Source organism: Eublepharis macularius, chromosome 7 (assembly GCF_028583425.1).
Source record: "Eublepharis macularius isolate TG4126 chromosome 7, MPM_Emac_v1.0, whole genome shotgun sequence".
Lineage (NCBI taxonomy): Eukaryota > Metazoa > Chordata > Lepidosauria > Squamata > Eublepharidae > Eublepharis > Eublepharis macularius.
Genome location: NC_072796.1, coordinates 105,169,695 through 105,458,052, shown reverse-complemented (window position 1 = coordinate 105,458,052; position 288,358 = coordinate 105,169,695). Strand labels below are relative to the sequence as shown.

Here is a 288,358-nt window from a genome sequence, read left to right as displayed (position 1 = left end):
TAACTTGCTCTATGAAGGGCTTCCTTTGGGTCTGGTCCAGAAATTGCAACAGGTGCGCTTTCTTACGGGTATGCAGTATAAGTCGCATATAACATCTGTTTTGTGTCAGCTGTAGTTCCAGATTAGGTTCAAGGTTTTGGTTTTAATCTATAAAGCCCTTAGCGGACTGGGACCAGCACATCTGCAGGACTGCCTCTCACCATATGTTCCCTGGAGGGTGATTTTGGTCGGTTGATAAAGAACTGCTGGTGGTCCCTGGCCACAAGGATGCTCAACTCACCTCTGTCTTTGGAAATTAGGGCCCAGCGGGATTTGTTATCTTACTGCTGGGCAGGTAAAACAGAGACGTTCCGCCAGGCATATGGCTGAGGTTCAGGCATGGGCGAACTCCTCTGCCGGTGTCCTGTTGAGGGAGAGATTGTATCCCCCTTCCCCCTGGTTCTCTGCTGACTCACCTAATGCTGTTTATCATCTTCTACCCCATGGGATGTACTGGATTTGGTTCAGCAACATGGGCTGCCATGTAGAATTGTTTTCTTGTACTGAATTTTATGTTTTAATGTGCTTTTAATGTGGCTTTATTACATGATGTTATCTGCTCTAAGTCCGCCCTGCAGGGATAGTGGATTATAAATTTAATAAATAATATTAAAATAACAGTTTTTTGCACATCTCTGGGGGTGTGGGGCTGAAAGCTAATCTCACCTAGTGACTCATATGCCAGTAATTTTCCAGCTCCCAGATGGAACCTGGCAGCCATTTCCTGTCTTGCCAGGCAGCATTTCTGTGTTTAAAACACATGAGGAGAGGAGCTTATGATATTGCCATATTCATAAGCTTCTTAATAACCTGAGGGCAGGTCTGACTACTAAATGCACCTCTTTTTTCCCCTTTGGATTTAACTTCCCCTTAGCATAACCAGATATTGGTTCAACAAAGCTACTGCCCTATCTGATTAAGTTAATGTGTTTCATCCAAGAGTGAGTGAACTTAGTGGACAACACAGGTTCCAATATCTTATCCAAAATGGTTACCAACAGGATGATAATTTGCATAATCTTTTGGGTCTATATTTTTTTAAAGAAGAGAATTGCTTTTGGGGGGCAAACTTAATGAAGAGTTCACTGTCTTGTAGATACAAGTCACCCTCTATCCACCAGTAATCAGCCTTCAGAGACTGAGGGCCAAGCTACAAGTGACGAATGACACTTGAACGGCAAGTGGATTGAGTGGAGTTCAAGTGAACAGGGAGAAATACACTTGCCGTTCAAGTGTCATTCATCACTTGTAGCTTGGCCCTCAGTGGCCAAGTTAGGTGAACTTCTCCAAGTACCTTGACAACATCCTTGGGTTGCAGCAACTGATACTGATCCAAGCAACTGTGACAGTCTGGAACTTTGGTAACATCTGGTATTTGTATTGTATCAACTTTGCTGTCAAGTTTGGAGCAGATGTGAGTTATTTTATCTATAAAGTACTTAGCAGCATTTCACAGTAGTTTGTAGAGAGTTCAACACAGCTGGCTCCCAGGCCCGTTCCCAATAAAGTCTTCACCCCTCTAACCAGTTACACAGGATGGCTCTGAGCAGATGCAATGAAAGCAAAGAAGTGTAATTTGTTCACTGCTGTCACTACCATAGAGAAGGTTCCCTTTAGAGTCCTAACTTGTGTTTGGTGGCAACATTTCTCTTTGAGACTTCTCTTACCATCATTCTAGCCATTGTTCCTGCCACTTCATGGGCCGCGGCTCCTTGGAAAACTAAGGGGACTAATTGGTTCTGTTCAGCAGAAGAAGACATTTAGGTCCAGTTACTTGCAGATCTGGACTAATCTCCACATTCCAAAGATCCACCAGGGCACTGACAGAATTGCCCAGAATGTGATCTAGATGTCCCACTTCATGGCAACTTGGAAACCATTTGAATCCAATTACATTTGGAATAGAGTTGCCAACTCTGGCCTGGGAAATTCCTAAAGATTTGAGGGCAGTGTTGGTGGAGGGGAGAATTTGGTGATGAATTTCTCCTAGCATCTATGGTATACCAAAGAGTTAGCCCTCTGAATCTGCCATTTTCTCCAAGGGAGCTGAGCTCTATAGTCTGAAGATCAGTTGTAATTTCAGAAGGACTTCAGGCCCCACCTGGAGCTTGGCAGCCCAACTCTGGGGTCAGAATACCTAACCATTAACTAAGGCAAAGTAACAGTAACTATAAGTGGAAAGGAGAAAGAAGAAAAAAAGGAGGAGCAGAACTGATGAAAAAAGAAAATGAAGAAAGAAAATCAAAATGGGAGGGATGCATGGAAGTAGGAATTCTGGTCCTATGGCTGCATTTTGTGTGTTGACTTGAAATAAGTAGACAAATATTTGGCTGAGCTACATAAGACTGTCCAGTATCCTTGAGAACTCAGGAAGGATATGTTCCTTCAAGCATGGCTACTTCTAGCAAGTAATGGTCACCTTCCCCTCAGCACTGAGATTTTGCACTGGGAAAAGCTGCCTCTGTGTATCACCTATCTCTTGCATATGTTTTAAACAGGCCTTTCCATTGCAGAATATTGTCTTGACATGATCAGTGGGTTGTAATACTTTTAAATAGTGCTCCTTGCAAAGGCAAGACAATTTAAGATCAACAATAAATTTAAAAACGATGGCCCAGATGAGAGCCAGTTTGGTGTGGTGGTTAAGAGAGCGGGACTCTAATCTTGAGAGACGGGTTTGATTCCCCACTCCTCCACTTGAATCCAGCTAGGTGACCTTGGGCTAGTCATGGCTCTCTGGAGCTCTCTCAGCCCCACCCACCTCACAGGGTGTTTTGTTGTGGGGATAATAAAGACATACTTTGTAAACCGCTCTGAGTGGGCATTAAGTTGTCCTGAAGGGCGGTATATAAATTGAATGTTGTTGTTGTTGTTATTATTATTGTTGTTGTTGTTGTTATTATTACTAGCTGCTCTTGGGAGATAATCTAGGCCACATACTAGGGTTACTAACCTCCAGATGGGACCTGGAGATCTTCCAGAATTACGTTTAATATCCAGACTTCGAAGATCAGTTTCCCTGGAGGAAATGGCTACTTTAGAGGGTGCACTGTATGCCATTATACCCCACGGAGATCCCCTCCCTCTCCAAACCCCATCCTTCCCAAGCTACATCCTCAGATCTCCAGGAATTTCCCATCTTACAGTTGTCAACCCTGCCATAGACTACCATCTCTCATCTTGACCCACTCGAGCTAGCATAAGTGAACCAGCTTGAATAAATGACAATGGCACATGGGGGAATAAAAATAATAAAAGTAAGTATTTTCCTGAACCATTTAGTTAATCGAGATTGGAAAACAGCATATAAAGATGGAATTGGCATGAGGCCTTGACAGAGATGGATCTTGACTCGCCAGGCTGCTGTGGGCCTATTAATTAAATGGTAGAAGAGTTTCCCATGAATGCTAGTAAAAACACTGCAGCCACTTCCAAAGCAACAGGGAAATAAACGCTATGGGCACTGAAATGCTTTTAGCGAGCACATGTGAAAGTACTTATCAAGAGGAAATGAAAATGTATCATTTGATGCCATTCTCGATGCCTCATTTGTGTCTTTGCTGGCAATTTGATGTCAGAAACTCACACAATTGCAAAGAAGGTTATGGTAATGGCAAAACAGCAAGGGCCTGATACATGCCAGAACATCTGTGCTGCATGTGTTTAAGCAGCACAGTTGGAGGGAAACGAGAAAGCCAAAAATGCTTGCATCATAGATCTTGGGGAGAGAACCTCAGACCCACTTGCAGTATTGTGTTCATTTGATAACATATAGAGAGTAAGCATCATTTGTGAAACAATGTACTTTGACTAACCTTTACTTGTTGTGGAAAAATCTATTTGTAGGTTTGGACTGTATCAAAATCTTTACCACAGATTTGAAAAGTGTCTCTTAACTAAGGATAGGTAGTAGGGAGTGGAGTTTCCAGTCCCTTGGTGGGGGTGGGGGATCCCCTGCTCTCAGCCTCCTCCCTCTGCCACCACTCACCTGGCCAGCGGGGGGAAAGGTGCGAGAACAGGCTTCCCGGGATGCACTCCCGTCATGGCATGATGACATCAATCCCAGGAGTGACATCATCATGCAGGCCCCAGGAGTGCTTCCAGGCTTCGAGCCAGGCCGATTCAGCCTGTTTAGGGGCCCTGGAGCACTCCCATGGCTTGCACGATGATGTTACTCCCAGAAGTGACATCTTCATGCTGTAGCAGGAGTGTTGTGCATTTTGTGCACATGCAAGGACCTCCAAGAGGTTAGTGCTGTGTTCCCCCCTCCCACCAGGAGGGTAAGGGGACCTGGAAACCATAGCAGAGAGGGGAAGCAAAATGCTTTCTAAGCCACACCCACTCTGGGTCTTGAGTCATGCAAATGCCTCACCTGGCTGAACACAAAGAAGTGTCCCAGACATTCTGCTAAAAGCTGACTCTTTCAAGTGTGTGTGTGTGCGCGCGCGCGCGCGGGCAGTGGGCAGCTGTTTGGAGGACTAAAATGCAGAGGGAATTTTTCCTGTGGCTTCATGAAAAGCCTCTCTGACCTGTCCAGTGGGTGGGCAAAGGCAAATAATAAAATAATAACATGCTTTGTAAACCACTCTGAGTGGATGTTAAGTTGTCCTGAAGGGTGGTATATAAATCGAATGTTGTTATTATTATTATCCTGGCCCAGGCGGGAGGATCTCTTTGGCTGATTTTATCTAGAACCTGAGGGGCTCAGGACTGGCTCCTTGCAGGTGGCCATTGGCCATGTGAAGACTGGAGTCCAGAACCAGTAAGCTGGAATCTTTTATTAGAGAGCCCTGCTGCAACAGAAAACCTACCTAGGGACGTGTCTGGAGGGAGAGACTGAGGAATTGCATTTTTTCACATTTCTTTGGGTATCCATTGCTGTAATCTTTTCCCAAATGCTGGTATCTGTTCTCTGTACCACATGGGCCTCCACTGCTCAACCAAGCTATTTAAAATGGGTGCCACAGGAAAGGTATGGTCTGTTGGCAATTTACTCATCTCCTAGTGTTGCACTAGTGTAGCAAGCAGTCCCTGTGGTAACCAGATGCTGGGTAGCAGGAGACTGGGCACAAGACAGCCTTAGACAGCAAGCCAATGCAAGGGAGCAGGGAGTCTTGGTCCTTCCCATGGGCAATTCTCACAAAGGCCCAGTGGTGGCAGTCGGTAGAAGAGAGAAGGAGCAAAAGTCCCTCTGAAGGTTGAGAATGCACCGGGTGGGTGGTATGTACCAGGTGGAGACTTGGACTGCCATTGGTTAATCCCCAAACACACAGAGGGCAAGAAGGGGCACTGTTCACAGGTCAGTGGGACTGTTCAGCCTCACCGCTATATTGTATCATTTTGCAATCATTGTTTATTTAAGCCTGTTATTACTGCATAATTAATCACGTGCAATTTGTTTTATTCACCTCTTGCTTCTTTTTTAGATCCATTTCATGTATTACTGGAACATTATGCTTCCCTGTAGCTGACCTAGAGCTGCCAGGTCCCTCAGTGGGGGCGAGGGTCCCTCGCTCCCACCCTCTGTCCCTCGCCACCACTCACCTGGCCAGAGGGAGGAAAAAGTGGGGGAACAGACTTCCTGGGCATGTCCCCGATGTGGCACAATGACGTCACTCCTTGGGAGCATGACAGGAGAAGAAAAAGGTGTCAGGTCCCCACCCTTCCACTGGGAGGGTAAGGGGATCTGGCAACCGTAAGCTGATGCCTGCACTGATCCAGTAACATTTGAATAACATGGCTTCTGCTGGATGCAACCCAACTGGAAAAGAAGGAGCTTGTTGGTTTAGCCCAGGAGGGCGGAGTCAGAGTCTGGAGCTGAGCAGCCAAGGAGAAGACTGGCTACTAGAGAGCTTGATAACGTTTTATGAGCTCTTATCACCTTGAATAAGGTGACTGGAAAAATATTGTATGTGAAAACGAATGATTAAAAAGTGGGAGGGGATTTAAATTTAGTTTGGTATTATTAATAGAAGAATGCTTTTATTGCAGGGCTGTAATTCCTAAGCTGGACAGAAGCCTGGGTTCCAGTTTGTTTCTATAATCAAGAGGACTGTAGCAAGGGACTCTGGTACTCGGTGGACCCAAATGTTGGACTTTACTCAACTTGAAGTGGTGCCACTTGACTTACTTGACTTAACTCAAAGACATTATTGGCTGCAAGTTTTTGTTCTTTGGTTCACTTTTTGTCTACTGCCACTGCTCATCTGGCCTGCAGAGGAAAAGGCATGGGAACAGACCTCCCAAGTGCACTCCCAGGGCGGCACGATAACATCACTTCCTGGGAGTGATGTCATTGTACTGCCCCAAGAGTGCTGCTGTGTTTTTCAGTGGGCCAATTTGTGCCTCAAATGGGCTCATTTGAGGCCCAAATTGAACCACTGCAAAGCGCATGTGCACTCCTGCACCTGCGTGATGATGTGGCCTGGAAGTGACGTTATTGCACAGGTGCGGGAGGTACACAGAGAAGGTGAGTGCCAGGTACCTGCCCTCCCATTGGGAGGGTAAGGGGACCTGGTAACCCTAGATAAGAACCTTTAGAATTGGGCCAAAAGAAATTATCACAAAATGACTAGAACATTATTGCGAAAGAACTCAGTTCCAGAATGGGATGAGATGGGTGGTAACCATGCATGCCACTCAAAGCTCCATGGAAGAATGGTAGAATAAAAAAATACATAAAAATGAACTTACAGATATTTTTCATACACAAAGAGATAGTGCATCTTCTAGGACACATATAAGGTCTCTCCATGTGATCAGAAACCTTGAAAAACTAGGCTTCCTTATTGCAAGAACTGAGAAAAAGGACCTATGAAAAATGCTATGGTAAACCAGCCACAAATGATGGACTGGAGGGAGATCAATCAACCACCTGTTTTTACTGCAGACCCAGGACTGTGAAAAGATATGAGTCTTTGATTGCCCAGGTCACAGCAACCAAGATTCCCTTCTTATGAAAAGACCCATTGACAAGTACACTGGCAAAGGGTGATTGATATAAAGTTTGGATTTCTTTATTCTAAAGTGTTTCATCAAAGGAATGTCATGAATTGATTTCAGTTGTTTTTTACCAATGTATATCTTCATAGAGAATACACAAGTTGTCTTTCAGGTTACATACACTTTTGATGCATATGTAATAAAATGTGTAACATCTGTTCATTTGAGGCAAACTTTCAGTGGTTCCTAGCAGACCTAAGAACTACAACCAAATTCATAGATTTCTTTCAAGCTGCTATTTTTTACTGACCTGAAGTCAGTTGTAGTTTATTTCAATGTAAGGTCATGTCAGCTACAGATTAGTTTAGTTACGTAAAACACAACAGGCTAATATAAAATACAGATGCATATACAACAAACTCATCTCTGCTGCAGTGAGCTGTACATAGAGATGATGCAAACTTTATGGCAAACATGTTTGACAAGTGAACATGTGTTCAACAGCTATGATCACCCATGATCCAACTGCCTGTGGTCTGCCATCTGCCTCAAACAGCTGTCAAATGGCTTTGCAGTTGTGCAGTAGCTGTTGCAGTGGAGTTATGTTTCCTGGTGGTGGTGGTGGAAGACCATTTCCTTGCCTTGTAGAAGGCTGTCGTATCTGTGTGGTAGGCAAGATAATCCTACCAGGGTCATGGAGGTTTGAGTTAGATAATGAAATGATGCTGGGGAGGGGGGGGCTACACTTTTCAGAATGCTGTATGAAAATGTGCATGTGTGAAATAACATCAGTAATGCAAATTTAAATGAAAATCAAATGGTAATACTTAAAAAATCCTACAGTGCATATTTGTAATCTTTAGCTGACTGATTTGCTCACTGTTTATTTATATGATGGCTGTCAAGTGATATACCCAAACCAACAGTGGAAAATCACACCTAAGAGACCCAAATAAACATGCAGAGATGTAATGAATTATAGAAATTTTAAAAATATTTTAAAAATATTTTTGTTATAGAAATTTTAAAGTGACTTAGTGCATATAATACTAATAAATACATATAAATAACATAAGCTGGATCTAAAATAACAAGGAATCATAGACCCAACAAGGGACCGGTTATCAAGATGCTTGTTTCTAGAATATCACTTCATCAGGGGTCAATAGACCTTGCCACCATGCATCAAGACTGGCGCTTGGATTCCCTCTTGCGTCAGTCAGGTGCACCTCCTGAACTGGTCGTGCGTAACATGGTAACCATGTTGTGCCTGGTAACAAGTGTCTTGATAACCAGTCCCTAGTTGGGTCTATGGTTCCTTGGTGGTTTTGATCCAGCTTTCTTCATCTGCATAAGATAAAACAACATTTACTCTTTGATAAGAATTACTGTGAATAATTACCGTCATTGTCTAGGGATTCCTTCAAGACTGCTTCGGGATCTTCTCACCTCCACACAAGAGAGCTCTGTGACAACCTTTCAAAAGTTGTGATATTTTGTTACTTGGCCAGTTGCCTTCTAAATATTTTATTGTATATCCAGGCATATCATAGCGAAGTTGTAATGAATTTTATTTTGTATAAGATTGTAACTTATGTATTTATGTGTATTTATTAGTATTATATGCACTAAGTCACTTTAAAATTTCTATAACAAAAATATTTTAAAAATATTTAAAATTTCTATAATTCATTATATCTCTGCATATTTATTAGGGTCCTTTAGGTGTGGTTTTCCACTGTTGGTTTGGTTGCCAGTTCTAAGGGAGCTTCTGTTTGTTTCTTTGTCAAGTGATGTACAATCCCAGGAGTGAAATCATCATGCAGGCCCCAGGAGTGCTCCCAGGCTTCAAGCCAGGCCGATTCAGCCCACTTGGTCTCTTGGAGGTGGAGGTGAGGTGAGGTATGACTCCCATTGAACTGAGAATGCTCATACCTGAAACACTGCTGATTGCACAGTTTTGTACTGTACTGTCTGAATACTTGAAAAGTAATGATCAAACAGGTCTGAATTGTTGGCAAATAGACAAAACTGTTTGACGAAACATCAACTCCTTGTTCATGATGACTGATAAACAGATCATAAGCCAAACTGGTGGGGTATTCAAGCATCCCTCATTGTAAACATAAACTGAAAAAATAAAGATAAAAGTCCTGTAAAAATCAAGAACTTTTAATGTACAGAACACTATATCGGCTCTCAAATGACACATCTTGTTTTCTTCTCTGTATTTTCCTTATTCAGGTGAAGGCGTTTCCACTAAATTACAAGTGCTTATTAATTAACACAGTTTCCCCCTCATTCCCCCAAATCATCCATTTTGTTGCAATCCAGCATGCATCACTGTTCCTTCTACACCGGTGAACTAAGTTGTATTAATTCTCTTTAGCTCACACTAAATAATTGTTTGTATGTGTGCATGTGTGCATTTTTAAAGCCAAAATCTGCTTGATCAGCGGTGAGTCAGCAGGCTAGAAGGTCCGATAAAGACAGAACATTGGATCAGTTTCCCGCTGTCCAGTCTACAGTTCAAAAATCAACTCCTCCCCCAAAACTTTTCAGTCACAACTAGGGGTGTGCAAGCCAAAAAATTTCGGCTAAAGCCGAAAGCCGAAAGCCGAAAGAAGAATCTCTTTCGAATAAGCCGAAAGCCGAAACGGCCAGCCTTTTCGGCTTTCGGCTTTGTTTCGGCTTTGTTTCGGCTTTCGGCTTTTTCAATGGGAAAATGCCTCCGTCTTCCCGGACGTCTGGGGGAGGCATTTTCCCACCGAATCAGCCCAAAATTGGTGGGGACCTTCCTCTAACCCCTCTCTAAAAACCCCCCAAGATACAGACCGATTGGACTTTGGGGGGCCACGTTATGGCCCCCCAAAGCAGGTCCCCCTATCCTCCCATAAGAAAGCGAAGGAGCAGCATATTGTTAGCATGCTGCTGCTCATCTTCTTCATTATTTCCTATGGGGAAAAAATGAAGAGGCAGGCTTCCTTTGCCAGGGGTGGCATTTTGTATGCAAAATGCCCCCTTACCCTCAGGGGCCCTTCTCCCACCCTTCCTCCCACCCCCCACCAAGGCTCAGACTGCTCCCACTTGGGGGGGGGGCATTTCATGGCCTCCCCAAGTAGGTGCTCTAATCTCTACCACTGACAGCTGGGGGAGGCTTGTCTTGCCAGGGGTGGCATTTTGCATGCAAAATGCCCCCCAACCCTCTGGGGCCCTTCTCCCACCCTTCCTCCCACCCCCCACCAAGGCTCAGACTGCTCCCACTTGGGGGGGGCATTTCATGGCCTCCCCAAGTAGGTGCTCTTTTCTCTACCACTGACAGCTGGGGGAGGCTTGTCTTGCCAGGGGTGGCATTTTGCATGCAAAATGCCCCCCAGCCCTCAGGGGCCCTTCTCCCACCCCTCCTCCCACCCCCCACCAAGGCTCAGCCTGCTCCCACTTGGGGGGGGCATTTCATGGCCTCCCCAAGTAGGTCCTCTCAGCCCCTAAAGTCCACCCCTTACAGCCCCACACAAACCCAATTCCCCCCCCAGCTGCCACACAGACCCAAATCCCCACATTAGCCCCTCACAGACCCAAATCCACCCCCACCTGCCCCACACCCATAACCCCAGGAACAGGCTGGCAAAGGCCAGCCCTCTCCCTTTGTTCCCTATGCTGGGAACTTCTAAACTCTCTTTCCCTGGGCAATTCTGCACAGCCCAGGGGTGCCACAATGGTGGGCACACTTCTGAGTGCCAGCTGGTCCCTGTGAAAGAGCACCTGAACCACAGACACCCTCCCTCAAATTCCCCCACCACCTACAGAGATGGCTGGCCAGCCAGCCCCATTGTTCCCTATGATGGGAACCAACTGCACAACAAAGAATAAAACACGAACAACACAAAATAAAGTTTTTTAAAAATTATTTTCTCCCTTTTAAAGTACAAGTAGGCAAAGCATTATGACACATTACACCAGCAGTCCCCCACACAGAAAAATTAACACAACTCACTTAACATCAGAGAATCACAAAACATGATTCCTGTCAAAAACACTTTATTTCTTGAACAGCTTTAGGTTACACAGCAGGGGGGCACACCAAAGGGCATGGCAGCAGTATCTTACACAAAAATAACACAACTCACTTAACATCAGAGAATCACAAAAGCACAATTCCTGTCAAAAACACTTTATTTCTTGAACAGCTTTAGGATACACAGCAGGGGGGCGCACCAAAGGGCATGGCAGCAGTATCTTACACAAAAATAACACAACTCACTTAACATCAGAGAATCACCCCAAAATATTGCTGTCAAAAGCACTTTATTTCCTTAACTGCTTTAGGTTACACAGTAGGAAGGCACAACAGGGCATGAAAGCAGTGTACTACATAAAAATAACACAACTCACTTCACATCAGAGAATCACACAAACACAACTGCTGTCAAAAACGGTGAAGTGGGTTGTATTATTTTGTGTAGTACACTTCTATCAGGCCCTTTGGTGTGCTCCCCTGCTGTGTATCCTAAAGCTGTTCAAGAAATAAAGTGTTTTTGACAGGAATTGTGCTTTTGTGATTCTCTGATGTTAAGTGAGTTGTGTTATTTTTGTGTAAGATACTGCTGCCATGCCCTTTGGTGTGCCCCCCTGCTGTGTAACCTAAAGCTGTTCAAGAAATAAAGTGTTTTTGACAGGAATCGTGTTTTGTGATTCTCTGATGTTAAGGGAGTTGTGTTAATTTTTCTGTGTGGGGGACTGCTGGTGTAATGTGTCATAATGCTTTGCCTACTTGTACTTTGAAAGGGAGAAAATAATTTTTAAAAAACTTTATTTTGTGTTGTTCGTGTTTTATTCTTTGTTGTGCAGTTGGTTCCCATCATAGGGAACAATGGGGCTGGCTGGCCAGCCATCTCTGTAGGTGGTGGTGGAATTTGAGGGAGGGTGTCTGTGGTTCAGGTGCTCTTTCACAGGGACCAGCTGGCACTCAGAAGTGTGCCCACCATTGTGGCACCCCTGGGCTGTGCAGAATTGCCCAGGGAAAGAGAGTTTAGAAGTTCCCAGCATAGGGAACAAAGGGAGAGGGCTGGCCTTTGCCAGCCTGTTCCTGGGGTTATGGGTGTGGGGCAGGTGGGGGTGGATTTGGGTCTGTGAGGGGCTAATGTGGGGATTTGGGTCTGTGTGTGGCAGCTGGGGGGGGAATTGGGTTTGTGTGGGGCTGTAAGGGGTGGACTTTAGGGGCTGAGAGGACCTACTTGGGGAGACCATGAAATGCCCCCCCCCAAGTGGGAGCAGGCTGAGCCTTGGTGGGGGGTGGGAGGAAGGGTGGGAGAAGGGTCCCAGAGGGTTGGGGGGCATTTTGCATGCAAAATGCCACCCCTGGCAAGACAAGCCTCCCCCAGCTGTCAGTGGTAGAGAAAAGAGCACCTACTTGGGGAGGCCATGAAATGGCCCCCCCCAAGTGGGAGCAGTCTGAGCCTTGGTGGGGGGTGGGAGGAAGGGTGGGAGAAGGGCCCCAGAGGGTTGGGGGGCATTTTGCATGCAAAATGCCACCCCTGGCAAGACAAGCCTCCCCCAGCTGTCAGTGGTAGAGATTAGAGCACCTACTTGGGGAGGCCATGAAATGCCCCCCCCCCAAGTGGGAGCAGGCTGAGCCTTGGTGGGGGGTGGGAGGAAGGGTGGGAGAAGGGCCCCTGAGGGTAAGGGGGCATTTTGCATGCAAAATGCCACCCCTGGCAAGACAAGCCTCCCCCAGCTGTCAGTGGTAGAGAAAAGAGCACCTACTTGGGGAGGCCATGAAATGCCCCCCCCCAAGTGGGAGCAGTCTGAGCCTTGGTGGGGGGTGGGAGGAAGGGTGGGAGAAGGGCCCCAGAGGGTTGGGGGGCATTTTGCATGCAAAATGCCACCCCTGGCAAGACAAGCCTCCCCCAGCTGTCAGTGGTAGAGATTAGAGCACCTACTTGGGGAGGCCATGAAATGCCCCCCCCAAGTGGGAGCAGGCTGAGCCTTGGTGGGGGGTGGGAGGAAGGGTGGGAGAAGGGCCCCTGAGGGTAAGGGGGCATTTTGCATGCAAAATGCCACCCCTGGCAAGACAAGCCTCCCCCAGCTGTCAGTGGTAGAGAAAAGAGCACCTACTTGGGGAGGCCATGAAATGGCCCCCCCAAGTGGGAGCAGTCTGAGCCTTGGTGGGGGGTGGGAGGAAGGGTGGGAGAAGGGCCCCAGAGGGTTGGGGGGCATTTTGCATGCAAAATGCCACCCCTGGCAAGACAAGCCTCCCCCAGCTGTCAGTGGTAGAGATTAGAGCACCTACTTGGGGAGGCGATGAAATGGCCCCCCCAAGTGGGAGCAGTCTGAGCCTTGGTGGGGGGTGGGAAGAGGGGTGGGAGAAGGGTCCCTGAGGGTAAGGGGGCATTTTGCATGCAAAATGCCACCCCTGGCAAAGGAAGGCTGCTTCTTCATTTTTTCCCCATAGGAAATAATGAAGAAGATGAGCAGCAGCATGCTAACAATATGCTGCTCCTTCGCTTTCTTATGGGAGGATAGGGGGACCTGCTTTGGGGGGCCATAACATGGCCCCCCAAAGTCCAATCGGTCTGAAACTTGGGGGTTTTTTAGAGAGGGGTTAGAGGAAGGTCCCCACCAATTTTGGGCTGATTCGGTGGGAAAATGCCTCCCCCAGACGTCCGGGAAGACGGAGGCATTTTCCCTTTGAAAAGCCGAAAGATAGCCGAAAGAAGCTGAAACGTTTCAGCTTTTTTTCTTTCGGCTAAGCCGAAACGTTTCGGCTTTCTCTGAAACGTTTCGGCTAACCCAAAAGAAGCCGAAACACTTTTGTTTCGGCTTTCTTTCGGCATTCAGAAAGCCGAAATGCACATCCCTAGTCACAACAGAAAAAGAGACAAGGACCTCATTTCTCTGTATGGGTGAAAAACCACCTCAGGAAGTGTGAATTTTAAGCTGAAAGTTACTATGGACAAATAATTAAGCAGACTACTACTGGCTAATATTTTATTTTTAATATGCATTCTGTCATTAGGCACATTGATAAGACAACTTGGCACTAGCATCCACTGTTTTATTCTGTTACTTCAGATACAACTGTGCCTTTAAAGAGTTTGGTGGGGATTTATATATTGGCTGCAGTGAAGTCAAGGCTGAGTGCCTAAGGCTTTTATAAGGCCACTCAGTGAATTAATGGATGAGGCAGGATTTGAAGAAAAGACCTCCTGACTCGCACCTCACCCTGTAATACATTGTGCTATACAGGGTGTGAGACATGGCAGCTTGGCAGGATTGCTCTAAATTCAAAGTCCAGTGTTCAGATTGTGGAAAGAACCAAATCAGGCATGAGAGAAAATCCGTATCAGCTATAAATTCAGCCTCTATATCGATACATTGAAGAACAAAAAATAAACAGCGGGGCTGCTGTGATGCCACCAATGAGGACAGCCCTTTTGTTTGAAAATCCTGATTATTTAAGGCACATGAGGAAAAAATAAACTGATTCCACAACTGTAAAAATGCAGAGGGAGAGCAGACATGTGGAAGAGCCATACCCAAACTGAGTCCTATGCTTATGGATCAACTGCTAAGAAAATCAGGAATAAGTAGAGTTTGGGGGAAAGCCTTATGTTTCACATGTCTTTGTGCTGAAAGCAGATCCTGATGTTTTGAGTGTTGGCTAAGACCTTCCTAACAGCAGGTCTGATCAACTTTAAAGCTTTAATCAGTTCACGTTAGATGAATATTTGTGTTAAGTATAATGAAGAGGAGGCCATGCAGAAGATTCATAACCAACAGAAACATGATTGTAACTACAAGGATCCATCAGGAGAAAACCTTGAACTGAACTGGCTGCTACCAAGGAGCAAAACTGAACTGGAACTGGAAAGTGAAAGGCTAAGAGGCCGAATGCTTGCCCTTCCTGGTATGGTATGTCAGGAAAGTCAATACACTGCAATTTGCTTCATGGCAAACTATTAACATCAAGAAAAATGTAGACATTTGCAATACTATCACGTTTATTTAGAATCCTTCACTACCACTGTTGCCCTGAACATTGTCACTTTCAGCCATCAATGAGAGGCAAAGCTGGTAAACAATTTTTTGATTGAAACTAAAGCATTGCATTAAATCTGTGAATAGAAGCAACTGACCTGGCAAGAGAAAACTATTTTCCCTTCAAAGAGGCTTTCTACATTGCATGCCAAGTCATGCCATTTGGGTTGCTTAAAAGAGGAAATTGAAATGGAGCAACTCAATTTCTATTAGGAAAAAAATCCTCAAGGTAAATGCATTGCTTTTTGCTACAAAAGCAAGCTTGTTAGGTTGATGCACAAGCAGCAAAGGTTTCAAGTACCCATTTGCTCAGAGTGCGTTTTAGCATTTGACGATGGATTTCCTTCTCAAGTCTCCAGTTTTTCAGAGGTATATATCTTTGTGATACATTTAGTGAAGATCAAAGCTGAAAGGAACTGAAATGATTCCATCTGGTGGTGTTTGTGTTACTATGATAAGATTTTTACAGCAGAACTGAAAAGCTTATTCTGTCCAGTTAGTATTTAAGTAATCTGACAGCTGATTCAGTTTTTGCCATTGACCACGGTAAAATGTATGTGGATTTTTTACTGGCATATACCTCCCCCCCGCCCGCGCACAATCCAATATACACATCTAAAAGCATGAATTCTTTTTCTTTTTGGAATGAATAGGCAGAAACTGCCATTTGAAACTCTTATCTGAGCTAGAAATGTTTGGTTCTCTTTTGTGTGTTATATACTGTCAAGCTGCTTCTGACTTAGGGCAGCCTTATGAATGAAAGACCTCCAAAACTTCCTATCATTAACAGCCTTGTTCAGATCTTGCAAACTGGAGGATGTGGCTTTCTTAATTGAGTCAAGTCATCTCTTTTGGATGCTGTTTATTCTTTTATTGTATTTTACCCCACTTTTCAGCCAACATTTCAGTCCCAAAGTGTCTGATGCAAGCGATATCGATATCCATTGCAATGTCTTGAAAGATACTCAGGCAGGGATTATCCTTAGATCCAGGATGAGGATATGAGACTTAAACTGATAGGCTGGAGAAGGGCTTATTAATGGCCCATTTGTACCAAGTACTTACTTTACCTTTTTGGAGCAGGTTATCCTAACTACCAGACAGCTTTCTGGTTGACTAGCAACGGCCCCCCCTCCCCAGGTCACACCTCAGTGCTCCAGCATTGCTGTGCTGCATTTCTCATAGCCTTCTCAGTGAAAAACTAGCCAAGAAGGTTCCAACCTCATCACCACTCCCCATGCTGGTCAGAATTAGAGTTCAAGGGCCCCATCCCAAGAGAGAACCTTCACCAATTCCAACTGGTTGGTACATTATAAGAAATTGATTGTGGCAAAGCTCCTTTTATTCATGGATGTTTCAAGGCCTTATGTTTCCCCTCTAAACCCCACCTGGTTCCTTCCACAAACCCTAGTTAGGGCATGATAAGCCAATTACATGCTCCTACTGGGTAGCTTCTGCATTGTTTAGTATGTCAGATTATATTGATTAAGTTGTGTTTCAACATTGTTTCAGCTCTGTATCAGAATTTTGCTTGTTTTCAGATTTCTGAAATATGTAACCTATGGTATTATTATTGAATGTCCTAGCTGTTTATTGTATTGACTGACACTGTGTAATCCATCTTGAGTCCAATTGAGGAACAATTTCTACTGCAGAGAAAGTTTACGAGGGAACAAAGAGCGGTTAAGGGGAATGGATTAAGCATGCACCAACTGAAGATGCATGATGGGATATCATTCATGCGTCTTGGAGGAACGCCGAGAAAACGTGAACATGGGTTTGATGAAGGTGCTGCAAGGCTGGCGAATCTACAGGAAATCAATGTTGCATTTGCGTGTCATTCGCGTGAAATTCGTATTGTGTGGTTTGGCTCTCAGTGAGAAAGGCAGACTATAAATAAATAAATGTATGCCAGCCTAAACTTTTCAATGAAAAGATGGGATGGAATTGTGATAGTATACATTAGGAGGGTATCAAACTGAGACACAATCATTCTTAAAATCCTGTTCCTTAGATAAGATGAAATCTTCAGTGCTTTGAAATCAGGGAATGTTGCCGTTGCACATTGTGAATTTCTTAGATGCAACACATTCTTCCATGTCCAACAACAGGATATGCATTCTCTCTCTCTCTCTCTCTCTCTCTCTCTCTCTCACACACACACACACACACACACACACATACTTATACAATGTTCAAGTTCTTGCCTTGAGTGTATGGCACAGTGAAGCACAATATAGTCAAGAATGTGTATATTGCTCTGCAAATCCTTCAGAAGGTACAGGTGCATTGCTGTGGATTGTTGGACTGAATGTCCTTTTGGTCTCTTCCCATTCTATAAACCTATACTTCACAATAAAATATATATTTTCTTTGTGAAAGAGTAATTTTCCACATACCAGGAGGCTTCTCCACAAGACAACATCTCTGTTTTGAGTTCCCCACTAGCATTTTGAAATGCAACAGTCCCGAGAGGGCTCTGTCACACAGTTCTGTGGATCATATAGCTTGGCCTTAAGCATTAGCATCTATCAGTAGAAATTACAGTTCTTTCTTCTCTATCATAAATGCCAATGGTGAGACTAGTAAAAATAAGAGAGATGAAATAGTTCGGTATACATGGAGGTAAAATAAGATGGTAACTTCTGATTTTTAAGGGTAATGAACTCTTGCACTACATTCTTATCATTGCTAGCTTCATCATAAAACTTTCCTTCACACTCAGCCATTCATTGAAAGCAGCTCAGTCCTGAACCCTCAGATATTCCATTACATTCCACAAATATATTTGTCAGCAGCCAAAACCTATCAGACATATGAGAGGACCAAACCCCACAGGAGATTTTACACTTTGGTTGGAGTTGTCTCTGTTTGCTAAGCAACACATCCATTTCCTCTTCTGTGACAATATGTTTAACCTGTGTTTTTTCACAGTAGGCTTTAAAATAAGCAATTAGAAGACACAGTGTTTTCTTCTGGTTGATGTATTATGTACTAAGACACAATTGACCTTCAAGGCAGGAGGAGAAACAGGGGAAACAACAACTATTCTTAAGTCCCTAAAGCACTATGGGATAAAGTAAAGTACCAAATACTTTTTAACTATTACATTGCTTAGTGTCATGGACATGTCTTCTTAAAACAGAATACTTGTAAGTAGACTGTTATTTATTATGTATCTATAGTAAATCTGGAAAATAAGGCATGGTTTATGGATAAGGTGTGAACTTCAGAATTTATGTCCGAGATTTTTTATGGCTGTATGGTTTATGAAATTCTTATCAGTTCAAAACAATGTTTCCCCTTTCTGTCCTCATCCCTGGAGCTTATTTTTAATGGACATCTGGGTACTTGTGGAAATGCATAGATAGTAACATAAGCCTTACAAGAAAATGCACACTGTATCGGTAGGCAGCTTTCCAAGAAATTTTATGCCTACATGAATACCAAAAGCACTCAAGATTACAGGAAGAAGTACTTATTTCTTGGGGGAACAGGATTTACCAAGTCCTTAATCTAGGTCTGTAGTGAACGTATTTAATATTTTAAATACAGTTACAAACACCTAGCCTCAAAGAAGCTAGTACTTTCTGATTCATGTCACAGACATAAGTCTGATTCTTTCTACTTGCATTATCAGCTGACAGTGACTGATTGCATAAAGAAAGAAAGCAAAATCTCCCTTCCTCTATTATTTTACTCCTTTCCCAGTTCTTTGCACCATCCATGCCCAGGTGACATGTTCCAAACATCAAAACTGTTATCTGTGTAGTGACTTTCCTAAAGGTCACAGTAAATACCATTAGATGCCCCATAAGTTTGAGCCTTCACATCTCCTACTACATAACTGCACTGACCAGATTTCTTTTTTCTCCTTGAAACCCACAAACATATCAGTAGGAGAATTGTGTCAGATCCATTCCAAACATTACCTGGGCTTTTCTGTCTTTACAGGTTCCTTTACAGCAGGTGATGTTATTTCCCAGTTGAGAAGTTCCTATATGGATGTCTCTTCTCGAGTGAGAAGTTGTTTTTGCATGTATGACAAACACCTGTGTTTATTTTGCTGTTGGATTAGACTTTGCCATGGGGTGCACATCCTCTCCCTCTAAAACTTCTACTTGTGAAAGTGCCCATTGCCTCTGCAATGAAATGTATGTTAATCACATGTGATGTGATGGACATGTGATGAATGATCTCTTCTACCCATAAGTGACTACCCTGTAAGAAATCCATCTTGTGTGAAGCAGCCCTGAATTGTTATTGTTAGTGGCATACTGACAACTTTTCACAATTCACAACGACAGTCCATAGATCCAGGGATAATTCACACAAGCAACCTTTTTTAGAAGCAGACAATACACCTTGCAGTTACCTTTCTCCTTTTGTGTACTGAAGTGCTCTTGTGAAAGCTTATCAATGGGGTAAAGGTACAAATGACCATGGGACCAAGCCTTTGAATCAGTTCTCCTAATGGTAGATCCTTCCTCTAGTTCTACCAGCCTTGTTTCATTCAATAGTGGAAGGCTCCTTGCATTGGGAAAAGGCTTTGTCATTAGTACAATGAACACCTAGGACCCAATCCTATGTGCTGCAAATTAACTGAAAATAAGGCCATTTTCAGGACGTTGTTGACCTACTGATACTCTTCTCATAATAGTCTGTGTGATATCTCAGCCTCAGACTTGGATCCTGTGCATGACTTCCATGAGCATTAGGCTCTGCCACAGGGTGTGCATCTTCTCCCTCTAAAACTTCTACTTGTGAAAGCACCCATTGAAAAACACTGATATTGTGCAAACAGAACTTTTGGTGGAAGAGCTAGCAGCTTTGTAGCAGAGGATGATCTAGCATGCATGAAACCCATCCACAGGATCTTCTACCTATAGGGTCTCTTTGTATCATACCGTGCTGAACTGAAACAGTAGGAGCATTGTGTAAACATTTATTGTCCTTGACAAATGCAACCCCCTTTTATTGATTTTTGGGGAATCAAAAAGAGGAGTGAAGGTATTCATGTGGCCCCACCTCTGGCACACTCCATTTTTTTCCCTGTAGTGTTCCCCTGATATTGCAGCAATCCTGACTCCTGATCGTTGGCTGCTTCAACCCTATTTCTTTAGGTTACCTGATGATACTGCTCTGGGATGGGGAAAAAGGACTTTTTTGAAACAAAAAAATGGTACTGAAGCTACAGGTGATTGGAGCACTGAAGCAGGGTTTTTATGGGGTGGGATTTTTGCCCCCTGAAATTCACTTCTTTAGATATAGCCATTGATTCTTCTTCTTTTTTATTTTAAGAGCAAGATTTCACTTTGAAGAGAAATAAAGGCATCCTTTTGTAACTTCAGCCTTTGCAATTGTTTTATGTTATGGGAGGTGCTGTAGCAGGAAGAGAGGAAGGCTTGGGGAGACATTGCCTGCATCTCAGCATCTACAAAGTGGAATTCTGAACATCTGCAGAACCTCTCTTTCTGCCCCTCCTCTCTTAACATTGCTCTTTGATCCAAAAGGAATTGATTAGGAACTGACTCCAAATTCCTAAAAAGGGAAAAGCTGAGAAAAGAGGAATTAAGAGAATTTCTCTTAACAATCCTACACTGACATGGTGCAAAACAGATAAGATGGAAAGGGGCATTTCAGAGCCAAGAAGGGTCCTTTCTCATCAAAATCTCTCTCTCACACACACACGCGCGCACACCAATTTGGGATAGCACTAGAATCACACTACTTTTGCAGATTTGCTTGCAAAACTTGTTTTTATGGAGATCAGAAACCTTAAGCCAATATTTTCTGTTATTAAAGATTTTGCAAGCCCTCCAGATCTGTTTCTTTGCTGCTTGGTTTCCATATAAACAGAGTTGTCATTAATTGAGTGCCTTTGGGTGGTGGTTTTATACATGCACAAACCAGAGGATATTTCGGCACACCCAGCTGCAGCAAAGCTGCTTTGGCTGGGTGCCGTCCATTGCTGCCTTGCCTGGAGGGAGGGGCAGACTCCCTTCCCGGGCATACGGGGATTCTGGCTGGGGGCGGAGCCAATGCTTTCAAGCGGCTCCGCTTGCCCAGCCAGCAGTCGCTTTCTGTTTCGGGAAGGAGAAGGAGCCTTTTCCCTCTCTCCGAGGCAGCGGGCAGCGGCAGAGCGGCGAGGGACCTGCGGCGCGGAACGCTGGCGGCAGTGGAGGCTCCGGGTTGCTGAGGGGCCTTTTGTGCGCCCTTGGTGGAGCTGCTGGCTGTTGGCTCCGGCGCGGTCGTCGGGGAGCGGACCTTTCAGGCCGCTCCCAGCCTCCGTCCTCAATTTGCGGGGCCTCCTGGGTGGAGGCAGGCGAAGCTGCTGAGTGCGGCTGCGGGTTGGCGCCTGTTTGCACCCAACGGCTTCCCCGCGGCCGCAACGGATCTTGCTCCGGGGGGGGCGTTGGTTGAGCGGACCCTTTCGGGCGCTCTCTGTTGCCTCCCTTGTGGCGTGGCGCGCCTTCGTCGGCGGGGCTCATCTCGGTGGGGCCCCCTAGGCGGCGCGGTCTCCAGGCCTTGCTTGGGCTTCCTGGGGGGAGCGGGGCATTGGGCTGCTCCCTGAGTGCTCCTTTGGTGGAGTGTGCGGTCGGGTTCCACACCCGCGTGTGCGGTGGTGGCCGGGCCTAGTCTGTAGGCTTGTTCCCAGGGTTAACAACGCAGCCCCCCCTCCCACTCCATAGATTAGTGTCTGGCAGTGGTCAGGCCAGGTTTTTCCCTTGGCTGTCCCTGCCCAGCCCCCCCCCCCTCATTTTGTGCACTGGGCCCATTTCTTTTGGAGGCCATTTTGGAGTGGGTTCTGCCCGGTGGCCATTTTGGTTACTACTGCTTTCAGGATGCCTCCCAAGAAGGGCGGTGGCCCATCCAAGGGCAAACAACCTGCCAAGCGTCCTGCTAAGAGACCTCCCCCGGCCCCATTGTCATCTTCGGATGAAGAGGATGGTGTGCCCAGCAGGCAGGAGCTGCTGGACAGGCTGGCAGCTTTGGAACAAGCCCGTGCCACCACTCAACCTGGGAGCTCGGGGGTTCGGGTGCGGCGTCCTAGTAAAAAGGTTTCTGATGCTGTATTTCAGAGGGATATCTTGAAGCGCATTTCTGCCTTGGAGGAAGCAGCAGCATCCGATCGTGGTGAACCCAGCAGCAGCCAAGGGGTGGCTATGCTGCCTGAAGAAGCACAAGGGGCTGAAGCTGAGCAGGAGTCCGTTGTGGACTGTGGGCAGGTGGCCATAGCGGTTGAGCCGGCAGTGCAGGAGGGTAAGTCTGTTCAGCCTTCCCAGGCATACACCTGGCCTTGGGGGCCCTGGGGTCAGTCTACTGCCTCCGCGCCCCCCGGCTGCACTACACCGGCTACACAACATTTTGCCCCTGCTTGGCCTTCAGCAATGCCTGCATCCTGGCAGGGTGGGGCTGGGACTACTTTTGGCCAACAACAGGCGCCTGTTGCTTCTACATCCTCTGCACCCCAGACTGGGGGCTTGCCCTATGGCTTTGGATGTCAGTGGGGTTTCCCCCCTTGCGGACAATTGCCTTATGGAATGGTGCCGTACAGAGCTTTGCCATTCGGGGATACGGCTTTACCCCTCGGTGACCACTTAACTCAAGCCACCAGGGAGAAGATATTAAAAGGGGAATATGTAGATGTCTTTACCCTTCTCTTCAGGGAACTGGAGAAGAAGGATAAAGATGATCTGGATGAGAGAGACAAAGAAAAGATTAAGCGCAGGAAGGTAGACCGGAATTGGTCAAATTGGTTACCTGGGTTCCTGATCTATGCCGGGGTATTGGCCAGAGCACAGCCTTGGAGGGCCGTGTCTCTTTTTCAATATATAGACATTATTTATAAGGGATACACCGGCTTTGTTGGGGTGGCCTGGCTCCAATACGATGAGGAGTTCAGGATGCGCGCCGCCATGTATCCGGGTCTGCCGTGGGACCAGGTGCACCAGCAGCTTTGGTTGCAGGTCATGTCCCCGGCCAAACCTAATTCTGGGGACAGGTCCGACAGCGGTCATCTTATTCAGCGTTCCCAACCAGCATCCGGTTCCCGCGCCCCCGCGGGGCAGCAGGTTCAACCCCGGCTGCTCTGTTGGGATTTCACATCCAAGGGGCAGTGCAACCGTAAGGCTTGTAAGTACAGACATGAATGTCCTTCCTGCAGTGGCCCCCACCCATACTCGGCATGCCCTAAGTCCAGGCAGGGGAGTGGGGGAAAGCGCTTTGGGGGGGGTAGCAATCAGCAAGGACCTGGTAAAGGGACCCAGCCCGGTAAGGCTGAAGGTCCTTAGGCAACTGTTGCATTTGTATCCCCGGCGCGGAGATGCTGAGTACCTGCTGGCAGGGTTTGAGTTTGGTTTTCGTATTCCTTTTCAGGGCCAAAGGGGTCCTTTCATGTCAGCCAACCTTCGGTCAGTGGCTGGCATGGAAGGCGTGGTGCGGGCCAAGATTGCGAAGGAGTGCGCGGAGGGCCGGGTGCTCGGCCCTTATGACTCCCCTCCTGTCCCTTGTTTCAGGGTGTCTCCTCTGGGGGTGGTGCCTAAAAAGGCGGCCGGTGAATTCCGCCTTATACACCATCTGTCCTTCCCCAAGGGTGGTTCCGTAAACGATGCTATACCGGAGCATCTTTGTTCAGTCCGTTATACATCTTTTGACCAGGCGGTCAAGGTGGTGCGTAGGTGTGGTGTAGGTGCGGAACTGGCGAAATGCGACATCAAGTCAGCCTTTCGCCTCCTACCTGTACACCCCGGGGATTTTGAGTTGCTTGGGTTTGCGTTTGAAGGGAAATTTTATATGGATAGGGCCCTACCCATGGGTTGCTCCATATCGTGTGCGGCTTTTGAGCGCTTCAGTTCCTTTTTGGAATGGGAGTTGCGGCGCCGCATGGCCTGCCCTGATACCTGTCATTATCTTGATGATTTTTTGTTTTGTGGGCCAGCTGGTACCGGGCAATGCGCCAGGATGTTGGCTGGTTTTGTGGGCCTTGCCGAGGAACTTGGTATTCCTTTGGCACATGAGAAGACTGAGGGCCCCTCCACTGTCTTAACTTTTCTGGGCATTGAGCTGGATACAGTTCAGCAGTGTTTCCGGCTCCCTGCCGATAAGGTTGAGGACCTTAAGAGTAGAGTCGGGGATTTTCTGGGTCGGAGTAAGGTTACTCTCCTGGAATTGCAGCAATTGGTGGGGCACTTGAATTTTGCCTGCAAGGCAATTGCTCCTGGCAGGGCATTTTTGAGGCGCCTTTGTGATGCCATGGGGAATTTGCAGTCTCCTCACCACAGGTTGCGCTTGAGTAAAGGTATTCTGAGTGATCTTTGGGTCTGGCAAAAGTTTTTGCGGTCATATAATGGGGTGACGTTTTGGAGAGAGGACTTGTTGCTTGAAGCTGAGCTTCAGGTGACCTCCGATGCCTCCGGATCTTTGGGATTCGGGGTTTATTTCAGGGGCCATTGGTGTGCTGAACGCTGGCCGGCGGATTGGGCACAGCGGGGATTGTCTAAGGACTTGACATTTTTGGAATTTTTTCCTTTGCTGGTAGCAGTGTGGCTTTGGGGGCGGGAGTTGGCCAACAGCACGGTACATTTTTGGTGTGATAACCTGGCGGTGGTGCACGTGGTTAACTCCTTGTCGTCAAAGTCGCCCAGGGTGATGAGGCTGGTGCGGGCCTTTACCCTTAAATGCTTGCTGCTAAATATATTATTTAAGGCCAGACACGTTCCTGGGATGAGTAATGGGGTGGCAGACGCTTTGTCTCGCCAACAGATGGAGCGGTTCCGGCACCTGGCTCCAGAAGCCGATCGCCGGCCAGCGCGGATGCCCAAGGAGCTGTGGCAGCTTGGGAGGCAGAAGCGAGGCGGGCAATCCAGTTAGCCTTAGCCCCCAGCACACGGAAGGCCTATGACCGGGCGATCAGGCAGTTCACTGATTTTAGGAAGACGGTAGGACTCCGGGAGCTTTGGCCTGTTCCGGCCGAGCACCTGATTCACTTTTGCGTGTCGCAACGGGAGCGCTGCCTTTCTGTCCGGTCTATCAGGGGCCAGCTAGCTGCTCTTGCCTTTTTTAGCAAGGCACGCGGTCTGCGTGAAGACACTGGGGATTTCCGGTTACGTAAGATGTTAGAGGGTTGGTCCCGGGAAGCTGGCCCCTCTAGGGACCTGAGGCAGCCCATTTCCCCATCGGTGCTTAAAGGGCTGGGAGCAACCTGGGCTGAGGTTTGTGCTTCGCGTTTTGAGCAGAGGCTCTTCCATGCAGCCTCTTTGGTTGCCTTTTTTGGGGCCTTGCGGGTGAGTGAATTGGTGGTTCATTCCCGTAGGGATGCCTCTGGCAGTGCTTTGCTAGCACAGGATATTTCCTTCGTGGGTGACAAGGTATCTATACGGATCCGTAGGTCTAAAACAGACCAGGGACAGCGTGGGGCCACCCTGTTGTTGGGGCCGTGCACAGACCGTGAGCTGTGCCCGGTTCAGGCTTTGAGGGACTATGTGAGAGTCCGTGGGGAGGCACAGGGGGTCCTGTTTCGCCATAAGGATGGGACACCTCTGACCCGGTTTCAGTTTTGGGCCGTTACGGAGAAGGCCCTTGGGAAATTAGGACTGGTTGGGGTTAAGTTTGGTACCCATTCCTTTCGGATTGGGGCCGCCTCTACGGCTGCTGCTATGGGGTACAGCCAGCGGGCCATACAGAGGGTAGGCAGGTGGCGGTCGAGCGCGTTTCGCTCCTATGTCCGCCCTCTGCCTCAGTATTAATTGCCTACACTAACTGCTCTTTCCTAGGTGCGGCGTCGGTCCTGGGGAAGCGCAGTATCCTGATTTGCGGACACAGCATGGTGTTCTGGGCTGCCCATCAAGCCAGGAGAACACCGATCGGATCCCAGTTGGGGCTGAGTGCTGTGGCCACGGTCGAATGGCTGGGTCGGCGGGGCCTGCGTTGGCCTGGTTTGTTACCACTCTTGTTTAGGGGGCGGACGGGTCCGCCCCCGCATATTTTGGTCGTTCACCTCGGGGGAAATGACCTAGGTTTAGTGCAGGGAAAGGCCCTGTCACTGCAGGCAACTGATGACCTTCGTGAAATAAGCCGCCGGTGGCCGGGAGTGCTCATTTTCTGGTCCGAGATACTGCAACGCCGGGTGTGGCGGGAGGCCTTGGATCCGCGGGCCGTTGAGCGTGCTCGACGTAAGGCCAACAGAGCTATGAAGAAACCCTTGGGGGAAGGCTTGGGGATTTACTTGCCGCACCCTAGGATAAGGGCCGAGCTTGCCCACCTTTACAGGAAGGATGGTGTACATTTGTCACCAGAGGGCAACGACATTTTCCTTGATGATTTTAGGCAAGGGCTGGGGTTGGCCTTATGCCACCTGTGGGGCGCCAGGGCCTAAGCAGAGGCTTGGCCCTTGCGTTGGCAGGAGATTCTCGGGAATAGGGAGCGGGACGGTGAGCACCCAGTGGCATTTCCCCATGTGGGAACAGGGTCTGCCATCAGTGCGGTATGCTTGTGACGGCTACCAATGCACAGGCAGACGCCTGCGGGGATCCCCAGGAGCAAGCCCTTCCCTCATGCTGTACGGCTGGGGCGTTAGGAGCTTGCGGGGGGGGATCCATTCGCCTGGCTGGCCGGGTTGCAGTCATTCTCAGGATGGCCTACACCCGGGGCTTTGGGGCTCGCCCAAACAGGTCAAGGCGGAGGTCCGGCGTTGACCCCGTGGCTTGACCTGTACCGCATAGTTGGCCCTTGCCTTAGTTATAGTTATATTTACTGTTATATTAATAAACGGCCCTTTACCTCCAAGCCTGTGTCTGTCTCTTCTTTCCGGCTAAGGCAGCAATTCGGCACACCCAGCTGCAGCAAAGCTGCTTTGGCTGGGTGCCGTCCATTGCTGCCTTGCCTGGAGGGAGGGGCAGACTCCCTTCCCGGGCATACGGGGATTCTGGCTGGGGGCGGAGCCAATGCTTTCAAGCGGCTCCGCTTGCCCAGCCAGCAGTCGCTTTCTGTTTCGGCCCGCCCACCTCGCCCTGTCTCAGTGCAGGATTAGCCGGCTGCTGTTACAGAGCCAGGTAGGAATTTTTTGCCTCTTCACTATATTGGCTTTTGGTGTGGGGTTTTTTTCGCCTACCTTGCACTGATGGCTGTGGCGGAGGTTTTGGCCTGGGTGGTGCTGTGTCGGTCCCTTGGCAGGAGATTCTCGGGAATAGGGAGCGGGACGGTGAGCACCCAGTGGCATTTCCCCATGTGGGAACAGGGTCTGCCATCAGTGCGGTATGCTTGTGACGGCTACCAATGCACAGGCAGACGCCTGCGGGGATCCCCAGGAGCAAGCCCTTCCCTCATGCTGTACGGCTGGGGCGTTAGGAGCTTGCGGGGGGGGATCCATTCGCCTGGCTGGCCGGGTTGCAGTCATTCTCAGGATGGCCTACACCCGGGGCTTTGGGGCTCGCCCAAACAGGTCAAGGCGGAGGTCCGGCGTTGACCCCGTGGCTTGACCTGTACCGCATAGTTGGCCCTTGCCTTAGTTATAGTTATATTTACTGTTATATTAATAAACGGCCCTTTACCTCCAAGCCTGTGTCTGTCTCTTCTTTCCGGCTAAGGCAGCAATACTTGGACTCTTCTGTCTTTTAACAGTTTGGAGTTGGCTGGTATTTATAGCAATCTGTAATAAAATCCTCTTGGGACAAAGGAAATTGGGCCATAGGTCTTATTATTTTAATAAAACCCTCTTGGGACAAAGGTCTCTGTTGAAACTGGGCCGTAAGTCTTGCTATTGACATACCTATTACAGAATGGATCTCCTGCTGTGTCTTATTGCCTCTGATGTTCCACTGTGCTTCTCTAAAGGGAATGCAATATAATCTGTTTCACAGGATGGATTTCACATCATATCAGTTGTTTATAATGAAGCTTAGACTAGATGCATTGTGGCTGGCGTCATGGTGACTATGAAGGATTTAGGTTATCTGATGGAGCATAATCCAGTCCTATATACTTTTTTGATCTGAAAATTTTCAGTTATGCTGTATCTTGCTTCATTCCTGGGTATTTCATCTGACTGCCAAATTCCTAAGGAAGCAATTACTTTGCTTCTTGGGGATATGCATAATCTTTCTTTTGGTCTGTTTTAACCATTCCCTATGTTACTCAGACTCTTCTGTCGTTTAATAGTTTAGAATTGGCATTCTCTGTATGTGTCGAAATAGAAATGAAGATATCTGTAATCAGCAACCAGAGAAGTAAGTGTGTTCTCAGTCTTTTTAACAATCAGAAGCACAGTAACATTTTGGGCTTAAAGACATAATCATGATATTGGCTATCTGCTGGAGTAGCCCCGTAGCAATGCTCTGCATGCAAAGAGCTAGGGCATGCAGAAAAGCATTCTTGGTGTCTGATAGTCAGTTCTGGATTAGAAAACTTATTTGGGGGCAGGTCCACCATGTAAATCATGCAGAGAAATGGTTGGGGAGAGGCATGAGCCCTTGCTCCCCTCATGGTGGCATTCTGAGCCCATTTGAGCTCTCCTTTATTTTTTAAAAAGCCATTCCACACAGCTACTGAGTGGCTGCCAGGAACCCAAGTTGGGTTTGGTAAATCTTGACCCCACACATTAAAAACCTGAATATGTAGCTTGGTCTTTATCAGAAGAGAGTCATAGGACATTCATTTTAGATAGACTGAACACGTGTAGCTATGCACATAGCTTTTGCAGGTTGACAACTGATTTTATAGCATGTCAGTATGATCCTTCCTCCAGCCCGTCCCTCACGTGCCCAGGTTGAATTTCTCCAGGGGCCTACAGACATAAACCTCTTCCAGGAACATGATTAAGAAAAAAAAATCAGAACCCCAAACAACGTACTTCAACAGTACCAAAATATTCTCAGAGAACAAACTTAGTAAGACTTCACACATGGAATTAATACTTAATGAAAGCACATCACGAAGTAAAAATAACACACAAAAACATCATAGGGAATGGCAGATCTCATCCACACATCTGATTCTGAACGTGTGGCAGGCAGAATCTGTAGAAAAAGGAACCACAGAAAATAAATTTCTCATGGTTCCTTGCATCTCTTAAAATAGTCTTCACCCTGGCTTCCATTGCTTGGTCATGCTAGAATGGAACAAAGAAAGAAAAATAATCCAGGAACTGTTATTTTTTTATATATATTGATGGTTCTGATAACTTCACATCATTGTCAAACAGGGAGTTACTAGTCTGGACACATTATTTGCCATACAACTAACCAGTATGCTATTGTCTCTCCTTTTATGCTGATGGAATTAATGGGATTTGATGCCTAATAATTTCACTGAAATCCGTGGCTTTGCTGCTATGCCCTTTATTTATATTCTTATTACAGTTTCTTCTGCATTAACATGACTCACATCGATACCATTCCTTAACAGCACTGTCTAGTAGCATAAATTAATTTATTACAGCCTGCTCTACTCTCAACAAGAAATGAATCCGGAGTGTTTTATATACCATAGTGGATGAAAACATTTTTTTTCTGCTTTTCAAGTACAGTAAAAAATATGTTTGTTTAAAAATCAATGATTAGTTTTCAGGGCAGTAAGATTTCCAGCCTAGCAGGCTATAGGCAGTAAAGATTATAAGAAACTACAAAGGGGAGAAATACTATATTGAATGATAACCTATGAAATTGGATGCCATTTTAGTGGTTTAAGGGCCTGAGAAGAATCATACTGTGACCACTTCTCCCACAGACTATCCCACAACAATTGCTTTTTAGAGGTATGTTGTTGAGACTTTCATATGACTCTCTTGTACTAAGCCTTCCTTCAAGAGAGAAAGACTTCCTCCAGTGCAGAATGATTTTTTTCTGGTGGACCAAGTCTTTCACTGACTTTTTCCTGCATTGAAATAAATTCTTTCTCTGTTGGAGGAAGACTTAGTAGAAGGAAGTCATAGGATTCAACCCATAATGCCCAAAGTGGCATGTGGATTCCCCATGCTTGTGGTCTTGCTGCGTATGATATTTAATCAGACTGAGTTGAGACTGCTCTATTTCTGTTTCATTTGGTCCTGGGTAGAAAGACATCTCTCATCAGTTTTTCGGCATCCCTCCTGACAGTACTTGTTAATTTTCATTCATTTCTCTGTTTAGAAAATGCTTACGGAATTCTTGGCTGTAACTGAAAAACTACCCACATAGAACACAAACCTTTACATGGAATCCATGCTGGAAAGCCCCTGGTTGTTTTACATAACTTGCCTGCTGATTTGATAAAAGTTCTGCTTTGCTGAAAAAGGCAAATTTCAATGGACACCCCCCCCCCTAACAAAAACCCAGCAGATGTTTAATTGCTTTCCCATATGAAGCAAGGGAATTGTTTTCTGCACTTCTCTGTCAAATAGCCTATTGAAAATGATGCAGTTCAGGCATAAATTAGGGCCTTCCTGCACCACTAGTATTGAGAAGAGAGCAAAGGAAGTGATTTGTGCTTTTTGCATTCCATCACTTGATTCACATGAGGATTAAATATACTGATGGTGTGTCTGGCTTCTTCAGTGCTACATGGAAAACACTGGAACAACATAAGTTTCTGGAATATACTAACATTTTTGGTTGTGAAAGAGTTCAAAGGTTGACTCCAAGTCTGGAAAATCACATATACTATGGAACATGTAAGTAAGCACTAAGCATTACATCTCCACACATCACACCTGTTAATTCTGCCTCTAAGAGTTTACTATAAACTGCTCTCCAAGAGCACCACAATTATATGGTATTTAAATACATTTACATATTCACACCAACGAATACAAATAATAAAAACATAGAAATGACTCTGATTGAAATGTGACACAAATAGGTGACAGGATGCTACTGGTTATACTTAACGTAGCTCAACTGGGCTGATTCTCACTCGGATATCTCTGTACAAACTGTGCAACCCTTTTACCAACTCTGAAAAGTGCACGTGTTTGATTTTGTCACATCTCCTTTTAAAATAAAAGGTACCCAGAGGCTTTCCTGCTTCTATGTTAGAGACCAGCTAAGAACATGTTGAATCCTTTACAATCAACAGAAGGGTGCATTTTAGCCCTCCTGTTATTTATTCTCTATATAAATGATGTGATGGAGTTTTTGAAAATAAAATCGTTTTTTCCCATCCAGATCAGGAAATCTTCCTCTGGCTATTTCTACTTTTATGTGCTGATGACCTCTTTCCGTTATCTCAAATAAGATAGGTCTGAAAAATCTTTTAGTGGGATTCAGTAGTTATGGTCACAAAGAACTTAAAAATCAGTTACAGAAAAACAAAGATTCTTTGATTCCTACTCTTCCACAAATAACTGGACCTCAAGCAAGTTAGTGTATTTTATCACTTGGATAGAGTTTGGGACCTGGTCTCATCACTGTGTCTCAAGAAAAAACCCATAGCTGCTAAGGAAACGAATTTGATGATGAAACCAGGATCATCCTTCCATTAGGGTTTTCAAGGCAATAAACCTTGGTGCAATTTCTGGATAAGCAACTGAGAAATGAGGATGTAAACATGTTGCAGAAATACAAGATGGCCATAGTTGAACTACGACTTTGCACACATACCCCTTCAACTGGGACAAAATGAGGTCTAGAATGAATATTTAACTTACTGGGCATTCATAATGATCGATATAAAAATCAAATTAGATAAGCTCTTCAGAAGCCACCAAGTTCCATCTTGGCAAGTACAGAAGACCAATCTCAACAGATATGGAGATTCTAGAAGCCATGTAATGTCAAGCTTCCTTCCAAGTCACCACTGCCATATGGCTGTCGGAAATCGGTAGGGTAATCTCACTGTTGGGGAGATGGGACTCATTGCCCCTCTCAGCAGTACTAGAGAATGTGCCAACAGTAGTGGAGAAACAAGTGCTAGGTCTGGGGCAGTTTTGGGAGGTAGGGTGAATATCTATACTCTCCATTACAAGAGGTAGTATGCCTCCTATATCAGCTGCCCACCTCCCATGGGTGGGAGGATGCTGTAGGGATTCTATAGGCACCTGGTCAGCCACTGTGTAAAAACAGAATGCTGGACTGGGTGGTCCTTTGGCTTGATCTGGCATGGTTCTTCTTATGTTCTTATGATGCTGGTCTACAGAATGTACTTACTGTTTTAATTTTATTCTATTGTGGCATTCTAGGTATCATACAATGTCTCCTGTGGAAGTAAAAATAGAAAAGAGTCCAGTAGCACCTTTAAGACAAACCAACTTTACTGTAACATAAGCTTTCGAGAATCACAGTTCTCTTCTTCAGATGCCGATCCTGTGGAAGTGTGGGTGCTCCTTGGCCATGCTCAGCATTCCCAGAGGATGGTAGAAGGTGCAGCAACCCAAGCTGCACTGCCTTGTTCTGATGCCATGGGCAGACATGCCACTAAAAAGGTGGCTCAGCCTTCAGTGGGCAACACTTGTGACAAGTGCAAGATGAAGCATTCATGCTGGGCAGGCAGCTAAAGCAAGTAGCGACTATTCACACTGTTACTGCCTGCCTGGGGGGAGGGGGATCAATGCAAACACACGTAGCCATTGATGGCAACTGTGTATGACTGCTGATATGCTAGCTTTCCATTCCTCCTCTCAATGATACTATCAAGAGGGGAGTGAAAGCATCTATTTCCAACTGTTGATGTGTGGATTCCTTGATGTGCCTGCCATTTTCCTCTTGGGGGAAGGTCCAATTTCTCTGGTGGGAAGATGGTCCTATTGTTGGGAGAACTCTGTCCCAGTGACTTGGAAAGTTGTTAGGAATTAGCAAGAACTATTTCAGAGACTCAATTGAGAGGTGAGAGCCATAATTTTCTGAGTATGTTATTGATGTATTATCTCTCTACAATTGACTTCTTTCTGAAATTATGGATACAGGAAGAATATAGCAATCAGCAAACCTTCCCAGTTACAAAGCATGATACTTAATCAACAGGGTTAAAAGAAGAACCACAAGCAGCTCTGGTCCTCCTAATATGGAAGAATTCATCAAGAGAAGTACTGAGAATATTGCAATGCAGATGGCGCCATATGAAGTGGATTTTGACTCAGTGATAGAGTATCTGCATGCTATTCAGAGCGTCCCCCTGATTTCATCTCCTACAGCATTAAACAGCATATAATGGAGAAAGAACTTTCTCTGCCTCAGACCCAGGAACACCGTTGATTATCAGATTAGACAATAATAAATTAGGTGGGCAAAACCTCTGACTCAGTAAAGTAGCTTTATAGGTTTATTACTCTTTTTTTTAAAAAAATTTTTTTTATTGGGTTAGAACATTAATATTTTTACATTGCATTACATTCAATTTTCCCCTAATTTTTCGTTTCTAACCCCCTCCCTTTCCCCCCCTTTTATTGACTTCCAACAGCTTTCCCACCCTCTGTCCCTTTTCCCTTACTTCTATTAACTTCCTCTATCTAAAACAAATATATATTCTCCATTATATTAAGCAGTACATCTTTAACTCTTTTACTTATTATGCATCCAAACTATACTTCTTTAGATAAACAATTTATCCCATTTTCCAGTTTTGAATATTTCTATATATCATAAACCATAAAAATTTCCCACATTTAAATCAAACAATTTGATTTATTCTCTATATATTAATCATTTTTTCTTTTTATAGTATTTCTATATAACTCATCACATAGTCAGTCGTTTTAACTCTTCTATACATTCAGTTTGGTGCATATAAGTCTTATCAAGTAAAAAAAAAATATTGTTAATTACTCAATCCTCATGTTTAAACCGTTAATTATTCTCTATCAATATTCTATCAATTAACCTTTACATATCTATATATATCTCAATCAATTAATTAATCTAACTGCTTATAAGTTCACATTTCTCTTCCTCCCCCGGTAAAGTCACCCCTCTCTTTTATACTTTTATTGTACTTCAGTAGTTCTCAAACTGCCACAGTTTTCCTCCCACCTCCCACTTCTTCTCCAGATATTGTTTCAGCTTCTCCCAGTCTGTGTTAAACTGCCCTGAGTCCAGATCTCTCAGTTTTCTTGTCATCTTATCCATTTCAGCCATATACAGCAATTTGTAGATCCAATCTTCAATAGTTGGCACTTCTTGTACTTTCCATTTCTGCGCATACAAAAGTCTAGCTGCTGCAGTCATATAAAATATCAACGTCCTATGATGGGCTGGAATTCCCTCCATTCCCAAGTTTAGCAGCAGGAGTTCTGGGTTCTTATTTATTTGAAACTGTAAAATTTCACTCATTTCTCTTATTATTTCCCCCCAGAACTGCCTAGCTACCTCACACGACCACCACATATGATAGAGGGAGCCCTCATGCTTCCTACATTTCCCGCATTTATTAGAAGTGTTCAAGTTCCCTAGCGCAATCTTCTTTGGTGTCATGTACCAACGATAAATCATTTTGAAAATGTTCTCTTTAATATTAATACATGTCGTTGTCTTCATTGTAGTTTTCCACAAGTATTCCCATGCCTCCATTGTTATTTCTTTATTAAAGTTTATAGCCCATTTCACCATTTGTGTTTTAACTATCTCATCCTCGGTATACCATTTCAACAGTACTTGGTATACCTTGGATATTCTTTTCTTATCTTCTTTAAAAAGGGTCTGCTCTAGTTCCGAGTTCTCTGTTCGTATGCCCCCTTTTGCAGAGTCCGAATTGTATAAGTCTCTAATCTGTCTGTACTGGAACCAATCATAGTTAGGTGATAGTTCCTCTTGCGTCTTTATTCTAAGTTTAGATGCTTCAGTTTTGGTTATTTCTTTGTACGTTAAACATTGTTGTTCATTATCAACAGCTCTCTGATCTATCACCTCGTATGGAACCACCCACCAGGGGGTTCCTTCTTGTAGGTAAATTCTGTACTTCTTCCAGATTGTATATAAACTTCTCCTTACAAAATGATGCAGGAACATCGAGTTGACCATTACTTTGTCATGCCATAGGTATGCGTGCCATCCAAAAATTTTTTTATATCCCTCTAGGGCTAATAGTTTCTTATTCTTTAATGTCATCCACTCTTTTAACCAAACTAGGCAGATTGCATCATGATAAAGTCTCAGGTTGGGCAGTTGCATTCCGCCTCTTTCCTTTGCATCTTGTAGAACTTTTACTTTCACTCGAGGCTTCTTGCCTGCCCAAACAAAATCTGATATTTTCCTCTGCCATTTTTCAAATTGTTTAGAGTCTCTGATGATTGGTATTGTCTGTAGCAAAAACATTACTCTTGGTAACACATTCATCTTAACTGCTGCAATCCTGCCCAACCATGACAAATTCAGTCTATTCCATTTGATCAAGTCTCTCTCTATCTGAGTCCATAATTTTTCATAATTGTTCTTGAACAAATCTATATTTTTTGCAGTCAGCTCAACTCCCAAATATTTCACCTTACTAGTTACTTCACAGTCCGTTATTTCCATTAACGATTGTTGTTTCTGCTTAGTCATGTTTTTGCATAATATCTTTGACTTCTTTTTGTTAATGAAGAAACCTGCCAGGTCACCAAACTCCTTGATCTTATCTATCACTTTTGGCATGTTCTCCAATGGATCTTCTACAATTAACATTATGTCATCTGCAAATGCTCTAACCTTGTATGAATAGTCCTTTATTTTTATTCCTCGTATTTCCTCATCTTGTCGTATTTGTATCATCAGAATCTCCAATACTAAAATGAACAACAATGGAGATAACGGGCAACCTTGTCTTGTTCCTTTACTAATCATCAATTTCTTGGTCAGTTCATCATTCACTACAATTGCTGCAGTCTGGTCTCTATAAATTTCTTTAATTGCTCTGATGAATCTTTCTCCCAGTTGTAGCTTTTCCATAGTGGCAAACAAAAAATCCCAGTTTAAATTGTCAAACGCTTTTTCAGCGTCTACAAAGAAGAAACCAACCTCTTTATCACAACGCTTGTCATAATATTCAATAGCATTGATCACTGTCCTTAAATTGTCTCTTATTTGTCTGTCCGGCAAAAAGCCTGCTTGTTCTTCCTCTATGACTTCCGAGAGCCACCCCTTCAGTCTCTCCGCCAATATCTTCGCAAAAATTTTATAATCATTGTTAAGTAATGATATAGGCCTGTAATTTTTCACGTTAGTCAGATCTTGGCCCTCTTTTGGGATCAATGATATATTCGCTTCGCTCCAAGTGTCTGGAATTCTTTGATCCCTGAAAACTCCGTTCATCACCTCTTTTAGGAATGGTGCCAGTTCGTTGGCCATTGTCTTATAAAATTTAGCCGTAAGTCCATCTGGCCCTGGCGCCTTTCCTAGATTTGCGGATTGTATTGCCTTACTTATTTCCTCATCAGTTACTTCACTGTTCAACTTATTTCTCCAAGCTTCCGAGATCTCTGGAAGTTTGGTTTTCTCCAAATATGATGCTATTGATTCTTTGGTTACTTCTTTTTTATTATACAGCTTAGCATAAAATTTATAAAAGGCTCTACTAATGGTAGTCTGCTCCAGGTACGTTTTATTTTCTTCACAGATTTTATTTATTATTTTCTTTTCCCTTTTCTTCTTCAATTGCCATGCCAAATATTTCCCAGGTTTATTAGCACCCTCAAAAGCTTTTTGATTCAGTCTTTTAAGGTTCCACTCCAATTCTTTATTACTCATTGCTGTTAACTGTTCTTGAAGAATTTTGATTTCCTGATGTATTTTCTTTTTCCCTGGTCTCTTTTTTAACTGTGCTTCTTTGGCCTTTATTTTCTCCTCAATCTCTTGTCTTTTCTCCTCTTTCTTTTTCCTTGCTCTGCCATTTAAGTCCATTAGTATGCCCCTTACAACCGCCTTGTACGCGTCCCAAACTTTACTGGTTGGTACTTCTTTATTCACGTTGTATTGTATAAAAAACTTTGTCTCTCTTCTCAATATTTCCATATTCTCACTTTCCTGTAACAAGTCCTCATTTATTCTCCAGGCTTTCCTTTTTCTCCTTTTTCCAAATTTCCACATAATTGGATTGTGATCTGAGCCTACCATCGGCATTATTTCTACCTCCTTAGTCCATAACGCTAAGTCCTTTGAGGCCCAGATCATATCAATTCTTGATAATGTAAGATGCCTTGCAGAATAAAAAGTAAACTGTTTGGTTTTAGGATATTCTCTCCTCCATACGTCTTCGAGAGTCTCTTGTTGAATCAACTCAAAAAAAAGCTTTGGCAATAGTCCTCTTTTCTTTTGTGCTGTTGTAGTCTTTTTGTCTAGTTCCAAATCTGTCACTCCATTGAAGTCTCCAGCAAGAATTATCTGGTCATATACAAGATCGTCTAAATGCTTCCTTAAATCCTCAAAGAAGCTTTCCTTTGCACCGTTAGGTGCATAAAGTCCGACTACCAACACTCTCTTTAAATTCCAATTACATTCCACTGCTACAAATCTAGCTTCAACATCTCTCATAACAAATTTTGGCTGCAGCTCCTCTTTTATGTACAACACCACTCCTCTTTTTTTCGTGTTTGAGGCCGCTACAAATTCTTTGCCCAATTTTCCAGATTTTAAATATTTTACATCCTGTTTTCTAATATGGGTCTCCTGCAAACAAACAATATCACATTTTTGTTTTAGTAGCCAATGAAAAATATTTTTCCTCTTATTCGGTGAGTTTAGTCCATTTACATTCCAAGATAATACTTTACACTCCATATTCATGGTTTTGTTGGTAAGTCTTTTTCATTGTCCTTGATAAATCTCTCCATCTCCCGCTCAGATCTGATGCGTTTTTTTGCCCCTCCAAACTCAAAGGACACTCCTTCCGGTAACTCCCATCTGTATCTAATATTCATGTCCTTCAAAGTCTGAATTAGCACTCTATATTTTTTCCTGTCCAGTAACACTGATCTGGGCAGTTCCTTCATTATGATAATCGTCTTGCCATCAATCTCCAATGGATCTTGAAATTGTTTTGTCACAATCCTCTCTTTCATGTTTCTAGTTGTAAACTGCACAATCACATCCCTTGGCAGTTTCCTCTGGGTTGCAATTCTCGAGTTCACACGGTATGCCACATCTAGGATAGCCACAATTTCCTCCTCCTCCTTCCCCAGGTAATCAGCCAACACCTCAGTCATCTGTTCTTGCGCTGACTTCCCTTCCACCTCTGGCAGACCACGAAAACGAAGCTGCTTCTCCATGTGTTTAGTTTCTGCAACTGACATCCTCCCCTTCACCAGTCTCATCTCTGTTTGTTGCGTGTCTATTAAATTCTCCATCGCGTCTTCTACTGTTTTAACTCTCTGCTGCGTTCCTTGTAATTCACTACTAATCGTTTCCACGCCTTTTTTCACTTCTGACAGCTCCGACTTTACTGTCTGTGTAACTTCTTTGACCTCTTTAATAAGCTCCAATTTCGTGTCCTTAAGTTCTTTCATCATGTCTATAAGTTTTTTGTCCAAATTTTCTATTGCCGATTGCCACTCTTTTTTCGACATCGTGGGGCTTGCTTTAGCTCGCTCCCACGAATCTGCTCTCTTCCTTAGCTCCGTGGCGTATATTTAAACGTTTTCCTTTTTTTCAAATGTCCCAATCTTTGCCAAAATTAATTTTTTTGTATCCAAAATGTCGGACGTCTTTTCTCTATGGTTTCTCTATGTTATTGTAATCCAAGATGGCCTACTTCCTCTTCCGCTGAAGCCGCGACCCTTCCCCTTTCAAAAATGGCGATTCCCTACTTCCTGTCCGTCGGCAAGGGCCGCTTCCCTCCAGCCACTCTATTGTTGTTACGCACTTCCTGTCTCCCGTCTTCCCACAGCAGGTCTCGCGATGGTGTCTTTTTCCCACAGCTCCAAAACCACAGGTATTCAAAACAATAGTCCGATTCTTGCAATAACTTCTTTAAATTTAGTCTCTTTTAAAATACAACTCCTGCCGAGTCTTCACCTCCTTTTCACTAGTCTGTTGCAGTTTAAAAATCTACTTTCTTTCCTCTCTGTTTTTATCAATCTGTCCCGTTTCAAGAGATAGCGATCTTTACCTTCTCTTCAACTTTCTCGGGTTGTAATCGCTGTTTCGATCTTAAATTCTCCTCTCGACTTCCCTCCCCGATCGAAGCTTGGGTATGTAGGTCTTATGCCAGCCGAATTGGCCCCAAAACTGCCGCAGAGATTATAGCCGACCCGTCGCAAGGTGGGACCTCAAGGATCGGGGGGGAGACTCCTTGAGTAGAGCCCCCCCTCGTCCGAGATCTAACTCACCCTAGGGTCTTGAGCGTTCTTTGCCTGCTCCCCACCTGAGAGCAGTCGGCCGCGGGTTATTTTCACCCCTCCGGCCGGTTAAAACGGCAGTCCGGTCAGCTCCGCAAATGGAGCTGCGTTAGACCTCCATGAATCCCAAACCGGAAGTCTCCATAGGTTTATTACTCTTGACTCCTCTAAGACTCTTCCCTATATATATTATGGGACATTTTATATTGAGTTCAATCTATTTCAGTTGCTGTTATCAGGGTCTAGATGTAGGTTGAGAGTGAGGCTAAGAAGGTTTACAGCACAAATCTGAGTGGGGGACGAAAGTGCCCTGGGAGGTGACTAGGAGTTACGCCAATATACCCCCCCCCCGCTGGTGCAGTGGCCAAGTGCCACTCTGCCCAGGTCCTCCGCTGGTGCTCAGCTAGGGCGGCTGGGCATGGGTGTAATCATGGTGTAAATCCCGGCACCAGCGTGCAGGGGGTGGGGCGCAAGTTAGTTAACTCCCTAAGTCATTTCAGGCATGGGAATGTTCCCAGCAGAAATGAAAAGTTACACCACGAAAAATGATGGAATAGGCCATAGGCACACATTGTATGGGAAGTCAGTTGCCTCATGCTCAGCCCCACCCAAGAGCCTTGGCAGAGCATAGGATGGCAACTACAGTAGGGACCAATCTGCTCATGCTGCTGCAGTGTCTGAGCCCCCTCCCTGCACCCAATTTGCTACCTGGATACCCTACATAACCTCCGGCTGGGGTGCCCACAGCCCCAGGTAAGTAGGGAGGCAGTTGGAGGCTCTTGTTGAGAGCTCTCTGCCATGAGGACTTAGAGCATGAGGTGGGAGAGAGTGCTCATGGTAGTGGGGCAAGAGTGCACAGGCACTCTTTGTGAAATACAGGGCATGCCTTGTGCTCATGGGAGGAGAGCCACATTCAGAATGTCTAACAACTACCAACCAAGTTCCCATGCAGGTCACCCAACTCCTGAATCTGGGCTCGGCGGGAGGGTGAAGGTACACTGACAGATAAGAAGGAGCTGGAGAGGCAGCAGCCTCAGCTTTCTAGTTCATACCAGTCTCCCCTCACCTAACCCCCCCATCTGACCTCTGCAGTTGAGGCTCACTGGGAGGAGTGCAGCCCCTGCCTGTGAGCCAGCTTGGTCATGCCTGCCATCCAAGCCCTGTCCATGGAGCCATTCCTGGGCAGCCCACAATCCAATCCTGCTGCTGAGAAGGCAGCATGAGGAATGGTCCTCGTGGCTCTGACCACTGCACAAACAGGTGCAGCTCCCACTCCAGTTGAGGGAACTTGGCAACACACGGCTGGGCATCCTCTTCATTGTTGGCAGTTCAGTAAAGTCTGTGTTGAACAACTAGCACCTCCCTGCCTCTTTGCTTGCCCATGGCTGACAGCAGCCCCCACTTCCCACCCCCTCTGTGGCAGCCCCACAATACATCCTGGGGGATGGTTCCTGGGCCCAGGGCTGCCAGCAAAGCTGCGGCCCTGAGGATCCACCAGGCACCTCTGCCCCATTGGGTGGCTCAGCCCCTGTACAGAGTGGGGGTGACCATTGATCCCATGGGGGCTGCTGCCGCATGTGGCCTTCATCCCACCCACCCCATCTCACATGGGGGGAGGCAAACATGTGGGATGCAGGATCTCACCTGTGTGTGGATGGAAGGCCATCAGCCACCTCAGCACCATATGCATCTGACGAAGAGAGCTGTGGCTCTCAAAAGCTTATACTACAATAAAGTTGGTTAGTCTTAAAGGTGCTGCTGGACTCTTTACTATTTTGCTACTACAGACTAACATGGCTCACTTCTCTGGATCTCAGCGCCACAGGGGCCTGAGATGCCAGGCAAATGGCCATGGTGGCCTGGGGAGTGGGGATGATTTGCGGGAGGGGAGCAGGCCAATCCATACACTATGTGCAGATGTCTGCACGGAGGGAGCCCCTGCTGCTGGGAGGTTATTTTCTTTACAAGTGAAAGTGGAGGTCTGGACAGGTAGCTGCCTGTCATTCAGCCATTCTGACTGGAGCTGTTAACTCAAGGAGTACCAAAGAAAAAGAAGGGGGGGCTGTGGCCTCCCTGGATTGGTGCTTCCATATGGAACATGGCCTAGGGAGGTGGTGCAAGTACATGTCAATTCTCTACCAGTACTCTCATGGTTAAAAGTGTCAATTGGATTGGCCAAATAGCCCGAAGGCTGCCCAAGCTGGATAAACCACCCACTTACGACTTCCATGTCCACCATCTCTGGGGACATTTTGAGTTGTGGATAGTGGCCCTTCTACCCTGGTGCTGAGTTCCCGGTCAGGAGCTGCATGGGGAGCCAGGTGGGGGTTCGTGGCAGCCACTGGAGCAAACTTGTTGTGAGCACCTCCCCGGCAGGGCATGACTCTCACCCGGAAAGCCACCCCCATCTGCACAGAAAGGACCTTTGTGATGCAGGAAGTAACGTGACTGTACTGTATTTTAAATTGTTTTATTGTTGTTATAGTGTTGTAACCAGCCCTGAACCTAATTGTGGGGAGGGCGGGTAAAAATTAATTAAATTACATTAAGTTTGGGGAGAGGCTCACCCCCTCACACCCACATGAGCACAGATGGGTGGGGAAGGCCAGCCCTGTCTAGTAGGTCATGTGATGCCAGCATGAGAGAGTGTCACAGTACTGCAGGTGCTGTGGCATGGCCCCCTTCATGGCAAATGTCCAGCTTCCTGGGCCATGTGGGGTGGCTAAGTATCTCTGGCAGAGCTGGGGGGGGCACAGGCCCATAACTGCCCAGACAAGTGTGAGGCCTGCCATCCTGGAACCAGGGCTCCTCCCCCATGGGCAGCTTTCCTCTAGCTGGGTGCCTCAATGCAGGCACCATGAACATGGGGACATGTGGTCCCTAGATGCCTGCTCTCCGATGGGGAGGTAGAGCGGGGTATTGATGGGCAGTGGGGATCGTGGCCTGCGCATTGGCTGCACCTTTGCTTGCCACTCATGCACCTCTCATGGGTGCGGCATGGCTCTTTGGGGATGCTGGTGGGGTTGTTAGGGGAACAGCGGGGTGTGTACTCCCAGGTGAAACCTTACCACACCTTGCCAGGCTCTGCTGCTGGTGTAGCTCTCTTATGAAAGTTCTTAGGAGCAGATTCGGTTTCGTTTTCCCGGCCATGTCGGACACTCTTCTCCGCAGGTCCGGGAGGAAGCAGCCGAGCAGCCTGACCGGGTGGTTGACCTGCGAGGGTTAACCCCCAGGACTCCCAGGTAGGGGGTCAGGGTCCGGAGCGCTGTGGGAAGAGCCCCCTGAAGTCTATTCAGGGGGTAAATAGCCCATCTGCTCCTATGGAGGCCGGCAGACTTGCGCAGCACATCATGTGCTGCTGGGCCATGGAGAACGGCAACAAGCAGATTTAAGGTGAAAACCTGTAAGTAAGCGGATCCCTTCTGTTACTTTAAGCGTATGCGAAGGATTGGTGGGAGTTGAAGCTGAAGGTTCGGATATCTTCCCCTTCATTGAGGTTTGAAACTTAGTTGGCGGACTCCCCCCCCCCCGCCCTAAGATGGCGACGAAAAAGCAGAGCCCTGCTGTGGGAAAATTGGTTTCGGCTGCGTTGCAGGGGAAGGGAGAGACTCTTGAAGAGGTGGTTAAACGGTCGATCGTTGAAGCTATGGAGCCCTTTGTTGTTGTTTTTTTATAATTTTTTTATTTTTCAGTATACTACACAACACTACAATAACACTACACAAGACTATCACAAGGAAAGGAAAAGGATGAAGAGAAAGGGAAAGGGCGGGGAAAAGGGGACATAAAGGGAAGGATAAACTACATTCAACACTACACTTCAATGTTTTCCCTTCATACTGCCATAATAGAAAAAAATAGCTCAATAAAATGATGATGGGGTGGTTAATCATACAAATTACACATTTCAAATTCTAATTAAACTTTCCTCCCCCTTCTGGGTCCCGGACGCAATTCTCTCTGTGCAACCGCAGCTGCGGTGCTCTCCTCCCCCCCCCCCCCCCTCAGGCTTCTCCTTTTCTTCGTTCTTGGTACACTGGAATTCCGGGTTTTTATCCTCAAAATCCTTTAGTTGATCTTCTGATAGTATCTTATAGGCTTGATCTTTATGTCTAAACCATATTCCTTCCGGAAGTAACCATTTATACTTTATTCCATGGTCCCTCAGAAGAGCTGCGAACTTTTTGTACTTAAAACGTCTTTTCCGGACTAGAAATGGAACGTCCTTTAAAATCTTGACTTTAAGACCCATAAAGTCCAAATCCGCATTGTATGAGTTATATAGGATAGTGTCCCGAATCTTTTTAAATGAAAAGTCAATAATGATCTCGCGAGGCAACTGTCGCTTTGTTGCATAGTTTGAAGAAGCCCGACGGACCTCCAAAATGGCGCTTTTAACCTCTTCTTTAGTTGTCCTCGCGGGTGTCGCCAGTAGTTCCGAGACCAAATCCCACAGATCCTCATTTTCCTCCTCTTTCACATTTTGGAGACGCAAAGTTGTCTGCATTCGTTCCACCTGTAGCCCGATCAGCTGGTTCTCCACCAACTTCAGCTCTTTTTTCGTAGCCTTCACAAGTGACGCACTTTCCAGAGCAGACTTCTCTGCCCCCCCCGCTACTTCCTTAATGGTTTTCACTTCGCTTTCAATTGAGCCCACCCTTTGATCAGTTTCGTTCAGCTTGTCAACAAAGGGTTTTATGGCTTCCACCACCGCCCTGCGCACCAACTCTTCGAGCGACTCTCCCTTCTGTAAGGTAGCCGAGATTGACTTACCGAGAGCGGGACTTTGCTTCTTTGCTGCCATTTTTTGGGGGGGGCGCCAGCCAGATCCTGGAACTCACCGAAGGGGAAGAGCGAGTCTTCTTCAGATCAACCTCTCCTTCACAAACGCTTGTAGAACAGACGGGATTCGCTTGTTTACAGGCTTCCAACTGTTTCTTTTATTTGCCGTTTCTCGTTGCCCGGCGGCACTCAAGGCGCCGCGCACGTCTGCCGGCCTCCATAGGGACAAACGGGCAATTCCCCCCCCCCCGCATTGATTCCGGGAGGTTCTTCCCGCAGCGTCCCGGACCCTGCCTCCCTAACTGGGAGTCCTGGGGGCTAATCCTTGCAGATCAGCCGCCCGGTCAGGGTGCCCGGTCGTTTCCTCCCGGACCTGCCGAGAGGAGCGTCCGGCATGGCTGAGAAAGCAAAACCGAATCGCTATGGAGCCCTTTGTTGATAGGCTAAATGAAATCGGACAAAGGGTTGGTTCAGTTGAAAATGAAGTGAAAACCACTAAAGATGTAGCGCTCGAGGCAGAGAAATCTACTTGTGAAAATGCAACACTCATGAGAGCTACAAACAAAGAAGTAAAGCTTTTGGAGAATCAACTGATAGGACTACAAGTGGATCGTGCTCAGACGGTATTGCGTTTACAGAATGTGAAGGAGGAGGAAAGTGAATATTTAAAGGATCTGCTGTCGGAACTTTTGGCGTCATTCGCAAAGGCAACTAAAGAAGAGTTAAAAAGCGATATTCTGGAAGTCCGTCGGACATCTTCAAAATATGCAACGAAGCGTCAGCTGCCTCGCGAGATTATTATTGACTTTTCATCTAAGAAGACTCGGGACACCATTTTATATAATTCGACTAACGTGGACTTGGACTTTCTTGGCAACAAGGTTAAGATATTGAAGGACGTTCCATTTCTAGCTCGGAAAAGAAGATTCAAATACAAAAGGTTTGCAGCTCTTCTGAGAAAGCGTGATATAAAATACAAATGGTTATTTCCGGAAGGTATCTGGTTTAGATATAAAGACCAAGCCTACAAGATAATATTGGAAGTACAGCTGAAGGATTTTGTGCTTAATCATCAAGAGTTCGAGCAAGAAGAAGATCCAGAATCTGAAGGGGGGAGTGGGGAGGAGGGAGTGAGCGCAGCTATTGTAGCTGTTCAAAGAGAACTGAGACCGAGATGCAGGGGGGGGGGGGAGAAGACCTGATCCTGACTGCAGTTCGTATCTTATAAGATCTACCAATCTAATAGCATATTAGAAAGTTTAACTTTAAATAATTGTATTATGAAGGGAATTCAATACTTGTAGTGGTAGTCTGTGTTCTTATGTTGTTTTTTCCCTCCCCCCTTGTTTCTTTTTTCCTTTTTCTGTTTGTAGTTTGTAGTTTTGTAGTTTTGATGTTAGTAATTAAAATTTTAAAAAAATTTAAAAAAAGAAAAAGTTCTTAGGAGCAGATGAGCAGTGTTGCAGGTACGCTGGCATGTGGGCGCTGGTGCCACAGCAGGCCTCAGGATTGTGCTGCCCATCAGAAGTAAGCCCCATGTTATTAAATGGGACTTTTGCCCAGAAAAACATTTTTAGAATTGCAGACATGATATTCTATTGGGCTCATCAGAAGTAAATGTTTTTCTCCCTATCAGGGTAGAGGATCCTTTTTGTTATATGTTTGAACATGAACAGTATGAATCCTTTTAAAAAGAAAGATAATTTGTGTTTCGAGAGTGTTTACCTATTTGTCATTTAGTGAGAAATTGATTTTTTTTTTAGCTAATAGATGTATAATGAGTCTTTACCAGTTGCTAGTTCTGCTTACCTCACTCTTATTGCTTGTTATGGAAGTAATGTTGGGTACAGTTTATGGCTTGAATTTTCTCCCTTTTTGTAATGCTGGCAGTTTTATCTATACTTGTTATATTGATTTTATGTTAAGCTTAATAGTGAAAGCAGAATAAGCAATGACAAAGGGGACACACTGAATTATACAAGCAGGTACCTTTCTAGCTTGAAGAGAGGATTCATTTGGGATACAGACTTGGGTGTCTACCCAGTTATGCTTCTGGGTTATATATGTATAGTATATGCATAGTTAATTAATAAGTCAATCAATAATTAATTTAATTAATAATAATTAAATTAATAATAATTTGATTAATTGATAATTGTATATAGTAAACAGATACGTATCTCTGACAATTATTTTATTGTAGCAGCTGAAAAAAACCTGAGGGCCATTTAATTTTCTGGCTTTTAAAACGTTCCATATCCATCTTTCAATCACCTAAGTTGAGGACATTTGACATGCATTTGTGTTTTTACTGATTTGCATTTTTATTAAACGAAACCATCCTGGTTTACTAACCCATAACTTGTTCACTTTGCATCAACATACAGTTAAGAACTTGTTTTATTTTTCTTCTTTACTACTGTCTTTTTAAAAGACTGTGGGCCTAATTCCTTGTGTCTAGTTGTTTATGCTCTTGTCCTTGAAGCCTCTCAGAACTTGGCAAACTATTTTCAAGGTGACTAAATTATTTTGAATGTATTGTATTAATGTTTGCAACTGCTTTTTCAATTAAATAAGAATTAAATAGATTATAATGCAAGAACAAAGAAGAGCTGGACAAAGAAAAGAAGACCAAGAAGACATGATTAACAGTAACATGCTGGACTATTGAAAAAAAATAAGCAAGGGAGGAAAACAAAGCTAAAAAGCTGCTAGGACAAAAGAAGAGAAAGCAGAAGACGTGTTGTGTTGACTGAAGCCTCCCTTGTGTTCTACATGGATTTTCGATAAGTAGCAAAATGAAGACCTGCCTGATGTTCTTTCTCACCCTTCTCAAAACGAATGTGCTGGTGGATCCATTTTCCAGCTCCAGGGGTGATTCCACTGTGAAATAATACATCATTCAAAGTCATGTCCTAATAACAAAGAGAAAATTAAGTGTTAAATATTAAAATCAACTTAGAGATAAATTGATATTCAGACTGTAGTAAAAATTCAGAATACAGGCCAAACACAGGAGATCCAATCACCTCTTTCATTTCAGTATTCAAAGAACTAGAAGCTCATTTTCTACATGTATTGATTCACACCATTTTAAAGACAGACTGTAACTGACTGAAATTATTTAACACCCCCGCCCCCCAAACAGAAGTATTCAGTTTCCCATGATGAAAATTCCATTCAAGAATAGTTGATATTTCAAAATGTTAATTTCAAAGACTGAATAAGGTAGGTTTCTGATAGTGGTGCTGAGAACTTTCCCATGTAAGCTTTCTTGCGGGGTGGTGCAGGTCCAGATATAATAAAGCTGGTAGATTTGGATCAGGAACATGCACACTCATTTCTCATTTGGGGCTAATTTTCTTTACCCCAGAGGATCCAAAGAGGGGAAGGCTATTTTACACAAAAGTGAAGCGAGTGGGCGAAGGGACAAAATCCTTCCTGCTCTATTATTCTGCATGTCAGGCTGATACCAGGTGTCCGTATGATTTCTTGCATATGCATGAAGACTCATATCAATACACAAAAATGCTGCTCTTGACATCTTGTTTGGCTCTTGGTTGAATTAGCTAAAAAAATTGCCTACTTTATTTCTCTACTAGGCTATTACCAACTGTGGGAAAGGGTCACTACTCCACACTGCATTTAAAGTAAGATGTGGAACACTCATGGACCCTCATCACTGATCTTATCTGGTTTGGCACTAAATGTGCCCATCTGTCACATGTGCTACTGCAACTAATTTTAATGTCTATACATTACAATGGTACAACAGTTGCTGCTTGGCTCACTTAAAGTTGGTTAGTCTTAAAGGTGCTACTGGACTCTTCATTAACGCATCTTGTGAACTGTTTATTCTGGACTGAATCATACTCCCATTGAAGAAGCACATCAGAATGGAGCACAGTGTTGCTATCGGAATCTCAGGTGTGGCTGTACCCACAAGTCTTTTTTTCTAGCTTTGACTAGTATTTGGTATGCCACTATTTCCCTCTTGCCTTGCCTCTGGAATCTGGTGGTCCCATACTGCAGTGAAGAATGGCATTAATTTAGTATTCAGTTATTTCAAAAAACTTTTAATTGAATTGGGTTTTTTTTAGCAGGAATCATTTATTATTTTTGACTCTGTACATTTATTTTTATGAGCTATATAATGTTTGATTGCTCTTATTACTGGATTTGTTTGAGTTTTAATGTTGCTTTATTAAGCATAGAATTTAACCAATAAAGCTGATTATAGATTTGGAACCCTTCACACTTTTTTTGCAGCAAGTCCCTTTGAAGTCAATAAATTCCTCCAGAGTAAATGGGCACAAGATCAGGTTATAAATGCATCATGTGATGCCACGTTTTCAGCTGAATTTCCCCTGCTACTGGAACATTACTTGAACTCTTTCAGAAAGCCTGCATTTGGTTTTGCTTAAATGAAAAACAAAGTTTTAAGGGGCAAGTGAAATCATTTTGGCAGCATAAGTGATAATAAGTACAAGTTTTATATGCTCACAGAGATGGAAGCTGGACTCAGATGTCATTTGTTTGTGGGAAGAATACCATAAACTGGATTCTGGCAGTGACAAACTACAGTGAAAAATACATACGGCATTCACCGTATATCAACTGGACACATCAGAAAAAAGGTGTGGATATTTTATATTTCATGTGTCTGGTTTATTGCACAGCCATCTAGCATGTTCATAAAAATGGACTAATTAGGAAGTCTTTAAAAATAAATGATTATTATTTCTTGTTGTTTAGAGTACCCCTTTTAAAACTTGAAATGTATTGCTCTCCAAATGACACTCATTTTTAAAACAGCTCATGACAATGTTAAACCATCTGGCTCAGCATAGTTAAAGACCGGCTGAATCAATCCCCATACAGAGCTGGTTCAACCAAAAATTCCAATACTGGTGGCATTTGAGAGAAAGAAAAGGAGAATGTGAACATTTTCACATTTGAAGACAGTGAGATTCAAGGGCAAAACACCCACTACATACCACTGATTCCATTTTTTTCTTTTAAATAAAAGCTACATTGGAAATTTTTTAAAAAATGGACTGGATCTTCTGCTCACAGGAGGAGCGTTCCATGCTGAGAAAAATTCCTTCCGTGAGAGGAAAGGCACCTTAGAATGCTCCCACGTTCTGTCCAATCATCAGAATGAAGAAACGGCAGTCCAGAAAGGTTTGCTTAACATTTACTGAGCCTGCCATTTTTCCCACTCTGTGTCATTGCCCCAACCCTCTTCTCCCACTGCAAGTTTTCCAAGGTATGTTTGCTTCTAGCAAATGCACATTTTGAACTGGGCTGAAGGAAGAATTGCTTTGGGAGTGGCTATCTGGAGTGGGAAATGGCAAGCTGAGATAAGAATGAAGGATCTCCTTCCTCCCCCATTACTTCCCCACTTTAAATACATTCTCTTAAAACCATTTCACTTTTTTTAAAAAGGCGTCATGTTATATAATACTGTATCTTAAGCATTATTCTCCCTCTTAAATGCTTAATTCTAGGATAGTCTCTATGGTTTAAATTACATAGCCTTTTCTTTCATCATTTGAAAGAAAGGGCAGTGGGGCACTAACATTTTGCTAGGTTATAGTTAATATGAAAGATATTTTAAGCAATGATTTTTAATACTGACCAAAATTTAGAATGTTTTATTTTGCAAATGTCATGGACAGCTGGATTCCTAGAGCTACTGAAATGCTCAAATGTTAAGGAATTTGTTGTTCATCTTTTAGGCAGCATTTCCAATATTTATCATGTTAAACAAGATTATGAGGTCTAACAAGGGTACAATGGTAAAGGTGATGTTACTTCCTAGCACTGGCATCCAAAGGTTTACTGCCTTTGGATGTGCAAGTCCTTTAGTCATCTTGGCTAATAACTACAGATGGACTTATTCTTCATGAATCTGTCTAATCTCCCTTTAAAGCTATCTATGCTCGTAGCCATCAGTACATCTACTGCCAGTGAATTACAGAGTTTAAGTATCCACTGAGAGAAAAAGTGCTTCCTTTTGTCCATCATGATCTATTGCCCTATTGGATAGGAAGTCTGTCTTTCATAACAAGAAGACTCTGAGGTTGGGGAATCTTGAGATTTGTATTGATTAAACCTTAAAATCATCATGGATTCCAGTCAATCTGGAACATTTCTGTAAACAGACGATTTTTCACCAGTAGAAAGGAGCAAGAGTTCAGTTGTACCCTATAAGAGTCAAAACAGATGAGACATCTGACGCATGGAGGACACACGTCAGTTTACTCCAAGGTTCCACGGCAAGTGTAGTGAGAAAGATCCTCTGTCAGGGAGGAGAGAATCCATTTGGCTCCCTCTCATCACCTCCAGCTCCCCTTGCTCCCCTAAAAGAACTCTGCAGATGGGAACAGAGTGCGCTGGGGATGGCAAGAGGGATAAGGAGCTGTTCGCTGTTGCCAGCTCTCTCTGATCACTGCCAGCATGCTCAGCTTCCTCTCACTGTTGCCAGCACACTCCCCTTACTCTCGTAAAAGCACTCCGCAGCCAGAGGGAGCTGAGCGCACTGGCAGTGGTGAGAAGGACAAGGAGCCGATCACCACTGCCAGCTCTCTCTGACTGCCACCGGCGTAATTGGCTCCCTCTCGCTGCCACAAGCATGCTCAGCTCCCTCTGGCTGCAGAGTGCTTTTAGGGGAGCAAGGGGAGTTGGCGGCGGCGAGAGGGAACCAAGCAGACTAGATGAGACATCTGTAAAAAGAACTGAAGGTTTCTCTCCCTCTTCTCCCTGACAGAGGTTCTTTCTCACTACATTTCCCATGGAACCTTGTGGGAAACTGACGCGTGTCCTCCACACATCAGGCATCTTCTCTGTTTCGGTTCTCAGACTAACACCATTTGTGGTAGGGTATGAGCAATCATGAGCGACAGCTCACTTTTTCAGATACCTATTTGTTAGATACTTAATAAATGTTGTTAGTTTTATAGGTACTACTGGACTCTTGCTCTTTTCTATTTCTACAGACAGACTAACATGGATACCCATCTTGATTCATCTTCATTTATCACCAGTACACAATAAATTTTCTGTGTTGTGAAGACTCTTCCAAGACTCTTCATGAAAGAAGGAACAAAGATTTGTGTTCTAGTATTAAGAAGCCTAGTTTTATGCTTCTGAACAATAGCTTTAGTGTTTCTAATTTCATAGGAACATCTGTAGAACTTTAAAGGTATTCCCTGGAGGGTGCTCCATTCCCCGGAGGGCACTCCGTTCAGTGGATAAACAGCTACTGGTGGTCCCTGGCCCCAAAGATGTTCGCTTGGCCTCAACCAGGTCCAGGGCCTTTTTGGTCCTGACATCAACCTGGTAGAACCCTCTGTTGAGATCAGGGCCCAGTGGGATCTATTATCATTCCACTGGGCCTGTAAGACAGAGATGTTCCGCCAGGCATATAGTTGTGATTGAGGCACAGGTGAGCTATTCCGCCAGTCTCCTGTTGAAGGGGGGGGGGGTCGGACCCCCCTGGTTTCTGCTGACTCACTTTAAATAATTTGCCATCTCCCACTCCCATGGGATATGCTTATGTGGGCTTGATATTTGGTTTGCTGTATTGAATTTTAAATGTTATTTTTATCTTGTTAATATGGTTTTATTCTTTTAAACATGTTATCTGCTCTGAGCCCACCTGCGGGGAGATTGGACTATAAACTTAATCAAATAGATACATAAATAATTTATTTAGAAAATTTATAAGCTGCCGGTCCAGAGAGGCCTCTCTAAAAGTTCCTCCCATATAACTGAAAACAGGCACTATAATTCGGTTCAACATAATGAAAACTCAAACCAGTCTTTTTCTACAGTAGCACTCTAGATTTCAACTTTGAGATGACTTAGCTGTTTTATGATCTATTTTGGGTCTGAGGTCTATTTTATGGATATTTTTATGCTGTTCTTATGTCCCTGCCTTGTTTTTAATGTTTTGTTTTGTTTTTATATCGATAAATTCTGATGGTTTTATTTGTAAGCTGCCTCATACAGGACTCTGGAAAGGAGGCATAAAAATCTCCTAAGTAAATAAAGCAATATAAAATCTTCTGTCCCCTTGCTTCGCTGTCCCTTGAAACCAGTACACCAAGAGCAGCACCAAACAGTCTAAAGAAGCATGGCAGCAGAAGCATGTGTGACTTGCACTTCCTGTCCTGTCCCTTTTGCGCTCATATGAATTGGGAGTTTGAGTTTCTGCCACATCTCTCCATTGGGCTTGTGGACAGTCATCATATAAAAGTCTTTTGAAATGTAATATAATAAAATATGGGATGTACAAATTTAATCATTTTAAAGCTAAAAGTCCTTTGTTTTTAAAAGACTAATGAAAAACCAAAGGAAATCTCTTTCCATTTGCTGAACAAGACAAATCTTTCTGAAATGCTATTATACTTTGAAACGTTCCTGTGTAAGTCCTTTTAGTTGTATAAATATTTTATTTTATTACTGAGTTTCCTCTATTTACAGGGTAATTTGCACACACAACAAATCACTCTGCAACTGCTCTCTCCTCCCACCCACGTTGTTCTATGCATTCTTCTGCCTTGAGTCCTTCACAAAGTTCCTATCATCCTATTACCTTTGTGCTCTTCCACTCTGCTTCCAGTTCCTTTCTTATATAATCGAGCTTCAGAGTATCCTACAGAGAAACAGAACAATAGTGAATAGTTTAAATCCAAATGTTTTTTCAATTATTTAGAAGTCTTTAGTGGCCTTACTTCAAGAACTACATAATTTTATAATCCCTCGAAGACTTCATGATTTAATTTATATGCTCTTACATAAAATACCTCATTTCAAAACAACATGTCATGGAATATTATCACTGCAGGACACATTAGTGCTGAATAGCTGTTCCCTAATAAGAATAATGTTCACCTCACAAGAACGTTACTATCAAAACACAGACATATGTTTCTTGCCAAACCACCCAGCTTTTTTGAACCACTGACTCTTTCTGTCAAATAAATAAATAAATAAATAAATAAATTCTTGTGATACATGAGCCTATGCTGTGTATAAAGTGAGTGCATTAATTATAGGATTAAACTAACATTTATCCTATTAACTCTGTGTCATATCCCAAACCTAAACTACCCTTTTGGAACACCTCATGAAACCAAACAGAAAAATTCTGATTTTGACTTCCCTCAAAAGACAAAGGGATAGCTTGCTTTAACTGATGGAAGTAAGCAAGGCTGTCTCTCTGTTTATAAGGGGGCACTGGGGAGCAATTCCTGTCTTAATATATAGCATCAAGTAACAGACCTGCCTAAGTGACCAGGCCATTGACATTTAAGTCTCCAAAAGGCTTCTGGAGAGGAAGCCTCTGTAAAGTTTAACTACTCCACCCCTGGCATTCAGCTCCTGGAGTGTTCCTGGCTGGAAACAGGAATGCACATGACTTGCGTATTGTCACATACAATGTTAGGAGAGATCATTGTTGCTAGGGAACTAGCTGTGGCTGCAAGTCAAAAGTGACAAGTGAGAAAAAGTGGAAGCAAGAGAAAGCAGAAACGTGCAGCATCGATCACTTCAGAGATGACGATGTACAGCAAAAGAATCGCAGCATGCTAAATTTCTTGAGTTTTCTTGGAATAGAATTTCTTAAATAAGAATATTTGTAACAAATATCCAAAAAAATAATTTGTTCCTGTAATTTCCAGAGTGCAATCACATTATTATTGAATTTGCATATATTGGCATGTATCCTACCTTAGGCTGGAGGAAGAACAATTTAAGTTGGAGGAATGCTCCTTAGGCTGGAGGAAGGCTTCAGACTTTGTTACTAGAGTGTTAGGATACATGCCAGTATTATTAACCATTACTCAGTACACACCTTGTGAAAACTAGTTAGCAATGCAATCCTAAAAAGGATTGCAGCGTAAATCACTTATGGAAGGCAAAGAACCATGAGGAAAAAACCTATTCTATAAGTGAGAATGGGGAGGCTCTAATGACTGCACTTCGATATAGAGTAAGGCTGCTGGACTGAAGCAGTCAGTCATCCTGGCCGAGCAAAGAAAATCTGAGCCCAGAAATATATACCCCAGTGGTATTCGCCAGGATCTTGGGCACAAACAAAAGCAATTGGAATTTTGCAAGAGTCAGTCAGTTGCGAACCTGCAGACAGCTTTCTGGGCCTGAGGAATCCCTTGTGCTGAAGTTATTGAAGTTTCTTTGCCGTGTTTTTTGTTAATGCTTTACTAGTGTAGATCATAGTAAGCCATATCCCTTTCCACATATAATGGAGGGGAGGACACATAGAACAGTAGTAGCACACATGCCTTGCATATATCACCTTGTATCACCAGCTCAAGAGAAGTTAGGTAGCAGGACTGAACTGTACTTGAAACCTTGGAGGCTGGTTGCTTGATGGGAAAGCCAACAACAAACTAATTTAATTTAATTTAATTTAATTTATATTCCGCCCTCCCCACACCAGCAGACTCAGGGCAGATTACAATTCACAACTAGGCCGACCACCAAGTGTCAGGCTCAGCTTCATATAGACCCATACATTCAATTGTAATAAACATGCTGTCAAGATGAGGATGAATACCCAAGCCAGTAAAAATTTGGGAGAAGAAAAGCAGTTCAAATTGATATTCAAAATACTACAGCTTTTGGTGCATGGATATTATCCTCTGGCACAGCCACAGTCACCATTTATACGCAAAACAATTAAATATATTTTCCCTTTGTAATGAAGAACTGTATCAGACTAGCCAATATAAGCTTTGTAGAATAAATTTCTTCATTACAAACGGAAGATATATTTAAGTCAATGGATCACGAAAACATAGAATTAAAACAGTTGAAAAGATCAAAAGCGTTCATGTTTACCCCATAGCTGAGCAGCAGGAGCATGCCTCCTCTGAGCACCATGTGCATATACACACTGAATCACCGTGGAGGCGCCCTTCTTAAATGTGCCTGAAGTGATGCTTATATTTTCTCAGGAAATTGGTTGAATCCACCTGGAGGGTGTCAGTCGCATCATACGACTGGCTTCTTTGGGCTAAATTATGACAGATTGCCCATGAATTAAGAGAAAGTGTATGACCTTTAAGAGAATAATAGTCAGTATGTGCTCATTAGAAAGTTAGCACACTTTGCACACCATTTCTGCTCTCAATAAGCACATGACCTACAAGGAGCATAGATGACTCTGAATTTATTACATTCTTCACATAAATTGCTTCTTAAACCAAAAAAATTAATTATCTGATATTAATAAGCACACAGTTTTCCTCCAGCATTCATAAAACTAATGAGAAAAATTAACTGTAAGGAGGAGAATATTAATTCCAAGTAAAAAAATTATATTAATTCCATATTAAAATGATGTTAATGAAAATATATATCAAAATCCCAAAGGGAAAAATTAAAATGCCACCAGGCAGGGAAAATTAAAATGCCACCACCAGCCATTTCTAGTACTTTAAAAACAATATTTAAGATCCTAACCGTCACAAAAAAAGTGTCAATTAGAAGCAATTCAGGATCAACGGTGGAATTCTAAAAGACATAAAATGCAATACAAATCCAATACAAATAAATATATGAATAAATACAGTGGATTGGATGCAAAGTCTTATATACAAGTCTTGTATACAATAGGTCATATTTCAGTTATGAATGTCATGATCAAAGAGCTCAGTTCACAGACTGATTGCAAGTAGCAAGAATTGAAGCTGAAAATTCAACACAACATAAGAACAACATTTGATTTATATACTGCCCTTCAGGCGGTGGCCATTTGAGGAGCGGGCCTCCTCCGCCATCCTGCGGGCCCACGCAGCGGTGGAAGAGGCTAAAAATGGCCTTTCTGCCCCTCGCGGGAGGAGGAGGAGGATTCTGCAGGCCCACAGGGCAGCTGGGCAAGGTAAGTGTGGGGCTGGGGCTGAGGGTAGGGGCTGGGGCTTGGGCCATTTAAGTACTCCCCTGCCGCCTGCCAGCTGATAGTTTAAAGGGCCTTGTCACTTGCAGGCGGCAGGAAAAGTTTATATGGCCATTTCCCTGGGAAAATGGCTATTTAAACTGCCCTTTTAATACAACCCAAATGAACCAGTAGATCAGTTCATGGAAGTTCGTAGAAACGAGCTTCCATGAACCACTGGTTCGTGCATTTTTTTGGGTCGTAATTCGATTCTTGCCCATCTCTACTCTTAACCACGACACCAAACTGTTCATCTATGTCTGAACAGCCTGAATGTATTTGATTGTGAGAACAAAGACAACTATGCAAGCATAATTATATACTGGTCTGCCACATTTGTCTTTTCCTCTGTTGTTATGAGCACCCTCACAGCTACCATTTCTAACTGTTTAAAGATGCATTGTTAAATAAACAACCCCCTCTCCCATCACATTTTGAGATGCCACTTACTACTTTGGTGTCTCTCAGTGCAATCCTAAGAACATTTTCATGGAAGTCCAATTGAATAGACCTAGGTAGGATTCTGAGTAGACTACTTAGTATTATTCTTTCTCTGTCACTTCCAGTAGTGTCATTTGGTATCTGTTAATAGCTGCCAAGTGTTTAGATCTAGATCCATTTGAACATGCACATTCTCATACTGCCTCATGGGAATCGAGGTTTCTCTCTCTCTCTGTGCCATAAAATATTTTTTTCCAAAATTCTACACTAAATTGAAAATATCAGTACTGCACATAAAACAACATACAGAAAATTATCCACTGTCATTTAACTAATGCATCTATCTGCATAGGTGTAAAGAGAGGGTTAACTGATTCTGGGCTCTGCAAGTTGGTCACTTTAATGTCTATGACCCAGGTGGTACATGCCTTCTTTTCTGGTGATCAAGAAGGTCTGGTTTGCCAGATGTGCAGGTGCAAGTGGCAACACTTAAGTTACAAATGCAACTTATCTACCAAGACATGAGCTGGCCATGACCCTGCAGCATAAATGACTACTGCACAAGCCAATGTTCTTTAGGTCTGTGTTCAAGCTGAACTTCAAACAAAATGGAGGCAATACAGCAAAGTGACTCAACTTCTCCATAAATGAGAAGTACATAAGTGAGGATTTGATAAATCCGAAAGCTGACTGTATTTGCATTGAAGTTCTTAGCTCCCTGGCTGTGTAATCTTGATCCTCTTTCTATTTTGACGTTTATGCCCCTCTCTTCTCCCCAGTGGAGACCCAAAACAGTTTACAACATCATACCCCTCTCTTTCATTTTCATTCTCACAACCACTATCCTGTAAGCTAGGTTAGACAGAGCAACTGACTGGCCCAAAGTCATCCAGCAAACTTCTATGGCCAGCTACGGATTAAACCAGGATCCTAGTCTGACATGCTAACTACTATTCCAGGCTGCCTAACATAGATCCTATGCAAATTGGACAGTAAAAGCTAACATAAATTGGAAGTTGAATTGATCTTGTAAAGATCCTTAGATGACTTGACTTCTTTCTTTGCCATAAATTAATCTAGAAGCCTGCCTTACGTACAGAATAATATAATTTTTTTCTATAAAGGATTTAGCAAAAGGTTACAATCTTTCATATTCTACCGTGTTATCTCCACACTTCAAATAAATGTATCCTAATCCTAATTTATTCCATGACAGTCATTTTTTGGCACACTCTTGATAATCAATTCCCTTTCTGCACATTCAAACTAAATTTCAAAACATTACAAATCCCTTAATTACAGAGACATTTGTCCCATAGTAAAGAAGCTCGCTTCTAACTACACATGTGGAACTAACTCCAAGTCCACGTAAGGTTGGTCACAGGAAAAGAATGCAGAGTTTAAACACATGCAGACCACTCCTTTGCTCTTCTGAAACATCTGCATTTCTGGCCATGGAGACTTTTATTAAATCAGAAAAGTCCTTTTTGTTTTTAGGATGGATTCCAAAAAAACTGAAACGTATGTTATGAGATCACTGTAAGGCTTATTAATCTTTTCAGGAAAAATATACTACTAACACAGGGTACGAGTAGGATTGTTTTCAAGATTTTACTTCATAGCTATACATCCACAATGGAAAATCCTATGTGGTGTAGGAAAATTCAGATGTTAACTTTTTGAATATTTGTCTTATGCTTATGTAATATTCACTGGTAATATTTCTGTTCTAAATAAAAGTATTTGTGTTTGAAATGGCTTCAGCCCATACAATAACTCTATTCTGGTTTTTCATCTGTGATGATGATTTTACATATTCATACGAACAAACTCATACTGCAGTTGCTGAATCTGGATATGAAGTCCATATAACCAGACCCTATGTGTGTTTACTTAGAAGCAAGTCCTATTGGCTCTATTTTATTTGCTTGTGACAACACGAGCCCGGAAATCTTTGGGGTCTCATCATGCTCCCCTCCCCTCCTTCCTACCCTTAAGCATGGAGGTGGAAATGAACATGTCTTGAGTTGAAAGAAACCACAGCTTGTTGAATCAGGACAGGAGCTTTACAAAACTGCAGTCTGTCTCTTGGTTTAGAATCCCAATTTGTAAGCAAGTACTGCTTCTCAATTTATTGAGGTGTTAAATCAGACATAACAACAAACAGCAGTTCCTTTTAAACCAAGCCTTCAATCTTGGCTTTAGAAAAGTGGGCGGGAAGTGCACGAGCCTCAGGACTTCCTGGTTCATCCTCATTGTGAGGAAACCAGAATTAGTTATGATGCCTGAATTCAGCTACTGAAATGCATTAGGACTTGAAGTAAGCACAAGACCACTGCTTTTGAGGCCAATGGTAGAAGGATTACACTTAGCAGCATTGCCACCAGTCAACTATCTAGAAGGTATGAGTGGCTCCACCATTCTAATAACAACAGCAGCAAAAGTTGACATGAAAGGTCAAGGCGCAGGTTTGCAGAAAAATACAGTAAATAAAAAGACCATCAAAGCTTACTTGTAAGTGGACCTACAGTGGGTTTTAATTATACAGTGGGTTTTATATTATGTAGGTATCTAGGCCTTCATTTCTCAAATCTAGCTATTAAGGATTGTTGACAAGGCCACTTAAGTTCATCATCTTGTGTAGCAGACAACTGTTCTGTAGCCATGTTTTAACCACTATGCACGTTCTGTGGCAGCCAATTTTCTGCTTTCAGAAGAGCCAGCAAGGCAACTAACAAATTAAAACATACATAATAATTTTAAAAAGCGTTAAAAACCAACAATAACACAGAATTAAAACCAGAGCTAAATACATACAAAACCAACAATTAAAACATTGTATAGGAAAGAGGGATCACTGAAAGAATGTCAAACAAATCGAGTAAGTTTTCGCCCACTGGAATAAGATTGCAACAGAAAGGGACAAATGAGTCTGCCATGGGATAGAGTTCCAGAGTAGAGATGGGCACGAATCGAATTATGAACCTATTTGAAATGGCTGGTTCATACTTCAGGGAAAACGTGGTTCGTAGTTCTGCTCCCCCCTTCCAGGGGCATCGGTCTCTGTCTCTCTGACCCGTGCATCAGTATTTTTCAACAAGACTACTCCTCAATGCGAAGGGTGGGCACCTATCTGTTGCGTTGTTCTGCTCCCCACTTCCAGGAGAATCGGTCTCTGTCTCCCTGACCCATGCATCAATGTTTCAACAAGACCTGTTACCTGAACCTATCTATTCCCTGTACACTTGTATCCAAAACCAATGTAATTGTAAAAGTAACTGTCCACTACATTCCTCCACTCAGTCTCTCCCCCTCCCCAGACCCAGGGGAGGGCACCCATCTGCTCCACCACTGCCAATGGCTGGGTTCTGTTAGTGCTGGCAGCTCACACCAGCGGGGGGGGGGGGCTCAAGATGCCACAATTGCCTGCCACGGCAGGTTATGGGCCCCCCTTAAAGGAAAGGAATCAGTTTGCTGGACTGCCCAGCAGTTCCCTTCCGGGGGATTTGATATGTCCATCACCATCCCAGGGGAGGGCATCCTCAGTAATAGCACTGATCCATTGTGTGGCTCTGCTCTCACCATGTGAGGGGAATTGGTCACCCCTCCCCAACCCAGGCAAGGGCATCCTCAGCCGCTACCACAACCAATGGGTGAGTTTTGTTGCTGGGCTTGATTTGGAAACCCCGAACCAAAGCTTCCCCAAGCAATTTGTATTGCTTCAGGAAGCTTCGGGTCAAGGGTTTAAATGCCCCTTTCCTTGTCCCTGCAAAGCAGCAGGGAAAGGAGCATTTAAACCAGGATTGGCTGTTTGGTGGAGAAATCCCCGCCAAACAGCTGATCCAAGGGCAAAGGGAAATTGGAGTAAATAGCCGGCTTAGAGTTTTTCAAAGCTCAGAGCAGGGCTTTTCAGTGCTGCTTTGAGCTTTTAAAGTTTTCAGGCTGGCTTTTTCACCCAATGGGATAAGGGAAGAGGGAGCTCCCTCTTCCCCCCTCCCATCAGGTGAAAAAGCCAACAGCTCCTGCTGTGGTCTTCTGTATGCTCCAAATTTTTACGGAGCATACCGAAGTGGCTGAAATGCCATAATCCTGAAGCGGCTTGCTGCTTTGGGTTTAGGAGTATTTCGGATTCCTTTCGGAATCCGAAAGGGGAAAGATTCGGAAACCCGAATCTTTCCCCTGTGCACACCCCTAGTAGGGATGTGATTTCCTGAGTCCTGTTTCTTCTGAGAATTTTAAATGTACTGCATCTCAATAAGAATAACATTCTGTTTTTCAGATAGTTTGGGGTGAGTAGCTGTGTTGTAGTAGAGCAAGATTTGGGTCCAGTAACACCTTAAAGACCAGCTAGATTTCCAGGTATGAGTATTTGAGAGTCAGAGCTCCCTAAACTCTTGCTCCTGAAGGTTTGTCTTTAAGGTGCTACTAGATCTGAATTTTTTTCTGATGTCTTCATCCATTGTAAGAAAGCCAATTTTATTTTTAAAAGCTACTGGTACTGGATAGGGAGAATTTTAAAATGCCAAAATGATTAGAACTAAACTTCATCTAGCTTCAAAATTATTACTATCATTGTGTAAAAGCAATTAATAAGACTAATTATTAGCACTGAAATTTTGTTTGTATAGTAAAGCCAGGAAATAGGATGATTTTATCAGAATTTCTTTTTAGTTCTGTTTTATTTTATTCAAAAGATTTAGAATGCTTGGGAAGATATGCTAATGCCAAAGAAGGTTTAAAAGAAATGATCAAATCCATCTAAATAGTAATTAAAACAAAGGAACTCCCTCTTACCACCTTGAACAATATGCTTGTGAGTTCTCACTGTGGTGGAAAATAAATTACAGACTACTTTGACTAAGCTACTGCTCTCTGATATGAAATCCTGTATAATATTCACATTTACAATAATTGAGATCTGATATAATGACCTACATAACACTTCAGCTGTATTAAAGAAAGGATATTGACCAAGAGGAGCCTTTTTTGCTGATGCAGAGATTTCTGGTATGGTCTTCTCAAATGTGGAACATCAAAGAGAGGTATACGCCTTATATATAATGGTGCTGCACATACTGTTGTTGTTTTTTAAGTCAGGCTTCCTTTATTTCTAAGGGCCAAACTGTGCATGACTCTAGGACATCCTTGACTGTATCTCAAACATTTCCAATTTATGGTTGTTGGGGGTTTTCCGGGCTGTATTGCCGTGGTCTTGGCATTGTAGTTCCTGACGTTTCGCCAGCAGCTGTGGCTGGCATCTTCAGAGGTGTAGCACCAAAAGACAGAGATCTCTCAGTGTCACAGTGTGGAAAAGATGTAGGTCATTTGTATCTACTCAGGAGGGGTGGGGTTGAGCTGAGTCATTCTGTAAGAGTTTCCCAGGGTGTGGAATGCTAATGGCGGGAGGCTTCACTGAGTCATTCTGTAAGAGTTTCCCAGGGTGTGGAATGCTAATGGCGGGAGGCTTCACTGTATCCTGAGGCGGTTCTTTTGCATATGGATTGGTGCTTGATGTGCTAATCTTCTCTGCAGGGCTATTGTCGGGTGTGGAGTGTTTTGTTGGCCTGGTGTTTTTCAGAACTGGAGCCCATGCTCTGTTCATTCTTAAGGTTTCTTCTTTCCTGTTGAAGTTTTGCTTATGCTTGTGAATTTCAATGGCTTCCCTGTGCAGTCTGACAAAGTAGTTGGAAGTGTTGTCCAGTATTTTGGTGTCCTGGAATAAGATACTGTGCCCTGTTTGAGTTAGGCTATGTTCAGCCACTGCTGATTTTTCAGGCTGTCCAAGTCTGCAGTGTCTTTCATGTTCTTTTATTCTTGTCTGGATGCTACGCTTTGTGGTCCCGATGTAAACTTGTCCACAGCTGCAGGGTATACGGTATACTCCTGCAGAGGTGAGGGGGTCTCTGCTGGTCTCAGCAGAGACCCCCTCACCTCTGCAGGAGTATACCGTATACCCTGCAGCTGTGGACAAGTTTACATCGGGACCACAAAGCGTAGCATCCAGACAAGAATAAAAGAACATGAAAGACACTGCAGACTTGGACAGCCTGAAAAATCAGCAGTGGCTGAACATAGCCTAACTCAAACAGGGCACAGTATCTTATTCCAGGACACCAAAATACTGGACAACACTTCCAACTACTTTGTCAGACTGCACAGGGAAGCCATTGAAATTCACAAGCATAAGCAAAACTTCAACAGGAAAGAAGAAACCTTAAGAATGAACAGAGCATGGGCTCCAGTTCTGAAAAACACCAGGCCAACAAAACACTCCACACCCGACAATAGCCCTGCAGAGAAGATTAGCACATCAAGCACCAATCCATATGCAAAAGAACCGCCTCAGGATACAGTGAAGCCTCCCGCCATTAGCATTCCACACCCTGGGAAACTCTTACAGAATGACTCAGTGAAGCCTCCCGCCATTAGCATTCCACACCCTGGGAAACTCTTACAGAATGACTCAGCTCAACCCCACCCCTCCTGAGTAGATACAAATGACCTACATCTTTTCCACACTGTGACACTGAGAGATCTCTGTCTTTTGGTGCTACACCTCTGAAGATGCCAGCCACAGCTGCTGGCGAAACGTCAGGAACTACAATGCCAAGACCACGGCAATACAGCCCGGAAAACCCCCAACAACCATCGTTCTCCGGCCGTGAAAGCCTTCGACAATACATTTCCAATTTACTTTAAAGAGCAGCTGTAGGTACTCCCAATTCAGATGATAGCCATGACGCATGGATAGGGGAGAAGTTCACCCTTTGTTTCCTCCATGAAAGCTTGCAGTTGCAGTCATTCACATGTGTCTTCTATTTGGCTTATTCACATTAATTGGGGGGGGGGGTGAGCTTCAGAAGTGTCCATGCCCCGGCTTTTAGCAGCTCCCTTATCCATCCTCCTTTTTTGTCCTGCTTGGGCTTGCAGAGCTTCAGAACTGGTGAGGGGAGGAAGCATACAGCATACAACTAGTTACTCCTCTTCTCCACTAGCTCTCTCCAGTACAACCAGAAGAGAGAGAGAGAACTCAACTACCTCCTCACTGGTTTGCCCTAAGCCCCTTATATGGGTAGTGCAGCAGCCTGCACATGCTCAGTCAATTCCCCTGAAGACTCACAAGAACTGGCAGCCTCATGAGGTGGTGGTAGAGAGAGCCCTCAAGTCAAAGTTGACTTATAGTGACCCCTGTTTGGGTTTTCATGGCAAGAGACTCACAGAGGTGGTTTGCCATTGCCTGCCTCTGCAACCCTGGCCTACACCGGAGATCTCCCATCCAATTACTAACCAAGGCTGACCCTGCTTAGCTTCTGAGATCTGATGAGATCAGGCTCACCTGGGCTATCTAGGACAAGGTAGCCTCATGAGACCTCATGGGAATCCTGGACTGCACTTGCAGGCTGTTTATACCTCCCATTGCCTTAGCTGGGTGCTAAACTGCCAGCATCTGTTGGTGGTGAGTGACTGAAGTAGAGCTTTAAGAGGTCCAAACTGTATTACTATTGAAGCAGCACTCTTCTCCTTGCTGCTGTTATCCTGGTTTGGCAGCTGTTGGCTGTGGTTCAGTTGGAATTTTAAAGGGTTAATACTGTGTCCACGTTGTTCTAGCCTTTTTCCATATTGCCACTGTCCTGGTGGGCTTTTCTGTTGCTGGTACCTCAAGTTCCCAAGTGGATATTCTGTGGCTCCTGGGTAAGTCCAGGGGCAGCTCTGGCAATGGGGTTGGACCTGCTCCCAGAGAACTGCAACATATAATGTCATCCTAAGCACAGTCTATTGAAGTCAATGAGCTTAAAAGGGTGTACCTTTGTTTAGGGCAAGTTCTTTTCATTGCTTTCAAAAGGACTTAATTGTGTATTTTTTATTCTTCTGGATTGCATCCATTGCATGTTTTGTACAATCAAAGAACTGTGCCAATGTTAAATTATTAATTATTTAAACAATGCAAAGGATTAGGCACTTTAAAGCTCCTTTGATTTTTATTCGGAAAGAGTAAAAAAAAATAGAATATTCATAAGGAGAAGAACAAAGGAAGGAAAGTAATGGTTTTACCCCAATTTCACAAGGTAAGAAAGTATAAAGTGATTTTTCCCAAGGCTGCACCCAAAATCCCAAATGTTGACTGAGCTATAGTTACCCAAAGTAGTGAGCAGAGCTACACATTTCCAAGTACTTTGATCTGAATGAACTTAGACTTTGAGCTTTGGAATGAACTTTGTTTAGAATTGTACAGTCAATGTGCTTGCAGACTCTGAGTTTTACTAGACTTTGTTTAGGACTCTGGCATGGACTCTGTTAGAATTGCATCATCAACATGCTTTCAGATTCTGAGTTTCATTTTAAATTTTAAACTTCTCTGTCTCAAATCTTCATTTTCTCCATTATATTAACAGTTTAACTGGTAAAAATATTTTCATAGTTACTAGTCTGAGATATGTATGAAAACATATAAACAGCGAGTATATGGTCTAGCAATGGAAAGGTAGTAAACAAAACATTAACAACTAAATTGTAATAATGTTTCCAGGGTTTAATTTTTTAAAAAAAGTAAGATGCAATAACGGCATAATAGCCCTGACTAGCTGAACCTGGTCAGAGCTTGGAAGCTAAGTAGAATCAGCCACAGTTAATACTTGTATCGTAGACCACCAATGCTGCTATACAGGGGACCGCAATGGCAAACCATCTCTGCTCATCTCTTGTCTTGAAACTTCATGCTCCTGGGGTTGCCATGAGTTGGTTGTGACTTGACAGCACACTATTATTATTGTTATAGTCTCTCTACATGAGAGCTCTTACAAGAGGACACTCAAACGAAGGGAGATGCAATGTCTAACAAAAGACGTTTTGTTAGAGAGCTCCAAGGATTTTCGTCGGGCTCAGACTTACCTGGGCCCAGGTTGCCGCCGGCGCAGGGAAGGGCGAAGCGTGGCGGTCGCCATGTTGCGGGGCTTCCCAGCGGCCCGGGGCGACCCCCAGCCAATGGATTCAAACCCCGGCCGTCCAATCGGGGTGGCCGGGGTTGGCTGGGGGGGGCGGGGCCCAGAGCCGGACTGCGGTCTTCCCTCCGGTCCGGCCCCTCCCTATATAGCCCCGTGGCTGGCTCCGCCCCGCTTCAGTCGACGGTGGAGTTCGAACGGAGCGGAGCGAGGCGGCGGATCGCAGCGGGAACGGGCAGCCGAAGACCGAGCGGGTGCGGGTCGGAGGCGCAAGGCTGGAGCTGAGCCTTTCGCCTTGACCGAGCAAGAAGAGCAGCGGCGGCCCGACCTCGGCAGAAGATCCCGCAGCGAGAAGCGCACGCAGATCGCGAGGGCACGTGGTCGGAGCTGTGCCTCGGGCTTCGCGGAGCAGAAGCGGCAGCGGTGCGCGAAACGCCGGAGGACGTCGAGTCAAGCGGCACCTTCGGCCCGGGGGGGGTAGCAGGCAGGGGGAAGGGCGGCATGGCCCCTGCAAAGCAGACCAGGGCTTCGGGGAGGGGCACGCTTACAGCCCGGGCTAGCGGCGGGCGGGGGAGCAGAGCCCTCCACCCGCCGGGCAACGGCACGCCCCCTTCCCAGAGCACGCGGGGGAGCAGGAGCACTGCCTCCACGGGCGGCGCCGAAAAGAGCTCCTCCGCAGGCCGTGCACCCGCGAGGAGGACTCGTCGCCCTCCACTGAGGGCTGATGCTCGGCGGAATCGAGCAGCAGGGAGCGCCAGAGGCCAGCGAAGAAGGGGAGGAAGGCGCGAAGGAGAAGAAGCCGGCATCGCCGGGAGGACTCAGACAGCGGGGAAACCACAGGTGAGTCCTCCTCGTCGGAGGATGGGTCCCCAGGGGAGGAGTACTGGGAAGAAGCGTCCGGGGTCCCAGGCCTGCCAGCATGGGCCCAGCGGCGGCGGGCCAGGGGCCTTGGGGGTGAGCGGGACCCCCAGGAGGTTTGGGGCAAAGGGGAGCCCTCTCCCCGGGGCGCATCCTTCACGGATGACGAGGACCCTCCGGGCCTCCACCTGTCCCGTAGAGCGCGGGAACGTATCCTCAATGGCTATTATATGGACATATTTTCACTTTTGAAGCCAGAGGCGGAGGATGGCAGGTCTGCCCCCGTCTCCAAGCGGGACAAGAAGGCGAGTAAGCCTGCAGCCGAACGGACATTTTCCAACTGGCTGGAGGGCTTCTCTGTATACATGGGGGTGGTGCAGGTGGCGTACCCCGATAGGGGCTGGCACCTGTCCAACCATCTCAGCAATGTCCTCCGGGCTCGGGCCCTCGCTGGGGAACAGGCGGCCATAGAATACGATGAGGCCTTCCGTAAGAGGGCCTCCCACAACCCACGGGCCCGGTGGGACCTGATTAATCAGAAACTTTGGCTTTGGTTGGTGGGGCCTCACATGAGGGGCAAGGGGGAGGCGTCCCGTGGCTCGCGCTGGTCCTTTCGCCGGGACAGGTCCAGGGGCCCCTGCTGGGAGTACAACCAGGGCAAGTGCTTCCGTCCAAAGTGCCGGTTTGACCACAATTGCGACTCCTGTGGGGGGCCTCATGCCCGCCCGTCATGCCCCCGGGGAGCTGCCCCCTCCCGGCCCTTTCAGGGGGGCCGGTCCTCCGCCGCAGCTGCACGGAAGGAAGGAGGATCGGCCTCCTCTGCCCCCCAGGTCCCGGGTGGCGGCAGCTAATCCGGGTCAGGCAGCGTTGGGCCTCGCCAAAACCCCCATCCGCTTGGCAGCCCTCCTTCCCCTCCTGGCAGGCTACCCTAATAGGCAGGCCGCCACATACCTGCGCGAGGGTTTCGCGGGGGGCTTCAGGATCCCCTTCACCGGCCCCCGAGTTGCCACAACAGCCAGTAATCTAAAGTCCGCCAGAGACTTCCCGGAGGTGGTTGCGGCCAAGGTGGCCAAGGAGGTGTTGGCGGGGCGAGTGGCGGGTCCTTTCGATCGTCCCCCTCTCCCCAACCTCAGGGTTTCCCCCCTGGGGGTCGTCCCTAAGAAGACCCCCGGGGAATTTCGCCTCATCCACCATCTGTCTTATCCCAAGGGCTCATCAGTGAACGATTTGATCCCACCCGAGCTCTGTTCAGTCCGGTACGCATCATTTGACCATGCCGTCCGCCTGGTCAGGGCATGCGGGCAGGGCGCCCTCATGGCCAAGTGCGATGTGCAGTCAGCCTTCCGCTTGCTTCCGGTTCACCCAGCAGACCACTGTCTGCTGGGCTTTAAGTTCCAGGACAAGTGGTACGTCGACAAGGCTATGCCAATGGGCTGTTCAGTGGCCTGCGCGGCCTTCGAGACGTTTAGCACCTTTCTCGAGTGGGCGGCCAAGGTACGCATGGGGTCCCCATTCATCTGTCATTATTTAGATGACTTCCTGTTGATGACCCCCCCAGGCGGTTCGGCCTGTGCCGACCGCCTCAGCTCCTTCCAGTCCTTGGCCAGTGAGCTGGGGGTGCCCCTCGCGCAGGAAAAAACGGAGGGCCCCTCCTCCTGCCTCACCTACCTGGGCATAGAATTGGACTCTGTAGCCGGCAGATCCAGGCTCCCGGCGGACAAGCTAGCCCGACTGCAGGCCCTCATCGCGGCCGCCCTGCCCCGGGAAAAATGCACACTCAGGGAGCTGCAGTCCATCATCGGTCACCTGAATTTCGCGTGCAGGGTGGTCTCCCCGGGCCGGGCCTTTTGCTCCCGCCTGTCCAGGGCTTGTCGGGGGGTCTCTGCCCCTCATCATCGCATCCGGCTGAATAAAGGCATCAAGGCTGACCTCCGGGTGTGGGTGGAGTTCCTGTCGGGATTCAATGGAGTCTCCCTTTGGCAGGACCCCCTCGACCTGGGCTCGGACTTGCAGGTCCACTCCGATGCAGCAGGTAGCCTGGGGTTTGGGGTTTACTTCAGGGGGCGCTGGTGTGCGCGGCGCTGGCCCCCCACCTGGGCGGGGTCTGGTATCCTCAGGGACCTCACATTCCTAGAACTCTTTCCCATCGTTGTAGCAGTGGTCATATGGGGGTCCGCGCTGCGCGACAAGCGTGTCACTTTCTGGTGTGACAACATGGCTGCCGTGAGGGTCATCAACCGGCAGTCCTCTCGCTCTGAGCGGGTCATGCGGCTTGTTCGCCGCTTCGTGCTAACCTGTCTAGCTGCTAACATTACCTTCTCAGCACGCCATGTTGCAGGGGTGGAGAACGGCTTGGCCGACGCATTGTCTCGCTTCCAGATGGAGAGATTCTTCACGCTGGCCCCAGAGGCTCGTCGCACCCCCGACCCCTTCCCGGAGGAACTGTGGGCGATTGGAGGGACACCGTGATGCAGGGAGTACTTTGCTCAGTGGCCCCTTCCACCCTCCGAGCTTACGCGGCAGCCGCCACCCGCTTCCAGGCCTTTTTCCCGGGCGCGAGGGGCCATGGTCCCTGGCCCGCGTCTCAGGACATGGTCCTACAGTACCTGGCACACCTTAAGGGCCTGGGTCTCTCCCCCCGGTCCATGAGGCGGGACCTAGCGGCCATTTCCTTTTTCAGCAAGGCACAGGGCCTCCCCGACCCTTGCAGTGGTTTCCTTGCCCGTCGGGCCCTCGAGGGCTGGTCCAGGCTGGCCCCGCCGCCCCCTGATCCCCGGCGCCCCATTACCTTAGCCATCTTGGAACGGGTGCTTCATGCACTCCCCCGCCTTTGCTGGTCCGCGCCTGAGGTGCGCCTTTTCCGCGCCGCCTTCCTGCTCACATTTTTTGGTGCCTTCCGGGTGAGTGAGGTGGCCGCTGGGTCCAGGTCCGACACGTCGGGGCGGGCCTTGGCCGTCTCGGATGTCTCTTGCTGCCCCCGCAGGGTGACTATTCTCCTGCGGCGTTCCAAGACTGACCAGCGGGGTCGTGGGGCTTCTGTCAGGCTTTGGGCAGCCAAGGGCAGGCGCCTGTGCCCGGTTCGGGCCATCAGGGCATATCTGTCCGAACGCCCGCCCGGCCCCGGCCCCCTCTTCCTGCACGCGGACGGTTCGCTCCTCACCCGTTACCAGTTTGCCTCGGTCCTGAGGGCGTGCCTGCGGCATGCGGGTTTCCCCCCCATGCAGTTTGGCACTCACTCCTTTCGCATCGGGGCCGCCACTGTGGCCGCAGGGTTGGGGCTCCCAGCGCCGGCCATACAGGCCATCGGCCGCTGGCGCTCCAGCGCGTTTCGTTCCTATATCCGCCCCCGCGGGGCGACCCCTCGCTAATGATTGTGTGTTGCTCTGCCCAGGCAGGGGGAAGATCGCATGGTTGTGCGGCCACAGCATCGTCCACTGGGCGGGAAAATACGCGGCGGCCTCCGGCTGGGGTCAACACCTGGGTTTGGACGACCGGCTCCGGATCCGCTGGATGGGGGTTCGGGGCATGCGCTGGGATGCCCTTATTCCCATGCTGACACGCCAGGCCCAGCTCCAGGGCCCACCAGACGCCATCGTAATCCAGCTCGGCGAGAATGACATCGGCGAGCGCGAGTGCCCGGAATTGAAGCGATCACTGTGCGCGGACTTGGGCCAGTTGTTCAGGCTCTTCCCGCGGACAGCCTTTCTCTGGTCAGACCTCCTGCAGAGGCAGGTGTGGCGGGGGGCACGCTGCCCCAGGAGGGTGGACGGCATCAGGCAGAGGCTGGCCCAAGCCGTCGAGAGGTTCGTCACGGAAAAAGGGGCCTTCTTTGTCAGTCACCCGGACATTTCACATCGCTTGGACCCTCTTTTTCGCCCCGACGGGGTCCACCTCTCCAGTTGGGGTCAGGACATCTGGCTGCAAGACATCAGGGATGGCCTGTTATCTTGGCTCCGCATAGGAGCGTTGGCGGGGAGCCCCGAGGGGGGCTCCTGTGGCGGTGAGCATCGGGGCAGATCTCGTTCGGGGGGCCAGGGCCTGCGCGCCCAGGCCCTCTAAGGGGATCCCCATAAGGGATCTTGGGGGTGAGCTATGGAAGGGCCTGCCCGGCTCGGGGGCGGTCAGGAAAGCTCACTCCCAGGTGGCAGGGGAGGCCACTCAGGGGTGCACACCCAGGTGACTCCCCCGTATGCCACTCCTTGGGTCCCCCCTTCAGCATGGCTGAGGGGGGTGGGTTCCGGCTGGCAGGCGGGCCAGCCGAGGGTTCCTGGGATCTGCCCCTCATGCTGCGCCAATGCTCCTATTGTTATGCTAATAAAGTTGTGGCCTGTTTTTTACTCCAGCACTGGTTTCTGGTCTTGTTATTCCACGCTCCCCCTCCCCGCCGTCAGCATAGGTGGCAATCGTCGGGCTCAGACTTACCTGGGCCCAGGTTGCCGCCGGCGCAGGGAAGGGCGAAGCGTGGCGGTCGCCATGTTGCGGGGCTTCCCAGCGGCCCGGGGCGACCCCCAGCCAATGGATTCAAACCCCGGCCGTCCAATCGGGGTGGCCGGGGTTGGCTGGGGGGGGCGGGGCCCAGAGCCGGACTGCGGTCTTCCCTCCGGTCCGGCCCCTCCCTATATAGCCCCGTGGCTGGCTCCGCCCCGCTTCAGTCGACGGTGGAGTTCGAACACCCACCCTCCTCTCCCTGTTTTTTATGGCTTCTTTTGCTCCTTTGTCACAACTGTGGATGCGGTGAGCATCGGGGCAGATCTCGTTCGGGGGGCCAGGGCCTGCGCGCCCAGGCCCTCTAAGGGGATCCCCATAAGGGATCTTGGGGGTGAGCTATGGAAGGGCCTGCCCGGCTCGGGGGCGGTCAGGAAAGCTCACTCCCAGGTGGCAGGGGAGGCCACTCAGGGGTGCACACCCAGGTGACTCCCCCGTATGCCACTCCTTGGGTCCCCCCTTCAGCATGGCTGAGGGGGGTGGGTTCCGGCTGGCAGGCGGGCCAGCCGAGGGTTCCTGGGATCTGCCCCTCATGCTGCGCCAATGCTCCTATTGTTATGCTAATAAAGTTGTGGCCTGTTTTTTACTCCAGCACTGGTTTCTGGTCTTGTTATTCCACGCTCCCCCTCCCCGCCGTCAGCATAGGTGGCAATAAGGTTTTTGTTTTAGAGGTTATATGCTTTGAAGAGTTATAAGCATGGTTATATGCTTTGAAGAGTCCATTAAATATCAAGTATAACTGATAGACTGGATAGCTGGGAAGCTTCCCAAGTTTAAGAAGAATTGCACAGTTTACTGCCTGGAGGTTGTGCTGATCGACAGGACCTTCCGTTGCTCCAAGTTAATTAAGATAGATAAGCATGTTTCTTTAAGACTTGAAATCTGCTTAAATTCAAATTGTAATTTTTTTGTTGAGTGGGAGTAAGCTCTCTCAGCTCAGTTGGATGTCCAAATAGAAGTCATGTAAAAGTAACAGCTGAGAAAAGTGTAAAGAGGCTAGAAGAACTGTCAAATTAACCAAGTAAAAATAGCCTTGAGCGTTCCATCCCACCACTTCTATTAATGCTACTAAAAATGGGGCAGGGGCCAATTGAGTGAAAATTGGCACCAAAGACTAAAGTGGGGGCCGATTTTCACTCAATCGGCTTCAGGCGCAACCCATTACTTCCATATTGTACCCTATCAGGAAATCAGTAGGGGGGAAATGTGCTGCTTGTGCTGTATGGTTAGTAAGCATCAGAACTTGAAAAAAAATGATTTTTGCAGGGAGGTGGTTTCATTATTACAAGCATCAGGGATTTCTATTACTGTTCAGGAAAATCAAAGTAATGATTTGAATCTTTGTCTCAGAAATTCTGTTTTGCATACCCTAGCACTAGGTGTCTGAAGCTGGCACATGTTACATGTTAAGATTCCCTGGGGGTTCAACCATGTTTGAGACTGAACGCTTTCTAGAATTTACAGGAGACCTTCCAATAGAACTTGTATTTTCATATCTGTAGTCAAGGGAATCATGGTTCCTATTAATTTGATTTTTTTACTTTAGTAAAATATTTATTTTGCTAAACAATTTTATATGTGTATATATATTTTTAAAAATAACCTAGACTCTCTGGGAAGTACCAAGCTTCATATTAAATGGAGTAAAATATCCTCCACTCTCTGTTTCATAGCTTGACAAGACCTAAAACATACCCCATACAGAGCAGAATCAGCCAAATGCACAGATTTCATTACCATTTTTCAGCATGTTTAAAAATGGGTTTACTAGGTTCAGAAATGTTCTCAACAGACTCTTCGAGGTAATCAAAATACAAAACTGCAGAACATGAAACGCAGAACAGAACTGTAAGATTGTTCTGCATAATCAAGATGAGGTTGAACAGTGCTTATTAGAGAAAAATAAATATTGCTTGCTTAATTAATAAAACATTAAATATTAACTGTATTGAATTATATAGTATTTAAATGGAGCATGAATATTTGATGCTATGGAAGTCGGGCGAACTTCATAAAAATGAAGTTTAAACATTCTCAGCATCAGTGGCAAAATTATGTTGACTTTGTTTCAGCTCACTTTTGATCTTTCAAGTTAAGTGTTGGTTACTTGTCACAGATGGTAACAAGCCTTTCTGGGAAGCGATGATCTATTTCATGACTGGAATATAACGGTACCATTTCTAACTTAACAAAGTATGAAATTTCTTAATATGGATTAATTTAAGCATGTGCTTTAAAAGGCCCTGTTGAGCATACCATTTATGCAACGATAAAGTTAAGAAAAGGTCAGGCTTTGTGCTACAACATTTTTGCTATATTTTCACTGCCCTGGTTGTATCCAGGATGGACTAGCTGTTAACCTCCCACCTAGATTATTACCCCACTTAAGATTTTTTTTCATTAAAATAAGGAGAAATTTTTAGAATAGGAACATTTTTGTCTTGAAAAATATAATTGGAGGCTGGTACCCCCATCCCTTCAACATGGTAGAAATCCAGGCTCCATCCATCTGAACATCACAGTTAAATATGAAGAGCCTCTCTAGCTGAGAATAGATTTTGCATTATCAAACTTAAACAATACAGAAAAAAAATCCCAACTAGCTACTGTGAGTGTGAGCATGACAAGGTGCTTAAGAAGCTAAAAGAGATAAAAACTTCTTAACTATTTAGTTACACGTCCTTGAAATTTAAAAATACCTGTCAACTCAACATATTTCTGAAGCTATTATAAACATGAAATTGCATATAGTAGCTTGAATGCCATGATTAGCCAGATTCCAGAACTTGCCAAAATTCAGCACAGAAAGGAAACTATGGAAAGAGGTCTACAATTTTTCACGAATACTCTCCTCAGCCTGCAAAATTCTGATCCTCAAGAATAGCTTTGTGGGGCACATAAGGGATTGCTGCATAAAACAAGGTGATGGGAAAGCTCCTCTGGATGAATGAAATTCCATTCACAGTTCTGCTGTTCCCACTCATTTTGTAAAAAATTAAAAACATTTTATGTCCTCAATAACCGGGATAATATTAAATTTAAGAAGACTGATATAAAGCAAAGTAAATCAAAGTAAGCAAAGTAAATACGTAAGTACAAGTTGAGGGACGAGAGGTGCTTATCATTGGTAATTCTGAGAAATATTCAGGATTATAGTCCTTGATTTTATGTCCTTGATTTTTTTTAAGAGTGTCCTTTGGGGAGGAAAGACAGAAAATATACTTTTTCTTAATGAATGAATGAAATGATACTGTGGAACAAATGGCTATTTTGAGCTAGATTATCAGGAACACAATATCAAGGTGCAAGAAAAAATATGAAATTATACAAGAGGATGAAAAATCCAAGCTTGGATATTCAAAACATTTTTTTTAAAGAAACAGCATCTGCCTGATTTAGATCAGAGCCATTGTGTGGGAGAGGAAGATTAAACCTTCCTTCCTACAGTTATGCTGACCAAAACTACCACCCAATGCTAGTATTAGGAAGGGGAAAATACAGATATCCTCTCCCTTGCCCAATGCAGGGTGAATACCAGCTCACAGTTAGCAGTTTTTATTGACCAAAACACTCCATACCATGGCCCCCAACTAAAGTGTGGGCTTTCAAGGCTGCTATTTCCCCCTTAAAAAACATCAAGAGCCAAATAATATGCTATGCATGATGCGGGTTAGGACGTCTGATCTGACTCGCAATCACATGTATGAACTGGGAGTGCTCAGTTTGGCTCCAGAGCGCTGAGGGGGCAGGGCTTCAGCCTTCCCTCCAGTGACATTTTAGCTGGAAGAGACAGCCAATGGAGGGTGGTGCTGTTTGCTAGGACACATGGAGCCAGAGAAAGGGGTGCAAACTCCCCTGTGGCCATTTCCATCAGAGAAAATGGCACAGAAGGGAAGCCTGAAGACTCTCCTCCCTCTCAACACTCTGGAGCTGAACTGAGCAACTGAGCACTTTTAAGGTGAGTTCTCCAGTTCATATGTATGACTCTGAGCTGGGTGGGGCACTTCCAAACCAGCTTGTATCACATATAAGGTCTAGTGTGGCCCTGAGACCATCCAATCACAGATCTCCCAGTTTCTTACCTGGTTTACCTATAAGATCCAGATCAAACTTGGATCAGGTCTGATTTATGCAGTCGTGGGTTCTGGTTCCTTCTAAAGGGTCTTTGCAGTTAACACACCACTTGTGAAGACCCTTCAGAATGAACCAGAGTTTATTACCCCATGAATCAGTCCTGTTTGTGTTCCATCCTATCAGTGGGCTCTATTTTCATAGGTATTTATATACCTAGGTCCTGAAAGTGTTACATATAGTAGGAATATTGCATGATCTTGAGACTTGTTCCTTGACCTGAACCTATATGGGGGGGGGGGGTAAAAGTTAAACTGAATTTCAGGTTCTGTGTGAACCAGGAAAGAGTGCAAGAACACCTAGGAGGAAAGGAGGGTCAAATGGGGAAAAGTGAACAGTTTTCAAACCTTTGGAATTAGAAGCAGAACTGTAGCCTATTGAATCTAGAACAAGAAGCAATAGATTTACATTTCCAAAAAGCTAAATTCAATTAAACATTAGGAAAAAGATTCTAGCCATATGTAATGGAACATGCTGTTCACAAAGAATGTGGAACCACTTAGTTTGGGAGCCTTTTATCTCCTCTTTGGCTAACTAGAAGCTGACTCTGAATGCTCTGGGTGGATATAGATCTGGGTCATTAGTTTCCTCCATCATATCACCACGTTTTAGTTTTTCATGTTGTGCAAATGTTCTCAATCACATTCAAGGCATTTTAAGGCTGCCCCCCTCTCATGTTTTCTTCCCTTTCCCAACCCCCTTTTCAAAAGCTCAATATTATTATATTTGAATGCACACTACTGCGGTATCTGTATATGTTAGTTAACTGGAGATTCTACAGGCTAGACTTTTTCAACGCACTGTGCAACTTAAGGGACAGAGACTAATCAAATCCAAAGACTGTTTTTTACAGATGTTAGCCAATCTAAGACAAAACACCCAGCTGACACGTAGACCCATGAAGAAGATATTTTAAAGCATTCAGGTCTTTAATGGTGCTCCTAAGGTCCAGACATCCTCTATATAGATCTGAAAATTGTGCTCATGAATCAAAGTTTTCTTCCTATTGTAAGGTTTTCATGTCTATCCAAAATATAATTCTGGTTAATGAACTAACTGAACAGCATTATGTTTCTGTCATTGGTATTTATTAATACAGCCATTTTAATAGTATTTTGTCTATGGCTCTACATTTTGCTGGTCCTGAGACAGAAGTGTAAATTCATATTTGGCCTCCAAGAATGGTGTGTGGACACATGATAATATACCATTGAAGCTGGATGGAAAACTACCTCAGAAATGAGCAACAACCATGCTGACTGGACAATTTTAACTCTAATTCTGGCAGTGTATATTCTCTAATCATTTAGATATGACTTTACCAAAGCATGTACTCTTTGGACTACAGCCTTCCTTTGGAGAGTTCAAAAATATCTTACTTTTGTGATATTTTCAAATGATGGTCGGACAGTCTGCAGGAGCAGCATCTGTGTAACTGGATCTAAATCTGCAGAGTAAAGAAGGGTAAAAGTACCATTAAATTTGGCAGTAAATTTAAAGGAAGAATACTGTGTTGTACATTGCTGAAGTACACAGGGCCTAAAGTAATTTCTGATACATTTACACATGATTGGAGTGAAGATGAAGGCTAGAGATGGGCACAAACAGCAATACGAACAAAAAAAAAAGCCACAAACATCCCAATCTGCTGTTCGTGAACAAGCTGTTCATGAGGCCCCATTCTAAATGAACAGATGGTCGTTGCAAGCCTCGTTGGTTGCTGTTTGTCAAGTCAGACAGTCTGGCACCTGCAATCAATTCCCTTGGCAACATAGGCATGGATTGTCTGAACTCTGTCTGAACTTCTGCTGTTGCCCTGGAAACCCCAATCTAAGCCCAATTTAGCTTGATAGGCAGGTCTTCCTTTCAAGTGTGGAGCTCCAAATTTGTTACAAGAAAGCAAAGACCATGGGGGAGGGGGGGCTCCCAGCTCTGGCTAGTCTTTGCAGACAGTGGAGAGGGAAAGAGACAGCTGCTGTTGGCATTTTGAGAGAGAGACAGGGAGAGTACATTGGAGCTTGAATTATCTTTGTGTGTGGTGGAATATGGATCTACCCCTTCAGGTTCCGGGGCTGCTGCCAGGCTCTGGGGCCAAGCTATTATTTACTATTGGTACCTTTCCTGCTGCCTGCTCAAGTAAGGTTTCTGGGAGTAGTGTGGTAGGGATCTACCCCTTCAAGTTCCAGGGCTGCTGCCAGGCTCTGGGGCCATCTATTTTTATTATTGTTACCATTCCTGGTGCCTGCTCAGGTCAGGTTTCTGGGAGTGGTGCAGTAGGGGTCTTGACCAAACTTGGATAATGGCTGGAGGACAGCCTGCTGGCCCCCACGAACATCCAACCATGAACATGTTCGTGAACAGGTCATGCTCATAAGTGTTCATGTGAGTCCCTGTTCGTGGATGGCAATGAACAACAAACATCATGTTCAGGGTTTTTTCTGTTCATGCCCATCTCTAATGAAGGCTAGGACACTGACGGATGTTTGACTTTAAACAGGACAGATATCTGTCTGATGTTGCCAATGGATGTTGTTGTTGATAGATTCACTGTTGGATGTTTGTTTCCAGCCATGATGCAACTAATTATTTAGAGCAGGATGGCAAAGGTGGGGATGGCAAGATAAGCAGATAATATTAGCCTGCCTTCATGGGCTGCTATAAGAATGACTGGGATAATATGTTCATGTGAACACATGAAATACATTCTATAATTTCCAGGTGCAAGTATTACTATTCTTCTTTAAGGAAATAGAGTCCTGTTCATGTTACACACATCCTGCATGTATATTCATACATCCATTTGTATCAAAGAACCAATGACTGTTCACTTTACAAATGAAAGTGAGGACCAGTACCTGGATAAATGAGTGGTTTCAGTGACATAATTCAGCTGTACTTGCATTGAATGTCACCTGTGTTACTTGGTTTCTGTAAAAGACTATTGCTATGTAGCAAATTCTCCATTGTTATTTTCCATTGCATCTGTATAGGTGATGGTATGGCTGGTGCCCCGGCCAAAGAATATACAACAGACAGCATTGTTGGATGTAATGGGCCAACATGTATTGATTACAGCTACTGGAGCATTGGCAAGGCGTACAGCAATGGATCCACCACTGTTCGATGGTTGCTTCCCCAGCACAGCTGCTGGGCACTGTGGGAGGGCAGGTGATGTACTATCATCCCAGCATGGCTAGGTAGCCCCTGCCACCAAGGGCAAAGCCTGCAATTTTCAGCTTGTCCTCAGATCCCTAAAGGGCACACCAAAAGAGACAGGGTAAGCTGCCCAGTCTCCAAAACTCACTCTAGTGGATCCAGCCCAATGCCTCAAAACTGCCTAAAGCTGTAACAAGTCCCCCCCTCCCCAGTGCACAGGCGCCCCAAGGGAGGGAGGGAGGGAGGGAGGGAAATTGCTCTTTCTCTTCCGCTGCCATCCCGAAAAATGGCCGCAACCATGCAGGCTGCAAGAGAGGAGCCCAGCCATGGCTGCACTCCAACTCTTGCGCCCCCAGCCATGGTTCTTTGCCTCCTTTTCCCAACTTTGCCCCGGCTGCAACTTTGCCTCTTGGTAAGTCAGCAAGACTTATTTGCTGTGACTGACTAAATGTTCCCTCAGCTTCTCTCAAAGCCTTGTATTCCCACCTCACACACCATTCTGCAATAAAGTAACAGACTTCATTTAGGAAAATCTACATTTAAAAAAAAATATCCAGCTTTTCTTTCACTCGGAATGATTGCAATGTCATTTCAGACAGGACTTAGTATTCTCTGTCCAAGACAGAAAAAACAGATGACAATGCCTGTTAAGTGTTTGAACCTAAGATGATGAATAATTAACATTTATATCAGCAATGCAGAAGAAAAAAGGGGGAGGGGTGAGCAGTCATAATTATAGCCAAAGGCTTGAAGAGTAATGGGCAGAGGACACAGCTGCTACAGTTTAATAAGTCAGCAAAATAATAATACATATGGGCTTTGGGATCCAGATTGTTAATGACTTAAATGCCCATTTATGTGACATGCTTAGCATCTGGCCTTAGATAATAGAAAGAGAACTATAGGGTATTGCAGATATCTGAGAATCTTCTGGCTGTGATGCCTGTCACAGACTGGTTCCTTGGGGAAAGCAAGGGAAGTTTTTAGAAATCTTGCCCCTTTAATTAGTTTTGCTTCAAACTTTTGCACAGAATGAATACTGAATCAAAATTCTACTGAATTATAAACTTTTCTGAAATTTAAATTTTGAATTGTAAATATTTGGTGGGGGAAATTATTAAATTATTAGAAAAATAAAAAAAATGCACTGCTAATGCTTCCAGAGGCTGAAAAACAGCTTTTCACTTCAAACTCTGGTTTTGAAATTAATATTAGAACTCACCACATCTGAAACTTTAGATGGCTTGCAATGCCATATAAGTCTTAAGAACACTTACTTTTGAATTCCATTGAAAACAGTATATGGAGCTTTACATTTCTATTTATTACAATATCTTCTTTCAGTTTACAAACAAACTTCAGTAACAGAGGGCTTATGCCCTTTGCTGTTCTACTTGGGATTCCATATGATGGAAATCCACCAAGTTAATAATGGTTTTGAAGCCAGATACCTGCAAGGCTGCCTTTCCTGCTATGTCAAAAAGAGTCCAGTAGCTCCTTTAAGACTAACCAACTTTACTGTAGCATAAGCTTTCGAGAATCACAGTACTCTTTGTCATATGCATGGAGGGTCCTGCTATGCTATGCCATGACAATGTTGCTCATCTGAGCAACGCCTTCTGAAGGTGCTGCCTTCTGAAGGTGACTTGGTTAGATTGGCAACTGCCTGTTCACATGCATTCTCTGTGGTATGCCCACATTGCGCAAGAGCATGCCTGAGGATTTCAGGAAGGTTCCCACACTTCTGCCATTCTGCTTAATGTGCAAAACAGTAACATTCAGAAAGGCATTATTATGAAAGGATTAGAAATATAGCAGAATGGAGCAGTCCAAGACAGCACCTTTAAAATGGAATAGGCTTGCGGTTTACTGCAACAATTATTGTAGGTATCATCTCATTTTTACCACATTGTCTTCTGCCTTTGTAATTCCTGTTAGTACCTTAGTATACTTTGCCTTGAGCAGTTTGTTGTTGGCATCGTCTTCTAATTCAGTAACCATATACCTATTGCATTGTTCATTGGATGTTTTATGCTGTAAGTACCTTATTATACAAAGTTTAAATATGTTATTACAAAATATTATATACTTTGTAAACCGCTTTCAGTGGGCATTAAGTTGTCCTGAAGGGCGGTATATAAATCAAATGTTGTTGTTGTTATTCTGTAATCTATTTTGAGTCTCAGAAAGAATGAAATAAAAGTTATAAATAAAGTAAATGAATGAATAAACTCACTTTCTTCTGTTCCATCATTAATGTATAAACAAAGGTGCCAGAGATCTAGCATTTTTTCATGCTATAGAGTAATATATTTAAGATGACAGTAGCAGTACTATCTTAAACAGAGCTATACCCTTCTAAGTCCATTGAAGTCAATGCCTAACTCATCTTAGGATGGCACAGTAAGTGACTCACAAGTTCTACCAAAAATCAACTTATTAGAATATAGCCAAAGAGCTACATGAGCATTTTGGATTTGGGAAGTTGTTTGCAGCTAAAATGTTAATACTTCCAAAAAGCTCTCCTTCACTGCCCGCAATATGCGCTCTTGAATATTCCAGTAGTTTAATAAGGGCAGACAGTGAACTCTTTTGATAGTGGCCTTGCAATTATGGAATTCTCTCCCCACTAGAAGCTCAACAAATTGAGAGCCTGAATGTATTCTAGGAGCACTGTAGTTTGCAGAGTCTTATGTGTTGCACCAGACTGGATGAAACCACAGATCTAATTAAAGTTATAAATATCATACCCGCCTAAAGTTCTCAGCTTCACCTTGCAACAACAGGATGCATTTGCATTTATTTATTTATTTATATCCAGCTTTTCTCCCCCAATGGGAATGCAAAATGGCATAGAACATCATTCTCCCTCCTCCGTTTCCCACAACAATGATCCAGTGAGATATGCCAGGCTCACAGTGTGTGACTGGCCCAAGGTCACCCAGCAAGTTTCCATGACAGAAGTGGGAATTTGAACCTGAGTCTCCTCAGATCCAAGTCTGACACTCCATCCACTGCACCATACCAGTCCTCCCATTTCTGCTCAAACCTGCTGCCTCTACCATCTCTACTTTAAAACAAGATCTGGAAGTATCCACAGACCCGACGGATTATCTGATTGGAAGCTACAGCTTGAGCAAAACAGTTGTTTAAAAATTAGTAGTCAGGTAAAGACTTGATTGCCCAAGGTTTCTCTCTTAGGCATTTTTTAAAAAAAGCCTTCTATTCATAATTTTTTAAGATATTTTGATGAAAACTACAGAGGGATATCATGTTCCTCTGAGAACTGTAGGAAAAGACATTGGACCTCAAAGAAATGTGTTTGGCATCCTAATAGGATAGGCAGCTTCCTTCCATAATAAGCACATCCAATATTGTAGAAAACCTCTAGCAATAAGTGAGAGTCTTTGCCCGAGCCTATTCCATAGACTTGCTCCATCCATCCTGGGAGGGGGAGGGGAGTGGATTTCAAAATGACCAAATACTGGAATGCAAATGACATCTGGGTACACACTGACTGTGCTGCTCTTGTATTAAATAAACCAATAAGCTAGGTTAATCAGCCATAGGAACCCACAATTATGTCAGCTCTAACACAGATGGCTGCTTTCTGTTCATTACCATGAGCTTTGCCTCTGGTTTTTCCTCATCATTTTTTAGTTTATGTCCTACAGCAGCAGCAGTTTCACAACTGGTCAATTGCTTGAATCACTGCTTGTGCCAGAGAAGGGGAGGTGGAGGAGTCGGGGCGGGGGGGAATTCTGGATCACCATGGAAGCTCTGGCTGCATTTTGCTATACACTCAGGCTAGCATAACCAGCTGCATCCTGTCAGGGATTTTTTTTATCAGCCCAACAATCTGCCATGCTTTAAAAAATACAATGTGTGTAAAAGCAAGAAAGAAGAAATATATATAATCTCATGATGAGAACACTTCTTGGAAGAATCAGCCTTGATGTACTGAGGAGCTCCCCCCCTTCAAACCACATGGCAAATGAAGCACAGTTATAGCCAGGGGCTTCGTGCCAGAGTGATCTCTGAAGTCAATCTCTTACTTGCTCTCCCCTCTCCCAAAGTAAGAGAGATGGTTTCTTGCCATCTAGTTTTTTCCACATTTGCTCCCCCAGATCAACTTGCCTGTGTCAATTTGGGGAAAGAATTGAAAATCCTAAACCATCATTTCAAAAGGTCACCAAATAGAAGATAGAGAAAGACCTTTTAAGGAAGTCATGCAGTATTCTTTGGCATCATGTACAGTGTGCTCTTGTGCTGATCTTATGTTTTCTTAGAGGTAAATCTCACTGAGTTCAAAAATACACAGATGAGAAGATATTAACATTGCAACCCTAAAGAGCTACACCCCTCCAAGCACACTGACCCTTTTAAAAAGGTATAATTCTGCTTAAGGTTATTTTATTAGAATTTAAAAAGGGGATGCACAAGACTGAAGCTTCACTCTTCAATCTGATGTTGGAAAATTAAGCCTCTCCACTGATGAAAGATATTTTATGATTAAATAACCTGACTTTTTGGTCTTGGTAAAACAAAAGGAAGAAAGCTCCACATTACAGCAGATGACGTTGCACAAAAAATAAGCCTTCATCAAGGCAACCACCCTAGTGTAGGTGTTAGAGCTTGGCAAACTAAGGGAGAACAACTATGGAATAAGTTTCAGACCCACAGCAGCCAGGAACATTGTACTGTTCTGCATTTCCTGTTTTGTTGGCTTCCAGGTAATAGGACAGAAAGCATTTTGGAACGCTAAGTGACTCCAATTTGGAACTTTGTGATATGCTCTCAGGAGATCTTTTTCCTGGAACTGAATGTAATTCATTGTGATACTCATTAAGCCATGTGCAGTCTGTACTTAGAAGCTCACACTGGTCCTTTATCCATCAGGAAAGCAGATGTGGATCATAGCAGTGCCATCGTGATCCCCTCTACAATATGAATGGAAGACGGCTGACCTCATAATTGAAAAAAATAAATTCTACAGAAACAGAAAACACTTCTAATACCCCAACTTCTCTTGGCCAACCTGATTAAGTCTTTTTCACTCCAGTGCACTAGGGCTGGGGTGAAGGGTGGGTGGGTTTTAAAACAGTGGTCTCCAGAGGGAAAACTGCCCAGTCATGATAGGGATTTCAGTATTTAGTTAATAAGAAGTAAAAACCACTCACATCCAGGGCTTTTTTTCTGGGAAAAGAGGGGGTGGAACTCAGTGGTGTAGTGTAGGTCGCCAGCACCTGGGGCAATTCCTGGCAGGAGGTGGTGGCCTGCATGCGCGTGTGCTTCCAAGACCTTGTGATGGCATCACTTCCCAGAAGTGATGTCATTGCGCAGGGCGTGGTTGCCATCCCTCCCCCAGCACTCCTGCAATTCGGGCCCGCTCACTTCAAGAGGGAAATGAGGGAGAAACACACAGGATTCTTTGAAATAATATTAGAAGTCCAGGATCACTATAGACAGGCAGGCAATGGTCAAACCCTTCAAGTATGCACTGAAAAAATTTCAGTTTCAGTTCTAGGGGTTCTGAAGCAACTATGCATTGTTATTCTTTTTCCAGCTGGGGTGCTTCCAGGCACCAGCCTCCGAATCTTCAGGAATTTCCCAACCTGACCTGGAGCTGGCAACCCTAGCAGTCAGCCAAGGCTGGGAAGCACCATGTTGCTGGCTGCCCGCCCACTGCTGCCCCTTCCTCCAGCTCCCAGCGTTGGGACAGAGAAGCCGCTCAGCTGCCTGCCCACAGCTGCCTCCTCCTGCAGCTTCTAGTGCTACAGCAGAGTGGCTTGTTGCTCAGCCACCTGCCCACTGCCATCTCCTCCTCCGGTTCCTACAACCAATGGAGAGGCTGCTTGGAGGGCATGGCAGAGAGGCTGCTCGCCCACCCGCCCACCACTGCCTCCCTCTGCAGCTCCCAGTGCTGCAGCAGAGAGGCTTGTCTGCATGGGGTCTGCCCGGCCTTGCTGCTGCCACCACCAGGCCCCTCTCCACTCTGCTCCATCCTACCCGGTCCCTCCTCCGTGCAGCACCTGCCAGGGACAAAGTTCTCTTGCTCAGGTGGAGGACCTTCCCTGCCTCCTGGCACAGTGCCCATCCCTCATGCAGCAGAACTGATCTCTGTCTGGAGATCAGGGCGGGGCCACCAGATACATGATTATTTTTGAGAGGTGCCAGAATTCTGTTCCACCACATTCCAACTGAAAAAAATCCCTTCTCACATCTACTGACAACAGAATTTTTTTTAAAAATCCACTCGTGTACTTTTGCAACCCAGTTCTCTGCATGCTTATTCTAAAGTAAATTGCACTGAGTTCAATAGAGCTTACTCATAGATAAGAGTAGTTTGTAGCCTTACTAATTTATGTCGAACTGAACTCCAAGTCAATACGAACTGTTGCCAGTTCTGAAAGGTAGTGTTTATAAAGCCATATTTGTACTGGATCTAAACATCTCTCATGATTTGAAGCATAACAGGAGGATTTTAGTCCAATGGCACCTTGGAGACCAATAAGATTTTCAGAATGTAAGCCTTCGATAGTCAGAGCTGCCTTTTTCACACAGAATCAATTAGAATGATAACCCAAAGAGGTCAAGGGGATATTAGCGTTTAGGGGAAGCAGACTGCTTCCAACTTAAGAAAACTTTTTTTCTGTATCCTGTGCATTTATCTTCAATTCTGAGGATTTTTTTAAGTCTAAAAATATAGTGAGCACATCTGCCAGTCCTTGAAAAGAAACTAAATTGTGAGCAGTAAATACAGTGAAGATCCAGGATATAAAAAGAACAAAAATGCTAAGCTAAGTGGATTGCCGTTCACTAGACTGCAAAGGCAACTCCCACAAAAATATCCTCATTATCCACACATTCTTTCCCGATCCCCCATATACAATTTCCTTCCGTCTTCTATTCCTACCTGCCCATTGCTTCCTCCATCCCCTTGCATTCATTTCTTTTCTTCAACTGGACTTTCAAAAAATTAAACAGCACTTTGCTTTTATTTTATGGGAGTCATATTTTTTACTTAACATGTTTTATGGGTTCCTTCATAAAACTTTCTCCCTATCTTTGAGCACATACAATATCCCTATCACAGGAGCTGAAGCAGCCCAATCAAATGAAGGTGAGTTTAAACTATCTCCTAAGTGCAGTTTGTGAAGTTTTACCAAATATTAACACAGCCACCCAATATTGGGTAGGGAGGGAGCATACCTGTATGAACATGGATGGGCACCTCTAGCTGAATGAGAAACTACAGATGCTGTACATATGGCTCCTTCCCTGATGCAGCTGCTGAGATCGCATATGAATTGCCTTTTTAGAAAAGCAGCAAACAGTGATCAGCTGTCAGAGGAAGAAGATGGGTGGGGCTGCATTAAGTCCCCCTCTGTGCTTCTCTCTCTAAACAACTAGTTGGCGTGAGTGCTGTTTTTCCAAAAGTACAACATGTGCACAGCCTCTGCCTCTGAGTGACTGCGCAGTTGAGTCAGGGCCAGTTTGTCTTCCATAAAATGATGTTACGTCATATATGTGTGTATATCTGCACAACCATTCCATCATCACATTCATCCATCAAGTAACTACCATCCCCCCTTAACATTTGTTTAATGGAAATCTTTGCTACATGCTTCATGCAAGAAAAAGTAGGGAGAGGCAGACTGTAACAGCTCCATCCTAACAGAGATTTGTTCAGTCTGTATTTCTAGAATTTCATTTTAATAAAATTTCAGCTGAACTTCAAGAAGCAGAACCCAAAGAGAGAGATGAGAATGCTTCTCTGTTTTCATAAAAAGACTTGATGGCAACAGAAAACCCTTCATAATTAAGGTCTTACTCTGACAAATGGCCAAAGCTAAAAATAGGGTTTCAAGTTTGGGAAATTCCTGAAGATTTGGGGAGTGGAGCTTTGGCAGGGGAGGGGAGGGAGCTCAGCGGAGTATAAAGCCATAGAGTCTACCCTCCAAAGCAGCCATTTTCTCCAGGATAACTGATCTCTGTCATTTGGAGGCTCTGAGCAATTTCCAGATCTCACCTGGAAGTTGGCAGCCCTTGCTAGAAACCAGTCTAAACTGGCAAAAGTGTTCCTTGTTACCTCTGGCATCTGTTTATCAAGGAATAGAAAAAATCGAGGAGCACCCTCAGTTTGTGAGTCTGCTCTTTCAAGGTCAATGCAAACCCACCCAGAACAGGCTATATACCTATTCCCGCATCATCGTGGGGAGTTGTGAATCTGGTGACGTTCTCTCATTGTATTGTATAGTTATTTTGACATGATCCATTCAGAAAAAATTCTTTGCTTTAGTTTCACTTTTCACGTGTCAGGTTGGTTTAGGGTTGCCAGCTCCATGTTGGGAAATTCCTGGAGATCTGGGGGGTGAAACCTAGAGAAACCTGAAGAAAGTGGGGTTTGGAGAGGGAAAGGATCTTGGCATGGATAATTCCACAGAGGCCCACCCCTCAAAGTAGCCATTTTCTCCAGGTGCACTGATCTCTGTGGCCTGGAGACCAGTTGTAATTCCGGGAGATCTCCAGCTGGCAACCCTAGGTTGGTTGCTGCTGGCTGGCTGATTATAGCCTAGCAGGCCCCAGACCAGGCCTTGCCTCTGCAATGCTTCTATTTTGTCTGGATTAGGTTTACTTTCTCACCTATATTCAATCCTTTACCACCAGGACACTAGCCTTAAATGGGAAGGAGAAAGAGTGAAACTTCAACTCAGAATCTCAGAATATCCTTACTCAGAGCCAAACTACAAGTGACGTCTTACACAGGTTGGACACTAGTCAGCTTCCCTCAAGTTTTGATGGGAAATGTAGGTGCCCTGGTTTTACAGCTTGGCTCTCCATTACAGCTGCAAGACCAGGACGCCTACATTTCCCATCAGAACTTGAGGGAAGCCGACTAGTGTCCAACCTGTGTAAGACGTCACTTTTAGTTTGGCTCTCAGTGATTTCTTGTAAATGCAAAGGAACATAAGGGGGCAAGATGGATCCCTTGAGAGATTCTCATATTCTAACAGCCAAGGATCAGATAAAATAATCCTTCAGTTCTACCTTCTGAAACCAACCCTCCCCAAAGGCCTAGAGCATGAAGACTGTTATATTTAATTAAATCTGTATGAAAAAGTCAAAGTGATAATTTTGAATTTTAGAATATGTGTACACTTGGCCACAGGAGAGACAGTTCTCCAAAATGACCTGCTCTGCTGGGAAGTCACTGGAATGATGAAACCACATGCACTAGAATAATGTTACAGGGACAACTGTCAGCTGGCGCTCTTTCATCCCATCTCCTACTCAGTATGCGTCCTTAGGCATATGTCCTTAGACAGGTATTGCAACAGTGCTGAAGTACATGCAATGGCTTTCCAGTGTTTTCTGGGAATAAAGGTGATAAGGCTCACAGATGCTTCTTACTCCTTTAAACAGCGCTTTCTCTAGTGATATTTCCTAATATCTCTTCTCAGTAGACATTTTATACTTGGGTCAAGTATTAGCAGAGAATTTAGATGGTTTCTAGTCTGCACTAGTTCTCATCTCTGCAGTCTTTCCTACCAACAGCACACAATGTCCCTAGAACAGAGAGAGGTGAGTTCTCCTGACATGTCTTGGAATCAAACTCAGAAAAAACAAGCTATTTGCGACAGCTCAGATTATTTTAATCCCTGATCTAAACGCTTTGAACATCATGGTGCACCTGATATTATTAGATCTGCATGCTGTAGCAATCAACCCCTAAATTCCACCTATATCCAGAGCTCTGAACCAATTCTAGGGATTCTGCCCTTAAGCAAGCCCCACAGACTGGCCAGCCTCTGGAATGTCACTTGTTGGGAGAGGATTAGGCACCTTAGCTTTAAAAAGGGAGAAGTGATACATTTTCTTTTGGACGATATCACAGTTCTGGATAAGAGCATAAGCTGAGATGGGCTTTTTAGTTAGGATTTTGGGCTCAGGGTAGTGTAGGAAACTTGTTTTAAGGAATTAAGCAAGCCCCCTATAAACGGCCCATCCAAAATCTTAAATTTTCTGGAACGGTTTCTGAGGCAGTTCAAAACAGCAGCCTAGTACTTGAGTAGAAGCCTGTTAGCTATGGTAAAGAGGTTACAAAGGAACCTTACATGCTGAGGAGCACTGTCTGGAGGAAAAGAATTAATTTCTTTGGTCAGTGTCTATGTTGTCAACTTAGGATCAGGTTCAGCGAGGGTTACCATTCCCCTGCTGGGGGGTGGGGGATCCCCTGAGCCTACCCTCCACCCCCACCCCTGCTTACCTGGCTGGCAGGGGGAATGTGCCTCCCAGGGTGTGCTCCTGCTTGCTGCAGCAGCCCAATTCAGGCCCAAATCAGGCCCGAATAGGCCCGGATCAGCCCCTGCAGAGTGTGGAAGCACTCCCAGGGTGGGCTGCGGCCTGCGGCCTGCATGATGATATCACTTCTCAGAAGTGATATCATTATGCAGGCCAGGTAACCAGTGAAGAGAAGTTAAGTGTCGGGCCTCTTACCTTCTGCCCATGGGGTAGGAGGCCTGGCAACCCTAGGTTCAGCAAGTTAACTCCCAGGAAGGCAGTTTTACTCAAGTTATAGGGCTAAGTCATAATAAATGGCTCAGAGAGATGCCTTGGGTAAGGACAGGGACTATAGACTGATCTACTGGGTACTGTCTACTGATATAGATATGTTCCTGCTGGTAATTTCCACATTGTTAAATATGTCATGTTTAATTACTTATATTTTGTTTCAGAAATGTTTCATCTCTGTGTTTGCATTTATGCTTCTTTTCAGATTTCAGCAATACAGACCATATTATGTTTGTTCATTGAATGTCCTAGTGTAACCCTTGCCCACTAGAGAGAGATAGACAGTTGGGGTATTCCTTATAAGGAAAAAAAGGCGCAATTTTCCCTGAGAGACTGGAGGGCCTGAAGCTGCAGGGAGAAGCACTCTCACCTCAGAAGCACTCCTTTCTATGAACTCTGTATTAATGTTATAGGACTCCTGTGAAGAACAGAAGGCATCTCAACGTAGAGCACAGCTACAGGTTGCTGCAATTCAAGGGACTGACCACCATACAGAAGTCAGAAAGACTGAGACCTGGGTCTGCTTGAGTAAAACAGGCCTGTTTTGTTACATGATTGTTGTTATATGTTTTATTATTGTATTGTTCCAAATAAGATGTTTTTTTCCTCAAGTTTGTTCATTGTTAATCTTTTATAAATGCAAGTGTCACGAGGTGGGATCACACTGTCATAGACATGAACTCTCCCAGTTCTCAAATTAGATAAATGTATTTATTTGATATTGCCCTGGAACAAAACAGGTTACACTAGCTGTTGATCATATTGTATTTTTGTTCGTTAACTGTTCTAGCTGTTGATTATATTGACTTGCCTTATGAATTGTCTTATGTGAAGAGGGTGCATGTGCATGATGACTTAACCCAGGTCAATTAAACAGTTAAACATTTTAACAGTTGCCCTCCAATCACAGTAAAATTGTGGCAGAGGTGGCAGGGATCCAAGGCCAATAGATATTATAATGCCGCGGGAATGAGAAAAGCTGCAACAGAAATTCTACTCAACTAACACTGAAATCCTGAGCAGAGTTACTCCAGTTTAAGCCCATTGATTTCAGTGGGCTTAAACCGGAGTAACTCTGTTTATGATTTCATTGTAAGACAGGTACAGGAGCCATATCCTTTATTATACCTCTAATATTCATTCCTTTGTATTTCTATCTGAATAAAATTACCCTATCAAAGCCATAAATCTCCTTTTATCCTTTTGAAATGTGTGGCTTTTTTTTCAGATCTTGCCCAACTGAAAGGAAATCTGAGCACATTTTTTTTCAAAATTTGATATTTGGCAACAAGAACTGAGGGTGTATAACCTTTGGTCTCTCTCTACTCTGCCTTTTCTTTTAAGTTACATTAGCACACACCATGCCATTAGACTTCAATGAAAAGAAATGGAAAATCAAAAGGGGCACTTGCTTCAGGTAAAGTTAAGAAGATAGCTAAAGCTTTCCTGAAATTCTAAGCAAACCCAATTCAACCTTGACACCATTTAAATAACAATCTTTTAAACATCCTTTTTGTTTGACATTATTTAAATAAATATTGAAAGCAACACATTCTTTGAGGCATTTTTGCTTCTGCAAAATACTACCAGTTTTCCCAGTACCTATTTTTTAAAAGTCAGAGGATTTTGAGACAAAGGATTAAGTGTTTTTAAAAAATGAATAAAGGTTATTTACATTCCAAGATGAGCTTCCTTTCCACTTTGAACCGAGATTTCCACGTATTCTAGTGTGGCACAGAACATAGGCTTTGCACCCTGCATCACAACTGAGGGATTTATCGATGCAACCTTTCCTACACTGCAGCTTGGGGACTGAAGCGGTTTACAACAATAGCTTAAGAAAAATACCAGAGGAAAAGTCTTTCCAATTCCATCTGTAAATGGAATTTAGAAAGGAAGAATGTAATCATCTGTACTGGATTTTAGCCAGGCCATCGAAGGTTAACAACTCAAAAGTTATAAAATGTTATTATTGTAAGGCCCAAGGCACATCTGGTTAAGAGCTTTATGGAATAAGTACCTGAAAGAACATCATTGCCAGCACTGCCTCTTCTAATATTCTTTTGGTCCTAGCTCAGGGCTGCCTCACAGGTTACTTTTTTTTAACACAGAGCCTCAGCTTGATGTAGTAGATGCATGTTCATAACTTCTGCGTGATAGTTCAAGTATTTATTTTCCTTCTGGCTGTGGACTGGGGAGCTGACATAGGCAGAGTACTCAATGCACTCAGTGTACACACTAGCTAAAAAAGAATGTATTACAGCACACGCTGTAAATTGTTTGTGTTGTTTATTTAAAAAAATTAATTAGTTCAAAAGAATGAAGGAACCTTCTTTATGAGCATTCTATACCAAAATGGACTATATCCCTCCCACCTAAATCTTCTGCTAATAGAAGGGTGGGCAATTTTCATTGATTCTCCCGTTCACTGCTGACCTCTCTGATTAGCTTCTTATGTTGTTCTTGGGGGTTCCATATCCCTCAGGAGCAGTCTTTGGGGGAGATCAGTGAGCTCCAGTGAGAGAGAGCAGGCAGGAAAATTCTGTTCTGCTGAAGGAAGCGCCTTCGCTTAGCATACACTTTTATCAAAATCTAAGCCATTGGCTTGGTTCAGATACCGTATTAAAACCATGGATTAAAGAAATTGTCTATGGATAGTGCAGTAGCCCAAATGTAAGCTACTTTATTGACTATGGTTAGTAAACGTGTCAAACTAGGATCTGAAACCATGGTTAAGTTGGTTTGGTAACCATATTTACTCTTGTTTCGCATGATGTACAAATACAGGCATCCTGGCTTAACCTTGGTTTGTTTCCTGGCACTGTCATTGTCACAATGTCAGTTTCTGTACCAATTGATCTCTATGAGGGAGATCAGGCATTGTTCAGTTCAAACCAGGATTGTATGCTTGTCCATAAGCTAAGATCTGGTTTCACAAACTAACAAATATTGAAGTGAGTCATGATTATTTCTGAACCAAGCCACTATGGCTACATTATTGTTTGTTTTAATCTCAGGTGAGTTTTTCCCAAACATTTATTACATGATTTATATCTCATTCTTGCATGGAACTCTCAATGGCCAACCATCAGAGTGACATATCAGGTTCACTCTCCCTAAGCTTTAGCAATTGATGCATCATGAGGTGCTCCAAACTATTCACTTGGCTTCAGCTCAAGGGAATTTTATGCATGTTGCAATCTGGTTAAGTGTTACACTGTTTTCCAAAGGACATCTGGGCAATGGTCAGGGGAAGCTTATCGTAAATTGTTTAGGACCTGTAACGATCCTGCAGACATCATTATTAGCTAGGTCAATGGGCAGATAACCAGTGGAAGCTCAATGCTTTACCTTGTAGCATAACTGAACCCAAGAATTTGTGTTTTCATATAGCCAGTCTGTGTTAGTTTGGCCCCAGGTGCAAACAATCCTTTAGGAAAAGGGGGATTCATTTTAATAGTTTAATGAAGGATTGGATGAGCCACTCTTTAAGAATCCAAATACGACTTTCTCACTCTCTCTCGGCTTGGACCGATATTCTGAAAATAACAAACTAAAGGAATTGTGCATTTACCAGAGATGTCAGATGCTTCAATAAGCCCCAGTTCAACAGGGGTTGCTGTTTTCAGTGTATAGGTAGATGGGATCTGAAAAAGAATGCTCACTTCCCCAAAAGACTGTCTTGGATGCAATTTACCAATGAGGACTTGTCTCATCCGTTTAATCTAGTTTGGAAATACAAAAAACATTTTTGTTGTTGTTGTTTCAACTGATAAAGTAGAGCAGAGACAGAATATTTTATAAAATTATCCATAGAAATTGCATGCAAAGTGTGTGTATCAAGCAATCACAATTAAGCACATATAAGTTCAATTTCAATGAGAATTAAGCTCATGCTTAAATCTGTTTGATTGAATGCAACAGATCTTCAAAGTGCTTAACTTTGTTAGGAGTGTACCTTCTATTTTAGCTGACTACAAAACATGCAGTGTGAATTTTGTCTTCAGTAGTAGTTGCTGAGGGAAATAAATCCTTTGAGAAAGTTCTTTTTTGTTCAAGAAATCATCTGTTCATAAATGATAACAGGCTTGATTATATTTTTTTTGCTAACGTGACATGACTTTGGTTCTGAAAACCAAATTAAGAGCTGAATTGATCTCCCCATTATTCAATCAGAATTCGCTTTCTCAATCAGAATTCCCCAGAAGCGAAATCATCTTGGCTACTCAGAGACAAACATAAACAAACTACTCTGTGTGTGGCGAAATTTTTGGCAGCTCTTTTTCATGATAATTAATTTTTAAGTTTTCTTCCCACGGGATGAGGGTTTTTATGACTCAAGTTGTAAAAACAGTAAGAAATAAAGGTTTTGAAAACCAGTATTGCTCAGAAGTTACACTTATTTGTCTTGACCTACAATATGAATATAATAATACATTCTAATCAGACTTCGACTAATTATTCACATACACACAAGTGCACATTTGTGCATGGGTATGAGAGGATGCATCCATACATCCATAATACTCTTATTGGTTTTCATTTAAACCAACATCTAAGAAGCTTATTTAAACTGCAACAAAGTTTATTTAACAATAGGATCAAGGGATGATTCAGAGCAGAACTTTGATTCTGTTCACTTCTATTCACAGATTTGACATGGGCCTGTTTCTTACTAGCATCATTAAAACAATTCATCCATTTCTCTTTACCCAGTTTCTCCCTGAAATCTGACACACACCCACACTTTTTTTCTTTTCAGGAATTTAGAGCTAGTTTCTAATCAATTCCATTTTGATCAAAGAGAAATTCAAAGAGAGGAGGGGCAACTAGGGAAGTTCTGCAATATTTCTGAATTTCACTCTGTAGATGTCCAGAGGCAGGCATCTTCCATCTGGCTATGTCTAAAAAAGAAAATCTTGGAAAAGAAAATCCCACTCCTCATAACAATATTATCCCACCTCTCCATCCCAGCACATTTGCCCAGATGCATTGGCACTTCACCAGACTGTGACAGGGAACTGGCATATCTCATCTATGTCCCCCATCCAGCTGACCCATCTTTGCTTAGTTGCAAACAGTGAGCTTCTCTCAATATCACTTGCATAGTTTTATTGAGTGGAAGGCAAGCTGGATGGTGATTTATAAAAAGTCCCAAAGGCCCATTCTTCCTAATGACTTGATTCTCAAATATTAATGCCATGGGTGAGGGAGAAAAATAGGGTTCTGATTAGACATGGGTACGAACAGCATTATGAATATAAAAACCCCACGAACAGCCTGTTCATCTGTTCATGAACAAGCCGTTCGTGAGGCTCCATTCTAAACAAACAAGTGGCCGTTGCAAGCTTCATTCGTTGTATTTGTCAGCCATTCGTCAAGCGAGACAGTTTCCCCTGGAAACAGCAGGGACTGAACTCTGTCTGAACTCCTTCTGGCTTTCCTTCTGGCTTTAACCCTTCAAAGTACTTCCAGTAGAGAGTTCCGTTTTTGCCACTGTGAAAATGACAACGAAGGGGGAGACCCATGGATCACGCCTTTCCCGGAGTGCAACCTCTCTGAAACGTGGGGGGAGGGGTCTTCGGAGGACAGTGAGGACTCTATTCCCTGCAAATTTAGTGAGTATTGGATATTGGGAAGGTCAGTTTGTAACCCCTCAAAGTAGCTTCCAGCAGAGAGTTCCGTTTTTGCCACTGTGAAGAGAAAATGACAACAAAGGGAAGGACCCATGCATTATGCCTTTCCCAGGGTGCAATCTCTCTGAAACTAGGGGGTGTCTTTGGAGGACAATGAGGACTATGTCCACTGCAAATTTGGTGGGTATTGGACATACAACCCACAACAACCATCGTTCTCCGGCCGTGAAAGCCTTCGACAACCCTCAAAGTAGCTTCCTTCCAACAGGCAGTTCCGTTTTTGCCACTGTGAACAGAAAATGACAACAAAGGGGGGACCCATGGATCATGCCTTTTCCGGAGTGCAATCTCTCTGAAACTTGGGGGGTCTTTGGAGGATAGTGAGTACTATGTCCCCTGCAAATTTGGTGGGTATTGGACATTGGGAAGGTCAGTATGTTGGGTGTTTAAAGGGCCCTGCCCCTTGTACGTGGCAGGAAAGGGCCCTTTAAACTATCAGCTGGCAGGCGGCAGAGGGGAATTCCCCCTGCCACCTGCCGGCTGATAGTTTAAAGGAATCTTTAAGGGTCCACGAACAATGAACATGTTTGTGAACAGGATCTTGTTCGTTATTGTTCATTGTTCATGGATGGCAACGAACAACGAACAGCTTGTTCGGGTTTTTTTTCCATTCATGCCCATGTCTAGTTCTGATGTGCCCTACAGAGATGCCTTGACACCCAGTCACTACTCCCATATGGAGAAGGACCACACTTCCAATATCAAACCAATTTTGATTTTCCCCCATGTATATGCAATCATAATATCATGTCCAAAAATCATTATATGGACAGGAGAGAATACATTCAAAGCACTGCTCCAAAGAATATCTTGTGTTGCTGCTTGGAGCATCACAGCTGGATTCTTCTGTTATTGTCATTTACTCACTGGCAAAACTATCTTCCTTCATAAATTCATAAGATAACCTTTAGCAGATCAACCTCAGATAGAAGAAATGGAATTCTAGTGATTTGCCTCACAGGATACTTGTGGGAACAAATATGATAGTGTTTGCCAATTGCTTTACAAATTAAATTTGTAATGTTTGTAGCTGTAGAATAGAGGTTAAGTGGTTTGGTTGCAAATCAGCACTCAGCTAGTTTGACTCCCACTACTGCCAAGAGCTCAGCAGGGTCAGCCACTTCTCTCAACCCCAGCTCCCCAGCTGTATTGCGGGGATAATAATAACACTGATTTTGTTCACTGCTATGAGTGGGCATTAATATGTCCAGAAAGATGGTATATAATCACATTGTTGTTATTGTTGTTATTATTATTAACATTTGGATCAAACATTCTAATGAGAAGCTTGCCACATTTCAGTGGAACTTTTGTGTTCCAACGGCATCTTTAGAGGGTTATAGCAATGCTAAATAATGAATTTGTGTTTGTGTGTGTCTGTGTGTGTGTGTGTGTTTGGGGGGGAGGATGAACTATCTCTTCAAAACATCTCTAATGCAAAGTATTATTGCAAACGATTTTGACTTTCATCTCTAAGATTTTAAAGTTTAAAGTGAAGGCCCTATGTTCTTCATTTCTTATAGTCATCCTTTCTTATTTATGCAAGTTCTGTAGTCTAATAATGCAATCCCATGAAGAGTTGCTGCAGGTTAAGTCCATTGATTAAGTCCAGGCCATTTATTGTCCATGGGTTTAGACTGGAGTAACTCTGCACACTCTTGCAGGACACTTTCTTGGGAGTAAGACTAATTGAATATACCTGAATAGAGCTGCTTATGATTGCACTGTCAGTCTAGTAACAAGAAGGGTTCCCAGAACTGATATCCTAGGGAACAAATGTAATTCCTCACCATTTTCCCCAGCGGTAACTTCATAAGAGCTGGAACGGTTCGGAATGCATTGCAATATCCAGATTTAATGAAGCCTACATATTTGCTTATTTCTCCAACTTTCATCAACACTGTGACACAGAGAAAGAAAAGAAAGATAAAATATTCTATTTCTCATCTAAAATATTTTTTTCTTAAATCAAATTTTGGATTACATTATATTATACAGTATTCCAAACAGTAATTGCATGCTATTTAGCCCTGGACATGCAAGCAGAATAGGCCTGCCCTGTGATATCTGTTGCAGTCCACATTTTAACTGACTACCAAATATCAGAGAAGTACATATACAGTGCTTTAGCTGTTTTCAAGGTGAATCTAGGATGATAAGCAGGATGACTGTTGCAGCCCAATCCTACCCATTTCTACTCTTTGTTTGGGCTGCAGATTGGTTTACTTTTCATATTTTCCACTATTATCAAGTTTTTCTTAGAACTGAACACAGTATATGAGTGCACACTCAAGATTACATAGCATAATTAATTGTTCCTTAATACATTAAAATGCAGACTTAAACAGAGTTACATCCTTCCACATCTATGCAAGTCAATGGGCTTAAGGGGATATTATAACTCTGTTTAGGATTGTATTGTCTCTTGCATACTAAATCAAGGTGAATAAAGAACGAGGAAAAAGTAGAAACCCCTCCACATACACACTTGCTATATTCAAACAAGCCAAAAATAGAAATAATTCCAAAGTAAGAATTCCCAAAATCAAGATGAGGTTTTGTTTATGATCCTTAGACTTTTCCTCTTTATTGAATGAAGTTTGTCATTTTCAGGACTACCTTTGATTTCCAAGCGTACTTTTTTTCAAATTTGCTTGTCATATACAACAGTACAAATATACCAAAGTGTCCTCCTATATTGTTCCTAAATTGTCATTTGAAGAAAACCCATCCCACAATAATCCACTATGAACAGAATAGCATTGTTATTCTTTATACCAATCAGCTCATTCTAGCCTCAAACAGCTACTGGGCATTTGCATTATATGATGAGATTGTACATATTTTCAAAGACACCGTTTCATTCTAGTTGCCTTCTCTTCTTTGACTAATAAAGAAAAACCTGTCAGGATCTTGCAGGAAGGGTTAGGGCATACTTGGCCTTTAGGAACAGGACCAGTTGAACACAAGAGTGCACAAAGACCGACATTTTGCCACAATGAAAACAGTGACACAAACACAGGAGTATTTGTTAGGGCAATACAAATGGAAACAGAAGAGAAGCAAGCCGCTTCATCCAGGCATATTGAACAGCTGGGAAGAAAGCAGACTCTGTAGAAGTGGAGGAACACAAAGTCACTGCAGACTTTTATTTTATGTGGGCATAGCTGAGCAAGTCAACGAAGCTATGAATCTGCCTGCTCTACACCAGCTGGAGTGCTCAGCTTGAGCTGGCACCTAAACTTTTTTCCATAGCTGGGGAAAGCAGCAATAATAAACACAGATGCTTTCAAAGTGTAATGCCGACATTATATGCTCCTTCGTGACAGTTCATTGATGCAAAATGGCCGTGCACTGAGCACCACTCCTCATTTAGCCCAGATTTATGGACATCTTCTAACAAAGTTCTGGCTGAACCATAAAGGCGAAGGTGACTCAATTCCTCAGGGCTGTTTCAAAAGAAAGACTGTCATTTCTGTTATTAATAGCAACATTTTTATATAATGCTTCCCCAATTCAGCTCCTGGGTTCCCTGTATAAAATAACTCCATAAAAAACAACAGAACAATATACCATAATCAGAAAAAGAATTAATTTGGATAACAAAGATGTCTTGAGATTGAGAAGCATATCCCGCCTGGTATGCTAACAAAAATCTATGAAAATAAGGTTTTCACATTTTTTAAACTGCAGTGAATGTGCTCATGTATTATATGCTCTGAACTATGCTTAATGGGCACTGGAGTGGTGGTAGCGTTGAGAGGCTGAGAATGATCCTGCTTCAGCAAAGCCTCATTTGGACTGAATGCTCATTCTAAGTGGATGGTCTTTGAGTTCTGTGGATTTCCATCTTAGGGCTGCCAGGTACCGCCTGACAACTGGCAGGAGGGCTGGAGGGGTAGCATTGAGGGAGGAATTTTTCTAAATATGCAGCCTTGTGAACTTACCAGAAATGACAAAGGTAGCTATATATAGGTATATATATATTCCACTTCTGCTCTGACCCAGGAGTAGGGGATCCCTCAGGCTTGGCAGCCCTACTTGAGCTGCAGCCTCCCATGCACTTGCAAAAGGTCTTATGAGTCACAGTAGCAACTATTTAGAGGTTCAAGGGCTAGCAGACAGAAAAGAGGTGGAAAAGTTAGATCATGAGCAAAGATCTATGTGATTCTTAGCATCCAATGTCATGTACACATGTATAATTTCTTCAGCATAACATGCAAAGTGGTCCCTACTATTCCACTCTTGTGTAATATAAGATAACTAGCAACAGAGCCCGTTGTCTAAAAAAAATACAGTGGGGTCTAGCAGCAGGGCCCGAGGGGGATGAGGGGGGAAGGTGGTTTGCCTTTGCCGCTTGGTTTCTGGTAATCAAAGCCCCTCCCAACTGGACAGGGGAAAACATCGTGTCCACCAGTTCCTCCCTCTGGCTGGTGTGTTGGGGAAGGCGGGACAGTGCATCTGCCAGAAAATTTGATTTCCCAGGGAAATGTTAAAGCACAAAATTGAATCTTGAGGAAAAACTCTGCCCATCGCAGCTGCTTTGCTCCCAGTCTGTGAGGCTGTCACAATGCCTCCAGATTTCTATTATACCTCAAATGGCACCTTAGTCCCCTCCAGCCAGTGCCTCCACGTAATTAGGGCCTGTTTGACTGCCGCCGTTTCCTTGTCCCATACCACCCAATTCCTCTCTGCCTCTGAAAATGTTTTGGACACATAAGCACAGGGGTGCATTTCCCCATCCTTCCCCTCCTGCGGGAGTACTCCTCCCATAGCCACATCGCTTGCATCCACCTGTGTCACGAAAGGGGTGCTCTCATTAGGATGGTGCAGTACAGGTTTGGAGGTGAAGCATGTTTTTAGTTCCTCAAAGGCCATTTGGCACTCCTTAGACCAGGCTAGTATGGCGCTCGGTTTCACTTTCCCAGCTGCCTTCCCCTTGGTTTTTAGTAAGTCTGTAAGCGGCAAGGCAACTTGAGCAATAAATTTTATGAAGGGTCGGTAGAAGTTAGCATGGAATTACTGTAGCTGCCGCCGCATTTTAGGGACTTCCCATCTGAGCATAGCTTCCACTTTGGTAGGATCCATTCCTAAGCCTCTCCCCGATACTCGGTATCCCAGGAAATCCATCTCCTCTTGATGAAACTCACACTCGGACAGTTTTACATACAGTTTGTGTTGGTACAGGATTTTTAGCACCTCCTGCACTAGTTTCACATGGGATTCATAATCCTCTGAATACACCATTATGTCATCAAAGTAAACCACTCCCCTATAAAGGTACTTGTGGAATCTTCATTAATTAAATTCATGAACACCCCAGGGGACCCTTGCAACCCAAAAGGCATGACTCAATATTCAAATTGCCCCAAGGGGGTATTAAAAGCAATCTTCCACTTGTCCCCCTCCTTTATTCTTACTTGGAAATAGGCATCTTGGAGGTCCAACTTTGTGGATATTTCCCCCTGAGCCGCTACCCCTAACAAGTCTCTGATCAACAGGATGGGGTAGGCATTCGACATTGAGACAGCATTGATTCCTCTATAGTCTGTGCACAATCGCAAACCCCCATCCTTTTTCTTCCTGAACAACACTGGGGCAGCATGGTGGTGGTGGTGGTGGGGGGGGTGCTAGCTGGTCGTATGAACCCACGTGCCAGGTTTTTATCAATTAACTTACGTGACTCTGCTCTTTCTCCTGGGCTCATTGAGTAAATGTTCCTTCAGCAACTTAGTCCCTGGGATCAACTCGATTGCACAATTCATAGCTCTGTGAGGGGGTACTTTATCCACCTCCTCCTCTTCAAACACCTGACTTAGGTACTGGTACTCCGGGGGAATGCTTTAACTCTTTTCCATAGTTAAACACACAGTCTCTGGGAGGGGGAGGGTCTTGGCTCCACTTGGCGTCTCATACATGTCTTTGGCAAGCTTCAGAAGGGAAGCACAGCTCACCAGCCTTCCACCTCACGTAGGGGTCATGGTCCAATAACCATCTTACTCGCGACATCAGTGGGAACTTGATGGCTGGACTGACCACAAAAGTTCTTTCCTCTCAATGTCCCACCATTCCCACTGGGGTGGGCTTGGTTTCATAACTAGGAGGGGTACCCTTCATCACCATCCCGTCCATCTGTTCAAACACCAGAGGCTTGGGTAGTTTAATCACCTCCAGACCCTCGCCGTCTTCTCCTCAAGAAGATCCTCATACTGCTCCTTTAGAGCCTGAATGAAAGCTTCCACGCTGTCCAACTCGGGAACTTGTATTGCATACATAGTCACATACCACTTAGCTGCTGGGCCTCCCAGTCGTGAGCCTATATAACTTACTGGGCTGGCTTCATTTGGGAATTTGTGCACCCATTCCCTCAGGAATTCCACCACTTGTACCAGGAAATATCCCAACTCGCGAGAGTTCCCTTCAAAACGAGCTTCCAGTCTGCAAAGTTTCAATAGGTGCAGAGGCAGCACTCCTTCCCCTGGTAGTCTCGGGGTCCCTCTTGGTGGTGGCCCTCCTCCTACGGGGATGGCAGGTAGCAGCTGTGGTAATGTCAGCTCTTCGGGTGATCCTGGTCTGTTCATTGCCTGCATCATCTGGTGAGGGCCAGGAGGTCGCATCTTAGCACCTGCAGCTCTTCCCAAAGTGCAGCCACTGGGCTTCCTGTCACTAACCCTGTCTCTCAGCCCTCCACCTCCCTTTCATGGAATTTCTTCCCCAAGAACAGGCTCCTTCTGCTTAAGTTTCCCCACCGCCGATTCCTTAGTTCCCTCACCTTCGTAGACGAGCCCTCTGAAGACATCCAGTCAGACGGCAGCGCCTCCAACCATCTGAGGAAGCTGACATCCCATTTGGGGGACATTAGAGGGGTTGTTGCCACATCTTCCACCAACACATCCGCATCGGGCTCGTACAGGATTGCAAGGTCTTTACCTAAATCCTCAGGGCCACTGGAGTTCTGTTACCCTCTTCCTCATCACTCTCACTCTTGTCCTTGGCTGTGGTACAGTCCCCATTCTCCGGGTTCCCTGTCTCCCCTCTGAGGCTTTGTTGGAACCAGTGTGCCTTTTGTCACTCTTTCCAGTCCTTCATCTGGCCATATGAAGAATGTGATATCCATCCTCGGGGTGTTGCACCCAGCCAGTGTAGGAACCTGGCTCCTGACTTGGGAGTCGCCCCGGCCCCATGCGCCTTGTCCCAGGCTTCGCCATTCCCACAAGGTCTTTAGTCAGGCTCTTGGGTTTCACAGGAGATACGTTGTCTCCTCCTTCTGCCATGCTGCCGGTAGGGAATCTCACTGGTTTCCCCTGGTTCCGAGAGAATGCCAAGGTTTCCAGGCAAAATGTCAGGCCTGGCTAGGGGATTCACTCAGACTCTCCACTTCATCCAACACAGTTGTATGAGTTAAAGGTCTTTATTCAGATAAAACTCCCTAGAAGTGCACTGTTACATAGAAATTGCCTGGGATGCTGAAGCAAAGTCTTCCCCGAGAGGTTATACCCCCAGTCCCCTCCCCTAGTTCAAACAAGTAAGCTGAAGTCAGCTAAAAGTCCTGCAAAGCTTATGTTCCCAAGGTCGTTTTCCATACTGATAAAACCTCTCTGCAAAGCAAAAGCAGAAAGCTACACTACAGGAAGAAAGCCCATCCCTCTCCCCCCCCCCTGCACACATATACACATTCACAGTTATGGCAGGCAAGCTGGCTTGCCTGTCTGACTAACAGAGTAGCTTAAGACTTTACTGGAACTTCTTCCAGTTGAACACATACTTGTTTCTACTTTCAGCTGATGGTGCTTCTTATAAGATTTGCATCATCCAGGGCCGCTTGAATTTGGTTGCATCTAGAGCTGCAGGCTTCAATTGGTTTAATCTGTAGTTTAATCAATTAAAGACTTAGTTGTTGAATCACTGTAAAGTAATTCTTCGTTGTTGAGGCTGAGATGGAAGAGCCTATTTGCTTATTTCTAACACTATTTCATTCTCATGATAGTTAATTAACTAAGAATTCTTTAATTGATTGATCACTTGGTTGTGATGCATTCATCCAAATAAAAGGAAACCAGTTCATTTTCTGTATTGTGAAATACATTTGAATCATGTTTTATATTCCCAAATGAAAAACTAGAATGACAGCTTTAAGCATCAGGATGTTGGTTAAAATATATTATGACGTGTCAGTGGGAAGTCTGCTGGTTCAGCAAATGCTTCTCTGTGAGAAGCATTTTGGATGCTAGAGGGCATTCCTTCTGGTTTACCTCTGTTAAAATCCTTAATTCTTTTCTTTCTTGTTGTCCTTTTCCCTGTTGTCTTTATACAAATTTCTGTGTGGGACACAGCCCACAGAAACCTCCTCAGAGGTGGAACACCTGTTGGGACAGGACAGAGGCTTGAATCCAACTGAGTGTTTCTCCAGGCAGAACAATTTACGTCCTTGGAGCACAACTTTCTTGCCTTCCCCTCCTACTGCAGCTCAAAATGCACTCCCAATGGTGTCCCTGGGGAGTTCCTATCCTACTGAAGCAGCATTACAGCAGGTATCATGGAGAGCTGCTGTAGCATAGTGGTTAAGTGTTGGGATGCAAGTCAGCACTCTGCTGGTTTGAATTCCTCTTCTGCTAAGAGCTCAGCAGGTGGCCTTGAGTCAGCCACTCCTCTCAGCCTGAGTTCCCCAGATGTATTATGGGGATAATAATAACACTATGTTCACCACTCTGTCTAGAAGAGTGGTATATGAAAACACTGCCATTCTTATTATCAGCGCCTGTAGTAAGAGGGCAGAGACATAAAAGTAGGGATCCCAGGAGTCAGGTCTCTCCCCTCCCGCTAGGAAGGTAAGGGCACCTGGCAACCCTACTCATGAGTAGAAATCCTTCTGCCATTGAAATATTCAGCTGTAACCAAGCCATATTATTGAGTATATGGTGAACAAAAATCTTCTAACATTAATTTAATTTAATTTATTAAATTTCTAACCCACCCTCCCTGCAAACGGGCTCAGGGCAGGTAACAACATTATTAAATAACAACAATAAACACAGTGTAAATGCAAAGTATAAAACTTAGTTTAAAACCATAAAAACCATATCCACAGTGGCAAAGATGTTAAGTCTATACACCTGTTCAGCAACCAGAGGGGGGTTGGGCAGGCAGGTCATAGACGTTTCAGATAGCAATGAACCAAGGCCACAGCAGAGAGGCAGACCAGGTAGCCTGCCCAGACCTCAACCACTGCCATAGGTCTGATGGAACATCTCCATCAGACAAGCCCGGCGGAACTGTAATAAATCCCGCAGGGCCCTGGTCTCGACAGAGAGAGAGTTCCACCAGGCCTATGTAAGAGAAGCATATCTGATCTTTCCTTGTTGAAGAATGGTATAGGAAAAGTCTGGAATTCAAAACGGAACTGGAAACAAACTTAATCCTCATTAAGCAAATGAATGCATACAATTTATGAATATATTTATTTCAATGTTTTGTACCCACTTTCACACACACACCCATTTAAAGCTTTGGGGATTAATACCATTGGGAGTTGTTCTGTGTAAGCTGTACCAATATTAATGGAAATAGTGCAAAAACATTAATTGTCATGTGCTTCTACAGTTCATATTGTTTCGCAGTAGGACTCGTGCAAGAAAACTTCTCAATTCACTGTGCCATTAAGCACTTTGTTAACTGATACTTATAACAAAGTTCTTCCTTAATTTTTGGCAATTAACTTTTAGATTTTACCCTTTCCCCAAGTGTTCATATTTATTATTTATTTATGGACATTTTTGTTGACCCCACCAGTTACCACAAATGCCCCCCAAAGCAGCTCACAAAACCACAGACATCATAATAAAACCAATAACCTAAAAAAATCATATAATTTGATACTCTATTCATGAACAAGCATGATGACTTTCTTAAACCAGAACATTCTTCATTTTTCTTTGAACTCTTGCTGAGCCCTCAGTCACTGTTACAAAGGAGACTAGCACTTTACAACTCCTTCACAAAGTAACACAAGCTCTGCCAGATGTTTCAAAGCAAGTAGAAGAAATAGAGAACAATAATTTCCACATAACGGAATTGTTTGGAAAGTTTCCTCAACATACCTATAGAAGTAGTCTTTTGCTACAAATTCTTGTTCAGATGCCAGTAGTCTGACATACAACGTGACTTGCTGCTAAACCACTTACACAGCTGAAAGGTGAACATTTAATTTGTAAAGGCTTTCAGTTCCTGAGTTATGCTGATGTTAGAAAATAACATGAACAGAAGTAGTGGAATTCTTGGTGACCTTCTGTTATTGAAGTCTACCTGGGGGCAGGGGGAAGAGAACACTTTACTGATGCCCAGAGGCTCAGGGTGATCTGGCCATGCTGTTAACATGTTAGCATGATATGGACTGTCCATGTCACTGCAGAAATAAAAATATTCATTGCTCATTAGACTGTGTTGTGTGATAATGGAACAACATCCTCCAGTGAGAATTGCAATTTGTGAGTGACACTCTTTAACTTTTGAATGTTCACTGTTTTTCCAAACTCTCAAATGTGTTCTAAAATGTTTATAGGTATGCATTCTCACACTCCTTCCTCATGGCTGTTTCTGACCTCATCCCCTATTCACTGTCTGCCTCAAACACTCAATATGAAAAAAAAGGTCTGGTGTTTTGTCCTGAGCCAGTTGTTTCACAAGCATTTCAGACTTGCCCATTTTGTTTTCCTATCTCTCAAAGATGAGCATATTAGTTCTAAACTGGATTGCTTGTTTTTATACTGCCAACCAGGTTGTCTGGTTACCTCCCTACAAACCTGTCCATTTCCCACCAGCATGTGAAAGGTCAGCAGGGATGAAACTGGGACGGAAATGGAAGATGTGTGCTGGCATTGTGCCAGTGCATCGACTTCCAGCAAAAACCAGAAGTGTCATCATAATATCTGGGGGGGGGGGGGGCACTCTAGGATTTGCAAAAAACAGTTTTCACCAGAAGTAACATCAGCATGCCTGTCTCCATCTCTCAAATGCTTCCAGGAGATGCACTCTGTGGCTTGACTAGTATACTGCTGACTAAGAAATGTAGTTCAACTAGGGAGCCCATTCCTCTGGCGGGGATGGGGGATCCCCCACTTTCACCCTCCACCCCCATGTCCCCACTTTCCTGGCTGGCAGGGGAAGAAGGCATGGGAATGGTCCTCCCAGGTGCGCTCCTGGGGCAGCACAACAATGTGGGCCGATTTGGGCCTATTTAAGGCCCAAATCAGCCTGCTGTGAAATAGGCATACTCACTACACCTGCATGGTGACGTCACCAGAAGTGATGTCACCACACAGCTGCAGTGAATAAAGAGGGAGAAGAATAAAGACGAGAAGAGAGAAGGTAAGAGCCAGATCTCCCCTCCCACTGGGAAGGTAAGGGGACCTGGCAACCCTAAGTTCAAACCAGTAATTTCCAAGCATACGCTGATATAATAAACATCACTAACTGCCTAATGTTATAGATAGTACACTGGTGAAAAAGCAGTACATAGATCAGAAACGTACCTGATTTACAAATATGCATGAACCTTCGGAAAGGGGAGGCAGCATCTTTATCAGTGAGTACTGGAAGGCAATGGTGGAGCTGCCAAGATCTCGGCAGCAACATGGTCAGATGCAATGTGGCTAGTGGAACTTGGTTCCAGCAAATGTTGTCAACATCCTGTGCTTGCTTCAGGTTCCCAAAGGCTCTGAGCAACTGCGCGTCTGGGCTGTGGGCCAAACAGCTCAGCTGCCATAGCCTCCAAACTTGCTGGTAATAGCATCACCTCCACTTTCAGCATTGCCTCCACTGTACCCCTCACTGGTGGGGATTGGGATATTCCCTGTGACCCACCCCCGTGACCTGCCACGGGCTGATTAACAAATGGAGGTGTGGCAGCAAACATACAGGCAGCAATCTGTGTACAGCAACACCAGTTCAGTCTTCCACAAATCCAAACATTCTTTTGCCAGGTGAAAATATACCATAAACCATCATCCTGTAAACTTTTGTCACTTCCATCTCCTCCAGCACTCTCTTTCCTGATCAAAATCAGTTTCAACTCTCACCCTGGCAGATGAGTATCACTCAAGAAGATATATTGCATAGATATTTGGAGCCAAGGGTTTCTTCATATTGTCAATTGCACCCTGTTCATGACTAGAACAAAGGCTTGCATGTTGAGTGCACTGATTTCCCTTTCATTCCTTTCACAGAAATATCTAATGTCTCCCAGGATTTCACAGAGAATGAAATGTAATCTCAGTGTCTATTGAAAGTACTCTAAACAAGGGCACAGGCTCATATTTCTAAGGAAATTAATAAGGTGTGAAAGAAGCGTTGTAAGCCGCAAGCACACAAGCAGATCTGGGTCCTGTCATTGTTCTTCTAATTCTGTCAGAATTGCACCATGTCAAAGTCTGACAGTAAGATAATATGCCACACCACACCCACGCCCTCACAAAACAGGGCAAGGCAATGTCCCTGCAGCTGTTATCTGATCTCCCTTACAATGGCAGAACCATTATTTCATCTGCTATTTTCGACACACACTGACATTTCCTAAATGCAGAGCCCTGTTTTCTTCTGAAATGACAGACTCAATTCTTTAAAACTTTTCAAACCTAAGAGCAATTTGGATGCTATTGATGCATTGTGAAATGTACCCGGTTTGTGGTAATGAATCCCAAAGTTAGAATCAGGATTAGATGGTGCATGTTAATCATATTTATTTTATTTACTTCATTTATACCCCACCTTTCTTTGCAGTGGGTACCCAAGGCAGCTTACATTGTTCTCCTCTCCTCCATTTTACCTCACAACAACTCTGTGAAGTAGGTTAGTCTGAGTGTGAGTGACTGGCTCAAGGTCACCAAGCAAGTTTCCATAGCAGAGTAGAAATTTGAACCCAGGTCTCCCAGATCCTAGTCTGTCACTTGAACCACAATACCACCCTAGATGCAAACAGCCCGCCAATTAATTAGCTATCTGATCACTACTGGCTCACACAATGCAAACTGAACTGGCAAGTGGTCAAGCATGCCTACATATATGTTGTTTTGATATTAACTTTGGTATTCCTCCGGCTGAAACATACTCTATGTCCACAAGTTACAGTGTGAACACATAAACAATTCATGTGCAGGGTATGCTTGACTTCTTTTTTTTTTGCAAACTCACGGAGTAATTCTCAAGTTACATTCAATACATATACAGTTGCATGTGCAATTTAAACCCCACATTTAGCCAGATACTGAACTCTAGTTTCTTTTCTAAAGTGAACACATGTTGGGGCTGGATAGTATGAAGAAAGAGAAAAAGGTGCTTGTGGAGGCAGATCTTTTCCCCACTGTGATTTGTGAGCCTTTAAGTGAGCCTCAAGAACTAGTCCCCCCAAGGACTTTATGGGAGGGGCCTCACTTAGGTCTTGTTCTCTCTGTGTTGGATGCAGTCTGCCACTGTGTGTCCTAGTATTTTCAATCTGCAAGTGTTCTCTCCCAGTAGAAAGCAATAAAGAGATAAGTTACGGAGGCTGCCAGAGTCTCCTGCATGTGGGCTACTATGCAGGACTGAAAGGTGATCTCATAGGCAAGCTTACCTCTATCCACCTTGCATTAGAAGATACTACACTCACCTGCCTACGGTGAGCCAATGGTGCCAATGATGGATGCCAATGGCTGGCAACCAATAGAAGACCAGGAGTAAGAAACATGGCGGGGGGGGGGACTCATCAAGTTGATGAAAAGAGGTCATTTTTTAGTTAGAAGTGACATTATGTTGCTCTAGGAAGCAACTCAATGGTTTTACCCTAGTGTTTCCACTGAATCCTAGAGCAAGGGGCATAAATTCCTGGTTCATCCTGGAAATGATGGCTGAATCCACATATCCCGGCATAGCGCTAAACTGCTGGAATGATAGCATCTTCCTGGCACTATTTCTGATGTCATCACGCCACAAGAGTGGAATCGTGGCGTAATGACGTCAGAAATAGCGTCAGGGAGATGCTGTTGTTCTGACAGTTTAGCACTATGCCGGAACGTGTGGATTCAGCCGACCAAACACAGTGAAATAACGGCCTTAATGGCGATTTCCCCCTATCTTTCCCCCCACCAGCATACTAAGCATTGGTGGGGTTGGGGTGGCTGCCAGCAGGAGATCTGCTATAGCAGGAGACCTGGAAACTATACACCTCCATTTCCCAGCAATCCTTAACCATCCTGAAAAACCATGGCTAGGAGTCTGGAAAGCTTTGTGAACAAAATATCACGAGGCATATAGAACTGCAGTGAGATGAGGGCATCAGATAAAATCACTCCTCCTCCATCCTGAGCCAACAGAGAACTTGTGCTACTGTGCTGGCTCCATCAGTAGAAAGAGGAGTTGGGGACACTTTCAACCCCACCCTGCCTCACTGCAACCCTCAGACCATTGTGACATTTTGTTCATGTAAGTCCTCCAACCCTCATCATTAGGCTTGGGGATATTGGTGGACTCCTAGAGGGAAGATAAGGAAAGTTTGGCCTCCATGAGAACCCAGCATTCACATTTCATATGACCTGACCAGTTTTCAACAGACAAAGGGATGTATTTTAATGGAAAACATTTAAGAACACAGACTTAACCTGTTAGACCTACCGAGCCTATTTTCTCTCTATATACATATACATTCTGCATTTACTCTGATCTGTCCTAGGCCAGTTACTTCCAGAAGACACCTTCTTGCTTGACTAAATTGTCTCTTGTTGAGTACATGGTTTTTTCCTTTGCTTGTCGTGGTTCATCTCTAATTTTCTATTAACTGTAATTGCATTGGATTGCTAACTATATCTGGAACAATACACTTTCCAGCTGTTTTCTACTGTACAACTACAATTTGGGTATTTGTGGTTATATTTTTTAAAAAGCATCTTGAACAAAGCGGTGTCTATACAGGGCAGGCAATGCACAGACAAAGAGGTGGAGCATGCAACAATTCCAAGAGTAAGTGAAAAGCCCAGTGGTAATGCAAATTGGCTTTTGAGTTTGAAGAATATGTTAATTTTTTATATTTTCATGATGCATGGAAAACTTCGAAAGTTCAAGTATTATTTTTCCCATTTGCAATCAGAAAAATCGCTTTCTTAAAAACATGCTCCTCTGTCAGCACTAGTCTAACACAAGATATATAAAACTGCTTAATTCTACTTTAAATATTTTAAGTGACAAGTGAGCATTATATTGGCCCTCTGCACAAGAGTGAATTTCACTATCTTTAAGGCACAGATTCATACATATATATGAGCAGCATCAAAGAAGTCTATAGATAGATGACTGCTCTCCGTGAATACTAAAGGGAATGAGGCAGCACTGCCATTTCATAGAATTAAGAATTACATCTGCTTCAAAGCAGAGAATTCATGCTTATTAAAAGGAAACATTACAGCTTATTGTGTAAATAGAAAAGTTAGATTAAAAGTTGTTTAAATGCATTTTTAACATATTAAAACTAGTGGGAAGCAAATATAAGTTTGTAACATTTAAAGATTATCTAGAAGAATATTTAGTCAATATATGAGCCTAACATATCAAAGATAATGTCCTTGCTACGAAATTTCATTTCCTACTCATTTTATTATGTCACTATAAAGGGAATTTAGCTGCAGCACAAAAAAGCAGAGACGTTTTAGTGATATGGTTACATTTAAATTTAATACTTCACCTTCAAAGGATGCACTCTGCAAACTGCTTGATCTAAAGTTGTCCTGATGAAAAAACAGCAGGGCTACAGCGGAATTTTGTTAAGACTCTGGCCTTGAGGGGGGGGCAGATGTGGCAGTTTCGCACCTCTGCCCTGCTCAGATAGCAATATGTCTGTGGGAAAGCATATCATCTCAACAAATCCCAATAAATTTTCTGGAATAAACTCCAGTTGACCTAGGTTATTTCTTGATGAGTCGCAGAATCTGTGATCCCAGGAATGTTGATAGTGATGGGTAACTCCCTTCAGCTCAATTCAGAATAAGCTAGTAGTTCCAAACTTTCAGAGGAATGTTTGTAATGTTGGTTGCATCCTCTCATGTTACATATTAATTTCAAGATAGGTAAATTCATGTTTCAGACTAGTAAACAATGAATCTTGGCAACATCAATAAATGTTGACTGTGGTTGTCCCATCCCTCATCCCCCTAAATCTGGATTCACCAGAAACCAGTGGTATATATAGCCAACTATCTTGTGATGCCCCTGTAACAGCAGTATTGATCTTCATGGATTGGACGTAGGTCACAATAGGAATGGCACAATAGGTGCCAAAGAATGTGATATTTGTGGGAAGTGGTTGTCTCAATAAGCCAATTTAACCACCCTAACAAAGTCTCTTTTTTCAGAGGGTCATTATGATATAGTGCCTATGCTGCTGCAATAATATTTCAAACAGGCCTTACAATTTTAATATGGAAGGTGGTCCAAACTTTAGAACTAGGCATGACAGGCCTTGTCACAAAATACCTGCCTTCTTCCATCTTCTGCAGCAGCAAAAGTAACAGTTTCAACAACAGTCTAGGGAGGGTAAAGATTAATCTAATAAGTCTGGGGCTGAGGTAGGAGTAGATTGCCAAAATTACATTTCCATATTGATGTGCCAGGACTTTATCACCTTGGGCTATTTGTTTAGGAGTGCCACATTAAGCCCATTTGAGTACAATGATTCAGGCCCCAAAGATCTCACAGGCTCGGTTTTGACTTGTCACCCTGGGAGTGGAATGTGCAGCTCAGTGAATTAATTGCACCTGTGAGCTGTTGCTCAGACTAGGGCCGTTTCCAGACGGCTTACCAGCCCCCGGAACGTTGCGCCACGTTGCGGGGAAAACGCGAAATATCGCGTTTTCTTGGGCGAGTTTTGCGCGACGTCGTGCAACGTCGTGCAAAACTCGCACGAGAAAGCGCGATATTTTGCGTTTTCCCCACAACGTGGCGCGACATTCCGGGGGCCGGTAAGCCGTCTGGAAACGGCCTAGGTGTCCTTGAGGCACAAGGGAGTCTTGGCTCCATATGTAGCCCTCCTCTGTTCTCAGGCTACTAGAAAATGCAAGCTAGCAAGCTTTATGTCTAGATAGATAGTTTTAGCCAGAAATAGATGTTGTTTGTTATTTTATTGCCTTTTGCTTGTGCCTATAGAGTGGATCCTGCAACCCTGCATACACTTTCCTAAGCTAATAAACAACATTATATTTAAGCCTGTGTCTTGAGTTTCTGACCAGCTGTGTGCAAATCCACTCAGAGTAAAGAACCCAGAGATTGGGAAGTCTCAACAAACCCAGGTAGTTAAACCCTCCAGAAGGGCTGCTAGGGGTCTGAGTGGCTGTGTGAGCAGCACTTGGAATGGTGGCCAGGGGCTTGAACACCTAGACACTACTGTTCTCAAGAAAAAGGGGGACAAAGATTTTATGAAAAAAAATAGTTCTAGTGCATGACAAGATAGTTGCTGCAGTGATGAATGGCTAATTATGCAATCCTAAGCAGAGTTACAGTAAATTGGCCTCAAAAGGTAAAATTCTGTTAGGATCACACTGTAACTGTAGCAAAGGTGATAATGGAGAAGCCATGGAACCTACTGGAATAAATTGGGAGAGCTTTAACATTCAGGACAAGAGGGTGGGAAGGGACGCCATCTTTGGGTCTTAGTTAGGCTGCCAATTTGTTTAAGACCAGCCCCAGAACTAAAGTATAAAAGACAAATGATGTAAAGTATGTTGTTTCAAATACTGCACAAGTTGAGTTGGATTCAGCCAGTCTTTTTCATGCAATCTCTCCCAATATTCCTCCTTACTACAGCCCCAGTCCCACATGACTTTGGTTTGTTCAGGTCCTACTATTCCCAGCATGGACTTTTTCATCACTAAAATGGCTAAAGATACCCGGAAGTTCTTTGCTGGAAAGCCCCATACTCCTCTGCTCCACTCTATTATTTAACCAACAAGAGTCAATCATCACTGCAAAAAAGGCTGATCCAACCAGCTTTTCCATAGGTGAAAAAGGGAGACATTTCCTAAGCTAATAAACAACATTTTATTTCTGTTCTATTCCCAGCATTGACATTTTCATCACTAAAATGGCTGATTGAATCCAACCTTCTATCTGCATAAGAAAAAAAGATAGGGGCTGCGCAAAATGACTTTCCATTCTAACACCTGGTTAGCAGAAATACCAGGCCAAACTAAATGTTTGTATTTTTAATTAGTTAGGTCTGCGTTTCTACTGCATAAAAAATGGGGGCAGTTATTACCTCAGTTTTGCTGCTCCACATGCAATATTTGTGAATGTGAAACTTAACTAGAGATGGGCACGAACCACCAAAAAACCAAACCATGAGGTTCGTGATTCGTGAGTTTTCACAAACCATGAACTGGGGCAAGTTTACAAACCAGTTCATGGTTCATGGGGTTTAAATACCCTTTTCCAGCCACTTAGCAGTGGCAGGGAAAGGGGCATTTGACAGTTTAAGGGCCAATCATAAAGGCCCAGCCCCCACCACCCCCCAGCTCCAGCCCCAGACTTACCTTGCCCTGCCGTGGCCATTTGAGGGGCAGGAAGGCCATTTTCTGCTTCCTCTGCCACCCCATGGGCCCACGCAGTGGCAGAAGAGGCCAAAACCGGCCTTCCTGCCCCTCGCGGGAGGAGGGGGAGGATGCCATGGGCGCACAGGGCAAGGTAAGTGTGGGGCTGGGGCTGGGGTTTGGGTAGTTTAAAGAGCCCTGCCGCTTGTAAGCGGCAGGTCCCTTTAAACTATCAGCTGGCAGGCGGCGAGGGGGGGAATCCCCCCTGCCGCCTGCCAGTTGATAGTTTAAAGGGCCCTGCTGCTTGCAAGTGGCAGGAAAAGTTTATATGGCCATTTCCCTGGGGAAATGGCCATTTAAACTGCCCCTTTAATACAACCCAAACAAACCAGTAGACCAATTTGTGGAAGTTCATGGAAACGAGCTTCCATGAATCGCTGGTTCACAAACCATGAACTGGCCTGATTCATGCATATTTTGGGTCGTAATTCAATTTGTGCCCATCTCTTAAACTTAACTCCCCTGCACTGTTTTCATGCAGGAAAATGGTTGGGAGGGAGGCTGGAACCCTTCCTCTCCCCAATGGCAGCATTCCAAGCCCATTTGGGATCTCTTTCTCTCTTTTTAAAAGTCATTCCCTGCAGCTGTTTTGTGGCAGTTGGGAACATTAAATTAATTGTTGTGATACCATTGGCCCTTAGGCACTATTTACTAAAGAAACAATCTTCATTGGGGGGGAAATATTTTAACAAATGCTTATTTGTACACATTTTCCCCCTTGGGCCAATAGCCAAAGGTCACTACAGTTTTTTTTTTAAAAAGAAGAAGATATAAACGTAATTTGTTCCACTTAGCTGAGGTTACTTTTAAGAAGCTATCATTAATCTGCTTTATAAGGCCTTTAAGAAAAGCAGCAACACACTTCATCATTTTTGACAGCAGATTTGGAAATCCTACAATGAGATGGCAAAGCGGTAAACAATGGCCATTTTTTTTGCTTGTTTTGTGACAACCATCTGTGATCCCCTTTGCTCTTTATCTGCCCTCCACTGTTGTCACAGACCAATAATGCTTTTAAAGGAGTTCATGAATTCACTTTGCATTCTCTGATATTCACCTTGTATTTTGAACTTGATGTTCTAAAACGACATAAATAAATAATCCCTCGAACCTTTATGGTGGTATGAATACATCCTTTTTACCAATCAGTTGATGACAGAACAAGCAGTATTAGTGGGAAGCTTAAACCAGATTAACCCAGACGGAAATGAAGTTCAGAGTTGAGCACAGCAACGGTAGCTGGTCATTGAATTACACCTACACAGAGAGAGGCTGTGTCCCTCTGGCTTCTAATCAGAAAATGAAGCCTGCGGAAAAAGAAAAGGTTGCGGCAGCTTAACCTGAAATTACTGGCTTTTTCAGGAATGTTAGGTATTAGTGTGCCTGACATAACAGTATTTTTATTACCTTAAAATGTATGAAGCTACCATTTTGTATGGATTTTGGAGCAGAATTTTAAGCTCTACACAAGTACTCCTTGGAACCCTTTACATTAGTATTTTTTAAAGACCACAGTCCTGATGCTCAACAAACCTGAACCTAGAGGTTGCATGGTGTCTTAGCAAAAAATCACATCAAAAACTGGTTCAGTTGAACAAAAGTTTATAATTCATCTTGGAATTTTTTATTCTCTCAAGACACCCTAAAGATACCCTGAAGTTCTTTGCTGGAAAGCCCCATAACTCCTCTGCTCCTCTCTATTATTTAACCAACAGGAGTCAGTCATCACTGCAAAAAAGGCTGATCCAACCAGCTTTTCCATGGGTGCAAAAGGGAGACATTTCCCTTTTACCCCCAAAAGGGTGCCCTGTGGATCATAGACCTGCATGGACAAAAGGCATGTGTGACAGAGTCTGGAGAGGGCATTAGGTGGGATTCTGTGAAAAAACTGGCTGGATCCAGTCCACAAAACCAAATTAGAAACTAATCCAATTAAATTAGTATGATCGGCTTGACAGGAAGAAAGGATGGATGGAAGGAAGGAAGTTATTAGAGAGAGAGAGAGTCAAATATGGTATAGTGTTTATAGTATTGATCAAGGGATATCTTGTTTTTAATCCCCATACAGCTATCCTTCAGGTGGGCCCTGGAGTTCTCCTGGAATTACAACTGCTGTTCAGACTACAGAGATAAATTCTCTTGGAAGAAATGGTAGTTTGGGAAACCAGTCTTTATGGAATCTTATTCCCACTGAGCCACCATCCCTCCCCAAACTGCCCATCCAGGCTTCTCCCCCAAATTTCCTGGAGTTTCCAAATCCAGAACTGGCAACCCTAGCCATGAAGCTCACTCAGTGTCCTGGGGCCAGTAATACTCTTTCAGCCTAAATCACCTCACAGAGGTGTTCTGATGTGACGTGGAAGGGGGGCACTATGAATATTACCCTGAGCTCCTTGGAGAATGGTGGGATAAAAATGCAATTATATGTAACTAGAATGCCATCAGCATCTGAATTTTTATTTAGATATTTTTATCCTTTCCATTGGGAACCAAAACAACTTAAAATATTGTTCTCCCCTCCTCCATTTTATCCTCACAATAAGCATGTGAGGTAGATTAACTGGCCCAGGGTCACCCAAAAAGCTTTATGGCAGAATGGAGGTCTAAACATGGGTTCCCCAGATTCTACTCCAATCCTAGCAAAATCCTGCCGTATTCCATAGATCCTGTCCAAATAAATCCTATTGCTCTGAAGAGTTATTTAAAATCTAAGAAACATGGCGGATTTTTAAACTATTTTAAATTGCACGTCAAGAAGTAATGGACCACTGAAGTGATTCACAGTCCAATCCTAAAATCACTTACCTGGAAGGTAAGACTCATTGAATAAAATGGGACTTACTTTGGAGTAGACCTGAAGGATTGCTCCCTCAGTCTTGGAGCAATTCTAAAACCATTCTGTTTCTCTTATGTTATTGTTCTATGTACACTTACTTGGAAGTAAGTTCTACTGAACTCATTAGCACTTCCTTGTGAATAAATATGCACATAATCAGGCTGTAAAGCAGAAAGACAATCAAGAGGATAACATCTTGAGATCCCACTATACCTTCAAAGTATCAAAACCAAGCTACGAGAGACGACTTACACGAGGAGGAGCACATGAAGGGAGTCACAATGTTAGCGAGGAAGTTGAGTTTTAAATGAGATCGGAAGGCTTTGTTAATTTCCTCTCTCTACAGAGCCAGGGAGATAGCTGCTCAGAGGGTTTGTTAATTTCCTCTTTGCCTCCGAAGGGCTCTGTCAGTTTCATTTCCCCTTCTAAGAGGAGAAGAGGAGATAAACAAACCATCTGAGCAGGGATCTCCCTGGTTCTGTAGAGAGGGGAAATTGACAAAACCTTACGATCTCTTTTAAAACTCAGCTTCCTGACTAACATTGTGACTAACATTGTGACTCCCTTCACGTGACTCCCTTCATGTAATTTGTCTCTTGTAGCTTAGCTCTCAGTCTCACAGCTTTATGGGAATCAAATACCTCCCAGAAATGTCAGATAGTTCATGGTAAATGATACTAGCCACTGTTGGATGGTTGGAGGAGGTAAGCATCCAGACTACAAACTGAAAAATAGCCCTATGAAAATAAACTGCAATTTTGTCCCTAACACAAGAAAAAAATATCACAATGGGGGCATTCATCCTTGCACCTGGCTGGACACCTAGCCACTATTTACTAGCGTATTGGGCTTACATATGCCTTGGGGTCATCATGAGTAGGTCATGCATCATTTAAAAACAGCTAAAGTTCACACTTATGTGTTACTTTTGTGCCTGTGTAATTAACAGTGCAATCTTAAGCAGAGTTATTCCAGTCTAAGCCCATTGACTTAAATAGCCTTAGACTGGAGTAACTCTGCTTAGGATTGCACTGTACAAGTATTAATCAGAAGATGGCATTCATTGTACTGGCAAATGCTCAGAACTTATGAGTTTGAACTATAGCTCCCAAGTGGCAGTGTGAGAAAGCACAAAGTATTTGCAATCTGATTTAGAATACTCAATTAACATGAACACACTCGACTTCAGGACTCAGACAAAACTAGTAAGAATGGAATGCTAGATAAACAAGCCACAAAGATTCCCCTGCATAGCAGGCTTGAGATACACAAAGAAACTCTTTTTCTAAGTCAACATTTTTCTGGGTGGGTTGGGTATATGGTGAAGGAAGGATAGTGACAACAGCATGAAAGCAGTGCAAGTATGTGCAAAGTATTTGCAATATAATTCAGGAGGGAAATAGCATTTGAAAAAGGTGGACAATTTTTCAAATGTTCAACTGTGCTGCTTACAATTTGTAATCAAACTGCAATACAGCCTGGGGAGTGTTTGCTTTATTGCTGTCTGAGACAGTGATCCCCATCCAATGTGGTTCCCATGGATGCCAAGGTACCCATTATGGCTTTCCTACTGCTGTCCATTTGCTCCTTCTCCAAAGCATCTTTTCCCCAAAGCAAATAGCCAGCTCTGGTTTTCCTCTACCTAATTGTAGCAGGATGTGCTTCAGAAGAACCCAGGAGGCATCACCTTTGTGTCAGCACAGAGAATCCAGTCAGAGACAGCTGCCTTCATTGTAAGAGGATGCTTGGCTTGCAGCCTTCCAACATCCTATGATTGGTGCCAGCACCCTATGTCAGCCATTTTGTGATTGGCCCTGGACCCACGACAGCTATTTTGAGGTGGTACCCATTCCCCATCTCAACATGCCAGAAGTGCCAACAGGCTCACCAAGACTGGGGATCCCTTATCTAGACTACACTTACAAGTTATGGAGAGCCAAAAAAAAAAAAAGAGAGCAAAGCCTTTACAGGCATAGCAGATGTCGTGTATGAACTGGGGTTGCAAATTTGTGGCTGAGAAATTCCTGGAGATTTGGGGTTAAAGTTTAGGAGGGCTGGGGCCTCAGCAGGGTATAACACCATAGAGTCCACACTCCAAAGTTGCCATTTCCTCCAAGAGAACTGATCTCAGTCATCTGGAGATCAGTTGTAATTCTGGGACATCTCCAGGCCCCACCTGGAGGTTGGCAACCCTAGCATGAACTGAGAATATGTCACAGAAGATTTCCAAGAGTTCTTAGCAAACTGCAGGGCTTTCATAGTAGATGAGTACAGAGATTCTTTGGTAAACCGTTTGATCTGAAATGAAGGAGGACTGAAAACCACAATAAAGGAATGAAAGATGAATGTGGTATTTTGCCATATAATATAAACTGAGCGCTCTTCCCATTTACTGAGCTTCTATCATTCAAATTCAGAAACTGAGTTTCTCCTTTTCTGAGAATCAATGTGCTCAGAAAATATTCAAGTGGCTTCAACCATAATGTAATTTGAGCTTTCTTCATTGAGAGTTTACCATAAAATTAATATTCAAAATGAGAAATCTGCCTGAATGCCTGCAGATTTACATGTAGTCCTTCTCATACAACTCATTACTGTATATAATACTTATTGCAAGGCAGTTAGTAGTAAAGTAATATAAAACAAGTAAAAATTACTGAACCTCATCTTAATGAAAACATTATATTTTGAGGAAAGCTGTATGACTAAAATTTCCATCGGAAATTATTCATATTTTTATGAGACATATAGAAGGTATCATTTCTTTGCCATATACTATATTTTCTAAAGATTTTCATTTAAATGTGCATGCAAAATTATGCATTGCAGTCATTAATAGAAGACAATGGCCTACTAGAGTATCAAAGAAAGACAGGCTCCACAAATAAAAAAAGGAAAGGAAAGGAAAAAGAATGCTCAGAAAAAGGCAAGAATATATAATTATTAAAATATTCTTTAACATTCTACCAAGTACACTTTTCTACATTTCAAGACAATGTTTGTGATATATTACAATTAAGCATGAGAAATGGAAGGCCATTTTTCTTCTGATAACCTGCATCTAATATTCTGATGGGGACAAGATCAAAAGATTGAACTTTACTTGGGCCTTACAGCCCAAATTTAAGATTTTGCAAATATGTGTTGAGATTGTGGATTCTGTGTAATCATAAAACCTCTGTGCCAGGATATGGTATCACTATGAAATTATGCTGCTGTTATAGATTATGTCAGCCAACTGTAATATATGACAGATTAACACAGACCTGTGACTTGTGGCCTTCCAAGTTCAATGGAGCCAATCACTCATATACAGTGACTGATGAGGAACCTGTTAAAATTCCTGATGTTGTAAAGTGTAAAAACAGAGTGGAGGATGAGAATGTGGTGGTAGGCAATATCACTAGATATAACTATGGTGCTAGTCCCCATGCAGACAGCAACATCTGGGAAACAAGACAGTCACACCAGAAACCAACCCTGGGTCTGCATAAATATCTAACTTTAAAAAATCAACTCGAGAGGAGAAACAGAGTGAGTCTTACTTGAACCAATCACAGAATAGTTTTTATGTTTTACTAAGTGTCAATTTACATGCTACGATGTCCTCGTGCTTGTTGAACCAGATTGCCAACCTCCAGGTCTGGCCAGGAGATCTCCAGGAATTACAATTGATCTCCAGAATACAGTGATTAGTTCCCCTGGAGAAAATGGCTACTTTGGAAAGTGGACTGTATGGTATTGTACCCTACCCTCCTCAGGCTCTACCCCTAAATCTCCAGAAATTTCCCAACCCAGAGGTGGCAGTCCTATTGTTAAATAATGACCTGAAGACTTTGAATCAGACTCGCATGTGCTCTTTTCATTGGCAAAAGTTGGCTCCAGCCTTCTCCATGCTGTTTTCTCCTCCTTAAAGTGCCTGGTGGAGCTGCTATTGGTCAGTTGCAAAACTTACATGCAACTTAAGTGGCTTCACAAACAGAACCAACAGTAACTCCATGATGTGGTTTATGGAGGAGGAAAAAAGCACAGAGAGAAAGTTAGCTGCCACTTCTGCCCTCATGCCCTGGTTGTGAAGAGAAAGTGGCTGATGTGAATCTGGGAGGCACAAAACATTTAATGTCTGATTCAAAATAATGTGGTTGCCCATAAGCATGATTTTGCAGTGAATAAATTGGCCCTGAGCTGCAAGCTTTGCATGAACAAGTAGGAAGCATTATGAGGACCTGACTCTGATGTGTGCATCTTTTTTGCACATCTGCTGATGCAAACTTTGTGCAATTATACACACACAAGAAAAGCTTCACTAAAACAAGAGTACTTTAATAATGTGCTGTTTTACAAAACAGAGGGCGGACTAAAAATCTAATAAAATAAAATAAAATAAATAAATAATGCAACAATTTCTATTTTCTTCTTTTAGGGTGAAAAACTTTATGCAACAACTAAACAACTGCTTTAGTCACTGCCTCCATGGAACAACTATGCCAGCCTGGTTTACATATCAATTGAGGCTGTGTTACAGTGTGTGTATGGCACAAATTACTCCGCTTACATAAAGAAGCTTTCAGTGTGACCCAAACCAAACTTGAACAACTGATGATGCAGAGGCCAGATTTACATAATTTACATAATTTACTTTACCCTGCCTCATGCTTTCATCATTCACCACTACTGCCAGGAAGAGCCAAGAGCTGCAGACTCTCCATCTGCCCAAATGTAGAAAAACCTTGTGTTCCCTCACTCACCCCAGACAATAACACCTAGCAACACCTGGCACTAGATTGCTTTGCAGGCATACACTATTTCTGTCAAGGCCATCATGGAAGCTTTAAAGAGTAGCACTTGGAGCAAGGTGATGGGGAGATGGATTTTTTACATCCATTGCCTCCCAGTATCTTCATAACAGGCACCACATTGGGAGGAAAAGAACCATTGGATAACTGTGGAAGGTCCATCTCCTCTGAGAGGAGGATATCTTAATGAGTGATTCCCACCATTGATTTAGGGAGGCAGGAACAAATTCTTTCACTTCCTGTCTCCAGCATGGGAGTCACCCTCCTCTTCAGTTCTAGTAACTCCAAAAGTAGTCACTTTACATTTAATTCCATAAACAGACTACTATAACAATACTCAGAAAGGGAAGAGAGAACGACATTTAAATGTATGAGATAACAATTAAGACAGGAAGTGATCCCTGTGAGATTATGACAATTTTGGGAGGGGAAAAATGTCCTCCTGTCCTCAGAAGATAAGGACCCTTCACGGTGAGTATCCAATGGTCCTTTATCCATGGAGGACATCTTGATGGGACCTCCCAAAGCAGTGTCCCTATTGTCTGAGTGGATCATCAGCACTCTTCTGCTGAATGTGGCATCCGCTGAATGATAAATGTTAATTTTATAATGTCTTATGAATGTGATGGAAGACCATGAGGCTGCTTTGCACATCTCTTCTACCATGGCATGTTTGGCAAATGCTGCATTTGTGGCCATGCTCCTTACAGAATGAGATGAAATTCCAGTTGGGACAACTAACTTTTGAAGCTTATATGATTCAATGATACTTGCTTTAATGGTACTACTAACTGTTGATCTAGACATTTTTCCTCCTGAACAAGGTATCCATTTTCCTAATGTATTCTGTTATCTAAATCCTTAAGCACTCTCCTCACATCCGTGTGCCACTTTATTTCCTTTGGATGCTTCCGACTGAAGCAGAAGGAAGGAAGACAGATTTCCTGTGATTTATGGAATGACGAATTGACTTTTGGTCTGAAAGTTAGATCTGTTCTCAAAACTACTTTATCTGATACCCTTCTGCCTGATGGAATTGCTGTGAGGAATTGCTGTGAGGAATAGTCTCATTCTCAACCACTTCAGAGAGATCTCCCTGATAAGCTCGAACGGAGGCCTAGTGAGTGTGGAAAGGTCTACATGTAACTTCCACGTGGGAAATCTGTGAGTTTGTGGAGGATGCTTAAGGACAGCACTCCTGAGGAAAAGTTGTATATGTGGGTGTTTAGAGATATTAAAACCATTAGATTGAGGCAAAAACATTGATAGTGCCACAACTTGTCATCAAAGAGTGGAAGCCCTTAGACCATTAGAGATTCCATTTTGTAGCAAGTCCGGTATAGACTAAGTGTGAAGCCACAAGGTTCATCTGGCTGCTGAAGCCACAAGGTTCATCTGGCTGCTGAAGACATTTAGTGTGGCATCTGCAGTGAATAAATTAAGAATTCTGTTGGCTCATCTGTAGGCGATGATTGTTCTCTGGAAGGAGTGGAATGATTTTTCTTGTCCAGACAATGGCTGCCCAGGATACCAAAGAGGCTGCTATTGATGCTCCTATTGCCATAGAAGTGGCTTCATGGGATTTCTTCAATGCAAATTCAGCCTTCTTGTCCAGGTTCTCTCTTATGTTGCCATGTCTGTCTTCTGAAGGAGACCAAAGAATTAAATGCTGTGATCAGAGCACCTACTAGAAGAATCTGTAAGAACTCATTAGTAAAGTATGGTAGGGCATATAATTTCTTTATAAAGCCTGAGTATTGCTTATTTGCTGTAGGTTTCACTCACTGAGCCCTCAACTGTTTGCCAAAAAACTCCAGAAAAGGGAAAACCTTCTCTGACGTATTAGATCTAGGAAAGAACTCTTTATTTCCTTTGGGTCTATTTGTATGACCTGGGGCTGCAGAGGATTGCTCTTCCCCCACAGGAGACTCTTTGAGTCATAGATTTAGATAATAGGTATTGGTAGTCCTCAGTTTAAAGAATCTAGTAGATTGTTCTGATTTCCCCTTCATCGTCATCAGACAGGAACTCACCGTCAACCCTCTCATCTAGTTCACTATCATCTGTCTGATGAGAGAGAAGAAGTCTAGAGGGAGGGAGAAGTATCTGGATCCACTTACATTACAGCTAGGCTGAAAGGCTCCCATGTGTTTGGTTGCAGATTCTTGATTGATGGAGACAGTTTTGTGCTCCATAGAAGGCCGCTGCTATGCTCCGTGCCCTTAAGGACACCCATAGGGGCAAGAAAGTTCTCGGTATGGTCCCTGGCAGGGCACATAGTTTGGCTGCCATTGGTCTCTAGTCTAGAGGCATTACGGAAACTGTGGCCTCAGGAGTCAGTTAAGACAAGCGGCGCTTTTGGGTGCACTTTTCCCCCCTCTCCACACTGAGGCAGTTTAGTTGGGGATGCTATAGCAAGCCAGCTGAGGATCTTGCCTGCTCCTTTATTATTGTGTCGCTTGCTGGCAGGGAACTTCCAGCTCTTCAGCAGAGAGGAAGCCATTGTTGTCTCTGTTCCTTATTGTCATTTTTCTTGAGCAGTTGAGTGAACTCATGCGATAAACTAATAGTGCCACAAAACAGTGGTTGCTGCCATCTCAAAGCTGTCTAGTTCCCCAGAAGAATAGCTAGGTCAAGAAGAACAGTTTAGAGAAATAAAATAAAGGATATAGATGTAGGAATAGGACAGAATAATAAATGTAGAGAAGAGAAACTGAAAATCAGAGATTAGATAAAGGCAAAGCCTGATCTAAGCTGCATTCCCTACTGATGCAGGAAAAGAACTGAAGAGGAGGGTGACTCCCATGTCAGAGACAGGAAGTGAAAGAATTTGTTTTTGCCTCCCTAAATGGACAGTGGGAATTGCCCATCAAGATGTTCTCCAACTCAGAGGGAGAAATGCATTTACTAAACTCTTATTATGAGCCCCTTTGAAGTCTCTTGCCATACAATAAGGTGACATAAATTCATACATTTTCCACTTAAAGAAACCAGAGAAATCTAATGATAATAATGACACTATTATCATGAACTTGTCTTTGCACAAAAAGCTGTGGTTCACACTTACCAGGGGCAAACTGGCCATTAAAACCACTGGGAAAAGTCTGGGTGGGCTGATGGCTTGGGGGAGCTGTCCCCCACTAGGGCCTCCCTGACCCCCAGAAAGGGCTGGCTGTTGCCCTGCATGGGGCAGGTGCAATCTGCTATCAGAAGCCACCATAGGGCCCTTGCCCTATGTAGTGAAGGATGCACCAGCTCTGCCTTGCCCCAAACAGCATGGGCCTGGCTGGCCAGGCTGTTTCTGCCTCCTCCTTCCTCCTTAAGAGAGGACAGGGCCAGAGGATGGTAGGGCAGGCCCTTTTATAGGGCTGTTTTTTCTTCCCAGTTTGCTCCTGCACTAGAGACTGTATAGGGGACAAAGAATGACTTATGTCACTTTTCTACTATGCTACTGCAAGGCTATCCGTAAATGAAAGAACCAGAGCTATAAATAGCAGAAGAAGAAGCAGATGGAAAATATAACTGACCAGCTAAAGAAAAATTAACCCAGGCCTGCATAACTAGTGATTCACTAAGCCAAAAGTAGCCCACCAACCATCCAGTATGGCCAACCAGGTCTCCTGTTTTTGTGGTTCTGGACATACTACAAAAGCAAACCAGAGTAAGTTGTCATACATGGCTGTAGCAGTAGAAAAGAGCAGGAGTCCAGTAGCACCTATAAGACTAACAATATTTGTGGTAGGGTATGAGATTTCGTGAGTCACATCTAACTTCTTCAGCTGTGACTGATTCTGAGAGCAATCCTAAACACAGTTATACCCCGTTGTAGTAACAGGCTTAGAAGGATATAACTGCTTCAGACTGCATTGGTAATGCGTTAGAACTGAAAACACACCAGTGCAATGGAAATACAGCCTTACTTTTGCTTCCAGAAGCCACTTCTGCTCAATAACAGTAGCTACTAGCATGAAGTGAATCTCAGATGAGTACCTCTTCTTGAGTCATCTGAATCTTTGCTCTGCAGGCACCTTTTTTCTGCTTGTGGCATGGTGCGGGTTTCATAAGTTGAGTAGCAAGTGGGTGGATGTGAGTCAGCTGGCCTTTAGAATTTTCCCATTGTGTGGTTTTATGAAAGGTTAACTAAACCTCAACTTGCTCTTCTAAAATGCAAAGGTCATTGTTCTCTCTTATCTCATTCTTGTTAGCCTAGGTAGAGGGGCTGCTAGTAAAAGAGCATGTCCTAGCAATAGATATTCTTTCAGTTTATTTTCTCAGTATCTGTGCAAAAATGCCATATCTCAGGAGCCCACCTTGTTCAGCATCATTTAACGACTGGGTGTGTGCTAAATCAATCTCTATTCTTCACAATTTATGCTAATAAGGGCCTCTTCAGAATAAGCCATAAACAGTAAGCTATCATTAGGCTAAAGCATCTTCCTAGGAGATTTACAGTAAAGCAGCTGTCCCAATTAAGCAGAGTGAGGTATAGTAATATTTTATATTTTCTACAGCACCTTTCATCCCAAAACATTTTTTACCAATTAAAAGCACATAATGTTCCATGGCGGATGTCTCTGTGGAAGTGTTCGCACACAAGGGTAAGAAAAAAGAAAATTTAAAGCACGACAATGAGGCAAACACCTGTTCTTAAATATCACAAGATGGGCTTGTAAATTTCTAAGGAAGGCAATGAAATCCTGTCCTCAGTGAACTCAGCCAAGCAAATGTTTAAGAAGCTGTCTGAAAAATCTATGTGGCAAATCACGTAAGCTGCTTTCAGACCAGCTCAGTAAAACTGCAAAGCACCTGAGCTGAGCAAGTTGCAGTGCTGCTTCTGGGGGGCAAAATTTAGCATCTGAAATAATAACAACAACAACAACATTCAATTTATATACTGCCCTTCAGGGCAATTTAACGCTCATTCAGAACAGTTTACAAAGTGTTATTATTATTCTCACGACAATCACCCTGTGAGGTGGGTGCAGCTGAGAGAGGTCCAAACATGCCTGCCTTCCCAATCCCCCCTGGCCACTCCATCTGCTGATCCTCATCCTCCCTCAAACTCTGGCAAAGTGTCATCCTCACACACTAATACCGCCTTCCTTCCTTTCATCTAGCCATACCCTTTAGTACCTCTGCTTCTCTTCCTCCACTCTACCTTACCATCTTGCAGCTCCCCCAGTTAAAAATACAGAGGATCCAAATGGCTGGCTACCTTGAAGCTCCAAGAAGATGTAAGTCTATTATGATTTTTAATCACAAATCGCACAGGGTGTGCCTGAAATCTCTGTTTTATCTCAATCAGTTCACACACATCTCAGCATAGGGTGAGAAAATCAACAAATTATTTTGATTGTCCTGAAGGGCAGTATATAAATCAAATGTTGTTGTTGTTGTTGTTGTTATTGTGCTCTCAAAATCCTTGGGAGAGAAGATCTAAAATAAACTGCAGTGTGCCATAGTCTTCTGCCTTGAAGACTGCCATATCAGAAAGTGATGCAAAAGAAATCGTAGTATATGGTATTTGAAACACTGAGATTTAATAATGACAATATTTTTGCATTTTTACATGTTCAAGTCTGTGTTGATATAGTCAAGTCACTGTTCTGAGGTGTAGGAATGGATGCACCAGTGTGAGAGCTGTAGTGATATATTTTAATGAAACATACTGCTTACTAAGAAATGGTATCATCATACAGCAGTGTCTGCTATTTTGAGATATAATGACAAACCCCAGCGTATATAAGCAAGGCATGGCTGCTCGAGACTCTGCTCTTCAATGCATGTCTCAAGATGACCAAAAGAAATATCACATAGCCTCTCTTCAGTTGTTTCATATCTTTTTATGATTCTCTGTGTTAAAAAGTAATATATGAAGTTCATCCCTGAGGTTCCCCATCTACACTGTATAAATGACGGAATGTCATTGTAAATTATTATGAAATCCTGCAGAGTCAAGAGACATCAATTTAGAGTACCTGCCTGAACTGTAGTTTGCTTATTCTTACAAATCTGTGTTCCAACAGTTAATGCAAGCAGCTGAAAACCATGATCTCAATAGGATCAGCCAAAAGAGTAATTATATAAATCACAGGAGTAAAAAGAAAATAAAGGTGGAGAGGGAGATTTCTAATGAGATTATGTAGCAGAAAATATATGGAATTTAGCTAGGTTTTTTTTTTTTTACTGCTTTTATCAGCTAAAGCTACTAAGTATCGAGACACATGCTGTGGCACAATCAGATAATCAAACTGTGTACACTGCTCATTGCAAAGAAAGGGATAATAAGCATTTTAAAATAACTAATTAATCTAAAGCATTTGATAGACTCTCTGCTTTTCTACTACAATGCAGATTACCCATTTAATGCATTCTAGTATAAATCAGTTAATAGTTTCATAAGAATTAAACTTATAATAGACAACGCATAGTATACAGAAATAGATATTCAATAGAATCCTTCCTTAATGGTCTGAAAATGTTACACTGCATTTCTTACACTTTCAAAACAAGTGGAAGTAGATGTGCAGCAGTGGTGCCAGGGTTTTCGGCGCTTGCAGCCAGCTGGCGGGCGGGGCGCCCCGCACGCACGCACACACACACCGGTCTGCGTGATGATGTCACGTGTGACATCATCACGGGAGCACGCGTGCCGCCGGCCCAATCGCTGCGGCGGGCGGCTGGGATGGTGCGCGGGTGGCCTCCGAGCTCTCCTGCTTGGTTGCCTGTGCCGCCACAGACACCTGCCCACGGCTGCTGCGCCTGGCCGGGGGCGTGTGCTGGTGGCGGTGGCGGCGGGGTGGGGCGGGGGGATAGGAGGCTGCAGCTCTGTGGCGTGCGCTCCCCCCCCCCCCGCGCCTCCTCTGGCGCTCTCTCCGGCACCCCGCGCCCTGAGGCCACAGCCTACCTGGCCTCAATGGGCGCACCAGCCCTGTAGATGTGACATACAAGGTGAGTTTGCTGGTGACAATGGCAAGTCTACATCCACATCTCCTTTTTCTTCTCATAAATGACACACAGTGCCATCCTAAGCAGAGTTATTCCCTTCTAAGTCCATTGATTTAGGGTCTGACTAGATGTGATGTATCCCTCATCATTTTAAAGCCTAACACAGATGATTTAAAAATGCTGTGAGAGCCCAATCCTGATTGGCCAGCAGTGCGGTGGGACAAGGAGCTCTTGTTTCTCCTCCCCACTCCTTCCTTTTCCAAAACACCTTCCCCGCAGTTATTTTGGTACTTGAAAAAGCAGGGGGGAGGGAAAGCAAGAGGGCTTCATCCCATCATATTACCCTTGCAATATTTTTAAGTTGCCTGTGTCAGGTTTTAAAATAGCAGTGGAGTCCCCATTTCTGACACAGGAATGCCGTCATGTCTAATTCAGCCCTAAGACATCTTCCTGTTGCATGTTTCCATGCCTTCCCACCCATATTACTATTTGCTATCGAAAGGCACACCAGTATGGCATAGTGGTCAGAGTGTTGGGCGAGGATCTGAGAGACCCTGGTTCAAATCTCCATTCTACTATGAAAGCTCACTGGGTGACTTTGGGCCAGTCATACGCCATCAGCCTAACCTACCTCACAGGAATGTTGTAAGGATAAAATAGATAAGGTGAGAATGATAATGTAAATTGCTTTGGGTCTTGATTGGAGAGAAAACTGGTGTATAGATATCAAAATCATGATGTTGAGTCCCAGATTTCAGGAATTCCCCATTACAAGACTCATTAGTACAAATTTGACTCATGATTGCCATATTAGTGGCAAACCCCATTTGAAACTGTGGGCCAAGCTACAAGTGACGAATGACACTTGAACAGCAAGTGGATTGAGTGGAGCGCAAGTGAACAGGGAGAAATACACTTGCCGTTCAAGTGTCATTCGTCACTTGTAGCTTCGCCTTATGTCTATTACTGTCTATGTATTTTCACATACACTAGATTTGCCACATGGTTCTTGTGGTCCTGAGAAGGTGAGATTGAATCAGGCATCACAGTTTGAATCTAACATATTTTAATTGAAGAATCCAGAAATGCATAAAAATGGTTGCCACATTAATGGCCTTACCATGTCCTTTTGGAAACTTCTTCCATTTTAGGTGAGCAGCCAGCTGAAAGATAAATACCAAAGGCCAGTTTTGATAAAATGGAGATCCACGGATTAATTCTTCTTTGGCAAGTTTTCCACGCTTTGCTAATTCCTGAAAGACAGTTTCATGTTTAAGAGTAGCAATAAGGGATATGGCAGGCGGGGGGAGAAATATTCTTAAAGCAAGAGAGGAAAGGCCGCAACAAAATGCAACTTTTCCTCTTTTCAGATTCCTCAAGGGGTAGACTACATAGTCAATTCATAGCACAGACACGCTTGATTTATGAATATATTGGGATCAAGATAAGAACATAAGCAAAGCCATGTTGGATCAGGCCAGTGGCCCATCCAGTCCAACATTCTGTCACACACAGTGGCTAGAAATCCAGTGCCATCTAAAGGACTGTCAGTGAGGCCAGGACACCAGTAGCCCTCCCACTGCCTTCCTTCCAGCATCAAGACAACAGAGCACCACCTCCCCACAAAGAGAATACCATCTATCTCCTGTGGCTAATAGCCACTGATGGACCTCTGCTCCATATATTTGTCCAGTCCCCTCTTGAAGCTGGCAATGCTTGTAGCTGCCACCACCTCCTGTGGCAACGAATTCCATGTGTTTATCACCCTTTGTGTAAAGTAGTATTTTCTTCTATCTGTTCTAACCCGACTGCTCAATAATTTCATAGAGTGCCCACGAGTTCTTGTATTGTGAGAAAGGGAGAAAAACACATCTTTCTCTACCTTCTCTAACCCGTGCATTATCTTGTAAACCTCTATCATGTCTCCCCTCAGTCGTCTTTTCTCCAGGCTAAAGAGCCCCAAGCGCCTCAATCTTTCCTCATAGGGAAAGTGTTCCAACCCTTTAACATTTTAGTTGCCCTTCTCTGTACTTTTTCCAGTGCTATGATATCTTTTTTAAGGTGTGGCGACCAGAACTGTACACAGTACTCCAAATGAGGCCTCACCATCGATTTATACAGAGGCATTATGATACCGGCTGATTTGTTTTCAATCCCTTTCCTAATAACCCCTAGCATAGCATTAGCTTTTTTTATGGCAGTCGCACACTGTGCTGACGTTTTTAGTGAGTTATCTATCGTGACTCCAAGATCTCTCTCTTGGTCAGTCTCCGCCAGTTCAGACCCCATCAACTTGTATTTATATTTTGGATTTTTGGTTCCAATGTGCATTACTTTGCACTTGGCTACATTGAACCTCATTTGCCACATGGATGCCCACTCTTCTAGCCTCGACAGATCCCTTTGGAGTGCCTCACAATCCTCTCTGGCTTTCACCACCCTGAACAATTTCGTGTCATCTGCAAATTTAGCCACTTCACTGCTTAATCCCAATTCCAAATCATTAATAAACAAGTTAAAAAGCATTGGACCCAATACCGACCCCTGTGGCACCCCACTGCTCACCACCCTCCACTGTGAGAAGTGCCCGTTTATACTCACTCTCTGTTTCCTATTAATTAGCCAGTTTTCGATCCACAAGAGGACTTGGCCCCTTATCCCATAGCTACTGAGCTTACTTAGGAGCCTTTGATGAGGAACTTTGTCAAAAGCTTTCTGGAAGTCAAGATAAACAATATCTATCGGGTCTCCCTTGTCCACTTGTTTGTTCACTCCCTCAAAGAACTCTAACAGATTGGTGAGACAAGATCTTCCCTTACAGAACCCATGCTGAGTTTTCCTCATCAGCTTTTGGTCATCAATGTGCCCACTAATTTTATTTTTGATAATAGTTTCCACCAACTTACCCGGTATTGACGTCAGGCTGACTGGCCTGTAATTTCCCGGATCTCCCCTGGAACCTTTTTTAAAGATGGGGACAACATTAGCTACCTTCCAGTCCTCAGGAACAGATGCAGAGTTTAATGACAGATTACATATTTTTGTGAGGAGATCTACAAGTTCACACATGAGTTCTTTCAGAACTCTTGGATGTATGCCATCTGGGCCCGGTGATTTATCAGTTTTTAAATTATCTAGCAGTCGCATAACCTCCTCTCTCGTCACCTCAATGTGACTCAGGTCTTTCAAAACCCCTCCCAAAGTCAGTGCTTCCGGAGTGGGCATGCACTTCTTCTCTTCCACAGTGAAGACCGAAGCAAAGAACGCATTCAGCTTCTCGGCCATTTCCCTATCACCCTTTAGTAATCCTTTTACGCCTTGGTCATCCAAGGGCCCCACTGCCTCCCTAGCTGGTTTCCTACTTCTAATATATTTAAAGAATTGTTTATTGTTTTTCTTTATGTTCTTTGCAATATGCTCCTCATATTCCCTTTTTGCCTGTCTGATCACAGACTTGCACTTTTTTTGCCACAGCTTATGCTCCTTTTTATCAACCTCACTCCGACTAGTTTTCCACTGCCTAAAAGAATCCTTTTTACCTTTTACAGCTTCTATTACATTGCTTGTTAACCATGCTGGCCTTTTCCTAAACCTATTTGTGCCTTTCCTAACCAGCGGTATATATTTAATTTGAGCTTCCAGGATTGTAGTTTTAAATAGTCTCCAAGATTCCCCAAGTGTTTTGACCTTTTTTACTTTCCCTTTCAGTTTCTTCTTCACGTACCCCCTCATCTCAGAAAAGTTACCCCTTTTGAAGTTAAACATGGCTGTGTTGGTCTTATTTGGCAATTTCCTATTTATACATATGTTGTACTCAATAACATTATGGTCACTGTTCCCAAGTGGTGCAATCACATTTACATCTCTCACCAGGTCTTCAGCATTACTCAGGACCAAATCCAGGATCACCTCTCCCCTAGTAGGTTCTGTAACCATCTGTTCCATAGCACAGTCTAGAAACTCACTTTCTCTCCCCCGATTCGAACACCCATTGGCCCAGTCAATGTGTGGGTAGTTAAAATCACCCATTACAACACAGTTTTTTTTGTTTAGCAGCCATCTTTAATCCTGTCATCATTTTATAATCCTCCTCTATTTTCTGATCTGGAGGGCGATAACAAACTCCCACAGTTAAGTTTCCATTTGGGCCCGTAATTTCAACCCATAGCATTTCCAGAAGCGAATCTAATTCAGTTACCTTCTCAATCTTACTGGAACGTATACCTTCTCTGACATATAGAGCCACCCCACCACCAACCCTTCCCTCCCTATCCTTCCGATATAATTTATATCCAGGAATCACCGTGTCCCACTGATTTTCCTCATCCCACCAAGTTTCTGTTATGCCCACAATGTCTATGGATTCGCCCAACACTAAACATTCCAGCTCCCCAATTTTACCTCGGACACTTCTAGCATTTGTATATAAACACCTGTAACTTCCCCGGCACACTTTGCCTCGAGACGTAGTTAGGTCATCTGCACTGTTTGTCTCCATCTCAGTTGACAACTCTAATCTATCTCCCTGTAGAAGTGTTATAGCTAGCCCTTCATCTCTCTGAGATGAACCATCCTGAACCAGAGACACTTTATCTCTTGTCGGCTTTCCCCTAGCATTTAGTTTAAAAACTGCTCTGCCACCTTTTTGATTTTAAGTGCCAGCAGCCGGGTTCCTTCTCGGGACAAGTGGAGACCGTCTCTCTTGTACAGCTCCCGCTTGTCCCAGAAAGAATCCCAGTGCCTAACAAACTTGAACCCTTCCTCCCTACACCATCGTCTCATCCACGCATTGAGACTCCTGATCTGCGCTTGTCTCTCTGGCCCTGCGCGTGGAACAGGTAGCACTTCTGAGAAGGCTACCTTGGAGGTCCTGGCCTTGAGTCTCCTGCCTAACAGCCTAAATTTTTGTTCCAAGACCTCACGACTGCATTTCCCAACATCGTTGGTTCCAACATGGACCACGACCGCTGACTCTTCCCCAGCACTATCTACCAGCCTATCTATAACACGCATAATGTCCGCTACCTTCGCACCAAGCAGGCAAGTCACCATACGGTCAGAACGCGGTTGTGCCACCCAGCTATCTACTTGTCTAAGGATCGAATCACCAACTACCAAGAGCCTCCCTCCCGCCCCACCCAGGGATGGTTCCTTGATGCGAAAGGAAACCTGCTCACCAACTGAAGAAGAGGTCCCTTCTGAGGGCATGTTCCCCTTATCCTCAGTACGGTGCCCTGATTCCACAAGATCCTCATTCTCCTTGACAACAAGAACGCTGCCATTTTTAGAGTGGGACACATCTATCCTGTCCCTGAGAATCTCGTCCTCGTGCCTATCTAACTGTCTCCGCTTCTCCAGGTCAGCCACCTTGGCCTCAAGGGTACGTACTCGTTCCCTGAGAACCAGGAGCTCCTTGCAGCGAGCACACATCCAGGACTTCTGACCAGAAGGCAGATAGTCATACATGTGACACTCAGTGCAATACACTGGAAAGCCCCCAACCCCCTGCTGGCATTCTGACTTCATTATTCTGTTTTAGGAATAACACACTAAGAGGAAAGAAAACGGCTATGATCCCCCGGCTAAGAGCCACAGGCCAAGAGCCCTTTAGCTCGCGCCAAAGGCTCGCGCCCCTGCCCAGCAGTTGCCTTTTCAATGCAAAAGGTCACTTCCTGCTAAGCACAGGAGGTGAGCACAAAGGGGGGGTGTCGCTTGTACTCCAGCAACCCCCAGCAGCCTTACAAACACACTCACCCTCAAACACAATCAAGCCCAAACACACTCAGCCTCAAAACTACACTCAAATCAACACAGAACTACACACAAAAAGCCCCAAAGCTAGAGAGGACCACCCTTAGCTTCTCAGCTTAACCCACCACAGCCAAGAAAGGCAAAAAGCCCTTACCTCCTCTAGCAGCTGCAGACCATGTGCTCCTGAGCCCAGGTGACTCTGCTCTGCCCTGCCCCTGCCCAGCAGTTGCCTTTTCAATGCAAAAGGTCACTTCCTGCTAAGCACAGGAGGTGAGCACAAAGGGGGGGGGGTGTGTGGCTTGTACTCCAGCAACCCCCAGCAGCCTTACAAACACACTCACCCTCAAACACAATCAAGCCCAAACACACTCAGCCTCAAAACTACACTCAAATCAACACAGAACTAAACACAAAAAGCCCCAAAGCTAGAGAGGACCACCCTTAGCTTCTCAGCTTAACCCACCACAGCCAAGAAAGGCAAAAAGCCCTTACCTCCTCTAGCAGCTGCAGACCATGTGCTCCTGAGCCCAGGTGGTCCACTAAGATCCACTATTCTATGCAAGAATTCAAGCAGGCCATATGTGATCTGCTGAAAATTGGCCAGGAGTTCATTGGAGACCCTCGACCCATGATCCTCATCCTTGAACATTTGATCTGGTTTTCTCTAGGGACAAAATGCATAGCTTGGTAATGGGGGAATTTTCCACACTGTCCTTGTCATAGACCAACCATTACCTGGTGAGGTTTAGATTCATGGACACTCAGAACCTCTGCAAGGGGCGGGGGTGGCATTTAGGACAGTATACCCTAGGAAGTTGATGGTTTCCTGATATCTAAAGATTTTCCAGTCAGCAAAGTCAGTGTTCCTGTTGTAGCCCTGGCTGAATATGAAGATGACCCAGGCTGTTGATATGATCACTAGGGAGCTCCTCCTACCCTCCTGCAGAGCCTGGGATGCTACTTGGTTCATTGAGGACTTTCAAGTGATGAAGTGGTTGGGCAGACAGTTGGAGTGCAAGAGGAGGAAAACTCAAAGTGAATGTGACTGAGCACATTATGCTCCATAGTTCTCTAACTGCAGAAATTGCAGGAGGAACACAATCCAGTTTAACCTGAGTAAACCCTAATGCATTCCATTTAAAATGGGGGCCCAGACAAGAACCTTCCAAAAGATCCCAAGATGGACAATCCAACTGGGAGGAACACTCCAATAAATTAGTACAAGTTAATAAGTATGCCTGATGATATCAACTACGATCAGGAAAGCCAAATCCTCTTCCACTAAATGGTAATTGCATCCTCTTTAGAGAAATATGGGGTGGTAAGTAGCCCCACATAAATTTCCAAAACAAAGCATTAATTTTATGAATATATCTGCAAGAAAATGAATTATATGCAAAACACATATAATTCTAGGTATAATATTCATTTTTAACATATTTACGTTAAATAGTGACAGGTTAAAAGTTGCCCATCGATCTAAATCCAAGTATTTGTTGGATTGTTCCACTGATTGCATTGCAGGGCATTTGGCAAGGGGGCATATGTAGCATTTACCTCAATACCCCCCTCATCTGCAAGGCAGCCTACTTGTATGCCACTGTGTACAAACAAAATGTTTGCCTCTGTCCTCTTAGAAGAAATGCAGCCTATCAGTATAGCATTTGACATAAAACCCACCAGTCTACTGTTTCTACATCATCTTGTATAAGCAAAATATTTAATCCTGAGCCTAATGTCCACAGCACCAGAGAACAAAATATTGACCCAAACTGGAGGCACTGTTTCTATGGACCAAAGTCATCCCTGACCAGTGAGCCACCAATGTGATTAGTGTAAACAACACTTTAGAAAAACAGCCACCCAGGACAGTGAGGTGGTTAGAGTGTTTAAGACCCAGGTTCAAATCTATTTCTCCATGTAGCGCACCATGTAGCTGACTAGGACTGTCATATTCTCTCAGCACACCCTACCTCACAGGGCTGTTGTGAAGACAAATAGAGGGAAAGAAAGCTGTGTGTACTGCTTTTATCTCCTTGTAGGGAGAGCAAAACATCCTTCAATGGCATAGACTGGTGGACCATTATAGCCTTCCACCATTATACATATTCTAGATTACTGTAAAATACTGTGTGCCTTCAAAAACTATTCAGAAACTTCAGCTGATTCAAGGTATGACAGCCAAACTGAAAACTAAGACTGCCACTGGTCTCTTCTGACCATATTCTGCTGCTGTTAGAAGATAAGAGCTTTTAGTTCAGAATGCTCTTTTTTATTGATGAAATTTTAAATGGCTAAGGACAACAATGCCAAAAAACCTGCCAACACCCATCTAAACCTGCCCTTTCATACCAACTTTAAAAGTCTTACTTCAGGTGCTCTCAACATCAGAAGTTAGAGAGGAAAAGATTGGGGATGGGACCTTCTGTAGCACAGTAGTTAAGTGGTCAGGCTGCAAGTCAGCACTCTTCTAGTTCAAATCCCACTACTGTCATGAGCTCAGCAGGTGGCCTTGGCTAAGTCAGTCCTCTCAGCCTCAGCTCCCCAGCTGTATTGTGGGGATGATAATAGCACTGACTTTGTTCACTGCTCTGAGTGGGGCACGTTGCTCTTCTCTTCCTCTGTCGACACGGCAAAACATGGCCCCCAGCTTTAAAGCAGCAAGCTGCAAGCTGGGTATGCTGAATTGCCACCCCAGGTGGAATAAAGAGGCAGAAGCAATTGTTGGGTACTAAAGGGCATTTATTTTGACAACAGCATAACAGAACATAATAATATCAAGGGCCTAACTAAGTGGTACAGGTCAGGCCCTGGGGTCACTCATGGACCTCTGTCCTGACCTGTCTGGGCAAGCCCCTCTGCCCTGAGGGCGAGCCATCCATGGTATGGGTGGCACCTGGCCGGCCAGGCGTATGGAACCTCCACCAAGCCTAATGACCCCCCTGCTGTCAAACATGAGGGGCCGTACTTGTACAGGAGGCCCCACGTGGCAGTCTGCCCTCTCTGCTGGCAGCTGTCAAACAATACCAGAGATCCTGACAGACCCCACTTCCCCTTCAAATGGGATCTGTCTAAAAGACCAGTATATAAACACAGATTGTTATTATTATTACTTTGTCCTGCAACAGTGTCCCATCTATGTAATATCCTCCCCAGAAAGATCTGTCTCTTTTACAGTATAATCCCAAACAGATTGTCTTCTGTAGACATAAAGGGTACAGCTCGGTTTAAGACTGAACTATTCAAAAGTGTTTTCTCTCTCTCTCAAGCATTTTTAGCTGCTTCCTTTCCTTCCTGGAAGTAATTTCTTCAGCTACTCAAACATTTTTGTATTGGATTTTACTGTGTATCACCACATATTTGTAGCATTTATATCTCACCTTTCCTCCATCATTGAATTCAAGGCAGGATACAGGTCAGGGTATTGACCAGATTCAAACATGATTAGCATCCACATGATGCTACATCTTATGTCCTCCAGCCATGACCAGAGATCTAAACAGTCAAAGGAGACTTGCTGGCAAAAAGGTAAGGTATAAACATTTTTTTAAAAATCATTTCAGAATAAAGAATATGCTTTTGATCAGAGTTTTTAAAGAAATGAGTGCATTAGGCTTTGTTTTCCTAATATGCTATGCTTGTAGCATAAATTAAAGTCAAAGTTGATCCTATCAGTCTCAACAAAGGCCCACTGGTCTTTGAAGTATAAGCTGCTGTTTAGTAAATCAAAAGCAGCTGAGTTGTAAAGCAACAGAAAGAAGCTTTATAGGAGATGCGGCTCCAGTCTGAGATTAACAAGATTTGGTTTCCTCACCATACACTCATCCTGTCCTCTTTATAAAGCCTGCAGTTTTAAGGCACTGAGAGAACATAACACCTCAGTTGTTTAACTTTTCCTTTTTATGTTCTTGAATGCATAGTGCTACTCAAAGTTCTAACAAAGGATTAATAAAAGCTAACTCAAACAAATAATGGAAATTGTAATAAACTGATGTCCCAGGAAATAAGAACAGGTAATTATTTTACATTGTACTATCTCATTCTATAAAATTACTTACAGCATTTGTAATGTGATTCATTTTGGCTCAAAACTAGCATAAAAGTGTAAAATTATACATAAAAGAAGATACTTGGTTAAGTGAAAAATTTGAATCGGGTGGTTGCATTGTTCAATGCATACTGAGGTACTTGAACTCAATACACTGGTCTGAAATATCTGGATCAAGTTTTGAAAGTATGTGTGCTGGATCACTCCAGTTCCACCTTTCCCTAAGAACAGCCAATGGGAGCTGACAGAATGTTGAGTGCTGTGACAGTTGGAAAAGGAGGTTAAGTGACAGTTTAGAGAGAGCTGAGAGCTGCGTAGAGCAGAGGAAGATTTTAAAGCTAGAAATAGAGACAGCAGCTGAGTGTCTCAGCTGATAAAGGAACTTATACTTAGTAACAAAAAGAATTGAACGTATGAATAAACTCTAAGGTCAACAATTCAAATATGATGAAACTATGTATATCTTTCTGAACTACTTCTATGTTGTTAAACCTTTAATAAAAGTTCACTTCTTATTTATAGTTAATCTCGATTGACTAAAAGTGATCTGTGTTTGGGGAAAGAAACACATATACATGCATACACATACCTATAAACCCTTGGCAGTGCTACAAATACAGATCTGTACAAAATGAAAAGTAAAGCAGTATAAAGTTCCTTGGCACCAACAGTCCTGGGCAATAGGTGGGTGAGGGGTGGTTAATACAGGGAAACATCTTTCCCATCTGGTGATGTCTCTGAGAGAAGAAGAGAAAGGATCCTGTGAGTGTGAAAAGGTAAGGACTCTCTGCCTAGCAAAGAAAGACAAGATGAGTGGTGAATTGTGACTAATCTGAACTGCCTGTGAATACCAGAACCTGTAAAGAAAGGTTTATGGTAGGCGGCAGTGTGAAGGGAGTCATGACAGTATGTAATTATCAAAAATTGGATTGCTATCCAATTAGCCAGGAGTGTCAGGTAGTCTTTTTTCTTTAGAGAGCTTACACATTTCCACCTAAATATGTGACTGCAATATTCCTTAACAGCGGTCATTCTGCACTACAAATTCTGATAGGCAGCTTCCATCTGATATAGAAATGGTACTGAATGGTAGAATGGTAGGGTGGTTGAATGCCAATGAATTTCAACAATTTAAACCTGCATGGAGCCCTTCCAGGTCAGCACCAATTTCCTCCAGACTTTGGGCCCAATTTGGAATCAATTTCAATTTAGCACTGCCCCTGCACTGCCAGGGCTCCCCCCACCAATCCCTTACTGGCAAGAGAGGTAGTGGCATGGAGACCACAGAGAATAACAAGCCTCAGCTTCCTTGTGAAAATGCTTGAAAGCATCCATTCAGGTTGCCAGCTGGAGGGGAAGAGGGTGTCTGGTTCTTTTAATTAGGGTTGCTTGTACCCAGACAGGAAACTTGGGGGTGGAGGCCTTGGGGGAAGAGTTCAGCAGTGCCATAATGCCATTTTGGTGCAAACCTAGCAGTGATGTCATCAAACTGTCACAATGAGCAGAAATGGGCAGTTGAAGCTTTTCATGACCTGATGTTACATAGCCTAAACTGATATTAAGGGCACAGCTAGAGGTTCCAACTGAAAAGTCTGAAAAGTGGTTAAATAGTTGAGCTGCGAGTCAACATTTTGCTGGTTTGAATCTCACTACTGCCATGAGATCAGTAGGTAGCCTGGGGTAAGCCACTCCTCTCAACACTGGCTCCCTTGAGCTATTGTGGGGATAATAATAACACTGACTTTGGCAGTTTCCAGATGGCTTACCTGCACCCGCAACGTCGTGCCACGTTGCGGGGAAAACGCGATATTTCGCATTTTCCCCACAATGTGGCACGACGTTGCGGGTGCAGGTAAGCCATCTGGAAACGGCCTTTGTTTACTGCACTAATCTGTCTAGAAGAGTGGTATATCAGTGGCTATTATTATTATATTCAGTGATGCTGCAAAACTATGGGAAATACTTCATGACATCAATGAATATTCTTTTCATTCTCTTGGGAGCCAGTAAGGCCACTACTGTAAGCATCTCTCACTAGGGATGTTCCAGATGGCCGGGGTAATTTTAGGAAAGAGGGGCAGTGAAGGGGGGATCATCTGGCACATTGGTAGTGGTGATGAACAGGGACCAATCTGAATCCAGTCCAAACATGAATGATTTAATTTGAGGCTAATTCAAATAGGAGGCAAATTTATTTAACTGTGGTAAGCTCATTTTGAATCAGGCTCATGGAATGTTGTCATTACTAATTTGATGGGGGTAAAAGGATCCATAGATATAAATGATGTTTAATGTAGTATTTCTGCATAAGCTGAGAAATCAGAGGGAAGGGGGTTAATTCTCACTGCCTCATTTGCCCTTCAAATAATATTTATTTATTAGGCACCACCAAGGACCCCTCCTTATAATACAATTTTTACCAGTTTCCAGTGACAGACCTCAGGAGCAGTTCATCCATTGAAAAGTGTATGGTTATTTGTGGTCCTCTCCAAACACCTACAAGCCATGACTTGTAAAAGAATGAATGGAGGAGGGAACACTCATGAATAATCCATTGGTTTCTCCTTCATAATTGATGTGATACTGGAATGTTTTTTGTACAAGTACAAAATGTATCTTAATGCCTGACCCTAAGTGCCTTTAACAGCCATGAGGTCAGAACATCACCCTAAAGTATTAATTATTGCCTGAAACCATTACTTTTTAACCTATGCTAACAAGAAGCAACAAAAATCCTGGAAGGGAGCATGCCCTTCCCCATGCCTCAGTATGGCATGATTAGACTATGGCAAGTGTACTGGGACTCAAGAGGCTTCCAGATCCAGTCAAGTTCTATGTAGAAATGTGGCTCTTAAGATTAAACTATAAATTAACCCTCAGTTGCATGACTGCATCGCTCTCTTTTTTAAAATCTTTTTTAAAAAAGCAGCCACATGACGAAGGGGTAATATGATTAGAATTATGGGAAAGGAAAAGAGAGATTAACTCTGCTGTCCATGCCAATTCCATGATCAAAACTATCTCCCATGACTGCTTTTAGTCTAATTAGCAGGGAAAGACAGGCACAATATGGGTATTTGCCTTTTTCCCCTGCTAGACCTAAAAGCAGCCCATGGAGGGGAATTGGACAAATGGACCCTTTTCACACTGCTTACCTTCACTCACAACGACACGGAACATCGCACAAAAAACACGGAAGATGGCGTTTTCTCGCGCGAGATTTGCACGATTTGCAAATCTCCTGCGAGAAAATGCGATCTTCTGCGTTTTTTGCGCAATGTTCCGCATTGTTGTGAGTGAAGGTAAGCAGTGTGAAAAGGGCCATGGTTTAGTGGAAAAAAATTAAAACCTCTGCTTTCCCCTTACGACTGTTTTGCAACTAAATTACATATGACCTCACATGTAGTTTGATCTGCATTTTAAGTTCTATGAATTACTATACATAACTGTGACTTGTGGAATCAAGCCCAAAGGATCACTTGACAGAACTTGCTTGGTGGTGAAGTTCTGTCAAGGCACAGCCAACTTATGGTGACCCTGTAGTTTTTTCAAGGCAAGAGACTTTCAGAGGTGGCTTGCCACTGTCTGAGTAGTAACCCTGGACTTTGTTGGTAGTCTCTCATCCAAGTGCTAACCAGGGCTGACCCTGCTTAGCTTTCAAGATCTGACAAGATCTGAATAAATGCACAAGAGTTACCAGATCTCAATTTTTTTCTTATTGCTAACCCCACCCCCATGCAGACTGGAAGTGGGGGGAAGAATGTTTAGATTTTTAACTGTGCATTTACGGAACAAAGTTGCAGTGGGACACCAGCCTTTACAGAAGGGGAGGGCAAACTACAACATGAAGTCCACATCTAGTCCAAGAGATTTTTTTCATCCAGCCCTCGAACAGCCCTGCTTTGTAACGATTTGTGAAAGAAGGAAGCAAGGATGTGCAGCTGCAGCTTTGTGCTACAATCAGCAGTAACATGATGCCTTGTTAGCAAAACCAACACTAGGCAGGGAAGATATAAGAGACTCTGATCAGCAAACATGAGGGTGGAGTGCAGAAGAGGTAATAGCCAAGGAGGCAGTCTGGAGACATCTCCCTTTCCATGACAGACGGAGTAGCAAACAGGCCTGCTAGGAGAAAGAATGGAGAGGGCCAATATGCACCAGCCGAGTTTACTCATAGGAAAGGTCTTGAGAATCTTCCGTAAAGGAAACACTATGTGAGGTGACAAGCAATGAGTACTAAGTGATATTTTGAAAGGAATTTGCCTACCTCTTTTACTCTTAAATATTCCACGGAGGAAATTTTGAGAATGTCACAGTTCTCCTCAGTGATAACTGTTAGTGCATCAATTTGCAACCTTGTTGGAAGTGGTATCAGAGTTCCAAAACAACTTCCTACGCCAAGCTGCAAAAATAAATAATAGAAACTGAATGAATAGCATCTTTTCCTTTTTGTAAGGTGAAGAAGAAAATGATAAAATAGATACTATGATTTATATTTTCTTCATCAACAAGGTAATCATATATATCCCACAAAAACAAAATTATTCACTGCCTGAAAATTCAAATGAATGGGATGCATTGGCTTATGTACTTTGTACTATATTTATTAAGTTATTACTAGAACAGTAGATAATAAGTAGAAAATGCTTAATCATTTTATATAATGTGTCTGTAATCCGCCTTGAGCCTGCTGAAAATGTGGGGAGGGCAGGGCCAGCGCCACCATTGAGGCCGTGAGGCGGGGGCTGCGGGCACCATGGGGCTGGAGGGGGCACCAGAGGGGGTGCTGGGGGTGGAGGTGCGCGCAGCACCGTCGGCGGCCAGCCCCGCGCCGCCGCCACAGGCCCTCAGGCGGGCACAGCAGCCGCAGGCCAGGGACGGCAGGCTGCCAGGGTGGCAGATGGAGCATGGGCAACCTCCTCGCGCTGCCCCAGCCCCCCACCAGCGAATGGCCCCGGCGTCACTGCATGATGACATCATCACATGATGATGTCATTGCGCAGCCTGGGAGCATGCACACGCAGAGCACGCGCACAAGGATTGCCTGAGGTGCCAGTAACCCTGGTGCCGGGGCTGGGGGAGGGCGGAATATAAATTGAAAATAAATATATTTTAATGATTTCTTCTATGAAACCACTTTGTACTATTTATCAGCTAAAGGAGGTCTTACCTTAAGAATATGCCCATTAATTAGTAAGTGAAAAGATATATCCAGCTTGAGCAGCAGAGAACATAAACTGAACATTCCAAAATGTAAGTTTGCTTCTGGAAATAGGGCATGATGGTGTTTTTCTAGCACTATATGATAATGTATATAGTACACTAAAAATCAATAAAAATATGTAGATGCTCTTTGCTATTGAAATATTGTTCAACATCCACCTTTAACTGAATGATATTTATGAGCAAGATAACATCTATGGGTTAGACATAAAAATGTAAAAGTAAAATGCCACTGGCAGAACACATCCTTCCAGCCTACACCCATTTTCTGTACCATACCACCACAAGAACTTGTTCCTGAGGGTCAGGGAGCCCTCGGGATAGGGGGTTACAGCTCAAGCAGCACACTGTTGACAGTGGAGAGGACAGCAGACTAGCCACCTGTGAGATCCTAATGTGGCAACCTGGCAGCCCAACATTGTACATAAGGATCAGAGATATACTTCATTTTGCTGTCTTTCCTCCATCTAGGTTCCATGACTAGATTGTAACTATCAGTCATATGGGGCTCATGAAAAGCAACACCAAGCATTTTGGACATGAGATGACATAAGATAGGTAGGAGTAGAGACATCCAGCTTTACGGCTTTATAGCCCACAATGGCACAATGACAAGCACAGAAAAAAGTATTAACTGGCACAATGAAGCTCAAAGATACAGATCCATTCAAGAACAAGCATTTAAACCACTATTCTAGGTATTTTAGGCTTAACTAAGGTGCTCTTGTCACTGTCAGGGTCTTAGCATCCCCTGCCATACTTCAGAGAACTGCTGGACTGCTGGGAAAAGGCCTGGGCCTAGGACTGGACTCTAACGGACATTGTGCTCTTAGGTTAGAGACAGCTGCGGCTGTCTCCTGTGTTTCTGTGAAAGCGTGCAGAGGAGGGGGGTCACTTCCTGAGCTTATCTGTCTCCAACTTATCTGCCTACCTCCAGCGCTCAGCCTGGGAAGAGGAACTGTTGTCGTGGATACATAACTTTGGAACTTCTGAACTTTCTAAAACATCCTCTCCACTTTCCTTCATAGTCGCTTTGCTTTGCTTTGGTCTTACACATAACATAGCTGTTGGGGGATGGGAAGTGGGAACCTAGGCTAAACTGGTAGCTAGGGGAGATGGAACTGGGCTGTACTTAGATTTCAATATAGGCTTGTGGCTTGGCACAAAATTTCTTTCCTGGCAATTACCCTGTTATGGATAGCTGAACTAGTAGGTTATCAATAAAGGTTTAACTGATGCAGATCTGGACTCATGTAGTGAAGTAATTAAAATCTACCTGGCAGAACCTTACAGTCACAATATTCCCCTTATCCTTTGTACATTCCCTCATACAGGAGACTCAAGTGTTTCGTTTTTCTTGAAAAAATCAAGCATTTGAGAGTGTGATTCGGATTGGAAGTGCAGCTCAAGGAAGAGGGTTATTCCTTCCTTCCATGTCATTTTTCTGATCTTAAATAGAGATGGGCATGAATTGAATTACAACCCAAAAAAACACACCGAACGAGGCTGGTTTGTGGTTCGCAAACCAGTGGTCTGTGGAAGCTCATTTCTGTGAACTTCCATGAACTGGTCTACTGGTTTGTTTGGGTCATATTAAAGGGGCAGTTTAAATGGCCATTTCCCCCAGGGAAATGGCCATTTAAACTTTTCCTGCCGCTTGCAAGTGGCAGGGCCCTTTAAATTATCAGCTGGCACATGGTGAGGGGGATTCTTGCAAGGCAGGAAAGGGACATTTAAACTGTCAAATGCCCCTTTCCCTGCCACTGTTAAGCAGCCGGAAAGGGGCATTTAAACCCCACGAACCACAAACTGGTTTGTAAACTTGACCCACTTCATGCCAGTTCGTGGTTCCTGGTTCGTGAAAACTCACAAACCATGAACCTCATAGTTCGAATTTTTTGTGGTTTGTGCCCATCTCTAATCTGAATTGTATTGGGGAGCTGCTATTTGACCTACTGGGACAAACATACAGGAACTTATAGGCATACCATGATTTTTTCCCAATGGCATAAAAAGCAGCATATAAGCAAAAGTAGTCCATGGCCAAGCAAGTTTGCTAGTTGTTTTTCTGTCTAATTGTATTTGTGTGTGTGAGAGAGAGAGAGAATGTTGCTATGGCTCTCCAATAGGGAGAACAGTAGGATATGAATATTTAAATAAATAAACAGATTAAAATATCACTCCCAGGAATATCCCCTTTTATGGTTTGGCTTACTTCTAGATGGCAGCTATTTTGCATGTTTCAACTATTTTTCCCTAGAAGAAACCATTTAGTAGACTTTCCAGTAATAAAGCTGTTTTCCATTATATGCATACTGGTTCGTAGTGATTATGGGGTTGGGGTGCAAATTAGCACTTTGCTTGTTTGAATCCCCCTACTGCCATGAGCTCAGAAAGTGGACTTGGGTAAGCCACTCCTCTCAGCCCCAGCTCCCCAACTATATTGAGGGGATAATAATAACACTAACTTTGTTCACAGCTTTGAGTGGAGCATTAATCTATCTAGAAGAGCGGTATATAAGTACATCACTATTATTATATGAATGAAAAGTACCAACAATACTGATATTGTTTCAGTTAATCAGTAAGCAAGAACTATGTACCTCTAATACACAAAAGGCAAGCCTAGAGGTCCCTTCCTGACCCTAGAAGTCCCTTCCAACCCTAAGATTCTATGATTCTAAGCCATGTTGCTGACTCACTTTTTGTCCTGGGGCAGAAGCAGTGAGTTGTCAGCAACACAGTGATGGGGAATCCCAGAGTGCTGGCGCAGCCTTCCCAAGATCCCACAGTAGCTATGGAGGTGGTGGGGAGGCCCAGTGCTCCAGCGTGGCCCTCCGGAGGCCCCACAGCAAGGGGGAATGCCACCATGATGGCACAGACCTCTGGAGCCCCTGCAGCAGCCACAGACATGGCTGGGAGGCCCGGAGCACCACTGCAATGGAGAAAGCTGGCACTGCAATGTCCTTGACAGAGAAGCCTGCTGTGGTGCTGCACCTCTTCCAAACCTGTTGTTTACACAATGGGCTGGGTTGCTAGTCTTTACATATATATGGCTGCATCTATATTTAATCAAATCTGAACACATGGCATTCATGCATTTCTTTAATAAATACCATGTAATCTGAATTAATGTCTTCTTATATGCTGAAATGCATAATTTAATTTGTTTTATACTGCAGGGAAAAAATCCTGCAGAATTTCACAGGGATAGGTTTGACAAATTAAACAATGCTTACAAATTTTGTCTCATGCTTTCCAAAAATTCCTAGAGAAAAAGATTAAATATCTACTATATGAAGGTTCCTTTCTGATCCTTTCACATTATTAGAACTTTTTAGATTTTATGAAAGACATACCAGTAAACATAGGTTTAACATATGCCAATAAACAAATAACTCGGTAATGGATTGGCAATAAACAACTGTTTCACTCCCATTTAGAATTTTGATTGTATAAACAGCAATAAATATTCTAGTTCCAGTTATGATTCATTTCCAGTTCTCTGCTTTGTGACTCGTGTCTATGCCACATATGCAGTATATACATTTTATACAAGATTGGCTCTAGAGAACCTGACCTCCCCATCTCTTGGTCCCATTGTCATTGCATTTCACCATCACCCTTCTCATGTCTGTCACCATTTTCAGGTAACCAGCACAGAAGTGTCAAAGTTTGTGTCAAGAATTTTGTGTTTCTGCAGCAGATGCTTACTCTACAGGGCCCGATTGTTACAACTAGACATGGGCACGAACCAAAAAAATTCAATGACTGCGGTTTGTGGTTTGGTGCCGACGACGATCCCGATGTCGCGAACAGCAACAAACATTTTCCGTTGCCGAACCAGTTCGCGGGTCACGGTTCATTGGGCGTGGAACAGCCCCCGTGGCACTTAGAGAGCCCATATTCCCAGGGAGTCAGGCTCTTCTACAGCCATCACCCAAGTTTGGATAAGATTGCAAAAGGGATCTTGGAGTTATACCCTCTCCAGTCCAAGGCCCCCAGGAAACTCCCACAAAAATCCAAGCTCAATTATACTCTCAGTGTCTCTCCCCAAAGGCTAGCAAGTGGCAAGCAAGAGCTCTTTCCCACTCCACTGCTCACTGAAAGTGAAACCCAGCCTGGGAGCCCACAGCTATTTATAAGCACAGGTCCCATTGAGCAACGCAGGAGGTCTGTGTTTGGCTGTCAGAGCTGCCTATCAGGGTTTGCAGGGATGAGATTGGACTGCCCATGGCTACAGGACACCCCCTTCCCCCTCCCTCCCCTGGGTGTCTTCTCCCAACTTGTAACCGCTTTGCAGCTCCATGGTTGGAAGGAAGACCTGCCGATCAAGGTAAGCTGGGCTTCCATTCGGGTTTCCAGGACGACAGAAGGAGCGCAGACAGAGTTCAGGCATTTCCCCGGCTCCATTGCCAGGGGAATTGATTGCTGGTGCCTGACTGTCTGGCTTCCCGAACCGCAGCCAAATGCACTGAACCAGGCGTCTCCCGAACACTGGTTCGTTGGCCGTGGACAATCACGAACCACCGGATTGCGATCACGCGATCACCAATTCCGTGGGTTTTTGAAGTTCATAATGTGGTTCGTTCCCATCTCTAGTTACAACTTTAGTTCTTATAGTTTCAGTTGTCAACATCTGGACTTCTTGCCACAGTTGACATTTTTCTTAAGAAACTGAAATTGGTGCTTCGCTGTTTACATTATTTCTACCATTAGGTGATATTCCTGATGTTATGGCATAACTGATGGAAACAAACAAAAATTACAGAGGTATGCTTCCACCAACGTCAATCAACAAAAGATAAATCAGATAAATGATCATAACAAGTAGACACCAAAGGCAAATAGAGAAACCAAAATGATAACTCTCAACTGGAATTGAATGTTGTTGTTTTTAAATTAGATACCTTTTGAAATCAGAGGCAGTACTGGTGAGCAATGGGTGGGATGGCTGCTGGGAAAAAAAGCACTGTCCATGGGCAGGAAAGCAACATAATCACACAACCCCAACCACAGTCAACTGTATGATTGGCTCCAAGCTGCTCACAAGTGGTAAGCTGGATGTAAGCTAAACTAGTGGGTACTTGAGCATGCTTAATCAGAGACCACTAAGCATTTGTGCCTACCTTTCCCCAAACCAAAGTGGATGTGCCAATTTGTGGGGATGGATGCAAGGGCAAACTATGGGGAGGAAAGTTCCTTTCTTCCCTTGCCCCAGTTTCTTGCAGTTAAAAACCTGATCTTCAATGCATATTAATTGATTCTGTGGTGAAATATGCTGACTTCTACAAGGCACACTACCATTGGAGGATGTAGTTCTGCCTTCTATAAGTGTTTTCCATACAGCCAATTTTTTGTACACCTTGAAAACTTTTACTATAGGTAAAATAACAGGGCACTGGAACAAGGGGAGAGTGGGAGGTGACAGAGGACAAACAGACAACAGAGTGCTGCGGTGAAACACAACAACTGTAATGATTACAGCCATTGGAGCACTGGCACTGCATAGGGCATGGATCTAGACACTGGGTGACCTGCCTGCCCCTGATGGCACTCGTATTGGCCCGCCTGTTGGGCGAAATCACAGGTATTGGGATTCCACATTGGCATAGGCCACTGCATGGTTCCCCTGTCACCTGGGGATGAAGCTGGATAACAGCCCATGAGCTGGACATGTCCCTGAATGGCTCCAAGATTCCCTAAGGGGAACCCCAAACTGGGGAAGACAGGTGTGCAGGCACTGTCTTCCCATAAATGGATCCAGCCCAATACCCAAACTGCCCCTGTAGAATTATGATGAAAACATAGAGCAAAAGAGATCAACATGGCAAAGCCCCATACTTGATTGCCATAACAGATCAGGGAGGAAGGACAGGGAAGCCAACATAGACTGGCCCCAGGATCTGGAGTGTGACTGGCCTCACAGGGACTGGGTAGGCCAGAGAAGGAAGGTTGCCTCCTTGGCCTGCCAAGGAATCCCTGCCCCCAGCTCATCAGGGTGGAACGTGATTGGGCATCCCGGAGCAGCTGCTGACGCCCACCATCAGAATGCCAGAATGCCACTGTGTAGAGGAAGCGTGAACAGGAAAAGGAGCCTGAACAAACTGCTTCCAGCTCACTACAGTGGCAGCATAGAAGAAGAAAGGGGGGGGGAGGCAGCATAGAAGAAGAAAAGGGGGGAGGCACCCACCCATCATATCCCACCACCACCCCAGACAGTAAATCACCCCTGGAGTCTCACCTTTAAAAAACAATCAGATTCATTTAGAATTTAGAATTACTTACATATCTAATTACTTATTCAGAGGGACATTTGCTTAATTATTGGTTTTTATATTCTTAATAGTGGCTGTCATTGTTTTCATCTTCTTAGATTTATGGGCACCTGATACCAATTCTGCCTGACACCTCTATGCTTCGTAAGACTGTAAAAAAAATTAGACCTCAAAGATCTCAAACATTGTGGTCTGAATCACCTTTTTTCCCAATCCCCTTTTCATTTTTGTCTTTTAATATCTGGCCCAATGAAGAGTTCCAGACACTAGAAGACTGCATAATGTTTTGTGTCATTTTGGTTTGTCTTAATAAAGGGTATTACGCAATTTTTGTTTTTGGATTTTACATGTGTAATGTTTTGAGATAGGCTGCTTTCAAGTTAATGGATTTATTGTAGAGTTTTATTGTTGTACTTTTTTGTGCCTAACAGATTTACAGTGTTGGGGAAAAGCTATTTTTCTTTCCTTTCTTCCTAATTTGGCTTTATTATCTCACAGAATGCACATTGAGGCACCGTGTAGCTGTTGTCATTCCCATTAGTTAATTAATGTATATCATAGATCAAAAATGCCACAAATAGAAAAGGGTCTTAAGCATGCGCTGCCTTCAGAAACGGATTATGTCAGAAACTCCATTTCCTTCTAAAACTATTTGCTTGTATGGAAGCTCCATTAATTTTGCTAGAACTTTCATTGGTGAAAGAGACATCTCTAAGCACACAACCTGGATTACTCAGAGCCAAGCTACAAGTGATGCCTGACACAGGTTGGACACTTGTCAGCTTACCTCAAGTTTTGATGGAAAATGTAGGCGTCCTGGTTTTACAGCTTGGCTCTCCATTACAGCTGCAAGACCAGGATGCCTACATTTCCCATCAAAACTGGAGGGAAGCTGACAAGTGTCCAACCTGTGTCAGGCGTCACTTGTAGCTTGGCTCTCTGTAAGTCACAAAGAGGGATGGAAGATCTCGTTTCAACAGAAAGCATTCATACCTGGAAATATATCACTGAATATCACTCAAGAAACTCAGGCCTATTTCTAATATTAGCCAACTAGTCAAACAGCTCAGTGGACTGGGCTGTAGGGCACGTTCCCTTTAAAGCTTGTTGGTCAGGAGGCCCAAAATTAGGGTTGCCAGGTTTCCTAGGCAACTAGCGGGAGGTGGGTGGTACTTACTGAGCTATAGTCTTCATGTGCATGTACTCTCAACCTCACATAATGATGTCACTTCCAGAAGTGATGTCAAGGCACTGTCCCCAGGAATGTTCCTGAGCTTTGCAAGGGGCTGATTCTTTGAGAATTGGCCCCATGTGAAGCACGGAAGCAGTCTCATGGCCAGCACAATGATGTCACTTCCAAAAATGACATCGTCACCAACATACCCAGAGCACATGCACTGTGCATTTGCCTGGGTGGCCTGATAGTAATGGGCAAACACCAGGTGGTTTGACATCTCCTACAAATCACCAGTAATCAGTGGACACAGGGGCAAACCATCAGGAATTTGCCCACCACTGGTGTGCACCTGAGAACCCTACCCAAAATGTGCATGGCACAAGTGCAAGAAGTCAAGAGCAAATATCACTGAAGAGCCCACGAGATAATAGTGAGCACAGCCTACATATCCACAAACACAATTCAATACTACTGTCCTTTAAAAAAACACTCATACGACGTCTTATTGCAGCATGCATCGATGGGTGTTTTCACATGCCCAAAGCATCCAGAAGATTGCGCAAAACTCACGGCATGAAGCATCTTCCTAGTGTGATTTCCCAGCCCGATCCCATTTAATGGCGCAATTTCTGCCATCATTGTGCCATTAAAGGGGATCATGCCAGGAAATCGTGCTAGGAAAACCCTTCATGCCGTGAGGTTTGCACGATCTTCTGGATGCTTACAGGTACATGTGAAAATGGCCAATGTCAATGCAGCCTTCTTTGGAGTATGCAGTTAACATCTTCTGGGTTATGTTTGCATTTGCAGTGTCATCCCTTCTGTCATGAAAGGGTTAAGCTGAAGTTTCTGTATGCTAATGATAGCAAATTTAGCATAGAGCCAATTAAGTGCAGTGTAGACACTTCCCACCAAAAAGGGGGAGGTTTTATTCTTAATGAGATGACCCTAAGATTGACTATCATCTAATAAATATATTGGAGATATTGTCGAAGGCTTTCACGGCCGGAGAACGATGGTTGTTGTGGGTTTTCCGGGCTGTATTGCTGTGGTCTTGGCATTGTAGTTCCTGACGTTTCGCCAGCAGCTGTGGCTGGCATCTTCAGAGGTGTAGCACCAAAAGACAGAGATCTCTCAGTGTCACAGATCTCTCAGTGTCCCTGTGACACTGAGAGATCTCTGTCTTTTGGTGCTACACCTCTGAAGATGCCAGCCACAGCTGCTGGTGAAACATCAGGAACTACAATGCCAAGACCACAGCAATACAGCCCGGAAAACCCACAACAACCATATTGGAGATAGTTCATGACACCCTGCACATATGCAAGGGGTCAGAAAAAGAGAGGGAACAAAGAAACAAGATGGAGTATATCAGAACTAGAAAGAAAGAAAGATGCCATAATGGCACGAAATTCACATAGAAAATATACCTCTCTTGATTCTACTCCCCCCCACCCCATTTCAAACAAATTGGAACAAGGAATATGGTTGATCACTTCATATACTTTGTGAAAGGAAACAAACAACAGACCACAACAAAGAAGCATGCAAATGCAGAGTTTTGACTGCAAAGGTAAAAAGTATTTATATTGTCAATAGATCACTGTAAAGAGTAAGAAATGAAATGAATGCTGGTTTGTTTGTTTATTTAATGTTGGTGGTCAGCACTAGAGACGGGCACAAACTGGGAAAATTACAAACCATGCGGTTCGCGTTTTGTCATGTTTCATGAACCACGGACCACAAACTTTCACAAACTTGCCCTGCTTCACAAACCAGTTCGTTCGGTTCATGAAAACGTCACTTCCAGGTCAGCAGAAGGTCTGCAGAGAGCCCATCCCCCCTGTTGCCTAGGAAACTGATTGACTGGTGCCAGGCTGTCTGCAGTGATGAACCAAAATACAAACCAAACAAACTGGGCTAAAATTCGTCATGGTTCATGGGAAATGAACTCCCACGAATCGTTGGTTTGTGAACCACGAACCGGCCCGGTTCATGACGAACTTTGGTTTGTATTTCGGTTTGTACCTGCCTCTAGTCAGCACCATCTCCCTCCAATAGAAATCAGCGGAGAGACGTGTACCTGTGCCCAGAGGCACCTACTTTGGGGGAGGGGGTGTTACTGTAAAACCAAATCCTGTGTTCCAATTTGCTTGAAACATGGGAGGGGGTAGAATCAAAGGAGGTATGTTTTCTGTGTGAATTTATTGCCATTATCTTTATAAACAGCTGCCCCAGCCTCTCCAATAGATTTCCCATTGAAAGGCGAACATCTTCTCCACACATTGACACTGAGAGATCTCTCTTTCAGTGCTACACCTCTGAAGATGCCAGTCACAGCTGCTGGTGAAAAGTCAGGAACTACAATGCCAAGACCACAGCAATACAGCCTGGAAAATCTACAACAACTAACATTACCTGTATTCTTCACCAGTGTTAAAAGGAGGTGTCAAAATTTCAAATATAAAAGACTACATTCTGGAGAGCATAATTTGTTTAGAAAAATCCACATCAGGCTGTAGCACAGAACAAATTACTGTTTTATCTAACAAAAGCTTCTCCATTACATGACAATGGACAAAGCAAAAGTTCAGAATGGATGAATTCACAGTGATCCACTCCCCTTTTCTTTTATGTCTTTTGGAAACTCATATTCCAAAAAACTTTGCTATATAGTAAAAATCTGTTAAAAACTCTACCAAGAAATGTGAATCATGGGCAGGGAAACCTTCTTCCTTTCCTGGACTGTTCCCCCCTGTGTGACAGTAATCAAAGTTAATTTCCCTTCAACCAGCTTCATCAGTTCTGAGCATAGTTGCATAAAATACAACTACGCTAAACATAGTTGTTCCCTAGAACTACGTTTATTGCCATTTAGACAATTAAATGCAGAATGCTTAGGCTGGATTAGATAACTAGCATGACACTATGCCTACAGTGATAAAAACTTCAGTCAAAGCTGTCACTGAGAACCACATTAAAAATGGGCCTTTTCTTTCTGTTCTTAGAAAACCGTTCTCGTGCACCTCTGGCAATCTGTAAGAAAGATCCAATTTAGACAGAAAGAACAGAATTAATCTTTTCTTCCTGTCATTCTTGCCCAAGGTCAGCTATTTATTTTGGTGAGCCAGTGTGAAGAATTCTCAATGACCCTCTCTTTTTGTAAGCCATTCACTTCTGCATCCTGGAGGCATTTGGAATTCATTCATTGTTTGTTTGGAAGAGATCCGGTGAGAGAGACAATAGTTTTAAATGCTTGAAAGGTAAGCCCAGTGGCATCAATTCCAGCTGGTTGATGTAAGCTTATTGTAAGTGATTGTAAGTGACAAGAGCAGCCCCACAAAAGTCAAACAACTTCCTCAAACCTCTCCATGCCAATAAGAACAACTCAGCATAGTCTTTCTGAAAGGAAGCAATGAGGTTTTTACATTATACCAAAAGAATGATTTATATAGTGAACTATATTATATGCCACCATTTGGCCCTGCAAGGGGCCCCCAAGGTAGCTCAAAGCAATTTGAAACAAAGAAGAGAACATAGTAAAAATGCAATGAAACAGGAAGCATGGCACCTTCATTAATTCAAAGGCCTTCTAGAAAACAGAGTTGCACTTAACCTGTAATTGTTGTTCATCAAGTGGTCTTCTGTGCAGGCACACATGGGACTACACATGCATGGGCCAGCCACAGAGGTGAAATGACAAAATTTCTAGAGCTTTCCAAGTGCTCAGAGCCCTTCCTCTTTCCACGCAAGTTGGCAATTTCCCACTCAAGAGCGGAACCACAAGTGACGCCTGACACAGGTTGGACACTTGTCAGCTTCCCTCTAGTTTTGATGGGGAATGTAGGCAGCTTGGCGGAATGTTGGACAAGTGACAGTTGAAAAGTCCATTGGACAGCAGTCAGAGAGCGAAGCTGCGAGACTAGGATGCCTACATTTCCCATCAAAACTTGAGGGAAGCTGACAAGTGTCTAACCTGTGTCAGGTGTCACTTGTGGTTCCGCTCTCAAACCAGCACATGACCCAGGAAGGAAAGTATTCTTCCCTCAATCCTCCTTTCACCACCATGGAGGAGGCAGGCTTCAGTGAGCAGCTCACAGTGGGGAAAAGGTGTAAGGGATACGTGCCTGCACAGAAGACCACTTGAACAACCGTTACAGGTAAGTGCAATCCTGTTCTCATTGTCATGCCCTCTGTGCAATCCCACATGGGAGAATAACAAGCTCACCTACCTAAAGGAGGAGACTGTGGGATGATCAGCGGAATAATGATTGTAATACTGCATTTCCCACAGCTGCCTAATTTCTGGAGTCAACATCAATGGAGTAGTTATCTCATGAAAGTCATAGTCAAGTCACCACCCTGCAAATGTCTTGATATCGGAACCTTACCTCTAAGAGCTGCGGAGGCAGCTTGAGACCATGTGGAGTGCACCTTAACTAGGAACAGGCAAGGAATTTTTGGCCTTCTCATACATTCCCCTTATGGCGGCAACTACCCATCTAGAGATGGTTTACACAGTCACTGCTTTGCCTTTGTTAGGACCTGAGAAGCATATAAATAGATTTTGGTTCTTGCGTACATCTCTAGTCTTATGCAAATAAAAGAGGAGAGCCCTTCTCACATCCAAGATATGAGATGTGCATACTTGTGTGGCTGAGAGGTTTGGGCGAAACACTAGGAGCACAATGTTTGCGGCAGGTGAAACATGGAAGCGACCATAGGAAGGAAAGACCTGCTTGGTGTAAGCACCACCTTATCTAGATGATAAGCAGAGGTAATGGCAACCATAGAACCAGTCTTGTGAGAAGGAAAAGAAAGCTTTCATGTAGCCATCGTTTTTCAAATGGTTTATACATTGAGGAGGCATGTATCAGGGACAACCTCCACTGTGGAACAGGCGACAGTACTGGTGGAAATAAATTAAACAAACATGCTGCCACCACTTGTTATGACCTGTACTTTCTTTGCGGTAAATTTTTCTTTTAATCTTCCCCTTACACCCTCTGGGTAGTTTGCTGCCACCAGGAATATATTATTCCAAAATATTTTATTCAAATTTCCCCTTTGGTAACGTGTTTAAGCGTCAGGCTCCTTCGTGGTTCTATGTGGCCCTGAGGATATGAATGGGATATAGCAATGACAGCTACACTGGGATATAACAAAACAAAATAAATGTTTATTTTTCAAGAAGCGTATTGGTTTCATAAAAGTAGTTCTTAGTTCTTAAAGTTACTTCCTATAAACTCATTCACACAGATCTCTTCTAAGACTTCACACACAGTTAGCCTCCGTCACTAGACCCAATAGTTCTCTCAAATACTTCAAATATAGGCAGCACACAGCTAGCCTCTCTTTCTCTGACTCTCATTCACAGAAATATTAAACCTCCTCAGGCAGCACACAGCTGGCCTCTCTTTCCCTGACTGAGTGTCCTTTCACAATCATGCTCAGTTCAGGTTCCACACAGATTATATTTCTGTCATAAATACTTCAGTATACTCAGGCAGCACACAGCTAGCTTGCTTTCTTCTGACTGAAACCTTTCTCCCTGCACTCTCAGTCTAAACTGCATTCACTCCACCCACACTCTCAGTCATCAACCAATCACATCACTCACTCTTCCCTCTCTCACCCCACTCTTCACCTAGCTCAAACCAAGCATTTAAAGACACATGCACACATTTACTTGGAATCATTACAAAACCCTTTAAAACTTTTTGGATAACTGAGTAGAGAAAACAGTAGAATTATCAACCCTGTTGTGGTGTGTTGATATGGCTGCCAAGTGTACCTTCAGAGAAGTTACTGACAGGACTGAATCTTTCAGGTACAAAAGGTATTCAAAGACTTTGTAGGACACAAGACTCAGGGGTAATGTGGTGTTGCACTCCCCAGAGAGCAAACCTAAGCTACTTTGCTGCATATTATCTGTCAGTCGCTGGCCTTCTAGAGCACTTCAGCCACCCTAGAAGACCAAGGTCTCAATGTGTGCCTCGTCATGCTTTTAAATGAAGGACATAAATGTTGTGATTGAAACACTGTCCTGTGTGAATTGGGTCCTCTGCTGCCAGAAGTGGCATGTGAACTCATTTGCATAGCTGCCATAGAATTGGAAACCAGACTCTATTTGGTCAAAACAAGGCTATCAGAATGCAGGCAGTATGGTCTTGCCTTAACTTTGCTATCACCTTGGGTAACAATGGGACAGGCAGGAAAGTGTAGAACAGAATATCTTGCCATGTAAGATGGAATACATCCCCAAGGGAAAGGGTTTTATAGCAGGGAAACCCCATTTGGCGGGCCATATATAATAGTCCTTGATGAACCACTAACTGATTGGATTTGATCGATCTGCTGAAAGTGTCTGCAGAGATATTTGATCAGCCCACTATGTAAATGGGCTATATGAAGATGCCATCACCCAGTGCCAGATGCAAAGAGCTTCTGTGTTGAGAACTCAACAGGTTGAGTCAATACATTGATTTTAAATTGGTTCAGATATATTTTATGCAGATTATCACAAACATTTATTATTCAAATGTACATTCTATAAAACTACTTCAATGATAGATATTTTATGGGAAAGGTTATATTTTTAAAGGCACTAATTGTGGCTTTAATTGTACTGTAGCCCAGTGGTTAAGTGGTTCAGCTGCGAATCAGCACTCTACTGGTTCGAATCCCACTACTGCCATGAGCTCAGTAAGCCACTCCTCTCAGCCTTTGGGTAAGCCACTCCTCTCAGCCTCAGTTCCCCAGCTGTATTGTAGGGATAATAATAACACTAACTTGTTCAGTGCTCTGGCTGAAGTACTAACCTGTCTAGAAGAGAAGTATATAAGCACAGTTGTTGTTGATTCCATGTCCCCTAGAACTTGATCAGTCTCATCCAAGGCTGGATCAGGGAAAAGGGACACTGGAGGGCACTACAGCCCCAGACTCTGACCTATCAAAAGGGGAGTCTGACAGCTTATCTTCCAGTTTGATGCATATGTGAAAGCTCAGGAATGCATAACTGATTATCACCAGCATTATTCTTATAACAAGCCCTGCTTCCATCTTTCGAGTCCAGTAGCACCATAAGGACCAAGTAGATTTCCAGGGTATGAGTTTTTGAGAGTCCAAGCTCCCTTCTTCAGATACCTCCTATCTTTGTTGAAGTTTTTTGTCTACTCAGATGTTTTCAAAGGAGTAAATGAGATTTTAAGCAGCCTAACTAAATTCAGGATTACAGCGCTGATGTTTTATGAGAGTAATATCTTAAGGAAAGCCAGGCAAGGTAAAGTAGGTCAGGTCTAATAAACATACTGCAAAAGTAGTCTCACTTTTTAAAACACTTTTGTACATTTCCTATCTGTTTTTATCCCTGTTCAACTACATATGACCCCCCAAAAAGGAAAATTATCCAAACGGTTTCTGGTCTACTATAAGTGCTACTTACTAGCTTACAACTTACCAGTGTTTGGGATGATGTGTAGGATAGTTGAGTTATACTTCGGGAGCAAAGCATCACACTAGAAGAAACAAAATGTCCTCCAAGAAGTTTTTTGTAATACTTTGTCTGTGGTCTAGCAGAGCCTCTAAGTATCGCATAGAACCCCTGGCTTCCATCCACTGGAATTAAATAAAAATTAAATTAAAAATAGACTCCATTTTCTCAGTCTATTACAGAAGGGGGGAAACCCCACAGTCCTAACACATTTTAACAATATTAACTTACAGTGTACTAATTTGCTTACAATATTGCATTTAAAAGTACAAATGCATTATTTATATTTTAAAGAGTTTTATTCTATAAAGGAGCAATCCTAAGCAGGTCTGATCAAAAGTAAGTCCTATATTATTCAATGAGGCACACTCCTAGGAAAGTGTTAGTAGGATTGTATCCTGAGGGTTATACACATGATAGCAGGAGATACATGGATCAGCCTTCCCAGCATATTTTTAAAGGGCAATAGCAGCCATGCTGGGCCTTGATTCATAATGGGATTGTGGTGGGAGAGGGAAAGTTTAATCTTTCATCCTGCACTTTCACTGATTCCCCACACACAAACTATATATATATATGTGTGTGTGTGTATATATATATATATATATATGTGTGTGTGTATGTATGTATGTATGTATGTATGTATGTATGTTAGTCTTGGGAGTCTCCTTTCAGGAATAATAACATTTAGCAGGAGAGTCACAAAAAGAAGAATTAAACTCCTCCACCACCACCACCCCCCACACACACCAGGTTTCATCCAATAGGAAGTAGGGTTGGGCCCCATGTATTGTTTGTTAGTTTTTAAATAAAAAGCTGGGAAATGCCATTCATGGATCTCCCAGAATTTCCTGCTTGGGTCCTAAAATTGAAGGTAATCAGTGAAATAACAAAAATACTTTCATACGGCATATTATACTCTGAAAAAGTGACAATTAAGTATCTTTAATCAAAGTATGAAAGATTGGCTCTCTGAATTGGAGCTAGAATAAATTGGCAATTTTCACTGATTCCCCCTTCTCACTGCAGTGCAGACCTTCACATGCTTTCCCCAGGGATCCCTTATCCCCTACGGGCAGCATTTCATAGAGGTCAGTATGCTTCAGTGGGAGGGAGAAGGCAGGAAAGTTACTTATCATAGATGGAAAATTTTGCCTGGAATCAACTCTCTGTGGAGAAATTTTTAAAAAATTGCCACTAGCATTTTAAAATGGTATCTGAGAATCCAATTAGGATGCAAACCCTTAAATACACAACAATTTACTCCATTTCCCCTCATGTTTTTAGCTTTCCTGAAATTCTGTCTGTAAAATAATCTTTGAGATTAAAGCCTCATCTGGCATGTATTATTTTTATCAAGTCAGTTTTGCTTAGCCAAAAATCAATTTTGTGTTTATTTTTAGCTTACCAAATCAGATGAGATTGAAAATATTACTTAACCAGGTTCAAAGAGTTGGAAAAGATTGCACGTTGATGCAAAGCAGCTTTTTCTTTAAAGTCATGATGTGACAGTCTGAGTCATTAAGATTAGCTTTTATCTCATGCACACACTTTTTATGCTCAGCAATTTTAAAGCTCTTGCTACTGTACCATATAGCAGGTTTTAACTGCATGTATACTAAAACAACAGAGCACTTAACCCAACAGAAGGTGGCTGCCCCAGTGGCCAAGATTCCAAAGAAGAGGGGTTTTTTTGTTTTCCCAAATTCATAGCCTAGCAAATAAGATACTATTTAACATCACTAGCATTTTAGCACAAACTTGGACCTTAAATTTGTCCTTTTTATTATCTCAGTATAATTTCTCTGGTTTACTTAGATGACAAATTGGTCTGTCTACTAACAACATGTCCTTCATTTTCAGGTGAATTGCTTCTACAATGTAAGGCTCAACATAATAATAACCAGCATAATAAGAGAGCAATCTTAAGCAGGCCTATTTAGAATCATCCTCAGGTTTATTCAGTGGGTCTTACTCCCAGGAAAAAGTTTCTTAGGATTGTGATGTGATTCTAAGAATAAATTGCTTTGATGGATTCATGCTATCAAATAACTGGTGGAGGTGTTGCTATATCATCTGTGCTAGCCCATGGAAGCCTGGATTTAACAAGAATGGTTCCCAATGCCCAGGATGGTGATAAAGAAGGCAGGCTAAGAATTCTGAATGCCCTTGATTTACCAAGGGAACCGCCTGTGAGAAATGTAGATAAAGTGTAGATTCAGACAATGGAAAGAAGGAGAATGCATAAATATGAAAAGAGATATAATTGGTTACTAAGTCAGTACTTCTATGTACTTCATTTTGCTTTCCTCGTCTACTACATGCTTCACTTTCCATCCCTTACTTATCTCCATTTATTTATAGAATCTAAGAATCACTGCTGAGCTGACAACAAATTTAGAGCAATGTATTCTTGTGATGTATTTCGCAATACAATTGTCCCTAAGCTAGAATAACTCATATGTCCAAATGTACTTCAGTATCCATTATTTGTCAAGTAACAAATAGTGGCTTTTGATGCTGTTTATGCATTCTTCCCTTCCCCCAAAATGGTGAGATGTTTCAGGAGACACACCACTAATAGAACATTGTAAACTTATGGTGTCTGCTTTATTTAGAAATATACAAGTAGAACTTAGGTGGGCAGCAGCTCCACCATGGGGGAGGGGGAGAGAGAGAAATCCTGCAGCTGATAGGTGCTTCCCTTCAACCAAATCTGTTCTTCCTAGCTTTTCTCTCTTTTCCAGTGCTCTCATTTCTGTTTCTTCATACGTACACATTCACCTCCCCTCAGCTGAAGGGCTGACACTTTTTCTGAGAGCCAGACTACAGGTGATGCCTTACACAGGTTGGACACTTGTCAGCTTCCCTCAAGTTTTGATGGGAAATGTAGGCGTCCTGGTTTTACAGCTTGACTCTCCATTACAGCTGCAAGACCAGGATGCCTGCATTTCCCATCAAAACTTGAGGGAAGCTGACAAGTGTCCAACCTGTGTCAGGCATCACTTGTAGCTTGGCTCTAAGATCTGTTGGATCAGCTATCAGAAGACCACCTTCTTACAATTAAGATTTTCCATTCCGGAAACACCCACATTCATTCAAGAATATCAATAGTCTCTTGTCAAAGATTCTAATTCCCATCAGGTTGATGTTCTAGGTCAAATCCAAGTCACAAACACAACTGTGAATCAGGCTGCAAACTCACAGTGCTTTAATAATAAACATCACAAAGCAGAATGCCTTGATGAGATGTAGGGGGTTAATTTGCAGGAAATCAAAATGTTTAATAATAATAAAAGAGATGACTTGATAGGTGCGAAAGAAAACTGTAGAATCTAAACATAAAGGAAGGGATACTACGTCTGCACTTTTCCATTAAGTAGTTTTTTTTCTTATGACTTTCTTCAGAAGCTTAATGACATCCTCTTTAGATTGTGGAACTGGGGAAGGGGGACTTTAAGACTGACATAGAGAAATAAGTTGATGAGACAAACAGAAAATATCAGAGTAACGAATACAGGACAGATGCATCTTGGGAAAAGTCTAAGTCTAATCTGAAAGTTGGGAGCTTATTTCTGCAATTGTTGAACACAGAGAAAATACAGTTCTGTAACCACTTGAATATTCCAAACACACAAATACATGAAAAATTCAGAACTCTTTCGATTAGGCATTTATAGGACCAAGCTGTTTGCACCATTCTAACATCTTCCTCTTACCTGTACTTCCTTTCACCCAGTATTCCCTTACAATACATGCCATGAGTTCTCTCAACTCTTCATCCGAAAGTTGGTCATTAATGTCAGGAATAAGTTTGAGGGTCTGGTATACGATCTCATTTTCTTCAGGAGATCTTAGAATAGGGCTGCAGAAAGAAGCACATGGAAGAAAGAACGTTACCATATTTTTTCTTTTTGCCCTGTTACCAGTCTGTAGAAGAGAGAACAATATCAGGTATGGACATCTGGGATCTGGACATTTTGAGACAGCCAAGAAGCATTGTGGAGCTGGGGGCGGGGGGAGTTCCACAATTTGGTTTGAATGAATCTGCCACATATGCCATGATCTGTCTTGAGACATGCTCCAGGACCAGGGCCAGATCGACGGGGGGGGGGGTAGTCTGCCCCCGGCACCGTCAAAGAGGGGGCGCTGGGTGCAGCTGCACGCCACCAGGAGCGCGCGGGCGGCTGAGCAGAGGGCTCGGAGCCCGCCTGCACCATTCGCTTGCCCTGAGGGCAGGGGGCACGTGGCAAGCCTGCTGGCCCGTCAGTGTGCCTCCCACATGGCAAGCTGGCTGCCCCAGTGCGCTGTGGAGCTGGCGGCAGCAGTGCAGGTGGCTGGGAGACTGCCCATGCCATTTGCCTGCCCCACAGGACAGGGCATGTGCGGCAAGCTAGCCACCCCCTCAGCAGGGCAGGCGAATGAGGGGTATGGGTGGGAAGGCATAAAACAGGTACCCTGACCACATTAACTAGAAAGTTTCCCCCAGGGACCATGAGTTCATTCCTCCTCTGGAACAGAACAATGGAGCCTTTCTGTTCTCTGTTGCAAACAGGTCTACATCCTCCCAGGCACCCGCGCTGCCACTGCTAGCTCCGCGGCATGCCGGGGCAGCCGGCTTGCCATGCGGGTGGCGCGCTCCACCCTGCGTGATGATGTCACAGAAGTGACATCATCATGCAGTGCCAGGAGTGCACATGTGCACTGGGTGCGCACACGGGGGGGGGGGCGGACTTGGGTTGCCCTGGGCGCCGGCAACCCTAGATCTGGCCCTGTCCAGGAGAAGACATTCTGGGCATACGACGATCAATAGCAGTGGGAATGGATTTTACTTTATATGCTATAGAAAGACACTTCAGTGCATCCAATGAAGTGAGCTGTGACTCACAAAAGCTTATGCTGGAATAAGTTTTGTTAGACTTTAAGGTGCCGATTGCTTCTATTTTAATCTATTTATTTACTTACAACCTTTAGGAGGTAATACTTAAATGGGAGTAATAATTTTAAATAGAAACAGAGAAGGGAACAGGTTGATGTCAATGACATGATGAAGTATTGGAAACATGGAGGCTGTACTGCTCAGCCCAGAATGGTTGCCAATGACCACAGCCAATCAGCTGTCAAGGGACATCTCTGAGATATAAAATAAAATGTACATTTCTACCATGTCAATGTGCTACAGTTAACCCTTGTCAAGGTTATAAATGTTTTTCAGGCCAAAAGCTGTGAAACATGTAAAAGCAAAAATTCTGTCATGCAGCAGTTAGCAAAACTGGCATTTTGTTTCGGCTTCCTGTTGAAGTTAACAGGACAAGAAAACTTCTCAACTGATAAAGTATATCTAATAGCTTAAAAAGTGCACTAATGTAGCCATGTGTAGCATATAAGTACAAGACGTGTCCAGGTGTAGACAGAGCTGAATGAATGAGAGAATGCATGAGAATATGAATGTGAGCTGAAGACCCAGACCAGAAGAAGACCTGGAATATCATGAATAAAGAGGACTCCAGTAGAGAGGACCTCAGATGATCTCTAGTGAATGGAAAGCACCGCCATCAGCTCCCTATAGGAGAACAGGAAGTAGCTACGCCATGGGCAAAGAAGCATGTCAGCAAAGTTCCAGAACTACTGACAAAAAAGGTTGCCTCGTCAGTCTGCAAGAAAAGTACCCAGAAAACTACAGACCTGCATCGGTGGGTGCCTGGGTGGCTATCTATACATGGTAAGACCCATTGACAGGAGGGCAAAGATGGAGAGGAATAAAAATAGATTATAAAATTTAGAGATGCCTGAGACGAGAGAGGGTACCTCCCTTAAGAAGCTTTCCTGACCAGTAGTACAGCTCCCCTTGTGGAGGGCTGCCCCAGATTGGTCAGTACACCACAAAAGAGCCTGGTCAGACTTTAGATGTATGTGTGAATAGAAACATAGAAACCTTGAGCTGGAGATAACCAAAGGGTCATCTAGTCCAACCCCTTGCATAATGCTACCTCCCTCCTCCCACTCCCCCAATGACCATTATTCTATGTCCAGAGGAAGGCAAAACTCCAGGATCTGCAGCCAATCTAGTCTGGAAGAGAATTCCTTCATGACCCCAAAGTGGTGATCGGCATTACCCTGGGCATATAAGAAAGGGCCAAGAGAGCCTAGCACCAGTTTCTCTTGATCTGCCTAAATTCATATTGAGTCATACAATCATCATATACTTGATGCTAGGTCATATTTTGTAATCAATAAAGTTGCAGCTTTGTTTTGAAGCACACTGGAGTCCTGACTCTTCCTTGGCACTTGAGGAGAAAACAAATCCATAGAATGGGCATAGTTTGATCACCTCTCCCCCATCTCTCAGCTTCCATTAGAACCTATTTCTAGCTTCAAATAAGTTTGTGAGAAGGAGAAATTATGCCTGTAGCAGAGGCAGTTTGGAGCAGAATAACTGTGATGGTATCACAATGAGAAAAAAAGTTAACATTCAGCAATTTAATACACCAAATTATAGTATTTAGGGGTTTTAACACTTTCCAATGAATTCAGTGTAAGGACTTGTAAGTTCCCAGCTGCCAAGAATGCAACTTCTGCCATTATTAATTAAAAACTTTTCACATATCATAGTCCTTTGTAGTTGTATGATGTGGTCCTCAAATGTGCTCTCCTCAAAGGACAAGTCTCTGAAGGCTACAGGCAGAACTGGTATTTTATTTATTTATATTTCTGTGCAGTGTTTTATAGTCCACCTTTTCACTGAGACTCAAGGCGGATTAGACAGTGTGGATCATTACAATCAATTTCAAAGACATTTCAATACACATGTCATAGGGCATATACAGGCAAATTTGCTAAGATTTAATATTAATAGGCTAGAGACCAAAGGACTGAAATAAATGGAACTGGCAATAGCAGAATTCAGCTATGTGATACATTGGAAATCAAGTACTAGCCGTATAGAATTCAATTTGAAAAAACCTACATGAAAGAAATAAGTAATATTCTTTTCTTCTACATATTCATTCCTTCTACTCTCAGAATGGAAGATCAGGGACATGCTGTATTTCTCCAAGCAGTGGATAAACACCCTGTGTCATTTGTACATCGTTGGAGAGCACATCTGAGACAATATACTTCCAGTTGTCATACACTACAGACAAACTACATTGATTCCTACATTTGTATAGACACATCTGGAGACAGAATCACACCCCTGGTCAATTTTTCCTATGAGTTGCTATAGCTCCCTAACGTTTCTCTAAATAATTCCTCAAATAATATTAGTATTACCTCATGACACAACTGAGTTGCCTTCAGTTTGTTATCGACTAAAGAGAGATAAAAAACAGGCAGGAGAGGTGTTGATCAAACATACATCCCCTTTCTCTATTGCCACTACTGGCCCTAGTCAGGATGGCTTCAGAAAATATTTGATAAAAATGTGTCTGGAAGATGGACTTAAAAGAGAAGTGCCTGTCCCCTGAAAGGGTCCAGGGACATAGAAGGGATAAAAGAATATAAGGGGAGCAGATGGGCCTATACTAGCAGTGGGCACGGACTGGGAAAAAACAATAGGCTGTTGGGCCATGTCTGTCACGTTTCGTGGACTATGAACTTTTCACGGACCACCCCAGTTCGCAGACTGGTTTGTTGGTTCATGGTCCATCACTTTTGGGAGCCTGTCAGCTGAAGCCAGCCCCACGGGGGGAGCACTCATTTCCGTGCTGCTTGCAAGCAAGGGGCATGGAAATGGGTGCTTTAAACCCCGTGCCTTGCTTCAGCTGGCAGGCAGGGAAGTCCCCGTGGGACAGCTGGAGCAAGCTGAGGGGGTTTAAATGATAAAGCACCTCTTTCTGCGCAGCTCACAAGCTGCGCAGAAAGGGATGCTTTGCAATCCCCCTCGGCTTAGTCCAGCTGACCTGTGGGGGAGTCCCCACAGGTCAGTGGGAGCAACTTGAGGGAGTTTAAATGGTAAAGCGACCCTTTCCAAGCAGATTGCAAGCTGCATGAAAAGGGACACTTTGCAACCCCCTTAGTCAGCTGGAGCAAGCCAAGGGGGCTTAAATGTTAAAGCGCCCCTTTCCACATGGCTGGAATGGGGTGCTTTGCAACCCGGTCCAACTTGATTCAGCTGGCTGGCTGGGGAGGAAGCTCCCTTGCCCATCAGCTGAAGCCAGCCCTGCAGAGGAGTGCCCGTTTCTGTGCCACTTGCAAGCAAGGGGCACGAAAATGGCCATTTTAAACCCCGCACCTTGCTTCAGCTGGCAGGTGGGGAATTCCCTGCCTGTCAGCTGAAGTCAGCCCCGCAGGGAGCACCTGGTTCTGCTTGCAAGCCAGGGCCTCAAAAATGGGCACTTTAAAGGCATGGACCAACAGACCGGCCCAAAAGTTGACATGTTCGTGGAAAACATGCATCCCACAACCCTCCAGTTCACAAACACCGAACCAGGCCAGTCCGTGTCAAATTTTGGTCCCTCTTCCGGTCTGTGCCCACCTCTAGCCTATACCTACTCTGAAAGGAAATGATTTTCTCTCTTTACACAGGTAGATACTCCATGACTTGAATGTGGATGTCAGAGTTTGAAGGTGGGACATAGCCTAATGAGCTACTGAGAACACTATGTGCTCAGGCTTTAGGGGTCCTTTAGGCACAACACTAGCAATTGACTGGCACTATGAAGTCATTGGATTGGCCATCCTGCTCTACGTAATGGGATCTTGGGAACCTGCCTTTGCCTGATCAACAAAGAAGTACATCCTGTTTGCTGACCTTCAGGTTTCACCTTTTCTGGCTCATGCCACTGATTTCAGGGACTGTGTACTCCCAAGGATGATGCCGTGGCTTGATGATAGTACATTTGCTTTGCATGCAGAAGGTCACATGATCAATCCCTTGTGATCTTCTGCATGCAAAGCAGATGCACTTACCTTGAAAAAGGTAAAACATGCCATCAAATTGCAGCTGACTCATGGTGATCCCTTGAAGTTACCACTCATGGAGTTTCCAAGGCAAGACGTGAGCAGAGATTGTTTGCCATTGCCTCCCTCTGAATAACAGCCCCAGTCTTCCTTGGTCATTTCTCATCCAAGTACTGATTGTGGCTGACCTTTTTTAGCTTCCGAGCTCTAATGAGATGGGAGTCATCTGGGCAGTTAGGGCTGCTATCAAGCCTTTGCCACTGCAGTTTAAAAGGATCTGATCTCAGGTGCTGTGAAATACTTCAACATGAGATCCTTACAACCACCAACAAGGTGGACTACATTTATTTTTATGGACCAGTGGTCTGATTCAATAGCTTTATGCACAGAAACTTCTACACATTGACTGAATGTATGGAGACGGAGAGCAGACACAAGCGCACTTGCAAGCACAGCACCTATGAGTAGAGAAACGTTCATGTGTGAAAGCAGCATTTCCAATCACAGGGAGGGGTGTACATGTGAACCCTTCCTCCATGTGTTCACACCCAAGCAGATGACCCAAGAATTATGGGTAGGGCTGGGATGCATCTGCCTGCTTCCCTTCCCACACATAGTCAATATAAAGTGGGATCATGTGCAGATGGCCAGTATAAGACAGTTTCATGCATTTATTTGAAATAAATGATCAGTTTTGTCTTTGACATATAACAGACTGGAGCTAAAGTATACAGAATATGATTTCAATTAATTCAGTGCCATTTTCTCAGCCATTCCTGATTTAACCCTGACCCACAAAGGCTAGTTCAGACATGTAGTCCAAACAATACCCTCCAAAAGTAGTATCTTGTGAGTTACTTATGACGTGTTATAGGAGAGGGGGATATGTTAGACTACTTCTGGCGTACATAATGACATAAGGATGGATCCAAAGAAACATGAACAGAGGTCTCTTTATGAATGGATCTCCCACAACTTCCTGTCTTTGGCAGTTCCTCTTGGGGGTTAGGGGACCTTACGAAAAGTGGCGATGTATTAGGGAAGCAGTCCAAGTGGGGAATCCATGGAGATTTGGGGAATCTTCCCACCCTGTGCCAACAGAAGTGCCTTCCTCTTGCTCAAGGGCACCTTCTCCGTAGTGACCAATTCTGGCAGGACCCTCGTAAGAATTTATTGTTGAAAAAAAACACTGCTGCATTCAAAATTCACTTCATCATTTCTGTTTTGCAGCATCCCTGAGCATCTGGACGTTTTTCACCACCTCATTTTTAAAAGATCGTGTGGGTTAAGTAGAGAAGACAAATGCTTGGCAAAATTGCCCAATGTGTTGTTTCATTTGACACTGTGACACCAGATTGCAAATTTTCCAAGAAAACTATTTAATAATGCCTTTCTGGCCGGCTGCATTTCTTTACTCAGCAACAATTACAGGTAAGCAATTTTGTCTTCCTGAAATATAGCAATGCACTTTGCCACTGTAACCTTCCAGCATTTTATCTTTTGACTAGCAACCATACCTTTTCCCTCAAATTAGTGAGGCTGTCAACAAAAGAATGGAATGGCTAACCAGTTAAATCTAAAAAATATGAACAGGCAAAGACAGAATTCCTCATCCCAGCATGGTAGATACCATAGATCTTAGCATAGTTGCACATCACAGATGTAACAAAAATTGTGCATACCAGGTTTTTAAAATCCTCTTGCTTCTTTCCAATACTGTATTTATTGGAAATGGTTTGGCCAGGGTTATTTTCTTTAGGAATTTCTGTCACAGCAAAAACCTCAAGGAAGTAATACTGCTGAAACATTAACACAGTATGCCATCGATAAAAATGGTTTGTACTCTCAGGAAAAAAAATTCCTTTAGGCAAAGGAATGAAACAAACATGCCCCCCCCCCAGCACTAGCCACATAATGAATTGTACCCTTGGCAATTAAAATTAGGAAAAGCACCAACATAAAAGAAATTGAGAACGAAAACCCTCCTAAAAAACAAATAATGGAAGTGGTGATAACCACAAGACCTGATTACTTTTCAGAACAAGATCTTGGATTATACACACATGTACATCCATACAAAGAAATACCATGATATATTATTAAATGCTTCCAAAGATAAACAAAAAAAATTGTGGTGAGCAAATGTTACCAGAACTGCTCTTTTATTATAATGGGGAATTAGCTGCAGCAGTCTGTAACTTTAATATTAAGCGAGGATCATAACCTATGTATACGGAGGTCCCGATCCCAGACACTCTAGTGAAAAAGAGGCAGACAACGAATAAGTTCCAAACACGTGTATTGAGTGTAGCGTAAGCCTAGCTTGCACAATCATATAAGGAACACACAAGGTCTAAGAAATGCAGAGTAGGAAATACAGAGACATTCGCATTAGCGGGTTCCCAACGATGGTAAGGGAAATACTCACAATCCTGGAGCGAAGCAGAGACACGGCAGCGAGGGTGGCCCAATGCCAGCACTGGGACCACAGACGGACAGCAAGGAGGTCTGGATAGGGAATGGCCGAGGCACCGAGTGGTCTGAGAGACCAGCTTAAATACCCCAAAACGTACCCTGGGGCTGGTGCTGTACTTGGTGGTTCTCACAGATTAAAACAAAGGGTCTAATGGGCTGCTGAATGGCGTGGATGGGCCACTTTGGTAATCAGATTGTGATAAGTGACACCTCAGGAAGAGGGGACAAAAGAGGGAGGGGGAAATCCGAGTGGGCTGAAAGGATGTTCCAGCGGACAGGGCTTGTCCTGATGTCATCAGCTTTGGAATGCGGAGGTTTCTTTGAGATGCATTCTCTAAGTGCTTGGGATGGTCAGCACTTAGTTCTTCTCCGGGGCGGCTCCTAAGATATGCAGAGCGGGGCGAGGGGCTCTCGCTGCGGACGTGGTGTGCCCGCTTCGCCGAAATGGCTTCTCAAAGCAGTCTTCTTCCCAGGGTCTTCTTGCTGCCTGAGAACATGGATGCCGGCTGGGCATAGCTGGGGCTGGATAGCAGGCTGCCCGGTAGCGAGGGCAAGCTCGGCGACCGGCTCGCGGGAGGCTCCCGGCGGGAACTGACCAGGGAGCGCCTAGCCAGGCTCGCTGGAGGTTTCCCCGGCAGGCGCCCGGCTGCTAGCAGCGGCTTGGGCCCATATGAGGCAGGCTTCCATGGAGGCAGGGGAGCAACACTCTAAAACACAGTCCAAAGCAGGGAACAGGCACGGTCCGTGGCGGATGGCAATGCAGGCACGGGGCACACTTGTGACACAGTCCAAACACACACTTGGAAGTCCAGATACAGGTCAGGGCAGGGCTGCCCAGAAAGAGAGTCCTTTGTGCAGTTATCCAAACATGGAGTCAGTAAACTACACAGTCTATTACAGCAGCAGGGTACTTGACACGCAGGCAGGAAACTGACACGTGTATCAGAGCACACACGTGCAAAGCAATCTTTGGTGTAGCAGTAAAACAGCAACGCAGGAAACTTTAGCACAGTTCATGGCAGGCCTTAAAGCAGGGGAGGGGGCCTACTTGGCAACAATTCCCCCCCTCGGAGACCCCGTGACGTCAGGCGCGCGGGTCTCCGAACTTGACTTCAAAGGCGAGGTGGTCGGCAATGTCCGGTGGTCGAGCTTCGAGCGAAGAAGGAGTGGGAAGGGAAGGGGCAGGAGGCGTCACTCAAAAATTTAGTTTGGAGAACCACCTGACCGAATAAGTGCAATTTAGATCAGCCAATGGGCTGCAGGTCTCTGGGTTCACACCAGGGGGTGTGCTAAGTGCTACAGTCAACATAGACAGCAATTCATAGGCAGCAATGAGCAATTCATGCATATAAATAGCAATAATTCATATTGGTGTACATTGATCAATTCATGGATGAAGGTAATTCATACGGAATTCATGATGGGTTAAAAGCATTAAAACCCAGGAGCAATTCATATACACGGATTAATTCATAGGCATAGAATTAAAAGCAAAGGCAATTCATGGATACAATTCATGAATGCAGGATTAAAAGCAATTCATACAAGGTAAAAGTGAAATGTGCAAGCAAGGCATAGACCAATTCATCGAGGGTGGAACAATTCATGGGTGGTAAAAATAATAAATATATATGTATATAGGATTAAAACAATAATTCAGGAAGTTGAAACCAATTTCATAGATAAAAGCAGCAATGGTAAAAGCAAGTGCGGGGAAATAATTCATGAGGGGGGGGGAGCGACGGAAGGGCTCATGGGGGACAGAAAAATAAACTCTGTAATTAAAAGACCAATTCATACAGTCGAATTAAAACCAAATTCATAGAGCTTAAAATCAGGAATAAAATAACATTTAAAAGAGACCGTTCAGTAGGGGTCCCGGTTAGAACCAAATTCATAAAACAATAGATATGCTAGAATTACCTCGGCGGAGGGAGTCAGGTTAAAAAGGCAATTCCTAAGGTTAAAATCAAATTCATAGGGATAAAGTTAATAGGGGGTGATAAAAGGGTCCCAGTTCATGGGAAGATCATGGGCGCACTTGCAGTAGATAGAGGGAGGGGCTAGTTCGGGGCTAAATTCATGGGAGTTAAAAATTCATAAGAAGCAATGGCAAGAAATTCATAAGACCATAGAGCAACAAAGATCACAGACGGCTCAGTCCGCAGTACAGCTGCTAGACTGGGTTGCATATTTACAAGAACAAGCAAGCTTAGTTCATGTGCTCCAAAACACACTTCCACCCCCCCTTGCTGTCTGCGTCAATCCGCAGAGCAGGGTCAGCAGGCGGCGAGAAGGGCTTCAGACACACAGTTCTAGTCCTCATGGAGGTGGCGCTGCTGGCGGTCGTTCGTAGGCAGGCCGTGGGCTGGGAGGCGGAGAAATATGTCCCCCCCTAGTCCACAAGAGGGCCTCGGAGCGGTGTCCGTCAGCAAAGCGTCCATGGGGCTGGTTCAGGATCCGTACACATAATAAAACATAGTCATAGTTCATAACACCATAAGCAAATAAACAAGGGTTAAAGGAGGGCGCCAAGAACAACCCTTAAGGCAGAAGGAGGTCGGGATTGTAATGATCCAATCGATAAGACAGCTGGAGTTGCTGGAGCTGTCGGCGGCTCCAACAGCCCAAATAAAGTAGTGAGGCACATAACAAAACTTGGAAGGCCAAAATAACAACGATCGGGTGCAAAGCCAAATTGTAAATTCCAGTGGCAGTGGGGCTCCAGCCAAAGAGGGTTTCCCACCACGAATGCTCGCCGGTGGTCTTAATCCGCTGGGCAAGATCCAAAATCTCCTTTCCGTTGTGGGACACAACCAAAGCAGTAGTGTCCCCGTCCCTCTGGATGCTCCGGAGGGTGCGGTGGAGCTGCGGGTGGGCCAGGAGCTCGTGGATTAGTTCCAGGCCGATGCCAAGGGAGATGGGCTTCACATAACGATAGATGGAGGGTGCCACCAGGATCTCTTCTTGGGTCCAGACCGGTACCGTGTAAGTGAAGTTGCAGGCTGCCACCGAAGACAGGTTGCAGAAGCAGCGGTTGACTCCCGGGATCACGGGCTTAAGCTGGAACGAGTTCAGGATCACAAAGTCGCAGGCCGTTCGCACGCAGGCACATCCTTTCCCAAGGTAGACCACAGTGGAGCTGTTCTCCCGGATGACCTCGAAAGGGCACTCATTGAGGGCGTCGACTTGCGGGGCTACACAGGGGTGATGCGGTGCAAAGGCTTGGTCTTGGCAAATGAAGCCGGTCTGGTCTCGATGCTGGCACCCTTGGAGGCTGACGAGTTGCCATCCGGTCGGGGTGAAGCGGGCCCAATGGTCGGGGTGGCTGGCGTAGAGAACCTCGGTGTCGCTGACTTGGAGTCCCAGAGGCACGACTGGATACACGTAGAATGACTCGTGCGCACTGGCCGTTAATAAAAATAATTTAAGCTCCTGGGTGGTCGGCGAGAATGAGGAATTTACGAGAGACCACCAGGATTCAAGCTCCAGTTCAATGGGTGACAATTTGGGCATAATCAATCTTTTAATTTCCAGGGGCAAGTGCCCATCCGTGGCTTGCCGAATTAGCCCCATGGCCACAGCCTGGTTTAATTGTTGGGCTTGCATACATGCCATGGCTATTGACACGTTGCGTTCAAAAGACTGTGTCCCTTTGAGCAGCAGAGAAAAATCTCTTTCAATTTGACTCTCCCAGTTAACTAAAATGGAGCTGATCTCGTGTTGCCCATTCGAAATGGAATTTAGGGACTGCACCACCGGTTTACCTAAGTCGGAGATGCTAGTCGTGACATGGGCAAACTTATTAGCGAGAGTCTCAATGTTGACCGAATCCATGATTGCTAAGCCTCCGGCTGCAGGAGCAGTCCAGTCGGCAATGCTTCGTCTGGCACGCGAGAGAGAGGGGGAGGGATCGATCCACAGTTGTAGCCATGCATTCCAACCCTTGCTACCGGCCTCCAGATAGGGAGCGCACTGCGGCAGCCTCTGGGTTACATTTAGCTCAGCTAAGTCTATGCGGATCTCTTTTAAAGACATTTGCGGGCGGACTAGAACTCTCTCTCGAATGTCAGTTTTCAAAACATGGGAGCCCACTATATGCGTGCCGCCTTGGCTTAATTGTTCACTGCTAGCAATCAAAGGGTCAATTTGGATGGTGTGGGTCTCCTGGGTCCGGATCAGCAGGGAATAATTGCCTGGTTCGTGAGTCAAATTTACAAAGAGCAGCCCAAGCCGGTGAAATTTTTCTACTAGGGGCTTGGTTTGGCATTCGGGCGTCTGTTGAACCAGTATCCAATCGGGTGGGCCATGTTTGGCTAGGTCTTCCTCTTTTACAATCCAGGTCAGGTTCTCCCAGCGCTCTATAGCAAAGGAGAGAACTGCGCCTGAAGGGGGCGTGATAGTGACTGATGCAGACTCAGTGGTAGTGGTGCCTAGTAGGATGGTCATTCTAAAGGGGTCTCCTGCCTTCCATACTGCGGCCGACACCAAAATAACTTCACAGTATGGTCCGAAAGCCTCAGTGACAAATGGCGAGGTTTCGAAGTTGGCAGGGGTGGTATATCTGTCTACCACCGGGACTGCGGTGGGGGCTGGCCTGATACGGGGAAGGAACATACATGGAATTGGGGCAAGTGGTGACACTGTGTCAGTAGGTGAATAGCACACTAGCTCCTGGGACATAGTTTTGACTCCCACACATAAAATAACAAGCTCTGGGGGCCGGATCCACTGCTCTTCACAGCTGCGGAAGTTAGTGCGATCCGTGGGGGTGGTCATATTGCTCTGCTGTACAACCTTGCAGACCATCATTTCATTTCCTGCTAGAGTATTAATACATCTCCAGTGGGGGTAGGGCATTAATTTGGACGGGCGTCCCTCTATTAGGGTGCCTGCCAGCACGAGCAAACACAGAGTAGCCAGGTGCCTCATCTCCTGGCCTTCTTTTTCCTTTTGTTTCTGTGGTGAAAATATCCTGGGGAGACCTGCGAATATAAGTACAGGTTCCCTGAGTTTCTTGCAGCAAAATGAATGAAGAGAAGTAGGGAAAAAGAAAAGGGCGTTTTTCTGCCAGCACTGTATGTTAAGCGGGGTTCGAACGAGAAGTCCCGGAGCACTAAGCGAGCCTTCCAGCTTGTTGCTCTGGGGGACTCCTATGCGGAGGCTTCTTCCTAAAGCGTGTATATTTCAAGGGGGAACGTCTTTACGTTGAGCAAGGGTCGGCTGTGCGTTAGGCGGGATTATGCAAACTCGCCCCAGGGGTCCCTGGGTGCCTAGACTATGTGGCCTTCAGGTGCCCCTTGCTCGGTGGCGGGCTACTTTTATTTTGCGGACTGAGAGGTGTCGGTCCGGCTCGGCCTGGCCTTGCCGTTTAAAAAGAAAAAACTAGAGAGCGGTTCCCATTAACTATAAGGGTTGCTGCAGACGGGGGCCCTCGCTTTAATTTTCAAAAATGGGCTTTCGTCATATGTTTGCAGGACAACCAATTTTTGGAGGGACTCCCTCGGGAGGCCCCGTTTTCTGGTTTAAAAAAAAAAAAAAAAAGGTACACCGGGCAAAAAGAAAACTATACTGAGCAAAAGAAAAATGCACTGAGCAAAAAGAAAAATACACAGAGCAGAAGCATACGGGTGTGGGGAACTTTTAGGTTGCCCTTACTTGGGGTGCCTGGCATGGCTTCATTAAAACTTCAATATGTCTCCCCCCCTTCTTTTCCCTTATACGGTACGGGCAAGGGAAAAGATTACGTGGGGCGGGCGGCTGCTGGCGGAAAGGGCCGAAGTGGAGCCGAAGGTGCTCGGCAGCGTTTATCGAAAAGCGGCGGAGGCGGCCGAGATCTGCCGGCGCCACTGGGTCTGGGTTGTTCGGGGGTCATCTTGGCGCAGGGGATCCTGGCTATGTAAATGAGGCACGCTGCCCCTTGTGCGTAGCGAACGCACCTCAATAACACATTCCAGAGGTAACATATTTACAAAATACTGGCGGGTCTTTTACCTTTGCACTAAAGCGTACTAGATGGTGGCGCCGTATAGCAACTCACCATGACGAATATGAACATTAGTAAAAGAGGGATGTTGGGCTTCCTGGGGGTCCTTTTCCAGGGGAGGCACGGCCCTCAAAGCCAAAGCCGACCATCATGCGAAAGCGTGGGTCTGGCAGGTGAGACCCCGAATCTACGTAGATGCGGGATCTTCACCAGCACGGCGGGTGAAATGTTTTCAAACAAAGAAATCACCTTTTTTGGTGGTTTCAACGTTGGAAGACTGCATTCACTTCTGGGCTAAAGCCTCTCCAACCACTTTCACACACAGCAAATCTCTTTTGCCTGTGCAATTTTTTTTCCGAACACGCGGCTTAAAATCCAATTAAGAATCACTCTCGGTGGTGGTCCTATTTGGCTTTGGTTGCCGTGTTTCCCCCTAGGGTCCCAACTGTGGGGCCCGCCTAATGGAGTTAAAGAATAGAACTGACAAGAAATAACAAAAACACTAAATGATTATAGGAAGCTAAGTTGGCCTTTTACATCTAAATTCAAAAGGGAATTGGGCTTCAGGTTCACACACACATATAGTTAAGACTGCACAACGAAAAGGGACGGGGGCTGCAGGGACTTGAACTCAAGTCTCCTTAAGGTGGCTTTTCCACTCCTGGTTCCAATCCCTTCCAAATTCTGACAGGGAACCAGTGATTACATTTATTTAGGCTTACTTCAGCCTGGGAGAGGACAAAAGGAAGAACTGGGAGGAGGTCAGAATCCCGGTCTGGCCAGTTTTTCCATTTCAATGAGGGGTGGGGGTATAGCGCTGAGTGGGAACAGTTTGTTTCAGACGCTGCTAGCAACTGGGATTCTTTCTGGAGTCTGCTCACTTGCATTATTACATTCCTGACTGCACTTACTGCTGGAGGCTCTACCTTTTCATTAAGTTTTGGGCTTGAGCCTTTTAAAACGTGGAAACAGATACACAAATGTCTTTGAATTAGCTCAAGCACTACTAAACCACACAGGCCCAACATGAGGTTTTCTTCAGGGGTGTTAGTCAGGGAAGGCTGAGAGAAAGTTATTTGGTGTGTAGTTGCAAGCACTGGTTTTTCAAAGCAATTTAATTCTTTTAAAGGAACTGCATTCTTACTCTCGTCTGTTTGGTTTTCAGGGTCATTGCAAGAGGGCACTGTCACGGTGGGCTGTGTACAGCTTGGCTGGGGGCAGTCTATGGGAGCCAAGACAATTTCTTGGGGAATGACTTTTAAACTCTGCACATGCTCAGAGGCTAAAGTGAATTCTGGCTTCTTGGGCATGGGGGCTGAGGCAGAAATTGGAGGCAAAGGTGACTGGCTACATGTTTCACTGCCTTTGGCGGGGCGGGGTGCTGATTCAATCACTGATTGTTCCTCTAAAGTCTTTAATCTGGCTTCAGTGAGTCTCTGGGATTCCAGGAGATTTTGCATCAGGGTTTTTAAAGTGGCAGTTTCATTATTCTGGTTCTCCAGCAAAGTCTGCATGCTAAGGAATTTATTGTGGAGCTGCTCTTTCTCTATTGTGCAAGCATTTAATTTTTCTTTTAATTCCTCATTCTCTTTATTAAGATCATTTATTTTTAAATTCTGTTCCCTGTTTACACTTATGAGTTCGTGGATTTTATTTTGCAGCTCTGCCAGGTTTCTTTCAGAGGTGTCTGGCAGAGTTGGTGCTGGGTTCTGGGTGCGAATCACCCTTTGGAATCTTTCCTTCTTTCTTTTAAGTTTCCAGCTATTTTTAGTTCCCGGAGGTCGAAGGCTAGCCTCAACCTTTGGTTTTCTCCCACGGGCAGTTAAGTGGGGAGAATAATGTGTGACCCCCGGGCATCCCTAATGGAAAAAGGGGTTCCCAGCTGGTGGTGGCTCTCCTATTACTGTAGCCACTGGCTGTGCATGTTGGGGAGGGCCTTTCGCAAGGGTGTCTAGAAGGGCGGAGAGAAGAACTGAAGTGGGCTGCTGGTGGAAGAGCTCCATGTCTGCCCCATGATCCTTGAGTCGCTTCCAGAGTTCCCAGCGGAGTGAGTCCCTGGCTGGCGGAGGGCCGCCTAGGTCAGAGGGCTCCTCATGGTTCTTTGGCTGCGGTCTCCAGGAGTCAGCCTGACTTGGGGGAGGGTAGACCTGGTGATTGTAGGGGTGAGGTGCCCGAGGGGGTGGGGGTGCCGAGGGCAGCACAGGTCTCCAGGGCTCAGAGGGTCCCTGTGGGGAGGAAGGGTAGCGACTGGGGGTGGGCGCAAAGGTTACTCCTGGACGAGAGTCCCTTTGGCTGCAGCCCCAAGTGAAGCTACCGCTTCTCCCACGCAAGATTCCACCTCTAGGCTCCGAATACGAGCTATGCCCTTGGGGCCGATATTGGGAGTGGGGACCATGGTTGGCATACGTGACTGTGTTGATGGGCTCACTGTCATTCCTATGGGGGGCCGGGGACTTTACATGGCGGATCGCGCCGGTTTCCCGCAACAGGCCAGCAATGCTCCTGATGCGAGCTTCCAGGTCTCCCCATGAGATGCTCCCGGGTTCTACTCCTGCTAGGGCTAGGCGGGTAGTACTGTTGAGACCATCTATGACTGCCCTCCTAAATTCTAAGTCGTCGAAGTCCGGCATGTCGCTCAAGTCTAAATCTACCTCGTCTGCTAGTTCGGCTAGGAGCTGTTTCCTGGCTAAATATGCCTCTGGGTCCTCTCCGGGTTTTTGAGATTCTGCTATGTATAAGGCCTTCAAGCTCTTGGTAGGCCATAGGAAGGCGCACAATTCCTTCATGGCACCATACTGACTGCGGGTGGCTAGTCTCCGGTTAGAAATGTATGCATTAAGAGAGGTGACTATTTCGGGGCTGGCACAATGGCGGGCCAGCTGGGCTACATCGGAGCCACTGGCGGAGGGCTGGGACATGGTCACGTGTGCAAACCATTGTATAGCTGAGTCTCGGTTCAGGGGTCCCATGCGGTCAGCTATGGCTTGGAGCTCATCGGGCCTCCAATTGCGGGTCTCTTTAACTATTCGGTCTGTCTTCCTGCCATCATCGTCTGTGGTGACAATTTCTTTGGTAGCTATCGGATGGAGGGGCTGTGGAGCTTCCTCGGGCTGGGACGAAGGGGGTGACCAACTGTCGGTACTACCTTCGGGGAGGGCCAAGAGGGCTGAGGGGTGCACGGCGGAAATTACGGCCTGTTGCATCCCCAAGTGTCGCTTCAGGGCCTCTAGCTCCCTCTTACAAGCTGAATGGTCCGCGGCTGCGGTTTTAGACTGGTTGTGGTCCGCCATGAACCGGGCGGCATGGGTGAGCTTAGTAATCTCCTCTTGTCCCTCCGTTAATGCGTGCTCAGCCATATCGGCACGAGCGGTGGCCGCTTCAGCCTTGTGCTGGGCGTCCTGGAGGGCGGTAGTTAATCCTTGCTTTTCTAGTATGAAATTGACGCGTTCGGCGCGCCACTCAACTGCCTTTTCCTCATGTTCTTTCTCCTGTTCGGTTAGCTTGGTCCTGAGAGTCTGGATTTCTAGGCGCAAGGCGTCCTGTTCTCGTTTGGACCTCTCCTCTAGCTCCTCCTGCGTGGTTTGTAACTTACTAATTAGGGACACGCTGTCCTGCAGGGCAGTGAAAAGTGCCCAAGCTCCATATCTATCTTTCTTACTGGACCTAGGTTTCTCCTTGTCACAGAAGTCCTGGAAGGCGCTTCTGACTATCTGGAGCGGGTCGGGTCCCTTGAAGGAACCGGCTTCCCAAGGGCAATCTCCCTTCTTAACTAGCCACTTCTCCAGGCGGGGCACGGTGGGGTTTGCCCGGTACATCTTGCTTTCGTTTAAGGCTGATCACGGGGGAGGTTAAAGAGTGGATCAGCGACACCAGGGGTGGGGCGATTAAAGCTGCTCAAGGGTTTTAACAACTTCTTCCTCTCTATGTCCCTTTTGGGAGGTTTATCCTTCCCTCAGGTCCTCAAGGGTTTTTACCAGGGGGTTTTAAGGTTCTACTTTTAGGTTCACCAGGGTATTTTTAAGGGTTCTACACTCAATTCTTCTCCACCGGGGGAGAAGGAAAATTCCTATTCCCGTTTCAAGCTTGCTTACAAGCCACGGGACCAGGAAAAGTTTACTGGCTCAGAAGGTGCTCTCAAGCTCTCTAAGCCCAAGAACCAAAAACGCTCAGTGCTCCCAAGCCTCTGCTCAGGAGCCAAAGCTCAGGGGTCTCCCAAGCCTACACTCGGAAACCAAAAAGTGTCCCCAAGCCTCTGCTCAGGAACTGCTACTAAGGGGTCTCCCAAGCCTCTGCTCAGGCAACCAGAAATGCTCCCAAGCCTCTGCTCGGAAACTGAAGTGCTTCCAAGCCTCTGCTCAGAAGCCACAATGCTCTCAAGCTCTCTGCCCAAGAACTAAACTCAAAGTGTCCCCGGGCCTCACGCTCAGAGACAAACGATTAAACTGTCTCCAAGCCTCGACCAAAAGACTAAAAGCGCTCAAGGACTGCCTCTGCAAGTCCCCAAGCAAAAGTGCTCAGGAGTAAAACTACGGTACTCCCAAGCGGAAAAAGCGCTCAAGAGTTCAACCAACTCCCAAGCAGGGTGCGCCCACGAGTCTGACTTAAAACTCGCAAGCGGAAAAGCGCCCAAGAGTCTACCTTAAAACTCTTAAGCACGGTGCGGCCGGCTGCCGCGGGGCTTCAGGAACCTGGCTTTAGATTCCCAAAGCTAAACTCAAACGAACGGACGGACTATCGATCCCTTCACGTTTCCTCCGGAGCGGGGATTGAAGCCTAAGTGCTGGCAGGAACGGGGTTTGGACGGGCTTAGGAGAGACGGGGGAGGGCGGAAGAGAATTTTATATGTGCTGCTTCAGGATATATATAAATCTATAGAGCCTACTTCTGGGATCCCACCCACATAGACGCGTTTAGGCGGCCCGGAAGGTGGCCAGGAACTTCACCAGTTCAGAGGTCCTCACCCACAGTACACCGGTTATAACGGCTGGAGGGCCTCGCGGTGCACCACAAAAGGCAAGTAGTCCAAAGCTGGCTGAAGGAGGAAACGGGGGAAAAGCCAACCCACAAGATAGAAATGCTCACTAGAGCCACACACACTCACACTTTTAATTCCCTGAGCTAAATTGCGCTCTTTACACAGAGGTCTGAAAAATTTTCCTCTAAGTCAGTTCGCTGAAGACACGCGTGTCGACTCACGTGTATTCACACGAACTGGGTATGCCCGCATTCTCCACCAGTAAACTGTTACCAGAACTGCTCTTTTATTATAATGGGGAATTAGCTGCAGCAGTCTGTAACTTTAATATTAAGCGAGGATCATAACCTATGTATACGGAGGTCCCGATCCCAGACACTCTAGTGAAAAAGAGGCAGACAACGAATAAGTTCCAAACACGTGTATTGAGTGTAGCGTAAGCCTAGCTTGCACAATCATACAAGGAACACACAAGGTCTAAGAAATGCAGAGTAGGAAATACAGAGACATTCGCATTAGCGGGTTCCCAACGATGGTAAGGGAAATACTCACAATCCTGGAGCGAAGCAGAGACACGGCAGCGAGGGTGGCCCAATGCCAGCACTGGGACCACAGACGGACAGCAAGGAGGTCTGGATAGGGAATGGCCGAGGCACCGAGTGGTCTGAGAGACCAGCTTAAATACCCCAAAACGTACCCTGGGGCTGGTGCTGTACTTGGTGGTTCTCACAGATTAAAACAAAGGGTCTAATGGGCTGCTGAATGGCGTGGATGGGCCACTTTGGTAATCAGATTGTGATAAGTGACACCTCAGGAAGAGGGGACAAAAGAGGGAGGGGGAAATCCGAGTGGGCTGAAAGGATGTTCCAGCGGACAGGGCTTGTCCTGATGTCATCAGCTTTGGAATGCGGAGGTTTCTTTGAGATGCATTCTCTAAGTGCTTGGGATGGTCAGCACTTAGTTCTTCTCCGGGGCGGCTCCTAAGATATGCAGAGCGGGGCGAGGGGCTCTCGCTGCGGACGTGGTGTGCCCGCTTCGCCGAAATGGCTTCTCAAAGCAGTCTTCTTCCCAGGGTCTTCTTGCTGCCTGAGAACATGGATGCCGGCTGGGCATAGCTGGGGCTGGATAGCAGGCTGCCCGGTAGCGAGGGCAAGCTCGGCGACCGGCTCGCGGGAGGCTCCCGGCGGGAACTGACCAGGGAGCGCCTAGCCAGGCTCGCTGGAGGTTTCCCCGGCAGGCGCCCAGCTGCTAGCAGCGGCTTGGGCCCATATGAGGCAGGCTTCCATGGAGGCAGGGGAGCAACACTCTAAAACACAGTCCAAAGCAGGGAACAGGCACGGTCCGTGGCGGATGGCAATGCAGGCACGGGGCACACTTGTGACACAGTCCAAACACACACTTGGAAGTCCAGATACAGGTCAGGGCAGGGCTGCCCAGAAAGAGAGTCCTTTGTGCAGTTATCCAAACATGGAGTCAGTAAACTACACAGTCTATTACAGCAGCAGGGTACTTGACACGCAGGCAGGAAACTGACACGTGTATCAGAGCACACACATGCAAAGCAATCTTTGGTGTAGCAGTAAAACAGCAACGCAGGAAACTTTAGCACAGTTCATGGCAGGCCTTAAAGCAGGGGAGGGGGCCTACTTGGCAACACAAATGTTGTGCAATAGTTAAAGGACTTTGCTGGGCTAGGTCAAATCCCTGCTGTCTCTTGAAGCACAGCACATGACATGGCACAGGTCACACTTTTGCTCCAAACAGCCCATGTCACAAGGCTGCTGTAAGCAGAAAACTCATGTATGCTACCTAAGTGCCTTGAAGGAACAGATCAATGCAGTAGAGAAAAGATGTTATGTATTTGATTTTCATCCATGGAACTCAGGACACAATAGGCCAGTGGTTCTCGAACTGTGGGTTGAAAGGAACCCGACAGTGGGTCATAGCTTATTCACAGAGGGGTTGCAAGGCCAGGAGGGAGGAGCAGGAGGAATGAGGAGTGCTGAGAATGTGTGCTTGCACAGAAGACATCAATGAACAATAGTTACAGGTAAGTGCAGTTCTGTTTTCATCATCCATCTTCTGTGCAGTCCCATATTGGGAGAATAGCAAGCTACTCATCGAAGAGGTGGGAGTAAGCAAAGAGAGAATGAAGAATGGCTCGTCCTACTGATGTTTCTTGTCTTGCACTGACATCCATAGAGTAGTATCAGCAGAGGACCAGGTGGCAGCTGCACAAGTGTCTCACTTTCTGCACAAATGTCAGAAAGTGAGACACCTCTGGAAAAGGCAGTCGAAGAGCCCTAGCAGAATGGGCCTTCAAAGGAAAAGGACATAGAACTGCAGCATGAGGGTAACACAATTTAATTACAGAAATAATCCAATGCGACAAAGTCTGGGGTAATGTCTTAAACCAGCAAAACAGACAAATAAAGCTGATGTCTTGCGAAAACTTTGCATTCTCTTTAGATAAAACAGTAGTGCCCTATGGACATCCAAAGTATGGGGCGCATTTAGTGCTATCAATAGGGCTGGGAAAGAAAACAGGCAAGAAAATAACCTGAGCAAAGGGAACTGGGACACTACCTCCAGTAAAAAAGTAGCTCTTCATCTACCAGCACCTGTTGGGGAAAAAACCTGAGTGAAAGGGGAACCTTCCCTTAGGGCGGCAAGTTCTCCAACATGCCTGGCGGATGTAATTGCTGCAAGAAAACAGGTCATGAATGACAACAAGCATAAGGGGAATGAGTTCAGAGGCTCAAAGGGAGGTAACATCAGATGGGATAACACTAGTGACAAATCCCACTGTGGGATAATATTTGGCTGTGGAGGATATAAATTAAGAAGTCCTTTAAGAAAACTCTTGAAGAGAGCATGAGAAAACACAGTCTTCCCGTCAACTGGACCATGGAAGGCCGAAATGGCCACTAAATGGACATGGACTAAAGACCGGTGGCTCTAACAGCACATAAATACTCAAAAATAACAGACATGGGTCAAGAAAAAGGAGGCAATCCCTTGTGCAGAACCCATGCAGAAAACAATCCCATTTGTGATCATAATAAGTCGCTCTTGTGGAGTGCTTACAAACATTTAGAATGACCTGTGCGACCTCCTCAGAGAGGATCAATAGAGGGCCTGATGTGCCACACTGTTAGTTTGAACCTGTTGACATTGTGGTGCAACACTGGATCCCTGTGCAGGAAGCCGGGGGCCCTCAGAAAATGCACAAACTGATACCTTGACATAGCTATAGTAGTGGGGAGAACCACACCTGGCATGGCTAAAAAGGTGTCACCAAAATACAGTGGGTGCCCTGCGACCTGAACCTGCCCAGGACATGAGATATGAGTAGGATTGGTGGGAAAGCATAGAAGCAAGCTCCTGTCCATGAGATCTGGAACACATCCCCCAACGACTGAGGGTTGCTGCCTGTCAGGAAACAAAAAACCTGTGTTTTGGCATTGTTAGCCATGGCAATAAGGTCTACTGCTGGTGTTCCCCAGAAACAGAAAATTGGGTGGATGTATTTGTCTGCTATGGGCCTTTCATGATGGTTGTGGACAATCCTGCTGAGGACATCTGCCCGTGAGTTGTCATTTCCAGCTATGTGGATGGCATGCAACAACACCATATTAGAAGTGTTCCATCCTGCTTGTTTAGGTAATACGTAACTGTGGTGTTGTCTGTGCGTACCTGAAATGTCTTGCCTCACACGAGATCTGAAAAAGAAGCCAGGGTATATCAAATAGCCCTAAGCTTGAGTTCATTAACTAGAGGACAACCAAGTCCTTTGAACAGAGAACTCCTCACAGCAACCACCCCACCCTCTTAGGGAGGCATCAGTGGTGATAGCCACTACTGGATCTAAGAATCCAAAGTGCACTTCCAACATTAAATTAGGGGAGAATTTCCACCAAATCAAGGAACTTAGTATAGATCTGGGGATCGAGAAACAAAGACTCTGAGACTTAGTAGTAGGGTTAAATCTCTGGAGAAACCAATTCTGGGGTGGCCATATGTGAAGTCGTGCATGCAAGACTACCAAAGTTGTGGAGGCCATGAGGTCTAGGAGTTTCTGAATCAAAAGAGCTGGCTGAAGCTTATTCAAAAGAAAGTAGGAAGCCAAGGAGCATAAAGCTATATCACCCTGTCCTCTGGAAAAGTGGCCTTGCAACTGTAGAGTTCAGAGTAGCACCTATAAACTGGATGCAATTTGTTGGATTGAGATGAGACTTTTCCCAATTGACCACAATGTTACTTGAACTGGTCTCCTTGCAAGTAAATGAATTGTGGGAGAATTAGAAGCAAGGAGTAAGGCTATACAAGAGGGGTAATGGTGGGAAATCTCCACCAGTGTTTACAGGGTCCCCTCCCCAAGATAGCAGATGAGACTGGTGCTTTAGGTTCACAGAGCAATCTTTTATTAAAAGAGGAAAACACACATGCACACTAGAGTAAATAATAAAATGGTTGTGCACACACAGAGTCCTAGGAAGCTAGGCAGAAGTATGGAATAGAATGAGGGAGGGGAAGTATATTTACCAATCCTGGAGAGTAGTCCGCGGAGGAAGAGAGTTTCAAACATCCAGCATTCTCGGTCAGGAGAGAGAGAGACTTAGGGCAGTGACCCCAAGGGTACGATGCGCAGATCTGGAGACGTAGTGTGCACACTTTGAATGAGGTAAGAGCCCTGTTCTCATAGGGTAAAACATGCCCTGAGGTGGTATGACTCCCTTCAGGCTTTGGGACAAAGACCGTAAAGGTCAGTCTCTGGGAATTACAAAGGTTTGATTACTTTCATTACTTGCTGCCAGGATGTGTGAAAGGGAATCCAAAGTCTCTCCTGGGAGTGCACAAAAGGGGCAGTTTGTTAATGGGTTCTGCCGGAGCTGAGTTGATGAATTTAGATATGAGAAAATATAGGTACCCAGAGATAGAAATTAACTTATGGATGCTGATTGATTGCTCATAAGTTTAGAGTAGGAAATGTAATCATGGGAAGAGGGCATTGGAATGTACTAATGGGGTGACACGGCGCAGCCTGATATTGTCGTGGTCTCAAGCCAGTTGCTAGGAAGATAGTAAATCCAATCACCTTGGTCCTTTGCATTTGCATGCACATTCCAGGCATACCTGAATCTCTTGGGCTGGGTCCAGCAACATTCTGCCTAGCCAGCTTGGAATTTCGCTGATGCAAATCATAGTATATTAATCAAGGGACCCTGTGACCTTTTATATCACAGGCCTGTATTAAAGGTATATCAAATATGGCAAAGGCCAGGGCCAACCACTTACAACAAGATCTAAGTCACACATGGTCTGCAAGGTCAGGTCTAGATCAGATTCAAGGTGGGCCTTAGAATTTGAAACAAAAAGCCAGTCATCGAGATAAGGGTAGATGATGAAGCCCGGAGCTCTAAGGTGGGCTACCACTACCCCCATGCACTTGGTGAAGACCCTAGGGGCAGATGACAACCCAAAGGGAAGGGCAATATATTCATAACAAGTGGAGCCGCATTTGAACCACAGATATTTGCAGTGGTCAGGGTGGATAGAGATGTGAAAATATGTATCCCTTAAATTTAACTCAACAAACCGTGAATTTAATTCCAATAACTGAATAACACTAGTCAAAGTCAACAGAAAGTGAAGGCAATAGCCATGGACATGACAGGACTAGAGATGGGCACAAACACAATACGAACTAAAAAAAGCCACAAACAGCCCAATCAGCTATTTGTGAACAAGCTGTTCATGAGGCCTCATTCTAAACGAACAGGTGGTCGTTGCAAGCCTCATTCATTAATGTTCCTTGCTGTTCATCAAGCCAGACAATCTGGCACCTGCAATCAATTCCCTTAGCAACCGGAGGCAGAGACTGCCTGACTCTGTCTGAACTCTTGCTGTTGCCCTGGAAACCCAATTTAGCTTGATAGGCAGGTCTTTTTTTCAAGTGTGGAGCTCCAAATTTGTTACAACAAGGGAGCAAAGAGCAGGGGAGAGGGGGGCTCCCAGCTCTGACTTTGCAGACAGTGGAGAGACAGTTGCTGTTGGCATTTTGATAGAGTGCATTGGAGCTTGAATTTCCTTTGTTTGTGGTGGGATAGGGATCTACCTCTTCAAGTTCCAGGGCTGCTGACAGGCTCTGGGCCAAGCTATTATTTGTTATTGGTACCTTTCCTGCTGCCTGCTCAAGTAAGGTTTCTGGGAGTGGTGCGGTAGGGATCTACCCCTTCAGGTTCCAGGGCTGCTGACAGGCTCTGGTGCCAAGCCATTATTTATTATTGGTACATTTCCTGCTGCCTGCTCAGGTAGGGTTTCTGGGAGTGGTGTGGTAGGGATCTTGATGGCTGGAGGAGAGCCTGCTGGCCCCCATGAACAATAAACGACGAACATGTTCGTGAACAGGTCATGTTCGTCAATGTTCATTGTCCATTGTTCGTGGATGGCAATAAACAATGAACACCATGTTCATTTTTTTTCTGTTTGTGCCCATGTCTAGACAGGACCCAAGAGTCATTAGTAGAGGAGGGTACGATCCAAAAAAAAAATACCGATCAACCTGATCGGGGATTGGCGCTGGCAACAACCCCAAATCACTGATCCACACCGATCATCTCCCATTTCCGATCCGTGGATCGGATCGGGGAGGCCAAAGCAGAGTGGCGCCCTGCTGTTCCCAGCTATGTGGGAAGGTGAGTGGTGGCGGCAACCGCCGGGCCCGGTGGGCGCGGGGAGGCAGCGACAAGCCACCTCCCCTCAGGGAGGGGACGTTCACACACACACTTAGAGCAGGGGGGGAGTTTTTAACCCAGTGACGAGCCGCCTCTCCTCAGGGAGGGGACGTTCACACACACACACACAAACACTTAGAGTGGGGGGGGGAGTTTTTAACCCGTCCCTGCCTCTCCAAATAGAGAGAGAGAGACACCCTGTCAACATGTTTCAGCCAGCTTTTTAAAAAAAATCAGGGACAGAATCCTTCATTCCTCCCCACCCGATTTTAAAAGCAAGCAGCCAGTCTTCCAAAAGCATATTTTAAACACACACACAGAGCCGTGAATGAGGTTTTCCCACAAAATACAGTGTTTTAAAAGCAGGTTAAAAACAGAGAGTGAAACCAAGCCGAAGAACAGGACCATGTACAAAAGAGTTTAATTTTCTTGCTATCAAAACTCAAATATGAGGCACAACGAAAAGCCAAAATCAATTTTCTTGCTTTCAGAACACAATTGTAAGGCACATAATAAGCCAAAATCAACCGAGGAGTTATGAAGATTTCCCAAACTCCCGGCTGGAGGTGGCAACGGGTTTGCCGGCTTGGAAATTAGGCCCCGTTTCGCACAATGTGCTTTGTCATAATTGTAATAGTCTGCTACAATTGTAGTCTGCAGTAGCAGACTATAATTGGTGAGTTTTTTTCTGTAATGTTTGTATCTGCAAGGTCTGTTTAAATGTAATTCGCATGTGCTGTTAAAGTAACCTGGCCTTTGGGAAATGGGATTCTTTGCATCTATGCAAAAGAGAAAAGTATCAATAGCAGACTATAATTGGTGAGCTTTTCTCTCTGTAAAAACATTTGCTATGATTTCTGCATGGCTGTATATACCAGCAAGGGCAATTTGAATGTAATTTACATGTGTGGTTAAAGTAACTTTGGCTCCTGGAAATGAGACACTTTGCAACTATGTAAGACTGTTTGGCACACTGGCTATTTCAAATGATGTATTCTCTTGTTCATTTTAGATTTACATGTGGCTTATGACAAAGCACATTGTGCGAAACGGGGCCTAATTTCCAAGCTGGCAAACCCGTTGCCACCTCCAGCCGGGAGTTTGGGAAATCTTCATAACTCCTCGGTTGATTTTGGCTTATTATGTGCCTTACAATTGTGTTCTGAAAGCAAGAAAATTGATTTTGGCTTTTCGTTGTGCCTCATATTTGAGTTTTGATAGCAAGAAAATTAAACTCTTTTGTACGTGGTCTTCAAAGTGGAGTTCATGGCACTATGGGAGTGATCCTGACATTGCTTAGATTTATGCTTGAAGGAGCCCTTCCTGGAACGTGGCTGAGAAACAGGAAAATGTCTTTGCTGCTGGAAGGATGTTGAAAATACCTGGAGGAGCGATATTGCAAACACTGTTATGAGGAAGATTCAGAGGAATGCTATCTATATTGTAGTTGCTGCTGTTGATGAGAAGGAGCCACAACTCCCACATATTTGGTGGTTTGACATTTTTTCTTAATCTGCATTAGAGCCTCATGGGTTTTTGCAGTGAATAGCTGGGAACCTACAAAGGCAAAATCTTCAATCTTCCCCCTTGTATCATGGAGCAAAGTGTTGATCTGAGCCAAGAATGTCTATGTAACGTGAGTCTGGAATCTGCCATAGCCCAAGCAGAAGTACAAGCAGTATGCTTGCTGCTGTCATCATCTGTTTGGGAAACTTCAAGGCCTCCATTTGGATAACCTTAGAATCACAGAATTATATGGTTGGAAGGGACCTCCAGGGTCACCTTGGCTAAGGAACGACAATCTTCAGCTAAGGATTCCATGTAGGTAGTTAGCTTGACAAGAGGTTGTAAGAGCCCATAATCACCTGATAGTTGGCAATCTGAAAACTTAGAGCCACAGAAGAGTAGAATTTGTGACCCACCACATCCAGTTTCCTACCCTCTCTATCTTGAGGTACAGAGTGGAGTCCTGGTTTGTATCCGTATTGGACCTCTTCAGCAATCATGGAAGATGAGGGAGGGTAGGTGAAGAGGCACAGACAGTCCTCTTGCTTGACCTTATAAAAATTCTCCACCTTCTGCGAGGTGGCTTCTCCCACACAGTATTGGCCAAATCGACAAAGTCCTCCAGAATTGGGAAGGCCTGGCACCCACAATACAATAAAGATAGGCACAAGGTGATCCTCAGGCACTTGGGAACAGGAGGGCTGGACAGGTCAGGAGGAGGCAGTCCTTCAGATACCACTCAGGCCCCAGGTGTTTAGCATCTTTTTAAAAAGTATGAAAAATTGCATCGCACTCAGAAATAAACAGGCAGCTGTTGCAAATCTTTCAGTATAAAGCTGATAAATCTTTCTGACCAGCCACCAATAGCTTGGCTGATATTAAAAGCTGCCAAGAAGTCCAGCAGAATCAACAGGGACACATTTCTGTCATTCTTCTGGCAAAGATGATCTGTCATTCTGTTTGCCAGAAAGTCCTCTTTCAAGCAAAAAAATGTCACAAGACAACAACTGGGGAAAGTCAATTCCCTCTCTTTGCTTATGCAGCTCCTAACACAAGCCATGAGTGGAAGAGGAAGAAAGTGACGTTTGTGCCTGATTCTCATTCATCATTGCAGCATGCCATCCTGGGGTAAACTTTTGCTCTTCTGATCCTTAGAGAGGAGTTTGGTGACAAACCCAACTCATTAAATGAGGGACTAGCCCAATGAAACCCAGTGGACACCAAAACTGAATGGAGACTGGATTCAACACTCTAAGCACTATTTCACACTAGAAGGCCATTTTCTCACATCCTTAAAGCGATGTTCCACTCACTGAATGCTGCCAGTTTTTCCCTTTGACTCCACGTGTCTCCAATTTCAAAACAATAGCAGGCTGTTTGGCTTCTGTTTTGTTGGCGCCTTTTCAGGGACCACAGGAAAGTGTGTTCTCAGAAATGACTCTAAAAAAACAGAAGCGAAACAGCCTGCTACCATTTTGAAATTGGAGATGTGTGGAGTAAAGGGGAAATGCCAACACCATTTGCTGAGTGGGCTGTCCCTTTATGGATGTGTGGAAACAGCTGAAGTCTAATAACTGGTTAATTTATTCTCAGGCTTAGATATCCATTGAATAGGTGAAAAGCAAAAGCAATCAACTTTAACAAAATGCAGCTCCCTGAAATCAAACACTGTGTTCTTTGTTTGGGTCAGAACACAGTGTTTGATTTCAGAGAGCTGCCTTTTTTTTGCAAGCCACCTATGTTTCAGTTTCTGCTGTCCCACAGGACTAGCATTAGCCACTCATTGAAGGTGGCTTGGAATTTACTGTCTCCTTGGTACAAAATCCTCAGAACCATCTGTCAAATGTCTAGTATGTACTGTTTCTGTCTCTCAGATGCAATAATTGTGGCTCCTTTACACATCTGATTCTGACCAGTTTGCCACCTCATGTGTGAAGAGAGATCAGTGTTATTCTTCGACAAAAGGAGAAATATAACGGACCAAGAGTAAAGAAATATAATGGACCAGGAAAAAATTTAAAATTGTGAAATCAAAGTTTGACATCACATACTACTTGTAAAATCTGAAATCTTGTTGCACATTTTTAAAGGCATCTTGGGGAAAAGAAAGAAAGTAGGTGAACAGTCAGATACTAGGGAAATGTGGAGGTCAGGAGCTGCATAGAAGGAACAAATGAGATATTGGAATGTGTGCTGAATAGGAAAGTTTCCCAGCCACATACTGAGCTCTAAAATCACCCTTGTTTTCAGTGACTGAAGAGTTACTGTGTGTATAGGCACACAAGGTGATAAAATTGTACAGGAAATATTTCTAAAATAATAAATTCATGCCTACATATGTACACATCAGAGGAGGATACATTATCAGCCCGAATAAATTTAACACAAAGAAGAAAGAAACAACTGGGAAAAGCAATGTGTGGCTCTTAAAATGTCAAAACATAATGTGTATGTTTTTAAAAATCAATTTAATTTACAAGTCTATGAAATATGGGTAGTAAACAATACATATTGCATATTCTCATAGATTAAAATATGTACCCTTTTACAAAACCTATATACTCTGCTATCAGTGAACAAGGTTTAGATACGCCAACATGCATTATCAATACAATATTATGCAATTATATTTGACTCAATGTGTTAAACTGGATTCTGTTGAACATACTGAATTCATTCAAAATCTATTAAAAATCTTACTGCCTAATTTTTCACCGATAGAATATGAGGTGAGCCATAAAACTATGTTAGACATCTGATCTAAATTGTGTTTGACGGGTATACTTTGGAAAGTGTCAGCTATTATTCACACATTACTGGCAGTTCTAACAGTATTAAGCCTGACTCACAAATATGCAGGAATGACATTTCAGATTGTTCCTGGCTGTGGGAAAAGATTCTAAATGTTAGATAATAATATATATTTACATCTGCTTAGATTTCTTCACATCTCTGGACATTGCGAGAATCCCAGGGGCCACCTCAGACCCTAGCAGGAGTAGTGTCTTTCTAGAAAACAATGACAGCATAAACTACATACATCCATTGCAACCACTACTACTGGCTGCAGTCTGAGACCCAGCACCGTGTCCGTGCCCTCACCTCATTATGGCGCACCAGAAGCCCCTTGGGTCCCTGGAGCTAAGAACTGACACTGTTTGCAGGGAGGGAAAATCTAAAAGTGATACCACGTCACTTGTAATCTGAAATGCCACAGTCCATTCTGTAATCTTATTCTGATCCATGCGTTGACCCAGTCTAAACCATAGGAAAGGATAGCTAATGCTAACTCCAGTTTTAAGAAACTCCTGGGGATTTGGGAGTGGTTCCAGGGAAGGGGGGATTATGGGGAAGGAAGGAGCTCAGTGGACATTATGATGCCATGGAATCCACTCTCCAAAACTGCCATTTTTGGGGGGAAATCTGGATTTGATCTCTGTAGTCTGGAAACTTCTTGTAATTCCAAGAGAAGTCTAGGGTAGTTGTGCTCTTATTGCTTTCATTCAAAGCCTGTGTGTTTTGCCATGCAAACACAGGTTTGTGCGGACTTCCTCCTTCAGTCAAGGATGCACCACCAATTCTGTACGTGCACTAAAGCCCCACTGAATCCCAAAAGTCATTGTCCTGGGCAAGGCATGGGTAATGTACAGATTTCTGACACAGATCAAATATGTACCTTTGCCATGGTAATCACTAGACATGGGCATGAACCAAAAAAATTTAACAAACCAGTGGTTCATGGTTTGGTGCCGATGACGAACTTGAACTAACAAACCGCAATGAACTTTTCCCATTACTGAACCGGTTTGTGGTTTGTGGGTGTCAGAACGGCCCCCCCCCATTGGACTTAGAGAGCCCATATTCACAGGGAGTGTTTAGCAGGCTCTCCTCCAGCCAGCATCCAAGTTTGGTCAAGATTGCAATAGGGAACTTGGAGTTATACCCTCTCCAATCCGAAGCCCCCAGGAAACTCCCATTTGATACAATTAGAGCCACCAGTTGATGCTGGCCCTGTGTACAAGGGGTTGGCCATCAGAACTGCCTATCAGGGTTTGCAGGGATGAGATTGGAGTGCCCATGGCTACAGAACACCCCCCTTCCCCCTCCCTCTCCCCGGGGCATCTTCTCCCATGTTACCAGTTGTAACCAATTTGCAGCTCCATGGCTGGAAGGAAGACCTGCTGATCAAGGTAAGCTGGGTTTCTATTCGGGTTTCCAGGGCAACAGAAGGAGTGCAGACAGAGTTCAGGCATTCCCCCAGCTCCGTTTCCAAGGGAATTAATTGATGGTGCCTGACTGTCTGGCTTCACGAACCGCTGACATACGCAATGAACAGGGCTTCTTACGAACGCTGGTTCATTGGTCATGAACCCTCATGAACCGCCGGTTCACAAACAGACAACCAGGCAGTTTGTGGGTTTTTTCGGTTCGTAATGCGGTTCGTGCCCATGTCTAGTAATCACTGACAAACAGTTAAGCAAATCATTCTCCATCATCTTCTACATAAATGTTTAATATGATTTTTAAACAGAGAACATTCTAATGGGGGGGGGCTTCCTGTATTATTCTGCAGTTTTATGGGCTCAATTGTTACTATTGCATGCCATTGTAATGATTCAAAACTCTACTGTAAAGTGCTTACCAAGACTTCATGTCAGTGAGAAGCTGCAAAGGTACAATTATTATAAGTATAAATTGAAGCAGGAAGACTCATTTTTAAAGGTACACTAATAAAGCTTGTATCACTCCATCACATTCATGAAAAGATTTCCATCTGACCTTATGCACAGGAGAGTCCAGGTTAACTTTAATGTTTCTGGCATATAAGAAATATTCCTCTTTTAAGTTTTATAAGTCTCAGAGCACCAACTTTTTTCTCATATGTTTTTAACATCAGTCATGTGTATAATTTGGAGAATAGTTCCATAAAACCTGGGATACCCATCTAGCTGTAAACCTTCCCCTGCTGGCTGACCTCTGCTCCTCTGGCTACAAGATTTTGAAGGCAGAATTTAAATATGAAAAGATAATTCCTGTTCTAATGACCTTCTTAAAACAATGCCATTTCAAACTTCTTCTACCAACTCAGCTTTCCTAAGTTTTCAACCACATTACAACCTCTTCATGTGTACTTTGCACATTAGCATTAGATAACGAATGCCCCAAAGATAAAAATCTATCCTAGCAACACTGATATAAAATTATTGCATTGTTAATATAGTCAGAAGCTGCTAAGATGCAATTATTTTAAGTATACTGTAAGTATATATTAAGTATATTACAAGTGTAAAATGTTTTGGTACATTGCATTGAGTCTGAACTGTAAATACCCTAAAGCGCTAATTTACTCACATAAGTCTTAGAATCATGCCTTTGAAGAATATTGTTGTAAATGCTTTTGGATGTGGTGCCTGGGGATGATGGAGTTTGTGGGGCGGGGGGGGGGGCTATGATGTCACTTCTGAGTGATGCTCTAGGAATTTCTCCAATTTTTATGGTCATAGATTGAGGAAATTCCTAGAGCAGCATGGAGCATGTGACTTTACTTCCAGTGACACTATAAGAATCCCCTCAATCTCTATTATCTTTTTCATAGAGGTGGGAGAGAGACCCCTAGTGGTCACTATCAATACCATCTACCCCCTCCCCTATTTTTTTTCTCCAGCTTCTCAAATTATCAAGGGCAGGGGACTGAGAGTATGGCAGATTTTTCACTGCCATTGGACAATTAGTAAGCTCAGCCCACACTGGTGATGGTACTATGACTCTGGGGGGCAGAGCAGGCAAACGAGGCAATATCAAGCTGAATCCTGTGCAACAGCAAAGAGAACAAAAGAGAGAATGCTAAGCCCTGCTGTAGGTCCAGAAGACCACTCTTGTTCATTGCAACACTCTCATTCATAATAAGCCACATGTGCTGCCAACGCAGCCAAACATGTGACAGCCTTACAGTTTCTTTGCATAGGCTACGATGCATGTGTGACAGCCATGGCACCCATATTGGAGGTGCTATTAGTACCTCTCATCACCCTGCACTATCATACTAATCATAGGCTATCTAAGGCATTGTAGTCCAGAGTCATTTATCTGATCAATGTCAATGGTGCTGTCCCATCATATAACCCCTTAATAATAATAGCAACATTTGATTTATATACTGCCCTTTAGGATAACTTAACACCCACTCAGAGAGGTTTACAAAGTATGTCATTATTATCCCCACAACAACAAACACCCTGTGAAGTGGTTGGGGCTGAGAGAGCTCCTAGAAGCTGTGACTGACCCAAGGTCACCCAGCTGGCTTCAAGTGGAGGAGTGGGGAATCAAACCTGGTTTTCCAGATTAGAATCCAGCTGCTCTTAACCACTACACCAAACTGGCTCTCTTGAATAGTTTGGTCAGAGAAATGCCCCTGCCTGTAATTCAGAAAATTTCTTGCCTAAGACTTCTGTGTGAGCCACAAGTTTGTGAACTATTTCACCATCAAAGTTTGACTTGGTAAAAAATCTTAGAGAAGCACAACACAGACCCTGAGCAATTAAGTCTATACTTAGATCAATGATCATTTGAATATTATTTTTAAATATCTAAATTTTAACCCTTGATAACTATTCCTCCAATTAATTGGACGTTCTGCACCCCAGCATTCATGAAACCAAGTCCTGAAGTTTGGACTCCATACTTCTTCCTAAATCAGCTGAGTAACACCAAAATCTGTGTATTCTCCAACAAGCCTTCTTTCTATTCAGTCTGCAGCTCATATAATGGATTCCACTGTTTTTCTAGATTTCACCCCCAACACAGTCCTGCTACAGGGCTTCAGACCATGTTTGATCCAGCATCTTCCTTTGCCATTACTCTTGCAGATGCTGTTGGCATGCTGTAGTTCCATCTGGTCCTAATAAACCATCATACCCCTGATTAGTACAGAGGTTCTTGAATTCACTGTTAATTCATAAAGAAATTGTCTGTGTGGAAGAGGCATTCACGGTTCAGAGTAAATTGCGCCTCACCGAAGCCTAAGGGGAATGAGACCATTATTACCTTTAAAAGTAGGAGAAAGAGTTAAAACTATTAAATATAGCTGAAAAGATGGTGTGTAGATTCCAGAGTCTGGCCACAAAAAACCCCAAAACTTGTCAGCAGCAGGATTTGACTAAGTAATATGTTATTGATTTGGATAAAGCCTTAGACCTCAAACATAATCCACATTAAGAACAACAGTCAGAAAGGAAACTAACAGAGGGACTCATTATCTAAATGTTATGGGTATAGTTTCCCCAGCTAAAAGGAAATCTTCTAACTCAGACAGAACAGACTAACAGTGCAATCCTAACCAGAGTTACTCCAGTCTAAGCCCACTGATGTCCTTAGATGCAATTAAGGGAATAACTGCTTGATTTGATGACATTTCTGTTCACCAATTATTTATTTTTTAATATATAGCCTCACCCTAAGCTCAATATTCTATTTTCTTCCCCCAAGTTGCTAGATATCCCATTAAGATCCAGCCTTAATGTAATATTGAAAGGACACTACATGAATTGCTTAGATATATGTTGACAGCGGCCAGCCAGAGTAGCAATGGAAGCCAAATGAAAAGCAGAATGTCCAATCAGAGAATATTGGGAAAATAAAATGGCAGAATATGCAGTAATGGCCAAAATAACAAATTATTTTATGTATGTATGTATGTATGTATGCAGGGCTTTTTTTCTGGGAAAAGAGGTGGTGGAACTCAGTGGGTTACCCTCAGAGAAAATGGTCACATGGCTGGTGGCCCCGCCCCCTGATCTTCAGACAGAGGGGAGTTTAGATCGCCCTCTGCGCCACTGAGCAGCATGGAGGGCAATCTAAACTCCCCTCTGTCTGGAGATCAGGAGGCAGGGCCACCAGCCATGTGACCATTTTCAAGAGGTTCCAGAACTCAGTTCCCCCGCGTTCCCCCTGAAAAAAAGCCATGTATGCATGTATGCATGTGTGTATGTATGTATGTATGTATGTATGTATGTATGTATGTATGTATGTCATTTATAGTCCATCTTTCTCACTGAGACTCAAGGCAGATTACATAGTGTGAGATTAGTATAATCAGTATCAAGGACATTTCCGTACAGAAGACATTTCCAAACGGTGGCAAGGACATTTCCATAAACAATGTCATAAGATTTTACAAAGACATAGCATTAGCAAGGATCCAATACAGAGTTGAAGAATTGCTGAAACAGAACATAATCAATTCTAGGACTGACATTAGATAATATGAAGCACAGGTAGTATAGAGGAGTACATATTCAAAGCAACAGATAATATGCAAGGCAACACAGTGGTGAAGTCTATGGTCCCTAACTCATTAGCGAAACATCTGAGACCCCTTCTCTACAATACTTCCCTCCTATCTGAGTAAAAAGCCTTTTTGAAATATGTAAACAAAAGACTGATCAAAGATTTTGAACAGAACTGGGAAACTTATTATTCTTACTATAAATAAAGATGTGAAGTAAGTAATGCAGTCTAACTCTGATATGTAATTATAGAAATTTTGGAAATAGAAATTGCCTTAAGTTCATGATATAGAGTTAATTAAATAGATATATATGTCATTTGTTAGTGTACTGTAATCAGTATTAATAAACTATGATATCATAATGTATATTAAAACAACACTATCATACTGTTGAAAATATTTTAAATGTATCATGTTTTTAACTAGTTATCATAAAGTATAGTAATGTCACTGATGTAGTAATATTTTAATATATAATGTTAAATATTTTATAATTTGTAGTAGTTGATGATATATATTTTTTCATTTTAATCTAACCTGATTATATAGCTCAACAATACTGGCTGATTTAAGGAGGAGACAATTAGGATGGAGAGAGGAAATATTTTGAATTTTTTTATGTTGTATACCTGAAAAATATAATATAGTTGTAGTATTTTAATAATCCTTGTAATGTGTATCTTTAATTGTCTTGTTAATCTAAACTTTTTTGTTCTCTTTTTTTCTATCCCCCATTGGTAAAAAATAAAAAATAGCTTTTAAAAAAAGATCCAGCCTTAATACAGAGCCTAAAAATACAACAAATATCAAATCTACTAGCCCTCTACTGGCCTAACCAAGAATTCTTTTGGACAAAAAGAAGAAGAAATAGGAGGCTAATTTCATCTTGATAAGAATAAAGATACCACCACTACTATTCCATTTTCTATGCTAGTCCTGAAAGAATTGGGGGCAAGTGGTTTAAGAGACAAGATTCTCTGGCTCCCAAAATATCATAGCGTGGCTTGGCTTTTCACAAGACACTGGCTTTTCACAAAATATGTGCTGAGATTGATTCAGACTTACATCCGATACTTTAAAAAAATGTTTCTTGAGCACCACATGGCTTAGCTGTTGCCAGTCCTCCACTGGGGGCAGGAGATCTCCCGCTCCCACCCTCCACCCAACCCCCACTTACCTGGTTGGTAGGGAAAAAGGCAGAGGAATGTGCCACCCAGGGTGCTCACCTTGGTGGCACGACATGCAGGAGCATGCTGCAGTAGGCCAATTTTGGCCCCAAGTGGACTTGATTTGGCTCAAAATGGGCCCAATTTGGCCCGCTGTGGAGTGCAGGAGTGCTCCAGAGCCCATAGCACCTCCCCAGCAGAGCTCCTGGGCTCTGCAGCAGCCCAATTCTAGCCAAATTGGGCCCATTTGGGGCCAAATCTGGCCGCTGCAGAGTGCAGGACCACTCCAGGGCCTGAAACACCGCACCAGCAGCACTCCCAGGCTCCATGGTGGCTCAAATTGGGCCCAATTTGGATCGATCCGGCCCGCTGCAGAGCACAGGAATGCTTCCGGCGGTGTCATGTGGCCTGCACAATGATGTCACTTTCCTGAAATGATGTCATCATGTAGCCCAGGAGCCAAAGGTAAGTGCCAGGTCTCCCGCCCAAAGAGTAAGGGAACCTGGCAACCCTGGCTGTGCCTGTTCACTTCCAGGAGACGCAAACAAAACATGCCTGTCTTGCCTATGCCATAGAGAAAGTTTTCACACTCAAGTTCCAAAGTAAAAAGAGAGATACTAGGAAATACACCATGGTAAAGGAAATATAAGCCTAGTTCCAGCCATTGGTCAGAAGATGAGCAGCAGCAGGGAGCATATTCCCACTTCCTCTGCCGGAAGAAATTCTGCTCCAGCTGCCAATTGCTCAGAGACTGCTGAAGAGAAAGGATGGGCACTCAGGTCTTGGTCACTCTTTTTGATTTTGCTACTACAGACTAACACAGCAAACTCCTTTGAATCTTTACACAAGCAAACTGATCCCCACACCAAAAGGAGCTGTCTGCATCTCCATATCAAAGGAGTTGTTTACATCCCCCCTCTCCTCCTTCCCCCCCTCTCCTCCTCTATATTTGGCCAGTTTCCTTCTGCCCTCCATGCATCTGATGAAGAGAACATGATTCTCAAAAGCTTATGCTACAATAAAATTGGTTAGTCTTAAAGGTGCTACTGGACTCTTTTTGACTGGGAAGTTGTACTTCCTACTTTCCAGAAAGAACACTCTGGCAAGGGGAAGACCACCCTGGATCCAGCCATTGGCCAGTGAAGGACTCTCTGACCTCTGTCACTGGAGTGGATTAAGGGCCACGTATAGCTGTACCACTTCCATCCAAGCAAAGAAACCAATGAGGGAAGATCAGCCAGACCCCATTATATACACATTTTAACTGTCAAACTGATCCCTCCTTTTTCCCTCCACAAGCATTCCTCCTATATCCTTTTTTGTCTGAAAGCTGCTTGGCAGGGCCTATCTCTACTGATATAAGTGGCTTTGGGAGGTAATTGTCTGAAAAGCAGTGTGTAAATATAATAAATAAATAAACAACTCATTCTCCCTCTGAGGCAGAGGACATCTTGAAGATAGGTGATTCCTACCCTCTGTTGAGGGAGGCAGGAACTGAGTTGAACTTCCTGTCTTCCCAGTGCATGTCAACCTTCCTTTTTGGTGACACAGGACCAAGCTACAAGTGACGAATGACACTTGAACGGCAAGTGTATTTCTCCCTGTTCACTTGCCCTCCACTCAATCCACTTGCCGTTCAAGTGTCATTCGTCACTTGTAACTTGGTCCTCTGAAAGCAGTAAAGGATCTCAAATTACTAGTAACAAGAAATCCCTGAAAAATTGAAGAATAGTTATAGGATAGGTGCACACACGACTGATTACATCTGGAAAAACAGGAAGTGTAGCAAGCAAACAAGAGATAATGTTGTTGTTGTATTGTTGTTGGGGTTTTTTTTTTGGTATGATTCCAGGAGGGACAAGATGTCTTCCTTTCCTCATAGAAGAAGGACTCTTCACAGTAAATATCCAATGGTCCTTTCTCCCTCTGAGCCAGAGGAAATCTTGAAGACGGGACCTCCCATAGCAGGGTCATCCATCAGGTGGGTCATCATCCTCTGGTTGTAGTACATGTTGCAGGACTCTCCTACCAAATGCTGCATCTGGCGTCATAAGAGTTTAGTTTATAATGTTTTAGGAAGGCAGAGATGGAAGACCACCTAGCTGCCCTGCATACCTCTTTTACCATGGCATTTTTGGTGAGTGTTACATTGGTTGCAGTGCTGCGTATTGAATGTGACGCAATTCCCGTAGGGACATTGAGATTTTAGATCTTGTATGCTTTAGCAATGCATGTTCTGAGAGTCCAACCAACAAGAGAGAGTATCACGGTAAATAGATCCAGAGGAGTTAGCCGTGTTAGTCTGTAGTAGCAAAATCAAAAAGAGTCCAGTAGCACCTTTAAGACTAACCAATTTTATTATAGCATAAGCTTTCGAGAATCAAGTTCTCTTCGTCAGATGCCTGATCAAAACTGGGCAGATACAGAAGATACTGTATCTGCCCAGTTTTGATCAGGCATCTGACGAAGAGAACTTGATTCTCGAAAGCTTATGCTATAATAAAATTGGTTAGTCTTAAAGGTGCTACTGGACTCTTTTTGATTTCACGGTAAATAGTAACTCTGCAGCAAGGAACCCACGAACACTTACTAAGTTTCTCTTTAAATGATAACAATAAGTACAGATGCTATAACAATTATTAAGTATTTTACTAGCAACAGTGTACAACTCGCACACTTCTGTTGTAGCTCATAAAAACACAGCTATATTTCAAAGTTTGCTCTCTTTACTAGCAGGAGAATCCACTCTTAAAGGACTTCATATTGAACAAACCATCTCACATGAGATATGCATCAAAGACTCAACGAAGTGCTAGTGCTAAAGTGCTAGTCCCAAACGGGATTTGTGTAGACCATATTGCACAAAAGTTCTTAAAGTGCAAAAGCATAAATAGCACCCTTCAACTGTAAATATCCCTAAATCAACTTTTGGTCAGTTTTTTTCATAAATATTCAAAGTTCATAAGCACTATATCCTAATAGTAACAGAGAGTCTATAAATAAATCTTGACTTGATGATTCTCATGAAGCAGCTGTGATTAGTCCTGTATCCTCTAATGGGTCGTCTAAATCCTTGTTGTCCCATTTCAAAGTGCATTTTTTTCAAAGAATCACAGTCAACAATCTCTTAAGGTCTTTCAGGCTTACCGAAGTGGTCATTTCCTTATTCAGTATCACATTGTGTTCTGAGAGTCCGGCTAATGGCTGCTCTTGACATTTTCTTCTCTCTGTTCAGGGAGGTTAAAGATATTAACAAAGACCTTCTGATTTCCTCTGTCCTAGATATGAAAAACGCTTAGAGCATGTCTCATGTCCAAGATGTGCCACGTCCATTCCCTGGAGTTGGATAGATTTGGTCAAAGGAAGATCGGTATATTTCCTGGTTTCTGTGGAAACTGGTGTTCATTTTAGGGTTAAAGGTGGGATCCAGTCTCAACACAACCTTGTCTTGTGGAACACACAGAGATCAGGACTCACTGATAGAGCCCTTAGTTCCCTTCTTGCTGACGCAACTGCTGTAAGAAATAAGGTCTTCATCTGAAACCACTTGAGATGGATCTCCTTTGATGGTCTTGAAGAGTGGTCTAGTGAGGGCGGAAAGAACAGTACACAGCCTCCATGTAGGGAACCTATGCACCAGTGGAGGGTCCTTGAGGGAGGCGCCCTTGAGGAATCTGTTTATGTGAGGGAGCCTAGCGAGGCTGAGGTTTTGAGGTTCTTCACATGGCAGATGTCTCAAGTGCAGATGGGTCTTAACAACTGACCATCCGCTTGCCAGTGGTGAGGGAAATGAAAGGGGGTGGGAACAACAATGTCCCAATGAGAACTAGGATTTTATTAGGTGCCACCCCTAACCAATGCTATGTGTCATCCAGGATGGAAGCAGCCCCAGTTGACCTTCATTTTATTACTTCATGTTTCATTGCTGATTGATTTATTAAAACATTTATACCCCACTTTTCCATGTGGTTCAAGGCAGCTTACAAGTGACTTATATAAGTCATTTTGGGGTATCCTTCTGGGTCAAAAGATAGAAATAAAATAAGGGCCACTCTAAAAAAATGGGTGCTGGATTTAAAATGTACTAAAGGGTTTTCAAACTGATCCAACTGTTATTGAATGGGAGGTTAACACAGAAACTGTTTTATATTATGTTAGAGTATTTGTCCATCTGTAGCTCAAGTATTATCTACTCTGACTAGCAGTAGCTCTGTAGGTTCTCAAGGGCAAAGAAGGTTTTTTCCTAGTGCCTAAAATCCTTTGACTGAACCTGGCAGTTGTTGCATGCAAAGCTGATTTACTACCACCAAGCCACAACCACTCTCCATTATTAATTACCATCCTGTCAATAAATATCGGGTAGGGATGTGTGTGTGTGCATGCACGTGAACGTGTGTGCCAAAAACTACAAAAATGTGCTATGTTCAGATTTGTGGACATGTTAAATTTTTGCTAGCACACCCCAAGGTTAGACTGGCACAGAAAATAAATATGAATGAATAATCTCTGCACTGCCTTGAAAATGGCTCATTTTCCTTCTCTTTCATCTGCACAGCTTTTACATCCATCCCAGCATCCTCCTCTCTCGCACCAACAGAACATAAGAACCGTACAGCTTCCTTATCCTTACTAACTTTGCAGTTCTCTTCCCCAGTCAGTCAAAGACTTTTAAGCCAACAGCAAGCCAAGTGGGATAAGCTCACTGTCACCAATTTAAATGTGAATTGATAGGGAAATGAGGCCAATCTGTTCTGGAAACCTCAGCAAAGGTCATACAACAGCTCAAGAATGAAACACTCACTATGTACTATAAATTTCAACATGCTGAATGCCCTGAAGACATCCTTGGCTTCCAAGCCACATTTCCAAAAATACATAGACAAATAAGGGGGAATGGGGGGGGGAAAGGAAGGAAGGAAGGGAAAGAGGGTGAGCAGGTTCTGAATGAGGGTAATGAGTAGGTTCTGAAGAGGATCTGGAGAAGCATCTATACATGCTACATAACCAAGGGTAAATTTCTGCTAAATAAAGGCCTACGTATTTCCATCATGGTCTCCATCCAGAAAAGCTAATTGATATTATTATTATTTATTAGATTTATAGTCTGCCCTCCCTGCGAACGGGCTCAGGGCAGATCACAACATACAGATAAAAACACATTGATAAAACAGTAGAATGATAAAAGCCAGATTTAGGGGCATAAAAACAAACTCTGTACCATGTTCCTAATATCACCCATCCCTGTCAACCATAAGGGGAAGAGAGGGGTGGAGGCGTGAGTTGGTGCATGATCTGTCACCATTCCTACATGGGGCAGATTACTCATATAGCTCTCCACCATTCTATGGCACACCGCTTAAAGGATACGTGTTGTACCATGGCTATTTCTACCACTGCTTGCTGTCAGCTCAGCAGCACAGCAGTTGCAAAAGATGTAAACAACACCAAGGCTTCCTGCATTGCTTCTATCTATGCTTTGCCATCCTATTTATCAAGCATTTCCTTCCTTCCTTCCTTCCTTCTGACCCAGTTTAAAATAAGCTTGGACATGTTCTCAGCTGCTCCAGATGCAAGACTAGATCTAATGGGCTTAACATCAATTTTGTCAATTTTGGTTGAACGTTAGGACAAATTTTCCAACAGTGAGAGCAATTTAACAAGGGAACAAATAAGTGTGTGTGTGGGGGGGGGGTATAGGGGGGGCTGTCCCTTGCTAGAGGGTTTCAGCCAACTGTTCTGGATCCTACAGTGAGGAGGAGGTTGGACTAGATAGCCTGTAAGACCCTTTCTAACTCTTTATTTCTATATCTGCTCTTTTGCATTTTTCTTAGAGTGGCTTCCTAACCCTAAATGTACACTGGCTTTAATTTAATATACCTAGATCCTCCTGGTATGACACAACTAGATTTTGTCTCTTATGCATTAATTTCTCACACTTTTATATCCCCCTTCCTACAAGGAGCTCAAGGTGGCCTTATAAGGATGAGGTAATCCCATTTTTTCTTCATAACAGCCCTGTGAGGTAGGCAGGGCTTTTTTTCAGCAGGAACACGGGGGAATGGAGTTCCAGAACCTCTTGAAAATGGTCACATGGCTGGTGGCCCCGCCCCTGATCTTCAGACAGAGGGGAGTTGAGATTGCCCTCCGCGCCGCTCAGCAGCACGGAGGGCAATCTCAACTCCCCTCTGTCTGGAGATCAGGGGGTGGGGCCACCAGCCATGTGACCATTTCCTCCGAGGGCAACCCACTGAGTTCCACCACCTCTTTTCCCAGAAAAAAAGCCCTGTGAGGTAGGTAAGGGTGAGAGGGCATGACTAGGCCAAGGTCACCCAGTGGACTTCATGGCCTCGAGCATTATAACTACTATACCACAGTGGCTCTCAAAGATTTTGTTCTTCCCTTTTCTTGATTTTACCCTGAACCTTATATATGCAATCTTGTCTAATCTATAGATTCCTACAGCTGGTGTTGGGGCAGTCTGAAGAATCCGTATCATATAACGCTAAAACTGGGAAACAAAATGCAGAATACATTACACTGTAAAACTGACAACCTGATTAAGGTAAAATGTCAGAGCAGTACGATGGAATTTTAATTTCACCAAAATCTTGGAATATGAGAATTGTATACCGTAATGATTAAAATATGTGTCTGTCTGGTCTGGAAAGAAATTGCATTTAGAGTTATACATGTGTATCATTTAATAGTAGAGAGGGGGGGAATTAATAATAAAGTGGTGCTAAACTGCAATATGCCAACTAGACTTCAGAAAGTATATGAAAACTAGGATGACATCACTTGGCTCTCCGTAGGAGAGTAATAAATGAGCCAAAACAAGAGAATGTAAATTAAGACCATGAACGCCTTGGGAGATACAGCATATGTCCAAAGGAAAGAAAGGAGAAATTTTAGGTGTCTTTATGTACTGACAGCCAACTCTTTTACAATGTGAGGATGCCATATGGTATGCAGTCAATAAAACATAATCCTCACTAATTTTTTGAAAAATACACTTCCTGAAACATTCAGAGTTTCCCAGTCTAAGGCCAAACAGGCCAACTATGACCACGTCACCTGACTGACCGCATGCAGGAACCAGGGTGTTCCTCTGTGCTCATAAATCTTACGCTCCTGGATACTTGGAACGAATGAAAGAAAACAGATGATTCCTTTATCTCACCATGCCTTTGTACATTGGCTTTGTAACATCTGGCATCAGCCATTATTAGTGAAGGGATACTGGGGTTAGGTTGACCCTTGATCCAAGAAACGTTGTTGTTAAGCAATAAAGATAGCTCATCATGATTTAGAGACTCTTGAGTAGCATCTTACTCCAATAAAGAAAGCTGGGCATTTACCATCACTAATGGAATTCCACTATAATTTAAGTCAAACTTGTTGAAATTCAGTATGCAGGTATGAGTTTTATTACGTAGATGCTTGGAAGACTGATGAACCTACTATGGTAACTTTTACATCTGACAGAATGTATAAACCTTAAGTTTCAAATGTTACTTTACAGCAGTAGTACTCACTCCACCACTTGTGGAGAGCCACATTTGCGATTACCAACAACCAGAAGAGCCACATGACAGCTGTATGCCCTATCTGCTACCCCAAATATACTCAACATAAGAAATAACTATTAAAATTTAATATATATCCATTGATCAAATTACCCCCCCAAATTCAGACTTTTTTCCTCCTTCCTCTGTTGAACTGGTTTATTCAGCCCTTCTGTATCTGGAGGGGAAGGACTTTCCTCTCTGCTTTCTCCTTTCTCCTCAGCATGAGACATGGTGGCTCAGGGAAGATCGTAAAATTGTCAAGGCAACCAGAGGAAAACAAGCTGGCTTTTAAGAAACCTTCCACCACCACCCCCTCACACACACTGTAGCCAACTTGCTCTTTTCCCAGGTAGCTGCTTTTATGTGGGGGTTCTCTCTCTTCTCTGTGGTAGGCTTATTGTACTCAGGGCCAGTGTGTCCATAGAGGCGGTGCTGGCACCCGCCTCACGTGCTTCTTTCCGAAGGAGGCACCATGAGCCGGCCCCCGACGACCCCCCCGGCCCAATCCAGCACCAGTGCAGCAGCGCCAGGCCCATGGGCCATGTGGCATAGAAGCAACCAGGCTGTGCCTGTTGCTTCATGCCGCGCTTGCACCCCCCCGGCCCGACCCGGCTGGCAACAGTGTGGCAGTGCTTCAGCTGCCAATCCCCTCCCCGGTCCTCCATGTGGTGGCTGTGTACACACTGTAGCCCCACCCCGCTGCGCTCTCATTGGCGCACAGGAGGCTGTGCACCCTGGTGCACATGCGGTGGAGGCTCCAAGCAGAAGCGTGCGCTGGCCTCTTGTGCTGAGCAGCAGCCCGAGGTGCTGAGGTTGGGCAGAGAAAGGCTGCAGGTGAATTGGGGCTGCGAGAGACGCGACCTGCCCACATTGTGGGGCCTGGTGTGGGGATCAGGTACAAGTACAGTGTGCACGTATTTGGAAAGAAGGCCCTTCTGCAGTGCACAGAGGTTGCCCATAGCTCTGTTGGTCCAAAGGAAAATCCAGAAACAGAAGCCACATCGTTTTTGTTATTGTCAAATTCAAATTTAAAAAATCACAAATGAATATAGCTCAAGATGAGTAGCTCTGCTAGTCTGTCTGTAGCAGTTGAAAAGAGCAAGAGTCCAGTAGCACCTACAAACTAACAACATTTGTGGTAGGGTAGGGGCTTTTGTGTCACAGCTCACTTCTTCAGGTATAAACCAACAGGCAAGCCTAAAACAACACTGCCCAGTCTAAAACAGTGGCTTAAAAATCAACCCCATAACCAAAAGCCCTGGTGAACAGAAATACTTTGGCCTGCCACCTCTAGAGACTTTTCGCACTCGGGTTTTAAAGCGTGTCTGTACCTGTTCCGCATCCCATGTTTTCAGGGCTTTCACATTTGCAAGCAGGTCATAGGACGCAATGCCGCTCTTTTATCTCATTACTTCGATTTTTCTCCCTGCTGATATAGCCCGATGTTAATTTTTAATCAGCCGCCCAGTCAGGGCAGACGCGATTAATGCCAATGTGAACGTTTTGCGGCGCTCCCCCCTTCCTCTTCTTTTCCTTGGTTGCTGATTGGATTTTGTGAAATAAACCACACCCACATAATAGCTCTCTGAACTCCTCTTTTCCGCCATTTTTTTGGCTGCACATCTCTCTTACGACTCTGAGATACTTTTCCTTTGGGTGGGACCTGCAAGGGATGGGGGGGGGGTTGTTTTAACTTAATTCCCCTTTCTCCACTTTATGTGCTCTCTCTGTGCCCCAGCGTGTTTCATGCGAGCGCTGCCTGTTTACTCTTTAAGCCGGGTTGTTTTCCTCCCCTTCTCCTCAGCGTGGATCAATTTTCTTTTCTCTCCCTCCCTCAAGAGCGTCTCTCAAAACGCTGTCAGTCAGAGTGGCGGGGCTTTTCTTTCATGTCCCCTCTCCACCCTTTCAAGCCAGCGAGAGAGCGTGAGGTGGGGGCGGAGGACTGGGTGGCGGGGATGTTAAAGTTACATTACTGGTGTGAGGGAAAGGGAAAGAGAGAGAGGCGTACACACACACACACACACACACACACACACACACACAGAGGCTCTCAACTTCACGCAGCCAACTTGCTAAGCTCAGCCAAATTGTTCCGGGCTCAAGAGCTGCTGCAGCCTCTCCTCTCTGGAGTGTGCGCGTGCAATCCCCACACGAGAGAATTTCCAGCCCCTCAGAAAGCACGCCAAGCCCCGGCTCAACGCATCTCAGCAGAGCCAGAGGCAGGTATAAGTGTGCTCCCCCCCCCAACACCATGCAAAACCGCTGGGGAGGCAAGTCCTGCCTTACCCCGGGAAGAGTAAGGTGGGAGGGGGTGGTTGAAGGGGCACCATGGGAGGAGGCTTGTCTGTCCTAAGACGTAAGGCAGGGTCATTACCACGCATGCTCAAAGTTAAAAAAAAAAAATAGCTGACGTGCACTGTGATGCCCCGAAAGTCCGAAACTGAACAGAGGCTTCCAGGCAGAATCACAAGAGGCCAAATCGAAACTGCTGGGAAGTGTGAAAGGATCAGCACCAAGCCGATGCCACTGCGGTTGCTAAAAAAAGGCGCTTTAAACTGTGAGTGTGAAATATCTCTAAGAAAACAACATAGGCCCGCAAGCCTCAAGGGGAACAGCATTCCATGAGCAAGTTGCCACTGCTGAAAAAGCCCTGTCCCAGCAGCCTATTTAACAGTGTGTGTTTTGTGATTTTCATTTTTCCTACATTTCTTCTGTTTTTAAAAATTGGTTAGCCGGGGGGGGGGGGGGCTCAAGTAGGTGTCTTGCCTCGGGCACCAGAAACCCTGCAGCAGCCAACAAAGTGGTAGGGACACCCGGTGTGGTGGCACAACCCTCCTAAGGCCCTGCGGCAGGGTGCCATGGCCTGGCCAAGAGGCACAGCCTGGGAGGCCACTTGCCGCCAGGAGGGGGCCCGCTGAATCAGTTTTCTGGAACCTGTTGTATTTGTTTGCACAATGGGCTTGGTTGTTAGTAGATAATAAAGGCAGGGCTGTGGTTCTTCTTTCCTCCATCCTAGCTCATTTTGTGAAAGGAAACAAACAGACCACAACAAAGCGGGATAGCAAGTGCAGAGTTTTCAGTGGAAAAATAAACAAAAACAAGTGTCAGTCAGTCACCGTAAGAGTAGGAAAATGAAGTGAATGCAGAGAGGGTTTTATTTATTTATTTTGATACTGGTGGCTGGCCAGCACTCTCCTGTTAGGTTACCACTTGACTGCCATTTCTCCCCTCTCCCTATAGGAATCAGTAGAGAGAACTGCACCTATGCCAAGAGGCACCTACTTCAGGTGTCGGTAAAATTGAATTCCTTTCTTCAATCTGCTTAGGGCAGTGTTTCCCAAAGTTGTCTGGACCGCGACCCATCTAAAAAAAATTTCAAAGTTCGGGACCCACCTAATACAATAACCATATATAATGCACCCGTGCCTAACATGAAGAAAAAAAAGTAGCGTTATATTGCTGCTGCAGCATTTTCTCGTTAATACATATCGTAACTATGTGAAGGACTGTTCAATTAAGAAAAAAAGAAAAACATCCAGTTATAATTGAAATTTTTACTTACTAAATATAAGATGTGATATTTCAATGAGAAGGATGTATTTGTTTCCTATTTCTTGCCATTACAGCTTTAGCGTCGACTTCGATTTTAGTCACTTTTAATCTCAATGAATTAATTACGTCCAATTTATTTCGGTATTTAGTTTTAATATAAACCATGGCTGAAAATCCCACTTCACATAAGTATGAGGTAGTGAAGGGGAGGAGGACTTTCATGGCTTCATCAAACAGGCAGGGATAGGTGTCAGCAACTGAAAGCCAGAATTTCGTTAACTGATTGCGATTAAAAGTGTTTTTCAGCGATGTATCTTCTGATAAATCAATCAGTTCTTCACTTGCTTTTGTTGACATTACAGTTGGTATGTTGTCTTGAAACGGGTTACAAATCCAGCTCATCGTGTCGAACTTTTTCATCTCTTCCCCGAAGTAGGCGTCAAAGTTATTTTTCAACTCTGTTAAATTAGTGGAAATTGCAGACACTACATTGATATCTGGCTGCACTTCGTTTTCTATAATGAAAGTTTCAAATGTTTCAAAACAATCATACTTGCCTTCCTCGATACATCTCTTCCACAACATAAGTTTTTTCATGAACGCTCGAATTTTATCGTGAACTGCAAAAATGTTGGATCTGTCTGATCCTTGCAGGTACAAATTGAGTTCATTTAACTTTGAGAAAATATCCGCCATGTATGTGAGCTTGAGGATGAATTCTTCATCCAGTAGAGATTCAAGATATTCATTTTTTCCTTCCAGGTAAACTGTAACTTCATTGCGTAATTCCACTAATCTTGTCAGTACTTTCCCTCTGGATAACCAACGTACCTCTGTATGCAGAAGAAGAGATTTATGGAGACTACCCATCTCTTCGCACAGCTTTTGAAATAAACGTGTTTGTAAGGGTCTTGTTTTAATATAATTTACAATTTTCACAGCGGTATTTAATACTGTTTTTAAATCATCAGGCAATGGTTTTGAAACCAGTGCTTCTCTATGAAGGCTACAGTGTGTCCACGAAGCATTGGGACTTTGTTCAAGAACCCTCGTGACCACACTGCTATTTTTGCCACACATAGCTCGAGCTCCGTCAGTGCATATGCTGACACAGTTCTTCCATTCCAACCCTTTTTCTTTTGTATAAGAATCAATTTCTTTGAAAATTTAGTCGGCCGTTCCACGAATAATTGGTTTGCAGAACAAGATATCTTCATGCGTGTTGTTTTGCCATATATAACGCACGAAAACAAGTAACTGAGATAGGCTTTGCACATCGGTAGACTCATCCAGTTGTAGTGTAAAATATTTACTACCAACTACTCTATGGATTAACTCATCCTCTGCCCATTCGGACATCTCGTCAATTCTTCGTGCAACAGTATTATTGGAAAGTGGTATACGTTCGATTTCCTTTACTTCTTTTTCTCCAAACATCACTCCAACAGCATATTTAATCGATGACAACACTAAATTCTCGCCAATGGTATGAGGTTTACCTGCTCAGGTGATTCTTAAGCTAATAAGATATGAGGCATAAGTAGCATTTTCATTAATATTTATGAAATGTGAAACAATATTCTTTGAAGATTTCATATCCAATAATTTTCTTTGAAAAAAATCCACGGGCTTATTTTTTAAATGGGAATGTTTCGTTTCTATATGACGTGTCAACTTACTTGGACGCATACTTTCATTCGCCAATATTTCGCAGCAAATAACGCATTGAGGGCATGGATCCACCATAGCTTGATTCCACGTGACTCCTAGTTTCAGGTATTTGACATCATATTTTCTCACAAATTTTTGACGTTTTGTTTCATGTGAACTCGTAGAGGGAGCTAGTAGGTCAGGCTCAGTGTCACTTTTGTCATCCGAAATAACGTCTTCTATTTTTTCATTGCTCTGTCCACAATCCGCCACTGGTGGCATACTTTTTGCTATCCATTTCAACCACTTGTCCATTATTTAGTTTTAAGAAGATAATAAACACACAATATGCGACGATGAATACTACAGTGATGACTGACGCTCGGGCTCGCGAGTCGCCTTCGGCCGCCCTGCCGCAGCCCCGCGCCCATGACGAACGATCATACTCCGCACCACGCCGCGAGAAATTAAATTATTAGTAACCGTTCGGCTGCTGGCCAAACGACATGGCCCGGCCAACGTGTTGCAACTGTCACCCTATCAGTTTCAGGGCCCACCCAATATCCGCTCGCGACCCACCAGTGGGTCCCGACCTATACTTTGGGAAACAGCGGCTTAGGGGGTCTTTAGAATAAAGAGAGATGCAAATTTGGTGCCATAACTTTATAAACAGTTGCCAAAGATCCTGGTATACTTTCCACATTGAAAATAATGGTCCTGAACTCTGGAACTTGAAAACCACAAAGCTTTGAATCCCAAACTGGTAATATCCTACCTGAAAATCAGCAATCACAGTGAAAATTCAGACCCAGATCCAAATTTTCTTCTCATTGCGAAATAACATATGGGGCAATTTAAACCACCTTTCCTGTTGAAATCAAGGACATATCTTCTACTTTGCATCTTCATGGATATTCTTTGCAAGAATTTATTTTGGGTAGAAATAATAATAACATTCGATTTATATACCACCCTTCAGGACGCCCACTCAAAGCAGTTTACAAAGTATGTTATTATTATCCCCACAACAATCACCCTGTGAGGTGGGTGGGGCTGAGAAAGCTCTGAAAGAGCTGTGACTAACCCAAGGTCACCCAGCTGGCTTCAAGTAGAGGAGGGGGAATCAAACCTGGTTCTCCAGATTAGAGTCTCACTACACCAAATAGCCACGTGAGAACTTTTGCAACTGCACAGGAGTGTGAAAAAATCCATCAGAACCACACTTATTTTTAAGATGAAATCACTCTTCGTATAATTGCAGTGTGCATTGTTGTTTTGCTCCCATAAAAATAAATGTATAATCAGATCCTACCAGCTTTCCTGTTGATGTAAGGATGTGGAGAAACCCACTTTTGATTCCTGAAAATGTTATGCTGCAGGTTATTGGAGCTGTGTAGACAATAAGCCATAATGTACTGGGACTGCAGTTATAAGGGAGATGAAACAAATTGTTCTTCCTCCCTCTTGCATCAGAAGAAAAATTGATAGGATCCAACTCATCATCTTACAGTGGAAATAAAAGGTGTTCTTAAACATCTGGACCCTCAAGCTGGTATTTTACTACATGTGCCAAAATGTAGGACACAAAATATCATCAAACTAGCAACCACATGGATAATTCTTTGCACACTAAAAAGAGTCATCTCCAAATAAAATAAGTTATTTAAGGCAGCTAAATGGATTTTTGATTCCATAAGCAGACATATAGGGCAAAAATCCTACACATGGTATCTTTGCTTAATCACTCTGTTTGGTACCAGCACCGCACCCCCGCCCCTGTAATTGCCATTCGTCAATTCTGTCCCCCCCTTTTCTGTACAAAAAAAGAGGAACTTTAATCCTGCTTTATATGGTCAATTAAATCTCTCTAGGATTAAGCTGCTAGTCCTGACTGCTGTGGCATAGCTGTGACCTCTCCGCCCTGTAAATCAATCTCACAAATTGCACTGGATAATATCAGACTGTATCTTCCAGAACAGTTTTAGAATTAAGACAGAACGTTACTGTCAGCAGACTTCTGGGTCTTGCTATGATTCATTCGCTTGAAGGCCACCCATTGACAGTTATAGAGTACAATGGCTAACTTGGAGGAAAAGAGTAAATGTTGTCAGATTTGAAAATTCAAAAGTGATGCATATAACCATCAGGGAAATTAATATAAATAAAATAGGAATACAGCCTTCCTTCCCTGCTAAAAATAAAACAATGAGAAAACTGACTAAATTATCTGGGAAGAACAACAATGGAGAAGAAAGCAACGAGCAACAGAGAAAACTGCAAACAAAAAACAAATAGAATCCTTAGAGCAAAACTAATAAGAAACTATTATATGTCTGTACTAGAAAATGAGAATGCCACTTCCACTGATTTTCTTTTTCACAGAAGCATAGAGTGTCAGGGCTGAATGGGTCTTTGAGATTTCTCTAACTTCCTAGAGTGAAGATGGTAGCCCCACAGACCTATAGGGTATGGGAATCATAATGGGTTAGAGCAAGTGTGAGAACAAGGTAGTTAAACTGAAGGTGCCTAGTCTCCACACAGCAGTAAACCTCTGAATATAGGGTTGCCAGCTCCCACTACACCCCCAAACTGTGTTCTCTGATACCAGGGAAAGAAACAGGGGAGTTACTTGGTCGCTGTAGGCCTGCAACAGGCCCTTCTGGGCAACATCACTTCCTGTATACCCAGAAATGATGTTATCTCATTGTCAAGTGGTATTTGGGGCAAAAACATTGAGTGGCGGCAATGTGATAACGTCACTGACATTGTTACATTGCTGGAGCACATGCATGATGCTGCATACATGAAGGTAAGGATCCCTCTGCTGTCTCCATCTGCCCCTTGTCTAAATACTAATTCCAGGAGGCAGCGGGGAAGGCCTCGGCCTCTATGCACTGTCGTTGGGACCAGAATAATTGGTTGGCCACTGTATGATACATGAAATACATGGCCACTGTATGATACATGAAATAATTCATGTTAAAAAAAATACAGACTGAACCACACAATGAGCCATCAGCAGAGAAGAACACGAGAAGGAAAATAGATTTGTATGGTGACCTGATGCATATTTACTTGGGAGTAAGCAACGCTTAATACTGTACAGTGGGACAGCCAAATAAATTTATGTGCAGTAAGCAAAATATAATGAGATAACATGATAGAAATTATCTGCTGAATGTTCTGTAATGCAAAAAAAAAATTGACCTGTAAAACTACACGGGAAAAAATGTTTTCCTAAACTTTTATTTTGTCCAATACAGGAAAGCAAGGCAGACTCCTGGGCCATCTTTTCTGGGAGCCAAAGAATTCATGACGTGTGTAGTGGGATCATGCATCAGGGCAGGCACTGGATAGTGATTTTATATTAGCCTAAAATACTCATTTTTTCATTAATTTATATGTATCTTTGAAACCCTCTGCAAATTGTATCATGTCCATGCAATAATCAGGAATGGCTTATTAAACAGTGGGACCGAAAAAGGGAAGAAAACTTTAACCAATATTTTTCTATTGGAAGAAACATTAGACACCAGGGATACTGTGTGATCATGTTAAATGCAGGTGCTTTGTCTTTGTCACAGTTCTTTCATGGATGTTTCCTCTTATAATCATATTTAAACAAAATATTAAAAGCTCTTTGGGTACCATTCTTCTGTGTTACTGAATGAAAAATTAGTCAGTTGGAAAAGGCAAAATGTGTGTAGGACGTTTCTAAACTAAGAGAGATCCAACACTGACAACAAGCCTGACTGAAACTTTTGAATAGAGATGGGCAAAAACAGCAATACAAACAAAAAAAAGCCACGAACAGCCCAATCTGCTATTCGAAAACAAGCTGTTCATGAGGCCCCATTCTAAACGAACAGGTGGTCATTGCAAGCCTCATTTGTTGCTGTTCGTCAAGCCAGACAGTCTGGCACCTGCAATCAATTCCCTTGGCAACTCAGGCAGGGATTGTCTGAACTCTGTCTGAACTCCTGCTGTTGCCCTGGAAACCCCAATCTAAGCCCAATTTAGCTTGATAGGCAGGTCTTCCTTTCAAGTGTGGAGCTCCAAATTTGTTACAAGGGAGCAAAGACCAGGGGGGAGGGAGGCTCCCAGCTCTGACTTTGCAGACAGTGGAGAGGGAGAGAGACAGTTGCTGTTGGCATTTTGATAGAGAGAGTGCATTGGAGCTTGAATTTTCTTTGTGTGTGGTGGGATAGGGATCTACCCCTTCAAGTTCCAGGGTTGCTGCCAGGATCTGGGGTCAAGCTATTATTTATTATCGGTACCTTTCCTGGTGCCTGCTCAGGTAGGGTTTCTGGGAGTGGTGCAGTAGGGATCTTGACCAAACTTGGATGATGGCTGGAGGAGAGCCTGCTGGCCCCCACGAACAGCCAACCACAAACATGTTCGTGAACAGGGTATTGTTTGTGGTTGTTCGTGAGTCCCTGTTCGTAGATGGCAATGAACAATGAACATCATGTTCGGTTTTTTTTTCTGTTCGTGCCCATCTCTACTTTTGAATGCTAAATATCAGCTGGCTGAATCTCATGTGTATGATGAAGACAGAGCTAAAAAGCACAACTGTTCCTCTTATTAAGAGATTCATCAAGTAAGAGTCTGAAGCTAAGTTAGAGAAGAAGAAAAAATAGGTTGGACTACTTTAACTACATCATACTTTCTATACTATAATATTAAATGAAAGGAAGTTAGGAAGTTATTTAAATTCAATTATGTCTTCCCTGTCAGTGTTCTTGAGAGTCATAGGAAGCAAGTGAATGAACAGTGAGATTTTAGACTAAAGTAGAGATAAACAAATATTCTCCAACTCTTTTCTTTCTAGATCCATTCATATTTTTGTCAATATTTTCAGTTTGCTACTTTTCACTGGTGGTGTTGCAAATTTATTTGTGTTGTTTGTGCATGCAGTACAGTTTTTATATGCAATTTATATAGCATTTAATGAATATCATTGATACAAATTGTTGTACTGATTAGTGAATCTCAAAAACACTGAAGAATTAATATACTTTATGGGAGAAAATGGTGGAAGGAAACAGAACATGGCATGATAGTAAAAGAATGAAAAGTTTTACTTCCATGAGGAAAAAGTGAAATTCAAACAGGGGTTTTCTGGTTGAAAAAGGAGAGATTAAAAATTTGATACCATCCCTAGAATAATAACAACAACAACAACATTCGATTAATATACTGCCCTTTAGGACAACTTAATGCCCACTCAGAGTAGTTTACAAAGTAAGTTATTATTATCCCCACAACAAACACCCTGTGAGGTGGTTGGGGCTGAGAGAGCTCCAGAGAGCTTTGACTGACTCAAGGTCACTCAGCTGGCTTCAAGTAGAGGAGTGGGGAATCAAACCCGGCTCTCCAGATTAGAGTCCCGTGCTCTTAACCACTACACCAAAGTGGTGAATACAGTCCTAGAATCTTGAATGTGACCTTCTAGTTCAAACATAGTGAGTGAACGAGCTCCCACACAGCTTAAAATTTACAGAATGACCAATAGCTCATATCAACTGATGAAATACAGAAACTGCACAGACTCTCCATATACATTTACACACAACTTGCGGGGAGGAGGTTAACCCAAAAGTACTAAATTTGACAGCAGCTTGACTCTCAGAAATCTAGCAAGTGATTTTTTTTCCTAGCATGGAAATTGTGGCAAAGATTCTAAGGTACCTTCTATATTGGCTGTGTGATGCAGATGTAACCATAGAGTTTCTAGCAATTCCTAGAGGGACTGACATCACTTCTGGGTTTTCCCCAGAAGAGATGTCATGCTGTTGCAAAGTTTTAAACATTATTTTTCTCCTGCCATTTGCAGCAATGGGAAATGGGATATGGTGGCTTTCTAGCCCTGTATGTCATATTATATTTAACATGCAATTTTATTTCTATGAAAAAGTTTAGTATTTGGAGTCCAAGGAGAAAAAGGTCAGAGAGCCTGGGCAGTTAGTAAAGTTGCTCTTGCATTACTAGCTGCAGGAGCACTGCCAAGGACTGCAGCAGGAGCAGGAAGGACTAGAGCTTGAATGACGGAATTGCTAAATTCTTTGCAGGTCCAAGCCAGAGAAAAAATCATCAAGCACAACAGCAGCAGGAGAAGCCACTGAAAAGATATTGAGAAAGAAGTTCATATTTTGAACTTCCTCTTTATTTTGTGTTACTGGGCACTGTCTGTTATTATTAACCACTGTTCAGAGCGTCCTTTCTAAAAGGCAGTGAACATCCTGCCTCTACAAGTGTTCATAGCACTTAGTCAGGTATACCAGTTAGGGCTGCCATCCTCCAGGCCGGGCCTGTAGATCTCCTGGAATTACAAGTGATCTCCAGACTTCGGAGCTCAATTTCCTTATAGAAAAATGCTGCTTGGGGGCGTGGATTGCATGGCATTATAGCTCATTGAGTTTCCTCCCCAGACTCCACTCCCAAATCTCCAGGAAATTCCAAACCCAGAGTTGGCAAGCCTACAGTGGTTGCAAAGTTGTTGTTCTTAGGATACATTTATATTATCTTGAAAAGTTGTACTACTTTGAAAATTTTTGAAGCAATTTCAGAATTGCTGGGCAAGCTACAAGGGTGCTGCTGTCATTTATTGACTTGAACTATTCCTAACTCTCCAATTGGTGAAAAAAATTAGGAGAGGCATCTATATAGCCTGGGTTCTGCTGGATTACAGTGAATTCAGAGAGTTATAGGCCTGACAGATTGTTCAATATCTTCCCCACTGCTTGAAAGAACCTTCCTTTGAGGAACCATTTTCTAGCAAAACAAACCTTTCTGAAAGAATGTGCAATTTAGAATAATCAGACTTAGCTGGGGCACATTTATCTTGCAATATCTAAAATCTATGCAAAATCTAGTAATTTCTTCCCTAGCTCATTAAAGAAGTGGCACTGCTATGCAGGATACATTAAGATTTTTTCTCCTAATTTCTCTTGTGCTTTGCATTTTGTTTTAAAAATTCATCAGGGTCAGCTCCACAGATTACACTATTTTTTATCCTACTCTAGACAGAGTAATTCAGCCAAGAAAGGGGGAAGTTTCCCCAGGGAGTAAGGTTTCCAGGCCCCCATTGGGAGCGAGAGATCCCCCACTCCCAGCCTCTGCCCCCAAATGCCTCTTACCTGGCTGGTAGGGGGGGAGGTGCAGGGAATGGGCCCAGGAGCTCTGAAGCATGCTCTGACATGCTCCAGACTTTTCATTTTGCACTGGGTATGACATCATTCCTGGTGCAACAACGGAGGGTCCAGAGCACACATGTGCTCATGCACATGGTGAGTACCCTCCCAAGCACACACACCCAGTTTGGATCCCAGAAGATGTGTCAACTCTACCAGGGAATCATGTCATTGTCCTCAAAATTGCACCCTTTAGGGTTTGTGTCTGGGCTGTATCGCTGTATTCTGCCCGCATAGGATCGCATGATGGAAAGCTCCCATCACGGGGATAAAAATACTACACATAGAAAATGAGGATACTAGGCTAAACGAGAACTCTTCTCCTTGATATCTAATTAAATAGATAGTCCAAGTCCAGACATGCATTTATTTACTGAAGCAAGAAAGATGAATTCATCCCAGCAATTAAAAAATAGTATAAAAGGAAAATATTCAGCAATTTATTATACTTGTGTTAGGTATGTTTTTAAAAAGTTGTGCTCCTCCTCAGAAACTAGAGAATTAGAGTTAAAGTAACAATTTGGAGATGTGAGGAAATCGTGTGGTATTTTGAATAGCCTAAATTTTTGAACGAACATTTTTACCCAGCATGATTACTTTGCAGAGAACGAGCCGTGTAGGCTGATCTTTTATAATTATCCCTTTACAAGTTTTAATGAGAAACTGCGGAGGCAGTTTTCACTGTTTGTGTAAAATTTTATGTGAGCTGTAGTATTAGCTATATAATTATTGATTTACCCATTAAGGTGTAGACACTTGAATTATAACTAAGGGAATAAATTTGGATTACCTAGCATTATGCTAAATAAAAAACAAGCATTTCCTTTCAAGGCAACACAACACCTTTTCAAAGGCTACAAAAGTAACCCCAAGTCTATTCAGTAAAGGAAGATAACAGATCAAATGCGTATACTTAGCCCAAAAGATAAGGTCATAATTTTAAGTCAGTCAAATTGTGTGTCATGAGGAAACTTCTAGTGTACCAGGATAAATAGAATAATACAAATCTTCTGTAAACCTGAGGCATCCGCCTAGAGGAGGCCTGCCACTGCAACTCTGCATGATTCACTGCTCTAACCATCCCTCTATCCAAGCAGGAGTTTGCAGTGCACTGGCAAAAATTCTGTCTCATCTGTGTACTGTGTGATTGAGTCAATTAGTCCTGATGAAGACATATCACAGCAAAGCAGCTGCTCACTGTGTCTCTATAGCAGTCACTTCATTGAACTTGTATCCTTTCAGCAAGGAGGCATGCTCAGATTGTATTCAGATACAAAGAAGTTGGACTTCTCTGAATATGAGTAATTATTATTTCACCTGATAAAAGGAAATCTTTTCAGAGGTAATCCTGCCCTAAGCACCATCAATGGGAAATCTCGCCGATTGAAAAACACAATTTCCAAGCATCTTGTTCAGGATTATTTATGAGCATACACTATTGGGTGGATTTGAAAATCATTGTGAACAGAAGGAATTCATGAAGCAGATGCCTTCCTCTTCTTTTCTCTCCCTGTGCCCTCCTCCCCCCAAAAGTTGGTTCTGTGGGGTATTTAAAAATAGAATGGGATGCAGCATGGGGGCTGCAGTTTGACAAGGATTTGGCAAAATCACCCACTTACACATACACATTTGAAAGACCTGTTCAACTAATGGATCAAGAGCTCACAGAAGAGTATTGATGACATGATCTCAGCAGACACCCTGTTCTTACTGCAATCCCCCATGCCACATCTCTGTCTTTTCCCAAGAGTTCCCCAACCATCAAGAGTGCCTTCTCAGGAGGAAGAGGGGCTGTGCAGGGTGGGGGGGGGGAATGAAGAAATCTGTTGTGTCAACTCTATCCATTCATGGTTCATAGGAGGGTTTTGGAGGCAATCCTGGTTAACAGCCAGTCATGGCAAACCATGGCTGAAGCAAATCAGGAATGGTGGAGGGACTCCACACACAAGAGGAGAGCAAGAAGAGGAAGAAAAGCCTCATGATTGCCAGGCCATATCAAACCATGGGTTGGCAGTGTACAACACGAACTCTGAAAGAGACTCAGAGCATGAGCACGGCAACACCATATCAGCCATATCCTTACTGGATTCCTACATATATAATTCAATAAAGAAGAATGCCATTCATTTGGGAATTACACAGGTCATGTTCAACTAAAAGTCATTTGACAGCATAGAGACTATTTTTTTAATTTCAATTTGGAGACATTTTCATCTTTTTGCTTTTCCTAGTACCAGATTGAAAGAAACAGCTTGGGAGATGCCATAAGTAAATTGTGCTAAAATTAATTTTCCCCACATAATAGATTTTTTCATTTTTAAAAAAGCAAAAAGCTGACAAAAATGCTTCCTAAATACAGAAAATATATGAAAACAGAGATTTCTAGATCTAAGCTTTAAACAGAAAATTTGAAATAATCCCGTTAAAGGAAAAAAAACATATACAACTTATGAGAAGAAATTAAAATATCCTACAGGGAACTGCTTCCAGCATGAGATACGAACTAATATCCAAAAACTAAAAAATTAGTCATGGGTATAAACAGCAAGGAAAAGAGTGAGAGGCCTACAGCTCATTACACAATGTTCTGTCTCATGACAACATGTTTAATGAAGATGTATTGTAGGAAGAAGGGGGGTGATCTACTGAATGACTCTATGATCTAAAAAAGCAATGCATGGATTCAACTGAGAACTTATATACAGAATTCTAAAGAGTTTTTATTTACCATCTTTTGAATTTTCAAACAGCTCACTTAATTATTAGGGTCATCAACAATGTTAGTCTTCAACTGGTAGTTCACAACATCTTAGAAATATATGGATCTCATTTCCAGCCTTCTATTATATAGTCATAATTACACCTTGGTGCTAAAAGGATAGAGGAGAGTAGGAATGCCACAGAATTTTGTGGCATACTGTTCTAATTTGAAAATTCCATTAAAATCAGGGCCAGTGTGTCCATGGAGGCGGGTCTGGCAGCTGCCTCAAGCACTAAGGCACCGGGGGGGGGGGGCGCTTTGGTGGGGGCACACGCTGCGGAGCTGGAGGCGGCCGCAATAGCGGCTGAGTGGGAGGGATGGGAAGCCACCCGCACACCGCCCCAGCCACCTGCCATGCCTGGCCCACAACTGCTGTGCCCGGCTGGGAATGTGTGCTGGCAGCAGCAGCAGGGGGCAGTCTGAGCAGGCAGCCTCCCAGCCCTCCCACTTAGTTGCCCCATGCTGCCACTGCCTGCACACAGCTGCGGGCCAGGCATGGCAGGCGGCTGGGGCGGCATGGGACAACTGAGCGGGAGGGCTGGGAGGCCACCTGCACGCGTCTCAGCTGCCTGCCACGTCAATGGGGATGGCTCGCACCGGCATGCTGCATGATGGCATCACATGCAGTGACATCATCACACAGTCCAGGTGTGCGTGCAAAGCTGCCCCAGCCTCAGGCACCAGAAACTCTGGCATCAGCACTGATTAAAATGGATTCCTGTTCAGGGATCAATTCAGTATAAATGATGTAAGCATGACATAAAAGAAAGAAATTGGAAAGGGTTGTGTTTTAATAACTATACTTTGTTTCATTGTTGATATTTATAAATTTTCCCCATTAGGGAAAATGTAGTCTGTTGCTGGACAGACTAGACACCTATATACTGAAAAAGAAAGCAGAGTAGGGAGAGAACGGAAAGATTGGGGGGAGATAGCGGCTGTAAGAATGAGTGAAGAATAAAACCTTGCTTTAAGAATCCTGCCCTGTATTGTTTCATCAAGTTACAAAACAAACACCAGGAGCAAAAAAGTTACTGTATACAAAAAAGAAACAAAGACATATTTGTACATCACGAAAGAAGACGGAAGGTGCAGCCCAACTCTCCAGTGACAAGATCTGTAGATTCACCCCACAAAAAGTTACACGCAGTTAGTAAGCTGGGTTATTCATTGGATGTTAGCTTTCAGGCATTTTGTTCAGTTGCAACATATCAACAAACAGAAATACCTTAAAAGTTGAGCTGCCAAGTCTCCCATACTGGGAAGTCTCCTGCTGGCAGCACCTGATCCCAATGCTGCTCAAGGGAAATCATCATCACTAGACATGGGCACGATCTGAATTACGATTTCAAAAAACCCCAATTTTGGCGTTTGCGCCATCGTGACTCAGCTAATCGGTTCCGTCCACGGCAACCGATCCAGCAGTCGGGTTTGCTTGTTCGGGACTTGATCGGACATATCGGTTTCTGTTCGGAATTGCAGACACTCTGGCACCAGTAATTTATTCCCGGGGCAATGGAGCCAGGGGAATGAGCTGTGTTTGCCCTCCTTCTGTCCCCCTCGAAATACGAATGGAAGCCCAGCTTTCCTTGATTAGCAGACTTCCTTCCAACTACGGAGCAGCAACCCAGGGGAGGGAGGGGGAAGGGGGTGTTCTGAAGCCATGGGTACAAAGGAAAGGCAAAAGGCAGCGCGGGAGGCTGGGAGGCCACCCGCGCCATTCGTCTTTCCCCAGGACAAGGGGCGCGTGGGCAAGCCAGCCACCCCTTGTCCTGGGGAAAGGCAAAAGGCAGCATGGGAGGCTGGGAGGCCGCCCGCGCCGTTCGTCTTTCCCCAGGACAAGGGGCGCGTGGGCAAGCCAGCCGCCCCTTGTCCTGGGGAAAGGCAAAAGGCAGCGCGGGAGGCTGGGAGGCCGCCCGCGCCGTTCATCTTTTCCCCAGGACAAGGGGCACGCGGGCAAGCTGGCCGCCCCTTGTCCTGGGGAAAGGCAAAAGGCAGTGCGGGAGGCTGGGAGGCCACCTGCGCCGTTCGCCTTTCCCCAGGACAAGGGGCGTGTGGGCAAGCCGGCCGCCCCTTGTCTTGCGGGGCAGGTGAACGGCGCGGGCAGCCGCTGAGCCACTTGTGCTGCCGCCAGCTCCGCAGCGCACCGGGACAGCCAGCTTGCTGCGTGGGCAGGGGGGGCGACCCAGGAGCGAGCGCGCAACAGCCTGACTACGGTTGCCCTGGGCACTGGCAACCGTAGATCTGGCCCTGGGAATGTCCCCTCCCTGAGGGGAGGTGGCTCGTTGCCAGGTTAAAAACTCCCCCCCTCTACTCTAAGTGTGTGTGTGTGTGTGTGTGTGTGTGTGGATGTCCCCTCCCTCCCCAAAGGGAGGCGGCACCCGCTGGGCCTGGCGGCCGCTACCACCAACCACCATTCCTATATCACTGGAAACAGCGGGGCGCCCTCCCGCTTTGGCCTTCCCTATTCTGGATCAGAAATCGGACTTGATCGGTTAGAATCGGTGGCCTGGGTTCGGCAGCAGCCCGGATCCACGAATGGCTTAATTGGTATTTTTTTGGGGATCGTGCGTTATGTCATACCACTGAAGCAACACCATTTTGCATTTCCTGGCTCTCCCAAGCCTCCCACTGGTTGCAAGTAACTGCTAGCAACTGTACCTAAAAGCCATCAACCTTCTGTCAGATAGAGCTGTTCTTCCTAGGAATTTTCGCAAGTAGCTCACTTGTGCCTCTAAAAACTATGCAGGCTGGGCAGGCCTTTAATTTAACATTACCTATTCATTTTATTTATATATTTACTTGCTACATGTATACCCACCATTCTCTCGAATGGGGACCCAAAGTGCCTTATGTTGTTCTCCTCTCCATTTTTAATTCACAACAACCTTGTGAGGTAGGTTAAGTGGAGTGTCTGACTGAGCCCAAGGTCATCCAGGAAGCTTCCACTGCAGAGCAGAGTTTCAAACACTGGTCTCCCAGCACTACTCCATGCTGGTTTAGAATATATTAATCTTATCCAAGAATATTTATCTTATCCAAGGAGCTCAAGATAGTGTGCAAAGTTCTTCCCACACCTCTGTTATCTTCTCATCAATCCTGAGACCTAAGCTGGGCAGAGAAAGAATGATTAGACCAAGATCACAAGGGATTTGAATCCAGGTCTCCCAGCCCAGTACACTCTGCTGGCTCTCTGGTGCCTTCTGCTTTACAGTATTTTTTTCTACCAACTTCTTTCTGTGCCAATTCCTTCTCCAATACTGTACCCATCCACTGGGAACAGCTCTTTCTTTTATTTGCACCTTCTTTTCCTGTTGCAAAATGACCACATTTCATTCATATAATTCTCCCTTTGCCTATTTTGAGCCACTCTGCTATTCTTGGTTTTTTATCAAGTGTTAACATTCCCTCTCTACAGTTGCATTATACTTATTAAAGTGATATGATCTTCAGGATTGGATACCTATCTGCCTCAAACCCTGTCATAAAGTAATTTGACCTTCCTTAACTATTTATTTATACTACTCAGGGCTTTTTTTCTGGAAAAAGAGGTGGTGGAACTCAGTGGGTTGCCCTCAGAGAAAATGTTCACATGGCTGGTGGCCCCGCCCCCTGATCTCCAGACAGAGGGGAGTTTAGATTGCCCTCCGCACTGCTGAGCGGTGCGGAGGGTAATCTAAACTCCCCTCTGTCTGGAGATCAGGGGGCGGGGCCACCAGCCATGTGAACATTTTCAAGAGGTTCCGGAACTCCGTTCCACTGCGTTCCTGCTGAAAAAAAGTCCTGATACTACTGATCTTGCATGCCTATTCATCGACAGGGGCCACCAAGTGGAGTGGTTGACTGGAATCTGTACTCATTTATGTTCTGTACAGTAATATTGCACACCAGGTATTCTGATTATATATGCCTATCCACTTAGGTGACCAATGTTAACCTGCTGCAGCCTGATCATGTAACACCCTCCAAAGGACAAATAAAGACTAGATTATTGCAAAACCATGACAAAAGCTTGGTGTGCAGACCAGGACAAGTGAAGAGCAGATTGGCTACCACTCTGTGCTTGGAAACAGGGTGGAATTGCCTATCTATTGACAAACCCATTGGGTAGTCTCTCAAGATGCTTATGCTAACTGGGGTGCTAAAGATTTTACTAGTTGCAATTCTGTTTTTAAAATTAGATAAAATTATGCCTGTATATGGGTATATATAAGCTATTTTATACTATATTGAAATCTAGAAACTCTATGGTCAAGCAAAAACATTTTTAGACATTTTGTTGTTATTAAAGACATACAAGATACTGAGGTTTTCCAAGGTTAAGTGAGAGAGAAGAAGTAGCATTTAAGATTAGGGGAAACATATTTAATTAGGGTTACCAGCTCCCTTTAGCCTCCTCATAGGAGGCAGGAGACCTGGTACTTATCTCATCACTGGGCCATGATGCTCTTCGCGCATGTGCCAGGGTGATGACATCACTTCCAGGAAGAGACATTGGCCGTTTCCACACATGTTGAATAATCCACTTTCAATACGCTTTAGTTATCCTTTAGAAGTGGATTTTTTGTTCCACACATGGAAAATCAGTTACAAATGTTCACTAAAGCGTATTGAAAGTGGATTATTCAATGTGTGTGGAAACGGCCATTATCACATTGGCACAAGGGTGTACATGTGCTTTGCAGTGGGACCATTTTGGCCTCAAATGGGCCAAAACAGGCCTGCTGGGGGCCAAAATCAGCCCACCTCAAAGCGTGGGAGAGCTCTCAAGGCAGTGCGATGACATCACTTCCAGGAAGGGGGGTTGAAGGGGGGCATGAGCTCCAGATCATGGTGGTACCATTGTCTAAGTAGAAGTGAGAGAAGTAGAGAGACACATTCTCTGTGGGTTGTGTGTCAAGGTAGAAGCCTCAGCCTGAGAAGCCAATAATGTCTTCCCCCCCACCCAAAAGCCCTATGGCTGTAAGAGCAGTTTCTTCAGGCTTGTTTTACAAACTTCTGGCAGTGAATAAAAGCCTCTACCTTATGCAGATCTCCAAAACAAAGACAACAGTGGTAATGTTTGTCAGGAGAAAAAAAATTGCCCTTACATAAACTCGTGATTTTTAAACATAGTTGGCTGTGTTATTGGTGCCAGACATCTAAAGAACAACCATATATTCTGAGATTTTACACAGAACCATGAAGAAAAATGAAGCTCAAGGGAAGACAGGCTAACTACATATATGAAATAACGAGAAAACTAGTTCATGACAAAAGCACTCTCAGAAAAGTCCCTAGATGCCGCTGCAGTTGACAAAAAAGAACTTAAGCAAGGCACGGCTCTTCCCTATTGGACATGCACAAGTTACCCTATGTTTCTGAGAAGTTTCCAGACTGCAGCTTCACATAGGACCAAGCTACAAGTGACGAATGACACTTGAACGGCAAGTGGATTGAGTGGACAGCAAGTGGAGGGCAAGTGAACAGGGAGGAATATACTTGCCATTCAAGTGTCATTCGTCACTTGTAGTTTGGCCCATAGTTGGAAACCTCATCAGTGTGATGCTCAGAGACCACAAAGCAGTAAATCTCTCTTCTGCACTACTTCTGCATTAGTGGCCATAACTAGATGAATACAGCTGTTCTGAATTATCTGTAAAGGAATACGTGGAAAGGGCCACATCAGTTTAGGTCCTCAGTAGCAGAAGGGGCACAGGGAGCTACAGCTTTATTTGCATTTGTTTGGATTCAAGCCTCTTCCCTGCTGATTTATAATTAGCCTTGCTTCTGTAAATCTCCGGGTACTAGAATTGTGGCCCTTGTCCTCAAAAAAGTGATCTAGCTTAGTGTCCTTGCATTACAGAGAGCCAAACTGAACTGTGTTACCTCCTGCCTTATCTTTAAGCTGATATAATTATGTGGTATAAGTGGTATGGGGACTGCATGGCCAGAGATTTTCAATAATGATCCTATGTAATATAAAGGCTTTAGCTGCAAACAACTACATTTTAATTCTTGTTGCGACCACGTAATATGAATTCTTGATCAGAAAACACGTGAATTACAAATCGATAACCATGATTTAAATAAATGATTGACAATGCCATCCTAAGGATTGCTTCCCTGGGAGTAAGCCCCATTGAAAAGTTTTGAGTAGACCTCCTTAGAATTGCTTTGTTAACTCAACAATTTGAATCATATTGAGATAATATATTCTGATTTGGGTCCAGTGGCAACTTAGAGACCAACAAGATTTTAAGGGTATAAGCATTCAAGAGTCAGAGCTCCCTTCTTCAGATACCAAATATATTCTCAAGTATCTGCAAAGCACTAAAAAAAACAGACAGATAACCTGTATGTGGCTCCCAGTGGCCACTGGTCAGGAGTTCTGGGTAGAGATGGGCACGAACAGCAATACGAACAAAAAAAAGCCACAAACAGCCCAATCTGCTATTCAAGAACAAGCTGTAAGTGAGGCCCCATTCTAAATGAACAGGTGGTCGTTGCAAGCCTCATTCATTGCTGTTCATTGCTGTTTGTCAAGCCAGACAGTCTGGCACCTGCAATCAATTCTCCTGGCAACTTAAGGCAGGGATTGTCTGAACTCTGTCTGAACTCCTGCTGTTGCCCCGGAAACCCCAATCTAAGCCCAATTTAGCTTGATAGGCAGGTCTTCCTTTCAAGTGTGGAGCTCCAAATTTGTTACAAGGGAGCAAAGAGCAGGGAGGAGGGGGCTCCCAGCTCTGGCTTAGTTTGCAGACAGTGGAGAGGGAGAAACAGTTGCTGTTGGCATTTTGATAGAGTGCATTGGAGCTTGAATTTTCTTTGTGTGTGATGGGATAGGGATCTACCCCTTCAAGCTCCAGGGCTGCTGCCAGGCTCTGGGCCAAGCTATTATTTATTATTGTTACCTTTCTTGCTGCCTGCTCAGGTCAGGTTTCTGGGAGTGGTGCGGTAGCGATCTACCCCTTCAAGTTCCAGGGCTGCAGCCAGGCTCCGGGGCCAAGCTATTATTTGTTATTGGTACCTTTCCTGGTGCCTGCTCAGGTCAGGTTACTGGGAGTGGTGCAGTAGGGATCTTGACTTGGATGATGGCTGGAAGAGAGAGCCTGCTGACCCTATGAACAGCCAACCACGAACATGTTCGTGAACGAACATCATGTTTGTTTGTTTTCTATTTGTGCCCATCTCTAGTTCTGGGGATCCTCTTTACCTTAAAAATAATACCTTTCCTTTCTCATTTCATATTATTTTACTTTATGGTGTCTGTAAATATTCATAGAACACTGCAAACCTTTTAATTCCTAATATATAATCAGTAACAGTGTGATTTAAAATACCAGCAGGAAAAGTCACTAGTTGGGTTTGGACACATTATATTTATAAGTAATTAATATCTTAGTTTTAAGGACTGGAAAGTTCTCTGTATGCCAAAGAAAAGTTTTGGAAACAAAATTAAGAATTTAGACAGTTCATTAACCAAGCATTTTTCACTGCAGCTTTTTCAAAGACAAATCAAGAAGGCTTCAGCTATGCTGGGAAGTTGTCTGATCAAGTTAGTTTTAATGATAACTAGAAATAGATTCCTTTTGTGGGTGGTCTGCACCCAACTGCATCTATCTATAAAAAAGTTATCAAGGAAAGCTACCCATTAATTGTAAATTTAAATTGATTTTAAAAAGTAATCTTTCCAGCTTGATTAGTATCTTCTCAATGGCTTCACAGTCTTTGTAGGCTAGAAGTGAAAACAGTCACTGCCATCAGTCAAGGTGCTCTTCTCTTTGTAATTTAAATAAATGCCTATCAGGTAATCATGCTGGGGAAACGGATGTTCTCATGAGAGAATGGTGGAGACTGAAGCATATACATATTAATTTAATGCGTAGGATTATTTCTTTCCAGAATACAAATGACATACGCTTCTCCCCCAAAAATATTGCCTCAAGAGAGAGAATGTCATAATATTTCAAACTCTATGAAGACTGCAATCCTCTGCACACTTACTTGGGAGTAAGACTCAAACACAAATGAGATTTCAGACAGAGCAATTGTGCCTAAGACTGGAATAAGGGTTGCCAACCTTCAGGCGAGGCGAGGATTATTTCTTTCCAGAATACAAATGACATACGCTTCTCCCCCAAAAATATTGCCTCAAGAGAGAGAATGTCATAATATTTCAAACTCTATGAAGACTGCAATCCTCTGCACACTTACTTGGGAGTAAGACTCAAACACAATGAGATTTCAGACAGAGCAATTGTGCCTAAGACTGGAATAAGGGTTGCCAACCTTCAGGCGAGGCATTGAGTTCTCCCAGAATTACAACTGATGTTCAGACTACAGAGAACAATTCCCCAGGAGAAAATGACAGCTTCAAATGGTAGACTTAATGGCATCACATCTCTGCTGAGTCCCTCCCCTCACCAAACTCCACCACATCTCTCCCCAAATCTCCAGATATTTCCCCACACCAAGTTGGCAACCCTAAATGGGATAAATGCTATCTATCATCTCCATAATGACTCTGTATTTTCACTCAGTGACTCTGGAAATGTATGGAAATCAATGAATCTGAAACCACTGGTTACCATAAAAGGTGCTTGTGTGTTCTACAAACAGGGTTTCCTTAATAACCAACTAAAAATTAAAATGAATATTGACACCTGAATTCTGTAGGGCACCTCTGATTTGAATCACAAGGGTAACAAATGCATATTCTAGAAGGGCTTCACAGGAAACCCAAAGAGTCCTGTTAAAAATTATTGCAGGCTCCGTTGAACGGAAATTCGTGATGTCAGATATGAGTGATATGTTTGAATACTGGAAATCTCCTAGAAGTCATAACCAAAACATTTGTGCAGAGTTAATTGGAGCTACTGAATATGCAGAAGGCTGTCTGCCATGCTGCTAAAGGCCGTAACTATCACAAAATAAAAATCATACTTTTTTGAAAAGCAAATTCTAGAACCCTATATAAACTATCTATATAACCAATCAAAATATGTTTTCATTTTGTCTTTAACTGTTCCTGCCAACCAGATGCAAACATTCTCTATCACACACACAGATCCAAGTCATTCAAAATGATATGAATTGCCTAGCTAAAGTATATTGTCTGCGTGATAGTAAGCAGAGAATGACCTTAGAAAGGTTAACTCTGCTTAGCCAACATGTATTACTAGAACAGTTCAAAACAAAGTTTGGCTAAATATTCTTAAAGGTATCTTTCATAATCAAGATAGCACTAAATGTCAGAATTGTCTGTTTATGCATTATATAAGAAAGACTGGAATCTGTATCTGAGCTGCAAAGAATCTGAAATATCTTATAAAATAAAAACCTATAGGTATGGATGCCAGGCCTCCTATCCTGTGCCCACTGCTGCCTTGGGTGCCAGCAAGAGGAAATGAGGGTGGGAGGAGATACTTGCGCCAGCATGATGCCACCAAGCTTACATCACTTCAAATAAGAACCAGAAGTGACATGGTGGATGGTCTATCATAGAATTTTGGAAAATGCTAGAATATCTGCCATGTCACTTTCAGTGACACAAGTGTACCAGTATGACATCAGCATGCCAGGTCCAACCACACTTTTTCCTCCTGGAGGTTGCTGGCTATGACTTTGCAGTGTTACAAGTGTGTATCAATTCTAAATTAAAAGCAGATAAAATGCTTTTCTCAAAGACCATTATGTTTTATTTCTGACATAGTTAACAAAAGATTTGAAATTAAGACTTTTGTGTCTGGGCAGGGACATACAAATTGTGATCTGTAAATATAAATAAGAATATATTTGGTTTTTTTCCTACTTAATGCAGATAAAGCTATTGAAATACAGTCATTTAAAAACACTAGGTTCACCCTTATAACATACACACCTGCTTTTGCCTATTATTTTCTACTGCTGAAACTGGTCAAAAATGGTTCCTACTGGCAGTTAACAATATGGATCTATTCTGATCTATTCTGATATTACTTACCAAGGAACAATTCCAGTCCCAATAAGTCTCAGTTCCACCCATCCATACACCTGATGTAAAGAAGTTGATGTATTCATATACGCATCAACTTCACATTACGCTGAGAGCCAGTTTGGTGTAGTGGTTAAGAAGGCAGGACTCTAATCTGGAGAACCAGGTTTGATTCCCCACTCCTCCACTTGAAGCCAGCTGGGTGACCTTGGGTCAGTCACAGCTTCTAGGAGCTCTCTCAGTCCCACCCCCCCTCACAGGGTGATTGTTGTTGTGGGGATAATAATTACATACTTTGTAAACCGCTCTGAGTGGGTGTTAAATCGTCCTGAAGGGTGTTATATAAATCAAATATTATTATTATTATCAATCACAAGCAGGCTGGTTAGGTACAGTCTGGACCAGATATTATGTTCATCCTGCAATGAGGGATGGAGACCATACCCATAATTTTTATTGGATTAAGATTTCTGAAGAACTATTTAATGACAAGGGAATCATACTCAAGACTCTTGCTGGGCTGAGATTCTTCTATGGAATGTACCACATGAGAAGGCCTTATAAAGAATTATCCCCTGGGATCTAATAGTTATCCACACATTAGGCTGATTCAAGTTTAATAGTTTCAGTTTAACACTGAAAAAATCCATCTTGTTTTATCACAGAGGCCCTATTTAGGCACAAAACTAGACTCCATAGCACCAAAATAACATGCTTTTATCAACCCAATCCTGAATGCAAATGCCAAATAGAGAACAAAGAACAGAGGGTCATACAGCAAAAGACATAAAGGATAACATACGTTTTTTGGCCAGATCATCAACCAGGATTTCCAAACAGAATTTTCATTCTCAATGATACCTAATATATTGTTTACAGAAGAATGTGGTCCTCCCAGATAGCGAGCAAGGCCGCTGAGTCTGGGGACTGAGTTTGCAAGGGGAAAAGGCAGCTACCTCTTTCCTGAGCGTCTGGACATCAGCTGGGCAGCGGATCCAAGGGCTTATAGGCCGGCTCCACCCCTCCAGCCTTCAGTCGTCACCTTGAACTCAGGTGGAGATGAGTGCTCTTCTTCACTCCACTCCAAAGAGTGTGAGGTGGCGGCATTTCGGGCATTTCAGGATGGTTGGCAAGGAAGGCTTGGAGGCAGTGGTGGCAGCTCAGAGTCAGCAGCAACATCGGCAGCAGGAGCTGCAGTGAGGAGTGCATTGGCCGCAGCAACACAGCACCGCACTGCTCGTGGTGAAAGTGGGCCATTTCAGCCTTTCGGCCCAAAGGGCCTCATCCTGGCTCCACGCAGCCTGTGGAGCCATATTTTTCTGCTCCCTCCTCCACAACACTGGGTCGTGGGCATACGTACCCCCCTCCCTCCACTGTTTTCTGTGGGCCCCAGGATAATAGGGCCCCACGTGCCTGCACCGCTTGGAGGCGCCAAGGGAAGGGCAGCAGGGCCTTTGGGGGGCTCGATAGCATCCCATTTCATCCAGTGCCTTGATGGGTGGGCTTCAAAGCACCCTACAGCTCCTGTGTTGCCAGTGTGACAGGGGAGTTCAGGAGTGTGTGCACACGCATCTCCTCCCCCCATGCCTTTCCCTCTCCACTGGCCAGGGGGATGGCAAGCCTGCTGTCCACTGACAGTACACCAGTGGAGATAATCACATATACTACTTTGGTCTTTGTGAAAAGACAGGATATTAATATTTTATATAAAAATGCTGCATCGCCAACTGAAAATAGGCACTTCTCCCCTTTGTATATTGCATTGGCCTTTGAACAGAGATCCAATTAAGACTTTAATTCTATGCCAGCTGAATTGCATGCTTCATTCCTATTGATCTCTATGAGGCTCATTTCAGCACAAGCCTGAAGAGGATCAAACAATGTGTGTACAGAAAGATTTGCCCTTTGCAATATGCTTTTGTCCCAGAAACATGATAAGCAATCGCTGGACCAGATTCCAAATGGATTCATATACCTTCTCTGAGACAGAACTAGAAGACAGGTACTTAATACTGCATCCTGTGCTAGTACTATGTCTTAATATTGTCCCCCCACAAAGTACCATTTTCACCAAAGCGCTATAAATGCCATGAGATGATAAATTAGACAGTGGAAATGCGGGTAGATTCCTACATGCTGTGCAGTATAGAGATAATTATTATTACTCTACTCAGAAAATAATGCATGAAGATAGAGAATGTCTAGGAAATATGGGTAAATATTGGGAAAAGGGGAAGTTTCCTTCAGTTCAGTTCCTGCGCCCCCAAAAGAGCCAAACAGGTTGAAATTAGATAGCTATGCCTCATTAATATTCTACAAACACAGTTAAACTTTCCAGCAAGTAAGGAAATTGGTGTCGATGGAAAGGAAGGAAAAAGGAGTGAAGGGGAAGAGAATATTAATCACACAAAATCAATATGGACATTAATATGAAAAGTTTATGCCACTTTGGAGTTTCCTGCCTTTACAGAACAGATCAATAAGCTGCAGGGTGAAAAAAATCTTATTCATTATCAATAAAATGCATCTTGTACTAGATAAAGGCTCCAGAAAACATAATCAGAGAGAAAGAGGAGTATTTAAAACATGATTCAAATTGTGACAGCTGTATAGTCTGTCACATAAATTAGCATAGCTTTGCTGAGGGACAAAACAACCAGCTAAGCATCTGTGGGTGTTGGACCTCCCCAAAGTCACCCATTTCTCCTTTCTTAACCATCTACATTTAAAAGAGGTACGTGTCATGAAAATGGGGAGGGGATCAAAGTTCTTCCTAACTGCACAATATATAAAAACACAGAAGTACAAATGAACATGACAAATATATTCACTAAATTTTCATTAGCAGCACGTTCTTGGGGGGACCAGGTTGAGGGTGGAGAAGGGAGAGACCCCCCACCATCCCCTGGGGACGGCCACAGTGGAGGCGAGGGGGGAGTGAGGCCAGTTGCTCAAGTACCATCCCCCCATCTGCAGCAGTGCTCCCTCCTCTCCCCCTTTTGCAGGAGCAAGGTGCCACTCACCCCAAGATGCTCAGCTGGAAAGCATCCTGCTAAAGCGTCCTGCTCCTGCTGGTGCACCTCTGGAATGGCACCAATCACATTGTCACTCTCGGAAGAGGCTTCCTGCCACTCTTCCTCTTCCATCAATGGACCCACCTCAGTCTCACCATCAGTAGCAACACAGCCCGCACTGAGTCTGCGAGCTTTCTTTCTCATAAATGACAGCATTATTTCTATGTAAGAACTAGATGCACATCATGGCTTGGATCCCACAGAGAATTTCTCTGGATGGAAGAGCGGCAATTTTTGCTGATCCTTCTCCCACTGACTTCCACCCATCCCATTTCCCTCAAGAGTAGCATTTCAGGATGTATTTTAGGATGCAACAGGAGAGTGGAGGGGGCTAAGCCACACTTCATGGACATGAATCCCTACTGTTTGTGGAAAACTCCAGGGTATCTAAGCCCATATCTGGCTATTCCTAGTCCAAGGTTAAAAAGTAAATTGCAACTTTTCTTTAAAAAATGCTGCATTAGAGTGGGTGGTGGGTTACATGTGCATGATGAACTGTTAACTTACTCATGATTAGATCCACAGAGATTCACAGGCTGGAGACACTAGTTACTGTTGTCATGCAACACTGCAACATCAATTCCAGGTACATACCCCAAAGTGACATCCTGACATTGCACAACCCCCTCCCCCCATTTTACTCCTGCTGCCCCACTGGGCAGCAGTAGAAGTTGGGAATGGAACGTTGCCTGCCATAGTAGGCAACCTGGTCTCCCTATTCATGATATTCATCATTTTGCAATTGATCTTCCACCATTTAGGATTGCACTATAAGTGTTTGAATTAGGCCAAAGACACAATTACCTTTATGCAGCATCACACATGATGATGGTTAAAACACTGTCTATACCTATAACAACTCCCCACTAAAATAACCTAATGTTTATCCAATCTTCCGTAATAAAGTCTCAGAAAATTGCCAACTTTGTGTTGGGAAATTCCAGGAGATTTGGAGGTGGAGCCTGGAAAGGACAGGGTTTGAGGAGCGACCTTAGTGGGGTATACCACTGTAGAACTCAAGTTCCAATGCAGCCATCTTCTCCAAGGGAACTGATCTTTGTAGTATGGAGATGAGTTGTCAAACTGGGAGATCTCGAAGTCTCACCTGGAGGTTGGCCACTCTAGTCTCACAGGCTGTTTGGATATTTGTTCTCCCCACCCCCTTTATTAAATGTGAAGCAATGTATTCAATCCAAAGAGGCTCTTCCATAAGCAGAAAGCATTTCTGATCATGCAAGAGGAGGGGGGGACTCCAATTTTTATGGTTTTCCTTTCAAGTTGCAGCAGCCCATACTGTATCATGGGCTATTTCTAAAAGTTCCCTGACCTTTGGAATTTGCTTGGAAGGGCCATTACAGCATAGGGCTACTGTAGGAAGGGAAAACTGAGAAAGAGCCTTTAACTCAGATCCATTGTATTGAAACCATAATTTCCTACCAAAAATACTAACTAGGTGTTCAGAGCTTTGAGAAAACATGTGCAAGTAAAGATACTGCAGGATTAAAGACCTCTATTAATTGGAAGTTCAAGGGGTGCAAACTAAAAGCTTCTTTTTCTCTGAGAAAGCATGTGTGAGAGCAATCTCCGTCACTTCCAGATGTAAAGGGTGATGGTGGTTGTTTTAAATTAGCCCTCATATGAGAGTTACTGCAAGACTGAATTTCAGACTTTGAGACTCAAGACCACAATTTTAAGTGGAAGTTAAAGTGTAACTTATCAGGGAAAACAGAGGCCAAGAGACTAAGCTGAGGGGAATCATTTTCAGTGCCCATTAACAGACAAAGGCAATTAAATTAATCCTAGTCAGCATTTCCTTATTTAAATCAATTTAAGGCTTCCTTTCGTGTCTTCCTGTTAAGAGTATCTTAGACTTGTCATATGAAAAAAAACCTGTAAACATCAACAAAGAACAGCCTTTGCCCTCTATTCATTAATCATTTTATAGGTCAGAGGTATATGTTACAACATGGTAATCTTGAGGGAACATGTGCTTATACAGGAAGTATATTCTATAACAGACATTTCCATGTCTCTTTTCCAAATGTTGACTCTGACACACACCCCTTCAGCCAATGCATTTTGGCAGATGTTCAAAGGGTAATATCTGGACATTTCATTTTCAAGACCCATCAGAAATTCACTCCCTCTTCCCAGTTCCTATACCTCAAAAAGACGGGAAGTGTAGCATTATCAAAATTTGATGAGTGGGTATTTTTATACAATTGTGCTACAAACCAGAATGTTGCTGCCTTTTTTTAAAGGATCTAGTTCAGCAAAACATATGTTTCAATTCTGGACTTTTTATTTTCTAATGCTTGAAGAGCTAAATATACTGTTGGTGTGATGATATGATTTGATAGCTGTAAGCCTGGTGCTTCAAGGGAATGTTGAAGAGGTTTTTGGAGAGCGTGAAAGAGAATGGCAGAGAAAGCGAGAGGGGAGGAGAGGTATTCCTGGAACTCATGAAAGAACTTGAGTGAAAGGGGAGATTTAAGGCATCAGCAGAGCATGGTTAAAAAGAGCCAATGCCAAGGACCCCAGCATGCTACTAGTTTACCTCAGCAGCCTCCTCTGCAAACAAGGCCATAGTAAGGTCTCAGCAGGGCCGGATCAAGGGGGGCAGGGGGGTAGTCTGCCCCTGGCATTGCCAAAAAGGGGGCACCGGGCGCGGCTGCCAGCCACTGGGAGTGCACCGGTGGCAGCGCAGGCGGCTGAGTGGCCGCCCGCACCATTCGCCCGCCCAGCAGGACAGGGAGCATGTGGAAAGCTGGCTGCCCCCTCAGCTGGGCAGGTGAATGACATGGAGAGCTGAGAGGCCCCCACGCCACTCGCCTGCCCCGCTGAAGGGGCTGCCGGCTTGCTGCGTGCTCCCTGTCCTGTGGGGCAGGCGAATGGCGCAGGCAACCTCCCAGCCCTCTGTGTCATTCACCTGCCCAGCTGAGGGGGCAGCCAGCTTGCCACACGCTTCCTGTCCTGCTGGGCAAGCGAGTGGCACAGAGGGCTGGGAGGCAGCCTGCACCATTCGCCTGCCCCGCAGGACAGGGAGCACGCAGCAAGCCGGCAGCCCCCTCAGTGCTGCCACTGCTCTGCTGGTGGCATGCCCACCCTGCGTGATGACATCATGAAGGGATGTCATCACACAGTGCTGGGAGCGCGCACATGCTGTGTGCGCGCGTGAGCAAGGGCAGCTGAACTTGGGTTGTCCCGGGCATTGGGAACCCTAGATCCGGCCCTGGGTCTCAGAGCACTTACAGAAGACTTTGAGTTTCTACAGTTGTCAGACAGCTGCTAATAAGAGACACTTAAGCAACTAAAAACTCTACAGTGCTGCAAGACATCTCAATTGATAATAACCTACAGGTCACTTAGAGTTTATTAGCTGCACCTCCAGGGGCACCCTCACATATTTATAAAGCCCCACAGGACTGACATCCTTTCCCAAGTACCTTCAAACAACAGGGTCTAACATTTTTATGTAAATTAATTTATATTTGTTACATTTTCATCCTTCCCTTCTTTCAAGGGGCTTGGGGCAGCAATGCATACATAATTCCTCCCACTTCATCCTCACAAAAATCTTGTAAGGTACGATAGACCGAGAAGTAATGACTGCTTCAAGGCTTCATGTCACAGTATGGAAATGAATATTTTAACCGTTGCTTCCTTCTTTAGTAAAAATGGTTTAAAGTATTGATTTTTCAATCCTAGTTAAGAGCTGTATCTGTATCCAACCTTAAAGAGAATTTGGGGATACTGAGAGCAGAAACAGAATGAATAAGCCTGCTCTGCACTTCACCCTGCCCACATATTCATAGAACAAATTAAGGTGATCATTTCTTAGGCACAAACAACTTCCAAGGCATACTACCCGTTCTGTGTGATGAATGGCAAACTCTGAAGTGTGAGCACCCGAAACCAAAGGCCTGCTGGGAAAGTACGGAAGATGTTCCATGAAAGTCCTGAGAGCAGAGTTGTACTCATGTGGACAAGGATTGTGCCCCCAAATATTGAGCATTTATTTAGTGCTTTCCCCAGGTTTCAGATTTGCTGTATCAGCTAACAATTCTAAATGGATGAGTGAAATGATAGTAAGTTCACCACTGAGTTCATGGTGAAATTTAAACCTCGCACCTCTCAGTTCATAGCTCACGCTCTCAGCCACTATACTACTAGAGTAGGAATGAAGTGGAGAAATATAGGATGTGTAAGAAGAAAACCTTAGGAGAAAATGCCCTAATCTTTGTAAACTACATTGGGTGAATTTGTTCCACAGAAGGTACTGCAGAACTTACTGTAAACAATCTCCCACCTCCGCAATCTGTGCATAGGCTATCACCGACTGTTGCATCATCTTATACCATCCAATGCAAAACTTACAGCCTGATCCTATACCTGTTTACTCCAAAGTACAGCTTATAGAGTTCAAGTAATCCTAAATAAGCATCAACAGGATTGCAACCCTACAAAACAAGGCATCTTGCTATTGGAAACTAATTCCATTACTGAATTTAGTGGCCTTCTTCAGTTATTCAAAGTACACCTAACTCTGTGTGTCCTCCTGTCCCAAGATGGCTGTTTATACGTATGGCTCTTTATACAGACATGTACCTGTAGGGAGCCTTGCAAACATATGAATGTATACACTTTAGTTTTTGTACATGCTGTTCAGGAAGTTTAAAAAAAACGAGTCCCAATCAATCAGGTATATAAAGTCTACATGCATACAATTGAGTACATATATCTGGTAGGGGTGTGTACTGAAAAAAATTCATTTAGTTTCATATCCAAGGTTTCCAAACAAACAATTTACTTGGGGTGTTCAAAACAAAACACCTAAGCTGAATATATACACAAAAATTGCTGTTTTAATATTACTAGAACGGTAACACAAATCCAAGAAACTTGCAACAACTAAACCCCCTCCCTGAAAAAAATCCATTGTTTTTTTTCTGCAAGTTTCCATTCCCAGCAGCCATGGCAGATGAGCACATTATTTTCTCTGTATTAATTTCCTGGAAATGGCATCTCTCCCTTCCAATCCAACCCCTTGCAAGGGAGCCAATTCAAATTGCAGAGAGCTGCCATTCTCTTTCTCCCCTTGTATTACTCTCCTTATGGGCTAGAGATTTTTTTCCCCTTGTAAACTAGAAAAGCCTTGGCTTGCTCAAGCGCCCATAGAATTCAAACTCCCTTTGACATAGGCCTCTCTTGCAGCCCTGAACCCCTTGGTTGCACAGGTGGTGACTGAGCCTGCTGAGCTGAGTTATGTTTTGCACTAGCTGAAGTGTGCTTTCAGAAGCTAATCTATGCTTTGCAGAAAGTTGATTCATTACAAAGAGCTGGTTGCTCAGCAACCACTCTGGAAGTTGCAAATTACTTCCTTGTTGGTCTTCACCTGAACCAGTCTTTGCAAACCTTTTGCTTTCTTTCTATGGTCGTGCTCCTCCTCTGTTCCCTCCCCTCTCTGTGCTTTTCCCACTTCCAGTCTATCTCTCTTCCAATAAGATCATTGCAAGGGAGGAGCTAAGAGCACTTCCAGCCAATCCCAAGCTGCCATTCTCCTCCCCTTTCTCCTCCATTGTGGGCTAATGACAGATTTTCTTTCCATTGTAAAAGTAGTAAGTGCAGCTGCACAGACGGACCTACTTTGAGGGTCTGTAAAATCAACCCCCTTTGTTCAATCTGCTTGAAATTTAGGCAGTATTTACGTTAAAGGAAAAACTGTGTTCTGTGCAAATTTTGTGTCATTAGCTTTATAAACTGCTTCCCAGACCCTTGAATAGATTTCCCATTGTAAATAAGATCCCAAAGGGGGGGAAAAACAGATTTTATTCCAAACTAGTATTATCCTACACAGAAATAAACAATAATAGTAAACATTTTCTCCCCAAAGCCATGATCAGAAATTATAATGAAACTTCTCAGTGCACACCCCTGCTATCTACCGTCATTTAAGTTTTTCAGGTGAGAGGTTGCTAGTTTGCATCTAACCCCCCCCCCCCAACTATCACGAGCTTTGGCCCCCATCTGTGCAATGAGACCTTGGCCCTTTTCACACTACTTACTTGCTTCCGAAACATCGTGAAATGTAGCGCGAAAAATGCGGAAGATAGTGTCTTCTTGCGAGAGTTTTGTGCGATGTCGTGCAAAACTCTCACGAGAAGACGCTATCTTCCATGTTTTTTGCACTACATTTCGCGATGTTTTGGAAGCAAGTAAGTAGTGTGAAAAGGGCCCTTCAAGGCTCTTTGGGGCAGCTGTTTTTGCAGTTAACGGTACCAAGATTCACATTCCCCCCCAATGGGCCTACTCATATGTAAATCCCCTTATTCAATAGTGTTTCCTCCCAGGGAAATATCTTTAGGATTCTAGCCTATGATTGAAGTCTTTCAGGGCTTTTTATGTACCCCACCCAGTGGCATGTTTCCTCACAGCAACTGTCTGTCCAAGTGCCCTGATGGGGGTGGGGGAGACAGACAGACCAGAATATGGGTAGTGAACATTTTTACTTTCAGGCATATCAGACATTTTTACTTTCAAGTAAAATTTGGAACCCAGAATGTAAGTCAAAAATCTAGAGAGGAGTTTCTGTTGCAGACTGTGTTAAATGTAACAATCTGTTTATCCTGAGAATTTCTACTCTGAAGCTAGAATCTGAATCGAAACTGCCATATTAGTCATTGTGCTGTGTGCATCATCTCATGCGTGTGTGCTCTACTGACATCTAGTGAAGAAGTGAAAAGAGTCTATGAAAAAGCTATTGTATGGTAGCAGACAGTAGTAATCCTGTTGTTGTTGTTTTAAAGGTTGAAAACCATATCAATTTTTGCCCCATTAATGAAAAAAATAATTTTAGGTGCTGGATGCATAATTGTTCCACAGAAATTATTTTCAGAAATTATTTTTTAAAGTGCTTTACTAATGGCCTTATACACCAATGACATTGCATAAAATGTATGGAAATATGGGTTGTGTGGGACAATGAAGTAAAAGGGCTATTGCAAATTGTCTCATATATGGTGAAATTGTGTACTACTAGTAGGGCCGTCAGAGGGAGGAAAGGAAGAAAACAGATAACCCTCCATCATGTTGGGATCCAGTTTTTGCTGACACACACCCTTCTAGCTTCCAATTGCTACTGGTGAGACCATTAGAGGGACAGAGGGAAACTACCCAATATCTTCCTGTTAAGCCTGTATCTTGCTTTGCATTGAACTCAGTGTGGTTCATATGAGCTGCTTTTTTTGGTTGAAAAGTGAGATTAAAAATGAAACAAACAGATAATGAACAAACAATTACTGGGGATATGACTCTTCAACCTTTTGCCTGTTACTAAATGTAAAAGGCCGCAGGAAAACTGAACATTGGTATTCAGTGTACAACATGCTAACTGCTGAAAGGATACTATGGGTGAAATTCTGGAAACAAAACAAAGTACTTTCAATGCAACTTCAGAAGTATAGAAAAGCACATTAAAGAATAAATTGGATTTCTCCAAACATCCTTGGAGAAAAATGTACATTTAATAAAATATTTTTGGAACAAGGGCATCATTGCTTAACTATAAGGCAGGGAAGACTAGAATGGAATTTCTCATCAGTTATTAGTGATATGTGTTAATGAAACAAAGGAGAGGTATAGGGTTGCCAGCCTCCAGGTAGTGGCTAGAGATCTCCTGGAATTACTACTGGTTTCCAGACCACAGAGATCAGTTCACCTGGAGAAAATGGCTACTTTGGAGGGTGGACTCTATGGAATTATGTCATACCAAGATCCTTTCCCTCTCCAAACCCCACTTTCTCCAGGTTTCACCCCCCAGATCTCCAGGAATTTCCCAACTTGGAGCTGGCAGCCCTAGAGAAGTAATTAGAATAAGAACTATGATATTGGGTATGGGGTGTGAGACAGAAGGATGTAGACATCCCCACCTGTAAAACCTCTCCCTTGCAAAGTGGGTAACCCTTCTGAATGTAAGCCTCATAGGGCAGTTAAAAGGATGACTAATTTTATCTATCCTCCAAGAACTCTCACCAAGAAACTCACAGTGGCACGTATGTGGTCTCTCCCAAGTTCTGTTACCACAATTCTGTGAAGGTTAGACAACATGTGCAGCATAAAAAATTAATGAGTGCAGCCTTTCCCATGCTAGGAAAAGCTGAAAATCTTGTTGGTCTCTAAGGTGCCACTAGACTCAAATTCTGCTAGGAAAAACTGGACTTCTTGAATAGCTGATTGCCAACACAATGGCCCTAAACAGAGAGTCCTGAACACACACACATACACAACCTCATTTATAACACAACATTGCTATTTAAGACCATTTGCTTCCTTGGGCAAACTCCCACAAGGGGAAGGAACTCATGAGAGTTCAGGAAGGCATACTGTGCTGTTCCTCAGAGGGCCGGGGGAGCTAAGAGGGAACAGGCTAATTGGTGGTTCCTGCTGCCTTCTTCAGCAAAATAACTTCAGCTGCCTCTTTGTATATTCAGTGTCATCATGCACACTGCTTGGGTTACTGATATTTATCATGCTTCTAGTATCTTCAGAGGTGAGGCAAGTAAGGATAACTTTATCCATCCTGCTTCAGATCACCCTTCAGTCTTGCTCTGTCACCAGTACACAGGAAGCTCTAGTAGCTTCAACAAAAGGTCTCTATTGCTTCCAACTTAAGGAAGAACGCTTGCAGATGGAAAACTTAAATACAAGTAACTAGGAGATTGCAACCAACCCCAGAACAAGGCCTAAGTGAAACCCCTCCCAATGGCCCTAAGAGGGAAACAGAAACCAATTCTCAAGGTAGGGTTTCCAGGTCCCTCAAGTCTCCTGGCAGGAGACTGGGACACTGGCACTTACCCTGTGGCTGCTCTGGAGGGTCTGTCTGGGAGTGATATCATCACGCAGGGTCAAAGGGCACCCTGCGTGACGATGTCACGCACGCTGGGAAGGGACAGAGAGAGCAGGCAGCTCGCTCTCTCGCCGCAGCTGTGCCCCTTGACCCTGCCAGCGCAGGCTGCACAGGGGCAGCGGTGGCCACAGCGAGAGAGCGGGCCACAGCCAACACAGCTTGCTGCCACCATGCCCCTCCTACTGCCGTGGGCTGCATAGGGGCAGTGGCAGCAGCAGCAGCGGTCGCAACAAGGGAGCAGGTTGCAGCAGCCGCGGCAGTGAGAGTGGCCTACTCCTTCTATTGCCACCTGCTCTCTCTTTGCCACTGCTGCCACCGTCCACTCTCATGGCATGGGAGTGTGCACGCCTAGTGGGGGCACACCACACCACCAGGGGAGGGGGCACCCCAAGGAGCGCACACACACACATCCGCTGCCCAGGTGAGTGGGCACAGGGGGAAAGGGTGAGATCGGGGGATCCCTCACCCCGAGTAGGGGGATGGCAACCCTATCTCAAGGCCTCATTTAAAGGTATATACATACATATCACAATCCTAGTATTTTTACAGACATTCATAGTATATGTATTAAAAGTTGATCTGGGGACCCACCAGCTATGGTAGGTTTGATAAAACATAAAGCCTTCTGTATGTTACAGCCTCATTCTAGGAACCAATTTTCCACAGATTCATCCCATAGTAATTCTGTCATATTTAGAAATCTGCAACCAAATGTGATGCCACTCTGTGGTGCCAGTTTCAGTGGAAAAACAAACTGATGTGCTCCTCTTATTTGGCTGTAGCTTCTTCCAAGATGAGCTATGATTTGCAAAAGCCATTTTAAGTCCATGCAAAATTAAGTCACTTGTTTTCTAAAGGACTGAGCAGTCGTCATACACATCTCAAGGCCTCTGTCCTGTACAATATTTCATACCATCCTTTCTTATTTTAATATTTTGAGAGGTATGTAAATACGAAGGTACCTTCTTCTAATACACATCTTGATATATGGTAATATGCATTACAAAGTGTTTGTTACTTCCATACAACTACTGTGAAATATTTTTTTACTTCCATCATTATTGTTTGTACAAGAACCAAAATTCATAACAGTCAGTCACTTTCATCCTTCAAATGGCAAAGCAACACACAGTTACAGTGTAAGTAGCCAGCGGCAAAGATAGGCCTGCTTAATGGAGCAATAAGATTGATCAACAGATGGTAATATATGTTTCTTGTAGCCCTACTGCTGCTTTCAGATAACATTATGTATGTTTTATTTTATTGTCTGTGAATTAATAAATAGCAGCTGTATCAGCAGTATTTTGTCAGTAAATGGGAAAACAGTAGGAAAGGTTTAGAATTGGAAGCATGCAGTTGTGAAGAATGTATCCTATCAAGAAGCCAGAGGGAGCCTGGAGGAAGTTGTGCCATGTTCCCAAGGCCACCAAAAACATTTACATAGTGCCAGCTTCCCTCTGTCTGTCTCACTGCCCATAACTATTCCTTACCTGGACACACACGAAGTTCCAAGTTCTGCAACTGTCTACTTTTTCCTTATTCTTGTTTTCAGCCCTTTCTATGGGCTTTTATTTCTATTAATAAAATTTAAAACACACACACACAAAGCAAATCTCCTACACCCTGCATCTGCACACATTCACAGAGCCAACCACCACATGGGACACGGAGTTATTCTGGACTTTTGATTGATCTCCAGATGGCAGAGATCAGTTCTCCGAGAGGACAGCTTTGGGCAGTAGGCTGTATGGCATCACATCCCTGCCCAGTTCACCCAGCCCCACTCCCAGGTACCACCTGCAAATCTCCAGGGATTTCTCAAGCTGGAGTTAGCAACCCTAGTCTTGCCCACAATACATCCCTAGTGTATTGTGGGCGAGACTAGGGTAACTGATAGCAATCTTGGGTAACCTGTTTTAATATGATGATGTGACTTTTTATTTCTATGTACTGTTTTTTAAAATTGTTTTATTGTTATTATAGTGTTGTAACCCATCCTGAGCCTGCTTACGAGGAGGTCAAGTAAAAATCAAATTAAAATAACAAATCACAAACATATTATAGACCCTATCACTCCTGCCTGGAAGGCATCAGGGTTGCCAGGTCCCCTGGGGGCCAAAATGGGGGACATGGGGGGCAGGTACTTACTCCACACCCACCCATTCCTCTGGAAAAAATGACATCATTTCTGGTGTGATGCAAAAGTGATGATGGGTTGCGCCAGGGGATGATTCTCTAAGTGTTTGGGGCTGATTTTTAGAGACTCAACCACCAGTGTAACCTGGCCTCTTATGCATCACACCAAAAATGGCATCATTTCAAAGAATCCAGGGTAGCTCCATAAACCTCTTTCTTTCTTTTTCTTTTTTAATATCTAACATAAAAAACTACAGAAGACTACAAAAGTATAAAGGGGAGGGGAGAGGGGGAAAAAGGGGGGAAGGGAGAACTGGGGAAAGGGAAAATCAACATACAAACAACAAACATTACACTACATGTCTTGTATTCCCTTCATACTGCAATTTTTCTTAAAAATTAACTTTCTAATATGCTGTCAGATTGGTAGGTCTTATACAATACAGATTATATTCAGGATCAGAACTTCTTCCCCCCCCCCCTTGCGTCTCGGTCTTAATTCTCTCTGCGCAGCTGGAGCAGCTGCGCCCGCTCTTTCCTCCCCCCCACTTTCCCCTTCAGACTTCGAACTTTCTTCCTGCTGAAACTCCTGATGGTTGAACAAAAAGTCTGTCAGCTGCGCGTCCGATGTAGTCTTGTAAGTTTGATCTTTATATCTGAACCAGACGCCTTCTGGAAACAGCCACTTATATTTTATATCACATTTCCTCAAGAAAGCCGCAAGTCCTTTATATTTGAGACTTCTTTTACGAGCCAAAAATGGAACATCCTTCAATATTTTAACCTTATTGCCCAAATAGTCCAAGTCCACATTATACGAATTGTCTAAGATGGTGTCCCGAATCTTCTTAGATGAAAAGTCAATAATAATCTCGCGAGGCAGCTGCCGCTTCATTGCATACTTTGAAGATGTCCGCCGGACTTCCAAAATATCGTTTTTTATCTCTTCTTTAGTTGCCTTTGCGAATGGCGCCAAAAGTCCAGACACCAAATCTTTTAAATTTTCACTTTGCTCTTCTTTTACATTTTGAAGACGCAATACCGTTTGGGCACGGTCCACTTGTAATCCTATTATTTGATTCTCCAAAAGCTTCACTTCCTTACTTGTTGCTTTCATGAGTACTGCGTTCTCGTGTGCAGACTGCTCTGCTCCGGTCGCTGTTTCTTTAATGGCTTTCACCTCGCTCTCCACTGAATCAACCTTTTGCCCCATTTCATTCAATTTCGCTACAAAGGGCTGCACAGCATCGAAAACTGCTTGTCTCACCAGCTCTTCCAACGTTTCCTCCTTCCCCTGTAACATCGCCATCACCGATTTACTCATTGCTGGGCTCTGCTTTCTCGTTGCCATCTTAGGGGGGGGGGGCGCCAACTAAGTTCTGAAACTCGGTTCAGGGGAAGAAGTCTGTGCCTTTTTAGCTTCAATTCCCACCGATCCTTCGCATACGCTTAAAAATCAGAAGGGATTCGCTTACTTACAGGTCTTCACCTTAAATCTGCTTATTGCCATTCTCCATGGCCCGGCAGCACATGCGGTGCTGCGCAAGTCTGCCGGCCTCCGTTGGAGCAAGCGGGCAATTTACCCCCTGCATTACTTCCAGAGGGTTCTTCCCGCAGCGCCCCGGATCCAGGCTCCCTCCCTGGGAGTCCTGGAGGTTAACCCTCGCGGGTCAACCGCCCAGTCAGCCTGCTCAGACAGTTCCCCCCGGACCTGCGGAGAGGAACGTCCAACATGGCCGGGAAAACGAAACCAAATCCCGCTCCATAAACCTCTTTCTAAAGATCTGAACATTTAAAAGTACACATTTAAGAAATGGAAGGAGGGTTGTATAACCAAGGATGAGTATAAACAAATTGCCAGTATGAGCTTAGGCTAGAGAGAAATGCTAAACACAATTTAAAAAAGAGTTATTTGGGTATGTTCAGAGCAGGAAAAAGAATAAGGAAGTAATAGGTCCACTTCAGGGAGAGGAAAGTGAGATTTTAACAGGTGATAAAGAAGGGCAGAACTGCTCAGTTCCTACTTTACCTCTGTCTTCACTTGCAAGGGGAACTATGCTCACCCTGGCAAAAAAGCACACACGATGAAGGAATGGAATTTCTGCCTAGGATAGACATAGGGGTGGTAAGTAAACACCTAGCTTCTTTAAATGAAAGCAAGGCCATTTTCACACACTGTTAAAGAGACGGCCCACTCACTGAACTGTGGCATTTTTTTTCACTCACTCCATACATCTCCAATTTAAAAGCTGAAGCAGGTAGTTTGGCTTTTGTTTTTTCAGCGTCTTTTAGCCAGCACAGGAAAGTTTGGGACATTCCGTTCTCAGAAAAAATGCCGAAGAAACAGAACAGTGAGTTCAGTGGAAACAACCCAAGTCCTCAGGGCCAGATGAATTGCAACATAGGGTACTAAAGGAACTTGTTAATGTAACTGTGGAGCCTCTATCTACCATCTTTGAGAATTCTTGGACAATAGGTGAGGTGCCAGAAGATGGGAGGTGGGCAAAGGTTGTCCCCATCTTCAAGAATGGAAAAAAGGAGCCAGGTAACTATTGACCCATTAGCTTGAAGTTCATACTTGGAAAGGTCTTGAACAATTCATCAAACAGTCAGTCCTTGAGCATTTAGAAAGGACAGCTGTGATTACTAAGAACCAGCATGGGTTCCTCAAGAACAAACCCATGTCAGACTAACCTTATCTCCTTTTTTGAGAGAGTTACTACTTTGGTGGATCAAGGGAATGCTGTGGACATAGTTTAAATTGTTTTCAGTAAGGCTTTCAATAAGGATCCACATGATAATAATAGAATCATAGAGTTGGAAGGGGTCTTACAGACCATCTAGTCCAACCCCATGCCCAATGCAGGAACAGTCTAAAGCATCCCCAACAACTATTAGTCCAGTCACTCCTGGAAGACTGCCAATGAGGAGGAACCCACCACATCCCTAGGCAGCCATTTCCTCTGCTGAATTACTCTTAACATGAAGAAGTTTTTCCTAACATCCAACCAGTGCCTTCCCGCTTGTAGTTTGCAAATCCTATCCTCCGTTGCCAACAGGAACTGCTCCCTTCCTTTCTCTAAGAGACAGCCTTTTAAATACTTAAAGAGAGCAATCATGCCTCCCCTCAATCTTCTCCTTTCCTCAATTATATCTCCCCTCAATCTCCTCTTGTTGACAAGTTGGTAAAATGTGGTTTGGATCCTATTACTGTTAGGTGGATTTGTAACTGCTTGACAGATCACACCCAGAGAGTTCTTGTAAATGGTTCCTCATGTTCTTGAAGAGGAGTGACAAGTGGAGAGCCTTAAGGATCTGTCCTAGGCCCTGTGTTCTTCAACATCTTTATAAAGACGTGGATGAAGGAATAGAGGGGATGGTCATTAAATTTGCAGATGATATTAAATTGGGGAGGGGTTGCAAACACAGCAGAAGACAGAATCAAGATTCAAGGTGATCTTGACAGGTTGGAAAACTGACCTGAAACTAACAAAATGAATTTCAACAGAGATACACGTAAAGTTCTACATTTAGGTAGGAAAAATCAAAGGCACACTTACAGGATGAAGGAAACTTGTCTTGGCAGCTGTAGATGTGAAAAGGATCTAGGGATCTTTGTAGATCATACACTGAACATGAGTCAGCAGTGTGATGCTGTAGCTAAAAAAGGCAAATGTGATTTTAGGCTGTAGCAACAGAAGTATAGTGTCCAGATTAAATGAAGTGATGGTATCGCTTTACTCTGCTCTAGTTAGACCTCTTGAACTTCAAGGTCTTGAACTTCAAGCTAGTTAGACCTCACTTCAGTTTGGAGCACACTAGTTTAAGAAGGATGTTGACAAGCTGGAACATGGCCAAAGGAGGGCAACAAAGATGGTGAGAGGTCTGTAGACTAAGTCTTATGAGGAAAGGTTGAAGGAGCTGAGTATGTTTAACGGGGAGAGGAGACGACTGAGAGGTGATAGCCCTCTTCAAGTATTTGAAGGGCTGTCACATAGAGGACGGAGCGAAGTTGTTTTCTGTTGCCCCAATGGGTTAAAATTAAAAAATTTCATCCCTGTTTTCTTGTTAGCTCTGTGTGTATGTTGTGTGTGATTTCCTGTGTGTTTGCTTTTGCTACCCTTTAATAAAAACCATTCCTGTTGAACTCCCGCTTGGTTCTTTCAGAGAGTTCTCTAAGGGAACGATCCTAGTATACATAGGTGGAGATCCTGCTAGTTGCCCCCTCTCCCTGCTTCTCCTTGTATGCTAATTCCCCCAACTCACAGGGAGACCCCCCCTATTTAGGATAACAGAACAGGCTTCCTCAGGAGGTGGTGGCCTCTCCTTCCTTGGAGGCATTTAAGAAGAGGCTAGATGGCCACCTGGCAGCTATGATGATTCTCTGACTTAATATGAATGTATACAGATCCCTGCATGAAGGGATGAGCCGGTGCTTGGCTCTTGTGGCCCTTTCTTATATGCCTAGGGTAATGCTGATAACCACTTTGGGGTCAGGAAGGATTTTTCCTCTAGGCCAGATTGGCTAGGGAAGTATCCTGGAAGTTTTTGCCTTCCTCTGGGCATAGAGCAGGGGTCACTGGTGGAGGCAAGTAGGGGTGGGGGAGAGCTGTGAATTTCCTGTGTTTCTATATTTCTACATCATTTTGCAGTGCGAGTTCAGGAACTTCATGATCAGGTTGCAGGCCTGCTTCTAGCCTTTTCCAGGTGCCTCTTCCCCCTGTTGGCCAGGTGAGTGGTAGCAGAGGGCAGAGGCTGGTGGAAGCTGGGGGTAGGGCATCCCCTGCTATGACAGGGAATCTGGCAAGCCTAAAAGGCACCCATACTTCTATTGTTTCACAGCATGTTCAGGGGGGCATTTTTACAAAGGGAATTGGAATGTGGCAAAATGGATATGTGCTCAAGGGTATTTGGGAATAAGGTTGTTGTTTTAATTGTCTGCTTAAATTTTAAGCAGTTTTCTTCTTTCTCTAGGTTTACTGTTTGCTTAACGAAGTCTCCAGGCAATTTTTTTCTGTTGCCTACTGCTGCTCTCAGTTATGATGGGAGAAAAATAAACATAAGGCTCCGTCCTAGTTGCTGGCATATCATTTTTAGAATTCAACCCAGAAGTGACAATGGTGGCTCTAGGATTTGCTGGAATCTCTGTGGTATCTTGCCCAGTCTCTGCTCTTCTCTGTGGTCAAAATCCTGCATTCCTAATATAAGAATAGGACTCATATTCAGTCAAAGGGATGACATCAGATTTGCCTTTTCACACAAGCATAAAAAGAGAATTTGTGTCAGAAAATGTCAGTGTGTTTGAACAATCTGTGAACAGCTCTCAGTAACGTCAAAACCCATCCACTTCCCTGAACGACATCTGATGAAGGGCCCCTTGACTGGACTCAGAAATGTCATGTATTTTAAAGCAATAAATAGTGGGGGAAATGCTTCTTTGCACAGTTCACACCTGATATATGAACTATGCAGTTTGTATTCAGATATCATACCTGAGTACACTCAAGTCTTGGCCCTGGCTGAACCTTTACTCCAAACCCACAAAGAGAAAGAAGGAGCTTTCAAACGCAAGATACACAGGGAACATCTTACATGTGGTTGCATGCTAGTGATTCCCACAATATTAATATGCAATGGGGGTGGGGTGTGTGTGTCAGGATTTCAACTTACAGTTATATATATTTTAAATATCTCTCTCTATAAAAATCAACAGTGTTGACATCTATCGCATGCCATAGGAACCACATGGAACAAGATGCCGTAGCAAAAGATTATGTCACCTCAAATAACAAATAAGAATTATCTAGGATTTCAAGGAAGTGGCACTTCCTCATCTACATTTTAAAAGGAGACACTGGCATGCATCCCTTCATCAGTACCTCAGTAGCATGTGCCTTATGATTTGTCTCAACAATCATATTAATCCTTAATAATAGTTCTCTGCCATTGTGACTTATTTCAACTCTCTATCAAAGCACTATTGACAATTCTTGGATGATAAATATAGGGTTGCTATATTGAATTCTTTGGCTAATCAGAAGATATGGATTTGAATGTGCCCTTGATTGAGGGAGAAACAACCATCCAGAGGGTAGAAAAATGTACTGTTGTTTTTACTGTTGTGTAGTGCTTGCAAAGCCATTCTATACAAATGCAAGAAGTCGTTCTTTCCTTAGCCTAAATACCAATTCCTTAACAGTAGAATTCCTGTGCTAGAGGGCACACTTGTTTTGTTTATTTTATTTTATTAAAAAAATTATTCCACCTATGAGCCTGAAGGTGACATAATACGACATGATAAAATACAAATACAGAGAAGCCCAGTTCAGACATTCAGACATAGTGGCTTTTCATTTGTCTAAATGGTAGTGGGAGGGACATACAACTTTCACTGTGGGGTCAGTGCAGAAATTATATATATATCTGTCTCTATCCTCAGCTATCAAAGTTTTGGGAAATGTTGCCTCTGATAATGTGTGCCGGCCAATATCCTGCCCGCACTGGTAAGTCTAAAGAATTGGCCTTCCTTTGGTTCTCTTATCCCAGACAACCGGGAGTGACTGCCAAGAAAACAATACTGACACAGTGACTTTTAGTTTGACACAGTAGCGACTCCAAATTGACAACTGACTAAAGCATACATCCCATCGAGAAAAGCAAACAAGAAAAGGGATTCCAATCAAACAGATTTGCTTTGATTTTTCTGAGACACCTAAGACACCAAGCCACATTAACAAAACATGTTCACTAATTAGAACAGTAGTTATGAATTTCAACTTGCTGCATGATGAAAACTGTTTGTTATTCATGAGTCTGTGAAAAGATGGTTAAAATGTTAATTTGATTCTGAAACCACATTTGACTAACAAAATTTATTTTTTAGTAGTATATATTTGCATAAGTATGTCATTACAAGGGCCTCTCCTGATAGGTAATGCAGAAATGTTGTTGCAATGCCAAAACTGTACTTTGACAGGTGACAATCAACTGTTTACAAAAAGCTCTCATCTTGTTACAAATGAAATGAACAGAAAGTGGTTTACACTTATACCAAGAAAAAATGATCATACTTTTAGAAGAGCAATATTTGTCAGGCATTTTTAAATGCAGTGGCCTTAGGCTAAAAGAAGTAAAGATTGTCTGATTCTGACATTTCTGAAAGCACAAAATAAAGTATAGAAGAAGATTTCTTGTAACAATTCCAATGTCATGTATAAAATAGGTTGCTGAAGATCTCTCCCATTCAATTTGCATCAGACAAATTGGCCTGATTCAGGTTAAAAACCTGAATCGAAACTGAAGCACACACCTCTACCACTGATGAAGATTAAAGGAGAAAGTGCCAAAGCAGGATTTGTCAGGCTATGGATGACAGGCTATGGCAGATAGATCCCTGTACCATAGCAAGAAGAAATCCAGGCTCTTGGTTAAATGGCTTTATTCAGAAATCACATCATTTCTATAGATATGTCCATAGGGTTACTCAGAAGCAAGGTAGGCATCTAAGCAGTAGGAGCAAGATTGACAGGAATAGTAACATGTGGGGAAATCCTTCCTCTTAACACACGTTTGCTTCTTCCCCCTCCCAACAGTAAACAGGACTTTTGGCATGAACTTGTCCTGAGAACATCTCGCATATTTGTACTATCAAGTCGAGACACTGAGAAAGCAAGAGATCAAAGTCGAGACATAGCAGTGCATGGGACTGAGCAGTCTACAAGGTCAAAAGCACTGAAAGTTTCTACAGTTCGTTAGATAAAGCACCTGCAATAAGCCTGTGAAAGAAAGAGTTATGGCATTGGCAATATGACATCAAGTTATAGCATGAAACATTGATTCAAAGCAACAGGTCAGCATTAGCATTGGCATGGATGGGGCTCAGACATGATAAGATTACAGGTGAACATCAAAAATATAAAAGCAATGACTATCAAGAAATCACACAATTTTAAGGTTGAAAATGAAGAAACTGAAATTGTTAAAGTTTTTCTATTCTGTGGGTCAATTATCAGCCAAAAGGAGGAGAATGCAATCAAGAAATCAGGAGATTGACATTTGGAAGGGCAGCCATAAAGGAACTAGAAAAGATCCTTAAGAATAAGGATGTGTGGCTGGGCTCCAAGATCAAGATAATTGATACTATGGTATTACCTATTACTACGGTGTTTTCCTCATGGCTTTTTTCCTATCCATTCTAGCCCCTATACTACTTTGATTCATTCTGATTTCTTCATCATTTTTTGCCAATAGCTTTCACTTCAGAGTTTTTGTTTTCCTCTCCAGTTTTCTTCCAGTTCTTTTGAGTCCGCTTTTTCTGGAAGCCAATTTGGAGTTGACTTTTTCCTTGTGTAGAATGTTTCTTTCAGTTTTTTTTTGTCCTGCCCACCCCCACCCATTTTCAACCTACTTTTTATTGATTGGACATTCATCATCATCTAACTACACCAGCCCATCACCTTCTTCTGAAAGGGTTGGCTCTGTCTGTAGAAAGCGGGAACACTCCCACAGCCAGTGTAGTGATGTCACTTCCAGAAGTCTCCTGCTAGAGACTATGGGGACCTGGCAACCCTATCTTCAGCATTTTAAAATGTTTATAGTACTGTAGATTTTAAACCGGTTTTAAGGGGAGGGTTATATAAAACTGGTTTAAAGAGGGGAGGTTGCTTTCTCTGATGTTTAATTTTCACGTTATATAAGTTATTTTGTTAAACTGCTTGAGGAAACTATGTGATTAACCATAGAGAAATATTTAAAATAAAGAAAAATAATAAATATTACGGAATATTTAGAAAAGAAATGCGATGTTAAAGGACAGTTGTGGTCTTTGGAGAGATTTTAAATGTTATATAAAAAGACTTTAACGAAAGAAAAATATATTAAGATCTTTATCAGGGTAATAGTAATAGTAATACAATGTAATAATAATATCTATGAATAAAAGGGGGGTTCGAGTGTTGTTGGAAGTCAACAAAGAAAAGGGGGAGGGGAGGGGGTGGGGTATATATCTAAGTTGAAGGGTTAATTAGGATAAGATTAATGTATTAATCAATTATTTTATATTGCCTCATCCAATAAAAACTTTTAAATAAAGAAAAATAATAAATACACAAAAATTACTGTCTATCAATGTTTTTTACTGCTTCAAGAGTACAATAGGTTGCCTGGCTTCAGCTTGGGATAAAACCAATAATATTTCTCTAAAAATGTTTACTTTGAGCCTTGGATTGATCAAAGCTTGATGTGCAGTGTGCAAAACTGGGGAAATTGGGTAAGAAATATCCCTATTATGAAGTATCTTTCATCATGTTATTTTATCATTATCAACATGGCTTTTTAATTTCTTTACATGCAGAACTATCAACAGAAGTGTAGGACAAGCTGAATAGAAAGATTGCATCAACTGAATAATGAAAAACTGTCTTTCACAAAGGATATGAAAATGAAGATGAAAATAGAGGGTTTTTATACATAATGAAATACTATTGTGTTCAAAAGCAATTTAGAAAAGATAGCACAGATCAATAGGGAGAAAATGAAGAAGTACTACCTAAGAATAGAGCAAAGTTCACACCTCATTTGCAAGAAAGCTAGGGAAGGAAAATAAAATAGAATATACATAAAACCTAATATATAACTAAGAAGTGGATCCAGTCAGGGCTTTTTTTCTGGGAAAAGAGGTGGTGGAACTCAGTGGGTTGCCCTGGAAGAAAATGGTCACATGGCTGGTGACCCCACCCCCTGGGCAATCTAAACTCCCCTCTGTCTGGAGATCAGGGGGCGGGGCCACCAGCCATGTGACCATTTTCAAGAGGTTCCGGAACTCCGTTCCCCCTGAAAAAAAGCCCTGGATCCAGTACACCATGAGAATAAAGCATCAATGTTCAAGGAGGAGCTTTTATAAAATGCACACTTAGCACAAATATTTTAAATAATAAACTGCTAAAGGGTTGGATAAGAGAAGTAACTAATGGCAAGTATGAAGCAAGATAAGGTGTTTCTCTCATGAGAAAATTGAATAATTCATAACGCAGAGGAAGGCATCATGGCTCAAGGACCTTGATGAATAGCTGTAGTGCGAGAAGTCACACTGTAGTCTATTGAAATAAAATTAAGTTGATATTCACATTCTACACAGAGGGTAGGAGAAAAATCAATAGTTAACTAACCATTTGGTGGAATAAGTACAAATGTTTGCATAACAAGATGTGATGTAACTCCAATACAAAATATGCCAAAGTTGTTAGAAAAAATAAAGGAATTCGGAGAGTTGGCTGGATTTTATGTCAACAAGAGAAAGTCTAAGATATTATGTAAGCATATGACCAAACAAAAGCAACAAAAATTGATGGAAATTACAAATTGTGAAGTAACACACAAAGTAAAATATTTAGGAATTGAGCTTACAGCGAAGAATATTGACTTGTTCAAGAATAATTATGAAAAGCTATGGCAGCAAATTGACAGAGATCGATTAAATGGAATAAATTAAATCTGTCATGGCTGGGAAGAATAGCGGCAGTCAAGATGAATGTGTTACCATGGATTATGTTCTTATTACAAACAATTCCAATTATCAGAGACAGTAAGCAATTCGAAAAGTGGCAGAGGAAGATTTCCGATTTTGTATGGGCAGGCAAGAAACCGCGAGTAAAAATGAAAGTTTTGTGTGATGCCAAGGAAAGAGGTGGACTGCAATTGCCGAATACCAGATTATACTATGAAGCAGTTTGTTTGGTTTGGTTTAAAGATTGGATGTCATTGGAGAACTGTAAGCTACTAACTTTGGAAGGCTATAAAAAATTGTTTGGATGGCATGCCTACTTGTGGCATGACAAATTGAAAGCTGATTCTATGTTTCTGCATCACGATGTGAGAAGGAGTCTCTTCACAATCTGGAAACAAATATAAAAGTTATCTGGGCGAAGGTATCCCCTCGTGGGTGGTACCATATGAATCCATCGACCCGAGAGTTATTTATAACAGAAATCAATGACTGTCCTATAAAAAGATTCTCATTCAGGAACAAAATATGATAAGAATCAAAACAGAAGAAGAGCTAGCTTCATGTTATGGATGGTTTCAATATAGGCAGATAAAGGACTTATATAACTCGGATCGCTCGAAAGGTGGAATTAAATGGAAAGACTCGGAATTGGAAGAAGCTATACTGCAAGAAAGTAAGAAGAAAATTTCAAAAATTTATAAAATTCTTTTGAAGTGGCACACAGAGGATGAAACTGTTAAAGTCCAGATGGTGAAGTGGGCTATAAACTGTCAAAGAGACATAACAATGGAGTCATGGGAGTATTTGTGGAAAAATACAATGAAGATTTCAACTTGTACCAGTATTAAAGAAAACGTTTTTAAGATGATATATAGGTGGTATTTGACGCCAAAAAAAATAGCTTATGGAAATGCTAAAATGTCTGATAAATGTTGGAATTGTAAAAGTCATGAAGAATCATCGTATCATATGTGGTGGACTTGTGAGGTAACTAGGCAGTACTGGGGAGATATTTTAGAAATGATAAATGAGATTTTGCAGATTTCAATAATAAAGAACCCAGAACTCCTGCTACTGAACGTAAACATGGAAGATGTTTCTATGCAACACAGGACACTGTTATTTTATATGACAACAGCGGCAAGAATACTATATGCGCAGAAATGGAAAGTGCAAGAAACACCATCTATTGAAGAGTGGATACAAAAGTTGCTGTACATGGCAGAAATTGACAAGATGACAAAAAGGCTGAGAGGTCAGAACTCTGAAGAATTTTTTAAGGACTGGGGGAGACTGAAGGAGTATTTGGAGAAAAAATGGGACGTGAAGGGGAAATTATGGCAATTTGAAAGTTACTAATTGGGGAAAATATTGGAGATAGGGATTTTTACCATTTAAAGTGAAGTTTTAATTATTGATAAGGTTAAGTTTTGAATAGATTTGAATTTAATGGATATTATTCAGTTTATTAGGGAAACATGAGATAATAATATATAAATAGATAAGTAAGGAATAGAATAAGATATGGGTTGGAAAGCTGTTGGAAGTCTGAGAAAAAGGGGGGAGGGAAAGGGTGGGGGAAAATTGATATTTAGGTTTTAAATAAAAATGTTATTTGTAATATGTACTCACCTAATAAAAACTTTTATATATAAAAAAAAAGATGTGATGTAACTCAAAATATACCTGTCTCATCTTCACTGGGATCCAAGACATTGCTGTAAGCTTGGTAATTTTAAAATATCCATATTTTACTGCACTGCATCACAGCTGAGCAGCACACAATGGTTCTGCCTCCTGAGCCAATACCCCCAAATACCTTGTTTTTGATTTGATAGGGTTCTTAAGAGAAATTCTCTTAATTCCTCTTTACCCAGTTTCTCCCTGAAACCCAACAATCCTTTTCGTCTTTTTAGAAATTCGGAATCAGTTTTGAATCAATTCCTTTTTGATCAAAGAGAAATTTGAAGACAGAAGAAGCAGGAAAGGTGGTTCTGCAAAATTTCAGAATTTCATTCAATAAATGCACAGGTATCTTCCCAAGCTTTCCTTTTCTTCCTTCTAGAGCACCACCATGGGGCAAGAGCTGAAGAGAAACGAAAGAGAAATCTTGCTCTTAAAGGGGAAAAAATAAGAGGAATCAGTGACCGTATCTAAAAAAGTGAATGTCAGGAAAAGAAATTCTTCAACCCATAACAACTCTATGATTTGGTAAACCTACAGACCGAGATCTTGCACACTAACCGATTAGCCCTATAGTATACACAATGACCACAATTTTGGTAAAACAGAGAGCCAGATGACACATGAAGCTGGAGCTCCATGATCCCCAAGATGTGTACTGTAATGATAAAAAGCAAGTATGAATGGGTGAGGAACACAATATAGACTGGGGCCACAGCACTGGGTAAGATAGTGCTCCCCCTTTTCCCCATGCTGTTTTTATGATTGCAACTCTTTTCTTGCCCCCATGCTTTGCAATTGTTAACTAGTAGGACAGACACACTTCATTTGTTTCATATAGGATGCTTCTATAGCTACATCAGCTCAAGCCAGTCTTTCTTATTGCATCTATACCTAGCAGTAGCCTACCATTACATTAAGCAACATTTCATTTGTGAGGCTAAGTCCCATCCTTCCCCTTATTTACTTGATGCAACCAATATACTCACAGCTGACTGAATCTAAATCCCCTACAGTAGCGTACTTCCTCTCCAGAAAGGCAAAGCAAGTCTTCAGGAAATACGTGGGTGTTTCACCTTCTTTAGCTTAGTTGTGATTAGACATGGGCATGAATTGAAATACGAATCAAATTTCATGATGAATCAAGCTGATTCGTGTTTTGCGAAACGCGTTTTGTGGAGCCATGGTTTTCATGAAATTCACAACTTTTGGGCCTGATTTGTTCGATTCGTGAATGATTTGTGATGTCAGACAGGCTAGCGCCAATCCAGTGATTCTCTAGGCAACGTAAGCCCGGAATGTCTGCAGACCTTATGTTGCCATTGAAAACCCCAATCTTAGCCCACATAACCTTGATAGGCAGCTCTCCTTGCCAACTGGAGAGATTCCATTCTGCCCTATACAGCAAGGAGCAGGAGGGTTAATCCCCCAGGCAACTGAGGAGATGGGCCTTCTGTAGCCATGGAAACACCAATCTCATCCTTCCAAACCCTGTTAAGCAGGTCTGTCTGCCAACCACAGACCTCCTGTTCTGCTCTATGTGAGCATTTCTTATATAAGGCACCTCTCTCTGCCTTGTGCTTTTTGTTCCAACAGTCAGAGAGACAGGGAGGATCTGTTGCTTGGATTTGGATTGAGAGAGAGTGGAGTAGGGAGCTTTTGGCTGGATTTGCTGCTGCTTCAAAAGAGACTGAAAAGCCTCTTTCTTATTTTCCTCACTTGTCCTTGCTGGGAAGGTCTTTGGGTGAGGGTGCCTTTTTTCCTCTACCCCACCCCACCCTAGTCTCATGCCTTTGCCTCTAGCTTGACTGAAGCCTCTCTTATTTTTTCTTTGCTTGTCTTTGTTTCTTCTTAATTCTTTCTCTGCTCTTTTGAGGGCTCACACTCTTGTTGTTTCCTTTGGTTTTATTTTGTGCACCTCTCCTACCTGGTCAGGTATCTGTGTGGTAGTTTTGGGGCCATCCCCCCAAGCCCAGTCTCAGGGCCACTGCCTGGCTCTGGGGCCCAGCTTTGTGGGTTCCAGTCAACATTTTGCAATCTTGGCCAAACTGGGAGAGTGGGTGTAAGAGAGCCTGCTGAAGTCTCTCTGTGAGTTTGGCATCTTTGGGTATGAAGGGAGCCGTTGAAATGCCCTGGGTTTTGACAAAGCATGAAACTAATGAATCATATCATGAAATGGGACAATTTCGTGGAAGTTCGTGATTCATGGAATGTGACAAAACATGGTACTCTCATTTCTTTTTTTCCTGTTTCATGCCCATCTCTAGCTGTGATGGCTATTGTGATTAGTTCCCTTATATTTTCTAGAGAGGCAAAAATTAGTGCTAAGCCAGCTGGTAGTCTGCCCAGGGCTTCCAGTTGGCTTCCACTAAATTAAGTCCATCTATGTAAAGAGATGGATCCAACCAGTTTTTCCACTGGTGAATGAGGGAAGAGAGGGTTCCCTGCGACAACCACAAAGACCATACTGAGAACAAATGTATCTGGATGGATAAAAGGCACGTGGGACTGGGGCTGGCCTAAAGAGAGGAATTAAGTGAGCTTGTTTAAGAAAGCTGGCTGGGTCCAACCCTGTTTGCTTGTGCTCTGTGAAACTCTCAAATAAAAGCTGTATGTTTGACAACTGTGCTGTGTTGAATCATTAATACAAATCTGCCGGTTGTATCAGTAGTTTCAAAGATGAAAGAGAAATGAGATTAAAAGAAAGTAAATGAGGAGAAAAATCAGCAATAATAATATTGCTTAAAACATGCACTGTGGCATGTTTCCCTTGCAAAGGATCACAACACAATTGCAAGGATATCAGTTTTTAAGAAGCTGTTCTAAGTGCAATGCCTAGCAGCTCTCAGAACTTGATGAATATGTATCACCCATCACTACCACCATCCTTTTTCTTCTTGGAAATACCATTGCTTCCTAAGAGGATCTATTATCTTAAGCCCCAGTCTATAAGAAGTACAATATTGTTTAGAAGTTTGCTGGATACATAACAGGGCAGGAGAAAGACAGCAATTTGCATTTCTTTCATTATGAGTATAGATGCATACATTCTCTCTAGATTGGCTTCTGAGTATTTTGAATAACTCCTGCTGCTGGTATTAAGAGGTGTATTGTATTAATTGTCTTGATTATCTGAACATGCTTTATTTTAAAGGCTGTTTTGGTATTTATGATTTGGTCTTTTTTATTTTCCCTCAATGTTACATGTTAGAGGCACTACAACATCTATTATAGTAGCAGCTTTATTTATCCCTCTTGTTCACAAGGATTATATCAGGGCTATTGTAATCTGTTGTTTTATCTGTCATAATAGGTTTATTTCAAAACAAAAGGTAATCATTATTCTCAGGAACTAGCTAAGTTTTACATTTCCAGTAATGAGGGGATGAATCTGGAGCAATTGGTTCATAGTGCATGCCCCCTCATTGTTAGTGAATAATTTTTGCAACTTCTGTCTAGCACTATAGTCCATATTGGATAAGACAGGGCAGTCAGTTATTGTATGTTCAGTATTTTTCTGATTTGAGATTTCTCTCTGTGTATATGGTCTTTGTTATATATTTCAATACTGATAGAAATTTCTTGAATGGCAGTGCAAAAGTTTTCCTTTCTGCTTCAAGTTGATCTGTTTTTAGTAACTTCACTGATGAAACCATATATACATTTCCTTTGTAAAATTATTATTATTATTATTATTAATAAATTAAAAATTGGGTGAGTTGTATAGGGGTGAGCTTCCAAATGGACATCTCAGCCTAGATAGACTACTCATGCTGAATTGCTTTCAGTAAGATGAAAACTCAAGGTGGGTTCAAAGATCCATCCTATCACATAATGCTCCCCTCTTAGAGTTATTTAAGCTGAAAAGAGGTGATTCCTTTTACAACTTAAATTAATCTTCTCTGGCTGATACCTTCATGAAGCCATTGAGCAAGAGGCTTCAGCCATCCACTAGAAGCTCGGTTGTATTGTAGACCAGGACCAGAAAACAAAAAGATTATATTGTTCTCTTCTGTCTCAGAACTCAGCAGCATCTTAACCAAAGATATGTAATCAACCTTTAGCTAGCTTTTAGCAGGAAACCGGTGGTTTCAATCATTTAAAAATAGATATATGCAGACATATAGTTGAGGAAGTAAAGCGAAAACTAGGTCTCTCTGTGGTTAAGCTAGAAGAGATGTGTGTGTGTGCTAATGTGTGACAGCCTATGTATGGTAGAAAACAAATATGAGTAGGGGGTTTCGCCATCAGAGTAATGGGAGATGTAAACTAAGGCGGAGTTTTAGGCGAAAACCGGAAAGGTGTAACTCCCAAGTACCTCAGCCTATGGGGAAGGGGAGAGGGAAACTGCGGACGGGGATAGGATGCTTAGAATCTGTCAATTATTAGTAGTGGTTTAAAGTCTATAAAGATGTGTGTTCAGGAAGCCTCTGGGTTCCTCATTGGCACCCTCGGGCCCGTGTACTTTAATAAAGCAGCAGCTTGTACCGCTCAAAGTCTCGGTCTCTCTTCTTGTGGTTTGAAGCAGGAAGGCATTGGCTGTCTGGCCCAGCCGCCTTCGGGCGACAGTATTGAGCCACCAAGTAAGAAGATCCAATAAGTCAGTGTGGGCTAGAGCTACATCCTCTTAGTCACCACAATTCATCCACAATTCATACTGTATGCTACAGAATGAGAGTTGCCTCCTGATGAAAGGATCTTGGGAGGGCAGTTGGGTTTGGGGAACACACTAATGGTGTGCACACCTTCTGTAGCCAGTTCTCTTTTTCATTTGGTTTCCAGGCTTAAGGGATGAAGGAGGAGGCTGCTTGCCTATGTTCCCACCGACCTATTAACTCTTCTTTGTGGTTAATTTTTGTAGGCTGCATTAGGTCAGTGTGCATGTGAAGAAATTAGGGGCTGGGGTCATTGAAACTCTCACAAGCGATTTCCTTGCATACATCAGAGGTCCTGCAAATAGACAAGAAACAACTTTTGTAAATATCAGTCGCTGGAGTCAATGGTTTGGGCTTTCATGTCCTGCTTGTAAATCTTCTGGCTGGCCACTGTGAAAACCAGGATGTTGGCGTAGATGGAACGTTGGTCTGCTCCAGCAGGACTCATTTTAAGTTATGTTTTTATTCTTTCCCCTAATTTCTCGCCCAATGTGTTAGCACGTAGAATCATATTTTACTAATAGAGAGGAGAATTATAGATAGTGGACCCAACATAGTATGCAATCAGTTATTTCACTGGAATCATGCCTTGCTTTTGGGCTTCTTGATAGTATCTTGTTAGGCACTTTTGGAAAGAGGATGCTAGATGAAACAGACCCTTGAGCTCAGTTAGCTGTGCTCTTCTTACGTTATATGCTTAATGGAACTTAGAAAAGTCTGACTCTGTTGCCGGTACTACAGGTACAAGTTTTTGATTGGAAAACAGACAGATGTGAATAGAAAGCATAAAATCAAGGCCCACAAAACTTTTAAAATACAAGAGTCATTATTCTAATGGAGTTAATCTCCCCTCCAGCTGGCTTCAAATGGCTGAACAAGAGTTACAGCTCTCACTTGTCCCACACTATGAAGGGAATGATTTTCATGGCTTGATAACTTGGCCAATTAAATTTAAAACAATTCAAAGGGGTCTTGTTATCATTACAGAATAATGGACTACAAAATGTTCATGTTGTGGGGATAAATACAAAAAGCACTTTCTTATGTTGTTCTGAGACCTCTCTCCTTTTGATTACAGAATAAATTCTTAGGATTAAATAAGAATGCTTCCTCTAACAAGCATTTTATGGGTGGCATGTCATTTCTTTTTTCATCCTGCAGATTAAAAACATACCATGCAATAACAATGGTTCCTTTTGAAGTCAGTTCTCTGCCTACACTAAGGCTAGAACAAAAGTCATTGGAATATCGTAAAATAAAAAGGATCATTGATGTTCTTTGTGCAAGAATTAGAAACCTCATTTTTAGCTTGCAATTCTCTCTGAATTACAATAAATGAGAAATCTAGCCACTGTTTTTGCTAGAAAAAATTTGTTCTGCATCAGTGGTGCCCTGAGCATGTAGCTGACAGCCAGATGTCATGTCATCTACCCAAGAAGAGACACCATAAAATGCTCAGAGCTGAGGCCAGGGCTAGGAGAGAGTAGGCATAGAATTAGACTTGGGTCCAGTAGCAACTGGTCTTTCAGGTGTTATTGGATCCCAGATCTTGCTCTTTTACTACAGATCAACACAGCTATCCACCTGAAACTATCAGCATGGATTAAGTAGTCCCTGCCCCAGTGTGGTATAGTGACAGGATTCGCCTGGGACTTGAGAGTGGTCTGAAAAAATTCTCTCTCAGCCTTGAAACTCAATCACTCCCACCTAACCAACCTCACAGAGTTATTGTGAGATAAAATGAAAGAATGGAGAACTATGGGTGATGGTCTGAGCTCTTTGGAGGATATATAGGATAAAAGAAGGGGGAAATTCTTAAAAGTCTCTGCCTATTGATATAAATTGCACTGGAGTAACATATTGCTATGGATAAATGAATTTGAAATGTGGAAACCCAATCACACAAGTAAGTAAGTAAAGAATATGTAAATAGCATTACTTTCCTTTTACTGCTTTCTGTTAGAACCCCCAAAACTGGTTTTCATCCTCAGCAGTGATAGAGCTGTGGGAAGAATATGGGTCACCCAGAGTTGCCCTTGTTATCATGAGAATTGATAACCTTTAAAATTCTGTATACTTCAAGTGTCAACCTTTCCCCAGTCCTCCCATGCATTTCAATTAGAAGCCAGCCATACTGGCTCACAATTAGATAATAGCAAGTTGTTGTCTCGAGGCATTCAATAAAATTGGGAAATATTTTTTATTCATGGTCCTGCTATATTCCCATTAATGCACAATCTTTATAGGACCCTTCTAGGCTATCTGCATTTTTTTTAAAAAAAATCCCCAATCACTACCACAACTACCTCAAAAAAATCCCTCTGCTGAGCCAATCACTCCTTTAATGTTTTAACCCAGGTTAGAATTTGGCTCAGATTTGAAACTACGGTGTTCTTCAGACCTGTCCCTTGAAGTCATTTCAGTGAAAAAGCTTTGCATCTTTACTCCACAGAAACATAATGATGTTCAGTTACACCATAGTCTCAGAGGAAAAGCTGTTAATTGGTGGAAGCAAGGAAAAAATCATGTTCCAGGCATCACTCTCAGAGGGTCTGAAATTCTCTGGCAGATAGATAAGGCAAGGGAATTCACAACACGCGATGCGCTGAAAGCTCAAGCAAGATTTTATTTTTTTCCACAGCCAGTTATGAGTTCATCTCCCCTCAGAAGAAAATATATGAAATATACTGGATTTTGAATAGTTTTAATTCACTTGAAGCCAAAGCAGACCCACCTACCCTCCTTGCTAATATAAAGACAAAGTTGGGGTCCATAACAAAATGCTGTGGATAGTATATGTTCACCGCGCTTGAAAGAGATGCATTCAATACAGTAGACAGATTGGATTTTGAAGATTTTTTTTAAAAAAATTAATTGGTGTTTTCTATGTATGAGTTACAAACATGACAATTACTTACCTTTCTGGTTTCCTTGTATAGCTTGTAACATATTGTAGTCTGTTTTTTGTTTTGTTTTTAACACCACATTTGATGTATATGTTCCTTCATTGATTCTAAACTAACCTTTAGTTGGGTGAAGCAAACTTGAATTTTTAAATTTTCAAAGGATTTCCCTCTAGACTTTGCAACATAAAATTGTCCATGCGTGAAGACAGACTCCTGGAAGTCGATGCCTATTTTTTTGTAAAGTGTGTAGAATTGATCAGATAATTTTATCCTTTGAACTTTGTAAGAAGGTATAAAAGATAGTGGCATCACCTTACATGGCATTCATCTTCAGAGACATCTGGAGTGCATCCGTTTATTCAGGTACTGACTCTAATAAACTTGTATCTTGTCTGCCATACTCTCTGCCTTGGGTCTTTGAGGGGTGCAATTTTGAATTTGGGGTTCTCCCAATATTGGGGTTTGGGGTAATCCCCCCACATAAACCTTGCCCTTGGCTTTTATAAATTGTAATTGTAAAGGGTAGTTCAACAGGAAATTATTATCTTTGTAGTGTGAAAGGAAATATTGTGTCCATAGACACTACATTTGTTCTTGGAAGAACAACTGTTTGTCCAGGTACTTCTCCAGCTATTACTTTGAGATTCACACTATTTGAAAACATATTTTATAATTGTATATTGGGTCCGTTCCTCAGTTCATGTTATAGGTTTGATTCTCATTGGAATAACAATTGCTCCTCTTTTCAGTGTTAGTTTATGTGGAGGTAATCCACTAGTTTCTAGGAATCCAAAAATGCGGTGAGGTATTTCATTATTTCACCTGGTTCTTCCAATTGCATTTCACCTATACTATACTAAAGCCGTTTCCACACACGTTGAATAATGCACTTTCAATGCACTTTAGTTATCCTTTAGAAGTGGATTTTTTGTTCCACACATGGAAAATCAGTTATAAATGTTCACTAAAACGTATTGAAAGTGGATTATCCAACGTTTCTGGAAGCAGCCAAAGTTTTGCTTTCTCCCACCATTTTAGAAATTATAACGTCGTTATAAATGGTGCTTATTTTTGGGAGCTAAGATTACATACATGGAATGTTGTAGAATGGTTTCTATTGTGAATTGCTCTGTAGACTGCTGATACAACGTCAGTAGTAAGGCGCTGTTCTGGTATTCTTACAGCACAGTTTGATATGATTATTTGAATGAGGATGGTTCCATTTCCCACATGTAACACATATTCAGCAACAGTGTTGTCTGTCTGTGTTCTCACGTTTCTTTTCAAATGGTACACTTTGAAAAGTGGCTACAGTGAACTGGTCTTTAAACAGTTGTGTATTGTGGGTTGGCTTGATAAAGGTGGCACAACTGGTAAAATTTGTCTGAAATCTCCATCTAATGGAATGACTTCCTCTAAATGGGATGTCTGTTTGCATGAGATCTTTTAGTAGTCTATGTATGACCATTAGAGCATTTGCTGATGCCATAATTAATAATAATAATAATAATAATAATAATAATAATAAATATTTGATTTATATACTGCCCTTCAGGATAACTTAATGCCTACTCAGAGCGGTTTACAAAGTATGTTATTATTATTCCCCACAACAAAACACCCTCATCTCATAGAATTAATGGCGTGTCCTAAATATCTTTGATGTTAGGTGATAGCATTGATACTGACTTTTCTGTGAGAATGAGTGGAAGCTTAAACTAGGGTTGGCATTCCCCCAGTGGGGGCGGGGAATCCCCCATTCCACCCTCCATCCCCTGCCCCTGCTTACCTGGCCAGCAGAGGAGGAAACGCGCCTCCCGGGGTGTGCTCCCAGGCAGCATGGCACACTCCTGTACACCATATTCGGCCCAAAGATATCACTGATTTCGTGAAGAGCTAAGTCATAACTTTGTTGTGGAGAGTATTTTCTGCTGAGATCTTCATAGAGGTCATTTTTTAATTTCTCCCGCAGGTGAGTAACATTGCATGGTTATTGAAATGTACAGATGTAGACAAACATGTGAAGGCATTTTGAATTATTTGAATGTCATTTCTTCCATGACTCTTTCCCCATTCTTGGTCTCCTATGAGAAGTCCTCGTCTTATTGGCATTTCCTTAAATGTTGCACAGATTGTCCCTCCTACAGTTCTTAGATCTTCAAAGGACTGTGCATTAGAGACATGCAGGAGTTATAGTCTTAAATAGAAATGTGCAGTGTCTTTGGGAAACATAACACACAGCCTTTCTATTACTGTTTCAGCCTTTTGCTTATTTTTTCCTCAGTTCTCATTGCTTTTTTGGCACGTTCCATCCATTTCCACATGTCTCCCCCTCCCCAAAAATAGCACAAAACGTACAGAACGACGCATCTTTATGGCGCGATTTTCCATCATGACTTTGCTTCGTGGCACATTTTCTGATGTCATCGGACCACAAAGCAAAGTCATGTTGGGAAATCACACGATGAAAGTATGTTGTTCCATAAGTTTTGTGCTATTTTTCGGGAGGGGGAGAAGACATGTGGAAACGGCTTTCATCTGTAATGTTTTGGTATATCTGAGTAAAGATAGTAGGTGTCATTGACTGTCGTAAGTCTGTAGGCATTTCATTTTTTTGCTGTGTCTATTGTGCTATTTGGTAATTGATTTCAAACCATGCTGTTAGCATTGTATGTGATGTCTTTGCTAGTGAAAAAGCAGCATGATGTTGTCCATTTGTGTTGTTGCATTGGCAAATGTACTGGGAATCTTAATACTGTATGCAATTTTTCATGTAAAGTGAATTCAAATATTCTCCACTTAGCCTCAGTAGGATCAATGTATCTTGCATTGATATAATTTGTGATTTTATCATAATTGTGTACTCCATCAGTTACTGTGTTTGCCAGGTTTGCGCAATCATGGCCCTTGTATATATATATTTGTGTAGGCATTCTTGAGTACACTTCCACATTAATGTGAGCTTGAAAATATTTTAATAAGTATGTGTTGTATGGAACTACATATCAATTGTCTATGTCTGCACATTTTCCCTTTATTTTTTCGTTCCAGTTTGTCCAATGCATCTTCTTTGATACAGAGGGTACCAACTGACATTTGTGTTGGTGCTCTCTTGACAGGGTTTTAGGAAACCCTTGCTGCATTAGCGATGCTTCATGCACACAGGCTCTGGATTAATTCCCCACTCCCAATTAAAGAGACAATATATAATAATGATCCTTCCAAATATATTTCACTGGTAGATGTGTAATTTTTAAATAATTAATAAAGATGACATCTTTTTACATCTTGTAGAGAGACAACAATAGGTTAATGGTCAACTTTTTTTTTTGCTTGATTGCATTGTAGTCACCCCAAACTGGACAGCTGAAATACAATTCTGAAATACAACAGAGAATGCCTACTGGCATGGCTTATGCCTCAATTCACAATGACAAAATTTAGCCTACTCTCCAAACCTTTATATCAAACTCCAGCCTAATCACTGTTAATCTGGCATTTGAAGCAGACACACAGCATGAAGGCAACATATGTGCCCAAGTGTTGACAGGTGGATGCTGCATCATCCTCTGTTGGCATCTAGACAGGCAGGCTAGCTGGGGCAGTGGTGGCAGCTGAAATTACTGGAGGGTGGGTTAATTAACATTTGGAAATTAAACAGTGCAACATGACTAGCAAGCATGAAAATAGAAAGCAGTTGTTTCCTGCAAAAAAACTTTAGAAGAGGAATACCTGTTCAAGAACTCCAGCTAGCAGGAGAACACACAACATACATATTAATGTTAGCATGATTGAGGATAACTAGACTGCAGTTATGATATACTATTATATTTCTAGAAGCATATGTTTAAGTACAAAACTGTTCCTGGATTATCTAATGAACAGTGATGTGCACTTGTGGATCCATGACCACTCTATTCACAATAATATTTCATTTAATTTCTACCCCATGTTTTTACTTGGAGGCATCCTCAAAGTGTCTTACAGAAAATAATAAAATAGAATCAAACTGTTTTTACAAAATCAGCAATAAGAGCACACAGCTATCCATAAGTAATTATACTATCCCTTGCTGTCTTTGCAATGTAGAACTGTGTTTTTCATTCTCCTAAAATCCATAAGAGAAGTACATAATTTTCCTTCCCAAAAACATTGCTGTCACATGGATGAGCATATTACTGCAAAATAATAATTTGCATAAATCTTTCTTCAATCATGTGACGAGGTAAAGTATGTCCAAACTTAGCATCATAACATTAATTTAGTCAAGCAAAAGTGAGGAGTGTTCCCCAAGGAATCTCTCTCTCTCTTTTTCACGTACACACAGACACCCACATACTTCTCCCTCCAACCTTTCAAGCAGACATCTTGGATTTCTGTACCCTTGGCATACCAGTATGACAAAAACAAAACATTCACAATGGTTATGTACAACTTATCTGACATACTAACAGGTCAACAAGAAAAGGCCTCAGAAACTTGTAAAAACTTGTGTTTTCACTAGATGAGTCAGAGGGCAAATCATAAACCGTAGTACTATTAATGGTGCTGTGATCCTTGCAAATACCACACTTACCCTTCTTGCTCAAATCAGTCACCGATTTACTTGAGCTACTGATACATTCACAACTCAAAACAAGATGTATTTTGAGTTTATGTGCTGCTTTTGCATCTGTACAATCATCACTGTGTATTCATCATTCACCAGTAAGGTTGCTATCTCCAAGTTGGAAAATACCTGGAGATTTTAAGGTAGAGCCATAGGAGGGTGAGGTTTGAGGAGGGGAGGGACCTTACTGGGGTATAAAAAAAAAGAGTTTATCCTCCAAAGCAGCCCTTTTCTCCAAGGGAACTGATCTCTGTAGCTTGGAGATCAATTGTAATTCCAGGAGATTGCCAACCTCACCAGGAGGTTGGCAACTCTATATCACCATCACATTAGGCATCCAGCTGGTTGCTGCTGTTTATATATGGTCAAAATCATAAGGTATGATTGTTGTGATATGTGAATTACAAAGAATGTACCATTGTCTAGGCAATGGAATGCCTTCTACCATACAAGAACCACAGTTCCCAACAAGCATTGCAAGAAAGTTCATGTGCAAAATATTTGTAGTCTAATTTATAACTCTCAGTAGGCTCAGTCCCCCCATCCCATTAGAACAGGTACTCTGATTACTAAAATGGGAAAACCAAGCAAACACCCTTAAAAGAAACAAAACATCACTGTTGTATATTTCCTAGACTTCTCTGAACGAGTTGAGCTGCTAGGTAACTGGTTTTGGTTTTATAACCTAGTGCCTTTTCCACACCAAAATGCCAGTTCCCAAATAGCAGTGCAAGAATACACAAGTACAAAGTAGTTATTTACTGTATTTCAATGCAGCTTTTCTCCTTCAAGTATTTGTGCATCAGTGCAATTTAGAACACTTGATGAAAAGTGTGGTGGAGTGATTATGTATTTGTGGGTGTCGCTCACATTTTATTACTATTATTTAGTGATGGTATAATATTACAATTATTTAGTAATAAGTATTTTGTACTACTAGTAATATTTGTTTTTATTTTTTAAAATAAATAAAACTGGCTTTTCAGCAGCTGACTGTTTAGCCATCATTAACATACTACTATTAATATAGCATCTCAGTGTGTGTGGTAGTGGTTCTTTATGGAATGACATAAACAGGAGGAGTTTACAATCTAAAATTTAACTGAGAGATGGGAGGCAACAACAACAGAAACGAGAAATATGCATGAGTGCAGTTACATGTACTTACGCTTAGTTTTGGCCGGATATGAGAATTTCCTGCTCTGCTTAAGAGTTAGGAATTCATACTGCAGCCTAATCCAAAATTACATTCAGTTCTCTGAATATTTCATTTGTGATGACAATGTATTATGAACTTTGCTGAATGACATTAACAGAAGACCTTGACCATAAAGTACTTAAAATTGAATTAAAAAAAAAAAACTATGGCATGAGCAGTAACTCAAATAAATGTGATTTGCAGATGCATTTTAGAATATATCCATAATAATATTCCTCTATTCATTCCCATACTAATTCCCATTACTTCTTCATGACTGATTGTTTTTTTAAAATATATTGTTTCTATACTTTTATCAAATATCCCTGGAAGAAAGTCTAATAATGAATTTAGTACTTACATTTTCTTGAGCATCTTACTTAGGATTATCATCTTCTCTATGTATTCCTGAGAGCCAAACTGCACCGTCTGGGGAGTTTTAATTTTATTCAAGTACAGGGTTATGTTGTGAGAATCTTCACCAAATTCATTGACATTATTGACTTCACAGGTATGTACCCTGGGGACAGCCGGAAGAGAGAGATAATTAGGCAGATTCGCCCAGGATTTATTTGTGGTGGGGCAGACACTTCCAAGAAATACTGGAGAGTGATCAGGGAAAAGATTTTTTCCCTCTCAGAGTTCAAGGTTTGCTTGTGATTAATACAGTTCTGTCAGTTTCTTAGGCATTAAGAAAAATGGGACATACAGAAGCCCAAACCCTATCTCCCTCATCCCCCAACCTATCTTGTGGTGGCTGCTGCTCTGGTGGTAATATCAAAAGGAAGATATATTCTCTCTCCCCTGCCCCTGACAATGAAAACATATCTCAGGCACTAGGAATTTTGGGGAACTTAGTTGTTATCAGATAAATCAATTTATTTGGCTAGACATTGTACATGTCCCAGGGCTCCTGGCCTTGGGAACATTGCACACTAAAAACTAGAGAGAATGAGGGGGAGACTGACCTCTGTCTCTCGCCTTTATTGTAGCCACCCTCATAACATCAATGCAGAAGAAGAGTACATATATGGATGAGTGGCAGGAGTTCTTCTCAGATTCTTTCTAGACTTTACTTAAAATAAAATTCAAAGCAAATACATCGTTTCTCTGAAAATTTTTGAGAGAAACAAAAAAAGTCTTGCTATGACAGCCAAATTTCCCAAGGTATTTCAGACATCTCTCCTTCCTCCACAATGGGAATGAGTTTGGTATTGGATCTTCAGAGGCATGAGTCCTAGGTCCAAGTCAGAACTCATGCATTGCATGTAGAACCCTAGGTTTATTCCAGGCATTTCCATTGTAGTAATCTCAGGTTTCAGGGCTTGGGAAAATGTGTCAGAAATCTGCTGCTAGACAGATTAGCAATCCATACTGCACAGTAGATGGGCTACATACAGTATAGAGTATCTTCCTATCCTCAAAAATAACCTGTATTAATTCATTATCTATGGCAGACATGATCCCTCATCCTCCATAACCCATCTAGATCCAGTATACTCATCTACTTTCTAAAACTGTGTAGCTTTCTCTACAAGTAGGGTTGCCAACCTCCAGGTGATGACTGGAGCTCTTCCAAATTACAACTGATGTCCAGGCCACATAGATTAGTGTAACTGGAGACAATGGATGTTTAAAGGGTGAACTCTATGGCATTATATTATGTTGAGATACCTTCCTTCCCCAAAGCCTGCCCTTTCCAGGCTTCACCCCCCAAATCTCCAGGTATTTCCCAACCTGGAGCTGGTAATCCTAACTACAAGAAAAATATTCTTATACTATTCCTTGTGAATGTAATATATACATATCAGGGATGCTTTAGATTGTGCCTGCACTGTGCAGGAGATTGGCTTGATGGTCTGTAAAGCCCTTTCCAACTTGATGATTCTATGATATACAACCACCACTGATGTTGTAGAAGCAATAAATCCACTCTTTTAAGGACACTTTGAATAATAACAACAACAATAATAACATTCAATTTATATACCGCCCTTCAGGACTAGGGCAGGAGAAAGTGGGGAAAAGAATTGGAAATAAGCAATTTGCAAAGCGGCAATCCTTCGGAAACCACTTATTGCCCTACTTCGGTATACTCTGTGAAGATTCGCAGCACACCGAAACTTCCTGCCTGACCACTTATTTCACCCAATGGGAGGGGAAGAAGGGGTTCCCTCCTCCCTTTCCCATCGAGTGAAAAAAAGACGGTGGGACACCTGCACTTCAGCTGGCCAGTGGAGGGATCCCCCCCATGGCAGCTGAAGCATGGGAAGAACCCTTTCCTTGCTGCTTGCAAGCCGCTGTCTGAGGTACCTCTGTCTGCACCCTGCTTGGGGTATGCTTCTCCTTGCAAGGGCTGTCTTCTAATGCGCTGGCTTCTCCTCAGGGAAAGATGAGAAGGACGGGGGAGAATGAAGGGGACTCCCCATGCCAGGGCGGCATGGTAAAGGCTGTTTTCTCCCTCCCCAACTTGTGTTCTACTCTGCTACACCCCACTTACAAGTGACTCCAGGCAATAGCTTGCAAAAACTTGGAACTGCTGCTGGAGAGGGGTTCATGTGTGCAAGCAGCTTCAGGCTAGTCTGCTTCAAATTGGGGTGATGGAACAAGCCCTGAGATGCAGGAAGATGCAGCCACGATCCTCCAAGGATGCCCACTGGAGCCTCTTGCAAGCCTCTCCTACGCTGCCAGACGTGGGGAGGAAAGTGAAAGAGAGCAAATCCCACTGTTCCCCGCCCAGAGGTACCTTAGAGGCTACCCAGTTCCCTGGCCCTTCCTTCCTTTCTATTTCCCTCCCCCCTGACACCCCTCCCCTGCTCAGAGCTCTGGATGCTACTCAACACAATTCCTCCGGCTGCCGCTTCACCTGCGCGGCCTCAGGGGGGCCTCCGCTGCTCTGCTGTCTCCCGCCCCACTACATATTTCACCCAATGGGAGGGGAGGAGGGGGTTGCAAGTGGCACAGAAAAGGCCATTTAAACATCAGCTGGCTGGTGGGGGGATCCACCCCACGCCGACCAGCTGAAGTGCGGGAAGGGCACTTTCTCTGCCGCTTTGCAAGCAGCATGGAAAGGGCCCTTTAAACTTCAGGTGGCCAGAGGGGAGTGTGGGATGGGCCCTTTCCTTGCCACTTGCAAGCAGCATGGAAAGAGCCCTTTAAACTCCAGCTAGCTGGATCCCCTCCACCGGCCAGCTGAAGTGCAGTACAGGCCCTCCCTTGCTGCTTGCAACCAGTACGGAAAAGGCCCTTTGAACTTCAGCTGGCCGGTGGCGAGGATCCTCCTCCACCAGTCAACTGGAGCCAGCCATGGAACTTGAAAGCGCCTTAAGCTTCCCGAAGTGACCTGAATCGCTTTAGGAACTTTGATTTCGCATTTCTGAATCACGGCCAGCATGCTAGGCATAATTCGGAAATCCCAAATCTTTACAGATTGGTTCCAATTCAGGTATTTATCCTGAATTGGAGACCTGAATTGCATACCCCTATTCAGGACAACTTAATGCTCACTCAGAGCACTTTACAATGTATGCTATTATTATCCTCATGACAATCACCCTGTGAGGTGAGTGGGGCTGAGACAGAGCTCCGAGAGATCTGTGACTGACCCAAGGTCATCCAGTTGCCTTCAAGTGGAGGAGTGGGAAATCAAACCCAGTTCTCCAGAGTAGAGCCCTGTTGCTCTTCAGCCCTACACCAAACTGGTGTATATTGCATTGATAATAAATAATAAATTCAAGTAAGGCACACTTTGAAAGGTGTAAATTATACTACACTGTAAAATGCAGAAATAGATCAAAAAGGAGACTGTTTTCGATTATATACAAGTATGAACAGAAGCTCCCTGGCTTACGGTGAGTTAAAATGAGAGTGATCTTTAAAATCACAACGCACATCAAAAGTGAAAGTGTAATTGCACCTGAATGTAATGTTATGTACCTAACGCTCTATTGCTTTATCTTTCAATATATTCCATGAAGTGGTACATAAGACACATCACACTCACTATAATCCTCCTGAGATGATCTCTAAATAATGTCTCTAAATAACGTTCAAAACATAGAACTGAGGGCTGAAATTCAAATTACACAGGAAATATATAAATCAGATAATTTGTCATTTCTTTCCAAATAGATATGATGCTGCGTATTCTGTGTGCAGAACTCCAAACAATTTTTTTAAAAATAGCAGATGTGCAATATCCCCATTCAGATCAGGTCTATTGTTGTAGGAGAACTTGTGCATGGCCAAATGGCATGGGTAGAAAGATTGATCTTCCCTACACTGTCCCCCAGTCCAAAGAGAGATCCCACATACCAACTTTTTTAATGCTTAGGAGCTGTAGAACTCCCAGTGCAATGTCTGTTTGGCCCCTAAAATTCAGACACAGGTGGGTGGGTATGGATCAGGCCTCTACATGGAAGGAAGGAAGATTAACATTCTTCTGCTATGCTGTTACCTTAATTAATTAAAAAGTCCTTTTAATACACCATGACTAATGGTACCCTGGTGGGAGTGATTTTGATGGAGGAACCTCAATAAGGATAGGTTAAACCCCTTAGCCCAGGTCCAATACACTTTCTCATTCTTCTCCCTACTCCCTCCCCAGCTGATTTTTTGTCCTAAAGAAAACTTTATGAAATCTCATCATTGATCTTACAATGGTTCAACATACGTAGAAATTTTAGCTTTAAAATAATTCCTTCCCCTAGCTGCCAGAAGCCTGAAATAAAACTATTGGATGTCAATTTTCTTCTGTAGAAATAATTTTTATAAATATCATCCTTTTTTGTTCAAGACCTCAGGTTGGAGGAAAACAGGGTTGCACCTGTAACTGTTGTTCATCAAGTGTTCTTCTGTGCAGATACACATGGAAACTGCGAATACACAGTTCCCATGTGGGACTGAACAGAAGAAAACTTGATGAACTTATTGTTAATAAAGAAAAGGAAACACCTTAAAATAATATTGTTACACAGTCCATTTATCCAGCTTCAGATCTCTTCAGTTCTAAGGTAGTAATGCTAGTGATGTTGTGGCTTTGACAATATTACTAAATAAGCAACAACCTTTAAGTACTTTTTTAACATCAAGTACTCAAAGGTGTTGCTTGTTTAGTAATATTGTACTTTAAATGCTGCAGAATACAGAAGAACTCAAAGTATTTGATGATAGAGTATAATCTGGAAGCCTGCCAACCAACTGCATAATGGACGTCTTTATACCACAAATCCTATAATGGACTTATGCTTCTCACTTGCCTCAGATGCTGCTACCTTTCACTTCAAGTGATGAACATTTGAAAATGCACACACAAAATAAGGAGCAAAGTAGAAGATGAAGAGTTCATGCCAGTCTTCCATTTTCTTACATCTAGGAAGCTCAAAGTGAAAATCTAGAATAATATCTCTTTCAGACATTGATTTTCATTAGAGAAATAAACTTGACTCGCACTATTGTTTTCAAGGATGCATTATTTACTGTGAGGGAGCAGGATGTAAATCTGATAAATAAATAAGAATGGTTAATTTTCTATGTCTGAAGGTAATATGACATTTGCTGTGTCTGATGATAAAATAACATTGATCTCTTCAAATGTATTATAAAGTGTAACTCAGCATCCAAATTTACTGCTGCTCCTTGATTACATTGAGCAGGATTCAAAGAGCTACCTATGGCCCTTAGTTGTGGCCTGTTGGAATGTTTGCCTTTTTGCCTTTGAATGGCAGACCCCTCACTTTCAAAATACTCTTGCCAAAGGGTTGGGAATGCTGCTAGAGGAAAACAGTCCAAGCTTGTTGTGGCTTTGTAGAATGTCACTTTGCCAATATAGTGATGTATTTAAAAACTTTCTTCAGTTTCTTCATAATGATGTTGAGTTATTGTATACTAATACATGCAAACAGGGAGCTCTGACTCTCAAAAGCTTAAGCTCTGAAAATTTTGTTGGTCTCCATGGTGCCACTGGACTCAGTCCTGCGGCTCTATTGCAGATCAACATGGCTTCCCACCTAAACTATGCAAACAGAGAGTTGTTTTTGTTTATTTAAAATATTGATGATGGTTTCTATTTTCAATTTTTATTTCCTCCCCCAATTTACTACTTAGATCATTGGGCCATCTAGCTAAGCATTTTGAACATTGGCAGCAATATTCCACAGCTGTGGATAGGGAAGGTCTTTCTTAATGCCTATTAAGAAAGGAGACATGCAAATTATGTGTTTCTATTAACTATCATCGTCATTACTTTCATCATCATGCCATCAATACTGCTTTATAAGCAAAAAAATATAGGTTCCTGCCTGGGAGTAACTCACTCATCTTTCTGGATCTTCTTGACCATCGCTGTTGGCTGTTATGAGATGAAGAGATAAAGTCTAAGACTTCAAAAGATGAAAGGAGACAGCAGTGGGGCCATGAGAGGAAAGCTGATTACCACCATATGTCATCCCCCTAAGAAATGCGCCACTTCTGCGAGTCAGTTCCTGCTGCCCTGCATTACATAGCAGCCAGTGTTTGGCACTTCCATCTTTACTGTACTTTGCTGGTGTTTCTGCCTTGGTAAGTAAGCCAGAATTGCCTTTCAAGTCATCCATCTTGGTGTAGCAAAGAAGTTAACTGTGCATAGCAGATACAGTGGGTGGAAAGGTGGAGGAGGAGAGAGAATTTGTATATACAATAGAGAATAAAAACTGCATACTTAAATTTGGTTCACTTTATCCTCTGTTAAGGGGCCAACTCTGGGAACCATGGAACCCAGTCCCAACTTTCATACTGTCATAATGTCCATAGTAGCTAATGATTAAATGTTAAGGGTAGGTAAAACAACAAGGGGATGAAAGAGTGTAAAGGCAAGAATAAAGAAAAACTAAAGTTGCATGTACTTAGACTTTGTTTGATTGAGGACAACGATTAAGGTTTCAAGGGAAAGGCAGGATTTGAAGAAAGCATGGTGGCACTGTATAGGAGTTGCAGGAGATACCTCTAAGCAAAAGCAAACACAAGTCATTTTTTAAAAAGAAACTTTTAACTAGATAAATAGGGGTGCCAGGCTACCCTCCTGAGGATTTGTGAGGTGGGGACAAGTGTGCCTGATCACACCAGCTCATGAGTCGTGATGACCTCAATTCCAACAAAAACCGGAAGTGATATTTTGACATCACAAGATGCTCTTGGATTCACCGAAACTCTATGGTTAAACCCTTGAGTTTTTTCCTAGAGTGACCCCAACATCACGATGTCACTTTAGTTTTCACCAGAGGTGACACTGCATGTTGGTACATTCCAACATGTCCACACCCTTTCCCCCAGTTTTTCTCCTGACAGACTTTGAAGCACCACCAAGAAACAAATGGGATTGCTGAGATGTTCAGTCATCTCTAGCTAACAATGAAACAGAGAAGCAAAGTCTTCAGAAAGTGACACACTGGGAAATAAAGAGAAAGAGAAATGGTGTTATAAGACTTCAAGGAGCTTTAAAAAAATAACAAAAAGTTTTTTGTGTCGGCTGCAGTGCGATTTAAAAGCTGAGGGCAAGACATCATTGTAGGTGAGGAGCAGCACTGACCACACTGGGCAAACTTCTTCTTACTGTGTAATCCTGTGCAGAGTTACTCCTGTCTAAGTCCATTAACTTCAGTGGGCTTAGATGGGAGTTCTGCATAGAAGATGACTGTGAATCACGGATTGGTTCCTCCTCTGTCATCTCTGCTCTCGCACAAAAATCACAACTAAATTTTGCAATAAATTACATTGCTGAATCCCAGGGTAGGTTGAGTCAAGGTACTTGCTTCTGTCAATCAAACATTGTTTGATGAGGCTGACTCATTTTGGATAACTAGTGTCCTACAACTTCAGCAAATGAGCACACATACGATTTTCAAAGAAAGTGGAAAAGCACAATTTCAGCAAAAACACACAAAAAAACACACAACGTAACTGCGCCATTGAATCAGACCATAAATTCAATCTTGAATGCATCTGCCTCAATCTCTTATAGCATATTGCTTTACAGTTAATGTGTATAATCTTATTAGCTGATTGCATTGATCCTCAGTTCACTTGTAAGCAAAATTACTCTGAGCACATAGCAGGGCTTAGAAGTAATTCAACATATATATTAACATGAGAATGTTGGTGCATCAGCAAGGAGGACAGCCTAAGCTGCTAACATATTTTTCCCATTTAAAGGCTGGGCAATTTGCTGATCTGTAAAACTTACTTGTCTGTTAAAAAGAAGGGAGGAGGGAATCTTAAGTGCTGTAATTTACAGAATGCCTTCCTGAAAGCAAAGATTGACTTTCTGTCTACAGTCTTCTAGAAGTCTTGTCTCAGAAAACACTGGGCTAGATTAAAGTTTAAAATGATAAACTCCCGAGAAACAGAGGTCATATTGTGTAATCATCATCTTCCAAGTGCTTCTTTGCTAAGTAACATTGGATGATGTGGTGGTAAATAGATAATCCCTGATTTTTGCCAAGGACCTGGGCCGTTTCTAGATGGCTTACCTGCACCTGGAACGTCGCGCCACATTTTGGATCGTGCCAGGGAAAATGCGACGTCGCGCAAAACTCACGCAAGAAAACGCGATATTTCGTGTTTTCCCCAGCACAATCCGAAACGTGGCGCGACGTCCCGGGTGCAGGTAAGCCATCTGGAAACAGCCCTGAAAGTGAAAACCACCTACAATTCTGTTGTCCAGTCTGTCAAATCTACCGGTTGGGAAGCAGAACACCACTCGCTAGATCACAGTGGCAGTCCTAACACTACTGAATTTCACCCATCTGTTGATAATTGGCCTTATGGGACATTCCATTTTAACTGTTACTACAAATCTCCTAAACAGATGAAACTTCCGTGCAGAAAATAACAAGGGAATCATACATAGACTGGTAACATGTATTTATCACTATACAGTAGACTCATTTTTATTAGTAGATGTCATAGATAGATTCTGAAATGGAAGGGAAGAGAACTCTCTGAGATCAGCCCTTGGTTTTGATGGAAAGGGATTCAATGAACTAAAACATTTTACGTGCCCTTACTATTTCTATGCAATTTTATACTATTCTCAGGTACTATTGCAATATGCTAACGCAGTAGGCAGAGAACTTACTCTGGAAACACATTAATGTATATTAAGCACTGGGAACGCTCAGATAAAGCTGCTGCTTGCAGCAAAAGAACTCAGGGCAATAGATATGCTTACTAAGCAAGCTTGCTTCAAGAAAGATGCATCTGTATTCATTACACTTATGCTATGCTTAGAGGCTGATAAGGAAAACCTTTCCCTAATTCGCTCATACCAAATATATCTATAGAACAATTGAGCATAGACAAGAAAAGCCAGCTGTGAATGGGAGGATCTGAGCACCTGCCCGCAGATAGAGGAGTGGGCAATAAACCCCTCAGTAAGGGGAACAAGCATGCTTCCAGTCAGTGAAATTAATTGAGTCTCCCAAAGCTGTGAAAAGACCCAGCAATAAGATACGGGGTACTGAAAGTAACTTTCTGTACGTTCCAGAGGAAGGGAGATTGCTCCCCTCCCACAACACCTGGGAGGGAGAAATCCCTACATGGTACAAGGTTGCTGAAGCTACACTTAAGTGCCCTTGGCAAAATGTTAGACTGTCAAGTGTCCAGGAAAGAGAGACCCCTATGGATGGGAAAGCATGAGAGCAGAAAGAGATGTTCCTTGAAGAGATAAAACAATGTACTAAAGTGATAAGAAATGCAAATTGGGAAATATTGTAATTGTGATGCTGACCAGAATTATTCTTCCAATAGGGACCACTGGGATCATTGGAGGTGGTCACTGGGGAGAGCCAATGGGACCCCCAATATTGAAATGAATCAAAGGGTATAAAACATCTTGCACAGCTTTGATGAATGTTGTGCACGTGTTATTCTTTATTCTCCATGTAACCAGCATTCCTCCACGTTTAATAAATGTAGCAGACTTGCTTCTTCCACAGGATTCCGCATCTGTCTCTTCTTTGAATTGGCTGAGGGACATTTAAACCACTGATTTTGGTGAACAGTTTTGACAGAGCTATTCTGCAAGATCAGCATCCCTTTCCCAAATAACCCAGGAAAGGAAAGTAATCACAAATTCTCAAGTGGTTAAATGAAAACTAACAATCTGACAGCCAAACCTAGTTTCTCTTTTCAAATAAATATGTAAAATACAACTTTTGCCTCCTAATTCCTTGCCCTTCTGTTTCCCCTTGGAGTCTCTGAGTGATTTTGCACACGTTGGATAATGCACTTCCAATCCTCTTTATAGATCATTTGGAACAGATTTTTTTTTGTGCAGAACAAAAAATCCACCTCAGACAATTGATAAAGTGCATTATCCAATGTATGCGGAATCAGCCTCGGATTCCCCCATTTTATAGTCCTAGGAAGAGTATAAAGGTCATGGTTAAGTTCTCCCCACCCATTCTAAGCAATACTTCTTCCAACAACATCAATGACTGTTACCACTCCTACTCCTTGGTAATTAGAATATTCATGAACTTTCTGTCACATCATTGTCAGGATACAGTTTGTTGGTGGACAACTACTTCTGTTTTTTTAAAATGTGAGTTTGGCCAAGCCCACATAATTTGAATATGGTGCAAGGCTCGATGCGTGGGAGCTGAGGTGAATGACTCAGCCAATCTGGATAGGGCAGCGGGGGATGAGAGTCATTACACAGTTAATGCCAGGCAGCTTGTTTGTGTTTTGAAACTTGTCCTTTAGAAGTAGATAAAATCTTTTGCTATATATATAAGTATGGAGATGGGATATCTGAAGCATATTTTCTATAGAGGGGCAATTATAGTTGGAGTTACAGAGTAGACAGTATGAGGTAAGTGTAACTTATGGGCAGCAGAGAAATTATGGAAAGACAGGGAAGTAACTGATGTCTCACTTGGCAGTATGTTTCATTGTGGGATAACACCCTAATTTAGCACCAGACACACTTGGAAATATTTAACTATAGGATATATTTATGCTCATAGTATTTGGCACTTCATAATACAGTTACCCAATGGAATATAACCAAAAAAGAATTAGAAACTAGAAATGGCCAATTCCTGCTGTCAGTTAACAGCACAATAGCTATAATTCTCATCTGTAATATGGAGCAATAAAAGTTGGAATGTGGGGATCCCACCTCAAGACATTTCGCTAGTCTTCCTGAAGCTCCCTTGATTCCTCTTTGAAATTTCTCAGATGTTGTATTTGAGGAGAAACCTTTACATTCCCTCTTTGCATTTTCAAATTATACAAAATCTGGTGACAATCTCAATTATTGTCTTGGTAAAAAACCTTTGGGCTTCTTTCAAAGTTCCTTACAAGTATTTTCTTAGATATTTCACTTGAGAGAAAGAGTTCCTAATATATATTTGGAAGTCATTTTAAGTAAATAATTTCAGGTATACTTCTACATAAAAGAACTTGAAGCTTGTACAGAATTGAGACAATGTCCTTTTTAAAGCCATCTTTCTATATAAAAGGCAAGTCATATTGGCGACGAAACACTTTTATCCTGGTGCACCTGCGCAGGTGCACCAGGATAAAAAGTGCGTCATGACCAGTGCGGCCTCCAGAGGTTGCTGTTGAGGAGGGATGGCCAGGCGATTTGGCCAGCCTCCCTAGAGGGAGCCTTGGTGGCAGGTTGGCTTGCATTCCTGGGTTTTCTAGGGCTTTTTTTTTAAAAGGGCTCTGTTGCTAGTTAAAACATAATGGTAAAATTTGTTTGAAGTATGCCTTTTCACTGAAACTCAAAATGGATTACACAGTGTAAGTTAATACAATCAAGAGCTAGGACAGTCAATGAAAAATACAACAGTATATGGGTTGCAGAAATTTGAAAACAAGCACAATTTAAGCAAACAGTCAAGCAATGATCTTACTTAAGTGATATTAAATGTTAGGTCTTGTTAAAGATGGCTTTAAAGACTTCTGTTTTAAATTCAGCATTGTGTCTTAGCACAAAGCTTTCATATGGTGTCAGGAGCTGAGCCACAGCAGCCTTGAATTAGTTTCCTGGGAAATGTTCGGTGGGAAATCCAGCCATACACCATCACTCCAATCTGGCCAAAGGGGAGACCCATCAATGAAAGCCTCCTCACACCCATAAGCCAAATCTGGTCAGATAACACTCTCTGAGTATATAAAAGCTTCTACATTAAACGTGCTCAGTGACTTCAGTAACTAGGACACAATTTCTTTAGTGGCAAATTGTCCTCATCTTTTGTCTTGCCCTTTCACTACTTTGTATCCATCCTCTAACACCCAAGTACAAAGGAGCCAGATCTAACAAACCTCTAGGTTGCCTCCAGTTTGGCTCTAATAATATGCAAATAGGGCTTCCGTCACAAAATGTGACTTTTCATCACCAGTACTTTTCCACAAACTGCATCATCAGGCTATGAAAAGCATAGATTTCTGAAGGGTGGGACAAGAGTATTTTGGAAGCTACCACCAGCTACTAAGCTGCTCTGTGGTGTGTAGTGGTGAATAGACATGGGCACGATCTGAATTACAATTTCAAAAAAACTCCGATTTTGGCGTCTGCGCCATCGTGACTCAGCTAATCGGTTCTGTTCATGGCAACCAATCCAGCAGTCGGGGGTTTGCTTGTTCGGGACTTGATTGGATATATCGGTTTCTGTTCGGAATTTCAGACACTTTGGCGCCACTAATTTATTCCCAGGGCAACGGAGCTAGGGGAATGAGCTGTGTTTGCCCTCCTTCTGTCGCCCACGGAACACGAATGGAAGCCCAACTTTCCTTGATTAGCAGGCTTCCTTCCAACCACGGAGCAGCAACCCAGGGGAGGGAGGGGGAAGGGGGTGTTCTGAAGCCATGGGCACAAAGGAAAGGCAAAAGGCAGCGCGGGAGGCTGGGAGGCCGCCAGTGCCGTTCGTCTTTCCCCAGGACAAGGGGCACGCGGGCAAGCCAGCTGCCCCTTGTCCTGGGGAAAGGCAAAAGGCAGTGAGGGTGGCTGGGAGGCTGCCTGCACCATTCGTCTTTCCCCAGGACAAGGGGCACGTGGGCAAGCCGGCCGCCCCTTGTCCTGGGGAAAGGCAAAAGGCAGCGCGGGAAGCTGGGAGGCCGTCTGCGCCATTCGCCTTTCCCCAGGACAAGGGGCACGCGGGCAAGCTGGCCACCCCTTGTCTTGTGGGGCAGGTGAACTGCGTGGGCAGCCGCCGAGCCACTCGTGCTGCCACCAGCTCCGCAGCACACCAGGACAGCCGGCTTGCTGTATGGGGGGGGGGGAACCCAGCAGTGCGCGCATGCAAGAGCCTGACTATGGTTGCCCTGGGCACTGGCAACCGTAGATCCGGCCCTGGGAATGTCCCCTCCCTGAGGGGAAGCGGCTCGTTGCCGGGTTAAAAACTCCCCCCTTTACTCTAAGTGTGTGTGTGTGTGTGTGTGTGTGTGTGTGTGTGTGTGTGTGTGTGTGTGTGTGTGTGTGTGTGTGAATGTCCCCTCCCTCCCTCTGCCCACCAGGCCTGGCGGCCGCTGCCACCAACCACCTTTCCTATATCGCTGGAAACAGCGGGGCACCCTCCCACTTTGGCTTTCCCGATTCCGGACCGGAAACAGGACTTGATCGGTTAGAATCGGTGGCCTGGGTTCGGCAGCAGCCCGGATCCACAAATGGCTTAATCGGTATTTTTTTTATCATACCCATCTCTAGTGGTGAACAGTGACCTCATCTGCTTATTTTCTCATGATTTTTCTCACATTAAATACAACATGGGAAAATATGAATTACCCTTTTGTTCTTTTTGTAGGAATTCCTGGCAAGACAGGTTTTGGTTCAATGAAGATTCTAGGATATAGTTTCATAAACTTTTGATGAGCTTCTTCAGTGGTATAGTCATACACCCTGAAGGGGAAAAAATGAGGAAAGGGATAATGTATATATCATACAACCTTATGACTTTTATTACTTGAATTTTAAAATTTTGATCAAATTGACTTCCTCCAATTTACAATAAACAAACACAAGCAGGAAACCTTCAAGAACTTGTGGGGGCATCTCATCCCCCCCTCCAAATCTTTCCTTCTTCCCTTCCTTGAAAGCCCCCATAGCATCTCCATTTTTCCTGCTTCTTTTCTGCTTTGTTTCCTATCCACCGTCCAGCCTACCTTCATCTGCAATCCTGTCTCAGCTTTATCTCTTTCCTCCCACTGGCAGCCCTGCCCAGGGAAAACAATGGTCCAGTTGTGTGGTGCCTGCTGCCAGGCCAGGCCCAGTTGTGCAGTAGGAAACGTGCAAGGACTGTGGAAGGCACCTCACCTTACATCTACCCGCCCACACTATTTCCTCTTTCTCTCCTCCTGGAACTCCCATATGCTCACATTTTCCTGATTCCTTTTCTTCTTCCCACCCACGAACCATTCTACCTTTTTCCTACCTCTCTTCTTCAACTATAGTAATTATTTACTTATTTCATTTATACTTCACCTTTCTTCACAATGGGGACCCAAACAACCTATATCATTCTCTTCTCCTCCATATTATTCTCACAACAACTCTGTGAGGTAAATTAGGCTGAAAATGTATGACTACTAGCCCAAGATCACTCACTGAGCACCAAAGCAGAATTGAGAATGAAGCCTGGGTTTCCCGGATCCTAGTCTGAAACTTGAATCCTTACACCACAATGCTTTTTGTGGGAGACTGCTGTTGAACAGTAGTGATCAGGCCTAGGTGAGTCATGGAAGTCATGTGACACAAATAGGGTTACCATGTCCCCTTAACCTCCCAGTGGGAGCGGGAAGTTGGCACTTTCTGGAAGTGACATCATCATACTCAGCAGTGAGCATGCTCTGTGAAGGGCAGGAACTTGCCCATTGCCAGGCTCAATGATATAACTTCCTGAAGTGACATCATTGTGCCTGTAGGAAGCATGGCCACTGAGCACTGGCCCGGGGTTCTTGCCTCCTGCCCCCCCCACCTCCACTGGCCAGGTGAGTGGAAGCAGGGGACAGAAACTGGGAGCGGAGAATCCCCAGTCCTAGGCACTGGCAGCCCTAGGCACAATCTGCCCATGGTTCTTGCTGGGCCAGGCTCCACGAGCTTCCTTCAAAGGCCAAAATAGCCATGGAAGGTGCCATGCCCTCTACCCCTCCCTTTTACTGACAGAAACCAAGGCAATACTGTTGGCAATATTGTTGGCAATACTGTTGGGGTTGCCTGGCAATTATCACCAAGAGCATTTGTTGCTTAACTACAGTGCTGCTTCTATCATTTTGGGAGGTTTAAAAAAAAACCCTTGGGTTTTTTTTTAAGATTTCAGATTTTTCCGCAAACCTGGGGCTTCTCTTAGGTTTGTAGAAAGATCTGTCTTGTCTGTTCATAGTTACAGGGTGTAAGTATTCATAGATTTGGTTGAGTTGAGAATTATATATATTGATTAAAAGAGCTCTGCTAGTCAGACCAGTGAGCCATCTCATCAAACATCTTGTTTCACATAGCAGCCAATCAGTTGCCCTGGAGGGCTAACAAACGGAGCACAGAGTCCAAGACTTTCCCCTGATGTTGCCTCCTAGTACTGAGTTTCAGAGGTTTATCGTCTCTGAATATGAAGGTTCCATTTATTAACTATGGCTAAATAGCCATTGATGGACCTATCTCCACGAATCTGCCTAACCCCTTTTTAAAATTATCCAGTGGCTATCTCTACCTCTACTGGCTATGAATTCCACAATTGAATTACTCATTGATTAAAGAAGTGTTTCCTTTTGTCTGTCCTGTACCTTCATTGGGTGCCTCTGTGTTCTAGTATTATGAGAGAGAGAGAGAGAGAGAGTACCATCTATGCACTTATTCCACCCCGTGCATTTCATAAAGCTCTATCATGAACCCCCTTTGCCTTCTTTTTCTAAACTAAAATGGCCTAGAGTCTCCAGCCTATTCTTATAGGAAAGGAACTCCAACCCCCCAATTATCTTGATTCCCCTCTTCTGTAATTTTTCCTTTTTGAGTTATAGCAACCAGAAATGTATACAATATTCCAAATGATGCCTATAACTTTATACAATGACATTATATTATTCACCATTTTATTCTCCGTCCTTTTCCTTAAAATCCCCTGTATGGAGTTTGCCTTTTTCACTGCTGCCATACACTGGGTTGACATTTTCCTTGAGCTATCCACCATAGAAAGGTTTCTTTCCCTCTCAGTCTCAGTAAGTCCTATAATTCTAAGTTCAGATCCCATTAGCAAATACTTAAAACTGAAGGTTTTTTGTTCCAATGTGCATCAGCTTACACTTATCTACACTGAATTTAATTTGAATTCAACATTTTCATTGAGGCTTTCCACTATAACTTCAACATCTCTTTCAATCTTGATCTCAGCCAGTTCAGAATCCACCAGCATATATTTAAAATTAGGACTTTTTGTTCCAGTGTGCATCTTATTACCTTTATCAGCACTGAACTTCATTTACCATGTTTTTGCCCACTTGCCCAGTTTGGATATAGATTCTCTTGTAGCTTTTCACAATCTGTCTTGGTTATCACCATCCTAAATAATTTTGTGTCATTTGCAAATTTGGCCACTACACTATAGGTGGGCACGGACTGGAAAATGGATCTAAATTTGACACAGACCAGCCCAATTCAGCATTTGTGATTGTGAACCAGCAGGTCGATGCCTGTTTTCCATGGATGCCACGACTTTTGGGCCAGTCCATTGGTCTATTGGTCCAGACTTTCCAGCTTACCAGCTGAAGCAATGTGTGGGTTTAAAGCACCTGGTTCCATGCCCCTCAGTTACAAGCAGCACAAAAACTTGCACTGATGGATCATGGACTGATTGGTCCACAAACCGGGGACGGTCCATAAAAAATTTGTGGTCCATGGTCCCTGAAATGCAATGGACCATGGATGGACAGCCCATGTTTTTTTCCTGGTCCATGCCCACCTCTGCACTACACTGCTCAGCCGCAATCCCAAATCATTTATGAATAAATTAAATAGCACGGTCCCAATACTGATCCTTGTAGGACTCACTGCTCACTTTTCTCCATTGTCAGAATGTCTATTCCTAGCAGGATTTGACTCCAGGGGCACCTGAGAGTCCAACAAGATTTTCACAGTGTAAGCTTTCGAAAGTCAGAGCTCCTTCTTTCTCTCTGATTCATGAAAACTTACACCCTGGAAATCTTGTTGGGCTCTAGGGTGCCAATTGTCTCAAATCCTGCTGTTCTATTGCAGAACAACACGGCCACCCACCTAAAACTATCAATTTATTCCTTCTCTCTGTTTTCTGCTGTTTAACCAGCTTTTAATCTATAAAAGGGCCACTCCTCTTATCCCATGACTGTAATGTTTACTTATGTCTTTGGTAAGGTACCTTGTTAAAAGCCTTTTGAAAGTACAAGTATACCAGATCACCCTTATATACGTGCTTGTTAATTTGCTCAAAGCCCAAGTCTACAAACCCAAATCCCCTTACCTTTTCTCTAGTTTTAACCACCCTGCTTACTAGTATGAATAGTCCAGCTTAGCCCAGGATTGACCATATATGGGACTATATATGGTTACATATATGGGAAGCCCCCAAGAAAGACTGGAGATGCTATGCAGAGGAAGGCAGTGGCCTCCTCTGCTCATTTCTTGCCTGAAATACCCCATGGATAGGGTTGTCATAAGTCAGTTGGGGCTTGATTGCATGCTCCTCTTCTTTGTTAAATGAGGTAGAGTAAAATAGCTCTGGTAAAATATTTCAAGAGAGAGAGAATTAGATTAATTGAGAAGGAGGGTTGCTAGAGAAGTGGCCAGCATGGTTCTCTCTTTTTCTCCCAGTCTCTACCAGGTAAGGGAGGTTGGACTAAGAGTAGAGACTGATTCAGGTTTTTTCCCTATGAATGACATATCTGGAGAGAGGTGTTGCAAACAGGTTTTCCTAGCAGGGGTGACTTGTGTGGCAGTTGGCTAGAAGGATTGTAGCTACCTTCACTGAGCAATGTTGAGGGATAATTTAAATGCCTATTGTGGTGCTTTGATTGGAGGCCATCAGGAGACAGTGGAGGGAATGCTGAGTCACTCTTGCAACACTATGTAAGGACATGGCTGCTCAGTGGTTAGTAGCACTTGGTGTGGATGTAGATAATGACAGCACTTGACAGCACTAGGATGTGTTATCCACTTAGTAGCTGTGTACCTACACTGTGCTGCAGCAGCAGCCTCAGTGCCTTTGTTGACCCCTACTGACATCCTCCAGTATAGGGTCCAACACCCTTACCCATTTCAGCGGAACTCAGAGCTCAACTACATAAGATGCCCAACACATGTCATGTTCCCGCAAGTTTACCTGGGAAGTGTAGTCAGACCCCGCCCCTGAGCTCCTGGAGGAAAACCCGAGCGGAGCAGATTTTTGCAAGAGTGACTGTTTCCACACAGCTTACCTTTGCTTGTAACGACCTGGAACATTGCGCAAAAAACGCGGAAGATCGCATTTTCTCGCATGATATTTGCACGATGTCGCATGATGTCATGCAAATCTCAAGTGAGAAAACACGATCTTCCACGTTTTTTGCGCGATTTTCTGGG

General features: G+C 43.5%; 1 protein-coding gene across 1 annotated transcript; it reads right to left on the bottom strand.

The window, feature by feature from the left end:
- Positions 1 to 46,785: 46,785 nt before the first annotated feature.
- Positions 46,786 to 286,247, bottom strand: CNBD1 (cyclic nucleotide binding domain containing 1). The gene is made up of 12 exons (XM_054985894.1): positions 286,081 to 286,247; positions 283,565 to 283,678; positions 270,155 to 270,313; positions 161,128 to 161,273; positions 157,376 to 157,533; positions 141,506 to 141,640; positions 128,560 to 128,692; positions 96,051 to 96,160; positions 92,139 to 92,289; positions 76,213 to 76,280; positions 52,617 to 52,676; positions 46,786 to 46,929 (listed from the first exon to the last, which is right to left on the bottom strand). Exons 1-12 carry the CDS (start codon positions 286,245 to 286,247, stop codon positions 46,786 to 46,788), a joined length of 1,545 nt encoding a protein of 514 aa, XP_054841869.1.
- Between the last annotated feature and the right edge of the window lie 2,111 nt (positions 286,248 to 288,358).

Bases quoted from the DNA above. Each gene is read 5' to 3' on its own strand.
- CNBD1 (XM_054985894.1), bottom strand. From the start codon at position 286,247: ATGAAGTTCAGTGCTGATAAAGGTAATAAGATGCACACTGGAACAAAA. The intron at 270,314-283,564 runs GTAATTCATATT...GGCTGTCCCCAG, and splicing joins CCTACAAAAAGAACAAAAGG to GGTACATACCTGTGAAGTCA. The intron at 157,534-161,127 runs GTAAGAGGAAGA...ATTTAATTCCAG, and splicing joins CTGGGTGAAAGGAAGTACAG to TGGATGGAAGCCAGGGGTTC.